This window comes from Nipponia nippon, unplaced genomic scaffold (genome assembly GCF_047370975.1).
Source record: "Nipponia nippon isolate SJK-2023a ecotype South Korea unplaced genomic scaffold, ASM4737097v1 scaffold_26, whole genome shotgun sequence".
In the NCBI taxonomy this organism is placed as follows: domain Eukaryota; kingdom Metazoa; phylum Chordata; class Aves; order Pelecaniformes; family Threskiornithidae; genus Nipponia; species Nipponia nippon.
This window is the reverse complement of record NW_028262343.1, coordinates 763,880-1,039,369: the sequence shown is the minus strand read 5'-3', so window position 1 is coordinate 1,039,369 and position 275,490 is coordinate 763,880. Positions and strand designations below refer to the sequence as shown.

The window sequence follows — 275,490 nt, the reverse complement described above, 5'->3', positions numbered from 1 at the left end:
GGAAGTGTCTGGTTTGCTCCAGACTGGAGTTCGAGAAGGAAGCAACGTGTTTACAGGAATAAGGGCCTGGGGCAACACAGAGTGAGATGATTTGATAATGCTGTAGATGCCATCTGCCCTAACGTTGGCAGGTACAGTACCGCTTACTATAATTTGAAAACTTATTTGAAATTCTATTAATTCACACAATGCAAAGATGAAATGATGAGTTCAGTTCAGAATAGCTTGTGAGGAATATGCGTATACCTTAGCTTATGCTTCATTCATTTCCTTTTGTATGCAAGTTCTTGCTTTCACTATAAATTTAAAAGTCTCATTTTAAAATGGTGCTTTTAAGGAAACTCTTTTTAAGGAAATTCTTTTATTAAAATAAAAATAGTACTTATAAGCACTAAAAGTTCTCAAAGAATAAAGAACATAAGATACATGCACATATGCTCTATTAATAAACTGAATGTTTGAGTCATAGTTTTCCCCATATAATTAATTTCCTATCCTAAGATTAGATTTTTATATACTGATGATGACAGATGTGCCTAGTTTTCACTAAACTCAGTGGAAATCCATCACTCAGCAACTTTAAAATGGTTTACTCATGCAATTCATCTGTGTGAAGAATATTTCAATAAAGCTGTTTCCCTCATGTAAAATCCAATTAAAATCTTAATGTGAATCATGGCTTACAGTCAGAAATAATTATCAAAATATGCTAAAATAAGTAAACCTTTTCCCACCGGCTTATCAGCAACATCTGAAAGTAAAATCAATAAGAGAATTCAGTGATGGAAAATTTGGAAAGACTAAATTATAATTTTTCATGTTTCTAAATCTGAAAATCTTGGATAAATAATTTTAAGGTCACACAGCTCCAGATTTTATTCTCCTATCTTGGAACGAAGAACATAAAAAGTCTTATTTTAACAGCTGGAAGTGAATTTTCAATGGTGTCTAAGGAACTGATATAATTTGAAAATCGTAAATAAATATAGTGCTGACATAAGCATTTAATTTCTGGCACAGTGGCTTCCAGAATCTTTCTCTAGCAAAGCAGAATAATTTTAAGGAAAAACTGATAATGCCCTATAATAGTTATTCTCTTGACTTTGTCATAGTAAGGATAATGCTGCATCTTCTACACAAATCAATACTTCAATTGAAATGAAAATAGGTGTTAACTTATGTCTGGAAGTGTTAAGTTCATCCATGCATCAGGAAGGCAATTTGTTCCAAGATTCAAATTAATTGAGTCAATAAAAATGTTAATAAATACTTTCTTTTGTATAAAACCTAATAAAAAAGTCAATATAAAAATATATTTACCATTTAAAATAGACTTTTGTTAAAGGAAATCTGTTTTTTTATTTTAATGGCCATATGGGGAAATTATTTATTTTGCTATTATGTACTATTGATAGTGGTAATATCTTTCAAGCCAAACATAAAATTTTCTCATTTAAAATAAATCATGTGTGGCCTGTCTAATAGCAAAATGTCAAATATTCCAATACACTGCAATTCTTTTGATGATACTTGTCCTGATTTGCATTGTGATCATTAACCCATCCTCACACAGTCTACACTGACAGTTAATGAGTAGTTCACAAATACCAATCATCATACACATTCTGTGTATTGAATACCTACCAACCTTTTCTTTCACTGTGCCCTATTTTAATCAATCATAAATCTATCTCTACTCTTGAAAGCAAGCGTATGTTAGAGAATGGGATGGAAAACACAGAGCATTGTCTGTTAAACTTTGAAACAAAATTGAATTGCTTAGAAAGCTTCTCAGAATTGGCTTGTGGGAGTTATAAATAGCTCTGTCAATTTTATTTTAAATAAATCATAAGATAAAAATAAATAAGTGCAACAAAACCTATTTTTTTAAATAGGCATGGATTTGCTTATAAGCAAATCGAAACTTCAAACTTCATGCACAGTATTAAAACACAAAATGATGTATACCAAAATTTAACAGACAAATATGAGTCTGTTCATTCAGAAATGGACTTTGCTGGCTCAGTGAGGATTCACTGCAAAACCTCTGCAGTAAAGATAAAAAATGTAAAATAAGGTTCAAATGATCTAAATTTTGAGAGACAAAACTGATTTGGTCAGGTTATGATCACTTCCATAGTGTCAAAACAGTAAGTTTTCAGATTACCTTTAAAAGTCAGTGAAATACTGGAAGGACTTACTTTTTTTTTTTCCCCTCATTACAGCCAAACTTCTTGTCCTTTTGACAAGGCACAGTTGTGCACATTCTATGGCTAACAAATTTTTTTCTTTGAAGTGGAACAGTGAAGTGAAATTTGTTAAATTTATGAAGAAAGATTTAAGTGGTAGGAATATTAAGAATATGTTTGAACATTAATTTCATAATGTCAGTATTCAAAATCAAGTTGCCAATTTGAATTAATCAATCCCTCCAATCAGGAAAACCAGGAGTAAAGCTCTCAGCACATCTTAATACATCAGAGAAACCCTATACATATATAAGCTTGGAGAGAAGAGGAAAAAAATAGGTTTGGGAAGCTTAAAGTCTGTTGGGACAGGAAGAAGGAAGGGAGAAACACCTGGACTTGGAGCCTTATGTCCTACCATAAATTTCAGCATGAAAGCAAAAGCTGAGAAAAGATACTGGCAGACTGATAACACTGCTCTGATGTTACCTCTTGAAGGTTTTTGAGTTATCTACTTTGAGAAAGAACACCTTTTTAAAATCATGTGAGTTAGGCTGTTTACTGAAGCACCTTGGACTGCTGATTTAATAATTTTAAGGTAACCAGAAACTTGTATTTTGATGAGAACTTCAAGCCACAAGAATCAGATGATTTCCATAAGGCACAATAAAGCCTACATCATGGAAGTATCATTATTGGGAGACTTCATAGAAGATTCAATAAACCAGGTAACTTTTTACTGGTTCATGGGGAGAATAGCCTATGGTCCACTAAGGAGGCAGTGAAAACTTTATATTAAGATAACAGGAAAAGTTTTTACATCTTATTTGCCATCTCAAATTGTCTAGTGCTTTACCATGAAAAGCCCAGCTATCATAATTTTTATTTCATATTTTACTAATCATTTCCCTTTCCACATCTGATCCCTAGTACTCTGGCAATCTAACTTCTTTATTTCACATTATCTTATGGTTTAAACTGTTCAATTCCTACGATGATTTCCCTATATGACAATAAAAAATACTGTTCCTGTATTTCCTGTGAGTTTCTGGCTTCCTAAAACCTAATTGAATTTTGTTTTTCTGCACAAAATTCTAAAATGATACTAATATCCTCATGTCACTTTTTGTGAAGCTACATGACTTCAGAAACATACCTAAAAAGTATTTGAGGGGAAAGGAAATTAAAGAACTTGATTCAAGAGATAATGTCTGAAATGGGATTAAAGGATTGGAGTCTAAAACGTTAATCACTATTTACAGAACTTTGATTGGATTGTAGAACATGCTAGAACATAGTTCACAGGTAAGTTTGACCTTGGTTGATGTAAGCTAACGGCAAACATGAATTATTGTGAGATATTTAAGCACTGTCAAGTGATCTGCAGCGTCTACCCATTTTTCTTACTCTGTGGTAAATGTGAAGAAACTCCCCTCTCTTTTGTTCAGAGCTAAGCTACTTTCTGTCTATTAATTATAGAATTGCTGATGTGCTGTACAGTAATTTCTTTTACTTTACTACCTCCTCCTGAAACATCTGATGTGGGACAATTCCCAAGTGTCTTTAAAAAGGTATAATAGTTCAAAAACTTCAAATGTAGTGTGACCTAATTCCTCCTCATGACATGAGGAATGAGGAAGTCTCAGAGGGAGAGATGAAATCCCTCATAAGCATATAAAAAAGATATCAAATAACTGTCGTTAATGTATTTTTAGATATTTTGTCCAGATTTAATGCATTTATTTTTATATTATAGAGCATGGAACTGTTTTTTGAATATTGGATTATATTACAAGACAAAAGGTGATTCATTAGTTTAATACAGGGGTTGCCAATGCCACAGAACTGCTTTATAATCATGGAGAGATGCTATGGTACAGGTACACAGATGATGCTGAGAAAAGAATACTGGTGTCTGCAAATGGGGCTCTGCAAGTGGTAAAAGGAAATAATGTCCTCTGGGAAAGAATGGAAAAACAATTCCCAGAATCGGCTTTGTCCACCTAACAAGAATGGTTTCAAAACAGGTATGTTTTTTACAAAATCTTCTTGTTAAGTCAAAAAAAAACCCAACAAAAAAACCCAACAGGTTTTTGTTGAATGATGTAGGAGACTGAATAGAAAATGAACTTATTAAATGTGTAGAAACAATTTTAATTAGGAGGGATAGCAAGCATTTTGGAAGAAGAATCAGAATTCAAAAAGATTTTTAAAAACTGGAGAGATGGTCAAGATGAGTAAGTAAATTTCACTGGAAACAGATCAAAGTGCTTTGAGGAAATAGACTGCACAAATTAATATGCTTATTACATTGCAGATAAAACCAATCAGGAAAGGACTTCAAGCACATTGGAGAACAGGATTAGATTCAAAGTGAACTTTACAAATTGGAGATATAGTCTGGGATAAAAAGGACACTATTCAATTAGAATAAATGTCAAGTGCCACACTGGGCTGAAATAATGAACTGCATAAATGTCACAGTGGGAATCTTACTGCCAAAGTAAAATTTCTGTAGAAAAGGCTCTAGGGATTATGGCAGATTATGATATTGCCAAAAAGTACATGGGAAGACACTGGAAATAATCCTTGCATTCTTTTCATCTGTTAAGGCTTCTGCTGGCATATAATTTTGGAATTTGCTGATCTAGAAGGATATATGGAAACTAAAGAGTGCCCAGAAGAAAGCAGCAAGAATCATTACAGGGTTAGAAAACATGTCCTGAGAGGCAAGGTTGAAGGAATTCTGCCTAGTTTCATATACAAAAGGAAGATTATGAGAAAACATAGCAGTAGTTTTCCAGTTAAAATCATGTTACAAAGAGTATAGGGATAAAGCTCTCACCATAGCTGCAATTAGGAAGAATGATAAGAAATCAAATTTATTTTCAGCAAAAATATGTCAGATAGTAGTAAAAAACATATAATCAGAAGGACACCAAAGCACTAAGGAAAACAAACCATGCTAATTCTACAGTGGACTATTTTAAAAGCTTATCGAAGAAGATCAAGGGGCAAATACTGGATACAGATTGTCTGACTATACTTGATCCCATTTTTAGACATGGATGACTTCTTGATATCCCTTTCCAACTACTTGTTATGATGCTAAGATTTTGCTAGTATTTTTCCAAGGGCAATGTATCCATTACCTTCAATCCTAATACTAAAAATGTGATGCTGCCCCTGTGCATCATGGAAGTGACTTCAGTATTATAGATTCAAAATATACTTTTGTCTCTAACTTTGGTTTTTGTCTTCTGCTGTTGGACATTCTGGGGACACGTTTTCAAACTTCTTCTAATCTCATCATAGTTAGAATCTTCCCATTTGAAAACTTTGAGGGGAAAAACTTGGTATTATGAGAGAAAATCCTTAGAATTAGCAATGCCACATATCTAATAAGGTACCCTGTATAATATGTATCCTGTTGCTTATTAGGTAAAGTATAACTAAACATTTTTGTTATCTGAGAAATCACAAGTGAAGATATTTCAATGATGGATCTTTTATAATCAACCATATAATGCACAGTACTGATCTCTTTTTCTGATCCCTACAGATTAACTCTACTTGAGTGGACTAACATCCCTTAATGAGGCATGCATTCAAAACCTACTCTATTTCTGACATACTATTTAGACCTAGAAATAGCATGAATATATATGCAAGACACACAAAAAAGGCTATATATATGTGTGTGTGTATTGTGTGTATAAATATATAGTATACCTTCTGCGATTACTAGACGTGTTTTATATTGAAAGTAGAGAGTCGATCTCAATTTAGAAAAGGGTTGATTTAAAGGTGAATGACCTCAAATTCATTTCTCCCAAATTATTTCTAGTTCATCTTCATCACTGTTGGAAGAACTAAGAAGGGTCATTAATGATTTCACTTTAGCTTTCTTTTGGTATAAATAATTGCTTTTGCTTGATGGTAGAAATATATTCTGCTGGTATGCTCTTCCTTGACTGGAAATTATCAAGTCGAAAGTTGCATTTAGAACATGTATAAAGTGCCAAACTATGAAATCAGAAACTTCTCTGAACAATTCTTATTCTCAGCTCCTAGGTTAAAAATCAAGATACAGCATTCTTATTGCAGCCCTCACCGAAACATTTTTACAGAAGTAAAAAAAGTGGTTCAAACTGTGAGGTATATTAGTCATATCCTGGCTGTAAGAGTATTTGCTATGGGAAGATTGATTTGTGCAATTAGGAATCATCAATGGAAAATGGATCTGTTCTGCCTCTGTAGGAAAGTCTTCTGAAGGACAAGTCTGACAAAAATCTGTGAAAGGTCATGTTAAACCTTATCCACAAGAGAATAAAAAGTAGCAACACATACAGATATGGAGAGAAGGTATGACCCAAAATTCAGAGGTCAAGCAATCATTTGACATAAATAATGCACTGATTTTCCACACATTTATCAAAAGAAAATCAGGGTTTTCAGAATCAATGAAGCTTCTTGAACTATTAAAGACTGATAGTAAGATGACAGTTAACTCCAGTGGTTATAATGTATTATGAGTCAGCTAAATGCAATAAACAATCAGATAGAAGTTATGAGTCATCTCTCTGTCCACATGTCATCAAGGTCACAATGTACTCCATTATTTTTGTTCATTGTCTTCAGATTTGTAAAAGTCAAGTATAGAAGGGCAAATGTAAACATCTACTGCCGATTCAGCAGTGAACATAAAGAAAAGCCATATTTTAACACTGTAGCACATTATGAAAAAAATATAAATTAACCGTGCGAGGTATTCTGTTAAAGTGTCCCATGTATGTTAGAAGAATGATTGTGAAGTAAAAACTAAGAATTTTCATCTAGCCACTTCCACAGAGACTCTCCAAATCAAACTCAGAGGAGTAATCTGATCTTTCATTTGTCATCATATCACCTCCCTGTAGTCTTCCATTTCTCTGCCAAGTAGTATTCCACAAATGAATAGCTTACTTGGGAGTCAAATTTTTTGATATCTGGAGAGTTCATCTGAATTATCATAAGATCTGTCACACTTTCAGACATTAGTTTAGAGTGCAAATGCATCATGGTGAGTTTCATTTGACTGAAGCCTCGCTCTGTTTCAGCTGAACTTGCTGGCAGAGTTAGGATCAAATCTACCAATGTCAGGATGTTGGGATACTTTGAATAATCCAAGTTCATTGAATTCCATGTCAAGGTCTGGATGTTCTGAAATCTAAAAAGCATGGTAAAAAGTATAATTATAACTATCACTAAATGTATTTCCATAATTCTTTTCAGCAAATCAATAAACAGACACAAATGCAGTTGTTTTATTACCTGTTATATAGCTCTAATTTCAACATGCTCCATTCAGTTTCTGCTTCACCTATTTTCACAGTAGCAGCTTCTAGCATGACTTCATAATGTTTAGTCAAGACAGACGCTTCCTTTTCACCAAATTCTATAACAGAGGCAAAATAAAAATATTTTTATGCTTTTAAAAAATTTAGAACGTGCACTTCAAATAGCCACTATCACAGTTCTATATCTTGTTTCATTTTGACAGGCCATAGTTTAAAACTTACAATAGTAGTTGCTCTCAAAACATCTTGACTTGCATCACAAAAACAATCATGTAGCCTCTTCACCAAATTACTTAGTACTTTGGTTCATACTGCTGAAATATTTCCATTTCCAACAAGCTGGTAACCACAAAAGTGCTGAATGGTCTCCATCAGGCATTCCTTTGGACCAGCTTTGAAAGATACAGAATACAAAACAATATATAATACTCTTTTATTATATTCTAAGAGATCATGGTTCAGTTGGTAGAAATGCCAGACCTTGTTTTACACGTGGAGTGTTTCCATCATTGACTGCATGGTTGAAAATATATCCTAGAATCATAGAATCATAGAATATCTCAAGTTGGAAGGGACCCATAAGGATCATTGAGTCCAACTCCCTGATCCTCACAGAACTACCTAACACTAAACCATATGGCTAAGAGCATCGTCCAGATGCTCCTTGAACTCTGACAGGCTTGGTGCCATGACCGCTTCCCTGGGGAGCCTGTTCCAGTGACTGACCACCCTCTCAGTGAAGAACCTTTTCCTAATGTCCAATCTGAACTTCCCCTGATGCAGCTTCATACCATTTCCTCGTGTCCTATCACTGGTCACCAGAGAGAGGAGATCAGCACCTCCCCCTCCGCTGCCCCCCTTGAGGAAGTTGTAGACTGCGATGAGGTCACCCCTCAGCCTTCTCTTCTCCAAGCTGAACAAGCCAAGTGACCTCAGCCGCTCCTCATAAGTCTTGCCCTCAAGACCTTTCACCATCTTGGTTGCCCTCCTCTGGACACACTCTAATAGTTTGATGTCCTTCTTATATTGAGGCACCCAAAACTGCACACAGTACTCGAGGTGGGGCCGCACCAGTGCATTGTAGAGGGGGACAGTCACCTCCCTCGACTGGCTAGCTATGCTTGACTCATATTCAACTTGCCATCAACCCAAACTCCCAGATCTCTTTCTGTGGGGCTGCTCTCCAGCCTCTCATCCCCCAATTTGTACATATAACCAGGATTACTCCGTCCCAGGTGGAGAATCCAGCACTTGCTCATATGGTTGGTGATTGCCCAGATCCCTAGTCTATCCAGATCTCTCTGTAAGGCCTCTCTACCCTCGAGGGAGTCCACAGCTCCTCCTAGTTTAGTATCATTAGCAAACTTACTTAATGTACGTTGGATTCCTGCGTCCAGACCATGTATAAAAACATTAAAGAGCACTGGCCCTAAAATTGAGCCCTGGGGAACCCCACTGGTGACTGGCCTCCAGCCTGATGTAACCCCATTTACTATAACTCTTTGAGCCCGACCAACCAGCCAATTGCTCACCCATCATATTATGGACTTTTCTAGCTGTGTGCTGGACATTTTGTCCAGAAGGATACTGTGAGAGACTGTAAAGTCCCGGTCCAATTTTGGGCTTGGGGAAGGTTTGTAATGATCCCAAGAGTGAGATTAAGACACAAACGAGGTCAAATGCCACCTATCAGGCCGTTTTTATTGGGTAAAAGCAGAAGAATGGAGTGATAGGAAAGGCAGGAAATATTAGGAGGAAACTAAGCAAGCATTCGGAAAGATAAGCAAAGGATAGTCACCACCATGGATCCAGCGGCATCCCGTTGGTCCTCAGTCTTCAGTTCTTCGGTGGTGGGTGCACACACCGCGGTTTGTTTCCACGGTCTTTTATATACGGCACGTGTCCACAGTCTGGTACATGCGTATATGCCCCACGCATTGTTCATGTGCTTTAGGTCTCGCCTAGGTCTCGCCTATACATGACCATCAGCAGGTAACAATGTATATTCTTGGCGGGCAGCTGGCTCAGCCCAGACAATGGTTGGTATCTTGCTTTGACAGTGCCTGATAAGTAAAAGAATGGTCTGCTGCTTCAGTAAGTTTGCATAAGTTTCCCCGCAGGCTGCAGTGTCGCAGGTTTCGTGGGTTTCGCAATTCCAACATGTCTTATCAGGCAAGCATACACAAGCAAGCTTTGAGACAATGGTTTGACATTCCAGTCTCTTACAGAGACAGTATCAAAAGCTTTGCTAAAATCCAAAAAAACCCACATCTACTGGCTTCCCTAGGTCAACTAGATGGGCAACCTTGTCATAAAACAAAATTATGCAATGGAAGAGTTGTGATCTAGAGTAACACGTGACAGAATGTTGAGGACATTGATGACATCCAACAAGAAGTGAGAAAACTCGCCTATCTTCATTTTCAGAAGGAGGTGTAAAAGGCCTTTAACTTTCTGCTGGTTTGAGGCTCTTGAATCTCTTTCAATCTGGAAATCAATATATTAAAAGAAAGCATCAGGTATGTGGACCAAAATTAGCCATAGCAATTAATTTTTCCTGAAGTTATGTCCAAATTTTAAATCATTTACCTTACTCAGATGTAGAACAATTGCAGGATGATAACCTTTAAGTAGAATTTTTAGAGCTGTTTGTTGGGAGCCTCCAATGCAAGAAGGAATAGCTGGGTGTAACTTAATGGCTTCATATGTGGCTTTGAGATTATTCTTATTTAGAGGTGAGTTATGAAAAAAGTAATACATATTTCTCAAGACACTGCTCAAGATGTTGTATAGCTGAATATTTTTCAGTGCTCCTTTGTAAGCCAGCTTTAGGCAGTGAGCAAAACAAAGCACAGACTGTACACAAGACTGAATTTCCCTCAGAAGTTTAGCTATCCCACTGTTTTCTCCTACCATGACATCTGTCCCATCACTTCCAAACCCAACTAATTTTCTTAACCAGTCTTGGCTTGCCAGACCAAGCTGAAAATTTATTTGTAATGTTTCCTCAATTGCATTTTTTTATAGTTGAAGCATCAGTTTTGTGAACAGGTTGAACCCCAACAATCTGGCAATGGACTTTTCCTTTATTTGCAAAGCATACGTAGACAACTGCAGCTGCTTTGAGTATACTGTCTGTGACTCCATCACTAATGAGAGAAAAGAATTTACATTTCTCCAGTTTCTCTTTCAAAGCTCTTCTTTCTGCTTTAGCAATAAAATGTATAAACATTCTTGCTGACTTGTCATTTCTAAATACAGAACCAATATTCACCCTTTTTGATATCATCTAGTTTGCACATCCAGTCATGATCTGTAAAGGGACAACCAGATTTAGCAATAGCATGGCATATTCTAAAAATATTTTCTGCTCTTCCTAATGTTATGGAGTTCATGCTCTTCAACATCTGCTCAGCAGAAACTGTATCTGGTGAAGCAGTATTGGCAGCTTCCATGCAGGTAGCCCAGGCATGAGCTTCACTACTCTGGTGTGTATTTATAAATTCAAGCTTGAAGTCATCAGTGCCAGAACAAAAAATATGAATGTTTTCCCCCAAATCCACATTATGCTTATAACATGGTGCACAAAACATTATTCCCCTTTCATCATTGTATTTTAAACAGGAGCATTTTGTTAGCCATATTTTTGGAAACTGGCGATTCCTCTTTGTTCTCTGATGTTCCAAATCTTTCTTCTTTCCCTCTGTTACCATCTTCTCTCTTGCTAGAAGAATTACTCTTGCTTTTAAATTGCTTCAGTGCTCTTATGGCTATAATTTTAAAAGAAATAACTAAATTATCAATTGTTTTTTTTCTTTTTTCTTCCACATTAATTTTGTTAATTTGGGACTAGCCATAAGCTGACATTTTTCAAAATTCTATGGCTAGAGCTCATGAATCTCCTACTTTTGGCAAGTAATTTAATGATTCTTTTAGTACACTGTTGCCATAAGGTCATGACTTTGAAAAGAAAGCAGCCAAATAACTAAGACAAATTCCATGCAGAACTGAGGCAATAAAACTTGAAATCTATTCATTGGGAAATAGCAGAAGTAAAGCATTGAGGAAATGACCTAAGAACAATCTGACTCCTCATCCTACTTGCTGTGATGTGTATGTCAAGAGGCAAAATTAGTGATTACATTAAGCTAATCATAGAAAGAAATGCCATTTTTGGTGCTTTCAAAGGTCTTAAGAAAAAGAGTCCTTGTACCCCACTCTTTTCTATTTTACAAGAAGGGGCAAATTTTCATATATGCATTATACAATTTGTGAGAACTGTTTGTTCCCATTGTCATAAAAATGACAGTTTGTCTGCTCCATTCTCTTCTGAGCATCCTGAAAGGCCATAATATTAAAAAATGTTAGGAACATGCAATTTAAATACATTTCCATTATGAGTGATTCTTTTAAAGAGCTGTTGATACGACATGGAAAACTTTAAATCTGAGCTAGCAGCTGTGGTCCACATGGATAGCAAAAACAACTAGACCTCCATAGAAGCTTTTTCTGACATGTGCCCAGGTACCACACCCAGGACCAAAAAGAGAGGAAGAGAAGCATTCTTAACATACAGTAAAGATTAAAAACTTTCCCTAATATTAGACAGCCACAAACCCACAAGAATAGGTGAAAAAGAGATGGAGGGCAGGATTAATGGATCTGCAACTGCAGAGGTCAGAGGGTGGAAGGGACAAAATGGTTGTAACACCTCTATAGTGCCTACTGCTTCTTGAGGTGTATGGGCACCTGTAGAAATTTGCTGATGATTAGGAAAAAAATGCAGATCAGAGTAGGTTCCGTGAGCCACTGTCAGGGATAAGATTCCCTGTAAGATGGACCTTCAATGTTACCAACATTTTTGAGTTTTGAATTTTTTTTGTTTCAAAACACAAGGGTTTAAACTCTTAGAAAAATACATTTGGGACATCATGTGTTTACAAGTGATCAGTTGTATGTGTCTTTAGAAAGAGAGCATATTCTACAGCGTGTGAGAACAGTAAATGTATAGCTAAGAGGCATGAATCATCAGATCATATCTATAACCCATCTAAACTATGATGACCTCTCTAAACCAGATTATACTCATTACAAATCCTCCCTCTAGTATATTCTTACCATGCTTACCTAAGGAAATGAAGGTTATGCAGCTGTGTTGCCTATATATCTCTACATCAATTTGTCTGTCTGCCAGTTCTCCCTCACTGATAATTTTAGAATGGCCAATTTGAACCAAATTTGTCAGTAGGGTAGAGTTATGAAGGTCCTATAAATTTCTTTCAAATCTGTTCCAAGGTACAGGAGAAAGATCCTCATAACACTCAGGGAAACACGCAGGGAGATGACCAGCTTTTATCTGCTCTGTGGCCAAGAGGCATGTCAGCCTAAACTCAGTTCCAGACCACACACAGCATCCAATGCATCCTGGCCAAAGGATGCAAGCAAAACACGTAGGTAAGAGGACATGGAAGAAAGACAACAGCTGTTTGTTTTTTTTTTAAATGAGGCTAACAGACTTGGAAAGGAACAGGGGATGGACTAGTGGGAGGAAACTGGGAACATGGGAAAAGGTGGGATTTGTTGCAGTGGTACTATGGAAAAAACACAGGATACAAAAGGAAGCCAGCCTGTACTACTTATGAAGCAACCTCTTTTTCACATAAAAGTTTGTCATCAATGAAATCAAAAAGAAAACTAATGTACAAAAAGCTACACAAGGTAGAATTGTTTTTCATTAAAAACTTTTTAAAAGTGAGTATCATTCAGTGATACACAAGGTGACATTGACAAGCATTGCAGAAACATAATAAACATGCAAAAAATTAATTAGTGAAGAAATTAAGATTATGACCACAAGTGAAACTGAAAACAGAAAAATAAACATTCAAAAAAGAGCATTAAGAATGATAGCAGCGTAAGTGTATGCTAGATGTGTACCCTGTGAACCAGGACTGTGACGTTTTAAAGGGACGTAAGAAATAAAGAGCAATCACCATGCCTCAGTTACAAGGCACAGATATTATACAAAAAAGACTATTTCTTAATGATACACCACTCAGCAGTAAAATATTTTGATTTTAAATTTCAGTTTGGCACTGTATGAAAATATTTCCCTAAACTGAGGAACTGTAGGAAAGATGCAGATTATAAATTTACACAGGCAACAAAATATGAAGAGATTGTAAACCTACATTAGAGATGAGAATTATGTTAACATTTTATTCCCTTTTCATCAAATTTTACCAAAACATTTAAACAGATTCCTATTCCCCTCCATTTTCACTGAGAAAAAGGTTTCCATAGCAATTTCTGACTATATGTTTGGGTGATGATCTATGCAAGTTATGCACCAGAGTCTGTAGCAACACTGTAATGGGATGAGTGAAATAAACACTGAGGCTGAATTATATTCATCTAACTTTAGTACTCTAAAAGCTAGTAATATGGGATACTTCTGTCATTAGACAAAGAAGACAGGAGTCTCAAAAATATGATTAATTTCCTCCAAGATATTGAGATATTCATCACCCCCTGCAGGTGATTTTCACTGTAAATATTTGCTTCATTTATTCACTAATTATTACTGTTTCTGATATGTTACATGCCCAATCTTTACTAATTAGCAAGAATTGGGATTTTAAATTTAGAATCACGCAGAGTAATGTACGCCCGTTGCTGCACAGATGCAATGAGGGAAAAGGAGAGTTCCTCTGTCATGCTGATTGAGATCTTATTACTTAGATATATATATTCAAGTACACAGAAACATATACAAACATGGTAAATATGTTTCATAAAAGTAATTGGATACACAGATTTTTAAACACCATCGGCACAGTCACAGGTTTCTGAAATTAAATAACATACATGATTTAGTAAGAAATTTAACAGGAGGTGTAAGTGAAACTAAGTCAGTAGAATTACCAAATTTTCCATTATCTGTAGGGAGAGGTATTATGTCTATTCTGGATCTCTGATTAAGGGCTTTATATCCCAAAAGTTTAGGCATTTTCTATCTATCTATATCATTTGTCTAGTAAAAGATACTTCCTCTGTCTACAAACTTAACCTTTCTTATTTCCAAGTTTTGAAAAAAGCACATTGAAAAGAAATATAGTCTTAGAAAAGATAAAAGTTAGAGATGACGAATTTATTTCTATGCTCACATATGAACTTCACTTCCTATTCACATCAAAGTCAGATCATGAGAGTTGCTACTTTAAGCTCTTGAATTGTTTCTACAAAAGTGCTTGGGAAGAGATAGCATAACCTGTAGACATTATTCGTGGTCAGCATATAAATCTGACTGTTCCACTCAACAAAATGTTCTATTAAAAGGCAAAATTTCAACTGAACTAGATGCACATTTTAATATGCCTATCTGTTCCAAATCTAGCAACACAGTAAAACTCAATTGACAAGTCTACAATTTGAAAAGAAATAGCAATGCAATTTGGTCATTGGCTGTCTGCTATGTTTGCCAAATCTGGAATCAGATGTGGCAAAATTACTGGTGACAGTTCACATTTTAGCAGATTAGTTTATAGTTTTTTAAAATATGCATTTTAAACATTTTTTGTATATTGAATATAGAAATGTTTAAAGCCTGACTGAAGTTTATTTCTGATGAATAATCAGTTCTATAATTAAAACTGGAATGGTTTATGAGGATCATGACTGTGAAAAAATGAATAAAATTGAAAATTCCCTTGTGTAATTCAGTCATAGGATGGAGAACAAAAGTCAGGGATAGAATCTATTTTGCTCTATTTGGTAATGCAAAATATTACCAAAATTGCATTCTCTGAAGCACCTTTAGGAAAAAATTGAGAAATTCCAGATGTGTGCTAATTGAATTGACAATAGATGTGGTCGTAGGAAGAATATAGTGCTAAAGGGAATCAAAAGGGATGAGATCTAATAGATGGTTAGTTTAATTTTGTTGATAAGAACAGAACACATCCAAAGAGACTGTAGAAGAGAAAAGGAAAAAAAAAGAGTGTTACTAGCTCCTTTTAAGACCTGCCACAATTCTTCCTATAAAAAAGAGCACATTCCTGAGGCAATATATTAAAGCTCTGTTGACAAATTGATCAAAGGACTTAGTAAAATTAACAAATACTGCAGACCCACCTTGAGTTTGGGCAATAACACTTAGAATAATAAAAAAATAATAATTGAAATATCTCCTTATCAAATGAAAGAGTGTGCCAGTAGGTAGGAAGGTCCAGCACAGGTCGTATATTTTGTCCGTCGGTGCTTAGAATGATGAGTAATGTGCTTCCATGGAGAACCAAGTGTGCAGGATAGAACAAAGTTGTCTATGATGAAGCAGCAGTTCTTTAAGACTTTCATTCATAGGAAACACAAAACTGTTTACAATTTTTATAAGATTTCTTTTGTAAATACCAAATAATTTTTAAGTATATTGACACTCCCATTTTTTGCTTTCATTTTGGCAATTTGTTAAAGATCTTGAAAAGATATCCTTTTGACATTTGCCAAATATCCTGTGAGAAAAACTGTTTACATGTTTATTTCTTCCAACATAATAATTTTTCCTTTGTTACTCTTTGTTTTGCTTGGATTTCTAGGTGAAATTCTTCTTCATGCAATCTCCATTAATGCTATAGAAAATCAGCCTAATATTAAGTTTTCAGAACAACTTTAGGAATGTTGCTATTTAGATAGATAGTACAGAAGACAGGTAGATTTATTCTATTTAAATATGTAGACTTGCCCTATAGTCTATGCCTTGTGTGCTCGTGTGTGTGGATTTCCATTATGAATGCTCAGAGGACTCCTTAGGTGAGCAAGAATTACAAGAGTAATGTTTGGCAGCAAATCTAGATCTTTTTAGAGATTCTGTAAGACAGGGATTAGTTTGTTACTTTTTGTATCATCTCCTTTAGAGCTGCTGTCCAACAGTTTCACTGCCAGTGTGCTAAGTGCTCTAGTGGTTTTTGTTCCGTAAGAGACTAACTACTGAGGAGGTATGTATTTTCTGTTGAGCATTCAATTGAAAAAGGGGAGACAGAAGGATGTGAAAAAATTTTCCTGATGTTTTAGGAGAGGAAGGTGTGTTGGGTTTGCATGGCAAGGTTTTGGAAGCAGGGGGGCTACAGGGGTGGCTTCTGTGAGAAGCTGCTGGAAGCTTCCCCTATGTCCAATAGAGCCAATGCCAGCCGGCTCCAAGATGGACCCACCGCTGGCCAAAGCTGAGCCAATCAGTGACGGCGGTAATGCCTCTGCGATAACATATTTAAGAAGGCGAAAAAGTTTCTGCACAATGGCAATTGCAGCTGGAGAGAAGAGTGAGACTATGTGAGAGGAACAACTCTGCAGACAGCAAGGTCAGTGAAGAAGGAGGGGGAGGAGGTGCTCCAGGTGCTGGAGCAGAGATTCCCCTGCAGCTCGTGGTGAAGACCATGGTGAGGCAGGTTTTCCCCCTGCAGCACATGGAGGTCCACGGTGGAGCAGATATCCACCTGCAGCCCATGGAGGACCCCACACCAGGGCAGGTGGATGTGTTTGAAGGAGGCTGTGACCCTGTCACCCTGCTCCTGGCAGGACCTGTGAACCTGTGGAGAGAGGAGCCCATGCTGGAGCAGGTTTTCTGGCAGGACTTGTGACCCCTTGGGGGACCCACGCTGGAGCAGTCTCTTCCTGAAGGACTGCACCCCGTGGAAGGCACCCATGCTTGAGCAGTTCCTTAAGGACTGCAGCCCTCTCACGACAGAGAAGTTTGTGGAGGACTGTCTCCCATGGGAGGGAAGAGAGTGAGGAGGAAGGGAGGGAAGAGAGTGAGGAGGAAGGAACGGCAGAAACAACATGTGATGAACTGACCGCAATCCCCGTTCCCTGTCCCCCTGTGCCGCTCAGAGGGGGAGGAGGTAAAGAAAATCAGGAGTGAAGTTGAGCCCAGGAAGAAGGGAGGGGTGGGGGAAGGTGTTTTAAGATTTAGTTTTTATTTCTCATTATCCTACTCTGATTTGATTGGTAATAAATTAAATTAATTTCCCTAAGTCGAGTCTGTTTTGCCCATGATGGTAATTGGTGAGTGATCTCTCCCTGTCCTTATCTCAACCCTTTTGTTATATTTCATATCTCAGCCTTTTGTTATATTTTCTCTCCCCTGTCCAGCTGAGGAGGCGGAGTGATAGAGCAGCTTTGGTGGGCACCTGGCATCCAGCCAGGGTCAACCCACCACAACATGGCATTATATATGCAATACTATCTGCTACTTTAACCTCTATAGAAGAATTTGGAATGCTTACACACATACCCACACTCCAATACTATAGATAAGATGATATGCATCTCTCTAAAGGCAAACTGAAAACATCTTTCTGCCTAAAATGGGTTCATGCTCAAAAGGTAAGTGGAATTTCGCCATAAATATACATGAAAAGCATTTCTGAGTAAAGTATTAAATTCAACTTCATTGTGCCCTTATTATACTGGAAGAGTTGGATTCAAAATTGTAAGTACATGTTTACACATTGTATTTCATGATCTTAGTGGCATTCATACTAAAATTATAATTATAATATGGAACACTGGTAGTAATGAAACCCTCTGCAAATATGTGTTTAACTACTTTCCATCTCAGTTTAAAACTGCCTTACCTAAATTATTTTATAACATTTATACACTAGTATTAAGTTTTGCAAGTAAGTCTTTTCAAACATCTTAAGCCTAAGGTTCCCATAATTAGAGAGTAGGCACACAATAAATACACGTACAAAGAAAAAAAAACATATCTGAGTTAACACTTGCAAATCACCCAAAACAACTGGCACACATTGACTTGAAGAATATAATGTTTAATAGTTATAATAGACCCTATATAATAGTTTCATGAAAACACTGATTTCTTAAAAAATGTGTTTTAAAATAATATAGCTTCAGTGTTCACTGAGCTCTGAATTAGTAAACAAGTTCAAGACTTGAATTTGAAATGATCTCTAAGCAAAGTAAGCATGATATGTACCACTCTTAAAAACATATTACAGAGACACCTGTTAAGTGTGTTAAGTGTATTAACCTGTTAAGCTATTAAGTATGTGGTCGTGAGGACAGCAAAGACACTAAAAGCTTTCAAGTGGTCTGGTATTTCACATTTTTAATATTCTGCACTGTGACTTTGCACAACCTTTAATTGTAGTATGATCTTTAACAATATAGGTAACTAATGTCTATTAGCTCCCAGCAGTTACTTTAAATTTTAAGTAGGCAACTAACAGTCCTTCAGGAGTGAAAAAGAAATTTTTTTGTTACCTTTAGGTGCCACCTGTAGAAACTGCTTATGAAGTGTAGTAAGTCGTGAAATAGTTAAAGTACCACTTCCAGAAGTCTCTACGTGTGGAACATGTGGTAGAGGAACAGGGTCAGGAATCACTTTTACATCGCTGCTGATGAAGAAATCTGTTTCTTCTAAAATCATTTCATATTGGATTTTGCTAGAACTCTCAATATGGTGTCATGCAACCTCAATCAGCTTTTAAACACTGTGAAAATGTAAATGCAGAAAAAAATGAGTACTTTTTAATACACAATGTTAATTACTTAGGTTCAAATTTTAATGTGTTTACACTCTGGGAGCTTTCCTGAAGTAAGAATTACAAATCCTCTGTGTGAATTCTGTACTCAGCAAAATCATTATGAAGTGTACTCCTCCTCTGGCACCAAGAAATTTTATGACTGTGGTAAGAAATTTATATAAAGGCAGATCTAAGCCACAGAAGAGGCCTGATGGAAAAATCTGAAAGGATGAGACATATTCTATAAATTTTATAGGAGTGGAGCATACATGTTCAATCTGTAATGACCCTTTAGCCTATCTCAATGCCTTGTCTTCTGCTCTGCCCCTAAATCTTAGATGTACAGAGCACTTTCTAGAGTAGCTTTGTGGAGGGGCATATGAACTCCTGTTTCAAGTGTAATGAGCACAACTTATACGGGGAAAGAAGTCAGCTGTCTATACCATTCAACTAGGCACAGGTTTGGCCTCAGGTGTCAGGTTAAAGGACATGACGTTCTGCAAATATTGTGTCTTTGGTAGCCGTTGTTGTCAGGAAAGCCAATAAAACTGGCTAGCAGGCAGAGCTCAGCCTCTTTGAGCTATTGCCTGTTAGAGCCTTCACATTCTACATGTCTCTTGTCTTAGACTTGCCCTGACATGGATCACCTAGCACTGTCCCAGGTATGCTTCAAAAGTTAGTACAGGCCAGAAACATTTTCCAGAAGGCAAAGTGACCCATTTCTTTTGGAGAGTAAAATACTTTAATGATATGGACATAGGCCATTCTGTGCCAGATGGTCTAAGTGTCATAGAATGGTCCCAAGCACATTTTATTTACTAGGACAGAAAAACTGTGAAGAAGAAATTTGTTTTTTAATTGAACTTGAAATAATTTTGAGAAATGTTATACATGGTGGTAATAACAGTAGGTGGAGATTTCCAGCATATGTAAAGCACAAGAAAGAAAATAACCCCATAACACAAAGTAACAGAAGCCACTGAAATGATATAGAAGCTTCTACTAAATGGAATAAATGGCTGTCTACTATGCTAGTAAATCTGTTAAATATGTAGTCTAGAAAAACAGCAGAACTGATAATTACCTCCACTATTGCCAGCAGAACCTTGCAATCACCCAAGAAATGAGTTATTACCATTCAGGTACTTAAGATAAAATTAAATTCCAGCTCATGAAATTAAATGACTATTTTCTACATACTTTTTTCAAATTATTTGCTTCTATATAAACAACTATCTTTTCTAGCATAGTGTCCTGGTTTCAGCTGGGATAGAGTTGATTTTTCTTCCTAGTAGCTGGTATAGTGCTGTGTTTTGGATTTAGGATGAGAATAATGCTGATAGCACACTGATGTTTTAGTTGTTGCTAAGTGGTGCTTACACTAGTCAAGGACTTTTCAGCTTCCCATGCTCTGCCAGGTGCACAAGAAGCTGGGAGGGGGCACAGCCAGGACAGCTGACCCAGACTGGCCAAAGGGCTATTCCATACCATATGATGTCATGCTCAGTATATAAGCTGGGGAGAGTTGGCTGGGGGGCAGCGATTGCTGCTCAGGGATGTCCTGGGCATCGGTCGGCGGGTGGTGAGCAATTGTACAGTGTATCACTTGCTTTGTATATTATTATTGTATTATTATATTATTATTCTTACTACTACTATTACTAGTATTCTAATTTGTTTTACTTCAATTATTAAACTGTTCTTATCTCAACCCATGATTTTTCTGACTTTCACCCTTCCAATTCTATCCCCCATCCCACTGGGGTGGGTGGAGCGAGCGAGCGGCTGTGTGGTGCTTAGTTGCTGGCTGAGGTTAAACCACGACAGTCCTTTTTGGTGCCCAACATGGGGCCTGAAGGGAATGAGACACGGACTCCACATATGAGTTCAGGCGAAGACAAGCGAAGACACTTTATTTTTACAATCTATCCCTTTTATAATATGATCTAGTGTTCACGAGCAAGCAAAACCCATTTCATTGGCTACTGTCTTGTGTCCACGTGTCTCTTCAGCGTTACTTATTGGTTCTTCAGGCTGGTGCACGCGAATTCCTCTTTCAGGGATGTATCCAATCTCATCCTTATTTTTCTGCCTCTAAGTTTCACAAACTTGTTTGCAGCAAGCCTCAAGGCCACAGCTGCATTCCAGAGAACCTGTTTGTAACAAGCCTCAAGGGCACAGCTGCATCTCATCAAAGTAAAACACAATCTCACATATTCCTACAAATCCCCCTTTTTGTTTTTTTTTAACATAAAAGCTTGTTTAATCATATTCTATAGCATTTTCTATACCCAAGACACTAGACAAGAAACTATCATTATTATAGTGCAAAATATTATTAACAAGAAAAAACCCATTTTGATTAGAGACATTATCCACCCGCCAATTCCCCAACTTGTTAGTAAGTGATTCAGCCAACCAAATCCATCACTGACTTGTAATTTGCTAACTTCAAATCTTTGATTGCTTTATGGATTAATTTGGAGTTATCTGATAAGTCATTCCCCATCAGTCTTCTCGGAATTCAGTATCTTCTGCTGTTCGTTCTTGTTATCCGATGCAAGAGCCGGTCTTATGCACCTTGCGGGTACCCATTTAGGTCCTACATCTGTTGAGACACAAGCATACCCTCTGCCCCAAGTTAGTAGCCGATATGGCCCTTCCCAACACCCAGTATTTAAATTTTTCATCATTACCATCGCCTTCTCCTGTGATATATGTGCCATTCCCCACTCCATAGCTTTAAAATGTTTGACTATGGGTGTGACATCTTCATGTTGAAAAGGCAGCGATAAATGGTTTAGTACATATATAGCTTTTCCTAATCTGTTTTGGGGAGATTCCTGAGCTTCCCCCTCTTTTTGTTTTTGCAATAGAGTTTTTAGGGTTCTGTGTGCACATTCTATGATAGCTTGCCCTGTGGGGGAATGGGGTATCCCTGTCTTATGAGTGATACCCCAAGTGTGGAAAAATTTTTGTGTCGCATAGCTGACACATGCAGGGCCATTATCTGTTTTTATTTCTTTTGGAATACCAAGTGCTGCAAAGGCAGCTCGGAAATGGCTTTGTACGTGCCGGCTAGTTTCACCTGTCATTGCAGTGGCCCAGATTGCATGGGAGTAGGTATCTACGGAAACGTGAACATATCTCTGCCGACCAAAGTCGGGTACATGAGTCACGTCAGTTTGCCAGAGCTGAAAGGAGGAGAGTCCCCTAGGGTTTGTCGCAAACAATGGGCGGGATGGTTGTTGTTGACAGTCTGGACATGTTTGCACAACAAGTTTTGCATCCCCCATAGAGACTGCAAATTGTTTCACAAGAGCTTTGGCAGATTGGTGGAAAAATTGATGCGATAATTGAGCTTGAGAAAGTGTGTTTGGTACTGGGGTATGTAATGCAATGTTCGTTAGGTAATCGGCTCGTGCATTTCCTTCTGTAAAGAACTTGGGTAAGTTTGTATGGCTTCTAATGTGGATTACACAATAGGGATGTTTTCGTTGTTCTACTAAGAATAATAGCTCCTTAAACTTCAAAACCAAGGCTTCTTTCAGTATATGTTTTAGTTGTGCCCTTTCAATGCGTTGCACAATTCCTACAGCATATAGCGAGTCTGATACAATATTTAGAGGAGTTAGAGGCCATTCTCTAAAAGCCATGGTAATGGCGTGCAACTCGACTAATTGAGGTGAACCCTCAATTTGTTCTATTTTGTGTTGCCATTGACCTTCTTTTTTCCATGTGATGACTGCTTTTCCTGTTTTCCCTGAGCCATCGGTGAACACCGTTTGATCCTTAACCTGTTGCCACTGGTATAGTGGCGCCTCTTCAATTTTTACATTATTGTAAAAGGTGAACATTTTATGGGAGGGGTGATGAGTATCAATTCTTCCACTAAACTCTGCTAAGGCCATTTGAAGTTCTAGACTATTTTGTAAGCACCAATCTAAGTAGTCCTTTACGACAGGAAGGACAATGAGATGAGGCTCTTCTCCAGCCATTTCTACAATTCGTTCTCTGCCCTTTTTTATCAAGGCGGCGAACATTTCGATACGAGTAGCCAGGGTTTTCGCAGGTTGATGTGGCAAAAACACCCATTCCAACATTATGAGAGGGTCTATTCCTTTGTTCTCCCATTGTCCGATGGTTGCTAGAGGCTGTTGTTTTTGGTTGCAGATATATAATTGTATGGGTAAATTTTCAAGTCGTCAGTGACATTGTTGCAGTGAGAGTTTTTCATTTATGATTCTCAGTGCGTTTTTTACTTCGGTCACCCATTGGCGTGGTGCGTTAATATCGGTATCTCCTTTAAGTAGCTTAAATAAGGGTGTTAATGTGTAGTTATCAATACCACACTGCGCTCTAATCCAATTTCTGTTTCCCAATAGGTTTTGTACATCAATCAAGGTTTTTATGTCTGCTGAAACGATCACATTTTGAGGTTGGATACTTTGTTGTAAGATTTTCCACCCAAGATATTTCCATGGTGCTTCCATTTGAATTTTTTCTGGTGCGATTTGCAGTCCTTTGCTTTGCAATGCATATTTTAAAACAGGTAGTGCTTCACGCACCATGGTGTTCGTGGGGCCTGCTAGTAAAATGTCGTCCATATAGTGACAGATATACATTTCTGGGAATTTTAGTCGTACAGGACGTATGGCTTTAGCCACATATGTTTGATAGATCATTGGAGAATTCTTCATTCCTTGAGGCAGGACAGTCCAGTGGTATCTATCCATTGGCTTGCATCAGTTAATTTTTGGTACCGAAAACGCAAAACGCAGTGCATCCGTAGGATGTAGTGGGATAGTAAAGAAGCAGTCTTTTAAGTCTACTATGATTATGTCCCAATTTCAGGGTATCATTGTTGGCGAGGGCAAGCCGGGTTGGAGCGCTCCCATTTCTTCCATAGCTTCGTTTATTTGTCTCAAGTCATGTAGCAGTTGCCATTTTCCACTCTTCTTTTTTATAACAAATACAGGAGAATTCCAGGGGCTGGTTGTAGGAGCGATATGTCCTTGTTGAAGTTGTTCTTTGACCAGTTCTTGAAGGGCAGCGACCTTTTCTTTGGGGAGCGGCCATTGATCTATCCAAATGGGTGTTTCTTTTTTCCAAATAAGTTTCATTGTCGGTCGCTCATCAATGGCCGCTACTGAAAATTTTCAGAGCAATTTAAGGTGAAGCCGCATTGGGACATTACGTCTCGCCCCAACAGGCTCATGGGCAAATTTGTCACATATGGCCGTACAGTAAATGTAGACCCTTCTTGGGTATTGATATTGAGCAGGTGGGGCCTTTGAAAAGTTTGAGAAAGGCCGCCGACTCCAATCAAGCCCTCTATGGGGGTGGCTAAGGGCCAACTGCGTGGCCAGTCCTTAAGAGCTAAGACAGTAACATCGGCTCCAGTATCCATTAAGACTGATAGCTGGGTACAAGAAGGAGTTGTGCGTGGGTTGTGTAATGTAACTGTAAGTGTCGGTCTTGTAGTGGCGATGTCTGTGGCCCAAAAAATCGCAGGAGGCCCTGTTGATCCGAATCCCGCGTTGTGCCGCGTGCGATTTTCAGCTTGCGGAACTGTAGCTTTAAACAGGATTAGTTGAGCGATTATGGCTCCCTTTTAGGTATAAATACTGGGGGAGAAGGAGTCCAAACCATTGCTTGAATTTGCCCCTCATAGTCGGCATCAATTACTCCAGGCAAAACAAAACAGCCTGTTAAGGTGGTGCTTGATCTACCTAATAATAGTGCACTATATCCTTGTCCAATGGGTCCTTTCACGTTTAGCGGGGTTTTTTGCACATGGGATCCCCAAAGGGTAAGATCTGCTATTGTGGTGACATCCAGTCCGGCACTCCCTCTGGTCTGGGCGGCGAGGGTGCCCACGGGGACGATGTCTGTGAAGTTGCCGTCACTGTTGCAGAAACCGGCCTCTCGGCCAGCATTGCCCTTGGCCAGAAACCTGGCGTTGGCCGTCCTTTTGGTCCGTGAGGCAGTGGAGCTTCTGTCATTGCGCGGCTCCACCCCGCACTCCGCCTCCCGTTTCCCTGCCGTGCTGGCAGGGGTTGTCCTTCCGCATTATATTTCGAGCGGCACTGGTTAGCCCAGTGCCACCCTTTTCCACATCGCGGACATAGGGTAGGAGGATTGGGAGCAGCACTTCGGCCGGCCTGCTGTGGGCAGCTAGGTGTCCAGTGGCATGACACTGATAGCATCGCCGTTCCCCGTCGGCACCCTTCCCAATGTTGAGGGCTGCAGCAAATGCTCCTGCCAACGTGGCAGTATGATGTTCAATAGATCCGACTCGATTACAAGCCTCTATCATCTGCACCAGTGTGGCGTTTACAGGTAGCGCCTGCAGTAATTTTTTACAATCTGTATTTGCATTTTCCACTGCTAGCTTTAGTATTAGGGCTTCTTTTGCCTCACGATTTTCGATTTGTTTATCCAATGCACCTCTTAACCTATCAATGAATTGCATATATGGTTCTTGGGTCCCCTGCCAAATACTAGTAAACGATTGCTTGGGCTTTCCCACTTCGGGTAGCCGCAACATCGCCTGAAGAGCTAATGCCGCGGATTGTCAAAGGATATTTGGGTCTAATCTAGCCTGCAACTGGGGATCCAGCAAAGGGTCAGTACCCATCAGCTGGGGTATCCCTGCTCCGGCAAGGGGATCTCCATCCTGTCGCCTTAGATTGTTCAGGGCGGCTACCTCACAGAGTTCCCTCCGCTTTTGCTCCCAGAGTAATCGCTGGGTTGGTGTTAAAATAATTGCAGTCACTTGTCGTGAGTCAAATGGGGTTAATAACTGTCCCGTCATAACATTTTCCAACAGTGATTGAGAAAACGGCGCATTTAAACCATACACAGTGACGGTTTTCCTTAATTCCTTAATCACATCCCACTGAAAGGGGATCCATTCATTTGGTCTATTATCTTGTACCCGCACCGGAAACACGAACCCCGCGGTTTCTCCATCTTTCAGCGCTTCCCTACGGAGCTGCTCCCACCGATCCCGGGGATCAAAAGCTCGCTCAGGTTGTGGTACAGCCTGCGGCGCAGGCGGCTGCATTGGACACGGGGGACAGGACGGAGTGGATTTCATTGGAACGGAACTTGGGGGAGGCGGTCTGAGTCCTGTTCCCTTGTTTGTTTCACCCAAGTTCTCATTCTTTTCATTTTCCCCTGAGTCTATAAGAGCTTCCTTATCTTGGGGCTTGCTTTCACTCCGTTCATTATTCCCTATCTGCGCCGCCGGAGCGACTGCATTTTGTACCTTTTTTTCAGCTTGCCATGAGCGCAAGGTCTCAGTCACTAATCGCCAAGTGGTCATGACTTCGGTGGCGGTGGTGTCCCCTCTGGACGCCGCCTCCCAAATCGTCTCCCCTGCCTGTTCCCAAGTTTTCACATCAAATACTGCAGAGACTGTAGAGGGAACCCCTTGCTTTTGCAAGAACTTCAGTAATAATTTTATTTTATATGCATCATACTTCACTCCTCGTTTCGCTAATAGCTGAATTAAAAGTTTAACTATAGCTTCTTCTTCAGCTGATATGTTAGCTCCCAGGATTAACTGCCCAGCTGCTCACCTGTTTCTTAAGGTGATGTCCCAGGATTAAAGCCGGCGGTCCTGCCGTCAGCTTGAGTTGTTCAGCTGGGTTCCCTCCGGACGCTACTTGCAGCGCTGCCTCCTCCGGATCACGTCGGGGTCACCATTTGAAGGGAATGAGACACGGACTCCGCATATGAGTTCAGGCGAAGACAAGCGAAGACCCTTTATTTTTACAGTCTATCCCTTTTATAATATGATCTAGTGTTCACGAGCAAGCAAAACCCATTTCATTGGCTACTGTCTTGCGTCCACGCGTCTCTTCAGCGTTACTTATTGGTTCTTCAAGCTGGTGCACGCGAATTCCTCTTTCAGGGATGTATCCAATCTCATCCTTATTTTTCTGCCTCTAAGTTTCACAAACTTGTTTGTAACAAGACTCAAGGCCACAGCTGCATTCCTGTGAACCTGTTTGTAACAAGCCTCAAGGGCACAGCTGCATCTCGTCAAAGTAAAACACAATCTCACGTATTCCTACAGGGGCCCAAAGGATTTGAGATAATAACAGATTAACCAGAGTGTATTAAGGAATTTGTATCTGTTAACAGTTGCCGGTCATAATATTGATTCATCTGTTCTCAGTATTAGTCTACCTGATTTGCACCATGCTCTTCATTTTGCAGTACGTGTTAAAGATTGGTGTTGGTTTTTGCAGTCTGCTGTGTTCTGCAGTGATTAGTGATGTTTTGCCTGGGAGATTTGTTATTAAAACACTGACCTTGAGCGCTATCTCGTATTTGGGTTCTGTAGTGAAGCCATTACTGTGCTTTGGGTACCACCTCATGGAGACAATTAGCAATTATACCTCTTCCTCTGAGAGGTTTTTTATGGAAGAAATACAGAATGGAACCTTTGTTTCTTTCTTCTATGATGTTTCGCCCTTCACTGCAACAACTTCTCAGTATATCTTGAACATCCTTGGATAGTTAAGATATATCTATTGATAGTTCTTGGGAATATTGTTTCAGTTTTGTCTAGGGTTAATAAGCAGTTTAAGAATACCACCCAGAGATCTGCTCCAAGGCTGGATAGTTATGAGTGGCAGGGTGTGTAGGAGAGCACAGGCAAGTACCTAGGACAGTGGGCCCCTCCAATGTTTTGGAACTTCACCCCTGAAAAAGTGCAGAATCCTGAAAAACTAGTAAAGTATTTGGGAAAAGTATGTTGTCACCCTGGCAACTCCAGAGAGACACAAATCACTGCAACATGCTGGGGCCTGGCCCATGCCTACCGAGCCTATTAAATGCTATTCAGAACCCTCAAGGGGAAGAGAAGGTCTCTGGATGCAACGACAAAATGACAGATGCTGCTGCTGTGCCAATCCCTGTGCCAGCCCCCGCACCAGCCCCCACGGCTGCGCCAGCCCCCACGACAGGCACTGCGGATGATCCAGAGAACCAACCCGTACCAATATCAGTTACCCCTATACAGAAGTGTAGCGTTCGTTACATATCAAGGTTATACCGGCGGATCTCCAGCCGACCCGGGCTGGGGAAGGAACAGTCAGCACACACAGTGTGGGTGTTCAGCTTCAATGTTTATTGCGCAGTAGTTTACCTTTATACTCCCAGCAGTAGGCGTGTTATGTTATAAGGGGCGGAGACAAGGGAGGGTCGACCCTTAACTCTTTCTGTACAGTGTGTGATCTTCCGGTCGCCAGCCCTTATCTTTACTACATTTCCCCCTCCCTTAGCTCCAGTAGTTCTGGATCTTGCTGGGGAAGCTGCGCGTAAAATAATCGATATGTGGTAAGACTTCTTAATATACGACTCATAGAACGCATAATTAAGCGTAACAGACAGGGTAATAGCACAACAAGGTCAAGAACAAGTAACAAGACCATGAGCCCGGTTATTAAAAGTTTGGGCGTTATTAACATTCCAGTTTTGTAAGCCTGGGATAGTGGAGCTCTGGTTTGACTTGTGGCAGCAACTGTCCTCCTTATCTCTAGTGAAGTAGGGGGTGAACAATAGACAGGTAGAGGCTTGTCCAATAGCCGGCATATACAGACACGCATCCATTACGTTCATGGATTTTGCCCAATCCAGCCAGTAGTTCGTCGCGGCTCCCTCATTGCTCCCCCACACCATCAGGATGCATAGGGAAATGGTAACCTGTCAAGATAAGACTCAATAAATTGATTAATGTTTATACGGTCGAATATTTCGACTGGGTACCCATTCTAGCGTCCCTTTCTCGGTTTGCACACACGCATACCCACGTCCCAGACAATGGAGGGAATACGGGCCCCTCCATTCACGGGTTTGCAGGTCCCGTACTTGAACCAAAGGGTAAGGCCCTTCGTTCTCATCGAGCCGGAAATGTGCCTGGGTTGCAGTCTGGGTTTTATAGGTGTTCCCTCGAATGGTATGATTTAAGGTAATTAGTGCCGTCGTCAACAGACGCTGTGCCCGAAATAAGGGAGGGCCAAGGGGAGGGGGAACCCCTGTTCCTGGGCTTATATTCTCCCCCTCCCTAAGTCGGTCGAGTAACCCTTTTAATGTGCGATGCGCGCGTTCTACAATGCTTTGGCCCGTACTGTTGTAGGGAATGCCATGACTCAACTGAATATCCCAGCGCGCGCAAAAGTCCTTTGTCTTCTTGCTGACATATGCCGCTCCATTATCTGTTTTAATTTTTTGTGGGATGCCAAGTTGCGCCATACAGTCCTGCCAATGTAAAATAACTACGAGAGCATTTTGTTTAGCATGCATAGTGGCTAAAATAACTCCACTGCAGATATCAACTGTGACATGCAGATACTTACGTGGATTAAAGGGTTCATAAATTGTAACATCAGACTGCCATATTTGGTTGGGCTGCAACCCTCGAGGGTTTACCCCTGCCTCCCAGAGGGGACCTTTGGAACACACAGGATAAGCAACAATCACAGAGCGAGCACCTTGCAAAGTAATACCAGTTCGCTTTCCCACTGCCCCAGGGGTAAGGGGTCCCTCTGGTAGCTCAGGTATCACTGGCAGTGCCGGTGGAGCCCTACCACCCCCCCTAGATGTCGTCAGCTGTGACGCTGGTTCTCCTTGTTCCTCAGATCTTTTCCTGCGCTCTGCTCTCTGTGTGTCCAGCACCCGTCGATCACTGGGATGCAACGGGGCGTCCTCAGAAGGTGATGGTGTCTTGCCCTCCTTTTCTCCTTCCCGCCATCTTCCTTCACGTAATTCGCGATACCGCTGGGATCCCACATTGGCCCCCGGGACCCAGTCCAGCAACCTATCAGTCAGCTCCCTTTCCACACATTGTTGCAACTCGCCCCAGGGGTATTGAGGAGGTGGCGGATCCGCTGGTGCAGAAGGTGCCGAAGGTTCCGTGGGTGGCTGCTCTAGACTCCCCACTTGTAACGGGAACACCTTTCCTTTGTTCCCGCTGCGCCATAGCCTCCCTGCGCCTCCCCTTCCTCCGTTGGCTCAGTCCCCAGTAATGACGGCCCCGTCTGTGCCCCACAGGCCACCCCTTCAACTCGAGTTCACACTGGAGTTCCAGCCTGTCCAGTACAGCAGTACAGAAAAACAGCAGAGATGCCCTGGCCATCTGCCAGCCCAGGCACATAGCCATTGCTGTTATCAAAACGTTCCCAGGCACAGCGGAGTAAGATGATAAGCAGTTCAGCAAGCAGCAAAAGCAAAAAGCAGCCACTAACGAGCATTAGACTCTAATATACAGCAAGGCAAGCAAGCCCCGTGGCAAGCACAGAAACCTGCCAATTAATAGCTAAACAGCAATACCTGCTATAACTTCGATCTAGCACATTCCAATTAAATCTGTCGTTATCTCGAACCCTTTGCACCCTATGTTGGGCGCGAAAAAAAACTGTCGTGGTTTAACCCCAGCCAGCAACTAAGCACCACACAGCTGCTCGCTCACTCCCCCTTGGTGGGACGGGGGAGAGAATCGGAAGGGTAAAAGGAAGAAAACTCATGGGTTGAGATAAAGACAGTTTAATGGGTAAAGCAAAAGCCGCGCGCGCAAGCAAAGCAAAGCAAGGAATTCTTTCACTACTTCCCGTAGGCAAGGAGGTGTTCAGCCATCCTCAGGAAAGCAGGGCTCCATCATGCGTAATGGTTACTTGGGAAGACAAACGCCATCACTCCAAACGTCCCCCCCTTCCTTCTTCTTCCCCCAGCTTTATATGCTGAGCATGATGTCATATGGTATGGAATAGCCCTTTGGCCAGTCTGGGTCAGCCCCCCCGGCTGTGCTCCCTCCCAGCCAGCCTGTGTCCCCTCTGAGACTAAACCCGTTGGCTTTTCGTTCCCAGGAACTTCATGCCCCATCAGCGCTCTACGTGCGGCAAGCCAGCACCGCTTTGCCGCAAACCCCTTCTTGAGCACCCTTTCTACTGTTCCCCAGGCGCGAAGCCGGTCACTGGCTCCTCCAACATTGCTTATGATCACTTCTGTCAGCTCGTTGCGTATTTTCCCCCATTTTGGGGTGTCCAAAAACTTCTGTGGGAGCGCCGAGCACTCCCCGGCGTAGCATCCATTGGATGCAGTCGCCCGTGGGCCTTTTCCTTATCGCCCCATCCTCGCCCACCTCCGTCGCTACCGACTTTAGTACCTTTACGAGTTCTGCGAGCTCCATCGCTGCTACCTGCAGCCGATCACGTCGGGGTCACCACTATGTAGCGTTCGTTACATATCAAGGTTATACCGGCGGATCTCCAGCCGACCCGGGCTGGGGAAGGAACAGTCAGCACACACAGTGTGGGTGTTCAGCTTCAATGTTTATTGCGCAGTAGTTTACCTTTATACTCCCAGCAGTAGGCGTGTCATGTTATAAGGGGCGGAGACAAGGGAGGGTCGACCCTTAACTCTTTCCGTACAGCGCGTGATCTTCCGGTCGCCAGCCCTTATCTTTACTACACAGAAGAAAAAATACACGAGAAAATCAGCTCGTTTAGTAAGGGCTGATGATGAGCCAGGGCCATCAAGAGAATAGGAGGAGGAAGAGGCAGAACCCATAAATGGTAACCACCCGATCCCTGTCCCTGAGTGAGCTGCGAGATATGTGAAAAGATTTCAGTCATCATCCAGGCGAACACATCATCACCTGGCTGCTCCAGTACTGGGATAATGGGGCCAGTAGCCTGGAATTAGAGGGTAGGGAAGCCAAGCAGCTGGGATCCCTTTCTAGGGAAGGGGGCATTGACAGAGCGATTGGAAAAGGGGCAAAAGCCCTCAGCCTCTGGAGGTGACTCCTGTCAGGTGTGAAGGAAAGGTGTCCCTTCAAGGAAGATGTTATATGTCACCCAGGCAAGTGGACCACCATGGAGAGAGGTATCCAGTACCTGAGGGAATTAGCTGTGCTGGAGGTGATTTATGGTGACCTGGACAACGAGCAGTTATCCAAAGATCCAGATGAAGTCCAGTGCACATGACCCATGTGGCAGAAGTTTGTATGGAGCGCACCATCATCGCACGCAAATTCATTGGCAGTAATGACCTGGAAAGATGAAGAGGGACCAATGGTGGATGAAATGTCTGGTCAACTTCAACAATACGAAGAAAGCCTCTCTTCTTCCCTACGGGCCACCCTGTGGTTTTATCTGCGTGACCACGGAGAGGACATGAGGAAGTGGGATGGAAAATCTACCTCGACCCTAAAGGCACAGGTACATGAGTTGCAAGGAAAAACAATCACACAAGAGGGTTCTTCCAGGAAAATTGCTGCTCCAGTTTCCAGTGAGCAGTTCCCCAGACAGAGTAGAAGGGCTGATTTTGTTTCCAATCCTAATAAAGGGATTTTTGACTCACATTTACAAGAAGTGAGTAACGGATACTATGACCAGGACTAGAGGGGCCCAGCCTCCAGCCAGGTGGAGGAAAGGGACAACCAGGTGTACTGGACTGTGTGGATTCGATGGCCTGGCACATCAGACCCACAGGAGTAGAAGGCTCTAGTGGACACCGGTGCACAGTGTACCCTCATGCCATCAAGCTATAAAGGCGCAGAACCCATCTGTATTTCTGGAGTGACAGGGGGATCCCAAGAGCTGACTGTATTGGAGGCCGAAGTGAGCCTAACTGGGAACGAGTGGCAGAAGCACCCCATTGTGACTGGCCCAGAGGCTCCGTGCATCCTTGGCATAGACTATGCCGCCATTGAGTGCTGCCGTGCCAGACGTGCTAGAATTTCAATACGAACTGGAGTCAAAGGCAGCCAAGTGGTATGCCACCATTGACATCGCTAATGTGTTTTTCTCAGTCCCTTTGGCGGCAGAGTGCAGGCCACAGTTTGCTTTCACTTGGAGGGGCAACCAGTACACCTGGAATCGACTGCCCCAGGGGTGGAAACACAGCCCCACCATTTGCCATGGACTGATCCAGACTGCACTGGAACAGGGTGAGGCTCCGGAACACCTGAAATACATTGATGACATCATCACGTGGGGCAACACAGCAGCAGAGGTTTTTGAGAAAGGGAAGCAAATAGTCCAAATCCTTCTGGAGGCCGGCTTTGCCATAAAACAAAGTAAGGTCAAGGGACCTGCACAGGAGATCCAATTTTTAGGAATAAAATGGCAAGATGGCCGTTGTCAGATCCCAATGGATGTAATCAACAAAATAACAGCCATGGCCCCACCAACCAGCAAAAAGGAAACACAAGCTTTCTTGGGCATTGTGGGTTCTTGGAGAATGCATATTCCAAATTACAGTCTCATCGTAAGCCCTCTCTATCAAGTGACCTGGAAGAAGAACGATTTCAAATGGGGCCCTGAGCAACAACAAGCCTTTGAACAAATTAAACAGGAGATATAGTTCATGCAGTCGCCCCTGGGCCAGTCCAGGCAGGGCAAGATGTAAAAAACGTGCTCTACACTGCAGCTGGGGAGTATGGCCCTGCCTGGAGCCTCTGGCAGAAAGCACCAGGGGAGACTCGAGGTCGACCCCTAGGGTTTTGCACTTGGAGATACAGAGGATCTGAGGCTGGCTATACTCCAACTGAAAAAGAGATATTGGCAGCATATGAAGGGGTTCAAGCTGCTTCAGAAGTGGTTGGTACTGAAGCACAGCTCCTCCTGGCACCCCGACTGCCGGTGCTGGGCTGGATGTTCAAAGGGAGGGTCCCCTCTACACATCATGCAACTGATGCTACATGGAGTAAGTGGGTTGCACTCATCACACAACGGGCTCAAATAGGAAACCCCAGTCGCCCAGGAATCCTGGAAGTGATCATGGACTGGCCAGAAGGCAAAGATTTCAGAATATCGCCAGAGGAGGAGGTGACTCGTGCTGAGGAGGCCCCACTGTATAATAAACTGGCAGAAAATGAGAAGCAATATGCCCTGTTCCCTGATGGGTCCTGTCGTCTTGTGGGGAAGCATCGGAGGTGGAAGGCTGCTGTATGGAGTCCTATACGACAAGTCGCAGAAACTGATGAAGAAGGTGAATCAAGTCAATTTGCAGAGGTGAAAGCCATCCAGCTTTGGATATTGCTGAATGAGAAAAGTGGCCAATGCGCTCTCTCTATACTGAATCATGGATGGTGGCAAATGCTCTGTGGGGGTGGTTACGGCAATGGAAGCAGAGCAACTGGCAGCGCAGAGGCAAGCCCATCTGGGCTGCCGCATTGTGGCAAGATATTGCTGCCCGGGTAGAGAACCTGGTTGTAAAAGTACATCACATAGATGCTCACGTACCCAAGAGTTGGGCCACTGCAGAACAACAAAACAACCAGCAGGTGGATCAGGCTGCTAAGATTGAAGTGGCTCAGGTGGATCTGGACTGGCAACAGAAGGGTGAATTATTTCTAGCTCAGTGGGCCCATGACACCTCAGGCCATCAAGGAAGAGATGCAACATATAGATGGGCTCGTGATCGAGGGGTGGACTTGACCATGGACACTATTGCACAGGTTATCCATGAATGTGACACATACATTGCAATCAAGCGAGCCAAGTGGTTCAAGCCTCTTTGGTATGGAGGATGATGGCTGAAATATAAATATGGGGAGGCCTGGCAGTTTGATTATATCACACTCCCACAAACCCGCCAAGGCAAGCGCCATGTGCTTACAATGGTGGAAGCAACCACCGGATGGCTGGAAACATATCCCGTGCCCCATGCCGCCGCCCAGAACACTGTCCTGGGCCTTGAAAAGCAAGTCCTATGGCGACGTGGCACCCCAGAAAGAATTGAGTCAGACAACAGGACTCATTTCCGAAACAACCTGGGCCAAAGAGCATGGCATTGAGTGGGTATATCACACCCCCTATCATGCACCAGCCTCCGGGAAAATCGAATGATACAATGGACTGTTAAAGACTACACTGAGAGGAATGGGTGGTGGGACATTCAAACACTGGGATACACATTTAGCAAAAGCCACCTGGTTAGTCAACACTAGGGGATCTGCCAATCGAGCTGGCCCTGCCCAATCAAGACTTTTACGTACTGTAGAGGGGGATAAATTCCCTGTAGTGCACATAAAAAATATGCTGGGGAAGACAGTCTGGGTTACTCCTGCTTCAGGCAGAGGTAAACCCATTTGTGGGATTGCTTTTGCTCGAGGATCTGGGTGCACTTGGTGGGTGATGCAGGAGGATGGGGAAGTCTGATGTGTACCTCAGAGGGATTTGATTTTGGGTGAAAATAGCCAATGAACTGAATTGTATGATGTTAGTTGCTATATAATACAGGATGTCATCGCTTCTGTGGTGGCTATATGCCATATCAATGGTATTACAGTAAGAATCACCCAGATGAATGAAGAATGAACTTTGAGGAAACCAAGCAAAGTGCAGCGGTGATGGAACCAGAACTGGCTTCAGCATGCAACAATCCAACACCACACACCATCTTTCCTGCCCTGAAAGACTGTTATGACAGATGGAGCCCAAAGTCATGGACTAAATGAACAAACATTTTAGAGGGATAGCCAATAGACTAAGGAAATTATATCTATGTGTGTGTATATATATGTATATATCAAAAGACTGGAAAAGTGATTAATTGGAATGTATTGGAAACTGTAAGACCTGGGCATGACGTATATGGTATGATATAAGGGGTGGATACTGTCCTGGTTTCAGCTGGGATAGAGTTAATTTTCTTCCTAGTAGCTGGTATAGTGCTGTGTTTTGGATTTAGGATTAGAATAGTGTTGATAACACGCTGATGTTTTAGTTGTTGCTGAGTAGAGTTTACACTAGTCAAGGACTTTTCAGCTTCCCATGCTCTGCCAGGTGCACAAGAATCTGGGAGGGGGCACAGCCAGGACAGCTGACACAGATTGGCCAAAGGGCTATTCCATACCATATGACATCATGCTCAGTATATAAACTGGGGGGAGTTGGCCAGGAGGTAGCGATCGCTCCTTGGGGACGTACTGGGCATCGGTTGGCAGGTGCTGAGCAATTGTATAGTGTATCACTTGCTTTGTATATTGTTATTGTATTATTATATTATTATTATTACTATTACTAGTCTTCTATTTCATTTTACTTCAATTATTAAACTGTTCTTATCTCAACCCATGAGTTTTCTCACTTTTACTCTTCTGATTCTCTCCCCCATCCCACTGGGGTGGGGGGAGTGAGTGAGCAGCTGTGTGGTGCTTAGTTGCTGGCTGGGGTTAAACCACGACACTAGCATAGTTTAGTTAAAAAAAAAAAATGTTCCTGTTTAAAATTGGATATACATTACCTGGAAATTTCTGCTAGGAACCTGGATCCAAGCTACTTTTCCATATCTTTATAAGCCTCTTCTGCTTTCATTGTTAGCTCTTCAACAAATGCTAAAGCCTTTTCTTTTATAAGTTCTAGTTGAGATTTTGTGGCTACCTCTGTTTAAATAATAATATCATAATAATTAATATTTATAAAATTTGAGGAAAATTCTCATTCTTAAGCACCTGAAGTTTAACATGTTAACCTGTATTTAGGCAGCAAAATATTTATTTAGTTTCTCATATTCTTGAACAAATTATTTTTCAGAATCACCCCTATTGCACCGCGTTTTTACAAAAGTGTGTCTTCTATAAGCATCAGAATTCACAAGGTAACAAATATCTTAATAAAACTAATACAGAGGTGCATGGAATGTTTAGGTAGACAGTGACATCGAACTAAATTTACACTATACAGCAAACAGACCTAGAAGCTTAATGATGCAAATGTGAATACCCTGTTATGAATACATTTTAAAGAAAACACATCTAAATCATTATGTATGTTAATCACAATAACAGTTTGCTTTTCTGTTTCTAACCACCAGCCCTTTAAAATTAACCTCACTGGTTTTGCTCCAAGCTTCCTACATATGACTATAAAAGGACAAGAAATGAGAACAAGTGAGCAATGTCCAAAGTGAAAAGGATGCCAACTGGATGAAAAGACAGCTAAGGTAATGTATTGAGAGACACATGGAACAGGCTCTGAAAGGCTTTTAATGCCTTACAAAAGAAGAGTGAGAGAAGACTAGTACCAGTGTGGCGGTGTGCTCCCCCTGCCACCCCCCCCCCACACCTGAGCTTTTCCCATAACTCTGATCAAGTGATAACCACCAGTGGTGTCCATGATGGGTGCACCTGGTCTTGATGGCTGCATCAGGCTCAAGGCTCAAGGTGGATTTGGGGGAGACAGATAACAACACAATAGCCAAGGGTTAATTTATGGTAATGCGCTCACCTGACCACAGTGCTGGTCCATGCCGACTTAAGCCAGATTTGGAAGAAACTAACATCTGCGTTCGGTATGCAAATATGACTATAAGTCAGTCATCTTACCCCCATAAATAGTGAGCAGCCCAAGAGCCCGTTGAGCTCTCCTGCACAGCAGCAGGCTGCATGCTGGGATCTCTCCTTGAGTAGGGACACCTCTCAAGGTTACTCCTCGAGGTTGAGAGAATCCTTATGGCATCAGATACTCGATAAGCGAATTGGGAACAAGTGCACTGAAGCTTTGTAATCTTAGCTAAGTAATATAAAGGATTGATTACGCATATATAATCCTTTAGACATAAACTGTTGACCAAGTCTGAGGCTAGGATTGGATCCAGCTGCACCTAGACTCCTCTCTGAGAAGGAGTTTAGAAAGCAAGGGGGTCCTTTCTGAATTTCATGACTCAAGGGGAGGGTCTTCCCGACAATCTTGTCTGACCCTGTCCCCTATGCAGTAAATAATTCAGTGTATCTTGCCATCGAATCCTGTTAAACCACTGTCGCATTTACTATCAAACTTTGTTATCAATAAACATATTGCTGCTTCTCTCTTTTGAGTGAAGTGCATCACTCCATCTGCGACAACCAGTAGCTAGAGATTATTTTCAATCCTGAAGGCAAATTCAGTGTTCAGCTTGATTTTTCTTCATATTTAACCTTCTGTACTACAGATTCTTTTAAACAATTAATATTATATAGTAATTGGTACAGTGACTTCAAAGTTAAATACTGTAAAATTATTTATATTATAAACCTTATTCTGTACGCTACTAAGTTTTCAAAATACTTAGGTTTGGGGCTGAAACTGTCTTTAGACAACCCATGTAGAAAGATGGATCCTGAAAAATATGAGGCATGTCCTTTTAATGTTATTTCTCAGTCACAGTAGAATGCAACACAGCACACTTTCTGTTATGAACAAGAAAAAGCTGACGTTCAAAATTTTAAACATAACATGGCTTTGGGTCTCACAGAGGGTTATTTTATTTGATGGCAAAGACATAAGAGCAAAGGTTCTAAGCAACTGAAAGTATCTTAGAGGATGCTTTGTGCCTGTCTAGTCACCTTTCTTTATTACAGTTTAAGGCTGCCTTATTTGTGATTTCTCTGCATTTTCTTTGAGTAGATGCTCTCAGTATGTTACAAGGATAAATGTATGACAATTTTTGTCTCCCTGCATTTTCAGAAGCAGGTACTGCACAGTCCACTGATAAAGCTGCTCTCTTAACAGTAGCAGAGTAAAAAGCAAGGCACACTGATGCAACTGAGAAATGAAATATGAAATCAACATTAAAAACTTAGCAACTGTCAACAACTAGTGACTTTTCAGGTCTCTAAATATGTATCTGTATAACCAAAAGCACAAGCATCCAGTTACCATAGCTGCAAGTGTAACTATGATCCTCAAATGTACCAGCTATGTGCCTGTGCCATTATGAAATATAGATCAACATGTTTAGTCTTCCTTAGATTCTTATCTTGGCTTTTTTTGTTAAATATAAGATGAAAATGAAGCAACCTCAAGAAAACAAAACATGTCAATGAATCACTAAAATTTGTCTTCATGCTATTAAGATCTTTAAAGTTACTACCATTCCTCTCCTCATTATCCCAAAATCTTACAATATTTATTCCTAAGCTGCTTTTGGATTAAACTATGTTGAAAGTGGTAGGCATACAAGCATTTGGTTTGGTGCGGACCTAAAGAAGCCTTATGAATTTATGTTTTGTTCATTAACTGCTGTTTGCCCTCTACTTTTCATAATAAATACTATGCAAAAGTTAGCCCTGCCAAAGAGGTAACATACATGATGATGGGCTTGCCAACTGTTGCCAAACAGAATGTGTAACAGCTAAGTTCTATCTTCCCTTTAGTGAGAAAGAGGTCTTTTTCTTCTACTCTAAACCCATCTTCAAAAAAATTTCAACCCATTTTCAGTTTGGAACTTCTGTTTTTCAGACATCTGCTTTTGGCTGAAATTGACCAGTTAGCTTCGAAGTTATTGGGTAAGACAGACAAAGAGACAGAAAGACTGAACAATACATAGTTTTTGGAAGGGTCTGTCTAGAAAGGGATTTGGAAGAATAAACATAAAATCTGTGTCTTGCTTCTTGAATCCTGTGCAGCTTGAGGAAGAGGGAATCAGAGAGAAGAGCATCAATGAAATATATAATTGCCAACAAATTATTTCCCACATCAAAACATTTCAAATACTGAATTCAGTTCAACTGAATACTGAAGAGTGGCTAACCACCTATGTGAAATTTATTCTCTCACAATGAATACTTGCTTAGTCATGGAAAATTAAATTAAATGAAACTAAACAAAAGAAAACAAAAAGAAGAATGAAAAACACATTTCTACTTTAAATACCACGAAATCACTGATGACTACCACAAAAAAATTTCCTGATTTCTCAAGACACTCCTTTCTCTCCCCTCCTTTTTCTTACTTATCCATCCATTTTCCCAGGAAGAGTTTCTGGCTAGTTTTGACTATTACACTACCTAAATTAGGAATAACAATCACCCCCCAATATAAGTAACCAAAAAGTAACATACCCTCATGTTTCAAGGCACTGAAATATTCTTGCTTTATTTTAAGTGTCAGTTCTTGTTTCTTTAATTCTTCTGGGGTTAGAGGAACAGGACTGACTTCAACCACAGATGCGGTAGAAGGTGGTCCTGCAGGAAAATAGACCCTCTCACAGTCTTTGGACTTTAATGGTAAGTTTGTGTATCTGTACAGAGGCACTCACAAGACAGCACATTTTTTTAAATGAATAATGGCACTTTCCACCTTACTTGATGTGACTGTTTATGAGAATACAAAGGCAGTGTCTTATGTCAACATAACATATGTGGATTTCTTCAAATGTGATTTACATCTGCAAGACATGCTAAGATTAACACTGCATAAAACTACTCCAGCATATACAACCGTATTAAAATTGGTTAAATAACATCCTAAAATATATTTCTGAATGGAAAATCATGACTGAATAGGTGTGCCTCTGTTGTGATCCTAGATGGTCAAAATGGCGTCTTTGACCTTAAAATCTACCAATTAATGACAACTTGCACATAAATAAACCTCTTCTGAATGATAGCTGTTCCTTCTGGAGTAAATTCAAGTTTAGCAAAATGTAGTAAAAATGCTATGTTAGTAAATATCATTGTTTACCATCAAAGCAATGAAAAGAACAATAATGCTATTTAAAAAAAATAATGTCAGGTATGTTATTTCATGCCTTTCTAAACCATTCTGTTAGCTGCTTTTGCAGCTTGTTTTAACTTACACATCTATGAACAGACATTGTAAAGGTATTTTATCATGTTATTTTTAAAGGTTGCATGAAATTCTGCAGTCACAACACTTTGACTATTACTCAAAAATATTAAAATATTTGTAACTGCTTTGTCCTAGAAGAAGAGCAGATGGAGCTGTTATGGAAAAAAAGGACATCTGCATGATACATAATGTCAACATAAAGCAAATGGTCAAATCTAGAAGTGATAAAATTACATGCGATAAATGGTATCACTCAGTTACTAGCCTATAGCTGTATCTAAGGGAATTCTGTTGCAGGAGCACTACAGTAACACTGTATTTGGCATGAAATCAAAGTTGATACTTCAGTTACAGATACATTAGCTGATACTTCATCTTCTACCATGAGGAATACACAGCTGCATTCTAGTTGCAGTTCTGTCACTCTATAATTTTATGATTTCAGGTAAGTCATCTAGTACCAGATCTGAACAAAAATTTAGTTTCAAGAAGCAATCCACAAACCCTAACCTAGCCACTTAGCATACGATAGGTGATAGTTGCTGATTTTTTATCACAAAGCTTTTCTAGAAATCTAAAAATCTGCTACTCTCTTGGCTGGATTGAGGAGCTAAGAACACACCTAAGGCTCCCTGGGGCTCACAGATTAGGTGTCCATGTGGCTAAGTATTTGCAGGGCTATACTTGTTCACTGTACAATGAGCAGAATCAACCAGAGAGTATTGAGTAGAGTGCAAATAAAATGTCTGTCAAAGAAAAAAAGTCATCCGCTTTATGCATAATAACTCTGTAGTTACAGCTTTCTCACTTGGAAATGGAGTACCTGAATTTCAGGCTACCCTCACACCTGCAGGGCTTGAGCCCCTCTCTTACTCTGCAGAATGTCTTTGCAAAAGATACAAGGTTTAGGCTACTAGCCTCACTTCCTGATGAAGCTATGACATTTTGCAGAAAGTGGAAGCTACTTAAACCACTGCCTGCTCAAGGAAGTATTTATGAAAAAAATGTATAAACAGCATTCCACTTTTATTTTAATATTTGAAATATTTTGACTTATGGCTGGAAAGCAGGCAGAATTTAATGGAATTTTATTTCATTTGATAAACTAGTTCTAACTCTTTAATTCCAAAACAGCACATGGAGAAAAAATAAAATTTACTTTCTAAGGTTCTATTTAGAATATTTATTCCTACATAATAACAACAACACATATGATTAAATAAACATAATTGCCATTCAAAAGCCTCTGCACTCCTTTATCACTACCAGCTTTTCACATTGATATGTCACATTTGACACTTCAAAAGAGAAATTAAATCCAAATTAAACGTCTTGGCTTACTCTTTTCTGTATTACTGACATATTTACATTTCAGGAATTTCAAGCACTGCTAAAACAAAGTCTGCATTTCAAATACCTCTTTTTAGTAACTGATTTGGGAGAAAGCTTTTTGGTATCTTTGGCATCTTTCCCAGTAGCTTTGCCTGACATTGTCTGTGAAGATTTCAGATCATCTTCTTTCAGTTCTAGCTGCTGACGTTCTTTTTCTTCCTCCATTTCTTTAGACTGTATTTCAGCTGTAACCTTGACATCATAGTCACACATAGTAAAGTATATAGTATCTATACTGTGCAATTACTGTTTTAAATAGCCTAAACTTACTGAAAGTACTTGCTGAGACATGCACACATAAATAAAACAAATGAGATATTTTAACTAATTAAATTGATTACATTTTGATTATTTATCAAAAATAAAATCCTACAGCAAAAATGCAAGACAGAGAAATGGTGGTTTTAATTCTTGTAAACCATTACCTGTACTCTAGGAAAAAGTGAGAAATGTAAAAATCAACAGTATGCAAAGAAAGACTACAGTTACACTGTAAGGGTGCAGAAATTCACTTATTTTAAAATGATCAAAGAGAAAAGAAAAAGCGAACCTAGAAACCAACCTCTAGAAAAGCCCACCTAATTTACTTTTAGCTGTATATAAAAAAGAATGTAACCATAGCTTTTGAAGTTGTGAAAGGTTTGAGCAAACTTTGCATCACAGGATAAAACTTGTCCCTCTTCTTATGCCTCTATTGAGGGATAAGGGCAGAGTTTATAATGGAAAAAGTAGATGTATAGAGTCAACATTCAACGTATTTCTCTCAGTAATGGAATGAAAGGGTCATTTGTAAATACAGAGGTGCTGAAGATCTGATAATACACGAATTCCAGCATTTTCCTCATAGAAACACAAACATATTCAGTGGAAATATCAGTGGTGCAGCAAGAGGCATAAAATTGAGATACACAGTGCAAAGGCTGTGCATTTAGGCTGCATACTGAATGTGAGGCTTTGACTGTCCAATCCAGAAATGTTTAAGTAAATAAAACATTCCTTACTGCTGTTTGATACTGCTGCTGTTACTGTTGTTTGCCATGTATCAGTAATAAGATTTTCATCTTTCCCAAAAGTGGCCACTCCATTTTCAGAAGAATTCTCATCCTTAGCACTCTTCTGTAGAGTTTCCTTGCTTTTTGACTTGGTAATATTTATTTCTGGTGAAGGCAGTTTCCAAGAAACTAGAGGAATCCTTAAAAATAAAATATAAGGCAGATTTCTTTCTAAGGCAGCTTTTAAAATGTTTTATAATTCAGAGATGTATTAGGAAAAATTATATAGGTAAATCAGTAAAAAATCAGGGATAAATTAAACCTATATGATGATTCAAGATTCATCATTTGACTATAATCCCTAGTTAAAAATTGTTATTTCTCTATCCTTTGAAATATACACACATATATTTCTACATACACCCACAAAGCTATCAGTGCATTGTATTTGTTGATATTTGTATAATTTAATAATGCATTTCTACCTTCTTGATTTGTTTTGATCTTCGTTCTGCTCTACATCAATAATATCTGACAATGGGATTCTAGTAAAATCTTGACTATCATCTGTTGGGATTTTTCCTTCCATTTCCCTATAATAGTCATGAAGAAGTCTTTTTGTATCTTGGAAACGTTCCACTTCAACCTCAAGAAGAAAGGACAGAAAGACTGCAGTTCAAAACAGGACAAAACAAATTTCTGTTACATTTTTAAATACATGAAAGCAGAAGCAATTCTAAATCCTAAGAGTTGGAGGGAGAACAACAAACATAATCATATTTGTTTGAAAATTTATAGTGCATTTAATGCATACTTCTACTTTCATCTATAATCTCTTCACACAGGTATTTCTAAGGATTAATAATCTTAGTTGTTAGAATAGGAAAAAAATATTTACAATAAGTAATGTTTGATGCAATAATTTAATTACAATATATTTTGATGTATATGTATTTCTATACCAGCAAGTATACCAGTACCAACAAATTATAGGGATCTTTTTGTTCAAAATAATTAAAATGCTTAATAGCATAAAATAAAGAGAGTTAAGTGATGGAGAAAATTTTAAAAGCCATACAGTTTTTCTGGACCAAAGAAATCAACAGACTTTACACACCAAAGTATCTTGAAGATCTTTTTGTGTGAATCGTCTTGGAAGAAATCAAGATTCAAAAACCATTTAACACCTGTCATTTTTTGATTTATTGATGCAGTACGGTGTTAGTTTCTAACTGACAAAACAGTACTAAATATTCATGGGAAAATGCACAAAATCACATTCACAAAACTTGGTAGCAGTTGAAAGGCTGAGGGCTCTGTGCAACAAAGTGTCTGAGCTGGCTAAGTCTGAACCACACAGGAGCACCAGGAGGAAGAAGTGAGTGATAGTAGTGTGTCCTTTCCACGGGGTGCACACATTCTCACTCCTCTCTCACAGCTGCTGCTTGACATTTTTTACCCTTTCTTAAATATGCAATCACAGAGGCTCCACCAGCATCGCTGATTGGCTCAGCTTTGGCCAGCCATAGGTCCACCTTGGAGCCAGCTGGAACTGGCTCTGTATGACATGGGGGCAGTCCCTGGTGTCTTCTGACAGAAGCCACCTCTGCAGCCCCCCTGCTACCAAAACCTTGCCACATAAACCCAATATGATACAAACAAAACAAACTGATGTTTTGTACAAACTGATGTACAGCTCTTTCCAGTACCTTCCTGAGACATGTAAGGAGGAGCATTTTCTTCTTTCTCCTCATGTTATTCAAGTCACAGATTTGACTTACTGTAAGCAGTGCAGATAGCTGGAGAGGGAGACGGTGAGGTATCGTCCTCTGGGAGAAGCTAAAAACATGTTTTATATGTCTTACTTTTCTTTTTCTCTTCCACCACTCTTCCTTTTTTCAAAGTGAAGCAGCTTCTCTCTCCTTCTTTCCTTGTATTCAGGTGGGTGAAAAAAGAAAAATGGATGCATGTGCTAAGTCCTCTCCTATCTCGAACAACAGAAGTAGTGGGGCCAAGTGACTGACCATGTTCAATGATAGCAACAGAGTGAGAGGGAAGTTGGAGAAATTGCTGAAAGACAATGTAACAGAGATGGGCTGCTGAACTGGATTTTACCCACTTCTATTACGAGTTTGGATCTTTAGGATGCCAAAGCCTTGGCTGCCCTTTGGGCTTTAGGCCTTTGAAGGGTTTTTCATACACCGCAAAATGGGGTGGATTTTTACATTTTCCAGTTGATATCAGAGAAATTTGGTTTTCAGGTTTCACAGCTTGGCAGCTTCCAGTGTGGATAGTGTTTCAGAAAGGGTCCAGCTGAGATGACAGAGTTGAGCAGTCTGGGAAAGCTAAAATGTTTGAGGAAAAACATTCCACAGATTATCACTCTCTTCATTTCCTCTCTCTCCTTTTCTAGCATCAAGGAAGGATGGATGACATACTTCTCACATTCAGGAAGGTACAATGGGCAGAGCTTAAAAGCGTAGAGGAAGTATCATATTCACATTCACCCACAGATTTGGGATCCACAAGGACTAGAATGGGTCATTCAGAAACAGAAATACTGGAAGTCATATATTTACTCCAAATTGCCTTACTTACAGTGCTTAGCCTTATCACAGTGTCTGAGTCTCACTGCATCAATGTGCAGAATAATATGGGACTATCTCCTCCTCTTAACCTAATTTGAAATGGACAATGTCAAACGTGGATTTCTGTTACGAGTGAAAGGCCAAATATTTTAAATTTTAGCTTTCTAAAATACAGGACAGAAGGATTCCACTGTTTTTATAATTCCATTTAGTAGAAATTAGGAATATGGATGATGATTTTTAGGTCCTCTACTTCATTCTATTGAAATAGTGCTATAGAAAAGGAGGTCCAATGCTTTTTCCATCTCAGTGAATTAATCCATGATTCCACCAATGTTCCTTTCAACTAACAATGTTGCCAACATTGTTTTTCCCCCTCTTTTCTGGGAGCATTTCCTGATATGATTTCAACTAAAAATCATGTCTGTTCTGAAATGGGTATCTGATAAATTCAAAGATAGCTCTACTTCCTTCCTATGTTAAATTTGGCTCTGAACTTGTTAGGACCTTTACTGTTATGGATTTCTGTGAAGAAGAGCTCTCAGGACATGTATGACCTAGCAAAGATCTACCTGAGTCAAAACATTTCAAAGAAATTCTCTGTGCTTTGTATGAATCCGTTTTAGAAGACATATATTACCACATATCTTTTATGGAAAAACTAAATGACTGCCAAGATTTGTTAGAATGCGATAGAAATGTCCAAACTTGTGAGTAAAATCTCTGAAAACCATAAAAGGTAAAGAAAAATAAAGCAGAGAAATACTTATTTTACAATGTGCCAGAATACCACAGTATAACCTAAAAAAATAAGCAAGATATAAGAAAGATACGGACAAAACCCAGAGAAATAATTGTGAAGAACATTTTATGTACAAGAGGAAGTGAAATAATTTCAGAGGAGTAGTAAAAAGGAACAAAATGTAAATAATAATATCAGTCATTTTACATCCAGCTTGTATACAATGAAATAATACTTTAGGGTATATTATAACTTTTGCTATTTACTTACAGTAACTCTTTCGCGTACTTCTGCTTTTGTTTCCTCATCTTCTCACAGGTCATCAGCAATTGAATTAAAATCTGATTGCCACTGAGATACAAACTCCTGCTTAAGATCTGGATGCTTCAAATAATCTTGGAAATTTTTTCTGTAAATTATGGTAAAAATAATTTTGGTGTTAAAAGACATATAGAATGACACAGAAAAAACATAAAATATTAACATTAATGTAATAAGCTACTATTTCTACTCACCTAATGTCTGCTGAGTAATAAATCACAGTGTTGTTCATCCCTTAGGCATCTAAGTATAGTTTTGATGGTATTCACATATACATTTTCTACCATTTCCCAGTAAGGTACTAAAAAACCAGGTATCATCTCCTGTGAATTTTTTTAAAACATCAAAATTGATACATTTCTTGGTAACCCATTTAGGTGTATCATTAGCAAATATCAGAAAGATTATTTCATGAAATCATATTACTGATTTTTATGTATTACTTTTGATTTAAAAATATTCACAACTGATTATAGACACTTTACCAACATACAGTTTATCCTGTGCATTTCTTTAGAAAAAGTGGCAGTACTCAAAATGAATGGGAAATTCCAGCAGAATACCCCAATATCTGTGGGTTTTTATATACTCATAAAGTAAGTGAAAAAGGATGAGTACTTAAGTATCAAAATCTGGTAGTACACAACTGTTCAAGCTGGTAAAAATCTAAGCTGACTATCTAGTGTTGCAAAAGTGACATTTGACTGACTGACTGTCATGAAATGCAAAATAAAGCCCATGGCCAGAGGAAACCCAGCATATTGAGTCATGGGCTTTAGCCACTCAGAAAGAGATTCACAGCATATGTGAGCTAATTGCAGTCATGAAGGCAAAACTGTTAAATATTAGGAATTACAGAACAAAATACAAAACATTATTATGCACCCTTCAAATCCACATCTCAAATACTGCATGCAGTCCCAGCTCCATCTCAAAAAATTTACAGTAGAACTAGAACAGAAAGACAGAAGGGCAAGAGTCATGACTGAACGTATTGAACTGCTCCACATGAGAAGAGTTAAACAGATTATGACTGGATTGGAGAAGCAAAGCACCACTGAGCAAAATGAAGAAGGGAGATATAATAGATGCCTGTCACATCTTAAATATCTTCAGAGGGAAAATATAGAATCATAGAATCGTTAAGGTTGGAAAAGACCCTTAAGATCATCGAGTCCAACCATTAACCTATCACTGCCAAGTCCATCTATACCATGTCTTCAAGCACTGTATCTATCTGTTCTTTAAATACCTCCAGGGATGGAGACTCAACCACTTCCCTGGGCAGCCTGTTCCAATGCTTGACCACCCTCTCGGTGAAGAAGTTTTTCCTAAAGTCTAACCTAAACCTCCCCTGGCGCAGCTTGAGGCTGTTTCCTCTCGTTCTATCACTCGTTACTAGGGAGAAGAGACCAACCCCCACCTCACTACAACCTCCTTTCAGGTATTTGTAGAGAGCAATAAGGTCTCCCCTCAGCCTCCTCTTCTCCAGGCTAAACAACCCCAGTTCCCTCAGCCGCTCCTCATAAGACATGTGCTCTAGACCCTTCACCAGCTTCGTTGCCCTCCTCCGGACACGCTCCAGCACCTCGATGTCCTTCTTGTAGTGAGGGGCCCAAAACTGAACACAGTACTCGAGGTGTGGCCTCACCAGTGCCGAGTACAGGGGCACTATCACCTCCCTGGTCCTGCTGGCCACACTATTCTTGATACAGGCCAGGATGCCATTGGCCCTCTTGGCCACCTGAGCACACTGCTGGCTCATGTTCAGGCGGCTGTCAACCAACACCCCCAGGTCCTTTTCTGCCAGGCAGCTCTCCAGCCACTCCTCCCCCAGCCTGTAGCATTGCATGGGGTTGTTGTGACCCAAGTGCAGGACCCGGCACTTAGCCTTGTTGAATCTCATTGAGTTGGCCCCGGCCCATCGGTCCAGCTTGTCCAGGTCCCTCTGCAGGGCCTTCCTACCCTCCAGCAGATCGACACTTCCACCCAACTTGGTGTCATCTGCAAACTTACTGAGGGTGCACTCGATCCCTTCGTCCAGATCATTGATAAAGATATTAAACAGAACTGGCCCCAGTACTGATCCCTGGGGAACACCACTCGTGACCGGCCGCCAACTGGATTTGACTCCATTCACCACCACTCTCTGGGCTCGGCCATCCATCCAGTTTTTAATCCAGCGCAGAGTGCACCCATCCAAGCCGTGAGCAGCCAGCTTCTCCAGGAGAATGCTGTGGGAATTAGTTTGCTTTGCTTTGGTATGTTAATATGGAAAACCCTTTACTAATGGGAATGAATTGCAACCATCCCAAAGCAACTCAGGGAGAAAATGAAAGGACATTTTGGGAAGTCAAACTTTATCCCATCTGATTTATGACACTCAGCTTTACAGAAACCTGTAAGATTTGTAAGAAAAATTATTTATAGGTTATCTGTGAGTGTGCAAGCACGTGTGTATATGCTTTTAAATATTTTTTAAAAACATGCAATGATTTTGAAAGCTCTTTTGCAAGCACCAAGTTCAGTGTTTCAAATCACTAATAAACAAAAAAACCCAAAAAAATAGCAGTTGCTTTCTTATTGCTGTAGTGTAGTTCCTTTCCCATAAAGTTATTTATTTGAATGAAAATAAGATCATTACTTTTTTTTTCTGAATTCTAAATGTAATTCACCATGTTAATAATATTATTTTCCTTCATGACATGCTTATATTTTTGAAATTTGAATAATTATATAAATACAGCTTCTTCAAACAAAAAAATCTGTGCTGGCTGGGACCAATGACTGCGTTGTCTTTCAGGTGTTTTTCAATAACTCCCAGAATAATTCTAGGCACAGAGGTGAGACTGACAGGCCTGTAGTTACCAGGGTCATCCCTGTTGCCCTTCTTGAAGACTGGGACAAAGTTTGCCAGCTTCCAGTCAACTGGGACCTCCCCAGATTCCCAAGAGCATTGAAAAATCATTGAGAGAGGTCTTGCTATGACATCAGCCAGCTCTTTCAGTACCCTGGGATGAATCTCATTGGGCCGCATTGACTTATAGGGATCCAGCTGGAGCGGCAAATCCCACACAAGTTTGGGGTTGGTTGGGAGTTTATCCTTCTCGCAGTCATGGTTCTCTAGCCCAGGGCTCTGGGGGTCCCAGAGCCCATCATCGGTGTTGAAGACCGAGGCAAAGAAAGCATTAAACGTCTCTGCTTTGTCTATATCCCTGTTTGTGAGGTGACCATGCTCGTCAAGTAACGGGCCAATGTTATTTCTGGCCTGCCTTTTGCTGTTTACATATTTTAAAAAGCCCTTTTTATTGTCCTTCATAGTACTGACCAGCTTCAGCTCTAGTTGAGCTTTGGCCATGTGTATTCCCTCCCTACAGTGGTGAACAGCATCTCTGTAGTCCTCCCATGTCGCCTGACCTTGCTTCCACTGGCCATACATTTTCTTTTTTTGCCTTAGTTCTAGAAGAAGATCCCTACTCAGCCAAGCCAGCCTTCTACCTCGCCTGCTTGACTTCCGACATTTTGGAATTGCCTGCTCCTGTGCTCTTAGGAGGTGGTACTTAAAACGTGACCAGCACTGATGGACCCCAGCACCTTCAAAAGCTTTTTCCCACGGGACCTTATTAAGTAGTTCCCTGAGCAGCCTGAAGTCAGCTCTCCTCATGTCCAGAGTTGAAGTCTTGCTGGCAGTTTTCATCCTGTTACCATAGATTTTAAACTTGACTGCTTCGTGGTCGTTATGGCCAAGGCAGCCACTAATCGCCACTTCACCCACGAGACCCTCTCTGTTAATAAGCAACAAATCGAGGAACAATAACTGAAGTGGAAGAACACGGGAAATGGGGTATAAGACAGATTTTTATTGGTTGTGGAGATAGAAATAGAACAGCCTAGGTAAAGAGACCGTGAAAATAATGTATTTCCTTATGATGCCTATTGTGATTAACTTATGGGAGTAATAAGATTTTCTTTTTCCTAAATATCCTTAAAATTTATTTTTTTCCTCATGTTGAGAATACTGTAATTTGTTATTACATTGTGTACTTTATCACTGTTTGTCTTGCCTTTAGGTCCACCCAACTTCTTATAGATGAGACTGTTACTGACCAGTTGTAAATGTCTTTATCCCTCTGCTTAGCTCTTGTCTTTCTGATCCTATTGCTGCTGGAATTTTACAGACAGTAAGAACAGCAAGATTATAAAAAATCCAGTTGCTACAGTCTCAGCAAAATAGAAAAAAACTATGTTTTTGTTTTAAAAATCATTCATATGGGCTTATATTTTTCATTAGGAGGTCTTTCATATCATTTAAGATCATTGAACTATGACTGTAATCTGTTAATGAAAACTGACCTTTCTGAAAACCTGAAAGGGAAATAACATAGAAATTATGAACCTATAAGGCAATAATAAACAGGAAAATAGAAATGTACAAAAAAACTAGATAAAAAGTTGTTGGTTGTTGGTTAGTAGATGGAAGTGAATGACCACTGAGTTGCGTCAGCTGTCACTGCATGTTGAAAAGCTGGACTGTATAAAGTGGTGTGCAGTTAATAGTCTGGTTCACCAGAGTCTGAGAATTCTGGTAAATGAGCAGGGTATCATCTAAAATAATTCTTTTAAAGTATTTTTCATTCTTGGTGATATATCTTATTTCTCATTGCAATTAATGTGAAAGCTTCTCACCAACAAACTCACACTCAGTGATTACCAAGTAATTATCAAGCTACTAGCTATTTTTGCTTAATATTTCTAGAATTAAAAAAGAAAAAAATATTTTCTGAATGATAAAGCATATTCTTTTCTTTCTTCCTCTCAGTATTGATCATTTTTGCAGACTTTGTTCTCAAATTTGTTATGACTAATGATTCTTTGAGTGTATTCAGATAGTACACTGTCTGGTTAAGAGAGTTGTTTGATGCATATGATGCTACATTCCTGGGCTTTCCAAACATTGGATACTGCTTAACTAATAATCTCAAAATAACCTGTTTTTGAAGTTAAAACAGCACTGAAATTGCTATAAGGATACATTTTCTGGCATTTCTTTGTAGTTTAACTGCACAATTAATTCTGAAAAAGAAAAAAAGATACGTGATATTTAATACTGTTGAAGCCTTCTCATTTCCTAATAGGAAATTGTAATAGATTTGCTGCATTGAGTTGAAATGTGTTCATTGTATAAAGAATATTTTGTTGTAAATCAGTTGAATTATTCTGTTAGTAATATTTTCTAAAATGATGAATTCCATGAAAACCATCTGTCACATTTTACAGACTATGTAAGACTTCATGTAGATTTTATTTCTACATTTGCATCTAGAAGGATGCTGAAATTTTACAAATTTTAAATGGCATATCCCATCACTGACAAGTTTGAGACTCTGCTAGCACTGTTTTTAGAAGCCTTACTTTACTGGGAGAAAGGTGATGTCAAAAGATACCACTAGATGTCTGTGTTTCCTTGTACAATGTGCTGGCCGCATCTTAAAACTTCATTCTTTTAATGCAAAGGGACAAATTATGCAACGTCTTTATAACTGCAATCCAAAAAATGTTGTCATGTAGGAAAAGTATAAATAAGGAATATAGAGACAAACAGGTAGTTAAAAATGAATTGCTACTGTAAAACAATTAAGATTAGTGGAAATTACTTTCATGTCTTAATGTTGTTGCTGTAATGAAGGATAATTATGATATAGAAATTGCAGTTGGAGCTGCAGTGATTGAAAACTTGTATGACAGATATGTGGAGATGCTGGCAATTTGGGTTGTTTCATTTTGCTATTAGACTTCTGATAATTACATGAACACTCTTGACAAGGCATCGTTAAGTATGACAAAAAGAAAAAGCTATCACCATCACATTAAAAAATACATTCTGTAATGCTGAAAGCTACATCGTTTTTTAGGAAATGGAAAATTTTCTGTCTGATTTTATTGCCTGTATTAGTATTAATAGCTCCCTTTTTAACCTGTGCTTAACTCTCCTTTCAGATACTGGAGGCTGAAAGAAACCATAGAGTTGTTGAAACAAGAAGTGTGAAGTGCTTCTCCTGCCCAAGCTGCTGACTGTGTAACATAATGTAAGTCATTTAACTATTTTATTTCATGTTTTTCCTTTGTAGATTATGAAAATTTACTGTTTTCTGTACTTTTAGGAATGCTTTGTTTTGATTAATTTGATAAAAACTATCTTAGATTAAATTCCCTACCAATCATGATGAAAATTTTCATTTTATTTTAAAATTGAAGTTAATTTAGTACAGAAAAGTTGTTTTGAAAGAATTATAAAATGAAATATTACTTCACTACTTTTCCAGCTAAAACTATTAATTAGATTTGTAATACATTCACAAACAATTTCAGCTGACCTAAGGCTGATGTATGTGAGACTGCTTATTGTTGCTTACTCTTCTTACACTGTTACTTAATAGTTTTACAGTGTTTTGAGCATTTAATAATAATAACCTGTTTAACAAGTGAATGTTGTTATTGGCTACAGTTTTATAACCTTGTTATGTGCTTGATTGTGTTTTAAATCATTTAATTATTTTGGAGCTGTTGAATTATGAGTTCAGTGTTTAAGTCCCAATTATCTGGGAGGCATTCTATTCACTAGTGAATCCAGCAAAAGGTGATCTCACAGAAAAGAAACCAACAAGTTTCGAGATATAAGATACAGGGAATATAGGGAAATATCAAATAGAGAGTTTATAGGAGAGAAGAAACATTTAATTCGCTGTGTGAATCAGAAAAGACTGATAAGTTTCAGTTCAGTGTCCATGTTAACACAGTATTAGCAGAGAATCTGCCTTGCAAATAGAATATCAGCATCTTTCAACTGACCGAAGAAGTTATTTTTCAGAGATCTATGTTGCAAACTGATGAATATACATTCATATGAATTTAAGGAAATAGATAATAAAATCTTCAGAGGAATTTCTTGGTGAGCTAGGATGGTAGAGCTCACTCTGCAGTAGACAGGACATAATTACATAGTTTAAAGACAAGATGAGGGGAATGGATTGGGAATCCTGAGTAGCTCATATTTAAAAAGGGTGTTCATAGCTCTAATAACTCCTTCAATTAGCTGGCAAGATGCATATTACCACCACGTGCTAGGAAAGCTGTTCACTTAAGGTCCTGACTGTAATGAAATGGGAATTGTGATCAACATGTTATTTTATTTGTACCTTGTTTTTTAGCATATACTATATATATATACACATATAATGTTTTCATACATTAGTATAAAAATATTTTAACATCATTTATATCTTCATTCTTACATGAATATTATTGTAAGAACTTAGGGAATCAGGGTTCTTCTAGAGTGGGTGTAAACATGAACTACCATGTAAGAATCTTGTTAAACATGAACTAATCCTGAGTATGCTTGTGCTCTTTTCTGTTAATTAGTGTCTTTTCCTCTTTCTTATTCCATTTTCTGTTCCAGAAAGCCTTATATCCACTTAACTTTGCTTTTGCTTTTATCTTGCCCAATATGTGCTAGCCTCCAAAAGGGGTGAACTTGAAATCTTTTTTGTTTACTCAATAGTCATTCTTTTTAAAGAATTTCAAAATTAGATTTATCACATTAGTCATTATTCTTTTTTAAGCATTTCTAGTTATTCTTTTCTGTGTTTTTCAGCTGATGTTTTTTAAGGTAGTTATGAAAATTAAGTTCCTTTCCTAACTATAGATTTTTTTTTTTATCTGGTGTAGATGTAAAATGCATGATGCAAATAAAACTGTGTTTGCAGTTGTCATCTGTTTGAGAATTTTTAATAATTAACTCTGAGGCTTTCCTATAGATACTTTTTTCTCTAATAACATTAGCTGCCTGTCTAAATGTAGTTGTATTTCTTATAAAAGTCTCACTCCTAGATGAGACTTCTGCTTGTGCATCATTAAAGTTTGAAATGGCTAATTAATGGTTTTGTTATGTATTAAAATTATGTTTAAAATGTGTAAAATATTTTATAACAGTGATTTTACAGAGCATTGATGATGCAAGGTGCTTGTAGTCTTTACAGAATGAACACACTTTTTAGCAATGCTTTAAACAGCCTGTCACTTTCCAAAAGCCACTGTCCTGGTTTCAGGTGGGATAGAGTTAATTTTCTTCCTAGTAGCTGATATAGTGCTGTCTTTTGGATTTAAGATGAGAATAATGTTCATAACACACTGATGTTTTAGTTGTTGCTAAGTAGGGCTTACACTAGTCAAGGACTTTTCAGCTTCCCATGCTCTGCCAGGTGCACAAGAAGATAGGACAGGGTACAGCCAGGACAGCTGACCCAGACTGGCCAAAGGGCTATTCCACACGATATGACGTCATGCTCATTATATAAACTGGGGGGAGTTGGCTGGGGGACAGCAATCGCTGCTCGGGAACAGGCTGGGCATTGGTCGGCAGGTGGTGAGCAATTGCCTAGTGTATCACTTGCTTTGTATATTATTATTGTAATATCATATTATTATTATTACTACTACTATTACTTCTATTCTATTTTATTTTACTTCAGTTATTAAGCTGTTCTTATCTCAACCCACGAGTTTTTTCACTTTCACCCTTCCAATTCTCTCCCCCATCCCACTGGGGTGGGGGGAGTGAGCGAGCAGCTGTGTGGTGCTTAGTTGCTGGCTGGGGTTAAAACACGACAGTCCTTTTTGGTGCCCAACATGGGGCCCAAAGGATTTGAGATAATAACAGATTAACCAGAGTGTATTAAGGAATTTGTATCTGTTAACAGTTGCTGGTCATAATATTGATTCATCTGTTCTCAGTATTAGTCTACCTGATCTGCACCACGCTCTTGTTTTTGCTGTGCATGTTGAAGATTGGTGTTGGTTTTTGCAGTTTGCTGTGCTCTGCAGTGATTAGTGATGTTTTGCCTGGGAGACTTGTTGTTAAAACACTGATCTTGAGCGATATCTGGTATTTGGCTTCTGTAGTGAAGCCATTACTGTGCTTTGGGTACCACCTCATGGAGACAATTAGCAATTATACCTCTTCCTCTGAGAGGTTTTTTATGGAGGAAATACAGAACGGCACCTTCGCTGCCTTCTTCTATGATGTTTCCTCCTTCATTACAACAACTTTTCAGTATCTTGAACATCCTTGGATAGTTAAGATATATCTATTGGTAGTTCTTGGGAATATTGTTTCGGTTTTGTCTAGGGTTAATAAGCAGTTTAAGAATATCATCCAGAGATCTCCAAGGCTGGATAGTTATGAGTGGCAGGGTGTGTGGGAGAGCACGGGCCAATGCCTAGGATGGAGGGCCCCTCCAGTGTTTTGGAACTTCACCCCTGAACAAGTGCAGAATCCTGAAAAGCTAGTAAAGTATTTCGAAAAAGTATGTTGTCACCCTGGCAAGACACAAATCACTGCAACATGCTGGGGCCTATTAAACACTATTCAGAACCCTCAAGGGGAAGAGGAGGTCTCTGGATCTGATGACAAAATGACAGATGCTGTGGCTACACCAGAGAACCAACCCGTGCCAATATCAGTCACCCCTATACAGAAGAAAAAATACACGAGAAAATCAGCTCATTTAGTAAGGGCTGATGATGAGCCAGGGCCATCAAGAGAATAGGAGGAGGAAGAGGCAGAACCCATAAATGAGATGGTAACCACCCAGTCCCTGTCCCTGAGTGAGCTGCGAGATATGCGAAAATATTTCAGTCATCATCTAGGAGAACACATCATCACCTGGCTGCTCTGATGCTGGGATAATGGGGCCAGTAGCCTGGAATTAGAGGGTAGGGAAGCCAAGCAGCTGGGATCCCTTTCTAGGGAAGGGGGCATTGACAGAGCGATTGGAAAAGGGGCAAAAGCCCTCAGCCTCTGGAGGCGACTCCTGTCAGGTGTGAAGTAAAGGTGTCCCTTCAAGGAAGATGTTATATGTCACCCAGGCAAGTGGACCACCATAGAGAGAGGTATCCAGTACCTGAGGGAATTAGCTGTGCTGGAGGTGATTTATGGTGACCTGGACAATGAGCAGTTATCCAAAGATCCAGATGAAGTCCAGTGCACACAACCCATGTGGCGGAAGTTTGTATGGAGCGCACCATCATCGCACGCAAATTCATTGGCAATAATGACCTGGAAAGTTGAAGAGGGACCAACGGTGGATGAATAGGCTGGTCAACTCCAACAATACGAAGAAAGTCTCTCTTCTTCCCTACGGGCCTGCATCTCGGCTGTGGAGAAACTGCCTGACATGCTAGCTGAGAAATTATCCCAGGAGTTCCAGTGGTTCAAAGAGGATATGTCCTACTCCTCACCTGTACGGACCAGTATCTCGGCCATCAGGAGTAAGCATCCCTCTCTTCAAGGGAGAAGATATAGTGGATACACACCACGTGGCACCCTGTGGTTTTATCTGCGTGACCACGTAGAGGACATGAGGAAGTGGGATGGAAAATCTACCTCGACCCTAGAGGCACGGGTACGTGAGTTGTAAGGAAAAACTATCAAACAAGGGGGTTCTTCCAGGAAAATTGCTGCTCCAGTTTCCAGTGAGCAATTCCCCAGACAGAGTAGAAGGGCTGATCTTACTCCTGACTGTAATGAAGGAACTACTCACTCGTATTTACAAGAAGTGAGTAACGAATGCTATGACCAGGACTAGAGGGGCCCAGCCTCCAGCCAGGTGGAGGAAAGGGACAACCAGGTGTACTGGACTGCGTGGATTCGATGGCCCGGCACATCAGCCCCACAGAGTAGAAGGCTTTAGGAGACACCGGTGCACAGTGTACCCTCATGCCATCAAGCTATGAAGGGGCAGAACCCATCTGTATTTCTGGAGTGACAGGGGGATCCCAACAGCTAACTGTATTGGAGGCTGAAGTGAGCCTAACTGGGAAGGAGTGGCTGAAACACCCCATTGTGACTGGCCCAGAGGCTCCGTGTATCCTTGGCATAGACTACCTCAGGAGAGGGTATTTCAAGGACCCAAAAGGGTACCGGTGGGCTTTTGGCATAGCTGCCTTGGAGATGGAGGAAATTAAACAGCTGTCTACCCTGCCCGGTCTCTCAAAGGACCCTTCTATTGTGGGGTTGATGAGGGTTGAAGGACAACAGGTACCAATCGCCACCACAACAGTGCACCGGCGGCAATATCGCACCAACAGAGACTCCCTGATTCCCATCCATAAGCTGATTCGTCGACTGGAGAGCCAAGGAGTGATCAGCAAGACTCGCTCACCCTTTAACAGTCCCATATGGCCAGTGCAAAAGTCTCATGGAGAGTGGAGACTAACAGTAGACTACCGGGGCCTGAACGAAGTCACGCCGCCGCTGAGTGCTGCCGTGCCGGACATGCTAGAACTTCAATATGAATTGGAGTCAAAGGCAGCCAAGTGGTATGCCACAACTGACATCGCTAATGCGTTTTTCTCAATCCCTTTGGCAGCAGAGTGCAGGCCACAGTTTGCTTTCACTTGGAGGGGCAACCAGTACACCTGGAATCGACTGCCCCAGGGGTGGAAACACAGCCCCACCATTTGCCATGGACTGATCCAGACTGCACTGGAACAGGGTGGGGCTCCGGAACACCTGCAATACATTGATGACATCATCGTGTGGGGCAACACAGCAGCAGAAGTTTTTGAGAAAGGGAAGAAAACAGTCCAAATCCTTCTGGAGGCCGGCTTTGCCATAAAACAAAGTAAGGTCAAGGGACCTGCACAGGAGATCCAGTTTTTAGGAATAAGATGGCAAGATGGACGTTGTCAGATCCCAATGGATGTAATCAACAAAATAACAGCCATGTCCCCACCAACCAGCAAAAGGGAAACACAAGCTTTCTTGGGCGTTGTGGGTTATTGGAGAATGCATATTCCAAATTACAGTCCCATCATAAGCCCTCTCTATCAAGCGACCCGGAAGAAGAATGATTTCAAATGGGGCCCTGAGCAACAACAAGCCTTTGAACAAATTAAACAGGAGATAGTCCATGCAGTCGCCCTTGGGCCAGTCCGGGCAGGGCAAGATGTAATAAATGTGCTCTGTACCGCAGCCGGGGCGAATGGCCCTACCTGGAGCCTCTGGCAGAAAGCACCGGGGGAGACTCGAGGTCGACCCCTGGGGTTTTGCACTTGGAGATACAGAGGATCTGAGGCTGGCTATACTCCAACTGAAAAAGAGATATTGGCAGCATATGAAGGGGTTCAAGCTGCTTCAGAAGTGGTTGGTACTGAAGCACAGCTCCTCCTGGCACCCCGACTGCCGGTGCTGGGCTGGATGTTCAAAGGGAGTATCCCCTCTACACATCATGCAACTGATGCTACATGGAGTAACTGGGTCGTACTGATCACACAACGGGCTCGAATAGGAAACCCCAGTCACCCAGGAATCCTGGAAGTGATCATGGACTGGCCAGAAGGCAAAGATTTCAGAATATCGCCAGAGGAGGAGGTGACACATGCTGAGGAGGCCCCACTGTATAATAAACTGGCAGAAAATGAGAAGCAATATGCCCTGTTCCCTGATGGGTCCTGTCGTCTTGTGGGGAAGCATCGGAGGTGGAAAGCTGCTGTATGGAGTCCTGTATGACAAGTTGCAGAAACTGCTGAAGGAGAAGGTGAATCGAGTCAGTTTTCAGAGGTGAAAGCCATCCAGCTGGCTTTGGATATTGCTGAACGAGAAAAGTGGCCAATGCTCTCTCTCTATACTGACTCATGGATGGTGGCAAAGGCCCTGTGGTCGTGCTTACAGCAATGGAAGCAGAGCAACTGGCAGCGCAGAGGCAAACCCATCTGGGCAAGATATTGCTGCCCGGGTAGAGCACCTGGTTGTAAAAGTACGTCACGTAGATGCTCACGTACCCAAGAGTCGGGCCACTGAAGAACATCAAAACAACCAGCAGGTGGATCAGGCTGCTAAGATTGAAGTGGCTCAGGTGGATCTGGACTGGCAACAGAAGGGTGAATTATTTCTAGCTCAGTGGGCCCATGACACCTCAGGCCATCAAGGAAGAGATGCAGCATATAGATGGACTTGTGATCGAGGGGTGGACTTGACCATGGACACTATTGCACAGGTTATCCATGAATGCAAAACACGCACTGCAATCAAGCAAGCCAAGCGGTTCAAGCCTCTCTGGTATGGAGGACGATGGCTGAAATATCAGTATGGGGAGGCCTGGCAGATTGATTATATCACACTCCCACAAACCCGCCAAGGCAAGCGCCATGTGCTTACAATGGTGGAAGCAACCACCAGATGGCTGGAAACATATCCCGTGCCCCATGCCACCGCCTGGAACACTATCCAGGGCCTTGAAAAGCAAGTCCTATGGTGACATGGCACCCCAGAAAGAATTGAGTCAGATAACGGACTCATATGCTAGGGAAGACAGTCTGGGTTACTCCTGCCTCAGGCAAAGGGAAACCCATTTGTGGGATTGCTTTTGCTCAAGGACCTGGGTGCACTTGGTGGGTTATGCGGAAGGATGGGGAAGTCCGATGTGTACCTCAAAGGGATTTGATTTTGGGTGAAAATAGCCAATGAACTGAATGGTATGATGTTAATTTCTATATAATACTGGATGTCATCACTTCTGTGGTGGCTATATGCCATATCAACAGTATACAGTAAGAATCACCCAGATGAATGAAGAATGAACTTTGAGGAAACCGAGCAAAGTGCAGTGGTTATAGAACCAGAACTGACTTCATCATGCAACAGTCCAATACCACACACCATCTCTCCTGCCTTGAAAGACTGTTATGACAGATGAAGCCTGAAGTCATGGACTGAATGAACTCAACGAACGTTTTAGAGGGATAGCCCATAGACTAAGGAAATGATACGTATGTGTGTATATATATATATCAAAAGACAGAAAAAGCGGTGGTAATTAACTGGAATGTATTGGAAAGTGTAAGACCTGGGCATGACATATATGGTATGGAGTAAGGGGTGGATACAGTGGCCCATTCACCATATAGTGGCCCTTTGGATCATCTCACTGCCAGCAGCGGCATGGGGGGGTGCCATCTCTTCACTTTCTTACATCTGCAGTATGCAAAATTTGTGTGCTTCAATCACCTGTGTATATAATAGCTTTCTCAGAATTGAAATAAGCAAATATTTAATTAGTAGTTTTGCACAGGCAATATTTTATTCAAAATAAGTTTTCACAATTTTACAGAAAATTTTGATTAAATCATCAGACTTCTTCTAACTTATGAAACATGAGGAGACTAAAGCATGAACAGTATTCACCAAATGCTCTTACTTTAACTGTGGTTATTTTACTAGGCCTATTATATCCTGCTTATCACTGTACTATGTTAGTATCTTAGAAAATTGATATTCTCTTACTGCATTCTTTCAAAGGTCCCAATTTTCTTTATTAGTTATTTATTTAATATGTAGTATGTAGGAAAATAAGTCAGATTATACATTCTACATTTTCTTCTGAAAGCAATAGAATTCATAGTTCTTCTGACTTCCCAGGGCTAAATTGATAAATATGGGCCAGCCAGCTGGAGAACACGTTCTATTGCATGTTGGGTGTTTAAAAAAAAAACAAAAAAAGCCCCAAACCAACCAACCAACCAAAAAAGCTCCCCAAAAAACCCAATCCCTACAATAATTTTCTTTACATTTTCAGTTCTACTGTTCTTGAAGGTGGAAGGTCATTGTCATGGGAGGTTGTGTTCGTAGTTGTGCTAACCTGGTCTTTTCTGTCATGTAAGCTTGTACACTTAAGATATTTGAAAGGAAAAATTGAAAAACTAAATTTAGTATTCAATAGGAAAACATTTATGAGTGGAGTGATGGTGACCTGTGTTGCTAAGAAACAAACTGCTGTGTTCTCAGTTGATTAAATCCTTCTCTTCTAAGTGTTTTTACCACAAGGTACATTGCAATGCCTTATTCAGGCTCAGACATCTCAAATCCATTAACTATGAGGTCAAGCTATTATTGCTTCTTTACTTAATTCAGTCTTCCCCCATCTAAACTAAAAATCACTCAGACACCTCTCTGTGAACATCTAGTATAAAGTTCCAGTTCAACAGGGGACAAAACAAAAGTCTTTCTATTTCTCTAGACTTATCTCCCTCGCCTGCGTCTTGTCTTGATCCTGGTATTGCATCTGTCACGTGGCACTGGAGCCTGGATGCCATCTTCAGCCCATTCTTTTTCCACAGTCATTAGTACTGAATTTGCCCAGTGCAAGTTGGGTTAGAACACATGTGGGCACATAGTGCATTTCTGTCAAATTAGCCAGTACACACAAGAAAAGATTTGTAACAGCTTTTTGTTTTTATATTATATGTGGAATGATGGTTGATATGTGGTCAGATATAAAGTCTGCCAATATAAAATTACCCTGTCAGCATTGTTTGAACAAATTTAAACCAATAAAGTCATTTTATATAGGATCTATTCTATGCATTGTATTACTGCATAACTTTGATGTAGTACTAGGAATTATCTGGCTAGATTTACTGTATCATTTTTGTGCCTATACTTACTGAAGAGTATTTCTAAAATATCACCTTCCTTATTCAGCTACAGAACTGATACATTTGTTTTCTTTTGTTTCATCATTTATCCTTTTTCTGAAGTTGGAAAAATGTAGCCTTGTTCCATGTGTATTTATCTAAAATATCGTCACCATCTCATTTCTATATCCACATTAAACTGGTTCCTAATCCTTTCACTTTGGACCCCCAATGCTCACTCCCTCCCTTTCTATGCCAGCCATTACTGACCACTTGTTAAATTTTCAAATGGTAAATTTTTTGCTTTTTCTCATGCTGTCTTTCCCACTTGATAGGAATTTGTGTAAACATTCAGTAATCTCCTTATATCCCATGGCTTCTGTATTGGGTTTGTGTGGCAAGGTTTTGGTAGCGAGGGGGGCTACAGGGGTGGCTTCTGTGAGAAGCTGCTGGGAGCTTCCCCTGTGTCTGATAGAGCCAATGCCAGCCAGCTCCAAGATGGACCTGCTGCTGGCCAAGGCTGAGCCAATCAGCGATGGTGATAGCGCCTCTGTGATAACATATTTAAGAAGGGGGAAAAAAACCAAACTGCACAACTGCAGCCGGAGAGAAGAGTGAGAATATGCGAGAGGAACAACTCTGCAGACACCAAGGTCAGTGAAGAAGGAGGAGGAGGAGGAGGAGGAGGAGGAGGAGGAGGAGGAGGAGGAGGAGGAGGAGGAGCTCCAGGTGCTGGAGCAGAGATTTCCCTGCAGCCTGTGGTGAACACCATGGTGAGGCAGGTTTTCCCCCTGCAGCCCATGGAGGTTAACGGTGGAGCATATATCCACCTGCAGCCCATGGAGGACCCCACACCAGGGCAGGTGGATGTGCCTGAAGGAGGCTGTGACCCTGTGGAGAGCCCGCACTGGAGCAGGCTCCTGGCAGGACCTGTGACCCTGTGGAGAGAGGAGCCCATGCTGGAGCAGGTTTGCTGGCAGGACTTGTGACCCCTTGGAGGACCCACGCTGGAGCAGTTTGTGAAGAACTGCAGACTGTGGGAAGGACTCATGTTGGAGAAGTTCATGGAGTACTGTCTCCCATGAGAGGGACCCCACACTTGAGCAGAGGAAGAGCATGAGAAGTCCTCCCCCTGAGGAGGAAGGAGTGGCAGAGACAACGTGTGATGAACTGACCACAATCCCCATTCCCCATCCCCCTGCACCGCTCAGGGGAGGTGGTAGAGAATTTGGGAGTAAAGTTAAGCCCGGGAAGAAGGGAGGGGTGGGGGTAAAGTGTTTTAAGATTTAGTTTTTATTTCTCATTATCCTACTCTGATTTGATTGGTAATAAATTAAACTAATTTCCCCAAATTGAATCTGTTTTGCCCATGATGGTAATTGGTGAGTGATCTCTCCCTGTCCTTATCTTGACCCATGAGCCTTTCGTTATATTTTCTCTCCCCTGTCCAGCTGAGGAGGGGGAGTGATAGAGCGGCTTTGGTGGGCACCTGACATCCAGCCAGGTTCAAACCACCACAGCTTCTTACTGTCACTTTTGCTCTGCTAGCTGCACAATAACAAAGTTCGTAATGGTTAGATTAAGGTTTTGCTGAGATTGCAAGCTATGATATTGATCACTGTATTTATTGTTTCCTTCTTCCCCACCCGTCTATATCCATTTCTAGTCTTTCACCATAGTTTTTCACTTGATTTATGTGGAACTAGAACTTTAATCCAAATATCTAAATCTAACCATTTGGAACAATTCATGTACCCAGAGAAGATCTGAAATTTATGAAGTCAACTGAAAGTGATAGAACATTATAAATTACAGCCTGCAACATCTTGGGCTTAACAGTTAGTGTTGTATGGCTGTGACTTGTCATGCATTAACCACTTTCTACCTTTCCATGTTGTTCTTAATTTGATATATTTCATTTATTATTCCAAATCGTATATTTTCAGGTAGTACAAATAGCTTTATAGATCAGCTGTCACACAATCTCAGCTACTTTTTGCTGACCCTCACTTCATACTCATTCTGAAATATTTTTAGGACAAATATCAGAGGCTCAGTAGCTATCTTGATTTACGGTTGCAGTAATGCTCCTCCTCCTTGGGGGAAACAAATTTTCCTGTGAAATCTTAGTATTCCAGGCTAATTCAGAATTCTCAGCTTGTTTTACTAGAGATGATTCAACTGATCAGTCATAACTTAGAGCACTAATTTGGATATATGGCTTATGAAATAATGGAGTATTTCTGGCTTCTACTTCTGCAAATCATGATTTTAATTTCAAATTCCATCAGACTAATTTTCTTCTGGGTTTTCTGGATGGAACTAAATGCCATAGTCCACTATTAATGTTATTTCCAATGCTTGAAAGAGGCTAGATTTCATATTACTTCTAAATTCAGTAGAAGTTGATTGGTCCTGCCATTCACAATGATAAGATATTGCTTCATTGACAGTCAAATGCAGGATCATGACAACCTCCCGAGCTCTGAGGTCGGAAGGGTTTTGCCACATGAGGTCTCACTGCCTTGGTTGTTTGAATGTTAGTAAGTTATGCAGTGCCAGAGAATTTCTCCCCTCACTGGAAGTCAGTTGTCCATAATGTTTTATTATTTGTACAAGGGAGTAGAGTTTTGCCCAGGACATTGCTAAAAATTTCCAAAGTTTGGGAGCTTGTACAGGCTGTGGGTCATTCCCAGTTGGCAGTTTGCTTGCAGACAACCTAGTTTGAAGTTTAATAATATGGACTTGTTCTGTTCTAGGGCAGTTAGTCTGAGTGCTGAAGAGTGGTACTGGGCACAGTTAAGTTATGAGTACAGCTGAGTCCCAAGTTTTTTATGTCTTGCTAAGCTCAGAACTCAGTGGAAGACAGGTTTTAGGTGTTCTTGCATTTCACAGAAACAAAGTACATCTAATTAGCTGATCACTGGAACCTTGCATGTACAGTTGTTGGGCTAGTCTATTTCTATGAAATTCAAGAATATGTGCATCTTTAAAATTGCCAGTGTTACAGATTACTGTATATTGATTTATTCTGAATACTTATTTTCCCCAGTAATGAGTTATGGATTATGACACTATGATCATCTAATCAGCTCTTCTGTGTAGTACAGGGCTGTAGAATTTCCATGCATTTATTCTTTAAAGTAGAATGTATCACCTAGAAAATCATCCAAAATTCATGGAATATTCCACACAGCCCTCCAGCAGTTATTTCAATGCCTAATTGGCAGTAATTTTGAAATTATGTGCCTGCCTTCTGTCCTGAATCTGTCTACCTTCAACCTCTAACCAGAGGATCTAATCATACTTCTGCTTTTGAAATCTGTGTGTATTGCCAAGTATCCATTTTCCATGAGATAGATAAGATGGTTTTCAACAGTTAAATAAATATACACCTAGCAGTTTCAACTCATCCCTGAATTTTCCAGGAAATACTTAAATCTGGATGAATTACAGTCATGGGTAAAAGCTCCAGGAAAATTTGGAATTCATTAAGCAAAAACACGTTAGGCAAGGTTACTGTGTCATGTAACTGATGATACACACACTGTAAGCATTTATAAATCAGATAACCTCTCTCTAATTCAGTGATAACAAAAAAAAGAAAGGAACTTCTCTGGGTTCACTTTTCCTAATGCATTAGCCATTTCAGCAGAGAAAGCCTATAAATTATTTTCATACAAAGTAATTATAGTGATACTGTTAGATGACAAATCTCTTATTAGCATCAACAAGAAAGACAGTTGACTATCTCAGTTAAGATGTGAGGTGAAGCTTTAGAAATATGATAGGCTTTGCATGGTTTTGCATGATTCTCAACTTCAAAACTAGTTCACTGGGTATAATGTGTCAGTCACTTTTTGAAAAAAACATTTAATTTTCTGTAAAATCATCTCCCTGCTTGTGATGTCATTAGTCATATTTCCACTTTCCAGATTATTAATGCATTTTAATATACATTTCCTAATTCTATCTGCCTTCTTGTATTACAAGCTAATGATTAATTCTTACTTGCATATCACATGCAAATGACATGCCTTGAATAAAGAATACCCTTAGACTGTGTGCTCACCAAGACAAGAATTGTCATGGCTCCTGAGTTTTGGAAGTTTCCATCACATATGGGGGATGTCTTTGTAAGTACGTAATAGCAAAGGGCTTAATATTAACAGAAGAAACAGAATGTATGGAAGATTTTCACTGATTTTATTTTTAGCCTACAATGACTTGTAGAAAATAGCATTGAATAATAGATTTTCAGCTGGGCCATACCCTAAACCTGGACATCACATGTGGCTCTGGGTGCTGTGGCAACTGCAGCTGTGTTGTCAAGGAAACAGCCTTGTGCTCAGTAGGCAAAACCAATGAGGATTAAGCAAGGCTGTATTATAGCTAAGCCTCTGTGACCTTATCTGTCTGTTCTTCACTGTGCAGGTGTCCCTCAGGAGTGAGGGAGATATGCACAGGCAAAAATATACATTCAATATACCTGATTTAAATGTCAGACCTGGATTATTCAAACAAGTGAATGCATTTCCCAGTTAGATGGATTAAAAGACTCCATTTGTGTAAGTAAAATAAAATTTAAAAAAGAAAAAAAAGAAAAGAAAAGAAAGTAATGTGACATGTTTTTCTGTAAGCTATGAAATGAAGAAGAGATAATTGAAGTATGATGAATTCTGGAAGTCTTTTTTATCTTTGTTGTAGCTTTATAATCAGGCTAAAATTCACACAAAAGTGTACCAATATCAAAAATATGTTAATTTCCCAATGATAAGAAACAATGTTTATAGAACACTGAGATGCAGAATAGTTGTCAAGAGTTTCAAGCACAGTGTTCTTCTTTAGTACAAAAAATTAATGCATGTGTCACTGAAGGAAACTCACACTCCAACGTACATGTGTGATTTCATCCCAGTTTTTTGTATCTAAAAGAATCAAAATCCAAATGGAACTGAGATAAATACGTGCGAGAAAAATGCTTAGTAGCTTTTTGCTGGGTGGGGAAGGAAGTTGAAAAAGTTTAAATTTCTGCCAGAAGTTAATTGTTTTCTGCTTAACCTTTAAAATATTTTAATATATATTATATATATATTATATATAATATATATTTTAAAATATTTTTCTTTTTCGTTTCTAAAGCAAAATAGAATGTTACACTTTAGTTGAAGCTTTACAATAAATAAGAATGAATGAACGAACGACCAACTAAATTTTACATTCTTTGGCAGAATCTCTGGAGTTTATTGTGCTTTTCTTTTTTACATTGTCACATAAAATCAAAGGTGATTCAATGTCTTTCTTTAATTAACCCTTCTTTAACTGTTAATCTGGATTTATTTGTATTAACCATTGTATTTTTCTTGTTTCAGTATCTCTTGTGGTGTTACATGCCCATTTTTAAAAAAAAAAAAAAATCAATGTCAGTTAATCCGTGGATAATGCCAGATGAACCTTTTTCAATAGTGATACTGTCCGGTGTCTCATACAGAGAAGGGAGGAACTGAAGCAAACTGTGAAATGAGACACATCTGATTATTATAGTGATTTTGCTACTAACATTATCTTGTGATTTATTTTCTTTCTTGGTGTCTTTTTTCCTACAGAGGTTAATCTAAACCTGCCCAAGCCAATGGATTTTGTCAGTTTTTGATTATTCTTTTCTTGCATCCCACATCTTTTTTTTTCAGTGCTTCTGCATTTCTTTCTTTTTTGCAAATATCTGGGGTGTTTTTCCAGAATTGCTGTTTTTACCATTTCATTTATGTTACAGAAAAATTCTGTGTATAAAATATTTCCTATTAAAGAGAGAAGTTCATACATTTTTCAGCATGTTTAAGGCCATTATAGAAAACTTGAAATTCACCTGATTTCATTGCTTCATTTCTGAGAGTTGCCACTCTCCTGATAAGATTTTCTATCAGAACGTCAGGGGAAGAAATGAAGCAAAGAGGACAGGGAAGACTTGGCCACTTTTGTGAGATGAATATGATGTCAGTCTTCTTAACTATGTAAAATGTGCATTAGAAAAGTTAGAGATGAGAGCATATTTAATGCTTAAATATTTAAGACCATAACAACATCAAAGTTGTTAGAGTACATACAGCAGTTAGCTTAAAAAACTGTGACTTAAGTCCTTGGAGTAAAGTCCACTATGATCCAAATATGCTTAGAGAAACAGAATATTAATATTCAAAATAAAAGAATTAGGAAATGTATTGTGCTTCCTCAAAAATTTCTCATTCCCATTTCTTCTCCTCTTATTCATTTTTTACTTTGAATTTTCAGGTGGTTTTGTACTACTTTCATATTAGTCCCTTAGTATCACATGTGAATTCACCCTCTCATGCTTCTGTTTATTCCTGATGTGTCTAACAGTTATTCTGAAGGTCAGGTACAGAGCTGTATACTTTTCCTACTTTGTTGTCTGCTTCTCGACTTTTTTACCCTCCTTGCATTTTTCCTAATTTTATACAAATACTTATATCTGTATTCTCTCTTGGTCCATCTGTATCTTTATGGGGGCAACGAAGCTGGTGAAGGGTCTGGAGCACAAGTCTTATGAGGAGCGGCTGAGGGAACTAGGATTGTTTAGTCTGGAGAAAAGGAGGCTCAGGGGAGACCTTATCGCTCTCTACAACTACCTGAAAGGAGGTTGTAGGGAGGTGGGGGTCAGTCTCTTCTCCCAAGTAACAAGTGATAGGACAAGAGGAAACAGCCTCAAGTTGCACCAGGGGAGGTTTAGATTGGATATTAGGAAAAATTTCTTCACCGAAAGGGTAGTCAGGCACTGGAACAGGCTGCCCAGGGAAGTGGTTGAGTCTCCATCCCTGGAGGTATTTAAAAGAAGGGTAGATGTGGCACTTAGGGACATGGTTTAGTGGTGGACTTGGCAGTGTTAGGTTAACGGTTGGACTCGATGATCTTGAAGGTCTTTTCCAGCCTAAATGATTCTATGATTCTGTTCTGTGATCCAATTCTTCTTTAAACCAACTAACTGCTTTAACAGTGTGCCAGTAAATTACTGTAAATTACCTACTACCCTGCCACTTTCTGGGATAATCTGCAATCCTGAACAATAGGCAGAGCAGCAGTCTCTCCAGTTGGGTTATTTGTGGACAAATAGGCAGATCAGCCTTTCCCTGCTTATGGAATGAGTTAGATGCATCCAGGACATGTCATCCCTCCTGTGCATGTGCTGTGCAACTGATCCATGTGTGCATAACAAGTCTAAGATATTTCTGATGCTGTAGATTTACAGCAAGCCATCTGTGCATGTCCCAAAACCATGTGTCCAGGTGTTCCAACTTGTGAAGTAGCTCTCTCTTCTTCCATGTGAAATGCTGGCAAATATGATTTTTTCATTCCATTTTAAATTATTGGCGTAACTTTGGTCCATCTATTCTAAATGCCTTGTACCAAGGTGATATCATTTATTTGATCAAATTCAGACATGAATTCAGGACTAGTCATTGGAAACATTACTGTGACATCAGATTAATTCTGTAATATCAGTATGGAGGAAATCAGAACTAGACCTATAGTACTCCACTTATGTCTAATCTTCATCTTTCATCTTATGTAGCTATTTACAGTGCTGTAAAATGGAAGAACAGTTTTACCAAATCAAAATGTTCACATTTGGCATATATTTAACATTGACATCAAAACCCCAGAAAAAATGAGGCTGTAGAAGACCTCAAGTGTATAAGCTGCTATTGCCAAAGGACTGAACAGAGAACTGTAGTTTTAACAGAAATAAATGACTGTAATATGTGTGAGTTAAATGAATTTATTCCTATGTTGTTTGACTCTTTTGCATGTGAATTATATCCCCTTAGATTATGGTAAATTAATTCCATTGTTCTTATGAGATTATGTGTTTATAGGAATAAACCCTATTGTATTATTTTTGTTCTGTATTGTAATATTTTGAATTTGGTGCACTGTTCATAAAACATATACAAATTTGTATGTCAGTTTTTTTGTTTTAATTTACCTTTAGAATTCTGATGATTTACACATTTAAAAGTAAGTTTCTCATGAGGATAACTTAGTAGCCATAAATCACTTTCTGAACAGGTTTTGATGAGTGAAAAATTTAAACTTGAGCACACTTTTTCAGGTTATGAAATCCAGATTTTTTGGTGGGTATATTAATCAACAGATGTGTGATTTCTTAAAAAAAAATAACAGAGCAATATGCTGTCACACATCAGTTTTAAGTCAGCCACAGTAGCTATCTCTGTGCAAGAGCTCTAAAGATATTTGTAGTATGTATCTTTTTATCACTGCAATAATAGGTAGCAATAGATAATCCTAACAGAAATCGAGGGTAGTACTCTGACAACTAGCCAGAAATACCTCATGCTTTTGCAAATTGCTTGCCCAGTTTTCCTGAAATGAATTGACATTTGTTATACAGAAAATTATGCAAAATGTTTACATCAATATTTTTGTATTCCTCTGCATACTTGACTGCACAGTTTTTATTTTTGTTTGCTCCTTTAGTATTGATATTATGTGTCTTCTGTATACAAAAATAATCAAGCAAATAGAAAAATAGCCAGTGGTAGGCTTTAAGATCTATGGATATTTTTTAAAATCAATTCACAGTGAGCATGTCTTTTGCATAAGTGTGTATGGTTTACATATTGATTTTTAATTTACAGCCCAGTTTAAACTTAGATGGAGAACCAAACCAAAACTTCAGTTGTAAGAATGTTATCAATATGTTAGAATCCGTAGCCTTCCTAAATTCAAATTGTTTGGCAGCAGCAGTAGTTAATCATATTTAAGATGATTTTACTGAGACTTACTCTGGTCCTACAAGCAGCCTACAAGCTGGACTGTGCTTAAGGATGCTCCCCTATGGCTCACTGCCTCTTCCAGGAGACAGCAAATGGCTTTCAAGTAGTGAGTGGTAGCTGAGTGCCTTCTCCTGTGCCTGTTCACATCTTAGCTCTGAGAGCAAGAAGGCTGCTTCAGAGGTACGGAACTGTAAAGTTGTAGCTCTGCACTGGAGGAAAGTGAAGAGTGGCTCTCACAGCTGTCTTCTGTCTGTAAATAGAGGTGTTTCATTTCAGAATCCAGATGGTTTGGCTTAATAACTTGTGGAAGCTGTGTAATGCTTGCCAGCCATGCACAACTTACTTACTACTTCATTATTTTATTGTCAAACACCTTAGGAAAGAGGGTTTTTAGGGACGCCTCAATGCCTGTTCAGTTTTTTGATCTCTTGATAAGTGTTGTGCATTTTTCCAGATTATTTATTGAAACAACGCAAAACATGCATATTTTCCATTACTACTTTTATTTAAAGCACCGGTTTAATGTTTTAGAAGTGATAGAACCAAATCCAGAAAATTATTAATAGAAAAATTGAGAAAACAAGTTCAACTGATTTGCTAACATTCTTTGGTGTCTCCATTTCCAGTCTGCAATCTTGATAAAACCCAAGTAAATATTGGTGATGCTTCCACTGAGAGATATAACATTCTTTTGGAAGTAATAATGTTCATCTTGTTAACAGACCTTCAGCTTGGCTGGGAAAAATACACAGAGGATCATTTTGATTACCAGTTCTGTTTTTTAAGGGTATTACCAAGCCCACATCCAAGAAGATGATTATTTCAGTGCTTGTTGCTTAGGATTTATACTGAGGCACATGGTTGCTAACACACAACTCTTGTGCTTCCTTAGGAGGTATTTAAGTCCTTTCAGACCCAAGAACATAGAAATTGCTGTACTGGATCAAAGCTGTTGTTCATTTTTCTGATATTCAGCCTATGACTGGAGTCGATAATCTGTTCTTCAGAGAAAAAGGCAAGAATCTGTTGCATTTACAGAATAATCAGCTTCATAAAGAAAATTTCATGTTTTAGGTTCTCCCAGTCACTGCTTGTGAGGCTTGATTTATATGCGAAGACTCTGCTCTGTTGAGTTGGATGGAGAAAATGAAGGAAAGGTAAAAGTTACTTCTTAGTGCTGCTGGGTAAAGGGGATCAGTAAGGAAGACTGATAGAAGGAAGAGGAAAGACAGAGACCCAGAGATTGACAATGACACAATTAACTGACAGTGTCTTCTGAATAGTCAGTATTTGACGGATACTGCCTGAACAAGAATGGAGAAATTGGGTAAAATTCAGGATACAGTTTCAGGGAGAGGATATGATTGTGTCTATCATGAGTGTGGGAGAACCTTGGATATATCGTAAGGGGAAGGAAGAGGCTTTGGGGATATTGACTGATATTAATTACATTATTAGGTAACAGTGATGAGACCTATGTGATATCTGGAGCTCCATGTTCAGCCCCTGATAGTAAACACAAGACAAGACACCCAAGGTTGAGAAAAAGGGGGTTTTAAGCATTTCTTTTTTTCAATTTTGAATTTACTGTTTTTCAGTTTCTGACTAATAGCAGCCCAGTTTATTTTCATTTTATCATTTGTTGTTTTATATGCCCACATAGTCATCTCCTTTCTAAATTAGAGTCCAGGAATTTTTTTTTCCCTTTTGTATGGTAGTTCTTTCTATACCTCTCCTTATATTTTTAACATTATATTTAAAATTCCAGTCTGAACTTCCTTCTGTTGTTTTTGTATTCTTCCTGTTTTCTTCTTTTTTGATATGTTATTCTTAGTGAAATCAGTATTACTAGTATAGATGTGTCTTTGATTTCTGTAGGCCATATGAACACTGATAATAGTCTCTTCCATTCTAATTCTTATGCCTTGTTTTTGCTTAAGCATTTGAGCAACTTTGGATATTGAGAAGAGCGGTTTCTTTCTTAGTAGGTGCATTTGATTGCATCTCCAGTATACGTACAAGTAGTTTATTCTTTTTCTTTCAGTGTCCACTGGATTTGTAGTTATCAAGGAAATTGTATTTGCTAATGTGATTTTCAAAGTGGAAATGAAGTCTGTCCGTGTTCTCTTGGTTGTAGAGCAGAGCTCAGATACAAAGCATAGACAACTTGCATATTTCATATACTGGAGCTTGTGGAGGTGGGACTAGAGGTTCTGGCTGTTAGCTCACTTTTTTAGTTATTTGTTTCTCCCAGTATATTCCTCTCTGCTTGAGATAATAACATAGAATGTGTTATTCTCTGACACACATCCACACACACCCCTTTTTTTTTTTTAAGAATGTGTCCTTCAACTTTTAAGAGGCTAGGTTACAAACTCCCTATCTGTCAAAGTAATAGATCATACATGTTTCTACATTTTTTTCCTGGCATCTTGAGTCACTGTTCCACGCTTTCAAGAAAATGAGGAAACTATGAAAGAATAGGATTTCCAATATTAAATACTGAAAGGTCTGCACAAAAAGTTAGAGGCAGATGCTGGAATTTTTTTTTTTTTTGCTAAATATTTGTTAATTTCCTACTTTAATCGTCCTCTGATTTTCTAGATATCGTAGCAGCCATTTCTTCTCTGAGAGTGTGAGACTGTTTGCATTAAATGGTACAGTGATTTTCATGCTCAGTCTTATTTAGCATGCTTAACAGTACTTTAGAACTGAAGTAATGATAACCACACAGTCACTATTTTGTTATTTTAAATTCGGGCATCTGGGAAAGACCACTTAGTTTTATCCTGGTGCTGGATGCACGAAACTCCCCTTTTCCATTACATTCATGCAGAAAGTTTCCTTTTATATAGCACTCTCTGGCTTGATTACAGCCTTCTGGAAATTATTTTGCTTTGTTTTCTTTATTGAGTGGAAAGGTAAGGGCACTGAGAGAAGGATTTTTGGTTGTGTTTTGTGGTCTGTTTCATAACAAAAGAAAACATAAATACAAGATTAGATCTTGACAGAGATGATGATAGAAAAAATCAAATTACATGGATTTTCATTAAAAATAGATGACCAATTACAATGCAATAGTCCTTGCTTGTGTCAAAACCAGAATTTATGTAATTATACATATTAAAAAAAAAATCTGTATGTCATTACCATAATGAAAAAGCCGTCATTTCTGTTCACTTCAGGAAACAAAATTAAGAGAGTCTGCCAGCATATTCAATTCATCCATCTTTCACAGAAAATTATACCCTATATTTAGTAAGGATATTGTGATTTTTTAAGTTTCTGCATGCAGATTTCATAATAGAAAGTTAAAATTGGTATTCTTGTCTAAAGCAAGAGATTTATCAGAATTTCTCAAAAACAAGAACATTGTTCCAGTCACTCCTTGGAATTAAAATTGGAAATGTTTCTCTCCCCCCAAACACTTCATCCCTCATTTTTTTCTTTTCACAGATATATATGTCACCCACCTTGGCCTGATTGACAAGGGAAGTTAAACTATGAGCTCTTAGTATTTCTTTCCACACATCAGTGAAATGATGTTAGGAATATTAAATGGATTAATAGCTTAACTAATATTTCATTTATAAAAGGTATCATGTATGCCATTTTGCAGTAAACAGTTTAATAATATGAAATTATTTTTTCTGTCAGTAAAAACCTTAAACACTATGATTAGAAGAAAAAATTTTAAATTGTGTATTGTGTGCCTGCTGATAGGATTTGTTTTATTTAGTTACAATTAGTAAATATTAGAAGACATGAACTTTCAGTCTGGTTCTGCCCTCCATGCTCACTAAGCTGTTCCTTCTAAACCCAATTTTACTCTGTCTCATCTTTTCCCAGCCTTCAAATCATAGAGAACAGGGCTGTCCTTTCATCCCCAGGCACTTGCATTCTACATATCAGGTTATGATCTTGATTAGAGAAGCAAAATTGAATGGAATGTGGAAGTTGCCAAAAATTATTAATAAAAATTGGCAGCAAAAATAAGATTGCTTTCTTTTTTTTTCATGTACGGTAGGTGTTCTGTACATACACTCACAATATTTTTGTTGTTTTAGAGACCTTAATATTCATACTAAGATTCCAGTGAGTATAATCAACAATAAAATGTGATGTAAGAGGGAAACTGAAGGATAGTTAAATTATTTTATCAAGGCAATATTGTCTAGCAGTGATTTCTTTAATTTTCATTTGAACTTCCCTTTCTATCATCTTCTGTGTTCTTTGAAGACTCCCACATAAACCATAAAAAGTGTGTTGGCCTTACTGCTTGTATTTATTTCCTACTATAACATATACTTTTTTCATCCATCCTCAATCTTTCATCACTATTTTATTAAAAGAAAGTGTAACCCCACGTCTCATTCAGACTTTAGGTCCAAGTCCTAAGTTCATCAAGATGAACAGGATACTTCTATTATTTTTATGCTGGTCAGGGGGGAAGAGTGGTCTCTCATGAAAAAAGGCTAGGTATCATACTTGGACATGAGTGAAATCTTCAGTCTCCGAAGATATGCGCCTAGAGGGTGTTTGCAGTTGTCTGTGATGATGAGACTTAGTTACTATTTTCTGTATTTTTTTCTGATTTTTTGCTGTTTGTCTCTCAACTCCTTCCCACTTGTTACTGCGATTGCAATTCTTCTGACTAAGTATGGATACTTACAACAGCCTGCATAGACTCCCTGAAGAAACAGGCACTTCTCATAGAAATTTGTCTCATCCTTAAGTATATATCTAAAACAGGTAAGATGAATCACATTCTATAAGAGCCTGTTTCTCTCTTTATTGACCATATAGGGACCCATACATAGCTCAGCTACAAGCTCAGTTATAGGCTATATGTTTAAGTGAGGTGAAGCCTGATTTGACACGATCTGCTCAAAGTTCAGCTCAATCAAATTCATTAAAGAGGGAACATTACTTCCTTGTTCCAAGATGGGCAAGTTATAGTGACCTTTCTAGCATGTATTTTATTTGACAGAATTGACTGTGTTTTGCTGTCCTCTAGTTGCCTATAGTACTTTCGGGATTGCTTTTTCCAACTACAGATTTCTCTAAATCTTCAGATTCACTGTTTTTACATTTATTGAGCAGAAAATCTTTTGCCTTCATTTCTCTTTCCCCACAGATATTAATAGATCTTGAAACTTTGATACAGGCTACAAGTTAATGAATGAACAGTATATTTCCTCTTTAAAATATGCTAATAAGACATGGTTACATGAAATAGATGTAGACACATATTAACAACTCTCCAGGGCAGAATGGGAAATCCCCTATCTTATTTCTTTTTCCCCAGTTCTGGCCACAAATGTCTGTTGCTTACCTTGCACGTGAGCATAGCCAGCTCACTAAAATGTCAGAAAACTAACTTGGGAAAAACAGAATCTGTTTAACTCATTAAATCTTTAACCTTGAGATCATGTGGATGCTATATCCTGGACAGTGAGGTAGGGTGAGGAAACTGCATTACTGAGGGTGGGATGGAAGGAACTTAATCAAAAGCAAGAGGAACAGGGAAAAAGTGAGGAAGCAAGACCTCTCCCTTTCAGCACTAGCAAACAGGTCATTTGTTCTACTCAAAGTGAACTGTCACCTCCAGATGTAATACAGCTGCTCTTCACTAAATAGATTAATTGAAGTTCACCTTTCCATAATTGCAAAGATGAAAGAAACACAGGAGAACCATTTATTATGCTTAGTCATCATCTAGATAGGTTTATAGTATTTTGTTGAGCACATTATTCTCAGGTATTTCTTTCCAAATTATTTGATCCCTTCAAGAAAAATCAGAGGTAGAAAATCTTTCCTCAGCGATGCCAGCTTTTTATGTATTTTATGGATAAGTAGGAGATTTCAGACTCCAAGTTGATAACAGGCAACATGGGAGGACTACAGAGATGCTGTTCGCCACTGTAGGGAGAACATTTGTGCAGCCAAAGCTCAATTACAGTTCAAGCTGGCCAGCACTGTGAAGGACAACAAAAAGGGCTTTTTTAAATATGTCAACAGCAAAAGGAGGATCAGAGATAACATTGGTCCCTTACTTGATGAGGTTGGTTGCCTCACAAATAGGGACATAGACAAAGCAGAGATGTTTAATGCCTTCTTTGCCTCTGTCTTTAACACTGATGATGGACCCTGGGACCCCCGGAGCCCTGTGTTGGAAGACCGTGACTGGGGAGATGATAAACACCCAGCCGACGCTGAATTTTTTTGAGACTTGCTGCTCCGGCTGGATGCACATAAGTCTATGGGGCCTGATGCGATTCATCCCACGGTACTGAAGGAGCTGGCCGATGTCATCGTGGGACCTCTGTCCATTATTTTTCAACGGTCTTGGGAGTCTGGAGAGGTCCCAGTTGACTGGAAGCTGGCAAATGTCCCAGTTTAGAAGAAGGATAAGAAGGAAGACCCTGGTAATTACAGGTCTGTCAGTCTCACTTCAGTGCCTCGTAAAATTGTGGAGAAGGGAAGCCAGTAGATGTGGTTTCTTTTTGGATTTTAGCAAAGCTTTTGATACTGTCTCTCATAGTATCCTTCTGGACAAAATGTCCAGCACACAGCCAGACGATTCCGTAATATGATGGGTGAACAATTGGCTGACAGGTCAGGCTCAAAGCATTATAGTAAATGGGGTTACATCAGGCTGGCAGCCAGTCACCAGTGGGGTGCCCCAGGACTCAATTTTAGGGCCAGTGCTCTTTAATGTTCTTATAAATGATCTGGATGCAGGAGTTGAATGTACATTGCCTGCTGACAATACAAAACTAGGAGGAGCTGTGGACTCCCTCGAGGGTAGAGAGGCTGTCCTGGTTTCAGCGGGGATGGAGTTAATTTTCTTCTTGGTAGCCGGTATGGGGCTGTGTTTTGGGTTTAGGATGAGAACAATGTCGATGATACACTGATGTTTTGGTTCTTGCTAAGTAGTGCTAAGTAGTTGCTAAGTGGCACGCACACTGTTCAAGGACTTTTCAGCTTCCCATGCTCTGCTGGGTGCACAAGAAGCTGGGAGGGGGCACAGCCAGGACAGCTGACCCAGACTGGCCAAAGGGCTATTCCATACCACATGACATCATGCTCAGTATATGAGTGGGGGGAGTTGGCCGGGGGAGGGGCAACGATCATGGCTTGGGTGACATGCTGGGCATCGGTCGGCGGGTGGTGAGCAATTGTACAGTTATCGCTTGCTTTGTATTACTATTATACTATTATTACTTGTTTTTATTATTATTGTTATTATTACTATTACTACTGTTCTGTTTTTATTTTACTTTAGTTATTAAACTGTTCTTATCTCAACCCACGAGTTTTCCCCTTTTGCCCTTCGGATTCTTTCCCCCATCCCACCGGTGGGGGAGTGAGCAAGCGGCTGCGTGGTGCTTAGTTGCTAGCTGGGGTTAAACCACGACAGAGGCCTTACAGAGAGATCTGGATAGACTAGGGAGCTGGGCAGTCACCAACTGTATGAAATTTAACAAGAGCAAGTGCCGGATTCTCCACCTGGGATGGAGTAATCCTGGTTATATGTACAAATTGGGGGACGAGAGGCTGTAGAGCAGCCCTGCAGAAAGAGATCTGGGGGTTTGGGTTGATGGCAAGTTGAACATGAGCCAACAGCGTGCCCTGGCAGCCAAAAGGGCCAACCAGGTCCTGGGGTGCATCAAGCACAGCATAGATGATAGCCAGTCGAGGGAGGTGACTGTCCCCCTCTACAATGCACTGGTGCAGCCGCACCTTGATTACTGTGTGCAGTTTTGGGAGTCTCAGTATAAGAAGGACATCAAGCTATTAGAGTGTGTCCAGAGGAGGGCGACCAAGATGGTGAAAGGTCTCGAGGGCAAGACTTATGAGGAGCGGCTGAGGTCACTTGGCTTGTTCAGCTTGGAGAAGAGAAGGCTGAGGGGTGACCTCATCGCAGTCTACAACTTCCTCAAGGGGGGCAGCGGAGGGGGAGGTGCTGATCTCCTCTCTCTGGTGACCAGCGATAGGACACGAGGAAATGGTTTGAAGCTGCATCAGGGGAAGTTCAGGTTGGACATTAGGAAAAGGTTCTTCACTGAGGGGGTGGTCGGTCACTGGAACAGTCTCCCCAGGGAAGTGGTCACAGCACCAAGCCTGTCAGAGTTCAAGGAGCATCTGGACGATGCTCTTAGCCATATGGTTTAGTGTTAAGTATTCCTGCGAGGAGCTTATGGGTCCCTTCCAATTTGAGATATTCTATGATTCTATGATTCTATGACTAAAATTACAAAAACTGTAAGAGATAACTAAAACTCGATGGCAATATTTTTCGTGTGATTATATATATTTTATAAATATTTTTCCTGTGACTTACAGTGCATTTTGTTTCTGAAAGGATATGATTGTAAAACTGTTTCCATTACTTTTTTGTAGGATTTTTATGTTTGCATATTAAACTCTGTAAATGTCAACAAAGAAATAAATATTTCTGATCATAACCATGGTAAAATAAAAGAAGTTCTTTCCCACAAACTCTCCGGGTGACATGGAAAATTCCTTCCTTCTTTTATATACTAGTTTGGCTGTTTCTTCTTTGGCATGACTTCAGGAGGTTAACAGTAATTCAGAAATGTTTGTTTCCATTGCAAAGAAATACTTTTTTTCTGCATTTGGTGGAGAATACAGGATTTGCATCTGGTGCTAGGTATGTGCACAGGCTTTTGGTTGAGCAAGCTTTTTTAGTGCATCTGATTTGCTTAAAGTTGTACATTTGTAATTTCTAATTTCAGTTTCACCAGTGTGCTAGCAAAATAGAGAATACTATAAAGTTAGGTAACAGTGACTATGTAATGAAATATTTCTACAAAATTATCTTCAGGTATCAAAGATGACATGTATGTCTTTTTTTTTCTGGTACTATCTCTGGGCCCTATTGATCGTAGAATCATAGAATGCTTTGGGATGGAAGGGACCTTTAAAGGTCATCTAGTCCATCCCCCCTGCAATTGGCAGGGACATCTACAACTAGATCAGGTTGCTCAGAGCCCCCATTTAGCCTGTCCTTGAATGTTTCCAGGGATGGGGCATCTACCACCTCTCTGGGCAACCCATTCCAGTGTTTCACCATTGGTGGTCATAGACATTGCGCAGAAACAATGTGTTTTTAACAGTAACAAATTTTTAGACTAGCTGAGGCTTTGGTCTGAAAAAAAAAATAGTGTTGTTCATTTTGCTGTAGCCTTTTGCACTATAATTTCTGGATTCAGTAGTGGTCTTGCTCTGTGATTCAAACAGGAAATTTGGCTGCAATGATACTAATGAGTTAGAGCTGGTTCCAATTTATTCCACTTCTTATCTATCCAGAAACTGCATGCATGTTACTTAATTCATGGAAAACATATTTATTATAGCTAGTTGTCAGAGAAACATGATGAATCAGTTAACCAGAACCAAAAAAAATAAGGGGGAGGGAGCAGGGGGAAGAAAAGAGAATAGTCCTTTTCTAGGGATGAAAAGAAACTCCAAGGTGCAAGTGTCAGTTCTTTCTGCTTCATTTAAACTGTTGTGATTGATTTTTTTTTCTCTGAATAAGTACACTTTGTTTTTAGATTCAACAACATACAGAAATGAAACATTTAGAGATACATGGATAGAGTGTTAATTCCTTTGCATAATTAGAAATAGATGCAAGAGTATTAAAGAGGTGGTTGAAATCTGCTGTGACAGGATATATTCCTGCTGGAAGCCTTTCTGCTCTCACAGCTTTATTGTGCAGAGACTGTAGTTATGAATGCAGAGAAGAGATTTTCCACTCTACTTCTCTCATTGTGTATTACAGAGCTATTGTATATCCAACAGCTAAAATGAGGATTGGTGGAAGTAGGTATTTGAACATCACATCCTCCCAGCCTCTTTTGTCTCTGAGATTTTTCCACCCTGGGGACTGCTTTTTTGCTCTTAGTCCTTTCTTCTGTACCCATAGTTTTGGTCTCATACTTTAGACTCACGGTCCAGCTGATTACTGGGATATGTTGTTATACTCTTATTAGCTGTTCCAGTCATTTGAGCCTGCCTGCTCAGAAGTTGAAAAGAACTCAACAAAAGTGTAGCAAACACTACACATCAAAGTTATCCCACCAGATCTCCAGCCAACACAGGCTTTATACCCCCAGCAGTAGGTGTGTCATGTTATAAGGGGCGGAGACAAGGGAGGGTCGACCCTTCACTCTTTCCGTACAGCACGTGATCTTCCGGTCGCCAGCCCTTATCTTTACTGCATTTCCCCCTCCCTTAGCTCCAGTAGTTCTGGATCTTGCTGGGGAAGCTACGTGTAAAATAATCGATATATGGTAAGACTTATACAGACACGCATCCGTTACGTTCATAGATTTTGCCCAGTCCAGCCAGTAGTTTGTCGCGGCTCCCTCATTACTCCCCCACACCATCAGGATGCATAGGGAAATGGTAACCTGTCAAGATAAGACTCAATAGATTGATTAATGTCTATACGGTCGAATATTTCGACTGGGTACCCATTCTAGCGTCCCTTTCTCGGTTTGCACACGCGCATACCCACGTCCCAAGCAACGGAGGGAATAAGGCCCCCCCCATTCACGGGTTTGCAGGTCCCGTACTTGAACCAAAGGGTAAGGCCCTTCGTTCTCATCAAGCCGGAAATGTGCCTGGGTTGCAGTCTGGGTTTTATAGGTGTTCCCTCGAATGGTATGATTTAAGGTAATTAGTGCCGTCGTCAACAGACGCTGTGCCCGAAATAAGGGAGGGTCAAGGGGAGGGGGAACCCCTGTTCCTGGGCTTATCTTTTCCCCCTCCCTAAGTCGGTCGAGTAACTCTTTTAATGTGCGGTGCGCGCGTTCTACAATGCTTTGGCCCGTACTGTTATAGGGAATGCCATGACTCAACTGAATATCCCAGCGCGCGCAAAAGTCCTTTGTCTTCTTGCTGACATATGCCGCTCCATTATCTGTTTTAATTTTTTGTGGGATGCCAAGTTGCACCATACAGTCCTGACAATGTAAAATAACTGCGAGAGCATTTTGTTTAGCATGCATAGTGGCTAAAAAAAGTCCACTGCAGGTATCAACTGTGACATGCAGATACTTACGTGGATTAAAGGGTTCATAAATCGTAACATCAGACTGCCATATTTGGTTGGGCTGCAACCCTCGAGGGTTTACCCCTGCCTCCCAGAGGGGACCTTTGGAACACACAGGACAAGCAGCAATCACAGAGCGAGCATCTTGCAACGTAATGCCAGCGAGCCTAGCTAAACCGCGAGCTCCACAGTGGAGGAGCTCATGCAGGCGGAAAGCTCGCCTTAGGTTAGAAGTTTCTTCAACCGCCAGTACGCTCTTTGCTAAGCTGTCCGCTATTTCATTCCCAGCAGAAAGAAAACTCGGTATGGAACTATGACTATTAACATGGATAGGACAGACAGGAGCGGTTCTCATTTGCAGTGCGGTGAGCAACATTCCGGCAATCTCTGACGTTGCCCCAAGTGCCCATCGGCACTTCTTCAGTAACTTATATACATAGCAAGAGTCTGTGATTAGATCCAAGGCCTCTTCGGGCCATTGAGTGAGAGCCATCCATACCGCTTTGGCCTCAAGATACTGCACGGATTGCCCTTGATCTTGATAACTAATGTGGGTCCACTGACCATCCACCTGCCATGTAACGACAGCTTTCCCAGTAATCGATGACGCGTCGGTAAAAACTGTGCGGCCTCCGGTGGGTTGTTCAACTATGGCACTAGCTGGCAAAAAATGGAGTACCTGGATTATCTCCCCACAGGGGTGTGGTCTTAGACCTTCAATACGACCCGTAAATTCAGCTATCGCCGCTTGCAGGAGCCCCACTTGTGGAAGTACCAACTCCCACTGTGCCAAAGAACAGGGCAATGCGATGACCTCCGGGTCCTTCCCTGTTAAGTGTTGAGTTTGCCTCCGACAGCGGAGAATAAGCTGGGATAATAATGTTGGCCAAGAAATTAAAGCCGTCTTTGGTTTGCCTTGATACAACCAAGCAAAAGGCCAGCCTTTTTCACCATTATTTTGAATTAGTAAACCATGGCCAGCGGTATCGGTCATGTAAATCAGGGCAGTGACCGGTTGTTCAGGTGTAAATCGAGCGAGACCCCAATGCTGGGCTCGCTCCATAATTGTCCTAAGAATCTCCTGATGGTTTCTTGAAAGAGTCCTTGGAGCTAGGGGGGAATCTCCTCCTTTCAGGAGTTGATATAAGGTAGTCATTTCTGCCTCAGATATTGGAATAAAGTTTCTAAGCCACAATAGTTGTCCAATTAATTTTTGTGCCTCATGGAGTGTTGTCACTGTAGTCCGAATTTCAAATGATTGTGCTGTCACGCTTCGTGGCCTCAGTTGAGTACCTAAATACTTTACTGCACGCCCTACCTGTGTTTTCCGAGGCTCAATGTGTAACCCATGTCGCTCCAAACTGACTATCAGCTGCACGCGCGCCTTTTCCAGTAACTCCTCTTGGTTGGACGCCAATAACACGTCATCCATGTAATGGAAAATGATGACCGTAGGGAAATTTTCTCGAATAGGGCGTATCGCAGCAGCTACAGCAATTTGACACAAGACTGGTGAGTTTTTCATGCCCTGGGGTAACACCTTCCATTGATACCTGGCGCACGGGTGTTGACTGTTAGGCTCAGGAACAGTAAAGGCAAAGCGTACTCTATCTTCTTCATGCAAGGGAACACTAAAAAAGCAATCTCTAATATCCATAACCACTATTTGATAGTCAGGTGGAATCATGGCCGGAGAAGGGAGGCCCGCTTGTAACGGGCCCATGTCTTGTATACATGCATTAACTGCGCGTAGATCATGTAGCAGTCGCCACGCTCCCGATTTTTTCTTTATCACGAAAATGGGGGTGTTCCAGGGACTTGTAGAGGGTTCGATGTGTCCTGCGTCAAGTTCTCGTTGTACCAATTGTCGAACAGCCGCCTCCTTTTCCTCTGTCAATGGCCACTGCTCTACCCACACTGGTTTATCTGTCAACCAGGTGAGTTTTAATGGGCGGACACAGGCAGTGGCCATTATGATAAATTTGTACGCAGCACTGTATTCATCTTCTGCAAGCAACATCGTCCCAAGATGACAATGGGTAACTCAGCAATGGCGGGGTTACACCATGCTACCCTAGCTTGTCCAGATTCCGGATCCTTCAACATAATTTGCATTGGGTTCCTGCTTTGATGCGAGGTCTGCATGCCTCCCACGCCTTGCAGCGAACCTCTCGGTTCGAGTGGCCAATCATCTGGCCATAGATGTGATGGGATTACTGTAACGTCCGCTCCTGTATCTAAAAGGGCTCTTAATACGAGGCGTGGTGTTCCCCCCAACTCTGGGAGCCATGGGGTAACTATAATATCTACTTCTGGTCGTGTGGTCATGTTTAGGGTGAGTGCCACATACGGCGAGGCTCTATCCCCAGCCTCCTCTATTGCACGCTCCCATCTCCCCAAGGCAGCTGAGTTGGATATTGCATCATTGGGACCGCAGGCGACTGTGCTGGTCCCGGGGAAGGAGAGACTCCCTGTGCCATACATTGCACTGCTGTCGTCGGGCCTGTTGAGCTGATCACTGGGGCAGGTGGGGATGGCACGGCCCTCAGCCATCCCCTCTTCTCGTTTCCCCAGCCTGGTCTCCTTTGCTGACTCCCCGATTTGCACTGTCGAGCTCTGTGGCCTAGTCGCCCACAGCGCCAGCATCGTAGGTCTCTCTCTCCTTCCCCTGTTCCGGGGGTGTTTATTTTTGAAGGGCATTGCCCCCCACACTTATGGCACATAAGTCGTGCGCCGCGGCAGGCCGCATGGACTGCAGCCACTACCGGTTGCATACTTTGCGCCTGTTCCTGTTCCAGCACGTAACGAATCATCTGTGAAAGCGTGGTCCCTATGGGTAACTGTCTTAGCAACACTGCAGTTTGTGGGTTTGCTTGCGTACATGCACAGTCAAGCAATATCGCCTCCTTAGCCTGCTCAGGAAGTCGAGCAACCTGGAGCGCCGCTTGCAGCCGGTCTAAAAACTTTGTGAAGGGCTCACTTAACGATTGCCGTATTTGGACCCATGGAGGCTCCCTTTTATCAAGGGCCGCGATGATGCGTATCGCTTCCTGGGCAGCTTTCAAAGATGCAGCAAAATCGCGCCCCCGCATTCGCTGAGCCTGTGCCTGAGGAGTTGCGAACTGCCCTTCACCCATCAACTGCTCTAAAGTCACTCCTGCCATGGGATGGTTGGCCTGTTGCGCCTCGATAACAACTTGGGTGCACCGATTCCTCCACTCCTCCCTAAACAATACCATCATCGAGGGGGTCAATACGGCCCGCATCAACTGAATGATATCAAAAGGTGCAAGCGGCGTTGCAAAAACGCAGTCTAGTAGGACTTGGGTTTCTGGGGAATTTAATCCATGACTTTTCACCGTTGTGACCAATTCTTTCACCAACTTTGCATCTAACGGTTGCCACTCATATCCTCCACCTGGGGCTGCTCGGATAGGAAATGCTTGAATCGGAGGGGCCTGGAATCACACTCCTTCCAAGACACAATTTTTTGCAATCATCTGCCAATCCGTCCCATTTGCCCTCTCTTTCGGCATTCCCCCTGGCATAAGACTTTCCGCATTTGCCACCACCCCTCTCAATCGGCTGATCAATGCCTCGAGTTCCCTTGAAACCTCGTTAGTCCGTCTCGGAAGCGGGGGCAGATGAGCAACAATCGAGGATCCCTCGTCACCCCCTTCGCCCTCACTGCTATCAGAGCTCATGGGGTAATCGTGTACAGGCTCCCTCCACTGTGAGGGAATACCAGTTTGATTTCCAATTGCCCTAGGGATAGGGGTTCCCTCTGGTGGCTCAGGTATCACTGACAGTGCCGGGGGAGCCCTACCACCCCCCCCGATGTCCTGCGCTCCACTCTCTGTGTCCAGCACTCGTCGATCACTGGGATACAATGGGGCATCCTCAGGTGTTTTGCCTTCTTTTTCTCCTTCCCGCCATCTTCCTTCACGTAGTTCACAATACTGCTGGGATCCCACATCAGCCCCCGGGACCCAATCCAGCAACCTATCAGTCAGCTCCCTTTCCACACATTGTTGCAACTCACCCCAGGGGTATTGAGGAAGTGGCAGAGCCACCGGTGCAGGAGGTGCCGAAGGTTCCGTGGGTGGCCGCTCTAAACTCCCCACTTGTATCGGGAACACCTTTCCCGACTCCTTTGTTCCCGCTGCACCATAGTCTCCTTGCACCTCCCCTTCCTCCGTTGGCTCAGCCCCCAGTAACAACGGTTCCGTCTGTGTCCCACAGGCCACTCCTTCCCAGCCAGCCTGTGTCCCCTCTGAAACTAAACTTGTTGGCTTTTCGTTCCCAGGAGATTCCTGCCCCATCAGCACACCACATGCAGCAGGTCGGCGCCGCCTTGCCGCAAACCCCCTCTTGAGCACCCTTGTCGTTACCGACTTTAGTACCTTTATGAGTTCCGCGAGCTCCATCGCTGTTGCCTGATCACGTCGAGCTCACCACTATGTAGCAAACACTACACATCAAAGTTATCCCACCAGATCTCCAGCCAACACGGGCTTTATACCCCCAGCAGTAGGTGTGTCATGTTATAAGGGGCAGAGACAAGGGAGGGTCGACCCTTAACTCTTTCCGTACAGCACGTGATCTTCCGGTCGCCAGCCCTTATCTTTACTACACAAAAGTTCCTGTTTTTACAGAGGTTTTAGAAAACCTGGCCAAGCTGCACCTTACCTGTCTGCCTGGGAATGCTGAAACAGAAAAATAGGACAAGACTTAAAATGAAATTGATATACAGTAGCCCAGGGGCCTCTGCCACAAGCTTTCCCCTGCAAAAGCACATTCCCCTCAAAGTAGGCTTTACAGAAAACACTCACCTGTCTGCATCTTGTTTCTGGCATGATAGAAAAATGGAAGTGCCAGAAGAGCTTACCCATTAGAGCTGTTGACTGTCTCTCATGCATATCAGCTATGCTGGGTGGCAATTCCTGTGATTTGGACCCACTTATACTGCTTGCAAGGAGTGAGATTGTCCAGTGGACTCAAATAACAGAAGTTGTAAGGGAGGGTAAATAGTAGCAGGAGAGGAAAAGAAGCAAGCTTGAAAAGTCTTCAGTGCACAGTCTAGCACATAGAGGGTATACATGTTGTTATAAGCAAAGTTATGCTCAGAGAAGTAAGCTCATCATATGGAAAGTTAAGTAGATAGGAAGGAACTTTGAGTTTAAGCAAAACTCAAGTGTTCAACATTTAATTTTAATTAAATAATTTCATGATTGATTGGAATTAAAATCCAAGGTCCTGTGTATGTTGATGAGATGATTGCATGCAAATGCTCTTCAGCATAAATCTTGGATTTATAATCTTTCTACATGCTTTTCTATTTCAACAAGCTAAAACAGTTAAGCTTTCTAATACACAATCTGGTTTAGAATCTGCATTAGTAATTTTAAAGGCATTTTTTTTCCATTTCCATGTTTTCCAGCTGAAATAAGAAGTTACTTTAATAAAACTGTAAATCGGTCTCAGCCAACTCTTTATATTCTGTAAGAGTTTGAATTGAGGTTTTTTTTATCCAAAGATGGCTTTATTGAAAGTTTTGACTCCACTGAGAAAGACTTCAACCTTTTAAGTAATCTTATTGATGCCAAAGCTCCCTGGTGTTTATCTTAATTAGTTAATACATGTTAAATGACACGTTGTCTAGCATACATCAATCAGCTAATACGTGGGGTTGGGATTCTTTAAAAATCACCAGCTCTCCTAATGTCAAAAGGCAAACAAAATTTATTTCAGTTCCCTGACTTTCATTGTCTTGTCTCATGTGATATCATCATTTCCAAGTGTCATTTGAGACTGCCTGCAATTTTACTTTTAAAGTTAAGCTGGAAGAAAAGAACTTCTGAATTTCTCAATAAATCATAAAGAGCCAAAACAAAATCCAATCCCAAATCTTTTTCCCTTTACAAAATATCATAAAATTCAGCTCTCAGAGACACAATGATGTAGGTAAAGAAGTCCAGATAACAATTATATCAACACTGCAGCTGTTAATAGGCTGACCAACACCTTTGCATATATTATACATTTAGCATTTGCCACGGCCTTTTCTGTTATTATTTTATTTAATACCCTAACAGGGTGCATACTTAATAAGTAAGTAGACTATTCAGGAAAGTGTGTTTTTCTTCTGAGAGAAATTAATCAGATTTTCTTTAAATAAATGTAAATAAATATCAAGTCTTTCCTAGAACATTGTTTTGGTGCTTGGAATGATTTTAAAGGAAGCTGTGGATGGCTCAGCTCCTTTTAACATTTTGCCCACTTTACTGTTGAAAAGTGTATGCTTATAATGTATATGTCTGTGTTACGTGCCTAAAATTAGATGGGATTAATCAGGGTCTTGTTTTTCTTTATCCAATGGACAGTATGATATGTTTGTCAGACCCAAAGAATCTTTAGGGGGTAATAAGGATGTAGTAGGAATAGATTAGGCTGTAAATGATCTTGAAATTGTAAATGATGTCAGAAGTATTGTGATGCAAAGTTTTTCTTACAATGATATGCATGTATGTGCATGTTTGCACGCATACTGTATTCACTGTGTGTATCTTGAGCAGTGCACATCTCATTCTGTAATCAGATTATTAGTTCATTCGCATTAGAATACTTTATACTCTGAGGGTACTCCCTTAATCCCATTCCTTTAGCATGCAGAAAATATGGCAAATAGCAGTAATGAACATTAGGCTCAAAGAATAGTCACTTCCTCTCCACCCCCACCTCTGCAGCTTTAGAATTGAAGAGACTGCTTGAGCCTACAGGGGGAAAAAACCCAACCCAAAACCAAAACCAAAACCAAACACTGACACTCTTAAAATTCACACACTTTTCTCTGCTGCCGTCTTAATTGTTTTGCTCCATTTTACCATATAACCATTTGGGCAGCTAGGAAGGTTACATTGCTGAAATATGTAAAATAACAGGCAGTAAAGTACCGTGTTTTGTAGATTATCATACTTTATTAGCATATGCAGCTTTGATGTTGTGTAAAACACCACTTACAGCTTACTAGTCATAACATATACTTACAAAAGTAAAATACTTGTTTATTCTTTCTTATATATACTTTAAGTACAATATCAGTAGGCTTCCTATGCATATTAAAAAGATTCAGCATTCCTTTCTGCCAGGCAGTCGTTATGGTTACATCATTTTTAGTAAGTTAAATGTGCCCAGGAATATTGGCTTGGAGGCCAACTGGCATGAAATCCTCTATGTCCATACTTTTTAATTGTCTTGCCCTCCAAAACTCTGTAGTTGCATGCAAACCACCTACTGGGACTGGCCCTTTGTGCAAGCTCCAGATCTGTATCCAGATCTGCAGTTATTTGGGAGAGTAATAGATAACTTGGACTAAATCTGTGTCAGGGACCATTCCAACAATTTAACAGTATAGGCAGTCAGGTTCCAATGCCCAGGAATGTTCCTATATAGATAGATTGATTTACAAGCATGGATGTAGCCATTGCAGCTAACGTAGCAGTTTCAGACTGTAAAATTCAATGTGACCTTGTTAGCATCTGAGCAATATGTAATATGGTTTTAAAGCACAGTAATGTGTGCTTTTTGAATGCTGTTGCCATCTCTATTGAATTTTACAATAATTTCAGGTTCTGAGGAAAAAAGAAATTAATATATTCTGTTTGCTACCTTCAACATGAATCAGATTGACTACTTTTACAGGCACATTTAGAAAAAAAATATGGCACCTAAATTTTTTTGTGTATGTTCTTTTACATTTTAATGGGTGTGAATGATTTTACCTATCTATGATGCTTTCTAATATATTAGTAAATATATTGTGAAATGTTTTGTTTTCATCATCATCTCGGTAGTTGAGCACTGTATCACAACCTCTGTTGAATCTTGACTGAGAAACAAAATAAGACCTCTGAGTTTTGGCAGTACTTACTTATTTTAGAAGATTTGTACATTAACAAAGTGAATATTAAGCAATGTTATAACTAATACCAGTCAGCATGTAGTCAAGGATAGATATCTATCAGCTTACAGGGAATATTCCTGTAAAAAAATTCAATTCTAGGCTAGTCATTTTGGCAGATCTGTAATGGAAAATAACTACAACAACTTCAAAAATAGTAATTTTTCCAGTTCAAGAGCTGCAGGATTCCATCACAGCATCAACAACCACTTTAAAAACATGAAAGTGTAATTTACTGATGTAGTTTATGATTTTTTTAGACATTCAGAGACAGATATCTCTGTGCTGAAGAGTTAATGCTGCAAGCAGGCAACATACAGTTGAGAAGTTAACTGAGAGATATGGATCAGGGTCCTTTCCTTTTCATGTTTTTGCTATTCTAGCTGTTTCTTGCTTATGGTTTTGAAACTATTTTTTATTTAGGGAAACTGTATAGTTTGTTATACATATATAATGTGCTTTTATGTTTCTTTTATACTAAAAATATTTTAAAACCATCTGGATTTTGCTGCATTACTTAGACCTGCTCTTTTTACCACAATGGAGACTTCTTGAGTTGTCTGTGATCCTTACCTTCCTTGCTCTTTTGCATTTAGACAATTTCTCTTTAGCACCTACACCACTGCATTTTAATTTGAATTTTTCTTTCATCGAGGGCTGCAGCCTCTGTCTCACAGCTTTCTGTTACAGTGAGCTTCAGGGCATGAGAATGTTCTATCACAAGCTGCTGGAAGCTTTCAGTAAGTTGGATTTTGAATGAACAGAATTCATTAGTTCTTGCGTGCTGAGGCTGCCTTCCTTTCTGTCTCTTCAGAAAGTGTGTTTATATCTGTTGGTGCATTCCAAACTAATGTGCTCCTGTTTCACTGTTGCTCATGTGTAAAATTCTTGTTTCCCACGAATGCGCTTCCAACTTACACTTCAGATCATTTCCTCCAAATGTATATAGCTGATGATTGCATTGTTTCCAGCGTCCAAGCAAACACCACCTCCTTTTTACCCCTCTTTGTCCTTCACAAAGAAGCTACGCTGTTTTATAGTAATACATATTAATTATCCTACTGATTCTCTGCTATATCAATTCATAACAGGCTGATAATACTTTCTGTACTGACTGTATGAATTGATATAGGAGACACTCAGTGATGTTTGCTTGGACACTTAGTCTGGAGTCTGTAATACAGTGGCAGATAAACGTACTGAAATTTCTGAATAGTTGTTAAAGGAGACAAGAACATAGACAATTATCATGGTGAGGGCCTAGTAAACACAATTAACCTAGAAAGATTAAGAAAACAAAGCTTCTAATGAGCAGCTAGTAGAATCATCTACCATTGCTAGTGATAGTGAAGGGTTTTGACTACTCAGATATATTTTGATTAAAGGAATACAGCAAAATAAAACCATCAGATTCCAAATTATCAGACTTCAGCTCTGAAAATTAATATGTAATATTTCACAGGAGGTAAGTCTAAGAAAAGACTAAAGGAAAACGGGTATCACCTTAAATACAGTATACTATTATACTAACTACACACTCCTCCAACGCAGAGGATATACAGTGTAGAAAGCAACAGCCCAAATAAATCATAAATTCTTGTTTGACCTCAAATATAAGAAGTAAGCACAAAGAAAGCAGAGCTTGAGCTTGAGCTTGTGCCATGACCTTATTTTGTTTACCATAGTAAATATTGCCAGTGAGTCCTTTTCACATTTTACTGTAGAATATATTTCTTTTCCTTAGGGAGATCCTTACATGCCCTGCTTATCCTTTCCCTCAAGGGACCATTTTAATACAGCACATTTCTCTTCCTGGGTTTAGTCCCTGTTTAAAGCCTTTGAATAGGAATGAATCTTCCTCGACTTATTAACAGAATGGGCTCTTGGTTTTCTTATAAATCAAGATTATCAGCTTTCCCAAGCACAAGACATGAAATGAGATGTGACTTACAGAGGGAAAATGCAAAATATCTCTCTGGTACAGTAAGAGAAGTAAGAGAAAGACCAAGAGAATTTTAGTTCTCTAAAAAGTGGAAAGGCCAAAGATTTTAATTAGCTTTCACTGAAGAAGTCAGTCTCAATGAGCTGCTGAATGCAGTTAATACCAAAAGGGAGAGCTAATGGAATCTGTTTAATTTGAAGGAGAGAAATAGAACAATATAATCAAACTACTTACCTATAAACATCAAGAGGGGAACAAGGAGATGAGTAACTTAACAGCTTTGTAATGAACAAATGATGCCAAACCAGTTTGATTTCTTTCTCTGAGAGGATAGCAGGCCTTATAGATAGAGAAACAGTAAATATTAGATATCTTGATTTTAATAAAGCTTTCAATGCTGTATCACGTGCCATTCTCATAAGCTAGCAGGGAAACATGGTCAAGATGAATTTATGTTAGGGTGAAAACAAAACTAGTTGGAAAATCAAACCAGAGATAGTTATCAATGGTTCAGCATCACAAGTCTGTATCAAGTGGAGTTCTATATGCGTCTGTCCTGTATCCAGTACTATTCAGGATTTTTATTAACATCCTTAAACATCTACTTAATAAGTAAACAAATGAAAGAAAATTGGTTTGGTGGAGCTGAAATGGCAGATAATCCAAAATAGCCTTTAAAAACTGAAATCATGTTATGAAAAAATAAGAGACAACACAACAAGAAAGGATGGACGCTTATGAATTTAGGTAGGAAAAAATAACCACACAGCAATAGGATGGGGAACAGCTAAATACTAGCTCTGCAAAAATAAAGGGATCCATATGAGATCACAAGCTGAGTGAGAGTTAAGCCTGTGGAATATTGTTTGGTGTGTTTCACTTCAAGTATCTGAATATGAAATGTATTTGCTTTGTTTGCAAAAGGAAGACTTTCTGTTTTGTCATATTGTTGTGGTTTAACCCCAGCCAGCAACTAAGCACCACACAGCCGCTCGCTCACTCCCCTCTCCCTGGTGGGATGGGGGAGAGAACTGGAAGAGTAAAAGTGAGAAAAACTCATGGGTTGAGATAAGAACAGTTGCACGATGCAATTGCTCACTACCTGCTGACCGATGCCCAGCCAGTCCCTGAGCAGCGTTCCCTCCCTCCCGGCCAACTCCCCCCAGCTTATGTACTGAGCATGACGGTATAGTATGGAATAGCCATTTGGCCAGTCTGGGTCAGCTGTCCTGGCTATGCTCCCTCCTGGCTTCTTGTGCACCTGGCAGAGCATGGGAAGCTGAAAAGTCCTTGACTAGTGCAAGTGCCACTTAGCAACAACTAAAACATCAGTGTGTTATCAACATTATTCTCATCCTAAATCCAAAACACAGCACTATACCAGCTACTAGGAAGAAAATTAACTCTATCCCAGCCAAAACCAGGACACATATGTTTCAGTTTTTCTTTGCAGATAAACATATTTTATCTGAGTTAGACATATGGCTACTTCCTGGTTCACTAGGAAAAATTATAATTTGTGAGAAGGGCAAGTATTATGTCGGATATAAAGAGGAGTACAGTTCACAAGATGTGTATTTTTCCTTCTACTCTTCAGCAATGGTAATGACTAAACTGAAGTACTTCATAATAGACAAAATTAGCATTATATTTTCTCTTTGCTTCTAACTGAGAGTGATTAATAAATAATCTTACAAGGCTTTGTATTTTTAATGATTTTGCCCAGAATTTTTAAAATATTTATATATCTAGATTGTGCTAGAAAGGTTGGACCAGATGATCCTTGAGGTCCTTTCCAACCTGGTATTCTATGATTCTATTTATGGAGGTTTTTTCAAATATGTAGTTATCTTGAAAAAGCCATTTATTGTTATGCTCAAAGAGCAAGGCATGTACATTCAATAAAAATTCTTATTTTAGATTAAAGAAAACACTAAAATATAAAAAACACCTGCTGTCCCTGCAGATAGGCAGTCTTACTGGGATTTTAAAGCTCAAGTACCAAGAAAACAAACATAATTCATATCCAAGTTCTACTTTTCAGAGTGCTTTGAGTGTACATTATATCATTTATTTGCCATGTGTTTTATTTTTTATTTTTCTTTCCATGGAAGTTTTTCTGATTAGTGTGTTGTGTCCCATGAATGGCTTGAGCAAATTATGTGAAGTTACTGTTTTTCCAGTCTCCAGAATCTGTCTCTTCAGGTCATATCATTGTGAAGTTCCATGTGTTAATTCCTTCTTTTCAGTCTGTGGTTTGTAAGAAATTGCCACAGATATTTTCATTGCTAGTTTTCTACTGTCTGGCTGTCTTTGTCTCTTTGCAGAATTTAGCTCTTTGTATTAATATGCAGAAAAAAACCTCAAAATCAAAGTAGGGATACCGCTCTAATGAAATATTCTTCCAGTTTTGAGCTACAATAGAACAGCATCAGTTAAAAACATGAATTAGGCATTGTAACTATTTGTTTCTTGTTTACAAACTATCATATACAAAACTTGATGGAATCCTAGCAAGAAAAGTTTGTAATTACCAAGGAGAGAGACAATTATCATCATTATGGACAAGTTGTTTTTTCTTGCAATTATGCCCATCACTCATAGTGCACAAAGAAGGAAAAAAAAAAGAAAAAAATGAAACCACAACACAACAAAGAAAAGGATAGTTAAGTAAAGATTATTAGTAACTATGTCAGTATTAGACTGATCAGCTAGAATGCTTTTAGTATGCTGATGGTCCTTTTGTGATTTCTTCTAACTAAAAAGTATGATTCTGAACAAAAGGTGAATCAGACCCCCAGATAATCTTCAATAACAATTAAATTATTTTTGTTGAAAATATTTAAGTGGAAAATTGGATAGCCTTGATAGGAGGGAACTATTTCCAAATTTCCTCTTTGGGGTCCAGCTATTTTTTTCACTGGTTTCTGAAAGATCAGGTAGTTAACAATGGCAGAGACTTCCTTCAGATACATCATACGTCCTGTTGTTGTCATTTCATAGAATCATAGAATGCTTTGGGATGGAAGGGACCTTTAAAGGTCATCTAGTCCATCCCCCCTGCAATTGGCAGGGACATCTACAACTAGATCAGGTTGCTCAGAGCCCCATCCAGCCTGTCCTTGAATGTTTCCAAGGATGGGGCATCTACCACCTCTCTGGGCAACCCGTTCCAGTGTTTCACCACCCTCATCGTGAAAAAATTTCTTCCTTGTGTTTAGCCTAAATCTACCCTCCTTTAGTTTAAAACCATTACCCCTTGTCCTGTTGCAGCAGGCCTTGCTAAAAAGACTATCCCCATCTTTCTTGTAGGCCCCCTTTAAGTATTGAAAGGCTGCAATAAGGTCTCCCCGCAGCCTTCTCTTCTCCAGGCTGAACAACCCCAGCTCTCTCAGCCTTTCCTCATAGGAGAGGTGTTCCAGCCCTCTGATCATCTTCGTGGCCCTCCTCTGGACCCTCTCCAACAGGTCCATGTCCTTCCTGTGCTGAGGACCCCAGAGCTGGATGCAGTACTCCAGGTGGGGTCTCACCAGAGCAGAGTAGAGGGGCAGAATCACCTCCCTTGACCTGCTGGCCATGCTTCTTTTGATGCAGCCCAGGATATGGTTGGCTTTCTGGGCTGCAAGAGCACATTGCCGGCTCATGTCCAGCTTTTCGTCTATCAGTACCCCCAAGTCCTTCTTGGCAGGGCTGCTCCCAATCCCTTCATCCCCCAGCCTGTACTGATACCAGGGATTGCCCCGTCCCAGGTGCAGGACCTTGCACTTGTCCTTTTTTAAACCTCATGAAGTTCACACAAGCCCATTTCTCCAGCTTGTCCAGGTCCCTCTGGATGGCATCCCATCCCTCAGGTGTGTCAACTGCACCACTCAGCTTGGTTTCATCTGCAAACTTGCTGAGGGTGCACTCGATCCCACTGTCAATGTCATTGATGAAGGTATTGAACAGCACTGGCCCCAGTACGGACCCCTGAGGGACACCACTCGTCACTGTTCTCCATCTGGACATCGAGCCATTGACCACTACCCTCTGGATGCAACCATCCAGCCAATTCCTTATCCACCGAACAGTCCACCCTTCGAATCCATCTCTCTCCAATTTAGAGAGAAGGATGTTGTGGGGGACCTTGTCAAAGGCCTTACAGAAGTCCAGACAGATGACATCCATGGCTCTTCCCTCGTCCACTGATGCAGTCACTCCATCATAGAAGGCCACTATTAGCCTAGGTTATAGACTATTTCTGTATCATGTTATTACCAAAAATGTATATAATCTTTGAATTTGAGTTTTAAATACAAAATTACTCCAAGAAAAGTAATTCCCAGTGTTTTAAATTAAATAATGTACCTTCCCTACAGTTAAGTATTGAAATAAACAACGTACATGTTAGAAAATATCCACTAAGTTTTGTGTTTAATAAAAGAGCTGAAAGGAAAGACTTCAGAGGAAAAACTTGCAAAAATACTTCAGACTTTGTTAATAAGTAAATTTAGGATCAAGGCAACTTAAAAAGAATACCTGCAAGTGTGGTGGGTTGACCTTGGCTGGATGCCAGGTGCTCACCAAGCTGCTCTATCACTCTTCCTCCTCAAATGGACAGGGGGAGAAAATATAACAAAAGGCTTGTGGGTTGAGGTAAGGACAGGGAGATCACTCAATAATTACCATCATGGGCAAAAAACAGACTCGACTCAGGGAAATTAATTTAATTTATTGCCAATCAGAATCAGAGTAGGGCAATGAGAAATAAAACCAAATCTTAAAACACCTTCTCTCCACCCTTCCCTTCTTCCCGGGCTGAACTTCATTCCCAAATTCTCTACCTCCTCCCCCCAAGCGGTGCAGGGGGACAGGGAATGGGGTTTGCAGTCAGTTCATCACATGTTTCTGCCACTCCTTCCTCCTCACACTCTTCCCTTGCTCCAGCGTGGGGTCCCACCCACGGAAGACAATCCTCCACGAACTGCTCCAGAATAGGTCCTTTGCACGGGGTACAGTCCTTCAGGAACGGACTGCTCCAGCGTGTGTCCCCCACAGGGTCACAGGTCCTACCAGCAAACCTGCTCCAGCATGGGCTCCTCTCTCCACAGGGCCACAGGTCCTGCCAGGAGCCTGCTCCAGCACGGGCTCTCCATGGGGTCACAGCCTCCTTTGGGCACATCCACCTGCCCTGGTGTGGGGTCCTCAACAGGCTGCAGGTAGATATCTGCTCCACCATTAACCTCCATGGGCTGCAGGGGGACAGCCTGCCTCACCATGGTCTTCACCACAGGCTGCAGGGGAATCTCTGCTCTGGTGCCTGGAACATCTCCCCCCCCCCCCCTTCTTCACTGACCTTGGTGTCTGCAGGGCTGTTTCTCTCACATATTCTCACTCCTCTTTCTTCCAGCTGCTGTTGCGCAGCAGGTTTTTTTCCCCTTCTTTAATAGTTATCACAGAGGTGCTACCACTGTCGCTGATTGGCTCAGCCTTGGCCAGTGGCGGGTCCATCTTGGAGGTGGCTGGCACTGGCTCGATCATCGGACATGGAGGAAGTTTCTGGAATCTTCTCACAGAAGCCACCCCTGTAGCCTAAACTACGCTACCAAAACTTTGCCACGCAAATCCAATACATTCCATCCCTCACCTCTGTGAATCACATATTTAAGAATTATCATTAAAATACACATTCATCACACTATCTACAGTCTTCACAAACTTCACTTACATCAACAAAAAGAATTCCCCACAGCAAAATCAAAACAACATCATCACAACACCAACAATGGTGGACAATTTACATACAGTCAACCCCTCATTCCTTCACCACAATTACAACAACAAAAATTCCCCACGATAATTCCAGTCTTCACTCTCTAGCTATGTTCAGTCTGTGTTTTGCCCATTACCTCTCCCAGTTACTATCCTTATCTCGAATTCCTCATGCCCCACATTGGGTGCCAAAAAGGACTGTGGTGGGTTGACCTTGGCTGGATGCCAGGTGCCCAACAAGCTCTTCTATCACTCCCCCTCCTCAGCTGGACAGGGGGAGAAAAATACGACAGAAGGCTCATAGGTCGAGATAAGGACAAGGAGAGATCACTCAGCAATTACCATCACAGGCAAAACATGGTCAACCCACCACAGCAAGTCAATTTTAATTAATATAATGAAACACCCCTGTAGCTTTGGACTAGATCTGTTATTTTGCTATTTGGGTTCTTTTCTTTCAGCAAGACACAGTGCTACATCTATGTATGTATGTAATTTCTTTTCAGGTATTTTCCTCAGGTTTATGGAATGAATTTGAACAAGCAAACCCTGAAAGGGCATCTGAAAACTTTGTATTTCTTTAGAAACTAGTATCACCAGGAAAAAAAAACAGGGTTTTTTTTACAATAATTTGCTCTCAGAAGAGCTTCGTGTGTTTGCTTGGCATTTTCATTTTGATGTGAATGTGTATAACTTTGTATTTTTTGTGATACTTTTATTCCCTGAATGGAAGAAACAAACATGAGTTTATAACTTGAAACTGTATATGTGAAAATAAGATATTTCAGTAAAAAATAAAAACCTTTGCTTTTAAAATTGCAGAACATTTTTGAAGCAGCTGAAATGAATAATTGACAAACATCTGGGCTAAAGCCAATCTTTGTAAGAAAATACCAGAATATAATTTTAAAGATCTGAGAACCACAAAAACAAGGGTGTTTTAGACACAGTGACAGAAAGCCAGGCTGCTAATACAAAACATACCGCCTATGGACCTGACAACAGTGTCCCAAATTGCTAACACACAGCAACACACAGAGTCAGATTTCAACATTGTTCTTAATTTCATAAACTCATACAGATTTCAGTAGATGTTTAGCTTTTCTCCAGCATTGATTTGTACAGTTATAAATCACTTTGTTTTTTCAAGGTTTCACACAAGATTTCTTTTTACAAATGATTTGTTGAGTTCCGAAGTCATCTACTAATGTTGGGGGATGGGGAACATAGCTTTGTAGAAGTGGTGTAAGAAAGCAGAGCATGTAATTATAAAGTCTGTTCGTTCTCAGATATTATGAGGTGACTCAAGAATATTGTGTATATAGAATCTATATTAAAGGGGAGGTTGGGAGAAAGAGATGCAGGCAGCTATGCGCTGATCAGAGTAATTTAAAAAATATGCAGAACTTTAGAACAGTTTTTTAAGGAAAAGACAAATATAGAAATAAAGGGAGAGTAGAATGAAATGCTGAAGTAGTTTGAGCTAGACTAATCTGATACCTGTCTACATAGAAGTGCAGTAAATCTCATCTAACTTCAGTAAAGCATATCTTTTGTTGGCATATAGGAAACTGTGGGATTTAGTAAAGGATTTGTAAAGCTGTACCTCAGTAGATAATAACAGCAGTAATGAAAGGAAAACTTTTGTATAGAAGAGGGTTAGCTTTGGAATTCCTCAGGGCGAGTGTTGGATCTGATTCTTTAATATTTGTTTTAATCACTTTGACACAAAAGGTAGGAATATGGTGATGAAATTTCCCGGTTATGCGAAGTGCACTGTCAATATTAAGGTGCTATATGGGAAGAACTAGGTGACCTTGAGAACTAAAGTAATGTAAACAGGATGAAATTCAGTAGTACAAATTGCAAATCCAAATGGAATGGAATGCAAGGATTGAGAGCGGACTAATAACAAAAATTATTGCTTCAGCCAGAAGCTCATTAGTTGGAAACACAGGCAAATTACTTTGGCAAGTACAGTCCTAGGAGCTTTGGCCTGCCTTAGCTGAATTATTTCTAGCAGAATTAGAGGAGCGTTAATGATGTTATGCAAAGTTCTAGTGAAGAAATCAAAATAATTTGTGAAGTTCTACTCATTCATATTCAGGAAACATGAATTAAAATTGGAACAGATGCAAAGAAAGGTTTTATTCTTCTTACTGTTCTAGTAGCCTTTCTTACAAGAAGATACCTCAAAAATAATCTGTTTACCCTAGCAAAAAGTCCGAGAAGGAATAAAATCATAGAATCATAGAATCATAGAATCATAGAATCATAGAATGGTTTGGGTTGGAAGGGACCTTTAAAGATCATATAGTTCCAACCCCCTCCTACCATGGGCAGGGACATCTTTCACTAGATTGAGTTGCTCAAAGCCCCATCCAACTGTCTGCTGTCTGAGAAGGGATATTGTATCTCTCCATAACATGTCACACAGTGGAGGAAGAATGCTAAGGGGAGGCTGTAACACTAAGGACAGAGAGGAAAAGAAAATGCAAAAGTCTTTGAACTATCTGAGCCACAAGAACAAGGAGATGTAAAATAGAGAATAAACTTAAGTGGGAAATTGGAAGATGATTCCTTTCTATTAAAGCAATCAATGGCTGGATCATCTCCCAATAAGAACAGTCAGCACCAAAGAAGTAGCTACTTTTAAAATGTATCTTGATTAGTTCATTAACAGGCTTATGCAATATGGTTATTCATAATAGCAGGTGGCTTGGCTGAATCAGGTAGTTTCTTCCAGCCTCTGCTCCCAGTTGTTGCCTCTGTGAGGGTGGATCTGTAGAGAAGTCTGTGGAATTACTCTGATGGATTGCTAATATATTACAGATCTACCTTAACTCAAAAATGATTTTTTGAAGACTGAACCATGACGCTAGTGTCATCTCTTTGGAATTGTCTGGTTCAGCTATTATTTCGGTTGCCTGCAGCACATATTTTCATTGCAGGTCTAGGCAGTGGTCAGAGCTGATTCGTGTATGCAGGGGTATTAGTTTTTCTCACTCTTGAGCTTTTGACATATCAGTGAAGAATGTGAAAGGCTTAATTATGCCTTTCTGAAGCTAAGGTGCTGCCTGTGGTGGGAAGGAAGTGCTTTATGCCAGCTGGGGAGGCCATATTCTCTTCAAGCACTGCCTATATGATTGTTGGGCAGCACCAGCAGGACAGGTCTGGCCGGTGTTCCCTCAGCTTTCCTGACTGTCTTTCCTGGTGTGTGCAAGTGAAGGGAGTTCCTTGGAAAAAATGGGCGGAAAGGGAAAAGACAAAGGGGTATAATCCCACCTTTCAGATGCCTCTTCAGAATCTCTGTTGCCCATATTCGTGGTAACTGTTACTGAGTTTATAAAGCCCTATTTTGTTGACCTCTTGCTTAGATTAGTACAGGTTACCAAATTGGTAAGTGGGGCAATTGCCTTGAACATGCACTTTTCTTTCTATGCACTGTTGCTTTTCTTCCATGTATATAACACCTGCTAAAGGTTTTGGGAGCTTTGCTTAGGGAACGTGCATGTTTAACTGCCAAACTAAATAGAGGAATATGAAGGAGAAATGGTATATGTGTTTCTGTAGCCCAGCTCTGTACAATGGAGATAAGCTTTTAACATTGTTCTCTTAGTTTCTTACTCCAGTTTTTTATCAGGCATCCAGTAACATTTGTCCAGCACTGTGGAATCCTGCAACGTGCATTCGCATGGGAGTAGTAATTACATAAACACTTTTGGTGTTTATGTACTTCCCACAGACCTCTTGGAGCCCTTGTGTAATAATTTTCTTCAATAAAGAAAACTGTGTAAGTATTAATCATCAAAATGTAGCAAGATCCTGTAGTTTGGTGGGTCAGGCAGCTTACCTGGGTTCTGCAGAGTGCAGTTTGATATTTTTTGGCATTGGCAAATTCAGGAAGGATTTGGGTTGGGTGAGTTTAATACTACCCAAGCTACAGGCTTATTTAACTATTTAGAAAGCCTGGTGAGAACACATACATTTATGCATGCTATTCAAGGAGCTAAACTATTTTCTGTACTCTCTTTTGTCTCCCTTCACAAACTCTTAAAGAAATTTAGCATAGCACAATTTGATTTTATAGTGATCAGTCATGCAACTGGCTATAACTTTTTAGGACTGGGTTTGACGCTGTGGCTGAGTTAAACTAGCGAATGCTTCTGTAAAAGGGGAGGTCCTTTTCACCCACTTCTCCCTCTGCTCCTTTATTCCTACCTACCAGGAGGTAGGACCACCTCCTTTGCACTGTCTTTAGTGCTCACTGGACCTCTTATAAACCTGATTTAACTTGCTAAACTGACAGAAATTTTTTGTTTGTCAGTTTGGAGTTGAGCTGGCACATGGAGAAGTGGGAGCACATGTCCAGGAGCAAGGAGGGTGAGGGAAGTGAGACCTCCCCACCTCATTGATCAGCTCAGCCGTGTTGTCAAAATGCCTCAGCTGCAATCTCAAACACATGATATGCTGTCCAGCAAGAAACTAGGTAGAGACAAAAGTATGTGAAGGTGTGAGAGAGATGTGTGTTTATAATTTGTGCATAATAGAATTGTAAGTGGAAAACTTAAATAGTGATCTGAAGAGAGAGCCATTAGATTAGGAGAAACTGCAGGAGCAGTTTAATAATAATCAGCTGTATTAGGAGGGCACTTTTTAATAGTAAATCAGCCAGGCTGTGTCCACCTTGTTGTTGTCAGGGGGCAGTGAGGACTGGTGCTGCGTTGCAAAGGGAGCTGGGAGCTGAGCAAGGGTAGCAGGGCAGGCACAGGTAGCAGCCAATCTAGCAAGGGCTCAGCCCCGCAGTGCCCGAGTAAGCCTGGTGATGGTAGCCAGGTTCAGCCATAAGCCCAGATGGCCAGACAAGTCCATAGAGATGAGGCAGGTCAGGGGTCAGGGTGCCTGGCCCAGCACAGGCATAGCTGCAACACTGCTGCAGCATAGCTCAGGTGGGGGCCAAGTACGAGGGCCTCAAAAGCCACTCCAGAGCAAAATGGGAGAGAGACCCACATGAGGCTTCTTAGAAGAGCTTTCTGGAAGAGCTGTCTGTAAAGCTAGACACTTGCACCATTATTGAAGCTGACCCTGAGCCCAGGAAACCAAACCCCCAGCCAGGGGGGAAGGTAGAAGGGCTGTGCTCAGAGCTTTGACAGCTTTATAAAAACATGCATTAGCTCAGAGCTAGAACTGCAGTGAAGTAATAAATGTTTTGATGGGGGGGGGGGGGGTACAAAACTTTTTATCTTCCAGTGCCTACAGTATCTAATTTTTATGTTCTACATAGTGTAGAAAGAGAATCAAATAGTATTACAACAACTCTAAACACCATTTGCTTTCTTCAGAAACAAGAAGATGGTGTGTTTGGAGAAAGGCAGACATTTTCTTACAGTTGGATTTACCCAATGCATAGGGACCATAGCATCATTTATGGTATCTCCTTTCATACACAATAAATAGAAAATTCCCACAGATAAGCTATGCTGTGCATGCACCATGGGAAGGCTTGTGCTCTGCTTTGTATCAGCTATGAATGGGAAAGCTAGACTATAGGATCCTGGATCCTCCCTTTCAGATATTTGTTAACCAGACATAAACAAACACAACAGAATTTATAGCAATTCATATGGGACTATGGTTCTAATTCAGACTCCTAAAGCCTTTAAAAAATTACATGTATGTGCTGGTTTTGGCTGGGATAGAGTTAATTTTCTCCATAGTAGCTAGTATGGGGAGTTTTGGAGTTGTGCTGAAAACAGTGTTGATAATTCAGGGATATTTTTGTTATTGCTGACACAGAGTCAAGGCCTCTTCTGCTTCTCACATCACCCCACCAGCGAGTAGGCTGGGGGGTGCACAAGAAGTTGGGAGGGGACACAGATGGGACAGCTGACCCCAACTGACCAAAGGGATATCGCATACCATATGACATCATGCTCAGCATATAAAGCTGGGGGAAGAAGAAGGAAAGGGGGGACGTTCAGAGTGATGGCGTTTGTCTTCCCAAGTAACCATTACGCGTGATGGAGCCCCGCATTCCTGGAGATGGCTGAACACCTGCCTGCCGATGGGAAGTAGTGAATGAATTCCTTGCTTTGCTTTGCTTGTGTGCATGGCTTTTGCTTTCCCTATTAAACTGTCTTTATCTCAACCCATGAGTTTTCTCACTTTTACTCTTCCCATTCTCCCCCCATCCCACTGTGAGGGGAGTGAGCAAGTGGCTGTGTGGTGCTTAGTTGCCGGCTGGGGTTAAACTATGACAATGTATAAAACAAGAAAATACATATTTTTCATAAATTCTGGTTCTATCCTGCACTCAATTAGCATATGCGGGACAATGACACGGTTAATGAATGGTCAATAATTCATTACGATATTTAAAGAAAAATCTTATCTAAAACCAGCTTACGTTTAAAATGTTCTGGCCTTACAAGAAGAATGTACTTGTCATTATAATACAGTGGAATTATTCTCTTAAGTAAATTGAAATAATATACTTGGTCTCTTGAAATGTCTTTGGGTGATCAGAGCTCTCTGCTGACTTAATTTTACAGAAGAGTTTCTTATATTTTTTCTGCTTTAACATATTAAAACTGTATTTGGTTCACATTAAGTAAGGACAAAGTTTTAAAAACCCACTGTTGTCACTTAGTCAATAATTATGTGGCTGTCCATCAGCAGTCTTGACCTAGTCTTACAGAATATCACTGATGTAATTCTTCCTTCATGCTGCCTGCTGTCCTGAGTTCAGTAAGATTGTTTCCAGAACAATGTGCTGTTCCAGTATCCTGCAAGTCAGTCAAGGCTAGATTACTATGATGGGAGAATAGAAAGATTGTACTTGAGTCATTCTTAGCAGTCTACATGTGTAGGTGATTAATCTTTTTTCACTATGATTAGAAAATGGCTGATGTTTCTGTTACAAGAGAATAAAATCAAAATATGTCTATAAGGAAGAAATATTCTGTAGGTTTCATAATTTTTTAAAAGTTTATAAAATATGTGTTTCTTGTAATTATATTTAAATAGAAATTATATGCAAATATATGTACTTCAAAGGAATTCCCTTCTCCATATTTTTCTGTACAAACTGGGATTTTGTTGCTTTAGTCACTCGATTTTGGTTTAAGATTATGTCACCTGCTAGAGGTAGAACAGTGAAACTAGATTAGTAGTGGCTGCTTTAACTTGATCAGACAGTTTAAATGAAATTTAAAACATAGATCCACTTTTCTGTTATGCTTCTAAAGATGAAAACATATTTGTCTCTTCAAATTCACTGTCCCTGTGTATGAGATTTGAATGTATGGGCAAATGTAGCTTTTGACAGTCTGAGTTTTGTAAGACTTCTGTTTATGCAAAACTTAACTTAAAATTACAAGACCTCCTGAGTGTGGTGAAGATGTCTGTCCAGATTTCCATAGGAATACCTCTAATTAGAGCTATGCTAACCTGTAAGTGTTTTTCTGCAGTCTTTTCTCTGTTCCTGTTCCTCCTCGTGTAAGTAATAATCAAAGGTTTTTGTTCATTATCTTTCATTGTCTAACTGAACTCACGCCAGTCTACAGTGATGAAATAACTTTTTTTCACTTTGAAGTACAAAAAGTCTTTAATTTTGCTTTTGTCAATTAGGATAGAAAAATTCAAAGTGTGAAACATCTTTCATAATCTTTATAAACTCTTTCAGATAAAGCTAATCTCTGTGGGGATCTGGAACAGCATGATCAAGATTAGATTTATTCTGTATTATAGTAGTAACAACAAGAAAAGGGTCCTTTCTAAAGAGTATTTACAATTCAAACAATTGCAAATACCTACCAATTGCTGTCATCCTCTAAATTCACATTCAGATTTGACATGAGCTTATCAGCAGCAACCCTGGCCATGTCTGCAACTGTCCCTCTTTTCTGTGTGTAAGCATGAGGTGTCCCAGTTTCCAGTTTTATTGTGTCAGTGTCATGGTTTAACCCCAGTCAGCAACCAAGCACCACGCAGCTGCTCGCTCACCCTCCCCCCCCGGTGGGATGGGGGAGAGAATGGGAAGAGCAAAAGTAAGAAAACTCGTGGGTTGAGATAAGAACAGTTTAATAATTGAAATATAATAATAATAATAATAATAATAATAATAATAATAATACATTGTAATGAAAAGGAAAACAACAAGAGAGAGAGAGAGAGAAACAAAACCCAGGAAAAACAAGTTGATGCAACCGCTCACCACCTGCTGACCGATGCCCAGCCAGTCCCCGAGCAGCGATTGCTGCCCCCAGCCAATTCCCCCAGTTTATATACTGAGCATGACGTCATATGGTATGGAATAGCCCTTTGGCCAGTTTGGGTCAGCTGTCCTGGCTATGCCCCCTCCCAGCTTCTTGTGCACCTGGCAGAGCATGGGAAGCTGAAAAGTCCTTGACCAGTGTAAGCACTGCTTAGCAACAACTAAAACATCAGTGTGTTATCAACATTATTCTCCCTAAATCCAAAACACAGCACTATACCAGCTACTAGGAAGAAAATTAACTCTATCCCAGCCAAAACCAGGACAGTCAGGAAAAGAGGGTGATACATAGAAGACTGCTAAATAATGATCTAAGAAGAATGTCATGACTTTATGGATACTTCATATGCCTTAGCCCACGAAGTGCAATTATTATAGATTGGGTTTTAAGAATTTTTTGTGAGTATGCATTCATCAAGCTTTACAGGAACTGTGAGAAGAATAAACCTGAAGACAATTAAGTGTCTTCTGAAATGAATATCTTCCAACCAAGCATTTGAGGATCATGCTTACTTTATAGTAATGCACTTCAAGGATTCTGGCAGAGTGACATAGCTGTATAGTCAAGGCTGGGAAGAAAATAAGAAAAAAGAACACTAAATAAATAAAAAAACTTTTTTTGGATTAAGAAATGGGGAGGGTGTACTTGTCAGGCGGTGTTCTCATTGGAACAGTCCCATGTCCTGGGGAGGTATCTGAAAGCAGTTGAGGCCTTCCCTAGCTCTCAGGGAATGATGGGGCTTAGAGAAAGCAAGTGTGTCAATGGACTGTTTAGGATGGGGCAAGCCAAAAGATAACGCATTGCTGTAAAGAAGCTGTCTAGTCACGGCTCACCAAAACCATTGCTTTTAGAGGATGCAGATACTGTCTCAATGTCTAAGAGGAAAAGCTGAAGCCATGGAAAGGCTTACTTACCTTTTCCTTGAAACCAAAATCTCCTCCTGTACTTGAGCACACTGTTTTTGTTTTTGTTAACCCATAAGACCCAGGCTGCTATTTAATCACTACTGCACATCTTTGCAAAATGTTGAGCCTAGGTTGTGTACTCCAGAAAGTAAATTAGACACTGATTTCCCTAAGGAGATCATCATTCCACTGGGCCTAGAACCTGCTCCTTGTATTTGATAACAAATATGTTGGTTCCAAACTCCCCAGGCCAGGGCTTATGTATGCCTCTCTCTGCTGCCTGACCTCCCAGTGCTGATGCTGGTGGTTACTGGTTATTGAGACAACTGCTTCATCATTTGGAATCTAAGCTGTTTAGAGGTGCTTAGGCACCTCCAGAGTTCATCAGCTCTATCCAAACAGGATGGAGGCCTTTAGGCACAACAGCTGTCCTAGAAATCTTGCATTACCGCTAGCAAGATAAACCTAGCACTTGCCTCCTTTGTACTAGATGTACTTCATAATCTCAGCACATAAGCCTGTATAGGGTGCCCTGCTTACTACCTTAAATGTCCACATTTGATTTTGTTGTGTCAGCTTGCTGTCAACAAGCTGATACATGTGAAACTGGAAAAGGACGAGATGCAGGCTGGCTGAATGCAAGGTCAGGCAGTTCCCATATTTCTGTGGCTCTGAGACAGTACCATTCAGCAATGCAAAATTGCTTCCTGTCCATTTCACTGAGAACACAACAGAAGTGTAGAATGATGTCATACTAGCATCTGTGGATAGACCACATTGTTCTTCAAGTGTTGGACTATTAGTAATGGGATACTAATTTCAGGATGTGGAAGGCCCTTCTGGGCCTTATTTCATTAATTCAAAATTAGCTATTCTGCCTTTTCAGAGCTGTTCCTGGGCATCCATACTGATCCAGAAGTTGGTAGGCATCACCTTCTGGAATTTGGCCACAACATACTCATTAAAGATTTGGGGCTATGTTACCGTTGGCAAGCTCTGTTCCTGTAACTGTTCCTGTAGCAAACATGCTCAAGGCCATCCACTAACTCTTCATTGCTTTGGTCATTGCTGTCCTGACATCACTGCTGCTTTCCACGGAGGCAACATGACCAGCTGGGCCAGAGGTTTTGTTGAGAAATATATAACCATAGCTGTTCTCTGGAGAACTCCTGACAACATTGCATCATACTCTGGAAACTTACAAGCTACTCTAAGCAATTAATGTTCAGCTTTATTATATACTTTGTGAAACACTGTGATTCACGTATTTCAGGACTTCAGAGTCTCCCTGTAGGCTGTGATGTTAACTTGTTCCCATGCAGAGATTTACAGTCAAGACATGAATGTTCTGATCTAGATTCTTACTACTTATTCTTAGTTCTGCTGTCATATGGTATGTTTCCCTATTCTGATGATAGCTTCTTATTAGATATCTACTGAGTGCACTATCAGGTGGTTTAAGGCCTACTAGTATTGTCCATAAAATCAACTTAATACAAGCCTGGATAAAATTATTGGAAGGCAGCTGAATACTGTGCAGTCCATGAAAGGACAGTAAAGAGCAATGTCCCTTTCTGTTTGTGTCTCCAGGCCCACTTCTAAGCTGTTGCCAAGCCTGAGGACGACTTTGGTTACAAAGTCAGCAGTCTATGAGGAAAAGATCTTGCTTAAGTTTTGCAGCACCATGACTGTTCTTGCCTTTTCTTTTACCTAGTCTTGAGACTCTAAATCTACTCCCTTCACCCCTTGCAAACTCTTCTTCTTTTATCTTCCTTATCACACCTCCCCATCCCCATATTTTCATAGCTACAGACAGCAAAGAGGTTGAGCCAGCCAGCCAGAACAGACTTTGCTGCCCTCACATCAGAAATATTAGTGGACATATTGGGTGTAGGTGTCAAGGTGTTGGCATCAGGGGGCTGCAGGGGTGGCCTCTGTGAGAAGAGGTCAGGGGCTGCCCTGTGCCGGACACAGCTGGTTCCAGCTGGCTCCACAATGGACCCACCGCAGGACACAACTGAGCCCATCAGTGGAGCTGGTGGCACCTCTGTGAAAACATATTTAAGAAAGGATGAAACGTCACATGGCAATGTGAGGAGTGAGGAAAAAAGTGTGAGAAACAACAGTGTGAGCACCAAGGTCAGAGAAGAAGGGATGAAGTGCTCCAGGCGTCGGATCAGGTATTCCCTTGCAGCCCGTGGAAGAGACCATGGTGGAGCAGATACCCACACTGCAGCCTGTGGAAAACCCCATGCTGGAGCAGGTGGATATTTCCTGAAGGAACTGCAGCCTGTGGAGGAGCTCATGCAGGAGCTAGTTCTCCTGACAGGAGCTGTGGCCCTTGGAGGATCCACACAGGAGCAGATTTTTTCCTGAAGGACTGCAGGCTGTGGAGAGGACCCACACTGGAGCAGTTCTCGAGGGACTGGAGCAGGGGAGTAGTATAGAGGAAAAGTGCAAGGAGGAAGGAGTAGCAGAGATGACCTGTTATGTACTGACCATAACCCCCATTCCCTGTACTCCTGCACTGCTGGGGGGGGGGAGTAGAAGAGTCAGGAATGAAGGAGTGAAATTGAGCCTGGGAAAAAGGGGTGTGGGGGAAAGGTGTTGTTTTAATTTTGTCTTTGTTTCTTCTCACCATCCAAATCTATTTAATTGGCAATAAATTAAATTAATTTTCCCCAAGTCAAATCTGTTTTGCCCAAGATGGTAATTGGTAGGTGATCTCCCTGTCTTTATCTTGACCCACAAGCTTTTTTCATCTGATTTTTGCCTCCTGTCCTGTTGAGTGGCTGGGTGGGCATTTAGCAGCTGACCAAGATCAACCCACCACAGTAAAAAACCAAAAGGCTTTCTCCTGGGTTTTATTTCAGCCTTTTTATGATAAGCAAAAGGACTTGCTGGGAATTTGCACTCATGCTTAGATAGCCCTAATTTGTATATGAGCTCAAAAAATGCTCTGCCCAAGGCACAGTCTAATGGGGCACACAAGACATTTGGCTGTACCTGAACGAGTTTTTGACTCCAATAGCTTGTGTCAGGAGGGTTTTTCCTCTTTTTTCTCTCTCAGTCATTTTTATTGCTGCCTAGAGTTTTCCTGCTTGCTGTGTTGCTTCTCTGTGAAGGGCAAATGAGCAGCTCCATAAAAGCTGACACTCAGCAGAGACCCAGGAATAACACCCATATTTCCCCCTTTCCAGTCCTTATGTTCTGTAACCCAGTTCTGTTGCCCTGTACCTGCTTCCTCTGCTATTTCTAGCATATACACTTGGAGCTGCCCTATCTTCTATAGGACACTGCAGGCCTGCCTTTAATTCATCTCATGATGTGCTCACCTAAAGTCAGTGTCGTGGTTTAACCCCAGCCAGCAACTAAGCACCACACAGCTGCTCACTCACCCTCCTTGCCCCCCAGTGGGATGGGGGAAAGAATCAGAAAAAAAAAGGAAAACCCATGGGTTGAGATAAAGACAGTTTAAGAGGACAACAGAGGAAAAAAAATGATGATAATAATAATAATAACAACAACGATAAAAGAACACAAAATAAGTGATGCACAATGCAATTGCTCACCACCCACTGAAAGATGCCCAGCCAGTTCCCAACCAGTGGTTGCCACCCCCCATCCAACTCCCCACATTTAATATACTGAGCATGACATCATATGGTATAGAATAGCCCTTTGGCCAGTCTGGGTCAGCTGTCCTGGCTGCGCCCCCTCCCAGCTTCTCGCTGGCAGGGCATGAGAAGCTGAAAAGTCCTTGACTACTGTAAGCACTACTTAGCAACAACTAAAACATCAGTGTGTTATCAACATTATTCTCATCCTAAATCCAAAACACAGCACTATACCAGCTACTAGGAAGAAAATTAACTCTATCCCAGCTGAAACCAGGACAGTATCCACCCCTTATTCCATACCATCGACATCATGTCCAGGCCCAACCCTTTCCAATACATCCCAATTAATCACCACCACTTTCCCTGTCTTTTGATATATAGACACAGATAGCATTCCCTTAGTCTATGGACCATAGCGCTAAAATGTCTGTTGAGTTCATTCAGTCCACGATTTTGGGCTTTATCCATCATAACAGTCTCTCAGGGCAGGAGAGATGATGTGTGGTATTGGATTGTTGCAAGCTGAAGTCAGTTTTGGTTCCATCATCAGTGCACTTTACTCGGTTTCCTCAAAGTTCATTCTTCATTAATTTGGGTGATTCTTACTGTTGATATGGCACATAGTAATCATTGAAGTGATGACATCCAGTATTATATAACAACTAACATTATACCATTCAGTTCACTGGCTATTTTCCCCCAAAATCAAATCCCCTTGAGGTACACATCAGACTTCCCCATCCTTCTGCATCACCCACCAAGTGCACCCAGGACCTTGAGCAAAAGCAATCCCACGAATGGGTTTCCCTTTGCCCGAGGCAGGAATAACCCAGACTGTCTTTCCCATCATATTTTTTATGTGCACTACAGGGACTTTATCCCCTTCTACAGTACATAAAAGTCTTGATTGGGCAGGGCCAGCTCGATTGGCAGATCCCCCCTAGTGTTGACTAACCAGGTGGCTTTTGCTAAATGTGTATCCCAGTGTTTGAACGTCCCACCACCCATTGCTTTCAGTGTAGTCTTTAACAGTCCATTGTATCGTTCAATTTTCCCGGAGGCTGCTACATGATAGGGGATGTGATATACCCACTCAATGCCATGCTCTTTGGCCCAGGTGTCTATGAGGCTGTTTCAGAAATGAGTCCTGTTGTCTGACTCAATTCTTTCTGGGGTGCCATGTCACCATAGGACTTGCTTTTCAAGGCCCTGGATAGTGTTCCGGGCGGTGGCATGGGGCACGGGATATGTTTCCATAAGTTTCCAGTGTTTGCTTCCGCCATTGTAAGCACATGGCGCTTGCCTTGGTGGGTTTGTGGGAGTGTGATATAATCAAACTGCCAGGCCTCCCCATATTAATATTTCAGCCATTGTCCTCCATACCAGAGAGGCTTGAACCGCTTGGCTCGCTTGATTGCAGTGCATGTTTCGCATTCATGGATAACCTGTGCAATAGTGTCCATGGTCAAGTCTACCCCTCGATCACGAGCCCATCCATATGTTGCATCTCTTCCTTGATGGCCTGAGGTGTCATGGGCCCACTGAGCTAGAAATAATTCACCCTTCTGTTGCCAGTCCAGATCCACCTGAGCCACTTCAGTCTTAGCAGCCTGATCCACCTGCTGGTTGTTTTGATGTTCTTCAGTGGCCCGACTCTTGGGTACGTGAGCATCTACGTGACGTACTTTTACAACCAGGTGCTCTGCCCAGGCAGCAATATCTTGTGACAATGCAGCAGCCCAGATGGGTTTGCCTCTGCGCTGCCAGTTGCTCTGCTTCCGTTGCTGCAGCCACCCCCACAGGGCCTTTGCCACCATCCATGACTCAGTATAGAGAGAGAGCATTGGCCACTTTTCTCATTCAGCAATATCCAAAGCCAGCTGGATGGCTCTCACCTCTGAAAACTGACTCGATTCACCTTCTCCTTCAGCAGTTTCTGCAACTTGTCATACAGGACTCCACACAGCAGCCTTCCACCTCCGATGCTTCCCCACAAGATGACAGGACCCATCAGGGAACAGGGCATATTGCTTCTCATTTTCTGCCAGTTTATTATACAGTGGGGCCTTCTCAGCACGAGTCACCTCCTCCTCTGGCAATATTCTGAAATCTTTGCCTTCTGGCCAGTCCATGATCACTTCCAAGATTCCTGGGTGACTGGGGTTTCCTATTCGAGCCCGTTGTGTGATCAGTGCAACCCACTTTTACTCCATGTAGCATCAGTTGCATGATGTGTACAGGGGACCCTCCCTTTCAACATCCAGCCCAGCACCGGCAGTCGGGGTGCCAGGAGGAGCTGTGCTTCAGTACCAACCACTTCTGAAGCGGCTCAAACCCCTTCATATGCTGCCAATATCTCTTTTTCAGTTGGAGTATAGCCAGCCTCAGATCCTCTGTATCTCCAAGTGCAAAACCCCAGGGGTCGACCTCGAGTCTCCCCCGGTGCTTTCTGCCAGAGGCTCCAGGTAGGGCCATTCTCCCTGGCTGCAGTGTAGAGCACTTTTTTTACATCTTGCCCTGCCTGGACTGGCCCAGGGGCGACTGCATGGACTATCTCCTGTTTAATTTGTTCAATGGCATGTCGTTGATCAGGGCCCCATTTGAAATCATTCTTCTTCCGGGTCACTTGATAAAGAGGGCTTATGATGGGACTGTAATTTGGAATATGCATTCTCCAAGAACCCACAACGCCCAAGAAAGCTTGTGTTTCCTTTTTGCTGGTTGGTGGGGCCATGGCTGTTATTTTGTTGATTACATCCATTGGGATCTGACAACGTCCATCTTGCCATCTTATTCCTAAAAACTGGATCTCCTGTGCAGGTCCCTTGACCTTACTTTGTTTTATGGCAAAGCCGGCCTCCAGAAGGATTTGGACTGTTTTCTTCCCTTTCTCAAAAACTTCTGCTGCTGTGTTGCCCGACACGATGATGTCATCAATGTATTGCAGGTGTTCTGGAGCCCCACCCTGTTCCAGTGCAGTCTGGATCAGTCCATGGCAAATGGTGGGGCTGTGTTTCCACCCCTGGGGCAGTCGATTCCAGGTGTACTGGACCCCCCTCCAAGTGAAAGCAAACTGTGGCCTGCACTCTGCTGCCAAAGGGACTGAGAAAAACGCATTAGCAATGTCAATGGTTGCATACCACTTGGCTGCCTTTGACTCCAGTTCGTATTGAAATTCTAGCATGTCTGGCACAGCAGCACTCGGCAGTGGCGTGACTTCGTTCAGGCCCCGATAGTCTACTGTTAGTCTCCACTCTCCATTAGACTTTTGCACTGGCCATATGGGACTGTTAAAAGGTGAGTCTTGCTAATCACTCCTTGGCTCTCCAGTCAACGAATCAGCCTATGGATGGGAACCAGGGAGTCTCTGTTGGTGCGATATTGTTGCCGATGCACTGTCATGGTAGCAATTGGCACCTGTTGTCCTTCAACCCTCAGCAACCCCACAATAGAAGGGTCCTTTGAGAGATCGGGAAAGGTGGACAGCTGTTTAATTTCCTCCATCTCCAAGGCAGCTATACCAAAAGCCCACCGGTACACTTTTGGGTCCTTGAAATACCCTCTCCTGAGGTAGTCTATGCCAAGGATACACGGAGCCTCTGGGCCAGTCACAATGGGGTGTTTCAGCCACTCGTTCCCGGTTAGGCTCACTTCGGCCTCCAATACAGTCAGCTCTTGGGATCCCCCTGTCACTCCAGAAATACAGATGGGTTCTGCCCCTTCATAGCTTGATGGCATGAGGGTACACTGTGCACCGGTGTCCACTAGAGCCTTCTACTCCTGTGGGGCTGATGTGCCAGGCCATCGAATCCACACAGTCCAGTACACCCGGTTGTCCCTTTCCTCCACCTGGCTGGAGGCAGGGCCCCTCTAGTCCTGGTCCTAGCATTCGTTACTCACTTCTTGTGAATGCGAATCAAAAGGCCCTTTATTAAGATTGGAAACAAAATCAGCCCTTCTACTCTGTCTGGGGAACTGCTCACTGGAAACTGGAGCAGCAGTGTTCCTGGAAGAACCCCTTTGTGTGATTGTTTTTTCTTGCAACTCATGTACTCGTGCCTTCTAGGGTCGAGGTAGATTTTCCATCCCACTTCCTCATGTCCTCTCCGTGGTCACGCAGGTAAAACCACAGGGTGGCCTGTGTTGTGTATCCACTATATCTTCTCTCTTGAGCAGAGGGACACTTTCTCCTAATGGCTGAGATACTGGTCCGTTCAGGTGAGGAGTAGGATATATCCTCTTCAATTTGCTGGACCTCACAGGACAGTTTCTCCACAGCCGAGACGCAGGCCCGTAGGGAGGAAGAGAGACTTCCTTTGTATTATCGGAGTTGACCAGCCATTTCATCCACCATTGGTCCCTCTTCATCTTTCCAGGACATTACTGCCAATGAGTTTGCGTGCGGTGATGGTGCGCTCCATACAAACTTCCGCCACATGGGTCATGTGCACTGGACTTCATCTGGATCTTTGGATAACTGCTCGTTGTCCAGGTCATTATAAATCACCTCCAGCACAGCTAATTCCCTCAGGTACTGGATACCTCTCTCCATGGTGGTCCACTTGCCTGGGTGACATATAACATCTTCCTTGAAGGGATACCTTTCCTTCACACCTGGCAGGAGTCACCTCCAGAGGCTGAGGGCTTTTGCCCCTTTTCCAATCGCTTTGTCAATGCCCCCTTCCCTAGAAAGGGATCCCAGCTGCTTGGCTTCCCTACCCTCTAATTCCAGGCTACTGGCCCCATTATCCCAGCATTGGAGCAGCCAAGTGATGATGTGCTCACCTGGATGATGACTGAAATCTTTTTGCATATCTCGCAGCTCACTCAGGGACAGGGTTCGGGTGGTTACCATTTCATTTATGGGTTCTGCCTCTTCCTCCTCCTATTCTCTTGATGGCCCTGGCTCATCATCAGCCCTTACTAAACGAGTTGATTTCCTTGTGTATTTTTTCTTCTGTATAGGGGCAACTGATACTGGCACAGGTTGGTTCTCTGGATCATCCCCAGTGCCTGTCGTGGGGGCTGGCACAGCCACAGTGCCTGTTGCGGGGGTTGGCGCTGCCACAGTGCCTGTCGCAGGTGCTGGCACAGCCGCAGCATTTGTCATTTTGTCGTCATATCCGGAGACCTCCTCTTCCCCTTGAGGGTTCTGAATAGTGTTGAATAGGGCTCGGTACACATGGGCCAGGCTCCAGCAAGTTGCAGTGATTTGTGTCTCTCTGGAGTTGCCAGGGTGACAACATACTTCTTCCAAATACTTTACTAGCTTTTCAGGATTCTGAACTTGTTCAGGGGTGAAGTTCCAAAATATTGGAGGTACCCACTGTCCTAGGTACTTGCCCATGCTCTCATAACTATCCAGCCTTGGGGCAGATCTCTGGATGATATTCTTGAAATGCTTTTTAACCTTAGACAAAACTGAAACAATATTCCCAAGAACTACCAATAGATATATCTTAACTATCCAAGGATGTTCAAGATACTGAAAAGTTATTGTAATGAAGGAGGAAACATCATAGAAGAAGACAGTGAAGGTGCCATTCTGTATTTCCTCCATAAAAAACCTCTCAGAGGAAGAGGTATAATTGTTAATTGTCTCCATGAGGTGGTACCCGAAGTACAGTAATGGCTTCACCACAGAACCCAAATACGAGATAGCACTCAAGGTCAGTGTTTTAATAACAAATCTCCCAGGCAAAACATCACTAATCACTGCAGAGCACAGCAAACTGCAAAACCCAACACCAACCTTTAACACGTACTGCAAAATCAAGAGCATGGTGCAAATCAGGTAGACTAATACCGAGGACAGATGAATCAATATTATGACCGGCAACTGTTAACGAATTCCTTAATACACTCTGGTTAATCTGTTATTATCTCAAACCCTTCGTGCCCCATGTTGGGCGCCAAAAAGGTCTGTCGTTGTTTAACCACAGCCAGCAACTAAGCACCACACAGCCGCTCGCTCACTCCCCCCACCCCAATGGGATGGGGAGAGAATTGGAAGGGTGAAAGTCAGAAAACTCGTGGGTTGAGATAAGAACAGTTTAATAACTGAAGTAAAATGAAATAGAATAGTAGTAACAGTAATAATAATAGTAATAGTAATTGTCCTGGTTTCAGCTGGGATAGAGTTAGTTTTCTTCTTAGTAGCTGGTAGAGCGCAGTGTTTTGGATTTAGGATGAGAATAATGTTGATAACGCACTGATGTTTTGGTTCTTGCTGAGCAGAGTTTACACTAGTCAAGGACTTTTCAGCTTCCCATGCTCTGCCAGGTGCATAAGAAGCTGGGAGGGAGCATAGCTAGGACAGCTGACCCAGACTGGCCAAAGGGCTATTCCATACCATATGACATCATGCTCAGTATATAAGCTGGGGGAAGAAGAAGGAAGGGGGGGACGTTCGGCGTGATGGCATTTGTCTTCCCAAGTAACCGTTACGCGTGATGGAGCCCTGCTATCCTGAGGATGGCTGAACACCTGCCTGCCGATGGGAAGTAGTGAATGAATTCCTTGCTTTGCTTTGCTTGCGCACGCGGCTTTTGCTTTACCCATTAAACTGTCTTTATCTCAACCCGTGAGTTTTCTCACTTTTACTCTTCCGATTCTCTCCCCCATCCCACCGGGGGGGAGTGAGCGAGCGGCTGTGTGGTGCTTAGTTGCTGGCTGGGGTTAAACCACGACAGTCCTTTTTGGCGCCCAACGTGGGGCTCGAAGGGTTCACGATAACGACAGATTTAATTGGAATGTGCTAGATCGAATTTATAGCTTGGTGCTGTTTAGGTATTAATCGGCAGGCTTCTGTACTTGCCACGGGGCTTGCTTGCCTTACTGTATATTAGAGTCTAGTGCTCGTTAGTGGCTGCTTTTTGCTTTTGCTGCTTGCTGAACTGCTTGTCATCTTACTCTGCTGTGCCTGGGAACATTTTGATAATAACAACGGCCGTGTGCCTGGGCTGGCAGATGGCCAGGGCATCGCTGCTGTTTCTGTTCTGCTGTACTGGACAGGCTGGAACTCCAGTGTGAACTCGAGTCAAAGGGACTGTGACCTGTGGATGGTTCCACGTGGGAGCAGGACACGCCGAAGCGTCTGTGGATGTGGATAAGCCCATGCCAGAGCAGGTATGTCTCGAAGTGTCTGTGGCCATGGTTATGTCTGTGCCGCAGCAGGTATACCTCTTGAAGGGATTGTGGCCCAAGGATAAGTCCACGCTGGAGAAGGTACACCTCGAAGCATCTGTGGCTGTGGATAAGTCTGTGCTGCAGCAGGTACACCTTGAAGCATCAGTGGCTGTGCATGAGGTCATGCTGGAGCACCTCAAAGCGTGTGGCCATGGGTAAGGCCATGGTGGAGCAAGTTTACTTCTGAAGAGACTGTGGCTGCGGGCAAGGCCACGCTGGAGCAGGTATATCTCTGAAAGCATTGTGGCCCATGGAGAAGGCCATGCGGGAACAGGTGCACCTCTAAGTGACTGTGGCTGTGGATAAATCCATGCCGCAGCAGGTATACCCCTGGAGAGACTGTGGCTCATAGACAAGGCTCCACTTGGAGCACGTAAACCCCTAAGGGACTGCAGTCTGTGGATAAGTCCAAGCCGGAGCAGGGGCAAGGGGAGGAGTCCATTGCAATGTTAATCCTGGCCCAAAGGGGCCAGGGGTGGAGATTGTAATGGAAATACCTTTAAATTGTTGTAACCCATGATCTGAGTTGCATTTTATAGGAATTACCATACCAGGAACCACCTGAACCAATGGAGAAGAAGCCTTACAAGAAGCAGTGCAAGTGCAGCAGTGACCCAACCTGAGCTGGCTTTGGTGCCCAATAACTCCACGCAACACACCACCTCTCCTGTCCTGAGCGACCACCATCACAGATGGAGCCCAAAGTCACGGACTAAATGAACTCAATGGACATTATGTGGACATTTGTGGATGTTTATGGACATTTTACAGACATTTTACAGGGGTGGTCCATAAAATAAGTGGGTTGGTGGTTAATGAGGACGTATTGGATAATGTGGGACCTGAGCATGACGTAAATGGTATGGAATAAGGGGTGGATACTGTCCTGGTTTCAGCTGGGATAGAGTTAGTTTTCTTCTTAGTAGCTGGTAGAGCGCAGTGTTTTGGATTTAGGATGAGAATAATGTTGATAACGCACTGATGTTTTGGTTCTTGCTGAGCAGAGTTTACACTAGTCAAGGACTTTTCAGCTTCCCATGCTCTGCCAGGTGCATAAGAAGCTGGGAGGGAGCATAGCTAGGACAGCTGACCCAGGCTGGCCAAAGGGCTATTCCATACCATATGACATCATGCTCAGTATATAAGCTGGGGGAAGAAGAAGGAAGGGGGGGACGTTCGGCGTGATGGCGTTTGTCTTCCCAAGTAACCATTACGCGTGATGGAGCCCTGCTTTCCTGAGGATGGCTGAACACCTGCCTGCCGATGGGAAGTAGTGAATGAATTCCTTGCTTTGCTTTGCTTTGCTTGCGCGCGCGGCTTTTGCTTTACCTATTAAACTGTCTTTATCTCAACCCATGAGTTTTCTCACTTTTACTCTTCCGATTCTCTCCCCCATCCCACCGGGGGGGGAGTGAGCGAGCGGCTGTGTGGTGCTTAGTTGCTGCCTGGGGTTAAACCACGACAGTAATAGTAATAGTAATAGTAATAGTAATAGTAATAGTAATAGTAATATAATATAATATAATATAATATAATATAATATAATAATAATATACAAAGCAAGCGATACACTATACAATTGGCTCACCACCCGCCGACCGATGCCCAGCACATCCCTGAGCAGCGATCACTGCCCCCCAGCCAACTCCCCCAGTTTATATACTGAGCATGATGTCATATGGTATCGAATAGCCCTTTGGCCAGTCTGGGTCAGCTGTCCTGGCTGTGCCCCCTCCCAGCTTCTTGTGCACCTGGCAGAGCATGGGAAGCTGAAAAGTCCTTGACTAGTGTAAGCACTACTTAGCAACAACTAAAACATCAGCGTGTTATCAACATTATTCTCATCCTAAATCCAAAACACAGCACTATACCAGCTACTAGGAAGAAAAATTAACTCTATCCCAGCTGAAACCAGGACACTAGTCCAGATCTAATTGTTACAGAAAAAGAAAATAAAGAATACAATTTCAGAAAAAGTCTCAAAAATGATAATGACAATTTTTGTGCACACAGTTCCTAGTATATCTCTCTCTTTTTCTCTTCTGTTATGCTCATCCTTTCGATGCCTCTCTGCCTGCTAAGGTCAACAACGCTAGTCTATCTCAAGTAGAAAGGAAGGGGGAGCATTGCAGGAAATCATCAGTGCTCCAAGTCTTTCACTGAGAGGAGTGAAATATTGATGCTGGGATTACCTGCTCATCTTTGCTAGGAAGTATGTGATATTGGTGTTCATAGTTTCTTCTTCTCCTTCTTTAGGATACACTTTGAGCCATTTTTATATGTTTGCTAATGCTCTGCACCTCGCTATTTATTCATTGGTCTGCAAGTTTACATTGCATTCAAGTTTACTCTACGTAGTGGGTTTTATATATTTTGGATATTGTTCTTCATTATCTTCGTTTTGCTCAGCTCAGTATAGGCATTCTTTAACTGACCATTGGTGAGTTGTTTATAGCTCTGGGATCTCTAGCATCAGCTTGTCCCCATTTTCTTATCAGCCCATGCCTGTACTCCTCTGCACTATATCCTGTGTCCCCATTCTCAAGGCCTCTGCTATCATACCACACCTGTATTCCTCTATACTGTATCATTATGTCATTAGTAAATATTTCATCATACCGGATTATGTGCTACTACCATGTAAAAAAAAATATGGTTATACCATACAAAAAAGATAAGTAAAATAAAATAAATTAGAAAAAATATTGCTACACCTAAACAAGCCCCCAAAAAAGGTACAGGCAGGCCAAGAAAAGTTCAAAGTAAGCCTGACAAGACTTAGTCCTGAGGACTTGCAAAGCCAGTACAGTCTGCGACCAATCGCTAGCAATGGCAATAGTGTGTTTACAGGACAACAGGGCTACAGTAGAAGACAGCTATACCTTTAGAGAAAAATGTAATTGAATTTGAGATACAATTTGATCCTGGACCACAGTATGACAAGTGTCAAGGTGTTGTGATTTAAAATATCTGAAATTGTGCAAAAACACAATTAAAGAAATGGGAAGTCTCACATTAAATCAATATCTGGAAAAACAAATAGCGGTACTTTGAACTGACATGAATTTTTCAGTTTGCTTGTCAAGTAAATGCAAGACAGCTAAGGCAAATATTCAAAGCGTTGCCATTCTTGAAAGAAAAGAACTGAAGCTGTTGTTCACTTGGTAAATCTTTACATAAATAATCCCTCCGTAGTTAACTTTTGTGAATTATGGTTCATCAGAATGAGAGCGAGGTTGATGATTTGACCATAAAATATAAAAGAACTTGGTTAGCCTAAAAAGTTGCTTGAAATTCCACTATAATTAGCAAATACTTCCAGTTTTACTTTCAAAGATGACACTGAATGTGTTGATATGGGTGCAGCCTTCACATGGTTTGTTCCCTAATTTCTGACTGAGTAATTGTTCTCTTTTCTTGCATCACATTTTTCCTCTTGTTTGAATATGTATCCCTACTTAATATGCTAAAATTATTCCAATTAAAGTTGGCACAAGTGGCAGTGAGATCAGGGGGATATTCCTGGTCTTCTGTCAAACATGATGATTTTTTTTTCTTTAATCATGCAAGTTTTCCATGCATTCCATTTCATGGAAAACCTGTTAATTTGAGTTTTGTGGGGGTTTTATATTTTGCCCAATGAAGCAGAAAGCTACTGGCTGGAAGTCAGATGTACTATGTGTATCTTCAGCTAATGCTAAATTCAGTGAGATTTCTCTGTATATACTAGTCCGAATGTGGACAATGCAGAGCAAAAGAAGATATTAAAGTGTACATGGGATTGGTATAGCAGGTTAAATAACTCAGTATTTAAGTTAGAGGACTGCTTGCCATATTTTTATTACTGGTCATTGTTAGAGATAAGATAATGGCTCAGATGAGCTTTTGTCTAACCAGTTAGAGAAAGTGCAGTGATTTACAAAAGAAAAATGTATGTGAATATTTTTATTTTTTTTCCCACATAGTATTCTTAAGTGACTGATTAAAACCAGTGTAAGTTCAGTATTGCAGATTCTTTACAAAGTTTAGTTGACTTAATTGCCTATGCTTACCAACTGCTGGTTTCATTTCTGTATCCTATTTCTACCAATGGAAAAATCATGAGCTAGCATTCACAGACACTGAAAATATTGACCTAAAGATGAGAAATAATTCAAATCAATGCTTTGCACTGTAAAAGGGGAAAAACTAAGACACCAAAGTCTTTTGTTTGGAATTTGTTTTGTTTTCTAATTCAAGCTGGAGATCCTTTTCAGAATTCATGGAATATTTTAGTACTGAATTTAGTGTTTGGCATTTAAAGTGCATCCTGACAATTTTATGGAAGGAATAATTCTGTAATTAATAGAGTTTCATCCTGGGTCTAAAGAAATTGAATATACATATCCACTGTATATATTGCTAGTAAATTTTTTTTCCTATTTCATCTCGTGTTGCCATTTTTTATTCTCAGTAACACTGATTTTGACAGCAGTAGTTACTGCGGACAGTTTTGCAAGTTATAGAAGTAGTCTTACAGGTAACTCAGGCTTCTTGCAGCATCACTGTTAGAGTATGTCTGACCACCAGTTTGTGGAGCCACTATTCTGGTGTAACAGTACTTCAAAGCCAACGCTACTTTTGTCAGAAGCGGTTGTAATATTTAGCTTAATTGGAAAGAGAGTGGGCAAGAAGGAGAATCTGTATTCTTAATACAGAATTAGGAAATAAATATTATTCATTGTTTAAATGTACTATTACTAAATAAGTTATTTTTTGGAAAAAAAGGATGTTAGATAAACTCTAAGACATTTTAAAGATGTGTGCATTTCAGCGAAGCAATATCATAATTAAATTTTCCCTCCTTCAAATCTTCGTCTAAGATCAGATATCCTGATCTTGCATCACACCAATCTTAATTATAAATATTTTAGATAGGATCTATATTTTTCCTGGTAACCTCATTATTAGGTATCAGTATAATCAAGAAGAACAGAAGAGGATAACTATTTAAATTTTGATTTGGAATGTCAGAGAGTTACCAGAGACCAATTAATTGACTTTAGGCAAGATAATAAAAAATTTTCACTAAATTTCATAATTAATATGCTACTGAAATTAAAAATAAGATCCAGCAAGTAGATTATTGCAAGCTTGGGAAAGGTACCAGGAAGCAGCAGATATAAATTACACTGCAAAGTACTGTATGTGTCTAGTCAGGTACGTTCCTGATACAAAAATTCACGGATGCTTCTCCTCACAGTCCGAATCTCCCCAAGGGAGAAACGGAGTATTCAGAGAGTCCCTGAAATGAAACTCAATAGCAACGAAGGTACTGTTAAGCAGGTATCCTTTATTGCAGCGCTGGGCAGCACTGGGGATTCTCCACCATAAGTGCTCCACCGATTTGGTGGACTTTCAGAGATTATATACTATAAAATCCTACATATTCACAGGATTTCGAGAAATCATTTACATAAACATGAGGTTTCCTGGAACTTATTAACATATGCAAATGTCCGATCCGCATGCGCAGTCGTCTCTGGTCTTCAGGTGGTCTTTGGGGGTCTTCGGATGAAGGCTCATAGTCTTCTTCACTGTGTTCGCTGATTGACCTTTGCTTCTGCGCAAACTCAGTCCTAGGATCACCTAAACGGTGTCCTTCAAGGCTGTTGTTGTCATTCTTTTGTGACTTCCTATCTTCCATGCATTTGTTCTCCCAAGGCCCAGTTGTCTGAGATGGGATTATCCCGGAGCCCCCTTATCTTACAACCGTTCTAACTGCTCTCCAAATCACAAAGACCTTTCTTTTGTTTAGTTAAGTGACTAAGATATTTAAAATGTCCTCCTTGCCCCTAGGCTTTAATTCTTTCAGGAGGCATTTTGATGCAGTGGCTTTGTCTATCTTGCCTTTAACCCTTTCATTCCCTTAGATAGGAATAATCTTCTGAACTATCTCCTGTGAGATTTCTGGAGGTCTGTAGGTGCCTAGTGTGGCACTTAGACAAAATCAAAGCATATAAATCCAGCATTTGCAAAATCTAGCAGGTGCTTGTATTTTGATTTTGAAAATTCCCTAGGTGTTTAAGCTTAGGCTTCTGCATGTGTGCCACTGGTGTAGCTAGAAAGACTGTCTACACTCAGCATGCTGAAAACATGCCTAATTCATACCAGCAGTATAGCTCCTCTTTTCCCAGTTATAAAACACATTCTTTATTTAGGAGTGCTCCTGACCCAAAGTAATTTCTTGTCCTATCCTTAAAGTTTGAAGATCAAACTTTGGGTCCTATATGCAGAAGTATAACAATAATAATTAGAGCACAGTTCTCCTCCCGCATGTACCAGACTCCTTGGGCTCTTCTTGTGGCAGCCCCAGCTGCCTTGCTAGCCCATCGCTGGAGATCTCTTCTTTCTGGGCAGCATTAACAGCAAGAGCTGAAGAAGGAGCTTGATCCATATCTGTATCCATCTGCTGAGTCTCTGTTGCCTTGCCTTTGCTGCAGCTCTTCCTGTAATACATTTTATACATTCTGAGTAGCTGTTATCAGTGTTTTTACAATTTTGTTTATTCATCCTTGTTTCTATTGGTTCTCGCAAGCCTCGTCTCCTACTTAAAGGTACAGTGTGTTTTAAATTTACAGAGCATGCTCAGTGGGTAGGGGTCTTTGCTTGGGCCGGGGGCTTTATTGCTGGAGGTGTGGTTTTTACTATGTTAATTAGGATAGTTCACTCATGGTTCAAGTGATTCTCACTTCGGCTTTATCAGCAGCCTTGTTTTCTCATGCTTATCTTGGTATTTCCTTGCTAGACTGTTTTGTGGTGTCCTCCTGTTTCTTCTCTCAGGCCAGGTATCTCCAACAATCCGATGACTTAATTCTTGTGTGGCAACTTCTCAGCCCCATGACTGGGAGACTCCTTTTTATCAGTCTTTTGTTTCTTCTTCAAGGTTAACTGTTCCTGATTATTAGTTCCTCATTAAACCACTTCTGTCAGTTCCAGGGTACTGACTACAACACCACTGGCAGAACACTGACTGCAGCCTCCTGCCAGGCATTGGAAGAGCCACTCCAAGGAAAAGGGTGCTTCTTCCCCTGCAGATAACGCCCCCCACTGCGGTGGAGGCCCGCGGAGCGAAGAGAGGGCGAGGCAGGCCGGGCCCTCTCCTCAGGCTTGCGTCCAGGCCGGGCCCGCGGAGGGCAGGAGGCACGTCCGTACCCGGGTACCAGCGCAGCGTCAGCCGGCGGTACGCCCGCTTCAGCTCCTCCTTGGCGGCGTCGTGCTTCACACCCAGCACCTCGTAGTGGCACTTCATGGCGGCTGGATGGCTGCTCCGCATAGGGGAAAGCGCCGGCCGGCATCGCGGCCATAAAGAACCCGGGCTGCCGCCACAGGCCCCCGCCGGGAGGAGCTATGCAGGCGGGAGGCGGGGTGAGCCCGCCGGTCTCGCCGGCTGCAGGCCGGGGAGGCAGCGGTGGCAGTACCGTGGGGAGGGAAGGTGCAAAGCCTCTGCTCGAGCGGACCTGTGGAGCTAGCGCCCGTGTTGTGTCACCCTGCTGGGTGGTAGCTGTAGAAGAAACACGGGGATGCTGCTATCCCCGTCCGTACTGCCGGATTTTGGTCTTACAGTCACCTGATTTCATGGAACCAAATGCCTCATGCTAAAATTTTCATGAATGTTCAGGAGCCTACAGCCAACGCAGCTCCAATGTGTCAGGTTTCCAATGTTGCTCTTTTTTTTTGACACCTGTGCTCTTCAAAGATCTCAGGTTTGGCCCAAGCCACCGTGTCTGGATTAGACATGTATCAACTGGCACTGCATGAACTGAGTTTTGGATTAGACATGTATTAGACTGCATAAACTGAGCGGATGCCTATATTCACCGGTCTTTCTTTCCAATCAGATGATATGTGGGCCACCTAGTTACAAAGGTAACACTGAATTTCCCTTGCCCTACTGAGCAGGATAAAATTTAGTGCTTAACAGGTCAGCTTCCTCTTATGCCAGTAGTGTCTGTTCAGCACCAAGATGCCAGAGGCTGAAACCAGCAGAAGAACCAAATAGAAACAGGGCATGAACAAAACCTTGAAACACAGGGAAGCTGGGGGAGCAGATGGGGAGACAGCTGTAGAGTCAGTGGAAGAACCAGGTCATGAGGTCTGGAACCGGAAAGCAAAGAAAGGTAATGAAGAAATAGCTTCAGAGAGGTCTGTAACTATTTGCTAACATCAGTCAAGGAAAGTTTCTGCTCATCAATTTGTAGCAGGCTAGATGCAATGAACTGCTGCATTTAAAGTACAGACATTATCTGTGAGCAAAATCAAGGCTTTTGGTTGTAATAACTTTTAAGCAATATTGAAAGCTTATTTGCCAATTTTATATGGAAAAATCTATATGGACTCACTCCACTTTGAAAAACAAGACCAAAACAACACATACAATTGAACCAAGAGGACAGCATTTTTGTAAGAAAAAAAGTTGCTTGCATGTGTAAGCATATAAAAGCTTCTAAGCACTGTTGCTGTAACAGAGAATCACTGGCAATTCTATTCAGGCTACTGTAGGCATATCGTTTTGATACTCAGTCACAGGTAGCATGTATACCTCTTGCCTTTAGGGAACTTTCAATTGATTTGGTATAAAGGGCTAGAATCCCAAGTCAGCCTGCTACATTTACATTACATTGCTACATTTCAGGTCCCAAGAACCTGATTAGGTACAGGAGCTACCACAGGCAAAAGTAGCAGCTTTTTTACTATTAATAAAAAAAAAAAAAACAATTAAGAAGCCATAACCCTTTGCATTCCCTAGGGATTATGAGGTGAAAAAATTAACACCACCCCCCAAGAGAGAATTCCTATGAAGTTAAAATTTTTAAAAGGATTTTCTACTGCTGTCACAGACTAGGAAAGCTGACTTTTGAATTCCAGTTAATGATGAGCACCAATGACTACCCAGTTATTTTTATTCCTTGTACATGTTACAGTGAGTTGTTTCCCAGAGATATTCAAGTGTAAAAGGCCAATTCTCAAAAGCAGAAATATTTGGAGTGTCTTATTCCCCCTTCCTTGTTGCCATATTTTTCAAAACCCAGAATCCTTTCAAAGACAGGAAGACAATAAAAGAGTGCAACTCAATCCTAATAAAGAAATTGATATTTTGTTTACTTAAAACTGAAGTCCAGTTAGTTTTTCCTGTAAAAACAAGTATTTACAATATTATGTCAATATAGCTAGGTATACCTATAACAGACTAACAGATTACTTTGGAGTCTGCTTAGTTTCTTCACTTGTAACATTTAAGCTGATGCTTCAGTTCTGAAATGCTTTCTTTGCTTCTTCCTCTGAATTTTGTGTGGCTTCCTTTTATCTTTTACATTTGCCTTTGGCTCTGGTTTCATAAGCTGTATTTCCACTGGCTTTTCTTCAGCTGGAGTTTCAAAGACCACTTCAGTGGGATCTTCTTCAATAAGCACCTTACTCTCTTTTTTCTTAATCTTTTGTACTTCCTTCACTTGCTGTTTCTCTCTAAACTTAGCCGCCACTGACAATCTTATCAACCGTCAGTGCTATAAAAGTAAGAATCTAAATCACATCGTGTCAAATATGCAAGATTGAAGAAATCAGGTATTACAGAAACAGGTGGGAATTTCTCTGTTTAATTGTCTTCTCTTTCATTTAGCTACTAATTTGAAGACCAGTCTTGCAAGCTCTCTGTGCAGGAGAACTACGTATGCCTTCCCCTGGAACCCTTTGTAGGAAAGAGTGCCCTAACTGATCACAATTTGAGAACAGCATGACTGTGTAAAAATGGAATGAATGCAAAATTCATGTCACTGAACAGATGGCATTACACTGAGGATTTTGACGAAGACAAAGCTGCTTACCATATTTGGGGACTGATAATGGGGATTTTCATACAGAGCTGGTCTTCCAAAGCTACCTTGGAAGATTTTTATGAGGTTCACGACAAAACAAGGCCCAATTTCTACTAGAGATGCATCTTCTATTATCTGCAGTAAAAAGAATACTCTCTTCATTTGAAGGAGGAAAGAGATAAAACCAGGCTCACTAGAGATAAGCCTGGGGGCAGCATGCCAATATTTGAGGGACAGTGTGCTAGCGAGGTCCTTCAGTCTACCATCTCAGTGGAGGCAGAGGATGGAGAGCCATGCAGCAGCAAAGATGCAAGGGCTATGGATGTGTTGGAAACCACGGAAGCACCTGAGAATGGTCACGTAGGAACTAGGGCTTCTCCCCAAAAAAAGGCAGCGGGATCAATAGCCCAACTGAAGCGGATCTACACCAATGCACGCATCATGGGCAACAAACAGGAGGAGCTGGAAGCCATTGTGCAGCAGGAAAACTATGACATAGTTGCCATCATGGAACCATGGTGGGATAACTCTCATGACTGGAGTGCCACAATGGATGGCTATAAACTCTTCAGAAGGCATAGGCAAGGAAGGAGAGGTGGTGGGGTAGCCCTGTGTGTTAGGGACTGTTTTGACTGTCTAGAGCTTAATGATAGCGACAATAGGGTTGTTGAGTGTTTATGGGTAAGAATCAGGGGGAAGGCCAACAAGGCAGATATCCTGGTGGGAGTCTGTTATAGACCACCCAACCAGGATGAAGAAGCGGACGAAGTATTCTATAAGCAGCTGGGAGAAGTCTCACGATTGCTAGCCCTTGTTCTCGTGGGAGACTTCAACTTACCAGATGCCTGCTGGAACTACAATACAGTGGAGAGGAAACAGTCTAGGAGGTTCCTGGAGTGTGTGGAAGATGATAACTTCCTGACACAGCTGGTGAGGGAGCCAGCTAGGGAAGGCGCCCTGCTGGACCTGTTGTTTGTGAACAGAGAAGGACTGGTGGGTGATGCGACAGTCGGAGGCCATCTTGGGCATAGTGACCATGAACTGATAGAGTTCTCGATTCTTGGAGAAGTAAGGAGGGGGGTCAGCAGAACTGCTACCTTGGACTTTCAGAGGGCAGACTTTGTCCTGTTCAGGAGCCTGGTTGACAGAGTGCCTTGGGAGGCAGTCCTGAAGGGCAAAGGAGTCCAGGAAGGCTGGACATTCTTCAAGAAGGAAATCTTAAAGGCACAGGAGCAGGCCGTCCCTATGTGCCAAAAGACAAGCCAGTGGGGGAGAAGACCGGCCTGGCTGAACAGAGAGCTTTGGCTGGAACTCAGGAATAAAAGGAGAGTTTACGACCTTTGGAAGAAGGGGCAGGAAACTCAGGAGGATTACAAGGATGTTGTGGGGTTATGCAGGGGGAAAATTAGAAGGGCCAAAGCCCAACTAGAACTTAATCTGGCTACTGCTGTAAAAGACAATTAAAAAATCATAGAATCATAGTATCATAGAATCATAGAATACTAGGTTGGAAGGGACCTCAAGGATCATCTGGTCCAACCTTTCTAGCACAATCTAGATGAGATGGCCCAGCACCCTGTCCAGCTGAGCCTTAAACATGTTCAGCGTAGCGGAGTCAACCACTTCCCCGGGGAGATTATGCCAACGATTGACTGTTCTCATTCTGAAAAATTTCCCTCTCGTGTCCAATCGGAATCTCCCTGGGAGTAACTTGTACCCGTTACCCCTTGTCCTCACCATGTGACTCCTTGTAAAAAGGGAGTCTCCATCTTCTTTGTAGCTCCCCTTTAAGTACTGGAACATGGTGATGAGATCACCTCTAAGCCTCCTTTTCTCAAGGCTGAACAAACCCAGCTCTCTCAGCCTATCCTCATACAGCAGGCTTCCCAGATCATCTTGGTGGCCCTTCTCTGGACCCCCTCCAGCCTGTCCACATCTTTTTTGTATAACGGGGACCAGAACTGTACACAGTATTCCAGGTGTGGCCTGACAAGCGCTGAGTAGAGAGGGATAAAGACTTCTTTATCTCTGCTGGTGATGCCCTTTTTGATGCAACCCAGCATCCTATTGGCCTTCTTGGCCGCAGCAGCACACTGTTCACTCATGTTGAGCTTCCTGTCCACCAGGACGCCCAGGTCCCTTTCCACGGAGCTGCTCTCTGGCCGGGTGGATCCCAGTCTGAGCTGCACTCCTGGATTATGTTTTCCCAGGTGCAAGACCTTACACTTGTCTTTCTTTGTTAAACTTCATAAGGCTCTTGTTAGCCCACTCTTCCAGCCTATCCAGATCTTCCTGCAGGGTGGCTCTCCCTTCCAGAGTGTCTACTTCCCCACTCAATTTGGTGTCATCTGTTTCTGTAAATACAGTAACAACAAAAGGAGGGCCAAGGAGAATCTCCATCCTTTATTGGATGCGGGGGGAAACATAGTGACAGAGGACGAGGAAAAGGCTGAGGTACTTAATGCCCTATTTGCCTCAGTCTTTAATAGTCAGACCAGTTGTTCTCAGGGTACCCAGCCCCCTGAGCTGGAAGACAGGGATGGGGAGCAGAATGAAGACCCCGTAATCCAAGGGGAAATGGTTAGTGACCTGCTAGACCAATTAGACACACACGAGTCTATGGGACCAGATGGCATCCACCCAAGGGTAATGAGAGAGCTGGTGGAAGTGCTCATCAAGCCGCTTTCCATCATTTACCAGCAGTCCTGGCTAACTGGGAAGGTCCCAGCTGAGTGGAGGTTAGCTAATGCCCATCTGCAAGAAGGGCCGGAAGGAGGAGCCAGGGAACTACAGGCCTGTCAGCCTGACCTCAGTGCCAGGGAAGGTTATGGAGCAGATCATCCTGAGTGCCATCACACGGCAGGTACGGGACAACCAGGGGATCAGGCCCAGTCAGCATGGGTTTATGAAAGGCAGGTCCTGCTTGACTAACCTGGTCTCCTTCTATGACAAGGTGACCCGCTTGGTGGATGAGGGGAAGGCTGTGGATGTTGTCTGCCTGGACTTTAGTAAGGCCTTTGACACTGTCTCCCACAGCATTCTCCTGGAGAAGCTGTCTGCTCATGGCTTGGATGGGCATATGCTTCACTGGGTAAAAAACTTGCTGGATGGCTGGGCCCAAAGAGTTGTGGTGAATGGAGTTAAATCCAGTTGGCGGCCGGTCACAAGTGTTGTTCCCCAGGGCTCAGTATTGGGGCCAGTTCTGTTTAATATCTTTATCAATGATCTGGACGAGGGGATCGAGTGCATCCTCAGGAAGTTTGCAGATGACACTAAGTTAGGAAGGAGTGTTGATCTGCTGGAGGTTAAGATGGCCCTACAGAGGGATCTGGACAGGCTGGATCAATGGGCTGAGGCCACTTGTATGAGATTCAACAAGGCTAAGTGCCGGGTCCTGCACTTGGGTCACAACAACCCCATGCAATGCTACAGGCTGGGGGAGGAGTGGCTGGAGAGCTGCCCAGTGGAAAAGGACCTGGGGGTGTTGGTCAACAGCCGGCTGAATATGAGCCAGCAGTGTGCTCAGGTGGCCAAGAAGGCCAATGGCATCCTGGCTTGTATCAGGAATAGTGTGGCCAGCAGGACTAGGGAAGTGATTGTCCCCCTGTACTCTGCACTGGTGAGGCCGCACCTTGAGTACTGTGTTCAGTTTTGGGCCCCTCACTACAAGAAGGACATCGAGGTGCTGGAGCATGTCCAGAGAAGGGCAATGAAGTTGGTGAAGGGTCTAGAGAACAAGTCTTATGAGGAGTGGCTGAGGGAGCTGGGGTTGTTTAGCCTGGAGAAGAGGAGGCTGAGGGGAGACCTTATCGTGCTCTACAACTACCTGAAAGGAGGTTGTAGCAAGGTGGGGGTCAGTCTCTTCTCCCTAGTAACAAGTTATAGGACAAGAGGAAACAGCCTCAAGTTGTGCCAGGGGAAGTTTAAGTTGGATATTAGGACAAATTTCTTCACTGAAAGGGTTATCAAGTACTGGAACAGGCTGCCCAGGGAAGTGGTTGAGTCCCCATCCCTGGAGGTATTTAAAAGATGGGTAGACGTGGTGCTTAGGGACATGGTTTAGTGGTAGACTTGGCAGTGCTAGGTTAATGGTTGGACTCAATGATCTTAAGGGTCTTTTCCAACCTAAAAAATTCTATGATTCTATGATTCATTTCTCATGGATCTGTGCTGGTTTTGCCTGGGATAGAGTTAATTATCTTCATAGTAGCTAGTATGGGGCTATGTTTGGGATTTGTGCTGGAAACAGTGTTGATAATTCAGGGATGTTTTAGTTACTGCTGAGCAGTGCTTACACAGAGTCAAGGCCTCCTCTGCTTTTCACACTGCCCTGCCAGCAAGTAGGTTGGAGATGCACAAAAAGTTGGGAGGGGACACAGTTGGGACAGCTGACCCCAACTGACCAAAGGGATATTCCAGACCATATGACGCCACACTCAGCAATAAAACTAGGGGGGAGGTTGGTGAGGGGGCCACTGCTCGGGGACTGGCTGGGCATCAGTCTGTTGGTGGTGAGCAATTGTTTTCATTTACATCACTTGTCTTTTTTGGGTTTTAATTCTCTCTCTCTTTGTTATTTTTTCCCCTCTCTTTTCCTTACAAGTTTTTTGTTGTTGTATTTTTGGGTTTTTTTTCTAATTATTAAACTGTTTTTTTCTCAGCCCATGAGTTTTCTCCCTTTTACCCTTCTGATTCTCTCCCCCATCCCACCGGGGCTGTGTGGTGCTTAGTCGCCGGCTGGTGTTAAATCACGACAGGACTGAATTAACATATATGACTGTCGTGGTTTAACCCCAGCCAGCAACTAAGCACCACACAGCCGCTCGCTCACTCCCCCCCGGTGGGATGGGGGAGAGAATCGGAAGAGTAAAAGTGAGAAAACTCATGGGTTGAGATAAAGACAGTTTAATGGGTAAAGCAAAAGCCGTGCGCGCAAGCAAAGCAAAGCAAGGAATTCATTCACTACTTCCCATCGGCAGGCAGGTGTTCAGCCATCCTCAGGAAAGCAGGGCTCCATCACGCGTAACGGTTACTTGGGAAGACAAATGCCATCACTCCAAATGTCCCCCCCTTCCTTCTTCTTCCCCCAGCTTATATACTGAGCATGACGTCATATGGTATGGAATAGCCTTTTGGCCAGTCTGGGTCAGCTGTCCTAGCTATGCTCCCTCCCAGCTTCTTGTGCACCTGGCAGAGCATGGGAAGCTGAAAAGTCCTTGACTAGTGTAAACTCTGCTCAGCAAGAACCAAAACATCAGTGTGTTATCAACATTATTCTCATCCTAAATCCAAAACATAGCGCTCTACCAGCTACTAAGAAGAAAACTAACTCTATCCCAGCTGAAACCAGGACAATGACCTTGTAGGCACCTTGCATACAGTGATACAGAACTGAATTTAAATCCAAGATACGATGCCACTGAAGCTGATAAGCTAGACTTGTACAAACACAGTTCTGTATATAAAGCAGTTCTTTTAGATTCAAGCAAGCACTTAGAGAGTACTAGATATGTGTGAATTCCTCCTTTGGACAGTAAGCTCCAGCACACTTTGGGCCAAAGCACCAAGTAAGGTTAAAAGACAAGCAAAGCTTAGGCTTTGGCTACTACTTCCTGTTACCAAGACAACCATCACAGAATCACAACTAACAGAATGTAAGTTGAAGTACGCAGAACTTAAACCAGCTCTCTCCAGAGATACAGGAAAAGATAAGTAATTTTTAGGACACAAATTACTTTATGCAAGCACTAGGTGTTGGCATATCCTGATAATAATGATTCTTCTAATTTTATTGCAGTTAATGGATTTGATATGAAATTACTCCACTGAGCACCACTTGAAGAGCTAAAAGAGACCACTAACCTGGTAATTCCGAAACCAGATCCTCTCATCTGTAACGGTGAAGGTGAAAACATGATCTACAAAAGGCTGGCTTTTGGGGTGATACTGTGGTATACTAAATATCTGTAATAAAAGGCAGTATTTCTAAATATCTGTAATTCTAAGAGGCCAAACATAAATGGCTCATTTTTAATTCATTTTAATTGCCTAAGATCCCAATCCCAGGTTACATTTTAAAAAAAACAAAACTTAAGAACAAGTGTCCCAGTGACTTTAAGCACATGACCCTAATCCTTTGAGGATTTTTTGCAAGTTCAGAAGTGTAAAACTACTACTGAAAAAAACTTGAGGTTTTTAAATATGTTGCCAAAAAACATTTCCAATGAGGAAGAAACACTAGACAGCAGAACTACAGACTGACCTGAATAAACAATTCTTTTAGCAGAGCATAGTGTGGCTCCTTGTCAAATGTCTACAAAGGAAACGTAATTTTACATACAAAACTAAATGCAATAGTCATGTAAAGAAAACAAAAGCATACTCAATGAAATAAAACCTATACTTACTGGATCAAAAGACAAAAGGGGCCATGAGCCCCTTAGGCAGTTTCTTGTCATCTTCAATTCAGCCAGTATGTGAACTACAGTGATTTTTTAAAAAGATCATTTTAGTACTTACAGAAAACTGTACAGACAAGAAAGCAAGAGTCCAAAGACAATAATGTCAACCAACTTACTGTTCTGCACTAAGAATTCAGCTGATGGTCTCTGTGGTGTATTTGAAAGCCTGCAGAGGACAGGTAGTGGGGAAGAGAGAAAAGAAAAATGTTAACAGCAGCCAGAAGGTATGTTGGATTTCTATAGTACACTCCAACCAGTTATTTCTGTATTGAAGTCATTTCAGTTGCTTTTATAGCATTATTGAGTTCCTTTAACATACTTAAAAATACTTGCTTTCTGAACAACTTTGTAAAATGCTTTTGTAAACAGTCTGCAAAAGCTGGTCATGCATTGTAAACTTGCACTACCTATAGAAGTGCAGGATTAGCACAGATATAACTCAGCAACAATATTTCATGCATCTTCACTATTACAGTAACAAACTTTAGACAGAACGGAAGCATCCCCAGCTATATATGGAAATGTAAGAAAAGACAACATTTCCTTACCACATATAGAGATCCTGTTTCTTTTTGGCTTCAGAAAAGATGCACTTATTGCAGTTTTTCATTTCACACACCTACACAAGACACATCAAATTAGCTATTTACAAAATTCTGAAGACGTTTTCAAAATTTTTCCCCATTAATCTCTAATATCTTTCCCCCTCCCAAAATATAAGTTCAAAAGCAAAGGTCTCATCTTAATAAATTACACCTACTGATCCCCAAACTTAAGTTTAAGCACTTATTTTGTTGAAAAATCTCAAGTATTTATTACCAGGAGCAATAACTTCACTAAAGCTACAAGCAATCTGATACGCTCTCCAGGATATAAACATTAGAGCTGGAGTTGTGACATTAGGTTTTAGTTTCAGCACTACCAATGTCCTACTACATTGTTTGGCCTTGAGGCATATATTTTCCTTGATTTCTTCAAGTATAAATTATAATACATCTTTCACCTATATAGAAAGGCACATTCTGTTTTATTTCTTCATGTTGAAAGTCTATGTTTAATTAAAGGTTTTATTTTGGTTTTACTAATCAAAATTCAACTTCCTGTTTTAACATTAGCTCTTTTTGAATATAAATAATTTTATTTTGTGAAGTTATACAACTAGTATGAGATCCTTTGAATGTGGTTGCCCTTTTCTCTTGCACATTGAATTTCCAGAGAAAATAAAAAAGAAGCACTAGTTAAATCCTGGATTACCTCATTAATTACAAACAACTGGTCTTTATGGTCCATTTTAGTATCTGGAAGACAAGAACAACATTTAGAAGGCTTGAAAACCAATTTAACACAAGAAATTTTTTTAACAGTTGGTCCTTTTGCAAAAATTTTGCTGGATATAAATGAAAGATTAAGAATAACTATCAAGTTGTTTCAGCCATGTTACGCAATAAATAAATATAGCAACAAAAGTATCTGGGCACTTACAGGACTGTCCCGGTTTCAGCTGGGATAGCGTTGATTTTTCTTCCTAGTAGCTGGTATAGTGCTATGTTTTGGATTTAGGATGAGAATAATGTTGATAACACACTGATGTTTTAGTTGTTGCTAAGTGGTGCTTACACTGGTCAAGGACTTTTCAGCTTCCCATGCTCTGCCAGGTGCACAAGAAGCTGGGAGGGGGCACAGCCAGGACAGCTGACCCAGACTGGCCAAAGGGCTATTCCATACCACATGACGTCATGCCCAGTATATAAACTGGGGGAGTTGGCCGGGGGGCAGCGATCGCTGCTCGGGGACGTGCTGGGCATTGGTCAGCGGGTGGTGAGCCAACTGTATAGTGTATCACTTGCTTTGTATATTATTATTGTATTATATTATTATTATTATTACTATTACTATTATTACTGTTACTACTATTCTATTTCATTTTACTTCAATTATTAAGCTGTTCTTATCTCACCCCACGAGTTTTCTGACTTTCACCCTTCCAGTTCTCTCCCCCATCCCACTGGGGTGGGGGGAGTGAGCGAGCAGCTGTGTGGTGCTTAGTTGCTGGCTGGGGTTAAACCACGACAAGGACTAAGGCCACAGGAGTAATTTCCCAGAGAATATTAGGATACAATGACAGTTGCTGTATTTTTTGGCTCAAAAAGGGGTGGTGGGTGTTTGTTTAAGACAAAAGGCCACAGTTTCATCAAAACAGTTATGTACCGTATTTTTAAAAAGAACATGCTGTTAGAAGTTCTTGGTTAAAAACTATTCTGAAAATTTAAGTTAGGGACGATGCCTAGCCCTACCTGCTTTAGAGCGAGGCATCGATGTTCTTAAGTCTTGCATTAGATGCCTTGTTCTGAAATTAATTCCACGAGAAGAGAAAATAAGCATGCAGTCCTTGTTTTTCCATTTACCCTAGGAAAAAAAGACACAAAAGTTAAGCAGGAAAAGGAAGTTTCTAGCCTTAAAACTACTACACCACAGCAACAATAAATGTTTGAACTGTAGTTACAGAAAACCCAGTAAGACCATTTGTTATTAACATTATCTCCACATCTGCATAGAATTGCTCACTCAGCAAGAGTGATGACTTTCCTACAGAACACAGGGGCATAAGTGTTTGTTTTAAGTTTTTACAACATGAACAACTGTCATCCATAATGCTTCAGCACGTTCCTACGTAAAGCCTTTCACTAGTACAAAACATGTAAGTATTAAGAAATCCATATGCAATACTTATTTGGAAAAGGCACCCCTCTTTCCCTACAAAATGACCTGAGCTACAGTCTCAGAGCACAACAATTTAGCTTTTCCTACAGATGCACATGTGACAAGGTCTCAGACTTCAGCGTGCTACTTTTTGTTTTTCTTTTAAGCAAACTACAAGGCAATTATTGAAGCCTTCTCAGGATGATTCCTAAATGAAGCTGGCGTAATTTCCATAAGTCCTTCATACATAACAGAATTATCCAACTCTAAAGTACTTTTGAGATTAATGTTGTAGAAGTCATTTTTAGCTCAAATAAGGATCCAAAGGCCTGTTGAAGCCTTAGACTGCAAGTTGTGAACTTTCACCTAGATACGCTGACCGTACGCTGAACTCTTACTTAGCTACATGAAGGAAGGCCCTGAAACCAGTGCAAACCAGGAAGATAAGGTAGCCGAAACCATCAGCAGAAGCTGCAGCTAATCAAGATAGGAAAAAGAATGTCCTGCCTGGAGACAGAGAAAGGATCCAATAAGGAATAAGAAGACCCCAGACCCAAATATTACTATTGGACCAAACCGTCGCATGAGGGGAGGGGAACTTAGACTGTAAGGGTATAATTGCCCAGGGATTTCTTTGTTCGGGGTCCCTCCCCAGAGGCACCCAGCTCGAGCTGCTCTTCACTGCTGTACCACTCAATAAATTCGCCTGGCATACGTCATGTCGGAGACTCTGCTTCAGGGAAACCTAGGGTCAAGCCTGAGGGGAGAGAAAGCGCCCGAGGGTGAGTGTGTGTGTGAGCGAGGAGTTGGAAAGGGGCACCCGCCAGCTCAGTGGAGCTGCCCGCTGTGAAGGGACTCCGGTCCTAGCGGTTAAAGTCTCGGGTGGTGTGTGTGCGACTCCCTGGATGGTGTGTGAATGCTTGGGCAGCTGCTGCTCCCTTAACATTAAGGTAACACAACTTACATACATTGACTAGAATAATGCTCTTCACATGTTTTCATAGAAATAACATACCATCGCATATTACTTTTATTTGTGCTGGGATTATACAAGTTACGAATAAATCTCTCTATCCTCGCATAGCAGCTGGGTTCCCTCCAGACATCCCAAGTCCCAGTACCCTAGCCCTGGGAGCAGAAAAGGCAGCAGAACTCGGCCCTCCAGGAGCAGCGTGGGCCCATCAGCAGCACGCTGTGCCGGCTGGCTGGGGCACGGCAGCACAAGGTAGCGGTCACCCATGTCTTTGCGGCCTGCTGCAGACAGCACTGCCTTCCCCATGGAGGCAGAATACTTCCCTAATGCATGGCCCAGAGATGAGGTATCCTTCCTATGGGTAAACGCTGACCCAGACTGGGAGCAGGGTGGGGACACCCGGCCTGGCCCACTCCATCCTGGGCAGTGGGGCTGGGAGGTACCTGGGAGACGAGCAGCAGGATGCTGTACTTCTCCAAGCCTGGCTTGGTATCCAGCTCAGGCATGCTTGGGGCCCTCTTAGCTCACTTCTTTGGCTGAGCAGCCAGAGCCTCATGCTTCCTCTTGGCCACCACCATCTTGGCTGCACCACACCATGTCAGAAGTCCCGGGCACTTCCACCCATTCACACTTCTGGCCCTCTACGGAACTGCTGTGCACTTGGTGGGGTGTCCGCTATGCCGCTTTTTGCGCAGTCGCCCACCAGTGGTGAGCCGTACGTGCTGGCTGCCAGTCTGGACAAGGCCTGCCACATCTCCAGCCTCCTCAGAGCTGTCCACTTCCAGGACCACACCACCTGCTTCGCCATGGCCAATGGCCTCAGGGTGACGGTGGAGGACACCAAATGCATCCAGGCTAATGCCTTCATCCAGGTGGGGGCTGCACCCCCCCACCTGGGCTGCAGGCCCTGGGCCCGGCTGCTACTGATGGGGCAGCCTGTCCCCAGCATTAGCGATGAGGCTGTACCAGATAATGCTCAAGGTCAGTGTTTTAATAACAAATCTCCCAGGCAAAACATCACTAATCACTGCAGAGCACAGCAAACTGCAAAATCCAACACCAACCTTTAACATGTACTGCAAAAACAAGGGCATGGTGCAAATCAGGTAGACTAATACCAAGAACAGATGAAGCAATACTGTGACCCACAACTGCTAACAGATACAAATTCCTTAATACACTCTGGTTAATCTGTTATTATCTCAAACCCTTCGAGCCCCACGTTGGGTGCCAAAAAGGACTGTCGTGGCTTAACCCCAGCCAGCAACTAAGCACCACGCAGCCGCTTGCTCACTCCCCCCACCCCAGTGGGATGGGGGAGAGAATTGGAAGGGTGAAAGTCAGAAAACTCCTGGGTTGAGATAAGAACAGTTTAATAACTGAAGTAAAATGAAATACAATAGTAGTAATAGTAGTAGTAAGAATAATATAATAATATAATAATAATATACAAAGCAAGTGATACACTATACAATTGCTCACCACCTGCTGACCAATACCCAGCACGTCCCTGAGCAGCGATCACTGCCCCCCCAGCCAACTCCCCCAGTTTATATACTGAGCATGACGTCATATGGTGTGGAATAGCCCTTTGGCCAGTCTGGGTCAGCTGTCCTGGCTGTGCCCCTTCCCAGCTTCTTGTGCACCTGGCACAGCATGGGAAGCTGAAAAGTCCTTGACCAGTGTAAGCACTGCTTAGCAACAACTAAAATATCAGTGTGTTATCAACATTATTCTCATCCTAAATCCAAAACACAGCACTATACCAGCTACTAGGAAGAAAATCAAATCTATCCCAGCTGAAATCAGGAAGCATTCCAAAGCCAAAAAGGTGAATTTAAGTCAACTTTGAAAGAGAGTACATATTCACAGACACTCATACACAGCGTATCAGCTGGGATAAGCTAAGAGCTTCCAACCACAGGGCAGGAGTGTGTGATTCATCACAAGACTGGAGTGGTGGTCTGCCCCTTTTGCTCTCTGATTCTGCCTGTGTTGAACTTTGTCCAGAAAGGGTGCTTGAGAGATTACACATAGACAGAGGATCTCAACTACATTGAACTGTCCATATAGGCAGCTTTAAATAGCAATCTAAAATATTTCTTCTTAACTTGCATTTAATATAAGATCAAAAGCAGCCTTGTTCGCTTTCTGCTACCTTTTTCCTAGCTGTGACTGCTGGCTTTGCTTCATTTTAAATTTTTAAGGTGAACTTTTAATTTTTTCTTCTTTTAACAATGGTTTACTTTCTGGGTGGTTTTTTGTTTGTTTGTCTTTATTTAATGCATATTCAACTTCTAAATGCTTTGTTCATAAGAACAGGCATTGTGCTGGTTCCTGTTTTTGAAAGCACGTATGATACCGGGGATGTAAATGGAAGGGGTGAGGAATATTTTATGGTAGTAACTCAAACCCAGCTTTACCTTTCTTCTGTCCTTTGGAGTCTGTGTCTTTGCTATCTGTGAAACTGCAGTCTGAGCTGTGCATGAAAGGGGAGAAGCCTGAGTCTCCCTGTTCCTGCATCTCCCTTTGCTTTCTCCTGCTCCTGCACAGTCCTTCCTTACGCTAGTGCTGTATTTGTTTGGTTAGCTTAAGCTGGCTTATGAAGTGGACAGTGTGTGCTAGTGGAAGTTAAGCAGCAGGAGCAGGGAACAGAGGGGGATGGTAGCAGGGGAACAGTGACTGGAGGTTCCTTTGAAAGTGTTGAGCTGTTAGGTGAGTTCACCACTTGCTGAAACATGCCTTTGGCTAGTCTGATGGGGGTAAACTACTCCAGGCTGCCTGCCGTTTGCCACTGGGCACCAGCTGATTTGTGGTAACCGCAGGAACAGAATATCTGACAAAAAAAAAAAAAGGGGGGGGGTGATTTGAGCTGCTTTTGAAAAAGCAGTTACATATTTTTATTATTTGAAATGTTTCGTCATCCTCCTAAAGAAGAAAAATAAATAAATATTGTTTCTTGAGAAGTGTGGCATTTACATTATATAGTTCCCTGAATGTTTCCAGCTCCAGAAGTAGGCAGCTTTAGGCTTTAACATTTGTAGCTTGTTTTTAAACTATAAAAGACAAAAGTTTAGATTTTCATGCTTATACCACACTACTTTGTTTAAACCATGACCTGATTTTATTATTAGTTTTTGAGGATGAAGACCTGTTTTTCTTTAATAGATATTGTGTTACATGTAGAAATCACTTTGTATTACACTGATCTCTGAAAGCGAAAGCACTGAATTTAAGGAGATAAGTGTAAGCTGTAAACTAATTGCAGAAACTCCCCTCTCTTCATCTTTTTCCTTTTTCTTATAGGCAGAAATTCTTCAGGAATTTGCTGCTCAGGAGGAATCAGTGATGTTCTGGATCAATTTGTCTGTTCTTCTCAACTGCTTGACCATTTTTGGTATCAGTTCTTTGCCAGGTATGGTGCATATTTACCTTGACTGTATATGTGTATTGTGTAATCACATAGTGAAACCTGTTTGGTAGTGTTACCCGTTTGGTACGTGACATGAATTGGATTTGAACTGGTGTCTACATACAAATCATTTCATTTTGCTGGATAACCATTAACACTTTGAAGGGTGTCTAGGAGGCTACACTGAGCATGCTACATTAGTGTGTTGGAGGCTGGACAAAACATGCCAAATCAAATTGATCTGTGCCTCATATGCCAGTAAAATCTGAATTTTCTAAAGTGATCAGATGTGCTAGCTAGCTCTCTGAAGAATGTATATTTCATTCTCTTTTTCAGGAACATCAACAGCCCTTAGGATGTGTTATCATGGTTATGGTTATCCCTTGATGCTGTTCTTGGAAGAAGGAGGAGTAGTGACAGTGTGCAAAATTAACACTCAAGAACCTGATGAGTTGTTAGACTTTGATTTCTGCAGTAACATGTTGTTAATAAAATTATCCTGCAGTCAGAGGGCCTACGAGAAGCATTTGCTGAACTGGATTTGACCAGTGAAGTTCTGCAGATTGCCATGTCTCCAGATAAACCCTACTTCAGGTACTGGAAACTATGCTTTCAACTCAAATGGTCATGCTTGGCCTTCCTGCTCTTCAGTGGGTAAGGACTGGAAGTTTTCAGGGTGAAAGGGGGGAAACTGTCTTAGAATATTGGTTTATTTCAGGAAGAATTGTAATGAATATAGCAAATCACAATATGTAATCTAATTAAGATAGTAATTAATATATTGTCAACCTGGTAAATGTGACACTGATGCGGACAGTTTAGCATTTTTAATTAAATAAAGCAAAACAAACAGTAGTGTTTTGTGAAACAGCCATTGAGATATGCAAGATGACTGAGTCTGATGAATTTTTACAGAGCTGCGATCGGGTTTTTTGAGATGGTGCCTTTTGTGTTCCAAGTTATCCACTTTTGGAAATGCAGGAAGTATACATCTGGACTACCCCAGGGACTCTGATTTGATGGAAGCATTCCACTGTAACCAGACCCAGACAAACAGGTTAGTAAGTCTGTGATCAATGCCCTCTATGGCAGGTCATACATTCTTGCTGGAAAGTTTAAAAAACTGTTTTTGCATTACTGTGACATTTATTTCACTAGTACAGGAAAAAAAAGTACTTCCCATCTGATAAAAGTCTGTGTCTGTGATCAAAAGCTAAGCGATAACAATGTCTGTCCAATGTTGTTACCAGGAAAAGATCAAATTAGCACATTGGTAATTGTTTTTTAGTTATTCTATGGCTTTAATTGGGAGCAATGTTTCAGCTCCTCTCTGCACAATGTATTTTTTTCAGATGACTTTTTTTCTCCCCTGCAGTTACAAGATTTCTTTGCTTAAATCATCTACAAAGGCACTGGCTTTATCTTGTGAAGTGTCCATTCGAACAGATACTCAAGGATTTCTTTCACTGCAGTATATGATTAGGAATGAAGATGGACTGACCTGTTTTGTGGAATACTATTGTTGCCCTGATGAGGATATTACTGAAGCAGAACCGTAGGTGTATGTTTTGACATCTGTATTATATTTATGGATATATAAAATGATATATTTTTTATAAAACTGAATGAAAGCTGTAAAGATTAATAGACTTGATATTGTCTTTTTTTTTTTAACTGTGGAATTAGAAATACAAAGACTTCCTTTTTATTCCCTTGCAAACATTTCTTCCCAATAGCCTTTGTCAGCAACAGGAGGGACTCCTAAACTGAAGTAAGGGAATGTCTGCCTGTGTCTCATGGAGTGGTGCATTCATATCACTGCTAAAAATAAACCTAACTTCTTACTCACTGAAAAGGGAGGGAGTGTTGTTTCTGGAGAGTTTTCTGCAGCGGCTAGCTTTGCAAAGCAGTGAGGTGGACTGTACTCAGGTCAAAACTTGCACTTCTTTCACACCTCTCCATTGCAAACAACCTGCTCAAAACAGGAGGTCCATTGAAACAGATGCAGAGACTGCAAATCACGCTGCAAGAGACTGAAGTCTTCCTGCCTTGCTGCCATGGGGTATGATCCAAGAGTCAGTGATCTGCGGGTAGTTTTTAGAGCTTTAGACTGTAGTTGAGTTTTGTTGTTTGTCAGAAGATGAGGTCCTGCTTTGCACATGTGGAAAACAGTATGTTCATATGTTACCAAGATGATTGTTCCACAGTTCAACAGAATCTAAATCCTTTGGGTTTATTTTAAAATGCTTTCGTTGACCATTTTTCACCTCTTACTTATGTCAACAAGAGTACCCTTTCAGAGTACACAGCATCAACAGTTCACTTTTTTTGTCTTCTGTGCAGATCATCCATTTATTGCAATAAATTTTATATTTGAAAAACAATTACAAATCTTTGAACTACAGGACTGATAATGATACCTAACAATATTCTAAATTACTCTTATTTACTGTATTTTTTTTTCAAACTTAAGTATTCAGTATAGGTGAATTTCCTTTTGGCTTACTGTCTCAATTTCTTCAGTGAAAAAAATTATTGTTATGGTCTCATTGGGAATTATTAATATTATCCCTGACTACTGAGTGTTAAGAATGATTTACATAATCTCTGGATGACAGGATAAAAATGAAACTGAACACATGACAATGATGTGATTTATTTTAGAGTATCAAAGTTACTTGTATTGTGTTCAAGGACATTACTGTGGCTTAACATTTGTACTTTTATATAATTGACTACAAATGTACTATATTACTTCTTAAAATAGTACTTTTCACAATTTCTTCTATAATCTACCAACAGTGATCATGGAAATAATATCCTAAGAAGTCAGAGCACTGCAAAATACCAGAAAGTAACTGTTGCATTTCATAAATAATAGCTATTACAGACATGCAAGATTTGTGCAAGACTTACGTCTGTACCCCACAGGACCAAGTCAGGTGCTTGTGCACCTTGTGCCTTTGTGGATATGGTTCTAGGTGGACAAAAACACAGAGAGTCCAGGCTACAAAAAAGAAATTACTGTGCAGTAAGGCAAGGAGTGGATTTAGGATCTACCTATGATGGCTTCTATTACATCTCTGCCCTCAAACATAGTAAAATAAAAAAAGGGTGAAGAGGAGAATGACTGGAAGGCCACTGCACATCTTTTTGACCTGGTAAGCTGCTTAAATTCCTCAAACTTCCACCGCTGGATTAGATCTAATTTCCTACCGCACTTTGCATTAGATCCAGAACTCAGATGACAGTACTTTTAGTATGTTTTATCTCTTCTACTTGACAAGTCTTTTCCCCTTGCAGACAATGGGAAATCTGCAGTAGAAGAAACATTTAGTTCATGGGCTTTTTTTCTTTAGTAGTATCACAGAATGGACCTATCATGGATCAGCTTTTGCCCATCTTCCTTCTTATAAAATAGTACATAAAAGTACTCAGAACTACTGGTGGTATAAACTGAAAACAGTTCCTGGAGGTGGGAACTGGAACCAGTGTTTTCCACCCAGAATCACCATAGTGTAGCAGGTGCTCCCTGGCTGCTCTGATTAACTGCATTTGGGGCTCCGGGCAACCCAGATCCAGAGGCCACAAAACTGACAAATGACTTTTCCTCCAATTATTTTGAGTTGTGCTTTTCAGAGTAAGAACTGACCTCAAGTCTTCCAGAAGGCACCTCTTTTATGACTTTGGCTCCCAGTCCTGACAATCTTTGTGAAACAAAACACTGAAGATGCTAATATTATCTCTTACTTCCCAATATGTTAAGTTCTTTGGTCTCTCTGGCTTTCACATGTTGAGGCCCATCCACAACCATTTGAATCTGTAAGAGCTGTTAAGCACAAAATTCCCCAAAAGGAATTAAGTTCTATAGCTCTGTTTCAAAATTAGTCATGGGAAAAAATCAGTTAACATCTAATTACATATGGATTTATAAGGAAATATATTCTTGTATTCTTGACATCATGGTTTAACCCCAGTCAGCATCTAAGCACTACACAGCTGCTCGCTCACCCTCCACCCTGCCCTGGTGGGATGGGGGAGAGAATCAGAAAAAAAAAAAAAGTAAAACTCATGGGTTGAGATAAAGACAGTTTAATAGGACAGGAGAGGAAGAGAAAACAATAATGATAATAATAATAATGATAAAAGAATATACAAAACAAGTGATGCACAATGCAATTGCTCACCACCTGCTAACCAACACCCAACCCATTCCCAAGCAGCAATTGCTGCCCCCCAGCCAGCTCCCCCCAGTTTATATACTGAGCATGATGTCATGTGGTATAGAATAGCCCTTTGGCCAGTCTGGGTCAGCTGTCCTGGCTGTGCCCCCTCCCAGCTTCTTGTACACCGGGCCAAGCATGGGAAGCTGAAAAGTCCTTGACTAGTGTAAGCACTACTTAGCAACAACTAAAACATCAGTGTGTTATCAACATTATTCTCCTCATCCTAAATCCAAACCACAGCACTATGCCAGCTACTAGGAAGAAAACTCTATCCCAGCTGAAACCAGGACACTTGACTAGGAAGGGTCTTTGGTGCGGTTAGCGGAATAGTTAGAAAAGTTGAGATAAGCCCCATGCTGTTTCCTGTAGGTGGCTGTTTTGAACTTCATTTTGTAGCAGCTTGTAAACCCCTAAGAATCCAACAGGTGGGTCTTACAGAAATAAATATTTAGAAATTGTATAAAGAATTATAGAACACTAAACAGTGCTTTTGCTGATAGAACACTAACATTAAACTGAACAAATACAGAATTATTTTAAAAATTTGAGCTATTACAGAATAGAGGCTTGATGCCTTCCCGTTGAGACAGAAACTCATTTTTATATGAATCTGTCTTGGGAGGGGGTGGAGGGGTGGCAGGACTGCTTAGGTAGAAATAGAAGCTAAGGTCCACAACAGGCTGCTTCATCCTCTTTCTACTGTGCTTCTCTCCTTAGCTGGGCTCTAACAACTAACATGGCAGTGTATTAGCATTGGTAAATCCAATTGTAAGTGCTCTGTAAGGGAGTGAGTTTTGTAGGGAAATGCAAACAGGTGCTCGCAAAGCTCTAATCTCTTTGCGGCATTAATACACAGTGAGAAGTGGGCTTGAATATCCACCAAAAATGTGAATGTCATTCTACTCAAGTATCCTGGGCCTCCATAGAGAAATATACCCAAATGAAGTCTAGAAAGATCTCAACTACCTTTAACAAGGGCTAGTTTTGATGCAATAGCCTCTTTGTAACTGTCTTCATTTACATTTCAAAGACAGGTAATAACTAAAAAAAAAAAAAAAGCAAAGTGTGAAAGTGTGGTATTATACTTACCTTACTGAATACCTTATAAGTTTCTCCCATCTTTCCATCTGCTAGACAGATGCTGCTCATTATAAGGTAAAGTTCAACCACCTTCTCACTAAAGTCCTCATAGGCATCTGCTTTTCCTTTTAAGAAGTCTTTCAGTGGAGTGTAGGCCTGCTAGAAAGAGAAAGATGCAACATATCACATGCATATATACTAATTTTATTAAATATATCAATTTTTAGGAGGCTTTTTTGAAGTCTTGACTGGTGCATGCTCAATGCACTGCAGTTCACTCAGCCATTCCCAGAGATGAGGTACTTTTGTCAAGCTGCACAACAAACAAATCCAGGAAAAGTTCTCCTTTTGTAACAACATCAAAAATCTGAACCTCTGTGAGGCTGCTCACCTCTTAGGAAATGCCTTGCTTGACAACAAACATCCATGTGCCAAGTCAGCTGTACTTAGGACATGTACTATACTTTACCAATAAGTATGGTCAAGGATTTACCAATAAGTCAAGGATTTTGAAGCACAACAGAATAGAATAGACTAGACTATTTCAGTTGGAAGGGACCTACAACGATCATCTAGTCCAACTGCCTGATCCCTTCAGGGATGACCAAAAGTTAAAGCATGTTATTAAGGGCATTGTCCAAATGCCTCTTAAACACTGACAGGCATGGGGCATCGACCACCTCTCTAGGAAGCCTGTTCCAGTGTTTGACCACCCTCTCAGTAAAGAAATGCTTCCTAATGTCCAGTCTGAACCTCCCCTGATGCAGCTTTGAACCGTTCCCACGCATCCTGTCACTGAATACCAGGGAGAAGAGATCAGCACCTCCCTCTCCACTTCCCCTCCTCAGGAAGCTGTAGAGAGCAATGAGGTCGCCCCTCAGCCTCCTTTTCTCCAAACTAGACAAACCGAGTCCTTAGCTGCTCCTCACAGGACATTCCTTCCAGCCCTTTCACCAGCTTTATTGCCCTCCTCTGGACACATTCAAGGACCTTCACATCCTTCTTAAGTTGTGGGGCCCAGAACTGCACACAGTATTCAGGGTGAGGCTGCACTAACGCCAAATACAGTGGGATAATCACCTCTCTTGACCAGCTGGTTATGCTGTATTTTTAATGCACCCCAGGATGCGGTTTGCCCTCTTGGCTGCCAGGGCACACTGCTGACTCATCTTGAGCCTGATGTCGACCAGCACCCCAAGGTCCCTTTCTGCAGGGCTGCTCTCCAGCCATTCCTCTCCCCATTTAGACTTGTGCCCAGCATTACTCCATCCCAGGTGCAGAATCTGGCATTTGGAGTTGTTAAATTTCATCCCATTAATCATAGCCCAATTCTCCAATCTATCTAGATCCCTCTGCAAGGCCTCTTGTCCCTCAAGAGAGTCAACAGCACCTCCCAGTTTGGTATCATCAGCAAACTTGCTAATGGTGCATGCGAAACCTGCATCCAGATCGTTGATAAATAAATTGAACAGAACTGGCTCTAGAATTGAGCCCTGAGGAACACCGCTGGCAACCAGTTGCCAGCCAGATGTAGCCCCATTCACTACAACTCTTTGAGCCCTGCCCTTCAGCCAGTTCTTCACCCAGCGCACCGTGAACCCGCTCATCCCACAGCTGGACAACTTGTCCAGAAGGATGCTGTGAGGGACAGTATCAAAAGCCTTACTAAAATCCAGAAAAACTACATCCACCACCTTCCCTTCACCCACTAGGCGGGTGACCTTATCATAGAAGGATAACAGTGGCTCTGGGAATTCTGGCCCAGAAGCTGGGTCCTTATAAACGAGCTGTAGCATACTTCTCTAAACAATTGGATGAAGTAAGCAAAGGATGGCCGGGATGCCTTCGGGCAGTGGCTGCTGTTGTTTTGATTATCCAAGAAGCTGGAAAATTTACTTTGGGACAAAAGATGATTGTGCACACATCCCACACTGTAACCTCCATTTTAGATGATATAGAAATCATAAGCGATAAACAGGAAATGGAGACTGTCGTGCATGATTGTATAGAAACTATTGAAACTGTATATGCAAGCAGACCAGACTTGGAGGAGCTGCTGGAGGAAGCCGACTGAACCTGGTACACTGATGGGAGCAGTTTTGTAAAGAATGGAGTTCGAATGGCAGGATATGTTGTAACCACCACAGACCAACTGGTGGAAGCAAAGTCACTCCCTAAGGGCACGTCTGCACAACGAGCTGAAATAATTGCCCTAGTGAGAGCGTTGGAGCTGGCCGAAGGGCTGCGAGTAAATATTTGGACGGATTCAAAATATGCCTTTGGTGTAGTCCGTGCCCATGGAGCAATTTGGAAGGAACGAGGACTCTTAACTGCTCAAGGGAAAGGTATAAAACATGCTGATATAATTTTACAACTTTCAGATGCTGTACAACTTCCGTCAGCAGTGGCGATTATGCACTGCAAAGGGCATCAGAAAGGTAACACTGACAGGGAAGTGGGAAATAAATTGGCTGATCACGAGGCGAGACGAGCTGCGGAACAAGGTGAGGTATTAAGTATAATTCCTGAAAAATCTTTGCCACTGCCTGAGACAAACATATGATTTAGATCTTGGTGAAACCACCTCTGACAGTATCTTATGTGGACAACAGTCTCAATTACATGAACCATGCTTATTAGAACATTCCGTTAACAATTGCAAATGGATGATCCTGTCTCCTGATGCGTTTGAAATGTTTGTAGAAATTAATGCCAGACGTGTGTGTTTAGTGACTAATAACTCATCGGTAGTTGAAGAATATCACCTAATCACTCCCTTTATGTGTTCGCATATACAGAAGAACAAGTGGCAATGTTTTGGCTTAAATATAAAGTCGTGCAAACATATCTCTGGAAAAATTAAACAAAATCTTGACCCAATAATAACTAAGGATAAACTTGTTGGACTGTCTAGTCAAATTAAAGATGATACCACCCATCATTGGTGGGATATCTTTTGGGATACTCACCCTCTGCAGAGAAAACTTTGAATGTTCTAGTCCACCCACTCTTGATATTATTGGTGTTTGTTATTATACTAACAGTTGTCAATTGCCTTTTGTGGTATAAGCTGAAGAAATTGGCTATGAGAGTTTGGGCCTTGCCTAAGGTGATAAAATATGAAAACTTAAGACCTTTGTAAAGAAATTTACAAAGTTTAAAGAAAAGGGGGGAATGAAAGGGTTAAAGCCAAGATAGACAAAGCCACTGCATCAAAATGCCTCCTGAAAAGCCTAGGGGCAAGGAGGATATTTAAATATCTTAGTCACTTAACTAAACAAAAGAAAGGCCTTTGTGATTTAGGGAGTAGTTAGAATGGTTGTAAGATAAGGGGGGCTCCAGGATAATCCCATCTCAGACAACTGGGCCTTGGGAGAACAAATGCATGGAAGATAGGAAGTCACAAAAGAATGACAACAACAGCCTTGAAGGACACCGTTTATGTGATCCTAGGACTGAGTTTGCGCAGAAGCAAAGGTCAATCAGCGAACACAGTGAAGAAGACTATGAGCCTTCATCCGAAGACCCCCAAAGACCACTTGAAGACCACCACGGGAGACGACTGCGCATGCGGATCGGACATTTGCATATGTTAATAAGTTCCAGGAAACCTCATGTTTATGTAAATGATTTCTCGGAAATCCTGTGAATATGTAGGATTTTATAGTATATAATCTCTGAAAGTCCACCAAATCGGTGGAGCACTTATGGTGGAGAATCCCCAGTGCTGCCCAGCGCTGCAATAAAGGATACCTGCTTAATAGTGACTTCGTTGCTACTGAGTTTCATTTCAGGGACTCTCTGAATACTCCGTTTCTCCCTTGGGGAGATTCAGACTGTAAGGAGAAGCATCCATGAATTTTTGTATCATTATCACCTCTTGGTGTCCTCTTTGCTCAGACTTTACCTCTCTAAATCCATAAACAAGACATTCTAGTTTTAGAAATACACTCTCGATGTCAGACCTACACTGAATATTTTCAAGCTGGATTTCCAACCCCACTGGGATTTGGGCTGTTTATGCTCAAGAGCTTTGCTTTGTGGCTATGTGAAAACCAGGGGCTTTTCTTATCACTCTGAAGGTCCAGAAATAGGTTTTCAACATAAATCTTTCAAGGTATTTGGCTCAGACTAACCTAAGTCTTCCTATAAATTGATGTATCTGCATTAGTTACTTTAACATGGTCTAACCAGTTGACATGATCACCAGGACCTTTCCTACCTGTAGTAAGTAACTTATAGCACTCTCCTATAGTTTTACTTCAGATACTCAGTTTGGGTAAGGTCCTCATATGGAGGTAGTTCAGTTGCATTTCCATCAGATGGATGAAATAACCACATCAGCTGCTCGTTCAAAGTATAGCAGATTCCAGCTTGGTTTTTTGAAGACATGCTCTGGAAAAGGAGCAGGAAACCAGACACTGCTTGAAAGTCAGCAGGTATTTCAGTAGCAACCGCTGGTGCTGGGCTGTTTGCATGTGCAAATTCCCACTGATGATGACTTTTCTGCCGATTGAGCTATTTTCACAAAAGCCTGCAAGTGACATCCATATGTAGTTTTTTGCTTTTTACTTGACCCATGCAAGGAGTAGCGCCTTCTCAGAGACTTTTAATCCCTGGTTCACACCACTTCCCTGGGCAGTCTATTCCAGTGCCTAACCACTCTCTCCGTGAAGAAATTTTTCCTAATATCTAATCTAAATTTCCCCTGGCACAACTTGAGGCCATTTCCTCTTGTCCTATCACTTGTTCCTTGGGAGAAGAGACCAACCCCCACCTCGCTACAACCTCCTTTCAGGTAGTTGTAGAGAGCAATAAGGTCTCCCCTCAGCCTCCTCTTCTCCAGGCTAAACAACCCCAGCTCCCTCAGCTGCTCCTCATAAGACGTGCTCCAGACCCTTCACCAGCTTCCTTGCCCTTCTTTGGACACACTCCAGCACCTCAATGTCCTTTTTGTAGTGAGGGGCCCAAAACCGAACACATTATTCGAGGTGCGGCCTCACCAGTGCCGAGTACAGGGGCACTATCACCTCCCTGGTCCTGCTGGCCACTCTATTCCTGATACAAGCCAGGATGCCATTGGCCTTCTTGGCCACCTGAGCACACTGCTGGCTCATGTTCAGGCGGCTGTCAACCAACACCCCCAGGTCCTTTTCTGCCAGGCAGCTCTCCAGCCACTCCTCCCCCAGCCTGTAGCATTGCATGGGGTTGTTGTGACCCAAGTGCAGGACCCAGCACTTAGCCTTGTTGAATCTCATACAAGTGGCCTCAGCCCATCGATCCAGCCTGTCTAGATCCCTCTGTAGAGCCTTTCTATCCTCCAGCAGATCAACACTCCCACCCAACTTGGCATCGTCTGCAAACTTCCTGAGGGTGCACTCAATCCCCTTGTCCAGATAATCGATAAAGATATTGAACAGGACTGGCCAAAATACTGAGCCCTGGGGAACACCACTTGTGACTGGCTGCCAACTGGATTTGACTCCATTCACCACCACTCTCTAGGCTCGGCCATTCAGCCAGTTTTTTTACCCAGCGGAGAGTGCACTTATCCAAGCTGTGAGCAGCCAGTTTCTCCAGGAGAATGCTGTGGGAGACAGTGTCAAAGGCCTTACAAAAGTCCAGGTAGACAACATCCACAGCCTTCCCCTCATCCACTAAGCGGGCCACCTTGTCGTAGAATGAGATAAGGCTGGTCAAGCAGGACCTTCCCTTCATGAACCCATGCTGACTGGGCCTAATCCCCTGGTTGTCCTGTATGTGCCACGTGATGGCACTCAAGATGATCTGCTCCATGATCCTTCTCTACCTCCTCCCCCCGAGCAGTGCAGGGGGATGGGGAATGGGGGTTGTGGTCAGTTCATTACACGTTGTCTCTGCTGCTCCTTCCTCCTCACACTCTTCCCCTGCTGCAGCGTGAGGTCCCTCCCATGGGAGACAGTCCTCCACGAACTTCTCCAGCATGGGTCCTTCCCACGGGCTGCAGTTCTTCAGGAACTGCTCCAGTGTGGGTCCCCCACAGGGTCACAAGTCCTGCCAGCAAACCTGCTCCAGCATGGGCTCCTCTCCACAAGGCCACAGGTCCTGCCAGGAGCCTGCTCCAGCATGGGCTCTCCACAGGGTCACAGCCTCCTTCAGGAGCATCCACCTGCTCCGGCATGGGGTCCTCCATGGGCTGCAGGTGGGTATCTGCTCCACTGTGGACCACCATGGGCTGCAGGGGGACAAGCTGCCTCACCATGGTCTTCACCACGGTCTGCAGGGGAATCTCTCCTCTGGCGCCTGGAGCACCTCCTCCCCCTCCTTCTTCACTGATCCTTGGTGTCTGCAGAGTTGTTTCTCTCACATATTCTCACTCCTCTCTTCCGGCTGCTGTTGTGCATTTCCCCCCCCTTCTTAAATATGTTATCACAGAGGTGCTATCACCGCCACTGATTGGCTCAGCTTTGGCCAACGGCGGGTCTGTCTTGGAGCCGGCTGGCATTGGCTCTATCGGACATGGGGAAGCTTCTGGCATCTTCTCACAGAAGCCACCCCTGTAGCCCCCTGTTTTACATGTTTATTTTTGGATAAGAGCTATAATTGGGATGGTATAGCTTCTGCCCAAGGCGGTGTTCATCTCCTTCCAGAATGGAACCCTCATCTGCCCTACAGAGGGCAGAGAGAAGGCAGCAATTTTATTCCCTCCAGAGTGATGGCACTCAGCAGCATTTTGTGAGTTTGGGTCAGTGCTTTGGAAATCCCCCGATCCCAATCGTTTATTTTGCAGGTCAAAACCCCAGTGAGCCACTGGTCAAAAACTGGAAGTTAAACTTGCTTTGTTGGTGGCTGGCTCTTGCGGACGAGCCTGGAGGGGGTGTTGGGTTTTCTAGTTTCCTGGCTTGAGGCTGAGGGAAGGGAAGATGAAAGCTCTTCATGGAGAATTTAGCAGCCTCCTATCCTTCCAGCTCAGATGGGACCATGGGGTTGACCAAAAATTAGCAAGCCAGGAGAAAGCTGGAGGCCTCAATGTATTTCCTATATTTATCTAATTAGATAACACATCTATCTGTAGATATGTGTAGATTTTACTCCATAAATGCCAGCAGAGTGCAGTGATTGATTTGAAGCACTAAGGGAGGCGTGAAGCCACTCCACCCAGTCAGGAGGACTGGGGGTTTTGCAGCAACACCAAACTGCAGTGTCTCTGCTTGAAAAACCAGACAGCCGTCCAAGGAGACAGACTCCTCTCAATATTTCATACACAGATCAATGCAGTCTAAAAATCAGAGGAGTGAGCATTTATGTTCAAAGCTGTTGCCACGAACCGCAGCAGTGCAGACTGAGGGCCCTGGTACTGGCTCCCAGGCTACGCCTGCCCGTGCAGATGCCGCGTGGGCAGCTCCGGGGCATGGAGGAGTCAGGTGCTGCACAGTTGTGGTTTGCACTGTGGAAACCTCACCTTGCAAGATGAAGGGCCACCTGCAAAGAGGAGCGGGCTGATCTGGAGACGTGCCAGGCAGTTATTTGCAAAAACTGCTGGTTGGCCTGGGCCAAACCCATGGCAGGGCCCATCCCAGTGTAATGACAGGGGTGGTCTCGTTCCAGCATCTGAGAATATTCCCAGCCAGTTTTATAGACATAGCCTGATGAACCACCATTTCTTCTCCCCATAGTTTTACAATAAGCTGTTTATCTCAATGCAGAGAGCTCTGTCTCTCTTAAACACTGCCATCAGCTAGTTGGAGACATTCGTGCTCCTAATAAACTGAATAGAGGCATGAAACGGGTCCCAGAGGAGCTGGGGGTAAACCCAGGCTGTTACCTTCTCGCAGCACAGGGGAGCACGTCCCCTGTAAGCAACTGCTCTGCGGAGGTGACTAAGGGTCCTAGAAAGGCTCCAGAGAGGCGCTGGCTGCATAGAGCTGCTCGAGGGCTGCTGGCGTAGCTGCATGTCCTCCTCTTCCCTGCTACAGCCCAGACTGGGTGATCATGCGTGGCTTTAATTATGCAGATATTTGCAAGGGAACATACTGCCAGAGACCCATTAGCCAAAGCATCTGCAAAGGAAACTGCCAGCCATCAGTCAGACGGTGATGTGATTTCTTCACGTGGCAGCAAGGGCAGGAATTTTAAAAATGTTGTGGATACCACACAGCCACTCTCAGGCAGCACAGGGCTTCAGGGAGGTCGTGCTCCCAAACCCCCTGCACATGTGTTGCAGGGGACGAGGCAGGAGCAGCACTACTGGGGAGCATGCTGCCTTCCCCTCAGGCACAGGGACCCCGCTACCCCTCCCACTGTGACCTTCCAGCTGGCACCCAGCTCTGCAACATCTGGCCAGCTGTGCTCACACCCAGCTTTGGCGCTGCCAGCTGCTGAATGCAGCACTGCTCTTTTGGGAGCTGCACTTTGAATAGCGAGAGCCTAAAGGATCTATTTCTAGGAATGGGTCAGTCCAGACCTTTGTGCTTTGCGTCTTCACTCCCCACAATGTTTTCCAACTGCAAGGGAGGTTCAGAGGGGAAGGAATGCCAGGTTTAGCTCTCTGTCCCTCCCCTACTCTTTATCCAGCTCCCCCCTTGCTTCCCAGCCTCTTCTTATGGGGATGCCTCCTGGTGGGCAGCAAAGCATTTATGGAGAAGCAAATGCATCCAAACATTTTTGGACAGGGCTTCTGAGCATGCAGCCAGGTGTGGGACTGTTGCTGCTTTAGGACAGGGGATGCAAGAAGAGCACTGTGGGTCCGAGCCCAGCCATCACTGGGGAGCGTTTTGGCTAATCTGGAAGGGAAGAGTGACCACACTAGAGCAACAGCTTCCCAGACAAGCACATTTGCCTTTTGATGGGGTTGCCTCCCGAGAGCCACCAAGCACAGGGTACCACCTGCAGCACTGCTCCCAAGCAGGGTTAACAGCATACTGTGAGCATACAGGGCCTGGGGCAGGCAGACAGGAAAGGAAAACAAATGGCAATTCAGATGGGAGATACTAGGCAGCAGGCCCATTGCCTGTGATGGCACAAAAGCCATCAAAGAAGATATGATCTGCCCTGCCAGGTGATCCCACCATGCACAGATTCTGCATATCAGTTTGTCAGCAGCCTTCTTCAAAGGAAACCCGGTACTGAGTAGTTTACAGAAATTTTCTACAAGAGGCTAAAGAGCTACTTGACCCCCAGGATGTAACCAAAAGAGGTGCAATACCTGCCATTTGTGTGTTCTGCCATCAGATAGGAAGATATTATTAGCAAATAAGTTACTGAAAAACTAGTTTCCGAAATAAAACTCAGGAGAGGGAGAGATGATAAAAAAACAACAGGGCTGACTGTAACTATTGCTAAGGTTAAAGAGAAGTATACATATCCATATGCATATATATACACACACATATATTGAAAAATTGTGGGACCACCAATCTGTGTTACTGGTCTAAGGTAGTTTTAAACTTAGTTGGAATGCATCCAGTGGCAAATGGGAAACCTGTATTACCTCTAGCAGGATGTCCACGTGAGAAATGGCTCTGAACTTAGCAATCAGATAGAAGGCATAATTTGCAAAACTGGTTGCATGGGGTTTGGAGTGGATTCTATTCTACCTGACAGATCAAAAAAGTTAATAATCAAGTTGCAATTTCAGGGAGGAAAAGATGGTACATCCGACAGCTATCTAAACCTGAGATATAGAACATATTTGCACTACATTAAAATGGTGTAGTGAGATTTCCTTCAATACAAAAAGTAAATGAAGGCACAAAAAGAACAAAGATGAAAAAATTGGAAATAGTTTATTTGCTGCATAAGGAAACTTCTTGTAAATTACATATAAAGAAACTTGCTATGCTGTAGTGTATAATTTTCAATATTCCACAAAGATAATTGCAATAAATATACAAACCAAAACAAAGTAGACAACTAAATCCATCAGGCAACCTACAAAATGGTTCATCAAGTTTTATACTTTGCAGCATTAGCATGCTTAAAATCTTGTTCATTTTGAAGTGCTGCAGCAAAATTCTTTTCACATTTCTTTGGAGCATTTTTAAAACCATCTAACTATAAAATACCGTTCAAAATTAGCAGGCATTAGTTAAATCACCCAAGAAAAGTAACACCAAGGTCTAACTGATGCAAAGGTGTGATTTGGGGTTTTGTTTTTAAAATCCATTTTAGTTTTGCCAGGGTTAGAAATTATCTAAATGCACTATGAGTCCAAACAGCCTGAGGCACTGCTGACTCTTGTCATATTATGACTCTATGTAAACTTCATAGATTATATAGCTCTGGAGATTTCTCTATTAGAGACATATCCACTAACAGGAATAAAACAAATACCATAGTGAAGCTGCAAGCTAGTTAGAATGGTTGTACCCTCAAGTGCAGTGTGTTCTTAGAAACATTTTTCCATAGTTTCATACTATACCACATCAGGCATTTTTATTTGACTTTTAAATTTAGAAGTGCTGATAAAGGCTTTACTGATGCCCCGGCCTCTAGAAACAGCACGTAGAAATTTTTCACACCTTTTTCTGTTCTCTACCTATCATTTCTACATTTATTGAAACAGCAGGCTGAATTGCATTTTACACTTCACTGCTCTGGACCACACTGACAGACAGGTCTATTATTCCATACAGATCTTTTTCATACTGAAAACACTTCACTATGCTTCACTATTACTGAATACTTGGGGGTATAAAAAGAAACTCTCTAAAACACTATTACCTAAAAATATCTGTTAATAAGCTTAATGCAAACATTATGTAGAAAAAATGGTATAGTTACAAAAAAAATCATTAGAGGGCAAATAAAAATATACTGAAGAGAAATTCTTTACAAAAGCGAGGTTAGGAAGTATGAGGCATTAACATTCACTGTAAACATCCTGTGTTCACTAGAATCCCTTGTCTAAAGTATATATTTTTCTGGTTTTGTTCCTGAGCTTCATGGCCAACACTTGCATAGATAGCTAAACCTATCATAAAGGGTTGTTTATACAGACCTTTCTGTACTGCTTTGTACAGAACTTCAATAAACTAATGATTTTACGTTTTGAAATAGTTTCATTCCACTATCAGGCAGTTCAAGGAAACTATGAAGCATGGTATGATTTTTGTGTACTCAGTGCATTGGATGGGTTGGGACAGCTACCTTATGGTGTGTTAATATCTTAAATATTACATTAAGAAGTGTAGCTGTTTGATGTTCTGGCTTACCATAAATATTTACTTTTGCTCACTGCTGCAAGGCTCACTTCTGCTCTCGTCTGCATATGGCAAAATGTCAGGAATCTGAGTGCTACAACATCAAGCAACTAAATTACTCCCCAGTAACAAGATGCAGCTTATAAACAGTATAGAAGACCTTATGGAGAATTTCACCTTTACCCAGGCAACATGAGTGCTTTCCTCCAGATTAACCTCCCTCTATTTGAGGAAACCAGAAAGTACTTTCAGGGTAAACATGACATGGAGTGGCCTAAGTAAAAAGTCTGAAGAACACACTTGGATTTTGGATATGAAAAGCAGGCATGTGTTTAGTCACTGCACACACAAATGCACATGGGAAGTGGTAGAGACAGACAAACAAATCCACCTCACAAACAGCACAATAACACAAAAGCAGCAAATTGCCAGTTTTAAATCTTATGTTAAGGCAAATCTAGATAAACACCCATAACAAGATTAATAAAAATGGGGAGTTTTCCTTGGCTTTTTTCTTTACTTTTTCTGTGATTGGCTTTTACACATTGATAAAATTTGTTTAAGCACTTTCTGGACATCTTCATCCATTTGACCCTAGACAAGGGGAGAAAGAAGAAAAGATGATTGAATTCAAGCATCTCTCTAATCTTTAAAAAGTTTTACAAACTATTTTTGAGGTACGGTAATTACATCAATTTCCCAAAAGGAAGCAGTGTTAAATTTGTGCTTAAACAGTCATACCTTTTGGATAGGATGTCTTAGATAAAACATGCAAAGTTCTTACTAGATCTGCAGAAGAAACATCTTTCATTAAAATACCAACACTCTGTAACTGACAATATGCAACCATACCTGCACAGCATAGAGAAGATGCATCCTGTAAACTGAGACAATTTCCTGATGTTGTTTCTTTGTTTCCTAGAAAATAGTTAAGCAGAAAGTCACGGAGCATTCAGAACTGTTGAATTCAGAACTCCCAACTAGATTTAGGGAGCTCTGGGGAATTACAAACCATAGTCTTATGCATGCATGGAAAACCAGCTCAGACAGTACTGTGCCACTAGCCATCCAAAACATAATTTTCTCGGAAGCGTAGTCCACAGAAATGCTGTAATTCTACCCACCCTAGTAAAAAAGCTGGTGAGATGACATCAGTTGTAAGAAGCGCTGAGCTGCAAAGATGTGGAAGGAGCACATACTCTACTTCTGAGCTTATCAGCAACCAGAATTGAGGAAAGCCAACAATATTCTGACAAATCAACTCTCAACTGCAACTGAGCTCTTCCCTGATTTCAATGACCCATCTGTCAGCTAATGCCTTCCCAGGGAAGAAGAGGTGCTTACAAAGGTCTTAACCCATGAAATCCTCAGCTAATTACTATACATTCAAACAAGGAAAGTCAACCTCCTTTTTCATGATCACAGAATGCCACATCCCAGAAGCCATCTTTCCAAATAAACGTGAAGCTGTTAGGAAAGCTAGCCTACAAGAAGGAAAGAATGCTTCTGTCATGTTTTAAATCCTACCCACTTTCCTAATGTGTTGCATATCTTTGCACCTTATACTACTTTGCTGGTCCTTGAGCAGTGGGAGATGAAGGTTCCTTTTGGACTTGGTGGACTGGGATAAGAAACAGCTATGGGCCTTTACACTGACAGGATGCAGTGTTTAACTGTCTGCTTATTTATTTCTCCCCACTGCAAGGGAATTTTTCTGGCTCATATACATATTGACTCTTCTGTCTGTCTGCTGGGGAGGGTAAGAGAGCCCATTAAGGCTGGGGATTTTCTTTTCAGAGTTACTCCAGAGCTCTCAAAGGCCTCTGGTGGACAGTACCTTCTTTTCACTCTCTGCAGGGAATTAAAATGCTCTTTTGGACAGGCAAGCTCTTGGAAATAGCAATTATGGCTCAATCCAGCTTAGAAGACTGGACCTTTCATGCACGAACAAGTACAATCTTAAAAATCTTTAAGCACTTCAGAATTTCAGAGAACAAACTGTGCTCCCTTTAAACACATGGACTTGTTTGATTTGAAACTTCTCACCTTCAGTGACTATTTTCTTCCAAAAAGTCAAACTTATTTTAGCTTAAAAAAACAAAAAGACTTCAGCTGATGAATCAATCCACATGTTCCTGAGAAAACACACAAATCCACTGCACACTGTCCATATTTTTCACAAATCAGGGTCTCAGCAGCAGGTCTGGCCACTACATTCCACTACAAGTACAGGAACTTTGCTCCACTATTGATCTGAGGAAATATATTGGGGAAAACAGCTTTCTTTAGTTAGACTATTTCTGAGGAGCAATTTGTGACTTGCAGATTCCTAAATGTTTCAGACCATTATAGAATTTCTGGATGAAAATTCCTTTCCTTGTACTCATTGACTGTACTCCATTTTAAATAAGGCATGGTCAAGAATGGCACATACATCTTGGGAGAACTGGGAATAATGGTGGGTTTATGAATTATCACACTTACAGTCAGTTGGTTTTGCAACTGCTTCACTTGTTGTTGTAATGCCTCCAGCTGCTGGCTTTGTCTTTTGGGGGCACTGGTTGAGTAGGAAAGCTGAGAAAGGCTGTTCAATGCTTCTTTTAATTTGCTAACTTCCTTGGACATTTCATTGATCTAGGGAGGCAAAAAATAGGTTTTCATGAAAAGCTACAAGGCATACTGTATACTCGTGGGTCTCATCTTGGGGGTATTTGTAACTTAAATTTAAGAAGTGGGGAAAAACAAGATGTAAACTCAATGGACAAACAGAGACATCATGTAAGCAAAGGGTTACAATGCTTCTCTATCCCCCCTCCTATCCCAGTCAATTCAAAATGCATTCCTTGTTCTGAAAGCCAGCAATATTTACAAACAAGGATTGCATTTACCACCTTTACAGACACTGCTGCTGAACACAAGACAGAAACATACCAAACATAAGCCAGCTATTCACAGCCAGCAAAATACATAGCTTTTTATAAAGAAATTTGTAGTGACAGATATGGTAGTTGCAGAGTAAAAATAGTCAAGTCATGCTGAGGTTGAGATGATATAGTAAACTCAGAATAGTGAATTTTTGTTCCTTTCTGATATTTTGTTTTCTTGTCTCCTCTGGAATCTCTTCCTGGTGTAAATCCCACTTCTTTGACTTCAGTTGCCTGAATAGTGTGAACCCAACCTAAGAAGAACTTAAAAGAGGTAAAATGAAAGATCATGCATATCTCCACAGAGGAGGGAAACCAACTGTAAAGTCAAACATATTGAAAACTTCTTTGACTTTGATATCTGAATTTTTCTATGGGCAAATGCACTCAGAAGTTATCCCACTCTGTGACACTTGACACAACATTGTCTATTAGGTCACCATCCAACATGTTTTGCAGTCTGAACTCATGTACTACCCCTTCCACTGTAGTGAATCACTAACCTTTTTATCTTTATCTTCTTCTAGTTTTGATGAGCTTTCAGAATATCTTTTCATTTCAAGAAGATCATCTTGAGCTTGATGGTACTTTTGGTGAAGACCAGCCACCTCCCATTCCTTTGCTTCAAGCAGAGTATGCATACCTTCCTTCTCTTCTTTCAAGTGCAAAACTTCATTTCTCAGTTGCATAGCATCTAAGGACACATTTTCCTTCTCTTTGATTACATCCTTCAGTTTGGATGACAAAACACTAACTTCACCCTCTAATAATGACTGGAGCTTTTCATATGTAGCCTTGGGGACCATTGCTTCATTAATTGAAGCTTTTTCTTCCAGTAATTCCTTCTGTAGGTTTCTTACTTCGCTTTCCTTGTTGGTAAGCAGTGCTTTGAGCTCATTTATTTCTTCTTCCATTTCCTTCACAGTATTTCTGAGTGCATTCATCACCTGATGGTGTTCAGTAATTGGCAAAGAGTTTTGTTTCTGAGTGTCTAACAGTTGCTTTAGTTCTTCTGCTTCATCTAATACTTTTGTGTACTGGGATTTCATTTCTGATAACTCATTCTCTGCTTTGTATTTCAAAGAATTTGTTACCTGCATCAGTTTTTCATGTTCATCTCTAGGAATGTAGTCCAAAGCCATATCATCTAGAGTTTTTCTTTTCCTATAGTCTTCAAGTTCTCTTTGTGCTTCTTTGTACAACTGAGACAATTCACTAAGTTGTCTGTTGAGCTCATCTATCATTCTGTGCATCGCATCTTTCATTTCTCCAGCTTCAGGACTAGATTCCAACTGTGTCTGATTTGTCAGCTTGTCCTGTAGCCTTTTAATTTCCTCTTGCCCTTCTTTGTACCTCTCAATCAACAATGCTTTCTCTTGATTAATGTTATCAATAACTGAACAATATGAATTCTTTATTTCCTCACACTCTTCCACAGACAATTTGCTTACCACTTTCTGCTCTCTTTCTTCAAACTTTTTCTGTAGCTCTCTCACTTTCTCTTTTTGTCTTTCACTTTCCTCCAATGCTCTCTTCAATTCTTGCTTAAGCATTTCAACTTCTTTACATGTAACCTTCAACCTACTCAGCTCAGAACTGGTTTCTTCACTTTCAGAGGAAACAAGACCCAGCTTCATTTGCCTTTGTACATTCAAAACCTCTTTCACAGCTTCCTCATACCTGTTTTGAGTTTCTTGGAACTTCAGGTTAAGATCAGAACCATTTTCTGAAATGTCTGTGCTATTTAAATGATCTGTTTCTGGGACTCTAGACTGCACCTGAGCTTCTATGTGCTTTCTTTTGGCTTCAGAATTCTCTAATTTCCTCTGCACATCCTTTAAGTCTTCCTGAAGGTACTTCATTTTTACTTCACTGGGGCTTGCCAACTTTTCTTGAATTTGGGTGGCATTTAATGTAGACTTCAGCTCCTGAGCTGAGAACTCACTTTGTCTATCTGTTGTTTGATCAAACTCTGTTTGGGTTGAATGATAAGATTCTATGGTTGAATCCACTTCTTTAGGTGTTCTTTCCTGTACAAAAAGAAACCCGAACAATTGCACAATAAAAACAAGTACATGATTATATTTTTTTAGAATAGAGTAAGCGAGGAAATCTTGCCACATCCTACAGAGACAGACAATTAAAGCACCATGGAAAAAAAGTTTTTAGAAAAATTCAAAACCCAGCTGCTCCCATTTAGTCATCTACAGTGAGAGAAGGCAGTAAGTGCCAAACTCCTCTGAAAGTCTGGGCTGATCTCCATAAGCCAATAATCAAAGCTATGCAAATTAAAATTCTGCTAACATAACTGTTAACAACATCTTTTAGAATGTGGTTATCATAATAAACAAAAAGTTATTCAGTAATTTATGGGAAAAGTGAGAAGATCAAAACACTGATTTAATCCTTTGGGGCAGAGTGTTTCCATGATCTTACCACCACCAAGCTCGTTAAATTATCTTCACAGCACATCTCTCTAAAACGGTAAGCAGCTCTTTGTTCTGCTAGCAGATTAACAGAGCACTAGAACAGCACAAAAATATGCCACCTGTAATTTGTCCTGTAGCTCCTTATTGTGCAATGTCAAAGAAGCGATTTTTGCTTGCATCAACAGAAGTAGATCTTGCTGGTCAGCTTCAGAACTTACATCTAATAAACTATTAGCACCTTTGAAGAAAAAAAAAAAGACTCAAAAGCTTTCAGAAAGATGAACTGCTAGCTAGTTAGTTATTCTAACCTTTCAAATTAAACAGTTTGCTCCCATGACCACTAAGTGTAGTGAGCAAGTTCCTAGAAACTGTTTCCCAAAAAAATGTGTTATATCACCCAATAGAAGCAGGAGGTTTTGGTGGGGAGCTGGTAGTGAAATTACAAAACATTACTCCCAATACTTATTGTGTCTCACATTCTAAGCGGAAAGGCACAGAGGATTTCTGACCAGATTTCAACGTTTCACACCACCTAAAACACCTAATCAAATATGAAAATAAGGATTAAGTGTTATTGCATACCTGTTGTGCTGTCACTCAGTCTGTCTTTATTATCTCGATGCAAGGAGCTGAATTTTTCCTGCTGAGACACCAAAAGAAAACACTTTCACAGAAAGCGGATGTAAAGTTGGACAGTTCACCAAAGACATAGACAGTATAGATCTTGCTGGATAAAGCCTGGCAAAGTGGGTTTCTTTTATTTCTGGGGTCTTGTTTAATTGTAGCATGTGGCCAGTATTTCAAGGTCTGCTAAAGGCATTCAAGTTCCATAGCCCAGTTCTCATTAAATGTTAATGAAACATGGGCAACTATCTCATAGATAGTTTGGAAGGCTGCAGCCCTTGTGATAAATAATTGCAATATATTGTAATGCATTAAAAAAAAAAATCTTCAATATCATAAGGTAAAGATCAGACAGAATACACACATCCATTTCCCTGAAGTATTTGGTGAAAGGGTCTCTACTTTTTGCATTGCACAATGCCATGCACTTCACTGGTATTAGGTAATGAGCTCTCACAGCATTAATACTTTCATAACCATATTCCTAAATACTTACTAATTTATGACTAATTCTATTTACATATTCAGTAAACATTAAAGTAATCCACACTTGCTTTATAAATTACATTGAAACAGATTTGGATTCCTTCTTGTTCCTAAAACTCAGCTAATTAATTCACAGGAGACTCTGCAGTCAGCAAATCAGATTATTAAGGGACTGTACTTTCCTTCCCCAAGCTTAATAAGAACAGAAAACTTTGATACCTTGCACACTTGGTCAGCAAAGAAAGCCTGCCCTTTTCCAGTCATGGGAGTTGAAGTTGATGGGTGTGGAGAGAACGAATCACTAAGCTGTAAAAGATTTTATATAAATATGTATGTATACATACATGTATGTATACCTCTCTAACACATGCCCATACACACACACACACACTAAAGAGTACTTTTCCCTGCACTAATGTAAGTCACAACTCTAGGTTAGTTTCAAAGAGCAGATCTAATTATTCAGTGCTCTTCTGAGTCAGTATTACATATGCAGTATAGCTGCTATACAGGTAACATTCCTGTTTAACATTAAATCTAACTGTTAAACTGCATTTTGATACTATATAAATCTATTTAAGTATTTTATTTTCATATGTATATATGCATATAATAATGTGTACATATATATGTATATTTAAAATATACATAATTATTTACTTATGGAAGTCGGCAAAGGAGGAGACCTTCAACTTTAGATGGAAGAAGCAACTGTACAGTAAAATTTTGTACAGCTGTATCTTAGATCATGCTATATTTCAAGCAATTTTCTTAGTCAACCTAACCAACATGTGCTTTCATGGTGTCATCCTAATGTCAGGAAAAGCACTCATGGCAAGACAGGCATATAAAATAACATTGACAGAACAAATCCAACCCACATCATTCACATAATGCTCAAAATGCTTTTCACCCCCTAAAAGCATCTCAAAATTGGTATTTTCTTTACCTGAATAGGACTGAGAGGAGGAGGTGGGGCTTTGCGTTTTTTTGGAGTTCCACTTCTTTCTGAACTTAATTTAGAGCCTTGATCATGCTGAAAGTTTCACGGGCCAGAAAAGGTAGGTTTGTTAGTTTGGTTAGTAAAGTCCGAGCAAGTTGTTTTATAAAAAAAAACCAACAACCCACGTTAATATCAACTTTAGCAGCTCATGCAGTGCCTTATCATTTTTTTTTCTATGTAAAGACTACATCTCTACTTACACAAAGATATTAAACATGCCTGACAATAAGAATCTGCCCCCTTGTAATCCATGCTTTGGTGAAAACAAACAAGATTTAGTGAAAAAGCAGAAGCTGACAACAGATTTAGCACTAGTGATCTTAAATACTTCCATTCATACATAGTCCAGTCATGTAATTCTTAACAACTACCATCTTTCCTCTCCATCAGCTTCTGCCTGAGCTCCCTGAAAAACCCACCTCTCCACTCAGAGAGGGAATGAACCAATGCATTGCACCCTCATCCACTTTCCAGCCACCAGCAGGTCTACAAGATACTTGCACTCCAAGATATCATGATACTAAATAAAAAAATGTAAGAAACTTATTTAATTGCCTAAACCTGCTGAGATTCTCACAGGTGGGGGTCTCCAGTAAGATGTAACCAGGTATAACCTTGTCATGGTTTTGGCTGGGAGAGAGTTAATTTTCTTCTTAGTAGCTGGTATAGTGCTGTGTTTTGGATTTACGATAAGAATAATGTTGATAACACACTGATGTTTTAGTTGTTGCTAAGACTTTTCAGCTTCCCACACTCTGCCAGGTGCACAAGAAGCTGGGAGGGAGCATAGCCAGGACAGCTGACCCAGACTGGCCAAAGGGCTATTCTATACCATATGACGTCATGCTCAGTATATAAACTGGGGGGAGTTAGCCAGGGGGTAGTGATTGCTGCTCATGGATGGGCTGGGCATCAGTCAGCGTGTGGTAAGCAATTGCATTGTGCATCACTTGTTTTGTATATTCTTTTATTATTATTATTATTATTTTCTTCTGCTGTCCTATTAAACTGTCTTTATCTCAGCCCACGGGTTTTACTTTTTTCGATTCTCCCCATCCCACTGGGGCAGGGGGGGAGGGTGAGAGAGCAGCTGCGTGGTGCTTATTTGCTGGCTAGGGTTAAACCATGACAAACCTTTAATTATGTGTTTTGGAAACAGAGAACTTTTCTAGATCATCTTCTCTACAGTTTGAAGAGATAGGGAGTCCAAGAGCCAAGATCCTGCATTACACATGAGAAAAGTGGATTATCTTCTTGGCACACATGTGCGCATACACATACATCCTTCCTTCCTTTTCTCACTGCGGGTGCTGGCTGCTATTACAGAGAGAAGCTAAGTCTAAAAGCGATGTTCCTGAAACACGTTTCTTAAGCAACAAAAACCTTTCACGTTACAGAGTAGTCAATGGCAGTACATCTCACAGTGACATTTACTAGTGCTTCTAGTCATGTCAATTACTGTTTTTTCTTAAGTTACAAGCCTATATAGCCCGAATATTTTTAAAACCAAAAGGACAAATACCTGCTTTGCTTTTGTTGGTGACTTTGTATCTGTGAAGCAAAAAAGAAATGGAATTAAGAATAGCTATCAAAGAAAAAGTTATTTGCCATTCCTAACCCATCTCTCAGCTCTACTTCCCACACCATAAATGCTTTGTTTGTTTTTTAATACCTGTCTGAAATCTGAGAAACATACTTTAATTTCCAAATTCCATTTGAACCATATCCTTTCTCTGCTGCTTTTAGTGTTTCATACTGTGATAAAATTCGAAGGATTGTGACAATTATTATTCTACTATAGTCTCGCACCATTCTTGCACATTAGCTTCCTACTTTAGAAATCCATCTTAGTTTGACCATAAAGCCCTCTGTCTGCATTAGTTCCTTCTCCAACCCCTCTACTGAGGAGCTATATGTTCCACTTACTCTTTCACATAATAAAAGAGAATCTATTCCAAACTGTATGCAAGACTTCATGATGCTGCTACATTAGCTTACCTTTTCTTTCTCCAAAACATCTCTTTTTGCCCTGCTCAGTGCTTTATCCCATGCTAATTATTACCATCTATGGCAAAGACCACATTTTCCTGCTTTTGGGAAGCCTCAGCCAGACTATCTTGAAGATGGCTTTTGAAATTTTTCAGGCTACCTCATGAAGTAAATTTGTTCATTGCTAAACATACATGTAGCCAATTCAAGAAGTGACAAACTGCAGATCGTCATCTCTTACATACCCACATCCTGAGATAACTTTGATGATAGGAGATTCTGGATCCCTGTATTCTTGGAGAGCTTGGAGTAATGCAGGGCATTCTGTTCAAAGACATCTACTAAACTGACATCTGCACCTTTCCTAAGGAAGGCTTCCACCATGTTAAGGCTACCAGCTTCACAAGCCATCATCAAAGAAGTTCTGGACAAAACAAATGCAGAGTAAGTGTCAAGACTGTACTCTTTAAGCAGCAGCTCATTTTTTCAGGAAAAAAGTGTGACAGTTATTGCGCAATAAAGTCCAAGATTTTATCAATGTGTATTGACACATACGTGTAACTGTTGTTTCTCCTTACAAACACCTGCCTGCCCCTCCCCCTCTTCCCCATACTCCCCAGCTGGACCTTCTGCAAAGATCTGGCTTGCTTTGCACATGTCTCCAAACATTTCTAAAAACGGGTTCCCGATGTTAAGAGGAGACTCATAGATAGAAATGGCTGCAGGATTAAGTCAGACTATCAAATCTCACTGCCACACTCCAATTACAGCTCTGCAAGTGGTGGTACAACAAAGGAAACTTTGTGGTTGGTGTCTACTACAAGCCACCCGATCAAGAAGAGAAGGTTGATGAAGAGTTCTTTCTTCAACTGCAGGAAACATCATGCTCGCAGGCCCTGATCCTGATAGGGGACTTCAACCACCTGGACATCTGCTGGAAAAGTGGCACAGTGAACTGCAAGCAGTCCAGGAAACTACTGGAGTGCGTTGAGGACAAGTTCCTAGTACAGGTGATGGAGAGCCCAACCAGAGGAGAGGCACTGCTGGATCTGTTGCTCACTAATATGGAAGAACTTATCGGAGAGGTCAAGACTGGAGGTAGCCCAAGCTGCAGTGATCATGCCCTGGTGGAATTCTCAATTTTGAGGGGTACAAGACAGGTAAAAAGTAGAGTCAGGACCCTAAACTTCAGAAAGGCAAACTTTTGGCTGTTTAGGGTGCTAGTGCGTGGGATCCCTTGGGAAACTGCCCTCAGAAGCAAAGGAGCGAATGAGAGCTGGGAGATATTTAAAGACAATTTTCTTAGGGCGTGAGAGCTCTCAATCCTGACGTGCAAGAAGTTGGGCAGGGGAGGCAGGAGGCTGGCTTGGCTAAGTCAAGACCTCTTAGCCAAGCTAAAACACAAAACCAAAATGCATAGGCAGTGGAGGCAGGGATATACATCCTGGGGAGATAATAAGGATATGGCCTGAGAGTGCAGGGAGGGGATCAGGAAAGCCAAGGCACAGCTGGAGCTGAACTTGGCTAGGGACGTAAAAAATAACAAGAAGGGTTTCTTCAGGTATATAGAACAACAAAGGAAGATGAAAGAAACTGTACCCCCACAATGAGCGAAACGGGAGACCTAGCTACAACTGACATGGAGAAGGCTGAGGTACTCAACTTTTTTGCCTCAGTCTTCACCAGCAAGTGCTCTAGCCATGCCACCCAATTCACAGAATCCAAAGGCAAGGACTGGGAGAATGAAGAATGCCCACCATAGGAGATCAGGCTCGAGATCACCTAAGGAACCTGAAGGTGCACAAGTCCATGGGACCTGATGAGATGCATCCAAGGGTCCTGAGGGAACTGGCCACTATCCATCATATTTGAAAAGTCGTGGCAGACTGGTGAAGTTCCCACTGACTGGAAAAGGGGAAACATCATAACCCCCATTTTTAAAAAGGAAAAATGGAAGACCCAGGGAACTACAGGCCGGTCAGTCTCACCTCTGTGCCCAGCAAGATCATGGAGCAGGTCCTCCTGGAAACTATGCTAAGGCACATGATGAACAGAGAGGTGATTGGTGACAGCCAACATGGCTTCACTAAGGGCAAATCATACCTGACAAATTTGGTGGCCTTCTATGATGGGGTTATAGCATTGGTGGATAAGGGAAGAGCGACTGATGTCATCTACCTGGATTTGTGCAAAGCATTGGATACTGTCCCGCACAACATCCTTGTCTCTAAAATGGAGACACATGGATTTGACAGGTGGACCACTTGGTGGATAAGGAATTGGCTGAATGGTTGCACTCAGAGAGTTGTGGCCAACGGCTCAATGTCCGGGTGGAGATCAGTGACAAGTGGTGTCCCTCAGGGGTCCATATTGGGACCAGTATTATTTAACATTTTGGTCAGGGACATGGACAGCGGATGACACGAAGCTGAGTGGTGTGGTTGATTTGCTGGAGGGAAAGGATGAGAGACCAGAGAGACCTTAACAGGCTAGAGAGGTGGGCCCATGCGAACCTCATGAAGTTCAACAAGGCCAAGTGCAAGGTCCTGCACCTGGGACGGGGCAATCCCAAACATGGATACAGGCTGGGCGATGAGTGGATTGAGAGCAGCCCTGCAGAGAAGGACTTGGGGGGATTGGTGGATGAAAAACTGAATATGAGCTGGCAATGTGCACTTGCAGCCCAGAAAGCCAACCATATCCTGGGCTGCATCAAAAGAAGCGTGGCCAGCAGGTCGAGGGAGGTGATTCTGCCCCTCTACTCTGCCCTGGTGAGACCCCACCTGGAGCACTGCATCCAGCTCTGGGGTCCTCAGCACAGGAAGGACATGGACCTGTTGGAGAGGGTCCAGAGGAGGGCCACGAAGATGATCAGAGGGATGGAACACCTCTCCTATGAGGAAAGGCTGAGAGAGTTGGGGTTGTTCAGCCTGGAGAAGAAAAGGCTCCGGGGAGACCTTATTTCAGCCTTTCAATAAAGGAGACCTATGGGAAAGATGGGGAGGGACTCTTTCTCAGGGAATGTAGTGATAGGACGAGGGGTAACAGTTTTAAACTGAAAGAGGGGAGATTTAGATTAGATATTAGGAAGAAATTCTTTACTGTGAGGGTGGTGAGACACTGGAACAGGTTGCCCAGAGAGGTGGTAGATGCCCCCTCCCTGGAAGTGTTCAAGGCCAGGCTGGACGAGGCTTTGAGCAACCTGATCTAGTGAAAGGTATCCCTGCCCAAGGCAGGGGGGTTGGAACTAGATGATCTTTAAGGTCCCTTCCAACCCAAACCATTCTATGATTTCATTGCTGCTGTCCTTCACATGTTGCTTTTAAGATAAAATAGACAAACAGATTTCAACCAAAAAGCCAAATAAATCTCAAATCTCTTCAATGAAACTGAGAGGTTGGTTTGACCTCAAATCCTGAGCCACTCAGTTAAAAAAAAAAGTTCATTAGAGCATGATCAATTCCCTCTCCAACACAGGGCAGCTAGACAGTGCCAGATCCTAGAGTAAGGGTAACATCCAGAAGGAGCGTTTTCCTAACAGGTTGCATCTGTTTTTCCTCAATGAATTGAAGGGATCATAAGAGACGTATAGAATAATAACAAACATACAGAAACCCCCACCTTTCAAGCATCCTATATTATCACTTTTAATTCATATAATATTAATACAGAATTCTCCCTTCTCAGTGTGAAAACATACATAATAGGTTGGTCAAGTTCACTGGCAAACACATTTCTCAGTGCAGACATGAAATCAAAAAGTTGCTACAGTGACAATGTTTACTAGATATTAAAATAAGCATTGCACTGATGAATTAAACATACTCCCTGTAAAAAGTGAGCCCTGGAGAAGTGATGACTGTTGCAGTGCTGTGCTAAAAAGTAGTGCTGAGTGGTAACTTGGATAACACTTTCACAGCGATATGAAATTAGACATGTGTAGTGGGTTGACCTTGGCTGGATGCCAGGTGCCCACCAAGCTGCTCTATCACGCCTCCTCCTCAGCTGGACAGGGGAGACAAAACATGACAAAAGGCTTGTGGGTCGAGATAAGGACAGGAAGAGATCACTCACCAATTATAGTCATGGGCAAAACAGATTTGACTCGAGGAAATTTAATTTATTACCAATCAAAATCAGAGTAGGGTAATGAGAAATAAGACCAAATCTTAAAACACCTTCCCCCCACCCCTCCCTTCTTCCCGGGCACAACTTCACTCCTGATTTCTCTACCTCCCCCCCCCCCCCGGCCAATGGGACAGGGGGATGGGGAATGGGGGTTGCAGTCAGTGCATCATCACATGTTGTCTCTGCCCCTTGTTCCTCCTCACACTCTTTGCCTGCTCCAGCGTGGGGTCCCTCCCACAGGAGACAGTTCTCTACAAACTTCTCCAACTTGGGTCCTTCCCACAGGCTGCAGTTCTTCAGGAACTACTCCAGCATGGGTCCTTTCCACGGGGAAAAGGTCCTTCAGGAACGGACTGCTCCAGCATGGGTCCCCCACGGGGTCACAAGTCCTGCCCGGAGCCTGCTCCAGCGCGGGCTCTCCCCTGGGTCACAGCTTCCTTCAGGCACATCCACCTGCTCGGGCGTGGGGTCCTCCATGGTCTGCAGGGGGACAACCTGCCTCACCATGCTCTTCACCACGGGCTGCAGGGGAATCTCTGCTCCGGCGCCTGGAGCACCTCCTCCCCCTCCTTCTTCACTGACCTTGCTGTCTGCAGAGTTGTTTCTCTCACATATTCTCATTCTTCTCTTCCGACTGCTGTTGTGCAGCAGTTTTTTCCCCTTCTTAAATATGTCACCAGAGGCGCTACCACCGTTGCTGATTGGCTCAGCTTTGGCCAGCGGTGGGTCCATCTTGGAGCCAGCTGGCACTGGCTCTATCGGACGTAGGGGAAGCTTCTGGCATCTTCTCACAGAAGCCACTCCTGTAGCCCCCCACTACCAAAACCTTGCCACGCAAACCCAATATAATATGCCGTTTTCAAAGGTTCTCCCCTTTCTCTCCCAATAAGGCTTCTCCTTTTTCAGTAAAAACTTAACTACTTTTGTGAACAGGAGATGCAAGAGTAGTCACTCTCCTTACCAGAAGGAAAATAAGAAGTAAAATGGTATATTCCATGTTATATCCTTTTCCTTGCTTCTACACACAGTACTTCCTTAAAAAAGCAAATACAAAAATGCAAGCCTGTACTATCTGTGACAGAAACACCTTCATCCAATTAAACTAGAAACTCTTAACACTGACTGTTGATTAAACAGTAGAGTGAGTGAGGGGAAGGCAGAGGTCCCAGTGGGGAGCACCTCAGGTTCAAAGCACCGATGAGGCCATTTAAACCAACCAAGATGACAAAGGGGTTTTCTTTAGACAACTTAAAACAAAGAGTGCACTAATAAACTTTGGAGTGATTAAAAACAAGTTAGGGCCCAGTCTTATCCTCCCAGTTGTTGCCAAAGAACAATATGGGCATTGTGTCACATAATCAAGACTGCTATCAGGTGTAAGTGCCAAGTCTTCTCAGCATCCTGCTTTACCTTCACAGTTTAACCAACTGTTTATAAAACAGTACATAATTTTCAAAGACTCTTGAACTTCACCAGTATCATCAAAACAAGTGAATTTTTCATTATAAGAATGTTGCTTCTTAAAAACAGTTTTCTGACACACTATTAATGCAACAAATCTCTAAATAGCACCTTCTAAGACGACAGCATCTCCACTATATAGCTTTACTGTATTTTTCTCTTGCTGCTGTGGCTGCATTATGGCAGAAAAAAGAACCCTCCACGGATGTTGCTCCCAAGTAACAGTTTTAGGATTTAAATTGGAGAAACTAACTCACGCCAAGAAGAGAGCAGCATTTAAAACTGGGACATGTACAAAGTGATGCGTGGGTAAGTGCTATCAATCAGATCTTTGTAGGAATTATTTAAAAATGGGATTTACTGCTCTGGTAGCCCAAAGGAAAAAAAAAAAAAGTCACATCTAGTTTTATAGTTGCATAGTTTCTGTTTCACCTTTCCCTTTAGGCAGAATTCTGTAAGCCTTCTCAACAATCAGGATATGCTGTCTAGTAAAGGAGGCATTATTTCACATAACAAGAACTATTTTGGGAAGGATTTGGAAAGAGAGTTTCATTTGATATTCAGCTTTGGGGAGAAGGATTTGGAAAGAGAGTTTCATTTGATAGTCAGCTTTGGGGAAGAATTAACATGTTAACCTGCTGTACCTTCCATTTTTATCTCTGGTGTTGATGTCTGCTCCATGATCCAGAAGGTATTTGCAGACTTCTGTATGACCATTTTGTACTGCAAGCAGCAGAGGTATGTTCCCATTCTATGGATGCATTTAAAAAAAAAACAAAACAACTATGAACAATAATCCATCCACTTACAAATATCATTCTGAGATTTAAAGGTCAGCTACAAACTTTCCTTCTACATAGCACAAACAAGGTGCTATCATTACATTTTTCTCGTGTACCATAAATGTAGCTGGGTTTACTTTAATTACTTCTTTGACCATGGGGGATGCAAAGCATTAGCATGCTTTTTGCTGTCTGTACTCCCTTTGCTGTTTGCTTAATGCTATAACATGATTTTGGAACTACAGAATACCTTTACGTAGCTCCACAACAAAAATGATAATTTTACTAACTACAAGACAAAAATACAAAATTTCACATAATCACAGAATAACTTAGTTGGAAGACACCTTTAGAGGTCATCTGGGGTTTTTCCCCCTCTGCCCTCAATCCAAAGCTAGGCAAACTTCAAGTTACAGTACATTGCTTAGAGACTCATTCAGTCAAGTTTTAAGCATCTCCAAAGCCAGAGACAACATGACCTCTCTGGGTACCAGTTCCAGTGCTTGACCACCTTTGTGAGCATTTCACAGCACTTGGCCACATAATGGGCCTTTTCCAAAGCCTACTGGAGTCAATGGGAAGACTTTTAATCATGTTTTGAATATATCAGAATTGATTCTAGCTACTTGTACCAACGCCTCAATTTAATGAGCAGCAAATCCTGCCACTAATGTATTAGATTGTGAAGTACTTCCCCACCTCTGCTATAGCAAGCCGCAAAAGGAACTTTCTCTGCCAGGGAAATCCAAGAAGAAATATAAGCATAGTATTGCTTTGAACTGCTGCACCTGAGATTGACTGGAGTGGAGAGTGGTAAAAGCTTTGAAGTACACAATGGGAGAAGAGGTACGTACCAAATCTTTGACATTAATCGGACATTTGTGTTCACACAAAAGTTGAACTGCCTGAAGACAACCACATGCAGCTAGAAAAAAAAGAAAAAGAAAAAAAGACAAGCAAGAAAGTCCATTAAACCCCATTTTCAAAATTTGTGTTCTGCACTTCCACTTGCAATACTGCAGCATTACAGCAGGGTCCAAGAAAAACAAATTAAACTGTATTTCTCTGTTTTAAGAAGGAAGGAGAGAAAGACTGAAACATGAACAGCAAGCTGTATGCAAAAATATAGCCAATATTCATGGTCCAAATTAGCATGAGAAGATATAATCTTCAAGGACTGAAATCAGAATCAACCTAATCTTAAGTATTACAATGGCTCTGCACTTGCAAGTGTGAACTTGTTAACTGTAACTGAAATTCAGTATTCACAGTATTTATCTAAAAAAATACCTGAAATTTGTAAACCATCAGGTGGAGTCACTAGATTTATGCAATTAGAGCCTAAAAAGCTCCACCAGGCTGAAGAGCTAGGAATATCATGCACAACAAAATAGATAGTACAAACTTTCAACAAAGTTGTTACCTGCATAATGTAAAGCTGTTTTCCCCGAACTGTCAGTGCTGTCTGCTGGACATTTACTCTGCACAGTTCAAAAAGGAGAAGAAAAAAAAAAGCAATTAGAGAAACACCAAGAAAATAAAACATATGTTTGATGCTAAGGACAGAGTGCTGAACATCTTTGAGAAATGTTTTATGAGCTACTCCAGAAAGCTCAGTCCATATAATAAAAAAAGAATACTGAAGAAAGGCACAGCTTTCCTCTCTACCAATCTGGTCTCTCCTTTCTTGGTACCATCTTATACTGAAGCCATAGGAAACGCTCATAGTGAGGGAAATATCCCTAAAAAATGTTATAGTTTTGGAACTATTTAAATCAGGAAATAAAAAAGGAAAGAAACTCTCTCCCCTGTCTCACAAAAGCTCCATATTTTACATTACAGTAAGAACTAAAGCAACCACGTTCTAAGGCAATTAGTCTTGATTTATTTCTGTCAAAGTCAATAATACTTCATTTTCATTTGTAAAAACTAAAGCGTCAACAATCCAGTTATATTTTGTAGTATTATAAGCCACTACCTACTACTGATCAATCTAGACTTTGAAGTAATAAATAAATGAATAAATTACAAATCTTTATCAAGACTTGTTTTGCTACAGAAGATTTTAGTTTTAGTTTTAGTTTACAGCAAAGAAAGAAAAGACATCACCCTGAAATAATGGGCTTCTAAAACATTAAAGCTTATGACCTTCAAATGTAACACTGCCTCCAACACTTCTATGATTTCCTAGGAAAACAGGTTCACGTAGATTACTGCATTCTGTAACAAAAACGTCAAGATTCTGCCTTTGTAAAATAATTATTTAGCCTGTTTTAATTCAACTCCAGCATGTTAAGATTAGGCCTCAGTCGCTGAGGCGAGCAGCTCCGGAGCCGGCACGATCGGCAGCGGAGCGCTCTAGCGCGGCGCACAGGGAGATTTCCCGATCCCGGGGAGCCTCAGGGGAGCCGAGAGAGCCGCCAGGAGCCCGCAGCTCGCGCGACAGCAGCTGACGAGACCTGGGCGGGGCCAGAAGCAACGGTGACCAAGCCCCCCCACACGTATAAAGGAAGCCCATAGGGAGTGCTGCGAAAAGGGCGGACAAATAGGGCGTGGTAGTTTGCGTGGAAGGGCACTGAAGCTCTGCCAGCTCGACCAGAGAGCAATGGTCTCCACTTAGCAGAAAGCCACGGCCTCGCTACTCTCTGCACCCACCACAACTGACACAACTGCCCAGACAGAACTCCTGTGGGAACATGCTGCCACCCAGGTGTCAGGCTGCAGGGTATGCCCTACTCTTATGACAGTATCTGATGGCAGCAGTGAGCACACCTGTAGGAGGTGTGCCCAGGTAGAGGAGCTCCTCTGCTTAGTGACAGAGCTCTGGGAGGAGGTGAGTAGGCTGAGGAGTATCAGGGAGTTTGAGAGAAAGATAAACTACTGGAATTGCACCCTACCTTCCCTGAGACAGGCCCAAAAGGCAGACAGGACACATGATATGGAGGACTCCCTGTCCTCTCTCCACCTGGCTGAACACAGTGACTTAAGGGATAGGGAGAAATGGTGACAAGTTCCTGCCTGGTGCAGCAGGCATGTCTCCTCTGTGACTGCCCCACCTTCCCAGGTGCCCTTGCATAACAGGTATGAGACTCTGCAAGTGGAACCAAACAATGATGGGGATGATGGCACATCCAGCTCGGAGGTGTCGCCGAGGTTAAGTTGGCCTACGCCCTGTGTCAAAACTGCTTCCACAAAGAAAAAAAGACAGGTCATTGTCATAGGAGACTCTCTTCTGAGGGGAACAGAAGGCCCAATATGCAGACCGGACCCACTTCTTTGGGAAGTCTGTTGCCTCCCTGGGGCGCAGGTTAAAGATGTGAAGAGAAAGCTTCCTACCCTGGTATGGCCCTCAGATTGCTACCCATTATTGATTTTTCTGGTAAGCAGTGAGGACGTTGCAACTAGAAGTCCAAGGGCAATCAAGAGAGACTTCAGGGTCTTGGGATGACTGGTTAAGGGATCAGGAGCACAAGTAGTGTTCTCTTCTGTCCTTCCAGTTGCAGGGAATGATGAGGGAAGACACGGGAAAAGCCAGCAGATCAATACCTGGCTCCGAGTCTGGTGTTACTGGCAGAATTTTGGGGTTTTTAATCATGGGTTGGTTTACACGACACCAGGCCTGCTGGCGACAGAGGGAGGTACACCTGTCTCAAAGGGGGAAAAGGATCCTTGGACAGGACTTAGCAGGGCTCATTGAAAGAGCTTTAAACTAGATTTGAAGGGGGGAAGAGGTAAAACCAGGCTCACTAGAGATAAGCCTGGGGGTGGCACACCAACATTTGAGGGACAGTGTGCTAGCGAGGTCCTTCAGTCTACCATCTCAGTGGAGGTAGAGGATGGAAATCCATGCAGCAGCAAAGATGCAAGGGCTATGGATGTGTTGGAAACCATGGAAGAACCTGAGAATGGTCACGTAGGAACTAGGGCTTCTCCCCAAAAAAAGGTGACAGGAGCAATAGGCCAACTGAAGTGCATCTACGCCAATGCATGCAGCATGGGCAACAAACAGGAGGAGCTGGAAGCCATTGTGCAGCAGGAAAACTATGACATAGTTGCCATCATGGAACCATGGTGGGATAACTCTCATGACTGGAGTGCCACAATGGATGGCTATAAACTCTTCAGAAGGCATAGGCAAGGAAGGAGAGGTGGTGGGGTAGCCCTGTGTGTTAGGGACTGTTTTGACTGTCTAGAGCTTAATGATAGCGACAATAGGGTTGTTGAGTGTTTATGGGTAAGAATCAGGGGGAAGGCCAACAAGGCAGATATCCTGGTGGGAGTCTGTTATAGACCACCCAACCAGGATGAAGAAGCGGACGAAGTATTCTATAAGCAGCTGGGAGAAGTCTCACGATTGCTAGCCCTTGTTCTCGTGGGAGACTTCAACTTACCAGATGCCTGCTGGAACTACAATACAGTGGAGAGGAAACAGTCTAGGAGGTTCCTGGAGTGTGTGGAAGATGATAACTTCCTGACACAGCTGGTGAGGGAGCCAGCTAGGGAAGGCGCCCTGCTGGACCTGTTGTTTGTGAACAGAGAAGGACTGGTGGGTGATGCGACAGTTGGAGGCCGTCTTGGGCATAGCGATCATGAACTGATAGAGTTCTCGATTCTTGGAGAAGTAAGGAGGGGGGTCAGCAGAACTGCTACCTTGGACTTTCAGAGGGCAGACTTTGTCCTGTTCAGGAGCCTGGTTGACAGAGTGCCTTGGGAGGCAGTCCTGAAGGGCAAAGGAGTCCAGGAAGGCTGGACATTCTTCAAGAAGGAAATCTTAAAGGCACAGGAGCAGGCCGTCCCTATGTGCCAAAAGACAAGCCGGTGGGGGAGAAGACCGGCCTGGCTGAACAGAGAGCTTTGGCTGGAACTCAGGAATAAAAGGAGAGTTTACTACTTTTGGAAGAAGGGGCAGGAAACTTAGGAGGACTACAAGGATGTTGTGAGGTTATGCAGGGAGAAAATTAGAAGGGCCAAAGCCCAACTAGAACTTAATCTGGCTACTGCCGTAAAAGACAATAAAAAATGTTTCTGTAAATACATTAGCAACAAAAGGAGAATCTCCATCCTTTATTGGATGTGGGGGGGAAACATAGTGACAGAGGACGAGGAAAAGGCTGAGGTACTTAATGCCTTCTTTGCCTCAGTCTTTAATAGTCAGACCAGTTGTTCTCGGGGTACCCAGCCCCCTGAGCTGGAAGACAGGGATGGGGAGCAGAATGAAGCCCCTATAATCCAAGGGGAAATGGTTAGTGACCTGCTACACCACGTAGACCCACACAAGTCTATGGGGCTGGATGGGATCCACCCAAGGGTACTGAGGGAGCTGGCAGAAGTGCTCACCAAGCCACTTTCCATCATCTATCAGCAGTCCTGGCTAACCAGGGAGGTCCCAGTTGACTGGAGGTTAGCAAATGTGATGCCCATCTACAAGAAGGGCCGGAAAGAGGATCCAGGGAACTACAGGCCTGTCAGCCTGACCTCAGTGCTAAGGAAGGTCATGGAGCAGATCATCCTGAGTGCCATCACAAGGCACGTAGAGGACAACCAGGGGATCAGGCCCAGTCAGCATGGGTTTATGAAAGGCAGGTCCTGCTTGACTAACCTGGTCTCCTTCTATGACAAGGTGACCCGCTTAGTGGATGAGGGGAAGGCTGTGGATGTTGTCTACTTGGACTTTAGTAAGGCCTTTGACACTGTCTCCCACAGCATTCTCCTGGAGAAACTGGCTGCTCATGGCTTGGACGGGCATACGCTTCACTGGGTAAAAAACTGGCTGGATGGTTGGGCCCAAGGAGTTGTGGTGAATGGAGTTAAATTCAGTTGGTGGCCAGTCACAAGTGGTGTTCCCCAGGGCTCAGTGTTGGGGCCAGTCCTGTTCAATATCTTCATTGATGATCTGGATGAGGGGATTGAGTGCACCCTCAGGAAGTTTGCAGATGACACCAAGCTGGGTGGAAGTGTTGATCTGCTGGAGGGCAGGAAGGCCCTACAGAGGGATCTGGACAGGCTGGATCGTTGGGCTGAGGCCAACTGTATGAGATTCAACAAGGCTAAGTGCCGGGTCCTGCACTTCGGTCACAACAACCCCATGCAATGCTACAGGCTTGGGGAGGAGTGGCTGGAGAACTGCCTGGAAGAAAAGGACCTGGGGGTGTTGGTCAACAGCCACCTGAACATGAGCCAGCAGTGTGCTCAGGTAGCCAAGAGGGCCAATGGCATCTTGGCTTGTATCAAGAATAGTGTGGCCAGCAGGACCAGGGAGGTGATAGTGCCCCTGTACTCGGCACTGGTGAGGCCACACCTCGAGTACTGTGTTCAGTTTTGGGCCCCTCACTACAAGAAGGACATCGAGGTGCTGGAGCATGTCCAAAGAAGGGCAACGAAGCTGGTGAAGGGTCTAGAGCACATGTCTTATGAGGAGTGGCTGGGGGAGCTGGGATTGTTTAGCCTGGAGAAGAGGAGGCTGAGGGGAGACCTTATTCCTCTCTACAACTACCTGAAAGGAGGTTGTAGGGAGGTGGGGGTCAGTCTCTTCTCCCAAGTAGCAAGCGATAGGACTAGAGGAAATAGCCTCAAGTTGTGCCAGGGGTGGTTCAGATTGAATATTAGGAAAAATTTCTTCACCGAAAGGGTAGTCAGGCACTGGAACAGGCTGCCCAGGGAAGTGGTTGAGTCCCCATCCCTGGAAGTATTTAAAAGACATGTAGATGTGGTGCTTAGGGACATGGTTTAGTGGTGGACTTGGCAGTGTTAGGTTAATGGTTGGACTTGATGATTTTAAAGGTCTTTTACAACCTAAACGATTCTATGATTAAACATTCCTCACACGTACAAACAGCTTATATCACAAAGCCAGTCCACAGAAGCGAAAAAGCAATCCAAAGAGCATGAATTACTGGAGAATATTACCAATGGGTTTGCACTTACAAACATATTTAGAAATCTGCATATTATAATAAAATTAGCAAAATATCAACAAAAGCACTCTGTGGTTATAGCTGGTAAGTGAACGGGCAGCAGATATTTGGTATTAAACACACATCTAGTTTCGTAGTTGATCATGTTGATGCATGTGATACAATCAGCAACAGCTTGATGTCTCTGTTTTTGCTCTAAATGGGTTTGCATTAGAAGTAGTAGGTATTTGCAATGATATCCCAAAGAGGGGAGCCTCAGTGGTTAATGATAACCCCTTCCAGGTGTGCAGGAACAGGGGAGTCAGCTTGCAATGAGTCTAGAGGTGGGAGTCAGTGAAATTGGACCCAATATTGTCAGAGACATTGACAGGGGTCAGTCACAGAACAGTTGGAGAGCCCTGAGGTAACTGGGGAAAAGGAACTTGGAAGTTGGGATATGGGATCCATTCTCTGGATGGAGAATGTACAGTACCACTGTGCTGGAGCGGGGTTATTATTCATTATTTCATCTGTAGTCTGAGCCACAGTCATACTGATAACTCCAAGCTCCTAAAAGTCTGTCCCATTCCTCTGATCACCTCCACCAAAACTCACCTGGCTTTCTGAAATGGAGCAGAGATGGACAATGTCTCTCCTTGCTTACTAACACACATCTTCTGCCTCAACACCATGGGAATCTTCTCTTCATCTTCACTTTTGTTCTTATTTTCTTTCCCCATTCTTTCTACTCCCTTTCTAACCCCTCACTGTACTTTGTCTCATTTCACTGAGGATTTGAGTATTTCCATATTTTAGCATCTATACTACTTTGGTTTCTTCTCCCTTTGACTCTAAACTTGACAGACATTTCTATGGTCAACAACAGATTCTTTAAGTTGCACAGACAGAAAGCATTCCAGTAGAACAATATCAAAATCCCACCACAAGTGAAAAATTCTTATCCCCTATACCTCTTAACCCATCTACTTCCAAGCCATCCAACCACAAAGCCAAAAGACAGGAAGTTAGACAGAAGCTGCAACCTGCTTGAAACCCAACCCTGCTATGTCAGATCAGCTGCACAGGGAAAACTATTTGTGGACCACTCAGGGAAGATACCACACTATTTTCTATCATCCATTCACAGTGCCTAAAAGGTCTTTAAACTCAAGCACCTCTCTTAATTGCAATGAGACAGGACAACAGTATAGGAGTGTGATGTGGATTATTAGCAGGAAATGCGTCAATATCTAGTGGAAGCAATCTAAAGGAACAAAAGGAAAACTTCAAAAATCAAAATTAATTTCATTTTTACTTTACCTGAAGTAACCTCTTAATGCAATCAGGGTGGCTGTTCTTTGCTGCAAGATGTAAAGCACTGTGCCCTAAATGAATAAAAGCAAAACAAATTAAGTATTCAATCACTCCAAAGCACAGATGTATTGGGTTTGCATGGCAAGGTTTTAGTAGCAGGGGGGCTACAAGGGTGGCCTCTGTGAGAAGATGCCAGAAGCTTCCCCCATGTCCGATAGAGCCAATACCCACCAGCTCCAAAACGGACCCGGCGCTGGCCAAGGCTGAGCCAATCAGCAACGGCGGTAGCACCTCAGTGATAACATATTTAAGAAGGGGGGGAAAAAACCCAAAACTGAGCAATGGTAACTTCAGCCGAAGAGAGGAGTGAGAATATGTGAGAGAAACAACTCCGCAGACACCAAGGATCAGTGAAGAAGGAGGGGGAGGAGGTGCTCCAGGCGCTGGAGCAGAGATTCCCCTGCAGCCCGTGAAGACCATGGTGAGGCAGGCTGTCCCCCTGCAGCCCATGGAGGTTAATGGTGGAGCAGATATCCACCTGCAGCCCATGGAGGACCCCATGCTGGAGCAGGTGGATGCCCGAAGGAGACTGTGACCCCATGGGAAGCCTGTGCTGGAGCAAGTGCCTGGTAGGACCTGTGACCCTGTGGAGAGAGGAGCTCATGCTGGGGCAGGTTTGCTGGCAGGACTTGTAACCCCGTGGGGGACCCACACTGGAGCAGTCCGTCCCTGAAGAACTGCACCCCATGGAAGGTACCTGTGCTGGATCAGTTCATGAAGAACTGTAGCCCGTGGGAAGGACTCATGTTGGAGAAGTTCATGGAGGACTGTCTCCCGTGGGTGTGACCCCACACTGGAGCAGGGGAAGAGTGTGAGGAGTCTTCCCCCTGAGGAGGAAGGAGCGGCAGAAACAACATGTAATGAACTGACCGCAACCCCTGTTCCCCATTCCCCTGCACTGCTTGGGGGGAGGAGGTAGAGAAAATTGGGAGTGAAGTTGTGCCCGGGAAGAAGGGAGGGGTGGGGGGAAGGTGTTTTAAGATTTGGTTTTATTTTCTCATTATCCTACTCTGATTTGATTGGTAATAAATTAAATTAATTTTTCCCCAAGTCGAGTCTGTTTTGCCCATGACAATAACTGCTGAGTGATCACCCTGTCCTTATCTCGACCCATGAGCCTTTTGTTATATTTTTCTCTCCCCTGTCCAGCTGAGGAGGGGGAGTGATACAGCAGCTTTGGTGGGCACCTGGCATCCAGCCTGAGTCAACCCACCACACCCACACTGGAGCAGATTTTCTTGACGGGAACAGCAGCCCATGGAGAATCCTCATGCTCTTCCCCTGCTCCAGCGTGGGGTCCCTCCCACGGGCTACAGTCCTTCAAGAACCGCTCCAGTGTGGGTCCCTTCCACGGGGTGCAGTCCTTCAGGAACGGACTGGTCCAGCGTGGGTCCCCCACGGGGTCACAAGTCCTGCCAGGAGCCTGCTCCAGTGTGGGCTTTCCACAGGGTCACAGCCTGTTACCTGCCTGAATAAGTGTCTGTCGTAAATATATTCTGCTTGATGCAGGTTTTTATTTTATTTTCTCTATCCTTACTTTTCACGTGTTGTGATAGGAACAAAATGGATAATTAAAAATCTTGCCTTTGTCATGGAAGAGTTCAGGCAGATAACAGAATAATCTTAATGTCTAGCTTCATATATAGGAATGACACAAACATTGTGTCAGACTATATACCTTGGAAGAAGTAAGTCTGATTGCACAGTTCTGTTTTGTTTCTTAAAAAACAATTTTTCTGTATTACTCAGCCTCCCTTGCAGAGAGATGTCTGTCAAGTGTCTTCATGATTTCTGCCATTTGGCAATGAAAAAGGAACCCAGTGCTAAGAGCAAAACCAGCTAAATTCACCAGCTACCACTACAACAAATTGGTATCATCCACGGAGTGCACGTAGAAGAGGATTCAGAACACATGCCTACTTAGGTTTGCATCTCACAGACTCCCTTTTCTGTTAGTTTACTTAGCATCTGTGAGCTCATATTTAGTTATGCAATACAGTGATTTACTGACTATGGATTTATGATCAAAGATTGCAGTCTCTCCTCTAGTTTCATCTTACAAAGCATCTGAAAAATTAAAGAGGCCAAGACAACAAAAGAATAAATTATCCATGTAAGGAAGAAAGAAGGAGCCAAGATTTAGTACTCAATACAGACAGCAGAGCCACTTGTGACAGTAGAATCTCACTGTAAATAACGTGACTATTACAGACAAGGCTTTTCCTAAGGAATACTGAGTCAACACTCTCAGGTGAGAGCAGACAACCTCTTATTATCCAAACAACTAATAAATCCTGAGGCAAGATGAAGTATGAATTCTGAATAGTAGCCTGTATCAGGTACATATATTCACTTATCATTATGTATAATCTGAATGCTTCTTCCAGTATCACAGACACTTCCTTATAAAGGCAAATCATTTCCATGTATGACAGAAATTCCCTCAGGCTGCAATTGGTGGCCAAAACAGACCCTGTGAGCCCACCATTTACAGATCATTACTGAAGAGACAGAACGCTGACAGCTCATTCAGGTGACTGCTAGCCAGAGAAAATGCTGGGCACAGATTCCACAGATATGTCAACTGAAATCTATTAAGAAGAGTTTGCCAGTTTCAAATTCAGCTTCCATCATTCTCCTAGTAGAGTAGTAACTAAGGCATAGGACTTTTGAGGGCTGAAACAGCATATTTAATAGCTCTCAGCTGTTTTGGCCTGTATCAGCTCTTTTTAATATGTCATCCTGAGGAAATGTCTTACTGCAACTCCTGTACAGTTAATGGAGTTAATAGCTTGGATACACATAAAAACAACACCGAAGATCTTGATTTAACCTATGCAAAGCCTCAAATGAAGTTAATGAAAAGAGTCGGGGGAGGGGGATTTAAAAAAAAAATCGAGCAACTATTTTGCAAGTGGAGTCCACTATAAATGCTGACATTTATAGTATTAGGGCAAAAGTTTTCAAGAGCTTTAGAATCTGAATTCTATGTGCAGAAAAGCAAGTATGCCTACACCTGCAAATGTTACAACTGCTTTTCCTACACGGGGAGGGGGGGAGGTGTGGGAGGGAAAAGCAGTGTTGCCAAATCTGTGGTTGCACGCTGCGCATCAAGAACTATATAGGCAAATTGAGAGTATTATGTTACATTTGTAGGTTCACAGAGGCATACCTGCACCATCTTGGGCTGTCACATCTGCACCATGTGTCACCATGATTCTGAGGCACTCTGCATGCCCTTTTGTGGCTGCCAGGTGAAAACTGGAAGAGAGCATTTATATGTCACTTTTCTTTTATTAAGACCTCCTTTCTCTTTAATTCACAAACCAAGTACTGGCAAGTTCTCCCCTCTCTGTCCTTAGATCTTTTGGCATCCCTCCACTGCTTCCCAAGAAGATAATAGCTCTCAAAGTGAAAAGGCACATCAAAAAGCTTTTGTAGTCATACTTTTACACAGGCTGCTGTCTCATTAACCCATGCTGTATACCTTATGTACATCTAGTCCTACACAATTTCTAAACTAATGTCCCTAGTGATGTAATATATCCCCACAGAATGCCTGGGTCTGGGGAATTAATGAAGAAAACATTCACAATGACTGACTTTGCTTTAGTCGTATCCTGATTTCCTCCTCTCAGTGGACAAAATTTAGTTCCTCTAAAAGGTGATTTAGTTCCTAAATTAAACTAAATCAAGTTCTGCTTCTGAACTGTCCTTTACAGAGCCCATCTTTCTTCTCTGTAGAGGGGAAAAAAAACCCCTCAGTGTTTGTGAATATCACCTGGAGAAATCAAAGCTACTGGATATTTGTTAGACTATGCTAGAGATGTATTTTTTTCAACTTTTGGTTTTACTTTTCACCTCAAGCATCTGCTTGTTTGAACAGTGGGAAATTGCAGAGGTTACCAACCACACCATGGCAGGATGCACTTAACAGCATCAATTACCAAAAATATAATTACAGAACAAACCAAAGAAGTTACACTGAATTCAAGCCTTTTTACAGCTGAAGGTTCATCCTTGACATCCTTAGCACCTCAAGATTCACAGCAGTCCTATACATATGCTGCTGACTTAATTTTGCTGAGAAGCAAAACCGAAGGAAAATCTTCTGAAAACAGAGAAGTTTATATCCTCTTGATGCATATCGTGCCAACATAGGCGAGTCTCAAGATATAGTCACAGTACAGACAGACATACTGCTTCCCCATGGGTCCTACTAATATCAGCTTGATATACAGAGCTGTTTTCCAGTGGGAGTAATGTAAAAAACAAATTCAAGACCAACACTTCCAATTACTATTAAATTGCATGTGAAAAGTTGTGACTTTCATGAACATGCCCCAAACTGAAGCCAGTATTCCTGGGATGTTTTCTAATATCTTATAAAGGAGATGTTAATTTTTAACATCATGCACCCCTGTGTTAAGGGTTTTTTTTCCCCTGGAATCTAAAGGGAATGTTACAAATCACGTAGCCACACCAACTACTGTATTTAAAAGTTTATATTTTGAACAACTGCTTCCTTTAAATGTTAAAGCTAACACTGAAAGCTCAACCTGCTAACCAGGGAAACTAAGAATGAAACAGATATTTCTGGCACAAAGTATGTGAACTGCAACACTGTGTTTCTCTAAGCTGTATACTTTTCTTTGCAGCCTTCTTGAAAATCCAGCAGAGAAAAAGACCTACAGACAAGATCTGGCAAAGGGCGGAGAATTAATCAAAACAGGAGAGCTCCTGGAACGGAGTCCTATATCAAGTACAGCAACTACCTCACTTCCTACAAGGAGTCCTTCCACACTGGCTGCTGCTGATTGCAAATGGCAGACAGGCAGCGCTTAAGCTTTGAACCATTCTCTGCAAATATAAAAATATCCTGTGTGCTCATCCTCATGCTTATTACTGCCATAAACAAACCGAAGAGTTAACACTTCCAAGAGCATAAAAAGCACTGCTGTTGGCTGTTCTCTAGTCATTCAAAATCAAAACTTCATGTATTTGGTGACCAATGCAAAGTTGTGTAAACATTCTTCTTTAGAAGAGGAGGTGTGGGAATAAATGAGATAGTGTTTTACTTTGATGAGATGCAGCTGTGCCCTTGAGGCTTGTTACAAACAGGTTCACAGGAATGCAGCTGTGCCCTTGAGGCTTGTTACAAACAGGTTCACAGGAATGCAGCTGTGGCCTTGAGGCTTGTTACAAACAAGTTTGTGAAAACTTAGAGGCAGAAAAATAAGGATGAGATTGGATACATCCCTGAAAGAGGAATTCGCGTGCACCAGCTTGAAGAACCAATAAGTAACGCTGAAGAGACGCGTGGACGCAAGACAGTAGCCAATGAAATGGGTTTTGCTTCCTTGTGAACACTAGATCATATTATAAAAGGGATAGATTGTAAAAATAAAGTGCCGTCGTCGTTGTTATTATCATTGCCATTGTCATTGTCGTTGTCGCTTGTCTTCGTCTGGACTCATACGCGGAGTCCGTGATTAATTGCCACAAATGGTGACCCCGACATGATTTGATCCTACGACGTGATACAGTCCTAAGAACCGCGGACCAGAGAGCGGCAGGTGGCAAGCCCAGCTGAACTTTATTGCAGTGGACCAGAGAGCTGAACTATACTGCAGAGGACCAGAGAGCTGCTTGTGGACAATTAATCGCCTTGGGAAAAAGAGGTGAGCAGCTGGGGACGGGAAAATGGGGGCACAAATGTCCTCGGAAGAAAAATCTATTTTGCGTATATTTTTGCGAATTCTTGCAAAAAGGGGGGGCATAAATTATGATGAAGGAAAGGTTCGGTTGTTGTTAACTTGGTTGTGAAAAAAACGGGCAACAAGCGAACACAGCGACCGCGTTCCAGGTGGAGACTTGGGAGGAGGCAGGAAAAGTGTTATGGGAAGCGGCCACCAGGGGGGACAGTAATGCCACAAGTGTTGTGACGACGTGGCGTTTACTGAAAGATTCTTTAGAACAATTAGAGTCAGACCGAAAGGCTGCAGCTTCTGCTACCGCTCCGGAGCTAACCCCGCAGGGCACACCAGAAACACCGACATCGGGTTCATCCTCCGACATGCCCTTGCTCGCGGGTGCTCAGACTGCACAACCCTCCACCCCCCCCCACGCCGCCCCTACCCTCTGCGCCATTTTCTCCTTCACCTGCTCCTATGGCTTCAACACCTCTGCTAGACCTTCCGATCCCTGCAATCAGTACCCCTCCACTTCCCCGCCCACCCTACAAGGACTATTTGTTTTACCAGGACTTATAGACGCTGATTATGAGGGACAATTACAAGTGATGCTATAGACTCCCTCACCTCCAGTACAGATTCCCAGAGGAAGCAAAATTGCTCAGTTAATACCATTCAAAGCGCAAGTTCAACAGGCCGAGTCAAAAACAAGAGGCACTGCAGGTTTTGGCTCCACAGGCCAGCCAGAAATCTTTTGGACACAACAAATACAGAATGACTGACCACTATTAGTATGCACCTTGTCTCTGCATCATGGAAAACCCCCTCAAATCACAATAAGAGGCATGATCGACACCGGAGCCGACGTTACCGTTATCTCTGCTCTTCATTGACCACAAACATGGCCACTGGTCTTCGCCCACGGTGCCATAGCAGGTATTGGTGGCTCAACGATAGCCAAGCAAAGTGCTAATATTGTCCAAATCATTACTCCTGAGGGTCAAGTAGCATCTACAAAACCTTACATAGTGCCGGCTCCGCTAACTTTATGGGGAAGAGATGTACTAAGTGCCTGGGGGACCACTATTACCACCACTACGTCTACTCCTGCTGCACATTTTTAACTGAACAGTGGGCCAAATATCGATCCACACTGAAATTAACCTGGAAAACAGAGGAACTGGTGTGAGTGGACCAGTGGCCCCTGACTACTGAAAAGGCCCAAGCGTTAAAAGACCTAGTGCAGGAACAACTGGAACAAGGACATATAGTACCTACCACTAGCCCTTGGAATACGCCAGTATTTGTTATCAAGAAGAAGAGTGGAAAATGGCGATTACTGCATGACCTCCGGAAAATAAATGAAGTTATGGAGGATATGGGAGCTTTACAGCCTGGGATGCCATCACCAACAATGATTCCTCGCAATTGGAACATCCTGGTTATGGACCTAAAAGACTGTTTCTTTACCATTCCCCTTGCGAAGGAGGATGCGAAACGCTTTGCCTTCTCTGTGCCAGCAGTCAATCAATCGGAACCCATGCAAAGGTATCATTGGACTGTTCTACCGCAAGGAATGAAAAATAGCCCAACAATTTGTCAACAATACGTAGCCCATGCTTTGTCGCCAATTTGGATGCAGTATCCACAATTATTGTGTTACCATTACATGGACGACATTTTAATAGCCGGAAGACTGGAAATCGAGTTACAAGCAGTAGAAAAAGAGATACGACGAGCTCTAAACAGATATGGACTTGAAGTAGCCCCTGAAAAGGTACAAAAAACTGAGCCTTGGAAATATCTGGGCTGGAAAATCTTGCAACAAACAATTGAACCCCAATCAATACAGATTAAGCTGAACATCAAAACCCTAAATGACCTACAAAAAGTGTTAGGAACCATCAACTGGGTCCGGCCATATCTTGGACTGACAAATGAACAGCTAGCTCTTCTTTTTGAGTTGCTAAAAGGAGATAACAACCTTGCATCTGCACGTCAGTTGACGTCTGACACGCGACAGGCTCTGCAAGAATTCAATCAAGCAATACAAAACCGAAAAGCACACTGTCACGTAGAAGATCAACCCCTGCAACTTTATATATTCTCTCACAATTACCAAGCCTTAGGATTGTTAGGCCAATGGGTACCCACACTAACAGATCCATTGGTTGTTTTGGAATGGATTTTTCTGTCATACCAGCCCAAAAAGACAATTGTTACTCAGTTAGAAATGCTAGCAAGTATTATCTGTAAAGGGCGAAAGCGTGCGGTCCAATTAACAGGCACAGAAGTGCAACATATTTATATACCATTGACAGGGGAATATCTGGAATGGTGCCAAGCAAATAGCCTCCCATTGCAAATAGCATTGGAAGGATTTCCAGGAAAGATAGATATACATTATCCTGCTCACAAACTCATCCAATTACATTCAGAAGTTCTGATCCAGAAAACACCATTATGTCAAAATTATCCCATAGACGGGCCCACTATCTTTACAGATGGCTCTGGAAAAAATGGAAAAGCTGCCCTTGTGTGGTTTGATAACGAACAATGGCAGGAAAAGGTGTATCATACACAAGGATCTCCACAAGTGGTAGAACTCTATGCAGTGGTACAAGTTTTTACTCTATGGACTAACCAGGCTATAAACCTCGTTTCTGACTCTTTATATGTTTGCAATGTAGTTCGCAGATTAGAAAAAGCATGGCTTAAACATGTCCCGAATGAACACCTGTTTAGCCTGTTTAAACAGTTGTGGCTGTTAATTAATAATAGGCAGCATCCATATTTTGTGATGCACGTACGAAGTCATACTCAGTTACCCGGGTTCATAACAGAAGGAAATGCTAGGGCTGATCATTTAACAGCACTGGTTTGGTCACAACCTATACTGGAAAAAACAGAACAAGCAAGGCTCTCTCATGCCTTTTTTCACCAAAACGCAAGGGCATTAAAACGACAATTTGATCTCTTGTGGGGAGAGGCAAAGGAAATTTTGCGTGCCTGCCCAGACTGTCAACAGTTTGCATCTATTCAGGCAACAGGGGTTAACCCACAGGGCCTACAGGCACTTCAGCTTTGGCAATCCGTCGTCACCCATATAATGGACTTTGGTCCCTTGAAGTATGTCCATGTTTCTATAGACACTTTTTCTGGAGCTGTATGGGCTACTGTGCACAGTGGGGAAAAAAGTAAAGATGTTATTAGACACTGGCTATCAGCCTTTGCTGCCCTTGGCGTCCCTCACCACATAAAGACAGATAATGGTCCCGGATATGTTAGTAGTAAATCTACACAATTTCTTAATCGATGGGGAATTCAACATAGCACTGGAATTCCTCATTCACCACAAGGCCAAGCCATAGTAGAACGCGCATATCGCACTCTAAAATCCATGTTGCAAAAACAAAAAGGGGGACTGCCAGGAGCCACTCCAGCAGACAGACTAAGTAAAGCCGTGTATGTGTTAAACTACCTGAATATGTCTGAAAATAATATTCCTGTTATTATCTCTCATTTTCTGTCTCTTCAATCAAAAGATTTAATAGCCACCCCACAGAGGGCCCGAGTTTTTACAAAATTGCTACAAACAGGTAATTGGGAAGGTCCTTTTGATCTACTAACCTGGGGCAGAGGGTATGCTTGTGTCTCAACAGATGTAGGACCTAAGTGGGTACCTGCAAGGTACGTACGACCGGCTCTTGCATCGGATAACAAGAACGAACAGCAGAAGACACTGAACTCCGAGAAGACTGATGGGGAATGACTTGTCAGATAACTCCAAATTAATCCATAAAGCAATCAAAGATTTGAAGTTAGCAAATTACAAGTCAGTGATGGATTTGGTTGGCTGAATCACTTACTAACAAGTTGGGGAATTGGCGGGTGGATAATGTCTCTAATCAAAATGGGTTTTTTCTTGTTACTAATATTTTGCGGTATAATAATGATAGTTTCTTGTCTAGTGTCTTGGGTACAAAAAATGCTATAGAATATGATTAAGCCAGCTTTTGTAGTAGAAAAAACAAAAAGGGGGAATTGTGGGAATAAATGAGATAGTGTTTTACTTTGACGAGATGCAGCTGTGCCCTTGAGGCTTGTTACAAACAAGTTTGTGAAACTTAGAGGCAGAAAAATAAGGATGAGATTGGACATATGCCTGAAAGAGGAATTCGCGTGCACCAGCTTGAAGAACCAATAAGTAACGCTGAAGAGACGCGTGGACGCAAGACAGTAGCCAATGAAATGGGTTTTGCTTGCTCGTGAACACTAGATCATATTATAAAAGGGATAGATTGTAAAAATAAAGTGTCATTGTCGTCGTCTTCTTCGCTTGTCTTCACTTGTCTTCGCCTAAACTCATACGCGGAGTCCATGATTAATTGCCACAAGGAGGTTTCTCAGGCTCTGGGAAAATGGCTGGGGGAGGGGTGCAAAAGGAGTCTGACAAATTCCAACACCTCTAATTTAGCCAGGGCAACATACCAGCAAATACTAAAATACATTCAGATACGTTTGTGTAGACACAATACAATCAAAGTCACTTAAATATTAGGAAGGCTGTGAAGCATGCACTTGGCTCACTTACATTTGACAATATTCATAAGAATAATAAATAACTGAATAATAATAACTTGGCTAAATCTGGGACACTGAGGTTTTACGGACAGACTGTGTAGGATGGTGTCAAATGCAACATGAACACACAAGTGCAAAAGCAGTTTTATTTAGGTAAAATCGGACTGCAAAGAAAGCATCAGAGAGATGAAAAACTTAACCCCTTTCTGGCTATGCACCTATGAACACATCAGTCCCACCAACACAAACAATTCCCATGGCAGTTCTCAACAAATCATCACACACGCAGATGCTTCGTTTCATGCAGCCGAAAATATTTTCAAGTAAGAAAGGCCTGGTTAAAAATATTGCTTCTCTCAAATTGATGGGATGAAAGAAACATCATCTGTAAGCAGCACAGGTGGTGTGAAAGATGAGAGAACATGTATGAAGGATGTAAAGATCTAATGAGAGCAAAAATAGAGAAGCTATCTGGAGAGTCCCGTGAAAAGAGAAGATGATAAGGTTTAACTCACAGTCATTTTATACAGTGACCAAAGCCAAACAGCACTGGACTGCTACAGATCCATCCCAATTGCTTGCTGTGTGTCCCCTCCCTACGTCCTTGTACTGCTACCATCTCTCACATAATCCTGTAGTGAGATGTTTTTTCTTAATAATCTAGAAGCAATTGGGGGGGGGGGGGGGATGGGGGACATGGTTAATTAGCTGCTGGTTTAGTAAACTCAACTTGCTCACCAGGAAATCAGCCCTGCTCATGAGAAAGAGGAGAATGACTCCAGACTAGGATGAACCTATTATAGTAGTATTTAAGTCAGAGTATTTACAGAGCACTGGGCAAAAACTAACCCTTGAGGAGTAATTCTAACTGATTTAAAATTTAATAGCCTCTACTTTTTTTTCCTTTGTTTTTTTAAAACAAAAAAAAACTTTAGTAGTAGATACTGAGGGCTCCTGTGTAGCAAGGGAGGCTCTTGAAACAAAGAAGCCTGTAGACATTAATTTCAGTACAGAATAATTCTTCACAAGCTACATAAACTTTCCCAAAATATTTGAGGCAAAAGCAGCAGGTTTCTAAACATTAGAGTTCTCACCATCTGGAAGCAGTGGTGCATTTTACTTACATCTTTCACAAATAAACCTCCCTTTATATGAAAGCAAAAAAACTTTTCTTCCCACTTCCTAGTTGTGCAATGACTTAGGCAAACAAAACAAACAAACAAAAAAACCACATAAGGCTTGATTTGGAGCAAGGGCCACACTGAGGGTTAGACTCTCACTCATACTAAAATCCCATTCTAACATAGTTAATTTTCCCTTCACAAAAGATAAGCCTGTTGCAACCACTTATAGCTGCATCTTGATACCCCAGCCTGAACTGATTTTGTCATCAATGTGACCATTTGAAGTTAACTATTGCCAGGGACTACAGGGCAAGCTGACCCTGGAATTGTTAGAAGTGATTTAATGAGAAACTTTTAATCAGGAACAGTCAAACCTTGAAGAAGAAACAAAAGACTGATAAAGAGGAGTCTCCCAGTCACGAAGCTGGAAAGTTACAACACAAAGATTAAATTATCTAAGGAGGACACTGTAAGACAAGGATTAAATTATCTAAGGAGGACACTGTAAGACAGTCAAACAAGGAAATACCAAGATAAGCATGAGCCACTAATAAAGCCGAAATAAGAATCACTTGAACCATGACCAAACTATCCTAATTAACATAGTAAAAACCACACCTCCAGCAATAAAGCCCTCAGCCCAAGCAAAGACCCCTAGCCACTGAGCATGTGCTGTAAATTTAAAACACACTGTACCTTTAAGTAGGAGACGAGGCTTGTGAGAACCAATAGAAGCAAGGATGAATAAACAGAATTGTAAAAACACTGATAACAGCTACTCAGAATGTATAAAGTGGCGCTGTATGTTAATCAAGGTGTGCTAGCTTTGTGGAGTTACCACCTAGTAACCATCTCTGCGCAGACATGGAATAAATCAATATCTCGACTCTGTGCGTTATTCACCTTTTTTGCACACTGGGTAAAAGAACCTTGCTTTTGGGACAAAAATTTGAGATAGATTTCTTTTATTGCTGTAAAACATTACTCTTCCTGAGGGGCGGGATGGTCTTTTATTATTGTCTCCAGACTTTTCAGTGAAGCAGAGGAGCAGCTACCCTTCCAAGTGGTTTTCTCACTGCATCCAGAAATGAAGCAAGTCAGCATTTGAGACCCACCTCTACAGCAGCTGATAAACATCAGTTAGTTGACACTGCTTTTTCCTACTGGAAATGTAGAGGTCCAGTAACTACTCAATCCTTAACAAGATTAAAGAAAAAATGAAGTTCTTCAGGAAGAACACAAAGCCTGGTTGGAGTAATGTCCTGGTTTCAGCTGAGATAGAGTTAACTTTCTTCTTAGTAGCTGGTATAGTGCTGTGTTTTGGATTTAGGATGAGAATAATGTTGATAACACACTGATATTTTAGTTGTTGCTAAGCAGTGCTTACACTGGTCAAGGACTTTTCAGCTTCCCATGCTCTGCCAGGTGCACAAGAAGCTGGGAAGGAGCACAGCCAGAACAGCTGACCCAAACTGGCCAAAGGGCTATTCCACACCATATGACATCATGCTCAGTATATAAACTGGGGGGAGTTGGCTGGGGGGCAGGGATCGCTGCTTGGGGACAGGCTGGGCATCGGTTATTGGGTGGTGAGCAATTGCATTGTGCATCACTTGTTTTGTATATTCTTTTATCATTATTATTATTTCCTGTTCCTCTGCTGTCCTATTAAACTGTCTTTATCTCAACCCGTGGGTTTTACTTTTTTTTTTTCTGATTCTCTCCCCCATCCCACCATGGGCGTGGGGAGGGTGAGTGAGCAGCTGTGTGGTGCTTAGTTGCTGACTGGGGTTAACCATGACAAGTAAACAGCCTTGAGAGTAAGAGGGAACGCACAGCAAAATTTCATCAGATATGGGGTTAACTGGAGAACAGTTGCAAGATTATCACCTCAAAGTCCCATCAGGTATAATTTTTATGACCAGAAATGTTACTCAAATAACATTTTTCAGATGCACTGAGAGATGCTTTTTATGAATGCTTGGTGACTGAACAGAGTGGACAGCTGTATATGACATCCCTGAACTATTTTAAAGAGCAGATTTCTTACAGATTGGAGATGTCAACTGGTGAAGCACTTAGAACTGTCCTAAACAAGCCCATCCCTCATTCAGGGCAAAGGACCTTTTCCGCATTTTTGTTATAAAGTCAAGCTAGCAAGGGAATAGAGATTTCTTTAATCGGTGCCTGACAGACAGAGCACAAGACTTCACATAAAGCTGGTCTTTGCTAAGAGGCTGAGAATGAGTGTTTCCTGAAATTATTTAAATACCAGACATTCTAACTTAAATAGAAAAGTGCTGTAATTCTTACTACTTAGCTCACATAAAGCATTTCTTTACAAATAATTTCCCCACAGGTAGAAGAACAGGATTAATCCACCTTTAGAGGCTAGACTTGTAAAAATGGAGCTAATTGAGCTTGCTGAGGTGGTGTTAGTAATAGGACATGGGTCTGCCAAATCCAGGTTCTCTACTTAACCATTTACATAGCTACATCCTGCAAAACTGAGCACAGTCCTCTTACTGAATGTTATTTTGACAGCTGGCTTAAAACAACTGGGTGGTCCATATATCTAGGGAAAATACCACAAAAGTAGAGTGGAACATGATAAAATTAAAAAAAAAAAAAAGTCTTAATTTAAGACAGTCACTTTCTAACTAGGAATTATTCTTTTCCAAAAAGAAAAACAAAATAAAAAGAGCACAAAAATTACACCCTATCGGGGGCTCCATCTGTGTTTAGCAAGGTCACGCTCCAGAGATTTTTTTCAGGGCAGAATTAGCATTCTCTGTAACTCAGAATTTCTCCGGGGCCTGAAAGTAGTCTGACACTGTATTTACCAAAATCCAAATCAAATAAAGAACATGTCTGAATTATGGATGCTAAGTGAATACAAAATAGCAAATACAATATTATGACAAACATGGAACAAAGTCAAACATATATGCAAGCATACAATACTATTATTCTCTCCATTTTAATGAGTGCTCTGAAAATATTTTAAGTGCAAGAATGTTTGAAATACACTATGAACTCACATACACTCATTGTCAAGGTTTATTTTGAGTAAAAACATCCCTCCCCAAAGCAGATCATTCTTCTTCATTTTCTAACGTATGTCAACTTTGTCGACTTTCAAAAAGTCTGACTTGTCTGCCAACAGTTTGATGATTTAGTTTCCCAACTGACCAATACCCTCACACAAACAAGATGATTGATAAAATAAAGATACAGAGCTGTTTGGAGTCTTTGTAATGCTGACTAAACAAATATAGAAATGGAAGATATTCAAGGTTTGCTGCTACCAGATCAGACAGGCAAGTGATCCGTCAGCTATCTCAGTCAGGAAGAGACCCAGTGATAATCTGGCTGATTTTCTCCACTGATTTGAGCTTTTACACGTTTCAGAGGCAGCACCTAGCTTACAGTGTCTATAGTGATATTCATAGACAATATTATCCATCAAAGCTTCAATTCCCACTTCAATAACAACATCAAAAATAAATATATTATATATCTGGCTTTTGATTGTTTTCCACCACAGTGGCAACTAAGTGGCAGAAGTGCTAGAGCATGCCAGAGACCTGACCTGGAGGAGAAAGGGCCATGAGTACCACTAGAGCAGCATATTCTGTGCATGAAGGAAGTGCCTGCAGTCACTCAGGAGGAAGTCCAGTGTGGTCTCCTCTCACATGTAGCACGATGACCAGTAATTAGAGAAGAATACAGTTTACTTTTCTGTGAATGGTTTGGGATTTTATCAGCATAAAAACAATGATGAAAGTAAGCCTTTTACACAAAATTTTTTACACATCCTGAATCTAATTCACAGAAAAATAATCACCTTCAGATTTAAAGACTGGGAAAGGCCCAGAATGGTCCTGAAACTGGAGGTGTTTTCTGCCTTCCTCTGCCAACCCAGACAGGGCTCTCAGCAAAATAGTAACTCTCTGTTCCAGCAAGGATTATGCTTCTATGACCAGCACCTGCCTGGTTCTGCTTCTTCCTTGCACCAGCACATGTAGGTAGGTACCTGCATGGTTGGTGAGCTGATACAGGGAACAAAAACAATTGAAAACCCATGCTGCTTTCCACTGTTTCATCACACAGTCACAGGTGTACACATCCTGTCAGTGCAAAGGAAGGAACAGGACCACAACAGCATCAACTCAGAGCAGTTTAAGCTGACATAGACTTTCGTGCGGCAGTTCGCGCAGGCAGGGCTCTGCAACCCGCTTGTAGGTCCACAGCCCAGGGAAGTGCTCTAGGCCTCTGGCAAAATGGTGGGCACTTGCCTCAGGGCCAAAACCACTGTTCCTACAGAGAAAGCCCCTGAGACATCTGACGCATCCACCCAGACGGATCTGGTAAGAAAGGAAACATCAGTACAGGCGGTAGGTTGCAGCAAGTGCCCAAACTCTTCTCCTGATGAAGAGGTAAGTACCTGCATAAGGTGCGCACAGGTCAATGATCTGTTACGTCAGGTGGCCGAACTGCAGGAAACAGTTAAAAGGCTGCGCAGTATTAAAGGAGCCGAGACAGAGAGAGATAGGTGGCTTCAGAGCCATGTTCCTATGGCAGACACCACTGAGAATGAGGCACCTTGGACCCTGGTGACTCACAAAAGCAGGACTCCACATCAACCTGCACCCTCCACCATCACAATCAAAAACACATATGAAGCCTTAACAGCTGAGGACACCCATGAGCAAGGCCTGCAAAGCCCCCTGCAAAGGGAAACTGTACCAGCAACACACAGTGGACACCGTAAAAAGAAACGACGAGTGCTCGTAGTGGGTGACTCTCTGTTGAAGGGTACTGAGGCACCCATCTGCTGACCTGACAGGGAGTCACAAGAGGTATGCTGCCTTCCAGGAGCTAAGGTTCAAGACGTGGCCGAGAGGGTGCCACAACTCATCAAGAAAACAGACTACTATCCATTGTTACTATTTCATGTAGGCACGAACGACACCGAAAGCTGAAACCTGGGTAAAATCAAGGAAGACTTTCAAGCCCTGGGGGTGCAAGTGAAAAACATTGGTGCCCAAGTTACCTTTTCTTCCATTTTGTCGGTTCGAGGGAAGGGGGTAGCCAGAAATAGGCGCATAATGCATATCAACTCCTGGCTACGTGGCTGGTGCCGTCGTGAGGGTTTTGGCTTTTATGACAATGAGGCGTTCTTCGATGACTATAACATGCTAGGGAGGGACGGAATCCACCTGTCTAGAAGGGGCAAGGGAATCTTCAGCAACAGGCTGGCTAACTTGGTGAGGTGGGCTTTAAACTGAAGGACTTGGGGGGTGGGGTCCAAAACAGAAATGCTCATGCCATCACATCCAACTGGGGAGTAAGTCAGGCCAACCAGAGCAGCGACAAATGTTCCTTAGCTGTCTCCCAAGATGTGAACCAGAGGAGCAACCACCTCAAGTGTATGTATATGAATGCACACAGTGACTGGAGCTCCGTGCCCAGTCAGAAGGTTATGATATCATAGGAGTAACTGAGACATGGTGGGACAACTCACATGACTGGGGGATCGGGATGGACGGTTATAGGCTGTTTCGCAAAGACAGGCAGGGAAGAAGAGGTGGAGGAGTCGCACTCTATATTAAGGAAAACCTCGAATGTATCGAAGTCAACTATGGTGATTGTGAATGCTCTATCGAATGCCTCTGGGTTAAAATCAGAGGGGTCGTCTCCAAGCAGAACCTTACAGTGGGCATCTGCTACCGACCTCCAAACCATGATGATAAAGCCGATGAAGCAGTATTTGGGACACCAAGGCAAGCTTCTGGTCAACAGAACCTGGTTCTCATGGGTGACTTCAACTACCCAGACATTTGCTGGAAGAACAATACAGCAGCTCGCATGTCATCCATCAAGTTCCTGGAATGCGTAGAGGACTGTTTCCTCTTACAAATGTTAGATGTGCCAACCAGGAAGGAGGCACTGCTGGATTTGCAATTCACAAACCAAGAAAACCTGCTTTGTAATATCTCAGTCAGTAACAACCTTGGCTGCAGTGATCACAATATTGTGGAGTTCAGGATCCTGCTGAGCATGCTGAAGGTTAGCACCAAGACAAGGGTTCTAGATTTTAGAAGAGCAAACTTCAGCTCGCTCAGAGCTCAGTTGGGAGGCATTCCATGGGAAGCTTCCATGGAGGATAAAGGAGCCAGCGAGTGCTGGGAGTTCTTCAAGAATGCTCTCTTGGAAGCACAAAACCAGTTTATCCCCTATAAAAGAAAGGGAAGTAAGCAGAGCAAGAGGCCCCCTTGGCTCAACCACGAGCTCCTGGGTCTGCTTAAAACCAAAAGAGATGCGTACCAGAGATGGAGAAGTGGAAGATTATCCATTGAGAACTACAAGGGCATTGCCAGAGTGTGCAGAGATGCAGTTAGAAAAGCAAAAGCTCAGCTTGAATTGGAACTGGCCAGAGATGGCAAAAATAACAAGAAAGAGTTCTTCAGGTATGTAAATTGCAAGCAGAAACAGAAGGAAAACATAGGCCCACTGTTAAACAGTAGAGGTGAATCCGTCACCAACAATGCTGAAAAGGCAGAGGTTCTCAACACTTCCTTCACCTCTGTCTTTACCAACACTGTTGGATCCCAGGCATTGGGAACGAAAATCCAGGAGGATCCAGAGACCCACCATCAGTGAAGGAGGAGTTAGAACGCGAATTATTACAGGAGCTTGACCCCTACAAATCGATGGGCCCTGATGCCATCCACCCAAAGGTGTTGAGAGAGCTGGCTGATGTCATTGCGGGGCCACTCTCCATAATCTTTAAGAAGTCGTGGAGATCGGGGGATGTCCCAGAAGACTGGAGGAAGGCGAATGTTACCCCTATCTACAAGAAGGGCTCAAGGGAGGATCCGGGTAATTATAGGCCCATCGGTGTTACTTCAATCCCCGGGAAAGTTATGGAGCGGATCCTCCTGGGGGCCATCACGAGTCAAATGAAGCACGTGATTGGGAAAAGCCAACACAGCTTCACCAAGGGCAGATCGTGCCTGACAAATCTGGTGGCCTTCTATGATAGAGTGACCTGCTCAGTTGACATGGGGCGAGCAGTGGACGTTGTCTACCTGGACTTCTCCAAGGTCTTCGATTCAGTTCCCCATGGCCTCCTCCTGAAGAAACTGATGCGTTATGGCCTGGACAAGTGGTCTGTGCGGTGGGTGAGGAATTGGCTGGCGGGCCGCACCCAAAGGGTGGTGGTAAATGGCTCTTTTTCAAACTGGCAACCCATCACAAGTAGGGTCCCCCAGGGATCGATATTGGGCCCAACGCTATTCAATATCTTCATAAGCGATCTGGATAACAGGATCAAGTGTAGCCTGATGAAGTTTGCAGATGACACCAAATTGAGTGGGGAAGTAGACACTCTGGAAGGGAGAGCCACCCTGCAGGAAGATCTGGATAGGCTGGAAGAGTGGGCTAACAAGAGCCTTATGAAGTTTAACAAAGACAAGTGTAAGGTCTTGCACCTGGGAAAACATAATCCAGGAGTGCAGCTCAGACTGGGATCCACCTGGCTAGAGAGCAGCTCTGTGGAAAGGGACCTGGGGGTCCTGGTGGACAGGAAGCTCAACATGAGTGAACAGTGTGCTGCTGCGGCCAAGAAGGCCAATAGGATGCTGGGTTGCATCAACAAGGGCATCACCAGCAGCGATAAAGAAGTCATTATCCCACTCTACTCAGCGCTTGTCAGGCCACACCTGGAATACTGTGTACAGTTCTGGTCCCCGTTATACAAAAAAGATGTGGACAGGCTGGAGGGGGTCCAGAGAAGGGCCACCAAGATGATCTGGGAAGCCTGCCATATGAGGATAGGCTGAGAGAGCTGGGTTTGTTCAGCCTTGAGAAAAGGAGGCTTAGAGGTGATCTCATCACCATGTACCAGTACTTAAAGGGGACCTACAAAGAAGATGGAGACTCCCTTTTTACAAGGAGTCACATGGTGAGGACAAGGGGTAATGGGTACAAGTTACTCCCAGGGAGATTCCGATTGGACACGAGAGGGAAATTTTTCACAATGAGAACAGTCAATCATTGGAATAATCTCCCCAGGGAGGTGGTTGACTCTGCTACGCTGAACACGTTTAAGGCTCAGCTGGACATGGTGCTGGGCCATCTTGTCTAGATTGTGCTTTTGCCTAGAAAGGTTGGACCAGATGATCCTTGAGGTCCCTTCCAACCTGGTATTCTATGATTCTATTAAATCTTCTGGAGTGCAAGCAGGTTAAGATTTTAAGAAAGTTGATATAGGCAGGTATGGATTTACTAGGAGCTATGGGAGATTTTTTCCCCTCTCTCCCCCTTAGCACCAGCCACTGCAAAGTGAAGCAATGCACACAGCCTGTGTTCTCCTATCTTCTATTTAAACACGAGATGGCATCTGCCCTTCCCCAATACAAACAAAACCCTCTAGCAAAAACCCTACATGCTGCTTCTGTGTTAGCATATATTATGAAACAGCTTTCAAAAAAACCCCACACAAAACAAAAAACCAATACAATGCAGTTTTCATATAAAGTTTCCAGCTTTGCCCCATAGCATAAGGAATCTTGTTACACATCTCGAGGTATAGGACATTAATAAAAGGCAAGCCTGCTGAACGGCTGTTTTCTTAATAGGAAAGAAGCAATTGCATCATGCAACACAGGAGCTGGCAAGCTACAGACTCCTAATTTTAGCCTTCAGACTCAGCAAAAATATCCACCCAGCTGCTCTTCAGAGAGATTTCTAGGATCCCCAGAAGCTTTATACTTTTCATTCTTAGGTTGTGTTCCAGTAGTTCCATTTTCATACACAGTTTTCTTTGGCAAACTCTATTACCACAAACTCCCACTTCAAGTCTGAAACGTATACACTTTTCTTTCATGTACCATTAATTGTAAACATAAGTGCTTACAATTTAAATTTATCATGTGAAGTTTCCTGCAGAGCATCTATTTTTAAAGCCCCTCAGTAACTAACATCAGCAAATTGCAACAGAGATTCTGCCAAGGGTGAGCTTCAGGGCACTCCTAGGTGTTGACAGAAAGTATGAAGTTTTGAAATGCTACTTTTATTTTTGGTTTTGTAGCGTAGGAAAACAGGCAAAGTAGAAAAAACACTTAAGTCTTGAAAAGCTTAAAGAGCCTAGAAATGAGAGCAGTCACCTGTGCCTCTACAGCCAAGTTCAGAGGGACGGAAGAAGGCAGAGGAGTGGGGAAGCTTCCTTCTGATCGTTTCTTTAAAAAACACATCCCACATCTAAAGCCCAAAGAGGTGCAAAGTTAGCTTCTCAATATATATACCTTCTGGCAAAACATCTTTTTAGCATAGGGTGAAATCCCTGAGGATGCCATGGATATGTCCAGATCAATGTAACTTCCTCCCTGAGTTAGGTAAAACCATCTACCCATCTGCTGCACTTTCTTGCAAGGCCAGAATAGAGTTCAAAGTTAAAATTAAGCCCAACAATGAGAGCAATGACTAGTGTCTCCCTCAGCCTCCGTCCTCCAACACAGCCCACTTGGTATTGCTGCCTATGGGCCAGCAAAAGCTAATAACCACCTTAGTACATGAAAAGTCATGAAGTTAGAGCAAGGAAATCCCAAAGCATGTTAGCATAACAAGAGGCCAGGAAAAGGCTGGAAAGGCTGAGAACAACTGGGTAAAAGTTAATGTAAGAAAATATTTTTGTTGCATAAAAATCCAGCAAGGCTTAAGAACTGCATACAGTGCTTAAGAACCAAAGAGCATGGATCTCCTTATGTGACAATAGGGATGTCGACAAAATATAGCTCAGGGTTATATGTGGTGTTTGAAGTTTCTGTGACTTTTACACTTATACTTCAGATCTTTTCAGATTTGAAGCAACAGAGCTATTTGGATTTTTTATTAAACTGTATAAAGTGAACTTCTCTTACTTCATAGGGGAATTACAAACCAAATGCAATAATATGTACTTACAGCAATTAATCTACTAGTAACACATTCTTCAGAGACTACTGGTTAAGATGACCTTTTAACATTTGTTTTAGAAACTCTTTAAACGATTATGGCGATATATTTTTATTTAGCATTTCAGAATAACTATACTAAAGCTTTTAAGACTCTGCATTTCTGCAGAAGAGTAGGGACTGGAACATAGACACGTGCAGGAATGGCCAACTTCAGAGCTTTCCTACGTTTTCCAGTTAGTATTTTCCTAACACAGAATGCACCTGTAAAGCGGATAGCAGAAAATGCAGAGTGATATATAAACACCAGAGAAACAAGCAGACACCAGCATATTCTATTGCCTGAGACTTCATTTTGAAGCTAAAAAAAATTAAATAAGTCCAACGTTTGCATGTTGCTCTGTTTTGGCTGTCTGTTCCCTTTCCCTTCCTAGATTAGAGTAATTTTTTAAGCCAGTAGCAGCCAGTTGGTGTAATTAAAATCTACACGTATAGCTCATTTGGTTGCATAAGTCTTTGAAAAACATAAAACAGCTGCAGCCCATTATGTAGATATAAATCTGAAAAACAACTGCAGCCTTAGACCTGTCCCCTCCAGCCATAGAAAGCCTGGTTCTAGCCTGACCCATGAGAGGCATGCTTCCCTCATGCTCCCCTGCCAGCTCAGATAAGACGAGTGCAAGGAGCAGCCACAACATTCGTCACGCAGAAGTGGGGCACTGGGTTCTGCTTCCACTTGAGCTAAGCTGCAGCTGTTTCAAGCCAGGCATACAAAAACTTCCAGCCATCTAGGCTATGCTCTGATCCAAGCAACTGACAAACTTCTTGAAACCTGGCCAGGTCTGGTAAAATCTGGGTATTTGGCAACTCTGCGAATGGAGCTGCTTTACAGGGAATTCCAGTGGCTGCCTGATGCTCATTACAGGTTTGGCCAATCCCACCCGTGAGCAGGAGTGGAACGGGCGGCTCACAGGCTATCTGAACATGTGTACAGGGGCCCTTCAGAAGGCAACTTGCTTTCTTCTGAGATGACAGCCCTACTAAAGAACATTAATTTCCGTCTCTTCAGAAGGCAACTTGCTTTCTTCTGAGATGACAGCCCTACTAAAGAACATTAATTTCCGTCTCTTCAGAAGATGGCCTCACTTTTTTTTTTTAATAACATGAAGGTATAAAAATACTAAAATGTCTTACAAAAATTTGCTTCAAAAATGCATATAATAGAACTTGAATAGAATGTTGTTGATTTCGAGTCCTGTCAAAAATATAGCTAAGAACTAAAAATTAGATCATGGTGCATCTCCAAGTCTAAGTGAGGGGTCATGTACTCAAAACCATCAGAAATTATCTACACAGAGTTTCAGTCAAGAGACAGGAACAAACCATTGACATGAATTCCACTCCACAGATCTCATGTAAAGCCTGCATGATTCTCAATACAGTAATGTTTGCATGAAATGTGGATTTTTTTCATGTATTGCAAAATTATAAAATCAAAGTTAAGTATTGCTCCTCCATTATGGAGATACGAGCATTTCCTCTCACTGTACATTAACAATTGGCTCATACTGAACGTAATAGAAAGTTAATTAGCTCAATTTACTATCCTGGCAGAGGATGGTTTCGCCCAACCATGCCCAGATGTTTCATTAACATTTCTAAGAGTTAGACTAAAGTGGAAAGTAATTTTTCAGGAAATTTAATATCAACATATTAATTGAATTATATTCATAACAATGCTGCAGGGGAGAGGAGGAACAAAAAGGAACAATCAGGATTTGAACCTGAAAAGAACTTCAGGAAAGTTTTGGAAAGACAAAAGCTTTTACACCCAAATCTCCCACGGAAAAAAACTTGACAAGAAATTTTGGAATAAGAACCAGATTTCAGCCATCTGTTAGCTAGAGATAAAACGTAGGTGGAGGTCACTGTGGTCTTCTTTATTTTGTCCATGCTCTGAAACCTAGACGTTGTTGTGACCATCTGGACCACCATAAATTAAATATCATGATAAAAGTAAATAAAAAAAATTATTTTCTGTCAGGGATCATATCAGATCACTGGAACACCAATGAACTCCATTCCTAGAGAGGTGACAATCCTCAGGCACTAGACCCATCTTGCAGCTCCTATCCTGGTACAATTTTCAAAAGACAATATGCTAGCATGCTTTTCTACTTAAGTGTTTGGGCAATTGTAAGAGATGACACAGTCTGTGCAAAAGAAACATCTTCTAGAGCATGGTGTTAAACTGAGGACCCCCAACGTGCACAAGAAAATAATGTAGAGACTGCCTGAATTTCAAAGGTCTCCTAGAGGATTTATAGCAATGTGGAACCAAGAAAGGGAGGATGCTAATCAATTCTTCTTCCATTTCATAGGCACTAGGCTCACCTGACTTCTCCAGTTTTGAAGATCAGCTATCTAAACCATTTTCTATGGCTTGCTTTCTCAACTACAACAGTATAACAACTGTAGTAAGTCTGTATTCTTCCAATAGCTACCTTTAAGATAAATATTATTACGTACAAGGAAAGACTCTCAAAAGTTATTTAAAACCTGATTTATTTTTTGAACAGTGATGTCCTTCATGCCACTCATCCCACCTCATTATATAATAAAATGGGCAAAGGAGTCCAGGAAGGCTGGATGTTATTCAAGAAGGAAGTCTTAAAGGCACAGGAGCAGGCCGTCCCCATGTGCCGTAAGACGAGCAGGCTGGGAAGAAGACGGGCCTGGCTGAACAGAGAGCTGTAGCTGGAACTCAGGAAAAAAAGTAGAGCCTACCACCTTTGGAAGAAGGGGCAGGTGACTCAAGAGGACTACAAGGATATTGTTAGGTTATGCAGGGAGAAGATTAGAAAGGCGAAGGCCCAGATAGAACTTAAACTGGCCACCACCATTAAAGACAACAAAAAAAGTCTTTATAAATATATCAGTGACAAAAGGAGGGCCAGGGAGAATCTCCCTCCTTTGTTGGATGCAGAGGGAAACTTTGCCACAAAGGATGAAGAGAAGGCTGAGGTACTTAATGCCTTCTTTGCCTCAGTCTTTAATAGTCAGACTGGTCATCCTCGGGGTTTTCAGGCCCCTGAGCTGGGAGATGGAGATAGGATGCAGAGTGAAGCCCCAGTTGTTGAAGAGGTGGCAGTCACCGACCTGCTCCTCCACCTGGATGCTCACAAGTCCATGGGCCCAGATGGGATCCACCCGAGGATACTGAGGAAGCTGGCAGAGGAGCTTGCCAAGTCACTCTCCATCATTTATCAGCAGTCCTGGTCAACCAGGGAGGTCCCAGGTGACTGGAAGTTAGCAAATGTGACGCCCCTCTACAAGAAGGGTCAGAAGGAGGATCCCGGGAACTACAGGCCTGTCAGCCTGACCTCGGTGCCAGGGAAGGTCATGGAGCAGATCATCTTGAGTGCCATTACGTGGCATGTGCGGGACAACCAGGGGATCAGGCTCAGCCAGCATGGGTTTATGAAAGGCAGGTCCTGTTTCACTAACCTGGTCTCCTTCTATGACAAGGTGACCCACTTAGTGGATAAGGGGAAGGCTGTGGATGTTGTCTACTTGGACTTTAGTAAGGCCTTTGACACAGTCTCCCACAGCATTCTCCTGGAGAAGCTGGCTGCTCACAGCTTGGATAAGTGCACTCTGCGCTGGGTTAAAAACTGGCTGGATGGCCGAGCCCAGAGAGTGGTGGTGAATGGAGTCAAATCCAGTTGGCGGCCGGTCACGAGTGGTGTTCCCCAGGGCTCAGTGTTGGGGCCAGTCCTGTTCAATATCTTCATTGATGATCTGGATGAGGGGATTGAGTGCACTCTCAATAAGTTTGCAGACGACACCAAGTTGGGTGGAAGTGTTGATCTGCTGGAGGGTAGGAAGGCCCTGCAGAGGGACCTGGACAGGCTGGATCATTGGGCTGGGGCCAACTGTATGAGATTCAACAAGGCTAAGGGCCGGGTCCTGCACTTGGGTCACAACAACCCCATGCAATGCTACAGGCTTGGGGAGGAGTGGCCGGAAAGCTGCCTGGAGCTTTTCTTTCAAAACTGAGAAAGCAGACCTGCTCAGGCTATTTCTAAGTTTCCCAAAGTACTGGAAACAGAATGAGAGTTGAAAAACTGTATTTCTGTATCACAGCAATACTATTTTTATTCATTCTCTCTCAAGCTTTCTTTTAAACCACTACACAGAAATACCTAAAAAAGTAAATGACAATTAAATGATTATATGGAACAAGCAAAAGCAGAGATCTTCATAGCATTAATTCACATTTGTTCCAAGCAATTAAAAGAAGTACTTGTATCTGCATTATTAGTAACTGCATCATTAATATAAATATATGGTAATCAACTTCTTTGTAGTTGCAAATAAAGAGGAAAAAAAGGGGAATTTTGTAGTGTATCCCTGTAAAGCTGAAAATCATTGCACCAGATCCCTACAGTTACAACAATCCCAATTCTTAGAGTTAAGAGGCTTGTGCATACTCATTGATCATTTCAGTCTTGGTTGGTTCCCTAGAAAAAAATTCATAGTATGAAATTATATATGAAACTTGCAAAATAGGCATTACACTGGATACAGTGCAGCTTAAGAATCTAGCTCTAAAGTTATGTTGACTGTAAATACATGAGATGCTAGACATAGCTGTAATTCAGAAGATTCAATGGAAGTCATGCTTTGATTATGTTCAGAAGAAAAACACACATATGCAACTTCTTTAAATTAAAAACATATTAAAGTGTGGAGAAAGCCCACTTGAAGTAATTAGAGGACTTGGACTTCTGCAGTAAGAAGTTGCAGATCATTATGAGTCACTGCCATCATTCAGTTTCCTCAGATGCAGAACAGGAACAGAGCAGATGTAGGAAACAAACAGACCAAGCAAGAAACAGAGTGTGACTCAATAAATGTAACCCAGAGGTAATTCATTAGAACTTATTATTTGGTGTAAACTGCCTTGTGCTGCCTTTCCCAAGACTAGAAACTGTTTTCTTTTCTCCCCATCTATCCAGAATTTTATGAAGGCTTTGGTTCTGTCATGGGATACCTATTTCTCATTTATCCATTTAATCACCTTTCTATGCCATAAGAAAGTTAAGGATAGCAATCTCTTGGCTGTAATTTTCTTACTGGTGTCTTTTATCTTCCACAATTCAAAATGTTCACAGGAGAACAAGAGGAAGAATATAAGAAGGAAATGCTATATATGAAATATATTGAAACTGCAAGAGGAATCTTGTTCAGTCAAAACTTTCATTGCCAAACTTCAATCAAAACAAGGAACAGTTGCATGAATCATTAGCATCTTCAATATTTTAAAACCCAATCACCATAGTTTCAGTTCAAACTAACCCATTAGAAAATTTATCTTCATTTCTATGTCACTAAACTAATGTGCATGGGAAAAAATAGTCCCAAAGATTAATGCCTTTTGGAGCACGCAGTCTGCAGTGTGCTATGAAATTCCCGAGTTCCAAAATGCCCTGTCCTAAAATGGCCCCAATCTACCCAGCAATCTAGCTTCAAGTTACCTCAATGGGTTTGTGATTCTAAAATGGAATTTTAAATGTAGAATTACAAATATAGACTAACAGAAAGAAACTTTCCAGAATGTATTGTGCTTCAGGTGAAAAAGAAAACTTCATTTGGTCTCCAGAATGGTCTCTGGTTCTTAATTCCTGTGGCATGCACATCCAAGGCTGTTTTTTCCCCCTCCCTTGTGCTTAAATCACAAGTTTAAGTTGGACTTACGCAGTTTTGCCCTCACTATCTTGTTTGGTGGCAATGGCTCCCTTTTTACCCAGCAATGAAGCCACTTTCTCAGGATCACCATTCTCCACTGCCTGCAGCAGCCGATCATCGTTCTTATTCCACTCATTGGTCTGAGGTAAAAGAAAAAGAAAGGAGAAAGATTATTAGTACCACCACTGTGCCCAGGCTCTCCTGAATGATCCTGCACACATTTATTACCATTGAAAGCTGAAACAAATGGAGTGAGGCAGAGTGCAGGAGAGAACTGATTGACTTGATTTATACCATCAGTTTATGATTAGTCATTAAAAAGTGCACAATAATCAAGCCAAAAGAAGAATGCTCACAACACCTTCAATGATCACCATCAAGATAGGTCAAACTGTCAAAACTGCAGCTCCATCAGGCACAGACACACACTTTAGCAGCGGTTACCGACAGTAATTGTATTGACAGTTGTTGACTGTGTGGCTCCTCTAAGCTTCCTCTATGCACAGGTTATTTCCTCTGCAAACCTAGGGATGATTCTATGGTTGCAAGATACTAATAAAGTAGTTACTATACACTTGGGGCTGAAAGTGCCCAGTAAAAATCCTTCATCACTGGGATCACACACAGTGTGTTTAGTTGACAAATTGCTTTGAGTCCAAAGATAAACCTTCATATCAAAGCCCATTTTTTGTAGTTTAAGCTTGCATTACCTATTTTACGCAGTTTTCTCTGTTACAAAGTGAACATTTTCCTTTCCAGAGGAGAAGCTCAAAAATTAAAAGATGTTAAAAAAGGTACCGACTTTTTTCATCACCACCATGTCAGGATATTAAACCTTAGTTGTCTTTGAGATTACCAGTAAATGTCACACAAGAAATGACAACATATAACAATAGTTCTACTTAGCATTTGTACACAGTGTTTTCCATGTGCAAAGACCTGAGTAAACATTAACTGGACAACTCTGTTTCTTTATCTTTGGCAGGCAGCCTACAGAAGATGATTTAAGTGACCTTGCATTATTGCAAACCTACTGGAGACAGTGTTATCTCCACTGAAATCAGAACTGCAGGGAAGCTGAGTAGCAAACTGAAATTCTTGATAATTTCAAACTCAGCAACTCACTGTCTGAAAAGGAAAGGAATACTTAAAGATTGGCATCACAAACAATCACATGGCAAAGACACTGAACACTGCTATATCACAAGGTCATACACAAAAGTCTGCATGTGATGGACTTTCCAAGAGAGTCTTAAAAACAAGAACAATCCTATTGTAGGGAATGCATTCACTAGACAAAACATCCCTCAAACTTAAAACAACAGACAATGGCTTTTCTCAAAAGAATGGCTTACCTGAAAACATTATAACTCAGGGGTCAGTGATAAGTGGGTAAGTAGCCTACACCTTTCCCTGCCCTCCATCCCCAATTTAGAGACTGTATTTGCCAGTAGCAAACTTGTGTGGTGGGAGTGGAAATCTCCCTTGCAGAGGGGCAAGATGTTGCTGAACTTATCAGAAACAGCTTGTCCAAGTCTGTGGCAGCAGCTCCCAGGACATTCAGAGCTTAGCAAATGCCAGAAGCTGCTGCCTCCAAGGCCCCTTTCAATTGCTGCGGCTCCAGCTCTTTTCTGTACCTTTCAAAATCTGCCCATGGAGCATATATGGCACCAGTGGCATTGCAAGCTGACCTCTGTTGCACTGCACTCCACTGATGCAGTGCCCTGAAGGCCATGCCAAAAGATGTAATGTTCATTAACTTTACCACAAGTAGTCTTGACCTCTAATTAAGTTGTCAAAAAAGCAAAGCGTGACAACGGCTTTGAAAGTAATTTATAGTGATAGTATCTAAATGTCACTAATTGCTACAACAGAAATAGTTTTTCCAGCTTCACTTGGCCATCCACATTCCCTATTTTAGGTGACTGATGGCTAATAATATTAATTATTTTTACATAAGACAAAACATTTGCAGCTCACAGCGCTTACACATGCATTTTTTAAAGGCGAAACAGTAGCAGCAATGCAAGTAACCTGTGAATATTTTACAACCAGAAGCATTAATCCATTGTCCTCTTGCTTCTTGTGCTACTGTGCTGTGGTGGTGCATCTCCCTCCCCCCCCTTTATGATCTCAGTAATTCCCGTCAAGACTTGGCCTTTGTGCAATGAGTTTGACAGTTAAGCGTCCCTTGACCATATCAGGAACTCTTGCATGGCTAAGGTGGGAGTAGCGCTGACCGTACCAGGAATAATCAGTCACCCCCGACAGCCTTGGAACATATCTTATCTTGGTCGTAACTCGGGCGGATCAGTATGGGTGGATCTGTACCAGTGTCACTGGAATTTTTGAGAACTCCAGTAATTACTGACCCGGATTGTGATGACAGGATGGAAATTTACTGATGCCTGAAGTCAATCATCTCGTGACCCTATAAAACAGCGGTACCAAGTGAGACCCTTTGAGCTCTCCTGGACCACAGCAGGCTGTGCCAGCATCTCCCTCTGAGTGGGATGCCTCTCAGAGTTTGCGAACTCTTACGTTTGCATAGTACAGAGGCCTGGCAACAGGACCTGGGCTGAACTCTGCCCCCCCCCCCCCCGCCCCCCCCTTGAGGCTCAACCTTTGCTCATTGAGACAATCATTTGAAATGAGTATTTCACTGAACTCGAGGGGAATTTTTAACAGGTACCTTTATATGCATATTGTGTGTGTGTGAATCAATTCAAATATTGTAGTAAATCCTATCTAATCACTTTATAGATGCTAAATTAACCAATGATTAATTGCTGCTAAATTCCTGTGATTGTTTCTTTAACTGTGAATAGACCTTAACCTGCTGCTAGCTATTTTTTTCTTTATATATATTCCATTCATTTAATAAGTAATAGAGTGAACCTTGCCATTGAACTTTGTTAAATCACACTTTTATAAATTTCTATTAAAATCACTATTTGCAAATATCTTTGACAGTGATTCTTTAAGCGACCTAACCACTCATCCATGACATGTGCCTAGTTGGGGTAACTGTCCACGCAAAGCGCACGAGGTCTGTTTGACACTGGAGACTGTATTTGTGTCAGACCATGAATTCCATTTGAACAGGAGATAAAAAGCACCATGGGGAAGGCAGGAAGCAGTTGGAGTGAATGAACAAGGAATGGTAACAAAAGAGTAATAGTAGATTGTCAGTAAACTTTGATAATTACCCATTCATTGGGTAGCTTCTGTGGATAAAAAAATGATTATTATCCAAGCAAACCATTTTTTCATGCTGAACCCCAGAATAATGCAACTGAACAGCAAGTCACTCAGCAGGGCGCTTGTATCAGCCAGTGAGGCTGCGTGGAAAGCTTCCTGGCAAAAAGGGACTATGAGCTGTGAAATGAAAGGGTCTTTCACCAGCAGAGAAGGGGAAAGATGACCTGACTGAAATGGTAATCTGAGACTGCAAGTTGGGGGGAGGTTGTAGAAAAATGTTAGTGTGGTCTTTGCTTAAATAATGACTAGAATTTGCAGCAGGCTGTGAGCTGTGCTCCAAGAAGGCAATGAAAATGGAAAGAAATGCATTTAAGAGTTTGCTGTTTTGCTGAGATATTTGTGTTTCTTCTAAGTTTCCTGGGTTTTGTGGGGGGTTTTTTGACAAACCTGTGTTTGCTTTCACAATTTCAGTCAGGCTTTAAGTGCAGAGTAGCCATACAGTCAGCATAGGGAATCTGCACAGTTAATAAAGTAGAGATAAGCAGCCTCTTCATAAAAACTGTGAGATTTCATTTCTGTAAGAGTAAGAAAGTGAAGAGGCTGAGCCCAGAAGTCTGCAAGGGAGGCCAAGAGAGCATAATACAGTCCACAGACCAAGGAATACACATCTAGTGAGCTTAAAGGCATGTAGTGGAGTTCTGCGTGGGTTGGGAGGCACACAGCTCACAGATGCTGCTCATTTCACTTCCTAGTAAAGGCCACAATGTATTTTGCCTTTTAACAAGATAAAAGAAATCAATCTTGGGCCACCAAGATGATCAAGGGTCTGGGAAGCCTGCCATATGAGGATAGGCTGAGAGAGCTGGGTTTGTTCAGCCTTGAGAAAAGGAGGCTTAGAGGTGATCTCATCACCATGTACCAGTACTTAAAGGGGACCTACAAAGAAGATGGAGACTCCCTTTTTACAAGGAGTCACATGGTGAGGACAAGGGGTAACGGGTACAAGTTACTCCCAGGGAGATTCCGATTGGACACGAGAGGGAAATTTTTCACAATGAGAACAGTCAATCATTGGAATAATCTCCCCAGGGAGGTGGTTGACTCCGCTACGCTGAACACATTTAAGACTCAGCTGGACATGGTGCTGGGCCATCTTGTCTAGATTGTGCTTTTGCCTAGAAAGGTTGGACCAGATGATCCTTGAGGTCCCTTCCAACCTGGTATTCTATGATTCTATGAATCTTTGCATTTGAGAAACAGTGAGATTTCCTGTTAACATCATATCTAGGTACATCAGGGCTTCTATATTCTTTTAAGCAATCACTGCTGTTTTCAAGTAATCAGTTTCATTCCAGTGGAGATAAAGGAAAAGTGATGAGCAAAAAGCTCACAACATGCGAGGCATTAGAACAAAATAAGAAAAACTAGATCTAAATCATTAGTAACATACAGCCAGAGCATTGGCAATATGTCCAACTACTGCCCATTGTTTATCACCTCGCACATCACTGATACAGCAACTGGAGATTTATCTTTACTTTCAGATAGTGAAGGATGTAGCAGTAACCACACCACATGCAACTGATCATTCTCAATAAGACAGAAGAAAGTAAAGCCAAGAATTAATTGTGTATATTTGTATAAATGAAACAATGTTTATCTTAACACAGGAAAAAAAACACACAACATAAGGGACTGTTTAAAAATAAAAAAGCCAAATCAATCCTGTTTGAAGTGACCATCTCCCATTGTTCTGCCTTTTCTCGTAGTTCTAAAGATTTGAGTTACAATGAACTCATATGACTGTTCCTTCTCATCTTGAAATTACTCAGTAAATGTTACTAAAACCAAAATACATCTAATAGACTACTGTTTACTGCTGTACACATGGCAGCTCTTTCCTTCAAAAAAAAATCCATGGGGTGTCAAAACACAGACTTAAAAAATCCCCACACTTCTCAAATAGTTATCCAAGGACCACCAAGAATCCTCAGGTTTTCCTTACACTTAAAAATAAAAATATATAAACAAGAAACTGATCATCAGCATGAGACACATGGAAAAGACTGCTTTCTAACAAAGTTTTAAGACTGAAGAACTACTGAATCAACAGATTTTAGCTATGTATCAAGGTCAAATTGCAACTCACATAAGGGACAAGGCCTTTCAAGTCTTCAGGATTTCTGCTGCACAACTGCTTCACGGTCAGTTGGGAAAAAGAGAAATCATGAGATTTAAAGTGAAATCGGCTGGGCAATCTAATCTCACGTTTTATCTGGTAAATATATTTCAGTGATAAGCAGGCTGCAAGATACAGGGACAATGCCAACTATGCAAGCAAAGTTTCTTTATTCAGCCATTGTGTTGACTGTCTTGCAGTCTGCAATACTGTGTTAGACACAATGGTCTGAGGATCAGAGTGTGCCTAATGACCAGGGTATACATCTGAACTCTCTGGTTAGTGACAGAAACAGCCTGTCAACTTTCAACATTCAATGCCATACACATACCACTTCCTTAGTGGATTGTTTTTAAATTCAGCACCACTTATTTATTGGTATGAGTGTCTGAGCTGACTACATCCACCCAGATTTTTAGTAACACCCTCCAGTTTCTGTTGATTAATAAATTTAGTCAGAGAACACAGGTACTTGATGGATCTTCTTGATCCAGATGGGCAAATGGACATCCACCCTGCTGGAACCCACTCAACTGCAACATTACCTCACTTATTAGGACTGGCACTTTGTAGACCCATGGATCCATCTTTCCTCCTGTCTACTGCTAAACCACTCCAAACATTGCTTATCTTGCCACTTCTGCATAGTAAGCTGGTTTTCATTAATTTTAGAGCTGCTGCCCTTTTCTCCTCCCCATTATTTTGCAAAGGGAAACAGAGACACAAAGGCTAATTATGAAGTCTGCAGACAAGAACAAAAATTTAACACCAAGCAGAACTGCACACAGTCCAGAATTACATTAATTGATCAGTGTTACCACTGCTGTAAGATGTATTCATAAGGTACCAGCCACCATGGCACCTTATTTTTGTATTACAAATATCCACATGATATCACAGCTCACAATGAAAGCTGTTTCCCTTTTTTTTTTTTCTACTAGCAAGACTAAAGTAGATTACTTGACAAAGCTCCACCATCTTAATATTCTCCACAAGCACCAGAAAACATCTTAGATGGTTGTTTTTAAAACCACTTCACATTATTTCTTATACCTGCTAGAATGCCATTGTAGGAAGCAATAAAATTTTAAAATTTGTAACAAAATATATATTAAAATCTCAAAACTATTCAGAGTAGAAAAACAGTCTATTTATAGTTGAATTTGTCATTCTTGTAAAGGACACATCCACTGTTACTGGGTTATAGCCTTCTATTCTGAAGCCCATGACACAGCCAAACAAAACACAGTGCATACAGAGACAAATCCCTATTCCAAGAAATTATTTTGTTTGGAGTCTTCAAGGGTTCAACTCAATCTCTAAAAGTACTTCATGACTACAAAAGAAGTCAAAAAAGTTTCACTATCTATCTGATCTTCATGAGGCCACTGAAGGATGTTTGTGCCATGGATTGACCTCTAGATCTAATATTTGTCAGTCTCCAAAATCAAATATTAAAGCAGCAAGCTTAGCTGCTTAAGCTGCTTAAGCTTAGCTGCTTAGCTGCTTAAGCTGCAGCAAGCTTAGCTTAGCTTGCTGCTTTAACTTCCATGGGTGCAATGAAGGATAATACAAGAGTCATAGGAAAGTTATACCTAAGATATATTCCCAGTTGGTCTTCAGAAATCGGGAAAGCAAGCAATTGTTTTGCATGAAAATAAAATCCACTTCAGCAGCCAGAGAAGAGCACGTGAGATTTCACACCACCAGATCTTCCCATGTTGTTTATCCTCCACATCACATGCACTGAGAATCACACAAGTCTTTTATGCATCAGACTCTGTATGCGGAACATCAACTGCACACACATGGCAGGCCTTAAATAAAAGGACAGAAAGAGCAAGCAGGTACTCACCCTGGTTTCTTCCCTTGGGCCTCATCTACAGAAGGAGCTCCATTTCTCTACAGGGATGAATAATAACACACACAGCCCTATGCAGATTTTCTGTTCAGCAGGCATTGATGGCCTCACCTTTCATCTGATCAGGGCCACAGCTGGTACACTATCCTCCAGGCAGCCTGTGGAAACTCAGCTACTGCTGCCCCAAGCTAGTGCTGGGGTTTAACTCTTGCCTGTTTGAACAGTGATTGAGATATCTGCCATCTGGCACAAACCACCCCAGCTCAGTATTAATGGACCAGTCTACACAAAGAGCCCTCTCATTCTCATCTGAATACTTATCCATGTGTGATTTACTAGAGCGCTAAGCGCTATCACTACAGTGCTCTTGCTAATTTGGATCTCACCAAATATGCTAGGATTATTCATACCAGATGACAGAAGTCACAGACAGACTTTTTTTTCCCCCCACTTAAAGATTCACTTGGCTCCTATTAATTACTTCTAGGCTGGATTATATTTGCATGCCACAATCATAAAGTTATTCTTTTCTTATCAGAGAGAAGTGCTGCCAATGGTTTGACTGTTGTAGTCTTGATCCCACTCTGTGAGGAATACTGTTGCTGCTACATGGAGAAACCCTACTTAGGGTTGCCTAGCTTATATTCTGATTTCTTCACAAGATCCATGAACGTTTTCTATAATGAGAGAGCTCAGCAGCTCAACCTAGAGATTTTTACCTTCCCAGTACAAAGCCACTGCAAATTAAAAATCTACAATGAAAAGATGCACAAAGCATAAAATCCTGAAGGGCAGTACAGTGCCCATAGTCTCTTTGGAGACAGAGCACACAATCCCATGTAAAGTAAGTAGGCCTGCTGTGCTACCAGCCCCTTTCCCATCATCAAAAACATCCCTGTTACAGCCATAACCTCTTTGTCAGGGTTCATGGAGGGGCCAACATGAGAGAGAAATGCCTAGTAATGATATAAATCTTATAAAACATTTCCCTAAAGCCACCCTACCCCTTTGATGCTTACAAGTAGAGCAACCTGACGAATATCCCTAGATAGTCACACTGCCTATTACGTTCTGTTTACTCCACATACTTTTCAAAGATTGAGACTGCACACCAAGGCTATGCTGGATTCTGTGGAGTGCATCTAATGCAACAACTATGAATGAATAACTGCTGAATTCAGACTGTTCCCAGGAGCAAATGGCCAGTCAGCAGCAAGTTAATTCTCATCCTTTTCAAAACATGCTTTTCAATAATTTATGTGAAAGAGTGGAGGGAGAGAGAGAGAGCAAGGATTTGTAACAGTTTTTAAGTCTTCGAGAAAGAAAAGATAACGCCTAAGAGCTTTGTGGGTCATGACAAAAAATGAAAAGAACATGGGTTTGTTGTTTTTGTTTGGGGTTTTTTGGAGGGGTTGTTTTGTTTTGTTTTTTTAAAGAATCCACATCACATACCTTTGGGGTTCCCTTCCATCTCATGAGATATGAAACACAAAATAACATACAAGCATCTTTTTTGCATCCTGTAACAGCATCTTTAAGAGATTAAGTTAATAACTGCAAAGGATTATATAAATAATAAGCTGAAAATGGGGTAGTTTTCATTGCCAGAGACAGCAGAAGGTTTCCAAATTTTTGGGGTTAAAAAAGCCAATATATTTAACAGTCTTTTGAAGATGCTAATATAATCCTTCCAAAACTGAAGAGAACAGATGACTCAACCATATGGCCAAGTTCCACTAAAATTCTGTCTTGTAATCATAAAATACGATGTAATGTAATTTGGCCCCAGGAGAAGGAAAGGCATTAGACACATGTGACATGCACAGGCATTCCCTGGATCCATCTGGTTAGCTATTTTAAAAAGGTATTACACAAATAAGCAGGGTTTTTTAGAAGTCTCCAAGATAAATATTCTTAAGCCTTCTCTTGGAAAAGAAGTGGGTATTGCTCTTAAAATCTACATTAATGCATCAACCATTATTGTTACAAACACTGCTCAGCTAAATAGGTATAATGAACTACTTACTTGTTACATCTTTCTGCAGCAATGCAGCTTTAAAAAAGTTTGCCTTTATAAACTTTATAAACAGATGCCTTAACTAAGCATGCAATGTCTAACAGTTCTATGAAATCCTCCACTTTTTATTGTAGGTAGTTTAAATCCACCCATGACTCAAGTCAGGCTACCAGAAAAATAGACTGATTCCAGCAAGGAAAGTAAGGAAAATGACAAGCAGCAATAATTTCATTTCTCATAGTGACAAAACTAGCAAGGGAAAATTACTGGGGACTGAGATATAATTACTCCAAAGCCTTTCTAAAACCGCCATGTTACAATTCCCCACTATGTAATAATACCTTGCTCCCCAAAAGAGACAGGGCCCTGGCAGCCACTACAAGTGCATACACTGGGTATCCTTTTCCCTAAGAGTGTGCACACTTAACCACACCGGCATAAAAGTTTAGAGAACTAGCAGAAACTAAGAAGCCAAGTGACTACACAAGTGAGGCAGGAAAAGCATCCAAGTTTCCTGACTTCCAGTCCAATCCCTATCAAATCAAAGTGTTAGGAATCATCAGGTAAGGCATAAAGAAGAAAACAGAATCACCATGGACTCTACACCAACTGTACATTCAATCTGTTCACCAATGTGCAGTATTGGTCTCTTTCATCTGTAAAATGGCATTAGAGCTGGAAAAGGTTCAGAAGTTCAAAGAGAATCCAAAACAGCACCTGTATGAAGAACAAATAGGCTAGGGTGCCTCAGCCTCAAAAGAGAGGCAAGTTAAGGGTGATATGAAGTTGACAAGTCAGTAATATGGGGAAGGTGGATGGGAATCAACTGTTCAGTATCTTTTCCTCCACAGTGAGGGACCATCACATGAAACCGGGACCAGGTCAAAACCAAACAAAAAAAAAAGTCAATAATAGACTTGTGGAACTCCTTTCAAAGGATACTGCAGATGCAATAAGTTTATATGGGTTCAAGGAGGGACTAATCATGTATTAGGTAGAAAGATTCACTACAGATTTGGAAGAGAGATTCATTCAAACCACAAGGAATGAATTTCCATGTTCAGGAAATTGCTTGAGCTGAAAATAGTCAGCAGCTAGGAAAGTATTATGGAGAAGTGTCATATGCACTTGCTCAGGGCTTGCTCTTCCCTAGATATGCACTGACAGGCACTACTGGAAAAAAAAAGACTAGGGATCCTCAATCTGAACCAGTAATTGCTGTTCTGTTCTTAACAGAAATCTGTTCATCCCTGTTGCTTTTTGCATCACAGCTCCTATTCTCTCTCCTGCTCTGCAGAACAAAAATCAACAAGTCATACTGGCATCTGTACAGCCTGATGGGCACCAGGACCAGGTCACACTATAAACACTGCCCTAAAGAAGCAAACCACACATGATGACACTCATTTTCTTCAGTAGTGAGATGAAAAGCAGAAAGAAAAAACAAGCATTGCTACCCCTCATCTGTGTTTCACCTCATGAACACTTCTAAGGAACCTCTGTGCGCAAGCAACCTGTATGCTATAGGTCCCTTATGTCCTTCCCAAGTATCCAAAGATAATTAAGAAAAACAAGGCAATAATCTTGAATTCAGCAGGCCAGCTCTATATCACCAGCCCAACATTTTTAACACGACTGCGGAACAAAAATGATTTAAAGCCAATAGATTTGGCCATACTGCCTTAACCACTGCGAACCACTCAGGCGGAAGGCTGGAATGCTTTACAGAATCATAGAATCATAGAATCGTTAAGGTTGGAAAAGACCCTTAAGATCATTGAGTCCAACCGTTAACCTATCACTGCCAAGTCCATCACTATACCATGTCCTCGAACACCACATCTATCCGTCTTTTAAATACCTCCAGGGATGGAGACTCAACCACTTCCCTGGGCAGCCTGTTCCAATGCTTGACCGCCCTTTCGGTGAAGAAGTTTTTCCTAATATCCAACCTAAACTTCCCCTGGCGCAGCTTGAGGCCGTTTCCTCTCGTCCTATCACTTGTTACTAGGGAGAAGAGACCAACCCCCACCTCACTACAACCTCCTTTCACATAGTTGTAGAGAGCAATAAGGTCTCCCCTCAGCCTCCTCTTCTCCAGACTAAACAATCCCAGCTCCCTCAGCCACTCCTCATAAGACTTGTGCTCCAGACCCTTCACCAACTTCATTGCCCTCCTCTGGACACACTCCAGCACCTCGATGTCCTTCTTGTAGTGAGGGGCCCAAAACTGAACACAGTACTCAAGGTGCAGCCTCACCAATGCCGAGTACAGGGGCACTATCACCTCCCTGGTCCTGCTGGCCACACTATTCTTGATACAGGCCAGGATGCTATTGGCCTTCTTGGCCACCTGAGCACACTGCTGGCTCATGTTCAGGCGGCTGTCAACCAACACCCCCAGGTCCTTTTCTGCCAGGCAGCTCTCCAGCCACTCCTCCCCTAGCCTGTAGCGTTGCATGGGGTTGTTGTGACCCAAGTGCAGGACCCGGCACTTAGCCTTGTTGAATCTCATATAGTTGAATATATGAATATATGAATCTCATATAGTTGGCCCCGGCAATGTATGCTCTTCTATTACTTCTATTACTTCTATTACTTCTATTACTTCTATTACTTCTATTGTATGTTGAATCTCATATAGTTGGCCCCGGCAATGTATGCTCTTCTATTACTTCTATTACTTCTATTACTTCTATTACTTCTATTACTTCTATTGTATGGTCTCATACTCAGGCTTTGTACTCAGCTGCTGACAACACGTTGCCTCAGGCTGCTTGCTGCATACCTGCCTAGCCACTGAACTGGTTTTACTATGCTCCCCTTTGTAAAACTGGGCTGTTATGCTCACTACAGGCTGGCCACCTCCAATGCCACTTTCATTTAGCACAAATGCTGTAGATGACACAAGGCATCAAACACTGGGCCAAGGCTACATGATTGCTGGAAGGTTACCTGCAACCTCCACAGTGTGTTAAGAATGGGGAGAGTTTCATGCACTAGCTTTTCACACTGGAAATTAAAACAAAGGGTCAACATCAGGTATAAATGATGGAGGGAAAGGAGAATTCCACCGTCCCAGTTCAGTTTTGGTTTTTTTGGGTGGTTTGGTTTTTTTTTTTTGTTTTGCTGTGGGGTTTTTTTTTGGGGGTGGTTTGTGTTTTGTTTTGTTTTTTAAATGAAGGCAACAAGCATTTTGGCAAAAGAAGAAAATTTGGAGAATATTACATTATTTGGAAATAAATTAGAAGTTTTAGATCAATATTGAGCTACACGAGTAGCTAGCCACTTCCTTAGCTTTGTTTTATTTTAGAATGCGTCATTCTCTTATTTCTATGCCTATGCAAAAAGCTTTCTAAACATTTAATGTCAAACAGGAAAACTGAAGTGGAAAGTGGATGTCAGCCAGTCTGAGTTTTATTAACACACTCCATACATCCTGACACACTATACATGCTCTGAATTACTGCAAGCACTATAACCAGTCATGCCACTGCTATTTTAAGAGACATCATATTTTGCAAACAGAAATGATAGAATTTCAATGTAAAGTCCAAAATAACATATTGTGTTGTTTATGATCCATGTTGTTTGCATGAGACTGCAACACACAATAAAATGGCAATAAAAAAATCCATGCATGTTAGTAGACCTAGAAAAATTAGGTGCTGTAGTGCAGCATTTTAATTATTTTTAAACCATCAAAAATGATTATGTTTAAGATGTATTTATTCAGTTTGACAAAAAACAAAACAAAAAAAACCACAAAAAACCCCTAACCAAACAAAAACACACGCACGTAAGACTTCAGGTTTCATTATATATTTCACTGGCTGCATATACACCTCCCACCAGAGCAAGTCAATACTGTTTTTTAGTCGGCTGAAGGAGAAATCACTGGGGAGAGAAGCAAAAAAAGATTTATTCTCCATCCCAGAAGTTGAGCACGTTTCAACACATGGTCTCTTCTGGCCCTGGGAGCTTGGGACTGAACTCTGAACCTTCAGAGAGGTGACAGAGCCTGTCTCACATGGACGATCTCTAAATAAAGCACTGGTCCATAAGCAGAGAGCTAATTACTTGTGTTCAATAGTAAATGATGCGTTTCTTGCTACTGCACCAAAGCAGTCACTACCAGCACTTGTTTTAGACAGAGCTATTGAGTTATGCCAAGAAAAGCCTGGTTACCTTGGAGACCACTCCCAGACAGCTCTTGCAGAACTCACAAGATGTATTTTATCAAAATGTATCTCTGTTGAATACAGTTGGTCAATTTCTATGATCTATTTCAATGTTTTCAATGGAAAGCACTGATTGCAGAAGGCTCCCCTTCCTCTAGGCCAAAATGCCAAGACTAAGCAAGACAGTCCGATATCTTTGCCTATTATACATAATTACAGACCTATTTTTAGCCCTCAAAGATGTATTTTTCCCCCATCATCTAAATACTGTAAAGTTGTACACAAACATAAGATGTTTTTTTATTCATGACTTGCATTCCAAAAACTCAAAACAAGCATCTAGTTCTTCTCAAGATAAAAATCGTTTTAAAATTCTTTCTGGTTTTAATTTCTTTTACTGAAAATGCTCTAAAGAACAGAGGGGTAGGAAAGGAGCGTATTTCTGTTCATATTTTCTGAGTTAGCCCCCCCCCAACTTTCACCCCCCTGCAGAAGTTCACGACTGTTAAAAATTAAAATGTCTGCGTTGCAGGATGAGCCATTATAATTCAACACATGCTTCTTTGGTAGAAAAAAAAGCATGTTATTGGAATAGCTCTATTACGGGTCAGGAATGTAAAGCAGAGTTCATATTTCAGATGAAAATGGAAACCAGAGCTTTTTTTCTTGCAAACCCAACTCAGCTTTCCAGTAATGAAGGAAAAATAAGCCTGTGCAGTAAGGTTTTTGTAGTGTCCTGCATGAAGCAGGAACTAAGTATACTAACGAAGAAGTCACTGACTGCTTGTGTTTTACAAATTGCAGCATTGCAAAGACCTGTTTTTACCACTGAATGCAAGTTTTCAACATTTGCTTTAGAACATACTTTCCTGCTCCAGTCTTTGCACTGCTGCAGATGACTCAACGGGCAATCACATGCTCTATATCATTCCAGAGAGCATCCCAGGCTCGCAAAATAACTGCACTATTGAAACACCACAAGTAGAAACAGTACAGCTCAAATGAGATGGTATCACAACTATGTATTCTATTCCCTCAAAGCTATGCAGACTGTGGTTTGATGTGTTTTGCTACAAGTCCCAACACCTCCCCACAGAAGAGTGCAAAATCTCTTTGCACCCAGTCCCACAACTGTTTTGGTTTGTCTACTCTAAACAAGCCTTTCTTGCACTTAGATTCATGTGTGTGCTTAAGATAAAAAGATTATGAAAGTCACTACATCTGTACAATATCAATGTCAATACCCTGTAGTGGAATATCTTGCTTGCTGGTCTCCTCAGAAGATGGATGGGGAGCCAAAGGAAGGGAAACAAGACCAAGGAGAGTTCATTCTCACAGAAAGAGCATCTCCCAAGCTATCCAACAGAATTCATATTGCGGAATTTGTCCAACCCTCACTTGCATTTGTCTAAGATGCAGGAATCTGGCAGACTTGCTAATAGAGTAGCATATCTTGACTGTTCACTACATTACAGCATCTTGTTCAGGTAACAGGCTTGTGGGAAAAGCTCCTGAGGAAGCCAAGAATGCTATACCTATCTCCCATACAGAATATGCATGTTTTGCATGTAAGCCATCTACTCACTGCCTGTTTTTAGACAAAGTCTCCTGAGACAAGGCACCTCAATACATTTTTCCTCTAAAATCTTTACTGTTCTGACAGGTTGGAAGAGGCAGCAACCTGGACAGAGTAGACACCAGGCAGTCAGCATTCCTGAAAGCTGCCAAGACTGATGCAAATGAGAGACACTTGCATCTTCAGACATAAAAGTCTCGATAGTCTCCATCCCTGAAGGGTGAAACAAGACTATGATAATGACAAAATACCCTATTCTAACTCTTTCATTTCTTGTCTGCATCAACAGTGTAAAAGTAGCAAGAAATAGGATGCAAGATGTGCCATGTAAGTTCTCAAAACAATGACAGTGACAGAATATGACTGCACCCTTTGGGCAGAGGTTACACCTATCAACATAACATGCAAGATGTAAGGTAGAAAGAAAAAAAAATACTGCAATGTAGCAAAAGGTTGAGATTATTTATTTTACAAGAAACTATGCAGTTAGATGCATGTCAGAGTTCAAATTATCCTAACATTTCAGGGCCCCAGTCATGGTTGAAAGTGCCATTGCACAAAGCACTAAAGAAAATCTATCCTTGATTATTCTCAAATTGCAAGTGTAGCTAAATGCTTGCTGAAATAAAGAAGTCTCCAGAACAGCCATGTTAAGTAGCTTTATTAAATAAGTTGAATACAACACTACTTTTAGACTTCCATCTATTTTACAGAGTGGAATTGAATATCCTAACAAGTTTGTTTAGCATAGACAGAAACCACATCCCTGTTCTTGAATATAAATTGTCAGCTTTAAAAACTGGTCCCAGCTGGTAGCTTTCTGTTAGCACTGCTGGTATTCGTGACCAAGTGTCAGAGAAACCTACAGCCCTTGGTAAGGCTAGTTTTAAAACTCAGCAATACAGGTTTGAAGGTCCTGTTCTTGTTCCAAAATTATTTCTTTTGAAATAGTTTTGAATTTGGTGTCATTTTGTTCCCCCCCTCCCCCAAGATGTTTATGCAATCATTCTATAACAGTACACCTACTCCAAGATTACTGAAAGCTAGGAAGCAATCTCCAAGATAAATAAGCTCATCCAAGTTTCATGAAAAACAGCAATTATGTAGACAAGAATAATACAGTGCTTTCACCAAAGGCTGCAGCATGAGCTTAGCTGTTTTGTTTGATCTGTCAAATGCCAAACAGCTAACTGCACTACCTGTTTTAGCAATTTGGAACAGCCCCAGCAGACACTGCCTGATGCCTGGCAGGCACATGGGGGACATGGGAGAGAGGTGCCTCTATGCACATGTCGGAGAAAGAGCAGAAAGGGCAGACTGAAGGCCTGAGTGGAAAAAACACAGGTACTGTGATGAGGTGGAGAAGGAGAACAAAACCAAAAAAAAACACACCACAAAAAACCAAACCCACAAACCATGCAAAAAAAAAAACCCAACAACAAAAAAACCCACACAAACAAACCCACAAACCATGCAGGGAAGCCAGGCTCCAACTAGTTCTGCTGCTCACAAAGGACCTTGTGAAATATAAGAAATCTAAGACTGACTCTGACTCTGCCTAATCTCAAGAAACATTGCAAAATGCTCATATGATGTTTCTTAAAGGGGTCACTTTATTTTCTTACAACTTTTACAGAATATGTGGTAATATTTACAACATAAATCAGGTGGACTCTTTACTAGGAAAGGAGGTTTAAATTGGAAGGTAAGGGAGATCTCTAAAGGAATGTGTTTTGGACTTAACACTAACAGCAGCAACTCCACCCCATCATCTTGCATATAAAAATCATTTGATTAAATCCCTTAAAAACTCTTTATTGAGTCACTGAAGATAGAGAACTGCATGAATACTACAGAGTTAACTACACTGCTTTCAGCTACAGGAAATAAGATTCTCTCCCTGTCATTCTCATCAGCTGAAATTATGTTCTCCCCAGCAAGTGCAGTGCATGGCAGGTCTGGCAAGCTTACATATTAAAAGATTGAGACAGTTAAGTATCAAGTAAGAGAACAAAAATTAACATCAAATGCTGATTTTTCCCACCACTAGGCTTTCTTGTAACAAAGATTAAGAACATTGTAATTAACTTTGCTCATGAAATGCTATGTTCTAAAGTTGGGCCTAATTAGATGCAATATAATTCTTGCCAGAAACAGGTAATGTGTGTCTTTCATCAACTTGGGTGACTGGAATTTATTAATGTTCGACAAGTCCACATAAAACAAATTATGTTTACCTGCTGCTCCACAAAAAAGCACGGCGCCTCTTTTAGGTATGATCAACTGTATTTGGTATTTTATGAGAGAGAAATGTGACTTTCATTTTAGAATGAAACTTTATAAGAGGAGTACCCCTCAAACTGCAAGGGCAAGAAGAGGGAATAAAAAAACCAGCACTAAGCATAGCAAGATCCTGGGCCACTACTAGCTTTCTGTGGTACAAATACATAATAAGCTTGCGGGGAACAGCAAAAGGATATGGAAAGAGGGAAGAAGGCATGGCTTCGCAATGATGCTTTTCATTATAGCAGTAACAACAATTAAGATCTATTGGTAAGCATAATGCCTCAAGGGCAGTGTGGAAAAAGCCACATGAAGAAATGCCAAAAACATCCTCAAAGCTGCAGTAGGACAATGGAGGCCCAGGCTGATGGTAACTCTCCCCAAAGTTAGTGTCTTCTGAAGTTAGTTTAGCTTGAAATAGTTTAAAACTCCACCTACTATCAGCTAAAGAGAAAACAAGGAAGAAAACATGGATGATGATTCATGTCAGTGCAAGCTCCTATTTTTCCATTTCAAATAAAACTCAGGCTTCATGTCAATAGACTTTTTTTTTTTCCTTTTTCTTTTTTTGGTTTTTGTTTGTTTTGCTTCCAACCAAGAACTTTTCTCCAGGGCTCAGCAGTGGTAGGCGATCTCAAATGTCCCAACCCTTTTCCCACAGAGACTGAAGTGACCTCCCCACCTCTGCAGGAGGCAAGCAGTGTTAAAGATCCAGTTAAGGTATTAAGCAGACTTTGCCAGAGTAGTCCTGAAGTAGAAAGAAAAATGGTAGGCTGCCTCCTCTCAGTGTCTCCTCCTACCAAAACCAGCCCAGGAACAAACAGAAAACTGAACAGAAAAGCAGGGAGAAGGAGGGGTGTAACACCAGAAGTTCTATCATTTTGACATACAACCCAAAGCTGCAACAAATCACGTATTTGATAAGGATTAATTGCATGGAAAACCAATTAAGTCTAGAATAACAAGTGTCAGAAAGACTGGAGAAGACCCTCACATTTCATTATAAGGTCCTGCCCACACACCTAGTAAGTTACAGTATTCAACAATCAAGGTTTTGATGTCATGTAGCAGGCACTCAGTCCTAATTGTAGATTCTTAGCATGTTACATGCCTTCCACCCAACCGTTCAGTGTTAATTATTGTTGTAGGTGTTGGATTTCATAACCAGAGCTCCTAGTTCTCTTTAATAATTACTGTTGTGCAAATATTTCTGACTTCTGTAAACACTGTTATAAGAGATCATCTAAGCCAGGCAGTCAGCAAAGCTGCTGAACTCTGGAAAGCCAAATCTTTTGTGGCTTTTGAACACAATGAAGTTACAACTGTGTCTTCTGAATAAGACAGGATCCAAACATTAGTAAGTTTAAACTCCTGAATGCGTACCAACACTACTAGTCAACTTATCTAGTTTTGTCATACTTGGGTTGATATCCAAGTTTGAAAGAGCACAGGATAATGTCTAATGTGACTATTTAAGAGCATTTTAAAGATAAGCAGTAAGTTAGTTTTGGAACTTAAACTTACGTGTGTGTGTTTGAAATGACTCACAAAGAGACAAGACTATAAAAATTTCACATCATGCACACTCTATGAAGGAATTTAGTATATTTCTGTTTCAGCCTTGCATATTCAGTGTGGTAGCATTCTGGCAAACGCAGTAAATATTTGCAAGATTTGCCCTATTAGCATGCCTATAGGTACAACCATCTCATACACCACTAGTAACAGCCACGTTGGGTATGAAAAGATTTATGAACTTTTAGACTAGAAGCCAGGTGTTAAGACAGTGTTCATTACATCTGTTCAAAGTCTCAGAAAGAGATGACTTGCTCTAGCAAGTAACCTTCCCCATAGAGAAAGGCACTTGCCTCACCTATGAATACTAGGAAGTCCAAGATCATGCTGTGTACAGATCACCACACCTCCAGAAAGTAAGCTATTCCACCTGCCGTTCTTTGGAATATCTACTTCCAATTTCTCTTTTCTACAAGGAGATGTTCCTTTGTGTTTCTTAACTGGATATTCATGGTGATAAGCAAAGCCATCAAGGAGATATAAACATAGTCTTAAATATTTCAGTGAGTGTACTGTAGAGAAACACTTCGAAGAAATCGAGGGTTGGGTTTTTTTGTTGCTTTTTGGTTTTAATAGTTTGTAAGAGCATGGATTTGGCAATATTTAAGTTGTCTTTTCAATTTTCTAGACTTACTTCCTTTTGCAGCAGGAGACTTGAAGAAAAGAAAAAAAGAAAAAAAGACTGCTTTGAAGAAAAACATAGCTAGAAACAGAAAAATTAGAATTCACTGAATAAAGTGAATAAATGGGGATTGTACTGCATAAATTCAAATTGCAAATTCCTGAAAACAGCGGTAATGATTGGAAATTGCGATGAATATTCTTGTTAACGTTAAACTATCACCATTTCTAGTGTTAATGAGATAGCATTCCCACCGCTTCTAACAGATCAGAGATGCATATAGCAACATCTCAGTTCCCCCACACCTGGTCTGTATATAGTTGTGTTTAAAACCCAGTCAGTTTTCTTCTTAAATTGCAGGCAGAGGAACTTGAGTGATGTAACTTAACACACTGAAACCTTCACCTATTCTCAACCCAGAAATGCTCACAGCAGCTAAAGCATGCAATGTGAAATAAAGCTGGTTAAAAGAAAAGGGAATTGGTTAGGTAATAGGGGTTTCTTGGCATTCCTTTGAACCATTTCCTGTTCACCCTTCTAGAGTGTAACATAGCCCTAAGAAAATACATCTGACCTCACTCTTCTCAGCTGCATTAAAAAAAGTTTTAAAAGTAATTTAAATATCAGATTGCACATTCATAAACTTAAAAAAAAAAAAAGTTATACATATTATTGCCTTTGTCTTCCAGTAAGACAAGTTGGGTTTTTTGTTTGGGTTAGATTTTCCCTGGGAGACAAGGTCAACAGACTAGGGCACTTCCTGTCTGCAGCAATGCGTGTGCTTATGCAGACATGAGTCTTCTGACAAACAACTGATTTATTTCAAAGAGGGGGTCATTACAATCATGGCATATATCAAGATCACATTCTTTCCTACTTGTTTTGCTTAATCACTATGGATTACTCAAACATACTTGAAAAGAAGATGCATTTCAGCTGTGTGTGAAAACTGACAATTCATCCAAAATCTCACACACACACTGAAAACAGAGGAGGTGGCATGCTCTAGGTCAGACTGTGATCATGCATTGATGAAAACTGGGAGCAAATCTACTGTAAACAATTGAGCTATTAAAACATAAAAGATCTGGTCCTGCAAGGTCCTGAGCACCTTGTCACCAGGATCATAGGCCTCTGCTTTTCAGAAAAGATCATTAAAGGAGACTATCATCAGGGCCATTTATGGCTTCCATATTTAAAATCACCCCTCTGAATCTTACTGATGGAAGTGTCCATGCAAATCTCATGCAGTCCTATCACACATATTTGGGACAAACTCAGTGCCATGCAAGGAAGGTCAAATCTCCAGCAGTGTGTAACAGCAGCACCTCAGCTAACTACCCACAGATTTTAAACAGCAGGAAACTCAAGAGAGAGAGAGAAGTTTACAACAACAGCCAGCAGATATACCAAGGTCAAAACAGTCTGAGGAGTCTCAAGCTATGTAGAGCTGAGAAAGAAGTAAAGCCGGGCATAGTAGAAGCTGGTTTTCTCTCCTTAAGAGAATTTACAGAGCCCCCATGTTTCCACAGTATTCAAGCATTGCAGAATTACTTTTCTATCCACCACAATTACCCCATATAAATATTCTTACACACCTCCCCCTCATTTTAAATATGTGAAACTGGGATAACAAGCACCTGCAAAAGATTACGGAAACCTGCATTGAAAGATGAGGTGTTGAGTCCTTCTAATCTTCTAACCTTTCCTTCCTTTATTGCACTAGCTTGGCAGTTATGCTGTTCACCTAGGAGCTTAAGTCAATTCTAATGGTAAGATTTACAGTACCCATTCACCTCCCTATAAATGAGACAGTACCAAGTTTGTTTATGGCCACCTTCAGTACATGTACAAGCTACTTAAAATTGGTTTGTTTGTTTTTCTTATGTCAAAGAATGTAATTTCATAATTGTGTTTGCTGTATGTATAGAGAGATGAAACAATCCTACATTCATAAAACTGAAGCTACTAAGCACTATATAGTTAATTTACAGACCAATGACAAAACAGGAAAACCAACAACTATTAGTGTTAAAAACAGAAACATAAATCTGCCTTGAATGCAGTCATTAAACCTATGAGAGTTATCCAGGAGATGGGAGAGGGGAATGAGTGCAAGAATTGTTATTGCAGAAGAGCAGGAAGAAATCTGTCATTAAGTAGTATTTATGCATCATTTCTAGGTAGCAGACTTTTTTCTGTTAGCTTATAGACAGACACAACCTGAGTCACCACTGCAGGAAACAGGCAACTTAGCATTTCAAGGACAAATTATAAAGTGACTTGATCTTAATCTAAAAGTATCAGGATACATTAGAGAAAAAAAAAACAAACAAACAAACAAACCAAAACAAAAAAAACCAAAACACCAAACAAACCAGATTATATATCTAAATTCCAGGCATGGAAACTCCCTTGTAGGGACTGGGAAAAAATAAATCATGGCAGAACAACTACGTTCTTATGCTACTAGAAGAAAACCACTAAAAAACACCAACTACATTTCAGCCACATGTTAAGTTACTAAATTCGCCTTCCTGGTCCCTGAAGAACACTTACCTAATGTTCTTCCATTTCATATCAGAAAATCCCAGACTGGACATGGTGCCTTCCCTTCAACAACACTGCACAGCTACACAAAGTAGATAATATGTATTTTACAAGCTGAAACAGCAGCCATAGTTGCTTATTTGCCCAAAACTGTGCAATGAGTTAGTGAATGACAAGAGCCTGGAAACAAGCTTCTATAGCCATAGGATCATCCCATGTTCCCCCAGCTAGCCTAAATTAAAATAAAAAAAATAAAGCAGGTTTGGTGGTTACCACCTAATATGTAATGACTAAGCAAGCATCCACACTTAAAAAAAGAGGGGGGGGAGGAAATACCATACATTATCCCAAAGTCCTAAAACCAGCCATCACGGCACGCTCAAAACACAGAGGCAGTGTTCAGCTTGCCAGGCACCGCTAGGGCTGGCAGGGCAGACCAGTGTTTGTGGCCAATCAGTGACTAATCAATGTTTCCTTTCACACAGCCTCCAACCCTTCCTCCAGCTTTAGATGAGTGAGTGAGCAAGAAGTCTGAGATAACAAAGTTGACAGGCCTGGGCAGGCAGCACCTGCGAAAAGGAGACACCTTTCCCTTTCCCCAACCTATATTTACAGAAGAATCATTAGCCCCAAGTCATTCTGTGTTGGTAAGAATATGACTCTAGGGCGAATAATAAATGGGAGATATTATTCCTCACATAATTTGGGGCACAAGCATGGGTGGAGATGGAAGTCAAAAGGAAAGCACAGCACAGGAGCTGCATGTCATTTCCTTAATGCAGTGGTTCTGGGACAAACACAGGTGTGGAAAGCAGAGCCCAGATGAGGGCAGTGTGCTACCAACAGGACAGAGAAACTGCAAGTGGATGAGTGAGATCAGCTCTGCAGGTTTGATCTGACACTCATTCAGCCCCAAAGCTTCTTCTGACTTCAAACGCAGGCTTTAATAGAGTTGCACTTGCTATACAACTACACTATAAGGCTGGCTGATTAGAACTGCAACTGTCTGTGATCAACCCAATCTCTGGATGAACACTACACACTTCACAGACATGGGACTAGCACCAGACAAAGGAATCATGAATTTATAGCTGACAATGACATTACAGACTGACAAAGACTAGCTGGGAACCCAACCAAGATGTTCTCTACCATACTCCACACTATAATCCTGTTTTAGGAAATAACTATGTGTTTATTCAAAGTAAGCCAACTCCAACCCAAGTTCCTCTACTACAATTTCAAACACTACAGCACAATTCTCATTTAACCTATTCCCTTTCCTTTCTGTCCCAACCATGAGAAAACGTAATCCAGGAGTGCAGCTCAGACTGGGATCCACCTGGCTAGAGAGCAGCTCTGTGGAAAGGGACCTGGGGGTCCTGGTGGACAGGAAGCTCAACATGAGTAAACAGTGTGCTGCTGTGGCCAAGAAGGCCAATAGGATGCTGGGTTGCATCAACAAGGGCATCACCAGCAGAGATAAAGAAGTCTTTATCCCTCTCTACTCAGCGCTTGTCAGGCCACACCTGGAATACTGTGTACAGTTCTGGTCCCCGTTATACAAAAAAGATGTGGACAGGCTGGAATGGGGTCCAGAGAAGGGCCACCAAGATGATCTGGGAAGCCTGCTGTATGAGGATAGGCTGAGAGAGCTGGGTTTGTTCAGCCTTGAGAAAAGGAGGCTTAGAGGTGATCTCATCACCATGTACCAGTACTTAAAGGGTAGCTACAAAGAAGATGGAGACTCCCTTTTTACAAGGAGTCACATGGTGAGGACAAGGGGTAACGGGTACAAGTTACTCCCAGGGAGATTCCGATTGGACACGAGAGGGAAATTTTTCACAATGAGAACAGTCAATCATTGGAATAATCTCCCCAGGGAGGTGGTTGACTCTGCTACGCTGAACACGTTTAAGGCTCAGCTGGACATGGTGCTGGGCCATCTTGTCTAGATTGTGCTTTTGCCTAGAAAGGTTGGACCAGATGATCCTTGAGGTCCCTTCCAACCTGGTATTCTATGATTCGATGATGATTCATTTGGAGATGCTGTAGGTTGTTTCTAGAATATCTGCAAGTTATCTAGCCTCATACACACTGCCAAGGCTATGTACTTTCCCATCCAGAGCTAGCCGATCAGCAGACGTCCCACAAGAGCCCAGTTATTCCTTCTCACAGAACAGTTTAAAGAATCATACAATGGTTTGGGTTGGAAGGGACCTTAAAGATCATCTGGTTCCAACCCCCCTGCCATGGGCAGAGACACCTTCCACTAGGCCAGGTTGCTCAAAGCCCCATCCAACCTGGCCTTGAACACTTCCAGGGAGGAGGCATCCACAACTTCTCTGGGCAACCTGTTCCAGTGCCTCACCACCCTCATAGTAAAGAATTTCTTCCTTATATCTAATCTAAATCTACCCTCTTTCAGTTTAAAGCCATTACCCCCTTGTCCTATCACTATGCTCCCTTGTAAAAAGTCCATCTCCAGCTTTCCTGTAGGTCCCCTTCAAGTACTGGAAGGCTGCTATAAGGTCTCCCCGGAGCCTTCTCTTCTCCAGGCTGAACAACCCCAACTCTCTCAGCCTGTCCTCATACGGGAAGTGCTCCAGCCCCCTGATCATCTTCATGGCCCTCCTCTGGACTCGCTCCAACAGGTCCATGTCCTTCTTATGTTGGGGGCCCCAGAGCTAAACGCAGTACTCCAGGTGGGGTCTCACGAGAAGGGAGTAGAGGGGGAAAATCACCTCCCTCGACCTGCTGGTCACGCTTCTTTTGATGCGGTTACCAAAATAGTAACTCTGACCCTACAGCTTCAACTGTCCCTCATCTCCCCTCCCTTTCAGACCTTTTCTTTTTTCCTTCCGTTTTCCCCTACCCTTATCTATCGGTCTTTACTTGCCTTCTCCATTACATTACATTCCTAAGCCAGGTAATAGATAGCCCTACCAGAGGGGATGCAGTACTGGACCTGGTGGTCACCAATGTAAGTGAGCTCATTGGTGATGTCAGGATTGGAGGCAGCCTGGGCTGTAGTGATCACACACTGGTAGAGTTCACAATCCGGAGATGTAAGGGTCAGGTAAAGAATATAGTCAGGACCCTGAATTTTAGGAAAGCAAACTTCCAGCTGTTCAAGGAGTTAAATCAACAGGACCCCCTGGGAAATGGCCCTCAGGGACAAGGGAGCGGAACAGAGCTGGCAGGTCTTTAAGGACGCTTTCCATAGGGCACAACAGCTCTCGATCCCCAGGTGCAGGAAATCGGGCAAGGAAGGGAAGAGGCCGGCATGGCTGAGCCATGACCTGTGGGTCAAACTAAAGGGCAAGAAGAGAATGCACAGACAGTGGAAGCAGGGACTGGTATTTTGGGAAGAATACAGGGACACTGCCCGGTTGTGTAAGGGTGGGATCAGGAAGGCCAAGGCTCGGCTGGAGCTGAACCTGGCGAGGGATGCAAAGAATAATAAGAAGGGCTTCTATAGGTACATTAACCAGAAAAGGAAGGTTAAAGAAAGCATACCCCCTCTGATAAGCAGAAGTGGTGAGCTGGTAACAACGGACGAGGAGAAGGCTGAGGTACTCAACGACTTTTTTGCCTCAGTCTTCACTGGCAACCTCTCTCCTCACACCTCCCGAGTCAATGGGCCATTTGACGGGGATCAGGGCGGCAGAGGTCCTCCCACTGTAAGAGAAGATCAGGTTCACGACCACCTGAGGAACCTGAACATACATAAGTCTATGGGTCCCAATGAGATGCATCCCAGAGTCCTGAGGGAATTGGCTGATGTAGTTGCCAAGCCACTCTCCATGATATTTGAAAAGTCATGGCAGTCAGGTGAAGTCCCTGGGGACTGGAAAAAGGTAAACACTGCACCCATTTTTAAAAAGGGTAGAAAGGAGGACCCTGGGAACTACCGACCTGTCAGCCTCAGCTCTGTGCCTGGGAAGATCATGGAACAGATCCTCCTAGAAGCTATGCTAAGGCACATGGAGGACAGGGAGGTGATTCGAGACAGCCAGCATGGCTTCACCAAGGGCAAGTCCTGCCTGACCAACCTAGTGGCCTTCTATGATGGAGTGACTGCATCAGTGGACAAGGGAAGAGCTACGGATGTCATCTATCTGGACTTCTGTAAGGCCTTTGACATGGTCCCCCACAGTACCCTTCTCTCTAAATTGGAAGGATATGGATTTGATGGGCGGACTGTTCGGTGGATAAGGAATTGGCTGGATGGTCGCATCCAGAGGGTAGTGGTCAATGGCTCGATGTCCAGATGGAGACCAGTGACGAGTGGTGTCCCTCAGGGGTCCATACTGGGGCCAGTGCTGTTCAATACCTTCATCAGAAGGTATGAAGAAGCGTGGCCAGCACGTCGAGGGAGGTGATTCTGCCCCTCTACTCTGCCCTGGTGAGACCCCACCTGGAGCACTGCATCCAGCTCTGGGGTCCTCAGCACAGGAAGGACATGGACCTGTTGGAGCAGGTCCAGAGGAGGACCACAAAAATGATCAGGGGGCTGGAACACCTCTCCTATGAGGAAAGGCTGAGAGAGCTGGGGCTGTTCAGCCTGGAGAAGAGAAGGCTGCGGGGAGACCTTATTGCAGCCTTTCAATACTTAAAGGGGGCCTACAAGAAAGATGGGGGCAGACGTTTTAGCAGGGCCAATGGCAATAGGACAAGGGGTAATGGTTTTAAACTAAAAGAGGGTAGATTCAGACTAGATATAAGGAAGAAATTTTTTACAGTGAGGGTAGTGAAACACTGGAACAGGTTGCCCAGAGAGGTGGTAGATGCCCCATCCTTGGAAACATTCAAGGACAGGCTGGATGGGGCTCTGAGCAACCTGATCTAGTTGTAGATGTCCCTGCCAATTGCAGGGGGGTTGGACTAGATGACCTTTAAAGGTCCCTTCCATCCCAAAGCATTCTATGATTCTATGATTTTCCTTTACCATTAAAAGAGATGCTATAGAACTTATGGGCTGATATCGCCCCCCTCACAGAGGGGGACAATTTTAGAAGTAGTCTGAGCACATTCCTATTGTCAGTAATGAAGAAAAGATACTACTTGATCGCAAGAGGTTCACGTTGAACTGACTGCAACAGGCAGCAGGTCTTACTCTATATACTGTAGGACTCGGAACATGTTTAACTTCTTTCCTGCACAAAGCATTTAAGCTTTGGCTGGGAGAGCAAGCTGACTAGAGCAGAGTCTTATGCTGTCCAGAACTAGAAGCATGAAGCCAAATAGCTCCAGAGCAGAAAATGGGGTGGAAGGTAGAACCCTTGACTTCTGACAGAAGGAGGCAGAAGCAGGAGCCTCCTTTTCCAAGAAGAGGTGGTTGAGAACAACCTATACATTCCAGAGATCGTCTCCCCCTACACACTGTAGAGTGGAATCCAAAATTATTACTGAAAAACACAGTAAACTGAGGGAAAGCTATGATCATGATGTGTTTCAGGCTTATTTAATTCAATACCCAGTAAAAGAAGGACACCTAAATAAAACCAAGTTTCAGTAGTTAATTTTCTAAATAATTGGGTAAAGTGATCAGACAACATTGCTATTTCACTTTTTAGCCAGAGTGAACTCTGTATACGGTTTTTTTGTCACAATTACCCTGAAAGAAAGTAGTACATGTACACAGGGTGGATAGTGCAATTTTCAGCAATCCCATGCTCCTTTTTAGGTTAATTGTAGCTTTTAGTGGATAAAAGAATTTAAGGGCTGTTTAATAGAGATTCTGCTTTATTATTTTTAAAGTTGCCCCACCCAAGTTTTGTTCTCCCACACATTCACTCCAGAGCACATGGGAACACAGCAATTTCAATGGACTGTATCTTTCCATTCCAGATTCCCGCGTAGCATTTTATACTTTAAAAACTGTTAAATGGAAGCCTACTAGTTAGAACATTGGGCATTAAAAAGAAGGATTTCACAGCAATTAAATGTTCCAAGGGAAAAGGCTTCTCCAAGCATGGGAGCTGCCTGCGCACACAGAGAGTGAATCAGGTAAGGTACAGTGGAGCCGAGCAGCAAAAGTGCAAAGTGCAAAGCCACAAGAGGAGTCACCCTCCCATCTAAGAAGAGTCATGCTCCCATCTCTCAGCTGTGGACTATATCAATTCCGCTAAATATCAGAATTAGCAACCTTATTTACTTGTGTATTCCCGCAACTCCTTTGCTGGCACGCCCACCCCTGTGCTTTTTAGGCCAATAATATCAAGGTGTGATTTGACAAAGCAGCTAAGCCAAGCAACAGCTGCAGAAAGGGAAGTCCTGCCGCTCCTCCTACTTTAACCACTCCTCTCAGGGCTGACCCTACAGTGAAACAGAGCAGGGAGTTAACCAGCTAAAACTCACCCCGCAAAGTCATTTTCCATCACTATGTCCCTGAACTGACTCACTGCAGGGTCAGATACCCTCAAAACCAGAAGGGCAGAGATGAAAGAAGAGGGAGCAGGGACATCTCTTTTGGAAGCTGCAAGACTGGTATAGCTATAGCACCAAAGCAAAACCCTGCATCAGGGACACAGAGATATATGCACGAGTATCAGCAGTTGTGCCCACTTTCAATTCAGCCACCCCAGAACAGCCTAGAGAGCTTTAATACATCAGTGAAGTTTCTTATGCGGTCTTCCTTCTAGCATACAGTTTTGTTATCAGCCTTACTGCTGGAGAAGTGTTTGAGTAATTCCAGTCTCCCACACACACCTTTAAGACTTATTCCTATTCCTCCCCTGCTTCCTATTTTTTATGCTAATACTGAGGCTAAAAAGAAGGGTAACGTTCCCTCCCCCAAGACACCTCCAGTTCTACAGAATAAGACATTAAAGACTTCCTCCAGAAATAAATACAAGGGAGGTAGGATGAGAAAAAGAGTCTCTCCATCCCTGCTGACTTTACCCTTATCCCCAATCTGAAAGCAGTTACCACATTTTATATATTGAGATACAAATAAGACTAATTCCAATTAAAACCACCTCCTCCTCACAAATTATAGCTAAGAGAAGTGAAGGCTAATTTTCCTTGCTTATCTTGCACAAAATATAGAACAGCTCCTGTTGGCTGTTTTGAATTATGCCCTTAAGGTTTGGCTTCAACACAGAGGAAGCCAGACTGCCACAGATTTAGACTGCTGTGCCCTTAGAGCTACATATCTAAATTTTAGGTATCTGAAAAATCCTTTGTGGTCAACTTTGTCTCCAGCCAGTAGACAGCAGTAGTATCAAAACAGCAGTTACTTTCAGATTCCACTTGGTTTGGGGAAGAGGTATGAGTAAGTTATCAAGGATAAGTGAACCAGTACAATTTATAACAGTGGGTGGACTTGCTACAGCAAGATCTAGTTGCATCACGCATGTCACAGCCTTTGCTCTGGAGCAGCAGCCCCACCAACTAGCATAAAAGCATGAATAAAATCATCCTAACACACAGGCACACCTAACTTCTATAATACCAAGTGTGTTCATACATTAGCCAAGGGACTGTTCTCATTACTCAAGCAGATGCCTATGAAAAGTTTTACTGGTGTAGGTGAACTCAAATAGCAATTGCTGCTATTTGTCACAACAGCAGCAACAATTTCTAATCACAAAATTCTAGCAATTCTAGACTGAATGGCATATTCAGTTAGATGAGACACTAGAGACTTGTGACATGATTTTTATTTGTTGTGAAGTGGCATGAGACTCCGTGCCACTGGCTGATTCAGTCTGGTGACTAGCAAAAGCCAAACACTGCTTAAGTAGTTAAAAGGATTATACTCTGCTCCCAAAGGTTGACATATTTAGCTTGGTTATAGAGCTGGTCTTTTTAGAAAGAGCTCTTGCTAAACTGAAGGAGTAGAGCATCCACCAATGCTGCTGCTAGGAAGCCAATACCACAGCTGCCTGCAACCAATGCTAACCTGTAGCTCAAAAGACTTTTTAAGCAGTAATCAGCACATCTGCAGATCACACCACAACAGCATCTCTTCCTTCTTCCCAGCTACTGAAGTGTGTTACAAGCTGGCTAAAGACACTACTCTAATGGTGTGCCACGAGACCATCTTTACATCAAAGCACAGCCTGTACTACTCCTGAGTGCAGTGTGTAATGATATTCCTGAACATCAAAACTTCTAAAAGAAGCTCCATTTTCAAACCTAATGCATCTTCACCAAACATGGCTTCTCTAGGATCCTGTGGGAATCTGGCCATGACAAACAACAATGCATCACTTCTTTCAAAGCAGCACACAAATTCAGGATGAAGGATAGAACATTACATTCTTCACAGATCATGGAGATTTGTTACAACTTCCACACAAAATCTGGAAAGTCAATTAAACACAAAGTCACCTATTTCACTGACTGCTCACTGCACTATCACATGAGCATTAACATTAATGCATGACAAGAAGCTGGAATGAGTAGTGGTAGGAAAAGAAAGACAAGGACAGGACTGGACTACAGCAGTCCTGCTGCTCCAAGGGAAGTATGCTTATTATACAAGTTCAAGCTTGGGTCTCCACTACTACTACTAACAAGAGACAATATATGATGTGCAACCCAACATCTCTCTAAATGCAGTTCTGAAGAGGCTCCTGTAGGACCTCCATATTTATGTCTGTCATCCTCACTTCTCTAGCCTCATATCCACCTCTCCTCTGGCACTGGAACTGATAAGCCACAGCTGCCCTAATTGCACAGCTGGTTCCTGTATTCTTGCTGACAAAGAAACCCTGCCACAGACTGAGGAGAACTTTCGTTAAGTGCTCAAACACCACACTGATAAGAATGGTATTATGCTTAGACAGAAATATGATCAGGCAGTAAAGTCCTTAGTAGGCTTAATCCTGTATCCGGAACAAAGTTTCAATCTGGACACCAGCACAATCTAACAGAAGTTCTGCAGACCCCACACACGTGCATGATTCAGTTATAGGGAGCAAGGTAATGAAATATTATTAGTTTGCATAACAGAATTGGACTCCAAATAGAAACAGCCTACTCCATACTGTACTCAGCTGTCACCTTTGTGCTTGGAAAAAGTTTTTCTTCTCTGTAATTCATTAACCTACAACCTTATCAAGGTGGGAGTGAAGAACTTGTTTCCAGCATGGAAACCAGTGGTCAAACCAAGCAAAAATACTTACGTCACTCTTCCTGAATTTTGCTTTTAAGCTCTTCATGCTGATCACATTCAACCTTCCAAACCTTTGAGGAGCTTTTTATCCTTCTTCAATATCTAAAGAAAAAAAAGAAAGAAAAATAAGATTCCAACTTGATACTGTTCAGTTCACTGGCAGCCAAGTCTGAATTGAATTTGCATACCTATATCACCTTTTGAGGGTTTAGCCCTCAAGCTCTAAACTTTCTGTTTCTCCAAACTTAAAAGCAAGCCTAAGTCTGACCACAGAATAATAGAGCAAATCTTTACCAAAAACTCAAATGTGTATCATGTTATAGTAGCTACCTCTCGCCATAATTAGATCACCAACATGTTCACGTACATTACATGTTCATGTAAGCAGCTTTCTCTGCCCACTGCCTATTTTAACATTATCATCAGGGCAGCCATTTGTAAAGTGGAAAAAGCAGAAATAAGTATGCAAAGTCATTCAATTAAAACTTCACTATCCTACAACTGTGGGTGTGCACTGGGTAGCAGAAGTACCACACTATTGTATGTATAAGTTTACCCACTAACCAAATTCAAAAGTATACTTAAACCATGCATGACACATACTAATACAGCTCAACACAACATAGCAGATGGAACCATCTGAGCAAGAACAGAGGTTATCACTGGAAGAACTGTATTCTTGGAGTCATGGCTAGTTTTAATTTGACAATGTACTACTTCCTTTCAAATGAAGAAAAGCAGCAGTTGCACAAACATATATAACCAAAATTACAGACAAGCTGCAAGCTCTCACAGGGAAACAGGAAGCAAGTACCTAGGGCAAAGTTTCCTACAGAAAGCTTCAATATACAACATATTACCAATCCAAGACAAACATAATGGCGAACAGCATGTTAAAGTAGCATGGCAATGTGTTATTTCCTAGAGCACAATAGAAAAACTTAATGAAAGAGCAACATACTTCTGACTGGGCAAAGCCTTCTATACAAAAATGTTCCAAATTTCTAGTTTTACAGTATGCTCACTCATCTACCAAGTTTTAGCTGCTATACAAATTCCTTCTGAAGGAACAGTTTAAAGTAAAGGATGTTCAGCTGTATAAACTTCTTCCCTCCACCCTAGAAAAAAAAAAGAAAAAAATAATATTACAAGTCTATCCAGATAAATAAATAACTGAAATGAGGACTGGAGCATAAATTCAAATAGGTCATGCAGGGTCACTAATGTTTCACATCACTCTTCAGAAACAGTAGATCACAGTTTGATAAGCAAAGTGAGATTCAATTGTTTCATAAAAGTAAGCCCCTTATTATTATGAAGCAAGTTGCTATGTTCTACATGATCACTCTACTATGAGTTAAGTGTAGAGTATATACAAATGCTTCCACAAAATACAATGCTGAGCACCATTCAGGAATAGCGATTAGTGCTAAGTAAACATGTCATTTAGTTCAACCCCATATTTATCTGGCAGCCATTTAAGACAAACACTAGTACATTTCTTAAAAAAAAACCCAAACAAACAAAAAATCCCATACACTGTATACACACAAATACATTTCCCACATAACACACACCTCCAACAGGTAATCTGGATGGGATAATTCTGTAGGCTGTTAAAATATCATTAAAACTAATTAAATTACTAAGTCTAATTAAACAGTCATTCTGAAGTCATATCAGATTCCTGACTGCTTTCAGGTATATGAATGAGGGGTTTCATTTGAAGTTCTTGCTTTTCATCTCAAAGAGAATGGGCTTGTGGCATTTTAATTCTTTACCATGCAAAAGGAGAAAAAAAAAAAAAAGTTGCAGAAGCTTTTCACTCCCTGGCTTAAGTGAGAATTTCTTAGCTTTTTCTTGGGCTGAATGGAATATTTGTAAAATAGTAACAAAAATATAACAAAACCAAAAAAGCAAGTTTTGAACAACCAAAAAGAAGGAATTATTTTAGGTTGTTCTGAGACAAGCATACCACTTTATTTCTGCTACACCTACTCAAACTTTGGAGAAAGTGTGAAATTGCACAACAGCTGTCATAACCTGCACTGGAAAGGAGCCTGAACCTCAGCAAGAGCCCAATAATCTCCTAAATTGTTCTCTAGCATCACCAAGGATGATGAGCATTGCAAAGACCAGAAATGCCAGGGTACAGAGAAGAAAAATGCCATTACACTTATCTGGCCTTTTTTTCATACCATGCCAGCAAAAAAAAAAAAGGAGAAGAAAAAAAGAAAATGGAGGCCAAAATCCCAAAATGTTTTTAAAAATTTTGGGAAAAACAGAACAAAACAAAACCACAATTAAAAGGAACTTTAAAAGCTGAGAAACATCATACAATATCCAACAAAATCCAAAACTTAACAGGACTATTTTAAAAGTTAAACATATTTGACAAAAAAAAAAAAGTAACCAGTTTAATTAAACCATTTAATAAAATATAAGGAAATCCTTTGCATGGGGAACTGAAAACAAGAAATCTGTCCTCTCATCCCTTCTCACCCCCTCAGCATTTTTGGTTCTCATGAACGAAATATTTGTTATAACTCCCATGAAAGATAAAGTACTCAACTAGAGGGCTATGGGGGAAATGACAACTCCTTGTAGGTATACGCACAGAACAGCTGCAAAGCTGGACTCTCTTCTATGAGGAACCTGTAAATACAGTCTAATTAACAAGCTTTGCAAGCACTCCTAGCATGAGACTTTTCCCCCTTTTGAGGAAGGAAGAAGGGAGGCAAGCTGTGTTTCTGTTAGAAGCCAACTTATTTTTCCCACAGGACACTTCACCTCTTGCGTAAGTGCATTTTATACACTGAACATGAAACTTAAGTCTGCAGCATAATTAAAAAAGCATGCATAAGCACACAAAAACAGCATTCCTGGGTTTAGTGTGTGTCACATCTGTATTTCTCCATAAGAGATAGTTAAACACAAACATTAAGATTACAGCTTGTGCATCATAATGCAGGTCAGCATCCTGATTTAGCACAGCTTTATGACAACTGTTCATTTGCCGGGGGGGGGGGGGGGGGCAGGATAAAGGAAGCACTATTAATACACTACTGTTTTACAAGATAGGAAACTACTACTAGAAATTCACTAGGGAGCATCAGGACACTTCAAAACAGTACTTCTGCAGTAAATCACAGGTATTAACAAGAAGCAATCTCTAATAGCATCATTTCTCCGCTTTCAGAACAAGTGTGATAATAAATACCGAGCGCTGTCATTTTGTAGCTGCAGCAAGTTAGCAGTAGAGAAGTACTTAACTCCAGGGATTCTCAACAGCTAATGCTGATCACATGCTTTTAACCATTAGCTCCAAAATTAAATATCTAGTCCTCTATCTCATCTTCCTTCAGCTTCATGTTCAGAAATAGCTTTCAGGAATACAAGCCATAGAAAACATCTTTAGGTGGGTGGTAAACCTATCTAGCTAAAACAAGAGACATTGAAGTGGCGGTAATCTTCAGCCTCAATTTCATTGAAACTGTGTTTAAATATACAATACAATCCTTAGGTTTAAACATAGGAAACATTTGAATAATCTTCCCCACTCATTTACAGTGAGATTCATGCAAACCACAGTAAACAACCATACTGACATATTTTTTTCCTTTCATTAAATTGCATTAAAATCAGAGCAAGGTCTTTCAAACAATGTTACAATTAACTCCTTGAATGGCCAAAGATCCAGTGATGCAACAGTAAAACAGCCTTAGCTTTACTAAGTAAAACTACAAGTTTACAGTAAAACAGTATGCTATGCACACTGTGCATGCCAATGACAGTTACCCTTTACTGATAAGTGAATGCTGAATTCAATTAATTTTAGGTGTCAAAAATCTTGCACCTCTTTCAGAACACCCTGAGAAGCCTCCATCTCAGACAGTGCTCTTCTGCAGCAAAGCATCATTCATAATGTCAACTAATTTCCCATTCCACTACCAAAAATACTTAAAAATTTTTTTTCACCTTGTGAAGTTACAGAAAAGAACTAGAGACTCCATGCAAGATCTGGCAACATAAAGAGGAAAAAAAAATAATGAAAAAGGGTCTGGAAGAATACCATTGCTGCCATACACTTACATCTCCTTTGTGTGAATACACCTACACTCACAGGAGAAAATAAGGGGCCCCATAAGTATCTTCTCCCAAAGCACTACACCACCATTTATTCTCTGGATGACCACTTTCTTTCTAAATTACAAGCCCTGCTCTGACCCAGGAGAACAAGCCTTTGCGGCAGCCAGCACTGCAGAGCAGCCAGAGGCATCCACAGTACTAGCATTTCTTCTGCTGCCCACCTTCAGTACCCAACTTCTCAAACGCTTCACATGCCTGAGCTCCCCTGACCTACTATCCAATACCAAGAACATGCCCAAACCCAAGCTTCTCCTTAGCACTGCCAAAGCCACTGTACCACCTGAAGGCATTAGCCATTGCCCAGCCTCTTTGGTTGTTTGCACATGAATACAGCAAGCCCATACTGTCCTAAAAAAATCCACCCAACACTTCATCTTTGACTACCTTCTCATTTCCATCTAGCTGAGCATATTCTTCTCTTTATTTCTCAGGCCAAAACAGAGAAGCACATACAATGTGACCAAAAGCAATGGGAACATTTCTCCACTCTTTATCAGCTCAGTTTTTCTGTCTTGAGTAAACCATCCTCCTATCATAGGAAAAGTCAAATGGAACAAAATTTTATTAAACTTAATGTCACCTATAAAGACAAATAATTCTTTGCACAAGAGTGCGAGTAATTTATACACAGTAAATCCCACTCTAAACAGAATCAGACATCAGAGATAGCAGGGGCCTTGGATAACTTCATATAATCCCTCTATCTGTTCACAAATCACTGGCAAGGATGTGCTGAACCATACAAATTTAAGCATTTGAGCCCAGAACTTAGAGCTCCATAGATACTGCTTCACTAACAAATCTACAGCTATGGCTCCGCCCTCCAGAATGCTTTGCATCAACTCTCTACTCTTACACTTCCCCTTGATATTCAGAATTTGCAAATGTTTAACATCATTTTTAAAGGATTCAGCTTAAGCAGTACCAGCCTCTGTGGATGTTAAACAATCAATACAAACCCATGTAAGACTGTTGATGTGGGGATACGGCAGTTTGTTAAACAGTGTTTTCAAAACCATTTCTAGACAGCTAGGAGAAAGCTTGCATCAACAAGGCCTTAGACACAGTGAACTACAGAAGTTTAGAGAGAAAAAAAAAAAGCTACATTGCCCTGATTTATTTAGAATATCTCAAGTTGGAAGGGACCCATAAGGGTCATCGAGTCCAACTCCCTGATCCTCGCAGGACTACCTAACACTAAACCATATGACTAAGAGCATCGTCCAGATGCTCCTTGAATTTTTGACAGGCTTGGTGCCATGACCGCTTCCCTGGGGAGACTGTTCCAGTGACTGACCACCCCCTCAGTGAAGAACCTTTTCCTAATGTCCAATCTGAACTTCCCCTGACGCAGCTTCATACCATTTCCTCATGTCCTATCGCTGGTCACCAGAGAGAGGAGATCAGCACCTCCCCCTCTGCTGCCCCCCTTGAGGAAGTTGTAGACTGCGATGAGGTCACACCTCAGCCTTCTCTTCTCCAAGCTGAACAAGCCAAGTGACCTCAGCCGCTCCTCATAAGTCCTGCCCTCGAGATCTTTCACCATCTTGGTTGCCCTTCTCTGGACACACTCTAATAGCTTGATGTCCTTCTTATATTGAGGCACCCAAAACTGCACACAGTACTCGAGGTGGGGCCACACCAGTGCAGTGTAGAGTGGGAAAATCACCTCCCTCGACCTGTGCTCCCTATGCTGTGCTTGATGCACCCCAGGACCCGGTTGGCCCTTCTGGCTGCCAGGGCACACTGTTGGCTCATGTTCAACTTGCCATCCACCCAACCCCCCAGATCTCTTTCCGCAGGGCTGCTCTACAGCCTCTCGTCCCCCAATTTGTACGTATAACCAGGACTACCCCGTCCCAGGTGGAGAATCTGGCACTTGCTCTTGTTAAATTTCATATGGTTCAATAGCTCCCTAGTCTATCCAGATCTCTCTGTAATGCCTCTCTACCCTCGTCCACAGCTCTTCCTAGTTTAGTATCATCGGCAAACTTATTAATGTACATTCGACTCCTGCGTCTAGATCATTTATACCCATCGTATCATGGACTTGTCTAGCTGTGTGCTGGACATTTTGTCCAGAAGGATACTGTGAGAGACAGTATCAAAAGCTTTACTAAAATCCAAAAAGAAACCACATCTACTGGCTTCCCTTGGTCAACTAGATGGGTGACGTTGTCATAAAAGGAAATCAAGTTGGTTAAGCAGGACTTTTCCCTCGTGAACCCGTGCTGGCTATGACCAATGACTGTGTTGCCTCTCAAGCGTTTTTCAATAACTCCCAGAATAACCTTCTCCATAATTTTCCCAGGCACTGAAGCAAGACTGACAAGCCTGTAATTACCAGGGTCTTCCTCTGATCCTCCTTTTGCTGTTGACATATTTAAAAAAGCCCTTTTTGTTGTCCTTCACAGTGCTGGCCAGCTTGAACTGTAATCAAGCTTTGGCCGCACGAATGTTCTCCCTACAGTGGCAAACAGCATCTCTTTAGTCCTCCCGTGTCGCCTGTCCTTGCTTCCAATGTCCATACAATTTCCTTTTCCGCCTAAGTTCTAGAAGATGATCCCTGCTCAGCCAAGCCGGCCTTCTGCCCCGCTTGCTTGACTTCCAACACTTTGGAATTGCCTGCTCCCACGCTCTTAAGAGATGGCTCTTAAAAAGTGACCAGCATTCATGGACCCCAATACCTTCAAAAGCAGATTCCCAGGGGACCTTACTAACTAGCTCCTTCAGCAGCCTGAAGTCTGCTCTCCCCATATCCAGGGTCAAAGTTTTGCTGGAAGTTTTTCTCCTATTGCCAACAATTTGAAACTCAACTACTTCGTGGTCACTGTGACCAAGACAGCCACCAATCACCACTTTGCCCACACGAGTCCCTCTCTGTTTACAAACAACAAATCTAGCAGGGCACCTTTCCTAGTTGGCTCCCTTAGTACCTGCACCAAGAAGTTATCTTCAGTGTGCTTCAGGAATTTCCTGGACCTGCTTGTGTCCGCTGTATGATATTCCCAGTTAATGTCTGGGAAGTTAAAATCACCCATAAAGACAAGGGCAGCTGATCTAGAGATATCCCTTAATTGCTTGTAGAATAACTCATCGGTGTCGTCGTCCTGCCTGGGTGATCAATAGTAGACTCCCACAACAACATCCGCTTTATTTGCTTTCCCCTTCATCCTTACCCAGGGGCTCTCAACTGCGTCATCACTAACTGCAAGCGCCATACAATCCAACCTCTCCCTTACATACCGCGCCACCCCCCTGCCTTGCCTGCCCTGCCTATCCCTCCTGAGGAGCCTATAACCATCCATCACGGTACCCCAGTCACAGCACTCATCCCACCAGGTTTTGCTTATGCCAATGATGTTGTAGCTCTGGCACTGTGTTGTGGTTTAACACCAGTCAGCAACTAAGCACCACACAGTCGCTCACTCGCTCACCCTGCCCCGCCCCGCCCTGCCCTGGCGGGATGGGGGAGAGAATCGGGGAAAAACAAAAGTAAAACCCGCGGGTTGAGATAAAGACAGTTTAATAGCACAGCAGAGGAAGAGGAAATAATAATAGTAACAGTAATAGTAATAATAACAACAACGAAAAAAGAAAATACAAAACAAGTGATGCACAATGCAATTGCTCACCACCCGCTGAACGATGCCCAGCCCGTCCCCGAGCAGCGATCGCTGCCCCCCGGCCAACTCCCCCCAGTTTATATACTGAGCATGACGTCATGTGGTATGGAATAGCCCTTTTGGTTCCTTGAAATACCCTCTCCTGAGGTAGCCTATGCCAAGGATGCACGGAGCCTCTGGGCCAGTCACAATGGGGTGCTTTCGCCACTCATTCCCAGTTAGGATAATATCTGAGGGCTGTACCAGGGTAGGAAGTTTTCTCTTCACATCTTTAACCCAGGCCCCATAGGAGGCAGCAGACTTCCCTAAGAAGTGGGTCCGGTCAGCATATTGGGCCTTCTGTTCCCTGCAGAAGAGAGTCTCCTATGACAATGACCCATCTTTTTTTCTTTATGGAAACGGTTTTGATGCGGGGCGTAGGCCAACTTAACCTTGGCGACACCTCCAAGCTAGATGAACCATCGTCCTTGTCATTGTTTGGTTCCACTTGCAGAGTCTTGTACCTATTATGCAAGGGCACCTGGGAAGGCAAGGTAGTCACAGAGGAGATGTGCCTGCTGCACCAGGCAGGAACTTGTCGCCATTGCCCCCTATCCCTTAAGTTACCGCATTCTGCCAGGTGGAGAGAGGATAGGGAATCTTCCGTATCACATGTCCTGTCTGCCTGACAGGTCTGTCCCAGGGATGGTAGGGTGCAGTTCCAGTAGTCAATCTCCTTCTCAGACTCCCTGATACTCATCAACCTACTCACCTCCTCCCGGAGCTCTGCCACTAAGCTGAGGAGTTCCTTTACCTGGGTGCACCTCCCACAGGTGTACTTCACTACCGCCATTCGGTACTGGCATAAGAGATTCATAGATCAGCATACAAATTCTTTTTCTATCGTAATGACTGAACAAACTCGGCTCTCCACTTTACCCATCCCCCCTATAAATTCAGTTGAAAAAAAAAAAAAAAAAACCCACACACATCTTGTTTTACAGTATTTGGAATACAAGCAATGGCTTCCAGGCACAAAACTATGGCAGCTTTAGAAAATATATGTAAGCTATTACAGCATTAATCTAAAATGCAAGATCTGCTTGCAGAGGAAGGGCTTGAGTAAAGATCTAACACTTCCCAGGCAAATGCACTAACCATCAGGCTGGAGGCTCTCCCCTCCAGAGGCGATCTCAAGTTCAGCACACAGACTACCACCATCACCTCCAGGCATTACTGGCCATCCTGTTCTGGATCTCAACACAAGGGAAGGATGCTTTCTTCCACTGGTATGTACTTCCACTTCAGCAGTCCTCAGCAAGTATCTAGACTAGCTGCTAGCCCTAAGTGCCAGTGGAGATCTTCAGTTGCTTCCACACTTCACCAAACTCGCATTTGCCTCAGGCAGTTTGACAGTGATAAGCTCTGCTATAGTTTTTTACCTGAATTATAGCTATTTGCACTACTTCCTCTACACCCCAAAAGTGCATTAGTAGATGACCCTCAAAATATAAAGAGCAGCAAGGACTGACAACTCTGAAAACAAGCCCCAAGCTACCTCAAATGCAGAGCTATCACCTGTGTACATTCACAGACACCTAGACAGCAACTCCAAGCAATACAGGAGAGAACAGGCTTCTCAGACATGCAGGAAATATGCACACAGCAGGAGAGCCAGTTATTCGAATCTATAACCCCAGAAGACATTATGGATTGCTATACTTCCACTTTGGGATTTTTAGTAGTCTACTACTATCTCTGCCACTAAGCAAGGTACTAAAGCTTTGAATTGATTTGTTCTAGTTTTGCTTGGTTTTTTCTCTATAGTTATTTCAAGCATCATCCCTATGCAAAAAGAACCAGCCCACAATCAGCTCTCAAAAGGAATATGATTAGGGTATTGTTGCAGTAGGATTTAGAAATTGCCAACATCTCACACAAGAGCTTAGCTTTCATGTTTCTCCAGGCACCGCTTCTCCCTCAGAAGAAGCACAAACTCCTTATCAGAGAAGGGGAGAAGAAAAGTAACATAGTGAGGAACATTTAAAAAAAGAAAAAAAGAAGGAAGAAGAAAGAGAGAAGAGAGAGAGAGAGAGAGAGAGAGAGAGAGAGAGAGAGAGATGAGACAAGTGAGTGAACCCTCTTGTGAAATGCTTACATCGCTTCATGAGACCAGCAGCCTCCCACCTAGTCTCTTCTCCACTTGATGTTATCCATTTGTTAGTTCAGGGAAGGAGAGGGGAAGAGGTAGCTTTTTATTGCTTTGCTAGCAGATGCACTCTTGGAAGAGAGAAAAGAATAGCACAGGGCCAATATTTTTAGAGACTGGAAGGACAGACATCTGCTACTGCACAGTGACTTATTGGCCTCAACTCAAGAGAGCCCTGAGCTCATATCAAGCCTCATTCTACTCAAATGCTCTTCTACTCTGGTTCATATGGCTGTTATGCAATTCTTCTATTAGTAAATAAAATCTCATTGAGAGCTTTCCATGAGTGTCCCAAGACAAGAGCAGGTCACTGACAGATATTTACTAAATTCATTTACTCCTAGTTAATCTAGGACATCAGAAGGCCTTTCTAAAATGATGTATGGGTATTTTTTGGCATTTGATTTTTTTTTAAATAACACACACTAATCTGCAACCCACTAGGATTAAAAAAAAAAAGAAGAAAAAGAGACTACCGCTTCTACTAAAGTAGCACTCACTCCAACTAGACTGCAAGTGTTTTATATCAGTCCTGTAATAAGAATGCTCACATTCACTACAGAAACAAACTGGAGAATTTGTTAAGAACCTGCAATGCTGATAAAGCAGAATTTAACTAGTTTTTTCACAGGAAGAAACTTAAGAATGTCACAAGTAGCAATGGCAGACTGCAGAAGACTTGTGCTGCCAAACGCTGTGCAAGAGAAAGCAAAATCTTTAGTGTGCTCTGTTGGAAGTTAAAAGCACGGGTTCCTAGCTAAACTTGATGCGATTCCTAATGCAGAGGTTTTTTTTTTTTTACAGCTACAGAAAATCTTGATCTTTTAAGCCCCCGCTGTCATAGGAACGCGTAGCCCTCGTGCGCGCCCGCGGAGCAGAAGACGCGGCTAGCAGCGGCGCGGGGGGACCCGGCGGAGCCCGGCCCAAACGCCGCCCCCCGGGGAGCCCGGTAGCCACCCCGCCCTTCCCCGATCTCCCACTAAAACCCAAGTGGTTGAGTGCTGGATAGTGGAATACAAGAGAAACCTCCCCACACGAGCACCGAGACAACGCCGTCCCCAGAGCCACCTTTTTTATCGGAGCGAGGCAATCTGAGGGTCGTCGTGTCCCCCCCGGGGGTAGATTTAACTCCTGTCAGGCCCCCCCCGGGAGAGGGAGTGAGGAGGCGGCACTACTGCCCCCGGGGCTCAGCCAGACCCGCGCTGTCAGGGACCGGGCGACCCCCCTCTCTGAGGCGGCGAAGGCGGCTCCCGCGGCTCCGCTAGCTCCTCGGGGCCGCTTGGGGCCGAGGGACCCGCGGAAACCCCCGGCCGGGCGGGTAGGAGCGAAGGAGAGCGAACTGGCGCCGGCCTGACCGCACCGAGGCGCTACCGCTCACCCCCGCAGGCAGCTGTCACCCCCACCACGCACCGGGGGGAGAGAAAAAAGAATAAAATTATAAATAAAGTAAATAAAATGAAACAGCCAAGCGGTAGCGAGTCACGGACTGCCCCCCCCAGTGCTCTCCACTCCCCTGCACCGGGGAAACGGGGCTCTCCAGCAGCGCCGGGGGAAGAGAAAGGAGAAGTTTCCTCCTGTTGCGACGCGCAGAGGGTTTTCCCCCCCAGGCTCCGCTGGGGAAGCACCCAGCCGCCGCCAGCAACTGTCCCCCACGGACGGCGGTGGGGGCAGGTGGGCGCCGCACACAAAGCCCCTATTCACAACGCCCGCCACCGTGCGTGCGTGCGTGCGTGCGTGCACGCAACCTCCCTCCCTCCCTCACGCCGAGCCGCGCTCACCTCATGGAGGAACTGCGTCCCGCTACAGTCGTCTCCGCCGCCAGAAGCCACGCCGCTGCTAAAGGGCAGAGCGGTACCACCGCGCACTCCAGGACACTCAGCCGCTCCACGCGGATAGGGCGAGGGAGGGGGTGACATCACTCCACAGCCACGTGACCGCGGGGCTCCGGCCCCCCGCGCTCTCAGAGGAGGGTCACGTGGCGGCGCGCGGATCCGCCCGTCCGTTGCGCGGCGGTTGCTGCGCGCGCGGGGCTCCCGCCCTGAGAAGCGGGTTGCTGAGGGGAAGGAGTGGGATGACGGTGCCACCCCGTGGAAGGGTGGAAAGAGAGAGTTGTCACCTGGGATGATGTTGGTGGGAGATGCTTCAAGGAGCCCACCCTGCTCGCCTAGGGCCGGGTGTGTGGGAAGAGTATGTGGGGAGTTGGGTTCCAAGTCCCTTCTGCCTCTGGACGCCTTCTGGCCTCCTCGGGAAAAAGCTGAGGGGCCAAAAAATCAAGTTCTTCAAGGAGCACGAGTGCTTCAGCACATGAGAGAAGTCCTGCACTTCAGTTCCCTCCAAAGCTTCCCTGTGTGTTGAATTCCCCTTCCTCTGACCCCCAGGCAGGAAGGACTGCTCCAGAAGAAAGAGAACTGGGACACTTGTTTAATTGTGTTTGGTTACACAGGAGCTTAGAAGTTAGAAAATCACAAGTGGGCTTTATAGTGGGCTTTACTGCTTCATTGGATGTGCTCCAGAAGTCTCTTTCCTGTGTAGGCCAAACCCCTCTTTTCAAAGTTGAACCTTCAGAGCACCCTTTCTCACATCCTCTGGCAAGCCAATGTCAAACCACTGTCCCACCTCCATATCTCATCAAAAAGATCACAGTTGCCTTCCAGACCCTGTGCAATGGAACTCTGGACACTTTGTCTACAAATTGTCCTGTTAAGTGAGTTGGTGAGCCTCTGCCTACCGTCCGACCATGAGAGTCCTGCCAGAGATGTTAGCTGTCTTCCCATCATGTCATGCCCACCTACTGGTCCCACTCACCACAACCATGTTCCCTGCCTGAGAAGGTCTCCTTTAATCTCTGTGATCACTCTTATCTTCTCCGTTCTCAACCATATCCACACCTTCCAAAGTGGCAAACAGTACAGGGAGGAAATGAGCACTTTAAAACTTTAGGTCATTATTGTAATAGTGGCAAGTATTGTTATTAAACAAATTATCACCAGTAGCATACTTTCCTCTGCTAATCTGCAGTCCTTACCTTGGCCAATTTGCTTTGCATGTGTTTTACCTTTGAGAACAGCCATAATTGTGCCAGTACTGTTTCCTCTCTTTTTTCTTATAAAACACATGTACACCAATGTTAATCTAATATAGTTAATGCTGAGAATTTAATTTGCACAGAAACAATAAAAATAGGAAAATTAAACTTCCCCAGCAATGCTAGCTCAGCAGCTACAAAACATGTTGCAATTATTATGCAATTATTTTTAATTCCAATTATTTTTAAAAGCCAAATACATGTGTACAACATGGTTACAAAGTCTCCTGCCTGCTTCACCAGCAAAATCCCATGCAATCATGTGTGACTAACATGAAAATGATTTAATATGCGAGTACAATCTCTTACATTTTGAATAGTTTGATCATGTTGATTTTTTATTTCCATTCTCAATGCCAGCATATCATAAAGATGGGGTTTGGGTATGTTTGCATGGGATAGTTGCTTATAATGACACATAAATAATAAATAGTACATTTTGGCTACAGTATTATAAAATATTCAGATCTTGAGAACTGGGAAATACAGTATTTACTAGTTCCCAGAGAAGTATTGTTCATCGTCTGGTAAACCGTGGTCCAGGATAAAGGCTTTGGGCTTTGTAGTGGCAGCTAGCTTAAATTCGTTAGACCAAACTGATCTGTCTGACAGAACCTGACTGCCCCCTAGGTTAGTCTCCTTGCACAGAAGACTACTTTCTTCTCTCCCCTCCCTTTTGGGCAGGGCATTGCCTCTCATTCAAAACACTCCTATGTAATTTTGTGGCTGAAGCCTCTGAGGGCAGAGAACAAGACTGGGGGGAGTCAGGAGATCTCAGCTCTATTCCTAACTTTGCCCTCAGTGTGCTGTAGGACTCTGCGATAGTCATGGTTTTCCACCTGTGCTTCTACTGTCTATATACAGGGTGAGAACAACTCTTTGAGAGTTTTAATAAATGCTCAGCATGAGCTAACAAAAGTTGTTAGTAAGATGGAGAGAATCTAATCTGCAAGAGGTAGAAGGTGGAATACATCCTACACAAGCAGCTTCTCTCAAAATCTAAGTGTTAGCGCATCGGCAGTGTGATGCCCTTCCCATGCCTCTCCGTTCCTTTGTACAACAGGCATGAGACTAGGATGGGAGAGGAAGAGAATATCCTCTTCTGCACAACCTCTCCTGGAAAAGCTAGGGGGGTTGCAGCCAGTTTTGACTTCAAGTGGCTGCCCACCATGGTGAGGATGTGATGAAACCACCCATGCATTCCTAGCTACTTCTTCAGAAGGGAGAGGCCTGGAAGTGGCTTAAAGATGTCTTTAATCACACTTATCACTCTGTTTGCACTGTCTTGATAGCATCTGCTAATTAGCTTACTTGGCGTTATTAATTTTTTTTTGCTGCTTCTGGCTACTGCCTTCTGCAGAACACAAAGAGCTGGTCACATCTCCACTTAGAAATTATTTGCAAAGGAAATCACACTCTTGAGCTGGTTGATCACTTCCCTGCCATCTTTCAAGCAGCTTAAACCTGTTCTATGAGCTGTGAGTGCCACATGTTCTCTTCCCTCATTGGACTTGTTCTGGTCTGATTATTTACAATCTGAATATAATTTGTTTTGCTAATCCTTGCTGTTATTTTTTGCTGAAGGACAATTTAAAGAAAGTTTGGGTTTAGATTTTGAGACATGATTTTGTTCCCAGGCTGTTCTTTGCTTACAGTAAAATATTTTTTTTCACCCCTTGTGACAGATGTCCCCCATAAATGCAGGAATCTCTGTGGCAACAAGTGAGAGAGAATTAAAAAGTATGTTTTATATCTGCTCCCACCAGAGCGCTTTAATAACTTGTTAGCACAGAAAGGAGGTACTTGATGCCTCTTCACAATATGGCATGTTTCAGAAAACTTGGTTGGGAATTTTTTTTCTTTACTGTTTCTGTGCTGTTTGTATAGCACCAGCAATGAGCCTGACAGGGTCAACACAGGAAAATACTAAAAATTGAAGAAAGTCACAATTGGAGCTGCTCAGACAGGGCTCTTAACTGAGACAAAATCTTGAGAGAGAGGAAAGCCTACCTAGGGACTTATTTTCCTTTGAAGTGATCTTTCAAAGGCTGAAGGAAAAATCCAGAAATAGTTGCAGGGAATTGTCTAGATTATTTCAACTTTCATTCACTAAATGGATATTTCCTCTGCCTCCACCAGCCTTCCTTCTTCCTCATTGTTTTTACATCTATGCTATCTTCTTTGCACCTTTCTGCATGGAGTTCCAGTTTATGACACTTGTTTGACCTCTTTATGGTGACATTTCTAGGAAAGCTCCAGAGAAATTCAGTTGTTTTGCCCTTGAGATTCTTCCTGTGCCTCAGGGCCCTCCTTTGACGTGGCCACAAGAGTCACCATGAGTCTGGGCTGCCCTCAACTGGGCCCTGTAAATCTGTATATTCCTCCTCTGCCATAGCAGCAGAAATCAGGAGCAGAAGGAGGAGGCCAGGCTGTTTGTGTCACTGTTGCTAAATCCTCCTCCTTGGGGAGCCTGCCTTAAACAGCAGCCTTACCTGAGCAGGACCGAATGGATCAGCGCTTGAGCAGGTTCCAGTTAGGAAAGAGAACAGTCCTCCAGAAATATAGCTTACTCTTCTCTCCCTATGACATCATCTGCCTCTGGATATATTTTTCAGTTTAGTTTGTAGCCACTGGGATATACAAAGGGAATTAATGCAATCCTTCTTAACTACAAAGAGCAAAAATCCTCTTCTTTTTTCCTTTCGCTTTCTCACATTATTATGGAAATTTGTGCTCGCATGTTAGTCTTTGATATGAATGTGCTTTCTGTAGGTTTAACTAGGAGAAAAATAATTTCTTGGCCTTTTCACTAACATCCAGTGTAAAATAAGTTTATCTTGTACATCTTCCCTGTGAGGACCACAGCTTGGAGCTGCAAGGCAGTGGGCTTGATGATCTAATGCAGCTTTCCCACAGAGACATCCTCAGAATTATTCCATAACATATTTCATTCTTAAATTATTTTAAAAGCGCAAGTCCATGGAAACAACAAAAGAGGATTATGCACTCCTTACACAAACAAATTGTGCCTAAAGTGGCAGTGCATCTATGTGAATAATTTAAAAAGGAAGAAGTGCTTCATTTCTTCTTATAGAAAAGCTCAGCAAGCAGAAAGGCAGCTGTCCAAATCAGCAACAAGACCTTTGGAGGTAAAGAACAAAGCTTTGTTAAAAGCCTATCCCAGAATCAACAGGGCATATTTCAGGTCTCTATACCATGAATGAACTGGTTTTGTGTAGCATCCTTTGCTTTGTTTTTTCTAACAGAGTGCCTCATTCTCACCTGCACAGCTGCTCCTGCACAGGGCCATGGGAATTCTGTGTGTTTCGGCTTGCTCAACTTTTCCCCATTTTTCTGCAAGCGAGAGGAAGATTTTCTCTCTGCTTGGCCCCACAGATACTCAAGGAACAGCTGGGGACCAAGATAACTCATGAGAAAATCCCATGCTTCCCTGCAAGCTTGAGGGTTGAGACTTCTGTAAAGCCTGATGGGAACGTCTGTGTGAAGTCACCAGACTACCAGAGGCCAGGCAGAGCACACCTTGCAGAGAGCTGTCTTCAACCCCTCCGCAAATATAAAGGGCTCTTTGAAGGCACGCTACTGAAAGTCCTGAAAGGCCATTTGCCCAAGAATAACCAAGAAGAAGATTATACTAATCTGAGGATCACTAAAGAGTAAAATCCCTATTATTCAATTACACTGGAGAGCACCTTGATTATGTTGTAATAGCACAAAAGTCAAAGCAGTTCCCACAGGAAGATGCAGTTCCATGCCATATTTACTCCACACCATGCAGGGAGTTGCTTTGTCTCTACTCTTGCTCTAGGGTTTCTATTCCATTCAGGATTTGTAAATCAATTTCCTCTTCCCATTCAAAACGAAGAAATCCACATTCCTGCATATTGTATATGACTATTTGTATTACAGAGAAACCAAGCATCTTGCAAATGGCATTTCAAACTGCTTATTTTTTTGTCTTTGCTCCTTACAAGATTTCTTAATGTACTTGGCATCTGCAAGCTGAAACTTCAGTTCTGTCCCATGCTGTACTCCCATGACACAATTTCTGCTGCTGATTTTGTTGTGGAGGTGCAACATCCCATATGCATTCTATCTTTGTTGTTACTCTTCCAGCTTTTGAAAAAGAAGTTTCTTTACATCTCCAGAAGAACCAAATCTCACTATATCAGTCATCTGTTTTGTTTTTAAAAATGCTTCCTCTGATGCAGAGACTTTTATATCATATTTTTTCTTCTATGAGTCTTCATTTATTTTGAGGCTTTAGGATCTTTCTTTTGTATGTATAAATCAAAACTTGTTAAAAAAAAGAAAGGAAAATCCAAGATTTCTTTCCCCTGTATAACTATAATCAAACTAACAATTTGTTTGGGTCTGATTCATATTTGCATGCAAAGCCCCCTGCCTCTGCTGGGGTTGGTGTAAATGAGCGTCAGACCTTCCTTTTTACTTCTCAGAGACGGCTATAGCATTTTTCCTGGATCACAAGAAAAAATATCAAAGGGTTGGAAAGTGAGATGGGATCCAAGGTTAAGACTCTGTGATTTAGTGTGGAGACCTTGGAGATTTCTGCACTTTGCACAAGGACAGATATAAATCTTATGTAATCCTGCTCCAGCAGAGAGGCTTTGCATAAGGACTTATACAAATGAAGCACCTGATTACCAAATATGTAGCAAACAAAGGAGTGAGAGTAAATCTTTGATATGCTGTACCAGTTCTTAGAGATCATGACAAACCAAAACATCACAGAGGAATGCAGTTGTATGTAGAAGATGATTATAAATATGGACCCATGGGCAGAGTTTCATGAAGTGATGAGATCTGGGTTCGTCATTATCAAGGTTGAAAAAGCCAAAGCCATGTTCTGCAGAGAGCTGAACCAGTATTAATTCACTCCACTCAATAGAAATCATTCATACCTTTTTGAAGTGATTTCTTTGAAGTAATTTCTTTTGTCCAGCAGAATTTTTCCCACATGGAATATTGCGTATCTGTACAATGCCATGGCTGAAATGTCCTCCATTTTCAGTTTTATACTGTGCACTTGCTCTTTTGCTTGAATGTTCAGTCTCAGACATTTCATTGCCTACTGCCAAAGTAGCCTCAATCCATCTGTTTAGCAGGTTCCTCTGGCCTTGAGGGAAGAAATAATTTTGCTGCCATGGAACGACTCACAGGATCACATCATCCTGTGTGAGGGTTGTGTCAAAAAGTCAGTGGTCACCATCTGGGTGATCCCCCCTTCTCCTTCCCACACACTCATCCACACTTCATGACCAGTTGGGGATTCATGTGTCCATGACTGAGTCTAGGCCAAATCTCACCCTTCTCTCCCAGTCAGAGAAACACATGCAACAGAAGTCCTAACATGCTCTCACCACAAACCCATCTGCTGCTTTCCAATTACACCAAGCATACTACCAGCCTTAATTTCCTAGGAACCATTAGGACTCACTCCTCTGCCTCTCCTCTCCTTCCAGGTGGAGATCTGGGACAGACAGATAGGTCTGGCTATCACCAACACTGTCCCACCAAATAGACTCTGTCTGGTAAGGAGAAGGGGAGAGTTTTGTCTCCCAGGACTTGGTATATGAACCACTTTTATTCTCTTGCTTAGAGAGCTGGCACCTGGGAGTGAAGACACTCAAGCAGTAATCATTTTTCTTCACAGTTGGTGAGAATTTGGGAGCTGAAAGAATGCGAAAGGACTCAACAAAATGAATGGTCACGACTGTGGGAGGGGGCCAGCAATCCAGTACAGGCTTGGAGCCTTTCCAGAGTGCATTAGCCAGCTAAGTGGATAGTGGAATACCCAGCAATGCACTCTGTGTGCACATCAGCGTAAACACCAGGTGGCGGCTGTGCTGATCTGATGCCAGGTTAGATGTGCTCAGATTTAAGGCAGATCAAGTTTGTAGAGAGGTGCCTAGCCATGCACAAATCCACTAATAATTATCTTGAAACCATGGGCTGTTATAACTGATGGTATGCAGAGTTCCTAGAAGTAAGACTCCTATCATCTCCAACTTTTATTCGGGATCAGCAACATCTTGGAGTGCCTTACTGTTGTCTTTCAATAAACAGAAAGTACAGATCTGAATTCGCTCATACTAGTTCTTCCAGTTTCAAACTTTTCCTGGGTTTGAACTGCTGTCCAAGAAATGAGAACAGAGCACCTTTTTTGCAAGAGTTCTAACGTGTGCAGAAAGGTCTGATCTTCTTACAAAGGGGTCTGGTGGTACCCACCTCTGAGGAAATATGGAGCCCAACTCTGGAACCTGTTAGCTTTTGCCCTGGGCACGGGAGTCTGTTCTTGCAGGCCATGACAGAGAGAGCGCAGCTGACAGTCTGGTGCTGCTTCCATTTCCTTTAGCTTTCAGGTTAAATAAACATCATTAAATATAAAAAATGAACATTTGTTTCTAGTCAGTTGCTAGTTATTTCCTTCTGTTGCCCTGGAAGGAAAAATACAACTACTGAGAGATATGGATACACTTTATTAATCAACTTTTAAGTGCATTTTAAAATAAAAGCCAAGAAACTGCAGCCTCAGGTTGAAATGATTACTGGAAGGAATGGAACCATTTACAATAAAATGTAATAATAAAGCACAGAAAATAATTAAGATAGAATTGTTTACTTGGGCACTTGCTTGCCATTTTATTTTATTTTGCAATTTTAAAACACAAATCTGTTTTGTAAATAAACAGTGCATACCTATTAGCAGTAAGGATGTTGTCGATTCCATTTTAAGTAGTTGAATAACAAAGGTATAGCTGCAATTGGATACTGAAGAGTGGAGACAGATGGATACAGCAAACATTTTTTCTATGAACATTAGATAGTTGGTGCTTGTTGGAACAAAGTAAATACCAAATACCTTAAAATAATTTTTATTGCCTTTTCTCAGCATTTGTTTTTGCAACTGTTTGTGAAACCAAGAGTTTTTTGTTTAGAAAATTGTAGCGTTCGTTACATATCAAGGTTATACCAGTGGATCTCCAGCCGACCCGGGCTGGGGAAGGAACAGTCAGCACACGCAGTGTGGGTGTTCAGCTTCAATGTTTATTGCGCAGTAGTTTACCTTTATACCCCCAGCAGTAGGCGTGTCATGTTATAAGGGGCGGAGACAAGGGAGGGTCAACCCTTAACTCTTTCCGTACAGTGCGTGATCTTCCGGTCGCCAGCCCTTATCTTTACTACATTTCCCCCTCCCTTAGCTCCAGTAGCTCTGGATCTCGCTGGGGAAGCTGCGCGTAAAATAATCGATATATGGTAAGACTTCTTAATATACGACTCATAGAACGCATAATTAAGCGTAACAGACAGGGTAATAGCACAACAAGGTCAAGAACAAGTAACAAGACCATGAGCCCGGTTATTAAAAGTTTGGGCGTTATTAACATTCCAGTTTTGTAAGCCTGGGATAGTGGAGCTCTGGTTTGACTTGTGGCAGCAACTGTCCTCCTTATCTCTAGTGAAGTAGGGGGTGAACAATAGACAGGTAGAGGCTTGTCCAATAGCCGGCATATACAGACACGCATCCATTACGTTCATGGATTTTGCCCAATCCAGCCAGTAGTTCTTCGCGGCTCCCTCATTGCTCCCCCACACCATCAGGATGCATAGGGAAATGGTAACCTGTCAAGATAAGACTCAATAAATTGATTAATGTTTATACGGTCGAATATTTCGACTGGGTACCCATTCTAGCGTCCCTTTCTCGGTTTGCACACACGCATACCCACGTCCCAGGCAACGGAGGGAATACGGGCCCCTCCATTCACGGGTTTGCAGGTCCCGTACTTGAACCAAAGGGTAAGGCCCTTCATTCTCATCGAGCTGGAAATGTGCCTGGGTTGCAGTCTGGGTTTTATAGGTGTTCCCTCAAATGGTATGATTTAAGGTAATTAGTGCTGTCGTCAACAGACGCTGTGCCCGAAATAAGGGAGGGTCAAGGGGAGGGGGAACCCCTGTTCCTGGGCTTATCTTTTCCCCCTCCCTTAGTCAGTCGAGTAACCCTTTTAATGTGCGATGCGCGCGTTCTACAATGCTTTGGCCCGTACTGTTGTAGGGAATGCCATGACTCAACTGAATATCCCAGCACGCGCAAAAGTCCTTTGTCTTCTTGCTGACATATGCTGCTCCATTATCTGTTTTAATTTTTTGTGGGATGCCAAGTTGCGCCATACAGTCCTGCCAATGTAGAATAACTGCGAGAGCATTTTGTTTAGCATGCATAGTGGCTAAAATAACTCCACTGCAGGTATCAACTGTGACATGCAGATACTTACGTGGATTAAAGGGTTCATAAATCGTAACATCAGACTGCCATATTTGGTTGGGCTGCAACCCTCGAGGGTTTACCCCTGCCTCCCAGAGGGGACCTTTGGAACACACAGGATAAGCAACAATCACAGAGCGAGCATCTTGCAAAGTAATACCAGTTCGCTTTCCCACTGCCCCAGGGGTAAGGGGTCCCTCTGGTAGCTCAGGTATCACTGGCAGTGCCGGGGGAGCCCTACCACCCTCCCCAGGTGTCGTCAGCCGTGACGCCGGTTCTCCTTGTTCCTCAGATCTTTTCCTGCGCTCTGCTCTCTGTGTGTCCAGCACCCGTCGATCACTGGGATGCAACGGGGCGTCCTCAGAAGGTGATGGTGTCTTGCCCTCCTTTTCTCCTTCCCGCCATCTTCCTTCACGTAGTTCGCAATACCGCTGGGATCCCACATTGGCCCCCGGGACCCAGTCCAGCAACCTATCAGTCAGCTCCCTTTCCACACATTGTTGCAACTCGCCCCAGGGGTATTGAGGAAGTGGCGGATCCGCTGGTGCAGAAGGTGCCGAAGGTTCCGTGGGTGGCTGCTCTAGACTCCCCACTCGTAACGGGAACACCTTTCCTGACTCCTTTGTTCCCGCTGCGCCATGGCCTCCCTGCGCCTCCCCTTCCTCCGTTGGCTCAGTCCCCAGTAACGACGGCCCCGTCTGTGCCCCACAGGCCACTCCTTCAACTCGAGTTCACACTGGAGTTCCAGCCTGTCCAGTACAGCAGTACAGAAAAACAGCAGAGATGCCCTGGCCATCTGCCAGCCCAGGCACATAGCCATTGCTGTTATCAAAACGTTCCCAGGCACAGCGGAGTAAGATGATAAGCAGTTCAGCAGTACAGCAAGCAGCGAAAGCAAAAAGCAGCCACTAACGAGCATTAGACTCTAATATACAGTAAGGCAAGCAAGCCCCGTGGCAAGCACAGAAACCTGCCGACTAATAGCTAAACAGCAATACCTGCTATAACTTCGATCTAGCACATTCCAATTAAATCTGTCGTTATCTCGAACGCTTTGTACCCTATATTGGGCACCAAAAAAAACTGTCGTGGTTTAACCCCAGCTAGCAACTAAGCACCACACAGCCGCTTGCTCACTCCCCCCCGGTGGGATGGGGGAGAGAATCAGAAGAGTAAAAGTGAGAAAACTCATGGGTTGAGATAAAGACAGTTTAATGGGTAAAGCAAAAGCCGCGCGCGCAAGCAAAGCAAAGCAAGGAATTCATTCACTACTTCCCATAGGCAAGCAGGTGTTCAGCTATCCTCAGGAAAGCAGGGCTCCATCATGCGTAACGGTTACTTGGGAAGACAAACGCCATCACTCCAAACGTCCCCCCCTTCCTTCTTCTTCCCCCAGCTTTATATGCTGAGCATGATGTCATATGGTATGGAATAGCCCTTTGGCCAGTCTGGGTCAGCCCCCCCGGCTGTGCTCCCTCCCAGCCAGCCTGTGTCCCCTCCGAGACTAAACCCGTTGGCTTTTCGTTCCCAGGAACTTCATGCCCCATCAGCGCTCTACGTGCTGCAAGCCAGCACCGCTTTGCCGCAAACCCCTTCTTGAGCACCCTTTCTACTGTTCCCCAGGCGCAAAGCCGGTCACTGGCTCCTCCAACATTGCTTATGATCGCTTCTGTCAGCTCGTTGCGTATTTTCCCCCAATTTGGGGTGTCCAAAAACTTCTGTGGGAGCGCCGAGCACTCCCCGGCGTAGCATCCATTGGATGCAGTCGCCCGTGGGCCTTTTCCTTATCGCCCCATCCTCGCCCACCTCCGTCGCTACCGACTTTAGTACCTTTACAAGTTCTGCGAGCTCCATCGCTGCTACCTGCAGCCGATCACGTCGGGGTCACCACTATGTAGCGTTCGTTACATATCAAGGTTATACCGGCGGATCTCCAGCCGACCCGGGCTGGGGAAGGAACAGTCAGCACACACAGTGTGGGTGTTCAGCTTCAATGTTTATTGCGCAGTAGTTTACCTTTATACTCCCAGCAGTAGGCGTGTCATGTTATAAGGGGCGGAGACAAGGGAGGGTCAACCCTTAACTCTTTCTGTACAGCGCGTGATCTTCCGGTCGCCAGCCCTTATCTTTACTACAGAAAATTCAAAGAAAGGAAGAGTCTTAAGAACATTTACGCATATGAAGGCTCACAGAATGGCTTGTAAACCATAATTTTCTGTCATTTTATCAAAAAGGACTAGGTTGCCTTCCCCCTTTTATCACATGAGCCAAATTTTGCCTTCCAAACTCTACAACAGCATAATTTTCTTTATGTAGTTATCCCTGAGGATAGCCCCATAATTGAACCAGATTGCTAAATGGTATATTAAATTTATTCATTGTAAATATTTTAAATGAAGATGCTAAAACCTTTGCATTTTGATATATTTGTATTTTCTGTCATTAGTTGGGGCTATATCTGTTCTGCATCCAGAATTTAATTCCTGCTGGGGCAAAAGTCTTAGCCTCTGCTATTCTGACTTTTGGAACAAGTTTCATATACCTCTTTTCGTCTCATTAAATCTCTAACAAGTTTCAATTCAGCTCAAAACACATCACTTAAAATTTCATTCAATCACTCTTAATTTCAGCCTTCCTTGGTATTTTTTCTCAAATCCTGCATATGTTTTGCTCTGCTCCTCTAGATGTTGTAAGTCCAGTTTGTATATGAAGTAGTATGCAGAATGAAATTGCAGTCACATTCACAATGATTATATCTGGAAAATGTATTCTTCAAAGGTTGCAATGAGATGCTGACTGGTGAAGAAGACAATCTCTGGTACTGACTTCATCCTTCAACACATTCTGTGCTTTGAGAGATTTGTTTGCAGCACTGCATTTTCTGAAGAAAGCAAATAGGTTCATTTGCTTTGAAAGTCTTTATTAATGTAATTCACGGAATGAGAAATTCCCTTGGGAATGGCAGTCTTGCCTTTGAATTTCATTTTCGTTTTTATTTCTGACAGAGCTTTCATGCAGCTTTTGAACTTCCCTTCACCTCTCTTTGTCAGCATCATTCCTTCTCAAGACTGCTGTCAGTTCCAGGAACCTGACCTTCCCACCTGCCGTCCTTCAGAATATATCAAATTGTACCTTTTTTCCTCAGTAAGAAATGCATATTATACTAGTGAGAGACATCTTCCAAGCCAGGATGATAGCAGCCTATGTCTGCTTTAGCAAGCCATTTGGTGCATGAGGGGAGGATCAAAGCAGCTGGAGCTGAAGCCCTGTCACAGGAGAAGAGTCAGAGATCACCCAGACAGATCTGATCTAGTAGTTAGTTCTAATCAGTAAATTTAGGTATGTAAAATATTTAATAAGTACAGATGGATTGGCAGTCAATACTCTACTATTTACTACACTTAAAGTTAGTATGGGATACAGAAATTATCACGTAAGCTTACTATATGTATCTTAAATGTTACATGCATGCAAAAAATGTCAGTTACCAACCCATCGATGTCTGGTGGCAGGTAAGGGATCTTTCAGCCTCGAGGGGTAACCTTGAGAGGCGTCCCTACTCAAGGGGAGATCACTGCCACGCAGCCAGCTGCTATGGAGGGAGAGCTTAATGGTCCCTGATGGCTGCAGATATTTATAGCGTAAAGTGGTTGATTTGTAGTCAGATTTTCTGCTGTGTTCATGCAGTTTCGGCCGCTTATCAGCCCAGTCTCCAGCCAAACTTTTTTTTGGGGGTTTGGTGCTGAGTTCTCCCTGATAGCCTCACACAATAGGATTAACTTTGATTAGGCCTACTTGCTGAGCATCTGCTTGGACCAAAGTTCAGTTAGTTCAAACAGGAGGAGCGCATCCATCACAGGCCCCCATATTTATACTACATGCAGTTGGGAGTTTTTCCTTCAGACAATGTTCAGTCTGGTCTCCTGGGCAAAGCATCCCCAACACAGGTGGTTCAAAGACATCCAAAGTGCAAGTCATTGATTTAGACCCATATACCACCCCCAGGAGCTGGAGCATGTTTAAAGGGCATCAGGGATGGAGCTGCTTCCAAATGTAATTAATATACACCAAAGTTGTTCTGCAAGTCAAACCAACATGATGGGTGATTCACTCTCAAGCCACACCAAACCAAAATATTGTAGACACAGTCAAAGCTTCCCGACTTCTTTTAAATTTCTTTACTTTAACTTGATTTAGGAACCAGAACCAGGACAGTCCCTTTATCTTGCTACACAATAGCAAATGCCTGTCCAAATCCCCTCTCTGCCTGTGAGGAAGTAAGATTGCATGATACACATCAGTGTATGAAAGCTGTATCAAATTAAATTGAATCCATGCCATGCCAATATGCCTTTAACTCTCATTTCAATTCATAGAATCATAGAATATCTCAAGTTGGAAGGGACCCAGAAGGCACCTTGCTTCACTAACAAATCTACAGCTATGGCTCCGCCCTCCAGAATGCTTTGCATCAACTCTCTACTCTTACACTTCCCCTTGATATTCAGAATTTGCAAATGTTTAACATCATTTTTAAAGGATTCAGCTTAAGCAGTACCAGCCTCTGTGGATGTTAAACAATCAATACAAACCCATGTAAGACTGTTGATGTGGGGATACGGCAGTTTGTTAAACAGTGTTTTCAAAACCATTTCTAGACAGCTAGGAGAAAGCTTGCATCAACAAGGCCTTAGACACAGTGAACTACAGAAGTTTAGAGAGAAAAAAAAAAAGCTACATTGCCCTGATTTATTTAGAATATCTCAAGTTGGAAGGGACCCATAAGGGTCATCGAGTCCAACTCCCTGATCCTCGCAGGACTACCTAACACTAAACCATATGACTAAGAGCATCGTCCAGATGCTCCTTGAATTTTTGACAGGCTTGGTGCCATGACCGCTTCCCTGGGGAGACTGTTCCAGTGACTGACCACCCCCTCAGTGAAGAACCTTTTCCTAATGTCCAATCTGAACTTCCCCTGACGCAGCTTCATACCATTTCCTCATGTCCTATCGCTGGTCACCAGAGAGAGGAGATCAGCACCTCCCCCTCTGCTGCCCCCCTTGAGGAAGTTGTAGACTGCGATGAGGTCACACCTCAGCCTTCTCTTCTCCAAGCTGAACAAGCCAAGTGACCTCAGCCGCTCCTCATAAGTCCTGCCCTCGAGATCTTTCACCATCTTGGTTGCCCTTCTCTGGACACACTCTAATAGCTTGATGTCCTTCTTATACTGAGGCACCCAAAACTGCACACAGTACTCGAGGTGGGGCCACACCAGTGCAGTGTAGAGTGGGAAAATCACCTCCCTCGACCTGTGCTCCCTATGCTGTGCTTGATGCACCCCAGGACCCGGTTGGCCCTTCTGGCTGCCAGGGCACACTGTTGGCTCATGTTCAACTTGCCATCCACCCAACCCCCCAGATCTCTTTCCGCAGGGCTGCTCTACAGCCTCTCGTCCCCCAATTTGTACGTATAACCAGGATTACTCCGTCCCAGGTGGAGAATCCGGCACTTGCTCTTGTTAAATTTCATACGGTTGGTAATTGCCCAGCTCTCTAGTTTATCCAGATCTCTCTGTAAGGCCTCTCTAACCTCAAGGAAGTCTACAGCTCCTCCTAGTTTAGTATCATTGGCAGGCAAACTTACTTAATGTGCATTTCATTCCTGTGTCCAGACCATGTATAAAAACATTAAAGAGCACTGGCCCTAAAATTGAGCCCTGGGGAACCCCACTGGTGACTGGCCGCCAGCCTGCTATAACCCCATTTACTGTAACTCTTTGATGGAGTGAGATTGCCATCGGTATTTAGCAGAATTTAATCTACAGGGCAGCATGTATTGCCTTATACAACTGGTATCCAAAGAAGCATTGGTCCATTAGGAATGGCTTCATGCTTCACTAGTCCAAAAGATTAGCAAAGTATGTGATGTTCCTCATAAATGGTGTAATTGAGCTAATAGGATCATTTGTTTAAAAAAATCCTTAACTATGTTGCAATTAATACCTGAAATCAGTAAGTAAAAATGATACAGCTTATCAGTCTTTATTCTTTTGGGGGTTTTTTTGCACTTTTTCCTGTCCTAGATGGTTAGAGAACAGTCTCTTCCCTTCAGTTTATTGTCAATTTGTGCTTAGTCTCAGGGTAAGAACATTAGCACGGAGTTTTGCTTTGCGGGCTTCATGCTGTACGTTGGAATTGTATTTATTAACATCAACTTTTTTCTTTCATGAGGATGTTTATTAGTCGAGAACTTTGTGAAAAATTACAAATCTTAATTTTGTGCCAATTTAATACCATAAATTGTCTTCTCTTTTACATTTATAAGGCTGATTTATGTTGTTTATTGCATTTAAAGTTCCTTTAATGTGGATCCAATTACATTTTCACTGTTTTACTTGCCTTATTGTAAATAAGAACCTATCCATATGCTCTGTTCTTTCCTTCAGCTAATATTAAGTAGGTATCTGGTCCTGGAGCCTGATCTGCTTTCATTTACATGGTTACAGCTCCCAGTCACATGAAACCAGTATAGAGATTGGATCCTTAGGTATTATCTCATTATTAAAACTAATTATGGGAGAGTTAACAAAAGCTGAGTAAGCTGAGTAAGCTAAGTAGTCATAAGATCATGACTGTGTCCTTTACCAGCATTCCAGCCATACCAGTATAGATGGCAGATTGGACTGCTTCTTTTCATTGGTTGCAGGTTTTTAATTCTCCTTACAAGCTACAAAATATAGGCTTGGAATTTACAGTCTCTAAAACAAAATAAAATGAAGTGAAACCCCTAATAATCCAAAATCTGGATTTACCATTAACACACAGCTACTTATGTGATTATATACTTGCTTTTTGGGTTAGGTTGCATCACAAAAGACCAGCTCAAAACTGGTTAAGCATGCAGCTAAGCCAGCCACATCTTTGCACAAAAATGTTATAATACTTGTTAGCAAAAGGAAATTATGCTTATAAATTGTACTGTCAAGAAGAATTCTTTTTACTGCATATCCCATCAACTAATGATTGTTGGAGTATTCAGGAGCTGCAGAAGAGGTTTATTGCTACTTCCTGGTCCTTGAAATTTGCAAAGGGCAAGCATTCATTTACGGAATTAAAATGAAAAAACACAAATGGCCAGTGTTGATAACCATACTAAAAGTAGTTAGGTGCCAATCCTGGAAACATTTACTTACTCAGGTAGCTTCTTCTCACACAAATAGTTCTATTAAAATAAAATGGATTACAGATATGAGAAACGGCCAAGGTGCATAAATATCAGAAAAATAGCTAAAACCTGTAACTATATGTGTATTATGTCTAGTTGAAAGCATTCCAACACATAGTCATATTCTTCAATCTTTTTATTTCATGAAAAGGTATCAATCTAAGCTTTTCCTTTCCCTGCTAAAAAAGTGATCTGAAGATGTGTAAAAGAGAGTGAATGCTTCTCATCAAATCTCCAGGTAGTGGCAGGTTGAGACTCTATAGATCAGCTAATCAATAAGATCAATTTATGTTTAATTTAAATTTTAATCAGTAGGAACATATCTTAAGATTTTATTGCTCTGAGATGAGATGAAATCCATAAAAAAGAATATATGAAGAACATGAAACACTTCTATTGAATATTGGGACAGTGCCTATTAAACTGAAAATTTAGTGTATAAGATTCTTTCATAGACTATCGCCTTGGGGTTATAAATCAAGTGTGTGGAGAAATCCTTTCTAGTGTCAAGAGCAGCCATTAGACATCATTTACGCTGACAGTTCCCTTCATTGATCAGGGGAAAAATTGGGTTTCATTGCCATGCATGCAAAGAAATGCCCTGCATTCAAAACCTTCTGTTGGTGCATGTGTAAATTTTTGAGAGGGCTCTGCATCCATGAGGTTTTTTAAAACATTTCCATTAGTAATGACAATAATTGATGAAATAGGTTCCTTCTCTCCCTTCTCCCTCCCCCACACCTTTTGTCTTTCAGTCCCCAGCCCATTTGCTCTCTCTTTGTCTGCATTTTTTCCTTTACACATCCCCTTCATCCCTTTGCCCTCTTCCATGACCTGTGTTTTCTTTTCCCTGCATAGTTCACTCCCCTCTATTTGCCTCTGTTTCTCCCACTCTTGTTTTAAATCTCTGTCTCTCTCCTCAACAATTCTCTCTCCCTCCACCCATCCTTTCTTCCCAGGTACTGTGTCAGAGAGGGCAGTCTTAGTGATGTGATTCAGTTTTTCTAAGGCTGCTGATCATGGATCGGTCTTTTTAAAGACTATATTTTAATTAATATATCTAGATTTATACTCAAGTCTGAGTACATCTACAATGAGAATAGTTATATTATAGAGTAGACAGATATAGAAAAAAGAAAGCTTCTGTCTATCAGTCTGACTAATTATCCAAGCTATCACTGCTCAAGACATACTACCTTCCCAGAGCCCAGATCTCCTTGCTTCCTCCCATTAATTACCTAGGAAAGCAGAAGGGCACCTGAGCATGCCCTGAAGGTCAAACGAACGTGAACAAAATCCTAAAGCTGATGATAAATTCCCACTATCAGGCCAAAGTGGGCATGATTTCCAGGGCTGAACAGAACACAGTTTGCCACTGGGCTTCTCCAGCCAGCTCATCGGGTAGCTATAGCTGACCTCACATATACTTGCAATTTTAGTTATTTTTTGCATTTGGAACTCAGTTGCATTCATATTAAGCCTTCTTTACGTTGCTCTGCCAGTGAAGGGGGACCTCTGAGTGGCTGTAAATTACATTAATATCTCAGACTGATGTGATGGGGCATTAGAGCAAAGTGATTGCCAGCCCCTGGAATTCAGCACAAATTCAGGAAGGAATTTTCAAGAGCAGATGGATGCCTTTCCAGGAGATGAGCTTTAGCTGTTGCAAGTTACTGGACTGGATAAAAGATTAACTGGGTGAAATTCTGTGACGCGGGCTACATCTATGTTGAGATTGAATGCTCACGGTAGTCACTTATAACCATAAAAATCCATTCATCTTTAAACTTTTTTCTGTAGATCTTTACCTTTTGTTTGCTTGTTTGTTTGTTTGCAAACAACTCTAAAAGATACAGCATTTTTGCAACAGTAGGAGAATAAAGATACAGTAATGTTCTTTGCATGATTTGCTTGTTACCTTTGAACAGGATTTATACAGAAAATCATGAATAAACTTTTTAATAGGAGGAAAAATTGTGTGAGGTACTGTCAATCTGAGCATGATAACCTTGTTTTGTATTTATAAACTCTGATGTTTCCAAAGCAGATTTTGAACAGAAACTTCATGTTCATACCCAGGTCACTGATAAAAATCATTGCTATTCAGGGGTTATGATTAACTTAGTTCTGTGAGGTACAAGTCCTTGTCCTTTCCATTTGGCTGAGATCTGCCTCTGTCCCTCCACCCCAGCCTCCTCTGTCTCTGAGGAGTAATGATCTGGGAGATAGGAATACTTGATAACTGTGTGATTATGGTCTGAATGCTCTATAAATGTTTTTAAAAGCAATAATAAAAATGCATGAGTAACAACAGATAACCCCAGAAAACCTCTCTTATTGCTATAAAGACATCATTCAAATGCAGTTTCTTTTTCTGTCAACAAAAAGAAGTTCCTTAGGAATCTAGGTCTAGACTGGGATTTCCTAAAGTTTTCGTCCTGGATAGATAAGCCGAATGGGTATGGTATTAGCTAGGGGCTGCATCAGAAAATTCTCCTGCACAGCCTCAAATAAAAGATCCCTCTGTGGCTGTTATAAGTTTTTGCAGACTGCTAGTAGCCTGGGAGAAGGAAAAGGGGTTGGGAGAGCATGTTTGGAAACCCTTAAGCTAATTATAACCCTGATCCGGATCAGTTATAAAAACACAAAGGTCATACTCCAGCAAAACCTCCATGTTGGAGTGAAATAGCGTTCTATCTTTGAAAAGTGGGGAGGGTTTTACTTAGATAATTTCCATAAATACTAGAAAAATGTGTAGAGTGTGGCCTCCCAAGCAATTGTATCAGCTCAGCTGGAGAAGTTGTGAGCTGTGAACCCATGTCCCGGGGTGGAGTGTGCAATGGGGACTCTTTATGCTGGCCTTACCACTGAGGAAAAATAGGAAAGATGTGTAACTCTGCCCTAAAAATTGGGCTGTGTGTGTATTTTTGAGCTGTGTGTATGTTTGGTTTAAGAACACAGAATAATCAACCTGAACTTTAAATGAAAACTTGTAGCACAAATTTTGAGGCAGAGGAAGAGGGAGGGAGGAGGTTGAAAATGTATAGTTTCTGTTAATACATTTTAAACTCCTTAACATTTAAGCAGGTCAGCAAAATCAGAAAATATACAGCAAATATTTTTCTTTTATGTGCATACATGAACAGAAATTTATTACAGCCTGTTTGTGAGTATAACTGTATCCAGCTAACATTGAGATTATATTATAAAGTGGGTGTGGGAGTTTGTTTTCTGGGTGTGAAAGTACAAATAATACTCACTGGAATATAAATGACATCTCAGTTCATAAGTGTGCACCAAACACAGATTCAGCATTTATTATTTCTTTTTCTTGTTGTTCTGCTTTCCAAATGGGCCCTTTCAAAATTTTTCTTCTTTTTCTCCCTAATCATGTTTCATGGCTTTTCTTTGTGGCTCCTTGTCCCTTCTTTGTATATTTTTCTGTCCAATTTCCTCCTTTTCCTCTGCTGATTTCTCTCATTACCTCTTGCTAGAGGTGTTCTTCTTAAAATAATAATACAATTATAAAAAAAAGTTTAGTCAAATCCACATAAGAATACATTCCTACCATTTTTACACATCCTTCACTTTCTTCCATTCCCTTGGCCTATCTGTGACTTTACAGAGCACCCTATAGTCACTGCATGTGTATCAGTGAGCCATGCCCGAAAAAGCTCATGGCCAAGCTGCCTGTTGGGAGTGGTAGCTGCTCAGTGCTGACGATTGTGTAAGGGTGAGCATGGTCTGCCATAGACCTTTGTAAACACAGGTTGAAGACATGCAAACACTGAAGCAGAATGAAAGATTTTGGTCCAGTGCTCAGGTCTGTGCTTCAGCTGTTTACTAATTGTTAGTTTACTAATGCAAATATTCCAAGTTGCAGGAGCCCAGAGGAAGTTGTTTTCAAGGCGTGATTAATACCCATTGCTGTTTTTCCCAGCTGATCCTTATATCCAGTGTGGATGCAAAGTGAGTGCATGAGGTTCTCCCAGAATTTAGACTATAAGGGACATCTCCATCTTTTGGATGGAAATCTGCAGCTGATGCAGCCTCACTCATTACACATTTTTCACAGCAACTAGTTTCTGCCCTGGTTTTGTTATTTTCTTAAACATACTTCTGCAAAGTATAATTAATGAGGTCAAAAGATTTTAGTGCATTTTTTACCAATAAGTGTTTCTTAGTGTTTGATAATTGCTTGAGCAAATAACCTTGGCCATAGCCAGTAACTGTACAGAGTCCCAAATTAACTAGCAAGCTGGAGCTGATCTATTATCTATATTCTGCATTAAGATAAAGGGGATGCAGACATAATATGTGTGCAGAATTGACAAACAGAAAGGAGAAAATGGATTTCAAAGACTGAATAAAACAGTAGACATGGCATTTCTACTGAACGCAGTGCCATTAAAAGAGAAAGTATTATGCAACAAAAGTGGAAGAAATAAGGGAAGGTCATTCTTCTGTGTTTCATGGGTGTCGATGCACATCACTGGCACCAGCTGTGAAGAGGTTCTCATAGGCTGTCTTCTAGAGCCCATCTATGAGTGCTTTCATAGAATCATAGAATCATAGAATTGTTAAGGTTGGAAAAGACCCTTAAGATCATCAAGTCCAACTGTTAACCTATCACTGCTAAGTCCACCACTAAACCATGTCCTCGAGCACCACGTCTACCCTTCTTTTAAATACCTCCAGGGATGGAGACTCAACCACTTCCCTGGGCAGCCTGTTCCAGTGCCTGACTACCCTTTTGGTGAAGAAGTTTTCCCTAATATCCAACCTAAACTTCCCCTGGCACAGCTTGAGGCCGTTTCCTCTCGTCCTATCGCTTGTTACTTGGGAGAAGAGACCGACCCCCACCTCGCTACAACCTCCTTTCAGGTAGTTGTAGAGAGCGATAAGGTCTCCCCTCAGCCTCCTCTTCTCCAGGCTAAACAACCCCAGCTCCCTCAGCCGCTCCTCATAAGACTTGTTCTCTAGACCCTTCACCAACTTCATTGCCCTTCTCTGGACATGCTCCAGCACCTCGATGTCCTTCTTGTAGTGAGGGGCCCAAAACTGAACACAGTACTCGAGGTGCGGCCTCACCAGTGCCGAGTACAGGGGCACTATCACCTCCCTGGTCCTGCTGGCCACTCTATTCCTGATACAACCCAGGATGCCATTGGCCCTCTTGGCCACCTGAGCACACTGCTGGCTCATGTTCAGGCGGCTGTCAACCAACACCCCCAGGTCCTTTTCTTCCAGGCAGCTCTCCAGCCACTCCTCCCCCAGCCTGTAGCGTTGCATGGGGTTGTTGTGACCGAAGTGCAGGACCTGGCACTTAGCCTTGTTGAATCTCATACAGTTGGCCTCAGCCCAACGATCCAGCCTGTCCAGATCCCTCTGTAGGGCCTTCCTGCCCTCCAACAGATCAACACTTCCACCCAGCTTGGTGTCGTCTGCAAACTTCCTGAGGGTGCACTCAATCCCCTCATCCAGATCATCAATGAAGATATTGAACAGGACCGGCCCCAACACTGAGCCCTGGGGAACACCACTCGTGACCGGCCGCCAACTGGATCTGACTCCATTCACCACCACTTTGTAAGAGACTGAATATAAATTAGTATATCCTCATTGTGCATACTATTTTTTAAAAGTCCTTCCTTGATGTTCTGGAAAAGCAATTTAGAAAAGCCTCTCTGTCCATTCAATGCAATCACAGTCTCCATAAACAGAAATTCCTGACACATTGAAATCAATCTGCCTGTGATATTCCTCCCCCATCACAGACAGTGCAGTAAATTCTGATTTGGTTCCAGAGACCTGCCATAGAGAACTGCTGTTAGAGTCCTTACAAGTTCCAGTGTCCTCATATTATGAGAAACGTAAAAGGCAGTGACACCAGGAGTCTGCATCTCCTATCCGACCATAGGGGAGGTGGGTGAAAAGGGAGTTCCCTGTCTGTAGTTTCTAGCAAAATCAGATAGTTGTGTGTCAGTCTAATTACAGGAGGGAATTGCTGACTTCAGCTACAGACCTTGCCCTCTGTCAGTCCCTTTTTCCTTTTCCTACAGCCCCTGAGGCTCCGTATCTTGTCATGCCTACCCAGAAGGTGATCAATAACGTATTGGCCTTACATTGATTCAATTCCAGCCTGGCCACAGATGACAGCAGCATCGACAGAGAAGAAGGAGGCTGCTTTGGGAGCAGAATAACTATTTTCAGCCCTGTATTGGGTTTGCATGGCAAGGTTTTGGTAGTGGGGGGGGGCTACAGGAGTAGCTTGTGTAAGAAGCTGCTAGAAGCTTCCTCCATGTCCGACAGAGCCAGTGCCAGCCAGCTCCAAGATGGACCTGCCGCTGGCCAAGGCTGAGCCAATCAGAGATGGTGGTAGTGCCTCTGTGATAACATATTTAAGAAGGGGGGGAAAAAACTGCTGCACAACAGCAGTTGGAAGAGAGAGGAGTGAGAATATGTGAGAGGAACAACTCTGCAGACACCAAGGTCAGTGAAGAAGGAGGGGGAGGAGGTGCTCCAGGTGCTGGAGCAGAGATTCCCCTGCAGCCCATGGTGAAGACCACAGAGAGGCAGGCTGTCCCCCTGCAGCCCATGGAGGTTAATGGTGGAGCAGATATCTACCTGCAGCCCGTGGAGGACCCCATGCCGGAGCAGGTGGATGCGCCCCGAAGGAGGCTGTGGCCTCGTGGAGAGGAGCCCGTGCTGGAGCAGGCTCCTGGCAGGACCTGTGGCCTTGTGGAGAGGAGCCCATGCTGGAGCAGGTCTTCTGGCAGGACCTGTGACCCCGTGGGGGACCCACACTGGCATAGTCTGTTCCTGAAGGACTGCACCCTGTGGAAAGGACCCACGCTGGAGTAGTTCATGAAGAACTGCAGACCGTGGGAAGGACCCACGATGGAGAAGTTCATGGAGGACTGTCTCCTGTGGGAGGGACCCCACGCTGGAGCAGGGGAAG

The 275,490-nt window shown here is 42.1% G+C and overlaps 3 protein-coding genes and 1 long non-coding RNA gene across 19 annotated transcripts; 1 reads left to right on the top strand and 3 right to left on the bottom strand.

Annotated features, from left to right (window-relative positions):
* Window positions 1-28,192: 28,192 nt before the first annotated feature.
* LOC148055132 (uncharacterized) lies at window positions 28,193-31,410 on the bottom strand. Its single transcript, XR_015705795.1, has 2 exons — window positions 31,247-31,410; window positions 28,193-28,788 (listed from the first exon to the last, which is right to left on the bottom strand). It is a non-coding gene; the product is annotated as an uncharacterized LOC148055132 (long non-coding RNA).
* Window positions 31,411-126,962: 95,552 nt separating this feature from the next.
* On the bottom strand, window positions 126,963-138,181 carry LOC148055131 (ribosome biogenesis protein BRX1 homolog). The gene is given in 10 exon segments (XM_087762391.1): window positions 126,963-127,232; window positions 127,551-127,676; window positions 133,404-133,505; window positions 133,804-133,854; window positions 133,949-134,022; window positions 134,119-134,168; window positions 134,551-134,621; window positions 135,257-135,300; window positions 136,297-136,408; window positions 138,119-138,181. Coding segments are annotated over 10 exon segments (963 nt in total).
* Window positions 138,182-138,352: 171 nt separating this feature from the next.
* LOC104015384 (cell cycle checkpoint protein RAD1-like) lies at window positions 138,353-142,646 on the top strand. The gene is made up of 5 exons (XM_087762390.1): window positions 138,353-138,547; window positions 140,982-141,090; window positions 141,424-141,506; window positions 141,593-141,681; window positions 142,463-142,646. The coding sequence occupies exons 1-5, from the start codon at window positions 138,353-138,355 to the stop codon at window positions 142,644-142,646; spliced, it is 660 nt and encodes a 219-aa protein (XP_087618516.1).
* Window positions 142,647-156,138: 13,492 nt separating this feature from the next.
* Window positions 156,139-263,391, bottom strand: LOC148055130 (ankycorbin-like). Of its 16 annotated transcripts, none has more exons than XM_087762423.1 (23): window positions 263,133-263,391; window positions 261,313-261,405; window positions 259,265-260,659; window positions 256,280-259,165; window positions 251,691-256,138; window positions 240,911-241,067; window positions 239,960-240,051; window positions 208,787-208,917; window positions 184,839-184,927; window positions 181,613-181,677; window positions 174,823-174,880; window positions 174,254-174,324; window positions 173,262-173,368; window positions 167,274-167,452; window positions 166,562-166,590; window positions 164,986-165,072; window positions 164,256-164,342; window positions 163,509-163,569; window positions 163,046-163,164; window positions 161,001-162,527; window positions 160,058-160,207; window positions 158,426-158,491; window positions 156,139-158,167 (listed from the first exon to the last, which is right to left on the bottom strand). In XM_087762423.1, exons 7-23 carry the CDS (start codon window positions 239,993-239,995, stop codon window positions 158,090-158,092), a joined length of 2,940 nt encoding a protein of 979 aa, XP_087618549.1. In that variant the 5' UTR covers window positions 239,996-240,051; window positions 240,911-241,067; window positions 251,691-256,138; window positions 256,280-259,165; window positions 259,265-260,659; window positions 261,313-261,405; window positions 263,133-263,391; the 3' UTR covers window positions 156,139-158,089. The 16 variants fall into 16 exon arrangements, with proteins under 16 accessions (XP_087618549.1, XP_087618546.1, XP_087618544.1 ...); XM_087762420.1 differs by lacking the exons at window positions 261,313-261,405; window positions 263,133-263,391 and adding exons at window positions 242,567-242,604; window positions 261,111-261,231; XM_087762418.1 differs by lacking the exons at window positions 261,313-261,405; window positions 263,133-263,391 and adding an exon at window positions 261,111-261,231 and having other exon boundaries at window positions 251,691-252,800; window positions 255,490-256,138.
* Between the last annotated feature and the right edge of the window lie 12,099 nt (window positions 263,392-275,490).

Coding starts and splice junctions, on each gene's coding strand:
- LOC104015384 (XM_087762390.1), top strand. CDS start 138,353: ATGCCGCTTTTTGCGCAGTCGCCCACCAGTGGTGAGCCGTACGTGCTG. Junction 141,091..141,423: donor TGGTATCAGTTCTTTGCCAG/GTATGGTGCATA, acceptor TCTCTTTTTCAG/GAACATCAACAGCCCTTAGG. Junction 141,507..141,592: donor AAGAAGGAGGAGTAGTGACA/GTGTGCAAAATT, acceptor ATTATCCTGCAG/TCAGAGGGCCTACGAGAAGC.
- LOC148055130 (XM_087762423.1), bottom strand. CDS start 239,995: ATGAAGAGCTTAAAAGCAAAATTCAGGAAGAGTGAC. Junction 174,325..174,822: donor AACAGCTTTACATTATGCAG/GTAACAACTTTG, acceptor TTTTTTTTCTAG/CTGCATGTGGTTGTCTTCAG. Junction 163,570..164,255: donor TTGCTGACCAAGTGTGCAAG/GTATCAAAGTTT, acceptor TTGGTGTCTCAG/CAGGAAAAATTCAGCTCCTT.